General features: G+C 37.2%; 1 protein-coding gene across 3 annotated transcripts; it reads right to left on the bottom strand.

The window, feature by feature from the left end:
* Positions 1-128,240: 128,240 nt before the first annotated feature.
* Positions 128,241-222,773, bottom strand: CEMIP2 (cell migration inducing hyaluronidase 2). 3 transcript variants are annotated; one of them, XM_007498563.3, is made up of 24 exons: positions 222,665-222,773; positions 203,302-203,650; positions 192,970-193,110; positions 191,646-192,207; positions 186,949-187,118; positions 183,321-183,509; positions 181,006-181,175; positions 178,383-178,592; positions 177,752-177,957; positions 177,526-177,595; positions 173,203-173,331; positions 169,211-169,299; positions 163,109-163,240; positions 161,885-161,920; positions 160,465-160,620; positions 156,326-156,503; positions 152,025-152,240; positions 146,076-146,284; positions 144,245-144,427; positions 140,797-141,016; positions 136,562-136,660; positions 133,842-133,996; positions 131,381-131,484; positions 128,241-130,097 (listed from the first exon to the last, which is right to left on the bottom strand). In XM_007498563.3, the coding sequence occupies exons 2-24, from the start codon at positions 203,636-203,638 to the stop codon at positions 129,901-129,903; spliced, it is 4,158 nt and encodes a 1,385-aa protein (XP_007498625.2). In that variant the 5' UTR covers positions 203,639-203,650; positions 222,665-222,773; the 3' UTR covers positions 128,241-129,900. The 3 variants fall into 3 exon arrangements, with proteins under 3 accessions (XP_007498625.2, XP_007498624.2, XP_001365216.2); XM_007498562.2 differs by lacking the exon at positions 222,665-222,773 and adding an exon at positions 221,160-222,034; XM_001365179.4 differs by lacking the exon at positions 222,665-222,773 and adding an exon at positions 208,925-208,945.
* Between the last annotated feature and the right edge of the window lie 65,585 nt (positions 222,774-288,358).

The raw sequence follows: 288,358 nt of genomic DNA on the forward strand, positions 1-288,358 counted from the left end.
CTGTTCCTTCTTCTCTGTTTATATAGTCTTTTCATGTAGTCCAGTTATAAGAAATACGCAGTTTCACCCTTTATTCTTTCTTTGTACACTAGAGTATTCTTCCTTTTACTCTCCATTCTATTCTCCCTCTTCAAATCCTCAAAGAAGTTAAGAACCTCAGCGCTTCTGGCATGAAGTCCTTTATTTTAGTTTCCTAATGAATTCCTTGATCATTATTTAGTCAAGTGTGAACTTCAGCATTTTGCTATAGTATATATGTGAACATTGAGCAATCTTCCTGCCTTTCAGGCAGCCATCTTGTACCAAAATTTTATAATAAATCTCCTCTGTTGCCGTTCTGGCTATAGTCTGTTGCATCTAGCTTATGGTTTTATGTCAATAGATTTTTACTTCTTCCTTCTTTTTCAGCTGAAAGCCATTTTGATTAGATTTAAAAGACAAAGCAAATACAGCCCAGTCAGCTCTTGTTATATGACCACCATATCTTAGTAGAGTATAGCCTTCCTATATTTTAGACATCATGCAGAAAACAAGCTTCAGTTCTTAGATATCATCTTTTTAACCACTGTTCACTTCCAAAATCCATTTTCATCAGAAACTTTCATCTTCAATTGGCATCAGTGATGAAAGTACCACCTGTTTGTCAACAGGGAGTTACTAACCTCTATTACTTATCTCTCCTTCTGTCCCTTACTGGTTGATCTTTCAACTGATAGCATTATTGGAAACACACAAACATTTTCAGAGTACCATTAACTATTTCCTATTCACAGTGTCCAGCTTCCATGTCTTCAGAAAGAGCCTCATATATTTTTCTAAGTTCTCATTGTTTAGAATTAGCTTGTTTGTCCCTGTCTCCTTTATGATATTCTTTCACTCACTAACTCCTTCCTGATAGGGGTGAAATTCCTCAATGCCTTCTCAGATTATTTTTCTGTTTTCCTATTAGAAACCCTTTTGGTTCTTGGTTATTTGCTTATTTGTTTTGTTTTGGGGACAAATATTCTATTTGACTTGCCTTCTAGGAGAGTGATGAGACTTCACTTTGAGTTCTTTATATCAACATATACACTACAAACTATATGTGAGTGACTAATTTTGCCTTGATTTCCATTCTTATTGCAACTGAGATTTTGAGTTCTTTGCTATTCTTACTGGTGGCTTGTTATCATCTCACATGCTTGAAATTTTAAGGTTATCTTTTGCTCTTTGCTCTCCCTCATTTCTCAAATGCAATCAATTATCAATCAGTTACAATTCCACATCCATAATATTGCTGATATATGTCTCCTCTTTTATATTCCCACTTCTGCTACTCTTGTATTGGTCCTCATTATAATCATTAGACTACTACATTAGCCTCCTGAAGGACTTTGTTGCTTTCACTTTATCCATACATGGTCCATTGTTAACAATATTTGGCAATATAATCAATCTAGTGTATATATCTGCATTTGTCAGTTTTCTACTTTCTATTATGTACTGAAAAAAGTTTGTTATTTCAAGGATCACCCCTGTTTGGTACCACTCTACCTTTTCTACTTTCTCTTAAATTATTATCCTCATGGTATATGATTGTGATGGAATGCTATTGTACCATAAAAATTGATGATCGGGGTCATTTTTAAAAACTTAGAAAGAAATACATGGGATATAAAATAGTGAAGTGAATAAAACCAAGAGAATATTATCATAGCTACAGAATTAATACTGGAAGAATGGTTTGGGAATGTTACCTCCAGATTGTGAACTGAGATGTGAAAACATGAAAGACCTAATTTGTATGAACCTGTCAGTCTCCTAGATGATATCTGCTGTGGTGGAGGGTGGGGAGGGAGGGGCTAGGATCCTTGTGGATGGGATTTGTTATGTAAAAAAAAAAAAACAAGTTAAACATGTAAGAGATTTGCAACTTCATTTATGCACAGTCTTCTTTTTCTTTGTATATGGAATTGCTTCTTTATTTGGTTTTGTAAATTTTGGAATAAAAAAAAGAAAATGCTTTAAAAAATTATTATCCTCCATATTCTATGATTTAACCAAAGTAGACCATCCCCTGAGTATGTCATGTGCCCTATTTGTCTATGTTCCTCTGTTCGTGTTCTCAATCCCAAAAATGCTTCTTTATCCCTCCTTACCTATGGGATTCCTATTTTTTCTCTAAAGTTCAACCAAAATACTATTCACCCCAGGAGGCCCTCACTAATTATCTTAAAAGAAAAGAGTACAAAATTGTAAAAGTTGTTTCCTCTTCAGACTTTATATACCACTTTGTTTTTCTGCCCTCTTTCATGTACTTATCAAGCAATATTTCTCCATTACTACATTGTCAACCCCTTGAGGGCAAGCACCGTGTCTTATTTAATTTTGTTCTTTCCCCCCAAATGCCTACATTTGGCTCTGAACATGTATTTGAGGCTTTTAATATGTTTGTCAAATGAATAACATTCTTAAATGCTACCGTATGTAACTTTATCTTTATAAGATTACAGGTCCTTTGAGGCACAAGTTTGCCTCAAAGTTTCTCCCTCTGGATCAGAAATAGAACCATGCAATAGCAAGTATTCAATATTTATTTAATTAAATTGAATTGAGTGCTTTTATAGGCTGGTGGTTGGACAAAGTAAGTTATTAGCACTTGTCCCACCAAATATGGATTACTTGTTGCATGAATTGGCTTTTTTGCATCCGGAAGAGGTGTGAGGTTTGTGAGCAAATAAGAAACCAGAAGAAAGTTATTGAAGCAGATAAAGTTGAGGAAATGTTTTCAGCTAACTTGTGTAAAGCATGTAGTTTGGCTTAAGTTCAATTCTATTTGCTGCTGAAAAACAAAAATGTATGTTTTGGTTTTGAGAGACAGAATAATGAGAGGGAAAGGAGGAATTGCCATGAGTCAACTTTAATATCTCTTCTAAAGAAGATCATATATGCCACATACAAATTGAACTCCAAGGAAAAGGTAAGGAGAAAGGGATTAGGGATCATGTTATGAAACTCTAAAAGAAAAAAGAAACCAGAATCATTGAAACAGAATATTATAGAAAACCTAAACCTTCCACATATTTTACAGTTAAGGAAACTGAGTCACACAATTTCTCATAGGGACACATACAGGGGATGCAAAAGAACAGAGTCTTAAACTTAAAGATGATAAATGAGGAGAGCATGACAATAAAAACTGAAAATACAATTTACCAACTGAATGCTGAACTTCAAACAACCCCATTAACTCACCACAGTCTAATATAATAGCAATATGATATTTTCAGTCCTAGCAATTCTAGAACAACCTTTCCACAGGGCTACAAATAAGTTTAATTCTAGCAGGTCCAGAAGGGGGAAGAGTTTGCTATAACTACAAATTACACTTCAACTAGTCCTGGTAAATGAGAATTTTGCTGGATTGTCATTTCCACAAAACAAAGTTGTTAGCTATCTGTATTTGTGTTCAGTTGGTATAGAAACTGGAAATATCCTATTTCATACAAAGGGTAAAGAGCACTAGTTTAGGACTCAGGAGGCCAGCTTTCTAGTTCCATTTCCACTCTTCATTAGTCAAGTGATCTTGAACAAGTCTCTTCACCTAAGTATCATCATCTTATCGTCAAGTATCATCAATACTTCTCATCAAGTATTCAATGAAATGAAGATAGCTGACTAGGCGATCCCTATTTGTTGCAAAATGCTTCACTTCTTCATCTTTAACGTCTATCACAACCCTGGCAGTTTTAGTCATTATGTTTGTTCCCTGAATGCAGAATTAAATACTGATAATTGTAGAAATTTTATTAAAAGTCCCCTTGTTTAATATTCATAGGAGGCCAAACTGAAGAACATTCTGGTGTAGCGGAAGAGGTCTGATCGTGGAGTCAAGAAGATCTGAGTTCAAGTCATGTCTCTGACACATAAAAGCTGTGTGTCTATGGGCAAATAATCTAATATCTTAGTGACTTCAAGTATCACTAAGACTATAAATCACAAATATGCATCAGTGAAAGGAATTTCCATACCAAGAATTCTCCCACACCAATTAAGTCACAGGTACAGGAGAAAAAAAAGAGAGTAAAATATGAAAAATGACAAAATTATTTCACCTGACCTTCTAAAATTTAACTTCTCTAAACCCATTTCCTCGTTGATAAAATGGAAATAATATTAGAATTCTACTTAGTATCATTACTTGTCAAGAAAATTTGTCTTGAAAGTCTGATTATCCCACTGCTCTGATAGATAAGGCTAAAATATGACCACCTGTAGAGTATATAAATTTTTTCCTTGCTGTTTCCCAAGCATGCCACCCCCATATCTCCACTTCTTTGCCTTTGCTCAATCTTTTCCCCAAGTTCAAAATGCTCTCCTTATTCAATTCCATCTTTTGGAATCCAAAGCTCCCCTGAAGACTGAGAGCAAATGCTGCCTTCTTCCTACATGAAGCTTCTCCCAATCCCCCAGTCATTGGTGCCCTCCCCAACCAAAAAAAAATGCTTTGAATTTGTTTCTCTTCATAATTACTATTTAATCTTAGCAGAATCTATGTTCCGGGAGAGTAGCACATTTTTTGTACTCTCAGCACCTAACGTAATAGCTGACACATGGTAGTGGCTTAATAAATGCTTGCTCATTTGAAAACAGCTCCACTTTTCTCCAGTGTTAGGGAATTATGTTTAGTTGTGAGGAATCAGCAGTGAGGATTTGAGGACAAATCTGCCAAGCTCATCATCACTACTTAAGCCTCCCTCTGATATGTATTCCATATCCTGGCACTCAAATAGGAAGAAAACCAACTGTGAACCACCCAAGAACCCCAGGGAAAAAGGAACACCACAAATATCCCTCTTTTTAACTACTTAACACAGTGCCTAGCACATTATTATGTGCTGGATGAATGCTTGAAAGACTGTCTTCCCAGGGGAAGCTGGGACAGTACAAAGTACCGCAGGAAATATTACTTTCTATGTAACTATATTACGTCCTCTGTCAGCCTCAATTCCCTAATCTGAAAAATAAGAGAGACTGTGAGCTTCTTCAGAACAAGTACGGTATATTTCACCTTCCTTTGTATCTCCAGCGTTTAGCACAGTTCCTGGCACATAGTAGGAATGTAATAAATTCTAGGTTAATGAATAGATGACTGGATGAACTTTGAGATTCCTTCCAACTCTAACTCTATGATCCCAGGAACCTAAAAGTAGAAAATCCCAGATCTGGGGCAGCTGGGTGGATAGAAAGCCAAGCCTGGAGTTGAGAGATGCTAGGTTCAAATCTGACCACAGACATTTCCTAGCTCTGTGAGCCTGGGCAAGTCACTTAATCCCAGCCTCCTAGTCATTACCACTCCTCTGCCTTGGAACTAACATTTAGCACTGATTCTAAGACAGAAAGTAGAGGTTTTAAGAAAAATTCTAGACCCTAAAGACCAAACTGCTGTAAGTTCCTTTTAAAAATAAATCCACTAAAGTTTATCTACTATTTACTTCCCTATCTTCTTACTCAGCCAAAGGTTTGACTCTGTCTGACTAAGAAACACTAGCAATGAAGGCAAATGCAGAGATAATTCAAATGCCTCAAATAGCTGGATAAAGTACCTCACTAATACTTTTCTCTGCTGCAGAGCTGAACTCCTCAGCCCCTGGGCTTATAAGTCATATTCACCTCAGGCATGCAAAACCAACTGAGCTCTTCTTCTGATGTTTCCACCCACTGCTGCTCAGTCATGTCCACCTCTTCATGATCCAATTTGGGGTTTCCTTGGCAGAGATACTGGAGTGGTTTGTCATTTCCTTCTCTGATTCATTTTAGAGATGAGGAAACTGAAGCAGAGTTAAGTGACTTGCCCAGGGTCACACAGCTAGTAAATGCCTGAGACCAGATTTGAACTCAGGAAGATGAGTCTTCCAAACTCCAGGATGAGCATTCTATCTGCTGAACTATGTCGTTGCCCTTCTACCTACCTAAAAAAAAAAAAACAGAAATCTGAAAGAGTTGCTATAAGCCATCCAGTCTGATTTAATTGGGCTTCTATATGTGTTTCCAGTTTATTTCATTTTATTACTCTTCATGTGTTCTATGTTCCAGCCAAACCCTGAACTCATCATGCTATCCCTTATCTCTGTGCTTGTGTCTAAGCTGTCTCCTATGCTTAGGAAAGAATTACCTCCTCATCTCTAATTATTAGAGTCCCTCACAGCCTTCAGGATTCAGTTCAGGTGTCATCTCTTACAGGAAACCTTTGAGAATCCTCTTAGCTGTTAATGTTCTTCAAATTATCTTGTATGTTTACCTATCTGTGTACATATCGAATCCCTATAATAGAATAAACTCCTTAAATTAAAAAGATATTTAATGTTTTGTCTTTGTACCCTAGAACCTCACATGTGGTAGGCAATTCGTATTTGTTGAATTGACTTGAGTCAAAATATTTCATTTTATATATGTGGTAACTGAGGCTTAATGAAATGAACTGATTTGCCTAAGGTCACAAAGCGAGGGTCAAAGTAATATACTAGGGTTGACCTGGCGGACAATGGGGACCTGGGACTCTCTTTGTATAAGGAATTCTGAGGTTTATAAAATAAAAATAAAACTCCTTTCACCAATGAAAGTTGAAACCTCTCCCATTTATAAAGAATTGTCCCTAGAGTTCTAAGATGTTAAGGGACTTTTACAGGATCATACAGTCAGTATAATACAGATTTGAAACCAGGTCTTCCTAGCTCTAGGACCATTCTCTCTAGATACCATATTGCATAGCCTCTCAAAAGAGTATAGATAAAATATTTGGTAAACTATGAAGCACTTTATAAATATAAGCTTTTTTTCATATTGCTGACCTCCAAATTGCACTGTCATCCTTAAAAATAAACTTTCTCTGCTTCATCGTATGAAAGGGTTAGTTAGGATTAGAGTCAGAATTTAGAACTTTAAAGAACTTAAAGTTGGAGATACAAAATCAAGGTTAGAGTTGGACTTGGAGGCAAATATATCATTAGGTTTTCATTTCTTTTCCAGTCAATACTGTAACATTTTTGGTATGTAGATTTCAAAACAGGCAATTCAATTATGCAAATTAAAATCAATAAGAAAAAATTATGATTTATCATTAGTTTTCTTAAAGAATCAAATTTCTAACTCAACTAAAGATTCAAGATCAATCCACAACACTTGGAGACAGAGATGTGACCAAAGTAATGAGACTTAATTCCATGAAATATGTTCACTTTCTTTATAATCACACCTCAGAATTGAGGAAATTCTGCTTTTGGCCTTATCCTGATGTAAGGAAAACTCCCTTTACCACTAATAACTTGCTTAACTGTTGCCTTTGAAAGGTGCTATGACTCTGTGTAAACATAAAGTATCCTTTTATTCCCTGGGTCTGTCTTTCCCATTATCCTTTTCTTTCTTTCTCAGAGGATCTGATCCATGATGATTATGACTGCCAGAACAGTTTGTTCAAATTTGAAATCAACATTACCTTATATAAAGCTATGCACCAAATTCAGATAATGCCCTCTTTGTTCTAATCATAAAAATAAATAGATTTCTAATGAGGAGTTCCTTCATTTCTATCCCCTCCAATACAGGGTCGACACTTTTATACATATATATATATATATATATATATATATATATATATGCACTCCACATACACATGTGAGCATATGTGTGTATATGTATGTATGTATATATATTACACATTCATAGATATGTGCAATGAGATAGTACAGTAGATAGAGCACTGGGCAAAATTCATCTTTCTGGTTTCAAATTGGTCCTCAGACACTTACTGTGTGACCCTGGTCAAATCACTCAACCCTGTTTGCTACAGTCTCCTCATCTGTAAAATGAGGTAGAGAAGGAAATGGTAAATCACTCCAGTTCCTTTGTGGGTCACAAAAAGTCAGACACAACTGAAACAACTGAACAAGAGATAGAGATTGAGACAGACGGACACACAGACAAGACAGTTGGAAGGACAGACAGATCTATAGATCTGCTTTCTTAATTAAAGCAAAGACTTCAACCTCTGATCAATCCTTCTCTCTAAATTACTTTGGACATTAGAAGGCAGGTCCCCAGATTTGGAAAATGCCTTATTCATTTGGTACAGGAGTGATGATTAGCGAATTTTGTCACCAAAAGCCTCAGGTGATTTCACTTCTAGTTCATTCTCTAATGAGGGAAAATCAAAAGACTACTGAAATGTCTTGGTAGCCTCTGGACAAATAGAGAATAATTCCTTGGGGAAGGCTTATCTTGCTTAGCCCCTACAAGGCAGAACTAAAAGCAAAGGGTAGAAACTCTAGAGAGGCCAATTTCATTTTGATGTAGGGGAAAACTTCCTAACAATTAGAGCTATCGAGAGTGGGATGATCTGTCTCCAGAGGCAGTGCGTTCCCTCTCAGTGCACTTCTTTGAGAAAAGATAAAATGGCTGTTTTTTTTAGGTATATCATAGAAAAGTTTAATATTCAGTTATGGCTTGAACTAAATGGCCTATGAAGGCCCTTCATGCTCTTATATTGAGTGTTGGACCTTCAGTTCTTCTTCACTTGTGAGCCCATCTCACTTGTAAGCCCCTAGAAAAGCTAGTCTGATAATTGCTATTGTTTATGGGTTGATATTTCTTTATGCATATTCTATATTTGTTTATGCACTGCTGAGTTCTTTACATTTTATACATTTTCTATCAGGTGAAATAAAAGCTGGCTTTTGTCAGATATCATTGTTACCTGAGTGCTTTTGCTTGGACTAGACAGAAATATAATGATGCAAATAAAAACATTGTGTTTTTAGGGTTACTTCCAAGATCAATCCTGGTATATGGGAGCTGAGAACCAAGCCATAGATCCATAGGTTATTATATCACTGATTATGGGCTCCACTTTTGTTAGCCCTTTATATCTTCTAAGACCCAATAGCAGGCAAGCATCTACTTCTCAAGAAGCAGGTAGCACTAGAGATTAAAGGCAAAGCCCTAAATCATAAACCCAGGGATAACTGACAAAAAATACTCTAGGCCAAAATGCATACCTCAATCACTATGTTCAGCATCATAAGAGAGAAATAACAAATACATATAACTAAATTTTAAAAATGTGGGAATAGAATAGAAATTGCTAACAACTAGATAGTTCCAGAAAGGTCTTCTGTCAATGGCACTAGTTGAGTCCTGAAAAGTAGCAAAGATTCCAAATGGTGAATGAGAGAAGGGCAGGCGTTCCATGCATAGGAAACAATTTGTACAGCCATTGAAAGAATAAGGAATATCATACTCTGAGGACAAACCTGAAGTAAAGCAGTATGGCTGCTTGAGAGCCTCCTTTCATCGAGTTTTAGCATGACCTTCACCTCTTGAAGAATAAAAACAATATGAGATGCCTTTTAGTGTCTTGGAAGATGGAGAAGATAGAATGTCACAACTAGAGCATCTCTGATCGAAGGCTTACAGCCTAGTTATGATCTCCTCTCATAAAAATGCTAATAGAAACAAATGATGGTGTGAAAATCATTTATTGTCAAGATGTTCATCAGAGGATATGAGTATTCCTAAGAAATCTTGGTGTACAGGAATCACACAGATGTCAGACTGATGGAAAGTCATATCCTACCATGTAACTAAAACATCAAGTACCATGCTATCATAGAAAATTGCATGAGAAAATGCCGAGGGATCCAACCATTATGAATGGCAATTTGGAACTATATCCAAGGGGATGTAAAACACTATATGCCCTTTGATCAAGTAATACCACTATTAGGTACGTATCCCAAAAAATATTTTTTAAAAGGGAAAGGACCTACTTGTACAAAAATATTTATAGCTGTTCTTTTCGTGGTGGGAAAGCATTGGAAATTGAAAGGATATCCATCAATGAGAAATGGCTAAACAAATTATGGTATTTGATGGTGATGAAATACTATTGTACTATAAGAAATGATGAATGGGGTGATTTCAGAAAGAACTGGAAAGAGCTGCATGAACAGATGTAGACTGAAAATAAGTAGAACCAGGAGATCAGTGTACAATACTGTACAATGATCAACTGTGATAGACTTAGCTACTCTCAGCAATACAATGATCCAGGACAATTCTGAAAGACTTATGACAAAGAATGCTATCCATTCCCAGGGAGAGAATTGTTGGAGTCAGAATGTTGGTAAAAGCATATGATTTTTCACTTTAATTTCTTTGGGATTTTAGTTTTATATGATTATTCTCTTATAAAAATGAACAATATGGAAATATGTTTTGCATACTAGTACATGAATAACCCAGATAAAATTGTTGACAACTCCAGGAAGAGGGAGTAAAGGGAGGGAGGAAGATAATTTGGATCATACAACTTGAGGAAACTTATGTGGGTTCACTATTATGTGCAACTTTCAATTTACACAGAGATCTCAAAACATATTGGTCACATAAAATGGAGTCCTACTGTACAACAAATGAAACAATCTACTCACAAAGAGCTTACTTTCCAATAAGGGAGTACAATGTATAAATAAAAAGAGCATAAATATAAGGTGTATACATCTACATATGAATGTTTAACAAATACACATATAAATGTGTATAGCCTCTATATGAAGTGAATAAATACAAATGCATGCAAAGAAGTTAAATACTAGTGAGTGTCAGAGGCAGGATTCAAATTCAGGTATCTCCTGACTTCAAGACATGCATTCCTGTTCAGGCACCAGTTACTGTAGGGTGGGTCCATCTCCCACAGGGAATAGGGTCTTGGAGGTGGGACAGTGTCGGCAAAATAAAGGATGGGACACAGCTTTCGTATTCAACTCACAGCACAGGTTTCACAGTATAAACTGCTCCACCTTGGCTGAGGCCTGGCTTTATTTTATACCCTCATGATCACTTGGCACAAAGTTTCATTCTCAACATACATGTTTCCATGGAACCTAACAACAGACAGGAAGCCTAGGGAGATAGTCAATGAAACATTGGTGCTAAGTACAGGATCAGAGGGTAGAATCAACATGACCCAGATATAGGTTAGGGAGTTCAGAGCACAGATTTGCCTGAAGTTTTTATGCCTAGAAAAGAGGGTCCTATATTAGCGGGTATATAAGAATCCTTAGGTTTAATTTTGTAAGTGGGATCTCCTAGTAATATCCTGGGGGGACAGAGTGGGACATCTGTATTAACCCTGCAAGCATGTTGCTCTCATCTATTTTTCCTGGGACTAAGTAAGAATAATACTCATAGCAATTCCAATAATAAGGGGATGTTAATAAGGAAAGTCACTTAGGGGGGTTTCATTGGGTGCTTCCGTCCTTCCTGGGGGCTGCGTTGCAGTCCCTGGTTTCCATGTGGAGCATGTCAAACAGCATGATCTTTGATGGCTCCCAGCACCCAGGTAGTATAAATAAAAATGAATTCCATGAAGTGATTTCATTTTTCAAACTGGCATTGTGCATTTTCACTGGGCTAGAATGAATTACTATATTTTCTAAAATTATAACTTTGAATAGTAGAAATTTGAATATATGTGACCACTTTTCAATGTTCATTATTTGTATTAATCAGGACTTAGCTGTAATACATGATACCTTTCAGATGCTATTAAAATAGTATTAATGCCATTAATCCCTTAAATTGATAAGAGTACAATACGCTTTCTTGCTTTTTTGTAATCACATAGAACATTTTTCTACATTAGTCATTTTGTGGACAAGATCTTAAATTAATAAAAAAGAAAGAAAATTAAATATAATATGTTTCAGTAGGCATTTAGACTCTATCAGTTTTTATCTTGGAGGATAGACATTTTTCATCATGAGTCTCTAGGATTGTCTTGAACCACTGCTTTGATGAAAATTACCAGGTCATATGCAGGTGTTTATCAAGAAATATTGCTGTCATGCAATGATATGGGACAATCCTGAAAGACATGACAGGGAATGCTATCCATCTCCAGAAAAAGAACTTTTGGAGTTGTATGAGTGCAAATCAAAGCAAACTCTCTTTCACATCAATGTATTTATGATTTTATTTTGGGGTTTTGGTTTTGTACGAATGTGTTCTTATGAAAGTATGTTTTGGATGGCAATAAAAGTAAAATTAAAAATTAAAAAAAAATATTGTTGTCACTCTACAATGTTCTTCTGGTTCTGATCTCTTCATTTTGCATTAGTTCATGTAAATCCTTCCAGATTTTTCTGAAATCATCCAGCTTGTCATTTTGCATCAGTTCATATAAATCCTTCCAGATTTTTCTGAAATCCTGCTTGTCATGCCTTATAGCACAATATTCCATAACTATCATATGCTACAACTTGTTCAGTTATTCCCCAACTGATAAACAAACCCTCCATTTCCAATTCTTGCTACTTTGAAAGCACTTCCTCATACATTGGCTTCTGATCCTCTAAAACGTCTCCTTCAGGGAGCCAATGGATCCATTTCAGTTCCTTGCATAGTTCACTCAAAGCTGTATATGAGAAACAAATCATGCTTCTAATGTAATACAATAGCTGGTGACAGGATGTTTCATTGAGTCAGAGATCTACAGCAATACAGACTCTTGAAGCAGTCTAAAGCTATCTTAGTGCCACCTCCCAGCATGACTATGAGACCAAGAACACACCAGTCTAGAAGTCATTATCTGATCACATGGGGAGCAGTCAAATGTAGTGGAAAGATCAGAGAAGCAGGGATCACAAAGTTTGGGCTCTAGTCTCAGATCATTAGTTAACTAACTTAATGACACATAACTATAGGTGATTCCTTTTGCCAAAAGAGTACAAGTGGGAAAGCCATGACTAGAAAGCTATTCAATTGTAAAAGTTTGGAGGATATTAGTAAACAAGAAATGTGTTATGAGTCAAATATATGATAGAGCAGCCAAAAATGCTCATGCAATTTTATCTTGTATTTCGACATAGTTTTCAGGACTACAGACATGTTTATCTATTTGTACACTGCTTTGATCAGGAGTATTTTTTATCACTTTTTAGGAAGGGCATTGATAAATTGTAAGAGTACACAATTAATGTTTTTAATGTAATGGGGTGAATGAAATATTAACTAAAATTAATTACTATTTTTTAAAAAGAGTATACAGTAGAAGGCAACCAGGAAGATCAAGGACCTCAAGATAATGAAATCCCATTAAAGAACTGATTGAAGGAACTGAAAGTGTTTAGACTTTGAGAATTAAAGATTTGAGGAGGACATGATAACTATCTTCAAATATTTAACAAAGAATTGTGTGAAAAAGAATCAGACTCATTCCACTTGGCCCTAAAGAGTAGAAACAATTAATTTGATCTGCAAAAAGGTTAGTTTAAGCTTAATGCAAATAACCATTTCTTAATAATCATAGCTATCCAAAACTGGGGAAAGATGCCTAAGAAATAGTAGATAACCACTCATTAGAAGTTTTTGAGTACAGGCTTAACAAACATTTGTCAATAATAATGTTTTAAAGGGATTCTCTCTGAATTTCAGTTGCTTCATCTGTAAGACTTGGTAAAATAATATTGGTCCTACCTGTGTCACTGTATTGTTATAAGCTTCAAATGAAGGCACTAGAAGACACATTAAAAACTAAAGTCAATATAATCATTTCCATTTTATTGTTACTGATATGTTCTTTTTCCCTCAAAGGTGCTAAAATGAGTTGATTTTTAAAAAATTTTATTTTTAATAGAATTTATAGGTATCTCATCCCCTCCTCTGTCCTCCCTGTAAACCTCAAAATTCCTTAGACTTATAAATGTTGGAAATTTCACCATTGGGATATTTCATACTTGGAAAATTTCTTACTGATAGTCTATTGGAATGGGAACCCCATCGGCATGGGAGGTTCCTTCTCTTCCCTTCTTCAGATTACTTTAGGACAGAAACCTTTTGCTGAACAATGGAAAGGACTTTGACCTATGCTTAAGCATAGAACAGGAATTTCTTTGAATCATGATTCATTTTAGAATTGATACAATGGAGATACTTGGAATAAATCTCCACCCTATTCAGTCCTAATAGGATTGAGTAAGGGCTGCAGCCTAGATCAAAGATTTAATCATTTGAAAATATGACCTTCAACAGACATGTGCAAAAGCCAGAAACCTCTGGGCGGTCCTGGGTTAAGCTAGAGCCTCCATTGGCACAGGGAAATTGATGAACAGTGATTGGTAGATGGGAGAACTGAGAGGAGGAATTTGGATGGTTTCCTTAAAGATAGGAGGGTCTGGAGACTTGAGGGGGGTTGAGGAGTTTGGTCGGGGTGATTGCGGTGGACTCGGAGAAGCTTGCGCTGAAGGAAGCTGGAGGTGGAGGCCCCTGAGACTGTTTCTCCATTTTGGTCACGTGAGTAATAGGGACTGATCTCTTTTCTTTGCCCCAGCTATCTAAGGGCTTGGGCCTTTTGGCCCAGCCTAAACAGAAGGGGTATTTAAGCCCTATTCCTTTCTCTCCCTTTTTCTCTCTCTCTATCTCTAATTCCTTTCTTGCTCCTATTGTAATTAAACTCCAAAAAAGGCTGACGGCTGACTTGAGTTTTTCATTTAGGAATTACATAGCTGAATTCCTTGGCGACCTTAAATTAATATATATCAGTCTTTTAAAGTGATTCCCTTGTCACATCCCTGAACCATAGAAGATCTCATCCAACAAAAATTTATGTATATATATATACACATATATATATATATATTGTCTTTTGTATTTCGATTTTTCAGTTCAGAGGTGGGCATTCACAAATTATTCTTCAAATATTAATTATTCTTCAAATATTAATTCTGTAGCTATATATAATGTTGTCTTGGTTCTACTCATTGCGTTCTTCACAATTTCATGTAGGTCTTTACAAGATTTTTTTTAAGCCCTTACCTTCTGACTTAGAATCAATTCTGTGTATTGGTTCTAGGGCAGAAGAATGGTAAGGGCTAGGCAATGGAGTTAAGTGACTTGCCCAGGGTCACCCAGCTAGGAAATGTCTGAGGTCAAACTTGAACCTAGGAACTCCTGTCTCTAATCCTAACTCTTAATCAACTGAGCCACGCGGCTGCCCCAACATTTTTTTAAAAATTAGCCTGCTCATTGTTTCTTATGGTGCATCATCATTCCATCAGAATAATTTACCAAAATTTATTCAACCATTCCCCAAATAATGTACATTTCCTTGATTTCAAGTTCTTTGTTAATACAAAGAGAGTTCCTACAAATATTTTGGAACAAGTGAATTTTTTTTTCTTTTTCTATTATTTCCTTGGGAAATAGACACAGCAATGATTTTATAGTAATAATTTTATAACTCTCTGGGTATAAATCCAAATTGCTCTCCAAAACGGTTGGATCATTCACCCTTCCACCAATAGTATATTAATTTCCCCATTTCCCTCCAATAGTTGTCACTTTGCCTTTTCATCATTTTATCCAATCTGATAGATGTGAGATGATTTCTCAGAATTGTTTTGATTTTTATTTCTCTAATTAATAGTGATTTAGAGCATTTTCATATACCTATAAATGACTTTGATTTCTTCATTTTTATTAACTATCTGTTAATATATTTTGCACATTTCAATTGGAGGATAGTTCTTAGTCTTAGAAATTTGACAACGTTCTCTATTTTGTTTGTAAAAAACACTTACCTTTTATCAGAAAATCAGACAGAAAAATGGTAAAGGTGAGGCAATGGTCTTTAATTGACTTATCCAGGGTCACAGCTAGAAAGTGTCTGAGGCCAGATTTTAACCTAGGACCTCTCATCTCTAGGACTGCTGTTCTCCATCCAGGACTAGACCTATATCCAAGAAACTGACTATAAAAATTTTTATTCTTAATTTTCTGCTTTTCTTCTAATCTTGACTATATTAGGTTTTTTGTGCACAAACTTTTTAATTTAATGTAATCAAAACTATCCATTTTATAACTCACAATGCTCTCCATCTCTTGTTTACTCATAAATTCATCTCCTATCCATAAATCTGATAGGTAATGTGCTCCCTGTTCTATGTCATATATCCATTTTGGCCTTATGTGAGTGAATGATATAAGATATTGGCTAACTGTGTTCTCTTTTAAAACATTCATTTTTAACATTTTTAGTTCCAAATTCTCTCCCTCCTTCCAGTTCCCCCACCCACCCATTGAGAGTCCAGCAAAACCATGCCCATTATACATATGAAGTCATGTAAAATATTTCCATGTTAGCCATATTGAAAAAAAGTGTATAAATATGCTTCAATCTGAAACCAGAATGCATTAATTCTTCCTCTGAAAGTGGAAAGCATTTTTCATCATGAGTTTTTTTTTATTGCTGTGCATGATTGTATTGAGGAGAGTAGCTAAGACTTTCACAATTGATCATCGTTACAATATTGCTATTACTACACACATTATTTTCCTGGTTCCATTCACTTTCCTTTGAATTAGCATATATGTCTTCCAGGTTTTCCTGAACCAATCCCCTTCCTCATTTCTTATAGTACAGTAGTATTCTATCACAATCATATACAACTTGTTCAGCAATTCCTCAACTGATGGGTGTTTCCTCAGTTTCCAACTCTTTACTGCTATTAATTACTCCAAATTTCTCCCTGAAACAAAGGTTCAACTTTTTAACAGCAATATTTTTTCAGTGATTTTTGTATAACTGTGAACCATAAGAATGCTAGGGTCTCCAAAGAAGAGTATTTGAGTAGTACTTCAAAGGGCAAAGTGAGAAGGCTATACCTCATTCCAAATAGGAAATTAGGAAGAAGCAGAGGAGAGGAAAGTTTCAAAGAAGTGGACTAGGGGCTGGGGGAAGGAAAGCTGGTCACATGGTAAATCCAGTGAGTACAGCTTGCACATTCCTGTCATATCTACAAGATATGAGAAGAACTGGAGGAAGGCCCCTAACATGTCTGCGCCTTTTGCACGAAATTTAAGGAAGGCTATGGTCACAAAAGATAGGACAGTATAGACGACTTGTGAAATTCATCATTGGAAAAATATCCACATCTGTGCACTCTCAGACCATTCAAAGTATTAGAGTATCAATCTACTGATTTTTATACATGATCATTGTATTTATAGTAGTTTTATAGCATAAACTCCTTAAATGGCCATGTCTTATGCCTCTTTTTATAGGGTGTCCCAAAAGTCTTGAAGTCATTTCAAACTGTTGTTTTCATTGTTGTTCTTATTTTTTGCTTTTTTAAATTTTAAATTTATTTGTTTTTTCATTAAAATTCCCAATAACTCCCTCTCTGCCTCCCCTCTCCACACTAGAGAAGACATTATATCACAAAGATGTAGATTTATATAAACCATATCTAAGTTGTTTCTATTTATCACTTCTTTTTCTAGAGATGGACATACGTGAGTCATTCTTCAAACAATGCTTCTAGTGCTGTATATAACTTTTACTTGGTTCTGCTCTTTTGACTTTTCATTACTTCATTAGGTCTTCCCATGTTTTTTTAATTAAACTACTGTGGGGAGCTAGGTTATTCAGTGGATAGAGCACAAGCCCTGGATACAGGAGCTCCTGAGTTCCAAGTTGACTTTGGACACTTCCTAGCTGTGTGACCCCCAGCTGGGCAAATCACTTTATCCCTGTTGCCTAGCCTTTGTCATTCTTCTGCCTTAGCACTGATATCTAGTATTGAATCTAAGACAAAAGACAAGGATTTTTAAAACGTATTAAATTAAATTAACTTGTTCATTATTCTTTATAGCGCAGTAGTGTTCCATCACAATCATATTCCACAGTTTGTTTAGCCATTCCCCATTTGATGGGCAAGCCCTATGTTTCTAATTCTATGCCACAACAGAGGGCCACTATAAATACTTTGGAATGTATGTATTTTTTTTTCCTTTTTTCCTTATCCCTTAGGAGATAAACTGAATAGACATCCTGTATCTAAATTATATAGAGCTTGGTTAAATTTGCAAGAATATGAGCCATTCCCCAATTGAGGAGTCATCCTTCATTTATGGAGAAGACCAGTTATATCACAGCAGTTTTCTTGGAGCCACAAGAGAGTTGGGTGAATGTTGGATGCCCAAGGTAGATGAGCAGCCCTGAAAAGAGATCAAAGAGCCCTTATACCAGAGGTGCTAGGCCTCCCTGAGCACCTCATACAACCCAGGTATTAAAGCTATTAAAACTTGAAACTACACTAAGACTTTTGGGACACCCTGAAATATATTTATCTTTATCATTCATAATAATATCTTATATTTATGTATCACATTAGGTTTGCCAAATGCTTCCAATTCATTATCTCATTTGACTTTCACAAAACCTGTGAGAGGTAAATAGTACTTACAGATGAGGAAAAGGAAATCTAAAAGATGCCAAATGCTTTGATCAAGATCACACAGGTGGTATGTATCTGAGGTTGGCATTTATTCTTTTTTTGGGGTTATAATGATAATTTAAAACAAGTATTATAGTATGTTTAGATAACAGATATTATGCAAGTTTTTAAACCCAAAGGAGAACTGCAGGTGACCAAGTATCTCTACTAAAGAAACAACAAATTCAACATATTTGCTGCCAGAACTCCAAATATATTTTAGCTAGTACTTTCTTGTAGTTTTTTTTTTTGGTAACACCACTCCCACTTTCTGAAAAATACCCTAGGACATAATTTTTTTAAATTAAAATAAATTAAAACTTTGTTTGGACAATTTCATGGTAGCCTTTGGAAGAACTGAAATTAATCTTGTGCACTAGGTTATTAGAAATGATTTGATAATCAATGCACTAATATTTAAGGGGCTTTTTTTTTTTACAAAGGGCTTCAGATTATTAGTGAGAGAACATTTAGGAGATGGCAACCAGGATGGTAAAAGGCTTTGAATATAGTCCTATGAGGAAGAGAGGTCCTGATTCCACTCAGTACCAAAGGATAGAACCAGGAGCAACGGAGGAGGAATTATCAAGAAATAAATTTCAGCTTGGTGTCAGGCAAAACATCCTAAAAATTAAAGCTATCAAAAAGTAAAATGGGCTACCTCAGGAAACAGTGGATTCTCTCTCATTAGAAGTTTACAAACAATGGCCAGATGTCCAATTCCTGAGTAAACTTTAGTGGGAATAGGTTTTTGCTTATGGGTCTCAGCAAATGGGCTAAACCAGGTTGAGGTTAATAATAGGCCTCAAACATATTTGTGAGCAAGTGGGATATCTTTACTCCAAATATATGAAGACTTCCCCTGCTGGAATGGACAGATGAGAACAATTTGTTCCAAAAGTTTTGAGGGTGGATGAAGCAAGTTCTGTGGAGTGCTTAGAGTCTAGTCAGACACTGAAGAAGCCAAAGTCATCCCCTGCATCCTGGGTCATCTCCAGGCATCTTGATTTTTGTCTTGCCTCTGGACTCCAATGACCCTGGAAGAAAGAATGGCATTGATGACTTTGTACAACTCTGCCTCACTTAAATCTAAGTCAAGTGTGAGTCAAGATATCACTCCATGATGTTCCTGGTCCTCTTCAGAAATGAACAGCAATAACAGTGTATTGGATGAGATAGTTGCTGAAATCTTTTCCAGTTCTAAAATATTCAGAGTCATTGATTATCCCCATAGTAGGAGTCATATTAACTCCATGGAAGCTAAGTTTAAAATCAATAAAACCGTCATCAAGGCTTAATTTATCTAAGGGATTGACTCTAACTATTGACATAGCTTTCTACTTAAGTAAATCTAAAAGTCCAGTTCATGAAGAATTAGGAGATCCTTTAGCTTGACACCATGCCAGCAAGACATCTCATAATGGCAAAGGCAGAGGCAGCTCCACCCAACTGAAGCGATGCTGTTTCCTTGCTGAATGTTCTTTCCACAATTATCAAGTAAATTTACTGTTAAACATTAGATGATCTACAAGTATTTCGTTTTGTTCCAGTTCTGCACCTGAAATATCAGAATTGCCTCAGTTAGGCTTAGCCCAGAAAAACTCCAAAGTTTTATTTCAGTTCAGCAAACATTTATTAGGTATCTATTATGTACTTGGTACACTTAATCTCAAACCTATGAATACTCAAAAAGAGTCATGGGTAGATTTCAAGGTGTCTATGAACTTGAATAAAAAAAACCCTACATCTTTATTTTTACTAACCCCTACCTAACTGAAATTGAGCAATTTTAAAATTATGAATTTTTAGAGAAAGAATTTTGAGAAGTCTATGGCTTCCCACCAGGCTGTCAAAGGGGTCCATGACAAAAACAGTTAAGAAACTTTACATGAGAGGAAACTTGGTAGAGTATATAAAATGCTATGCTTATACTTAGATCTGGGTTTAAATCCCTTGTCCTCTGATTAGTTGTGTGTCCTTAGGCATATCATTTAATCCTTCTTAACATCTCTGAGTTTCATATCACTTTATAGGACATTGTAGATAAGTTAGAGATGGCTCGTAGATCCATTAGGACCTTCATTGGTGGATGGATTTCCCACACTGACTAAATAATAGATCCTTGAATTACTTATGGAATGAGAAAGCTATTCAAATATAACACAAGATATATGCCATATTGTCAAGAAATTTACAATCTAAAGTCAGAGGGAAAGGGTAAATAAATATCTAAAAGGGAGAAATATTTGAAAAGGGTAAACACAGACATAGAAGAGAGATGCTTAACAAACTTTCAGATACAGTCACAATTACAGCCAAGAAGCCAAACTATATTAGTGTCTTCTCTACACAGGTACTCCAAAACCCAATCTGAAGTTTATTCCAATTTCCTTCCACATCTTGGACAGTTACTGGTGCTAGTCACTTACAAAGGGACTCTGATACATCAGCAACACTGGCATTCAAGTGTCATCTCATCCTGTACATTAGCATGCTGTGAGTATTCCCAGTAGTGGGGCTGAGCCTCCATGGTAACGCTCTTCAGGGAGCTGGGGAAGCTTTTTAATTATTAACATGAATAATTCTTACCAACACATTTAATTGGGAAATATTACATGTTAAAGGTGCACTAATGGAACAGTTCTAAGAACCAAGCGATGTGATACAGTATGCTTTTTGATGTGAATTTTAGCAGTACTTTCCTCATCCCATCATTCCATGCATTATTTAGTTGCTTTAAAAATATCTACCATTTCATTTATATGTGAAGAGTACCGAAGCTACAAAAGCAAACCTTTGAATTACCCCTAAGTCAGAACCCTCATAGATCCAAGAGAATATTCCTACTGTCTCTGATCTCTGGGAAAACAACTCCAAATGGCTATGAAAATCTACCATCTAAGTAAAATAGATTGTTGGCCTAGTTTTAGGTATAGTAGATATTTTTTTCTCCTCTCCTTCCCTCCACTCAACATTTTAATCTACTTCATCCTGAACAGCTTTGTCTTCTTTGTTTCTTTTTCTTTCATCTTGAAATCTAGGTTTTTAATATGGGGGCAGGGGGAAAGGGAAATGCCATAACAACTGAACTGTAGATATACATGTTATACTCCAAGTAAATTTACTGTATTTTGAGTCATGCTCATCTTAGGATTTATGTGACTTCAAAATAATGAGATGAGTTCTACAAGCTGTGCATAAAAATTTGTCTGATTGTGTGTTCTCTCTCTCTGTCTCTCTCCACCTCTTTCTATTTCTCTTTCTCTCATGCACACATTTATATGTATGTACAAATATGTATGACTATACACATATAAGACATACATGTGTATGTATGTGTATATATATATGTGTGTTTGTGTGCAGCTTGCTATAGTGGATATAGCATTGAACTTGGAATAAAGAAACCTGAGTTCAAATTCCACCAAAAATATTTATTAGCTATGTAGTTTTAGGTAAGCCTTTCATTTTCTTCCATTCTCAGTTTCCTTATGGGTAAAATGGAAATGATAATAACTAACTCACAGTGTGATGATGAAGATCAAATGAGATTTTATGTGTGTGTGTGTGTGTGTGTGTGTGTGTGTGTACATATAAAGAGTCCTTTGCAAACCTTAAGGTGCTTATATAAATGTTAGCTATTAAATGATGATGATTAGTTGGTTTTCTCTTCATATTTGGGATTTTCTTAGCAAAGACACTGGAATGGTTTGCCATTTCCTCCTCTGGCTCATTTTAGAGATGAAGAAACTGAGGCCAACAGGATGAAGTGACTTGCCCAGGGTCACATAGTTAGTGTCTGAGACTAGATTTGATTTTGGGAAGAAGAGTCTTCATGACACTAAACGTAGTACTCTATCCACTATACCACTGAGCTGCCCTAACTATTAAGCAGAGATAGGTAAATATGCATATGTGTTTATATGACACAATATACACACACACACATACAGAGGCAATGTCACAGAGTGTATAAAGATCTGGCCTCAGAGCCAGGAACAACTGAGTTCATATCCTACCTCGGACACATACTGGCTGTGTGTTCCTAGACAGATCCTTTAACCTCTCAGTAAACAACTAACTCTAACACTAGAAGTTAGAGAGGGTACCAGGTTGAATTGATAGAAAGAATTTCCCCATCTGGCTGTTCCCTATGCCAGTGAATCAGGTTTCATTGTATATATGTATGTGTATAAATAGACATTTATTTATAGAAAGATATTAAATATACATAAATAATCACATATATTAATATATTGACATCTTTCATATATATGTGTGTGTGTGTGTGTGTGTGTGCTCACAAGCATTGTACTAATTCTCACCTAATTATTAATCTAGGCGTTTTTTTTGTGACAGTTTTTATTTTAATGTACAACACTTGAAAGACACTAGCTGTGTGACTCTGGGAAAATCAATTAGCTTACCTCTTTGCACCAGCTTATTCATCTGAAAAAGAGAGAGGTAAATCTGGTAGCCTCTAAGGTCCCTTCCAGCTCTAAATTTATGAACCCATGACTATTAAACCCATGACTATGAACCCAAGGACTATTAAAGAATCTGAGTTTAATGGTTCCACTCTAAGTGGTTTTTAAAAAATTGTTGTACATATATTTACAGATCTTCCTGATTTTTGCCTGTTGCTTGTCCTAATTACAATTCTGTTTTTAAATTCTCTTGGGATGACCTGCCTTAATTGAATCCCTTAACACATTTCTGTAAATTTGTTTTTGTACTTCACTATTTCTTGCAATTATATAAGAGAAAACTACTCATAATCATTCCCCTTTTCCCAAATTAATTTATGCTTGAAGTTGAAATTTATCTCAACTTTATTTGATAAAGAGATCAAGGATTTGCTACATAAGTCAATTTACCTTAAATTAATTAAACTTCCTTATGGTAATAGTCTGTGTTTCTGAATATTCCTTTATCCATTTCCCACTTTTGGCATCAATAGTTTGATCAAACAGGTCATAAAGGAGCTGTTTTAATTTCATACTCTAGTTTCTCATTTTTATTTCTTCCCAATGGGTGTTGTTTTAAGATCTCCTAAATGAGGAACATAATCATTCAAATAAGTCTGGTCTAATTCTAACTCCTAAATTCACAAGGAAAAAACCAAGTGGATTAAGAATACATATTATCTAGAATGTAGCATACAACACACCTCTCTTGGAAGTCAATGTTGAGCTCAATATTGAGTTAGTGAGTGAAAGAATGGTATGATTCCACTTGGGAAAATGTTCAATGTATCTTCAAGTTTCTCCTTGAAATAAAAATCCACATTCTTCTGATGATGTTATATAACTGAGGGTCATGGAATACCCCAATCTCTGAAGATTCAAAATTATAAGTCACACAAATGACAATGTAGAAATATATTGTGGGAACACCAATATCAGATTATACACAAAAAGCAAAATAATAGCTACCATTAAATAGATGACCAGAATTGGGACCTTAATGTAATACAAGAAATCCAGATGAAGACCCCAGAATGTTGGGTGACTCTCCCAGGAAGTATCAATAAGAAGACGTGAACAAAGGAGAATAAAGATGAAATGTTGATGTGTTTTAATCTACACATTTACAGGAATATCTACTTTGAAGATAAGCTAATAGATCCATTGAAGTATAGATACACATTGTAATGGAGAAGGTTTGTGAGTAGTAAGAGAAACAGGATCTAGGAGAGACAGTTATGTTTAAGATTGGCTCAGAGAGAGAAGAGGGGATTTGGAGATTTTCCCCCTTCAACCTTCCCTCCTCAGCTATGGCTGCTCTCTCAGATTTGCTCTTGTCCCTCTTGTCCTCCTCCACTACTAGAGACTAAAATGTTTCTTCTTAGAAAGATGTCTCTCCCCTTGAACCTGTTCACTTACACTAGATTCAAATTTGGGAAATGATAACCACTTTAATGTAAATTGACTCAATTAGGGTAATACAAGGAATGGCTGGCAGGGAAAAGAATGGGAAAGGAAAATGGGGGGAAAGGGGTCTCTCTAACTAACCTTTTCCCTCCCTCCTTGAGTTTGGGGGGGGGGGCTCAGACTTTAGCAGCCTGAGCCCCCTGAGAGATAGGTTGACTGACCCTGGGTTTAGCCCCTGGGCCACCGTTCAAACCCAGGACAACAAGAGCTGAGGTAAAGTCTGACAGAGACTCAAAATTCTTTTCTCAGGTTTCTCTTCAGTAGTCTTTTCAATTGGAAAATGTTGGGGGGAAGTTACTAGCAGGAAAAAGGTAGGTAATTCTCAAGAGAAAGTCTTAACCAGCCCTCTCTCCTCAGCTTCTCAATCCTGAGAGACCAACTGCTCTTCAGAAGGAACCTTCTGCTTCTCAAGATTCTAGCCTCCTGTGGCCTCTATCCTTATCATAGTAAAGATTCAACCTGGCACTTTTCTTATGTGCCAGCCTCTGTCACAACATACATGAATAACTGTCTCCATATCCATCAATATCATCTTTAATATGATAGGCAGAATAGGTCAGTGAGAAGAAAGATGGCCCAGAAATCAAAGGATCTGAGTTCAAATCCTGAAAGTCCCTTCACTCCTTTGGAACTCAGCTTCTTTAATTTGCAAACTGAAAACTGAAAGGTGTTGGACTAAAAGATTTCTAACTTCTAAATCTAGGAACCTCTTTAAGTAGTTAGATATGCTCCTTTCACAGAAAAAGCAAAAAAACTCTTCTTCCTTCCCTTCATAACCTCATAGACTGTTTGCTCCAGAAGGGGCCATAAAGCAATCTCTAACCCTTTGATTTTATAGAACAATTTGATCTGTTCTTTCTGAGTAGAAGATATGCCTTTTTTATGGGGAGGAAAGAAGCAATGGAGGCATGAGAGCAAGAAACTGACAGAGGTGTTATACACCAAAAAAGTTTCATTATAGATACACGCAAAAAGAAAATGAAACATAGGATTACCCATTGATTTGGAACTATTGCCCATTCTTCCTCATGAGGAAAGGTATTTATTTATTTAAGAATGATGATCCTTTTATTAGAGTTGCTGTCCATGTTCCTAACTACTCTGTATCATTCCAATCCATCATCATTTTACATCTGGCTTTATTTGTCTCCCTGTTCAGATTGGAGTTCACAGTTGGTTACTTCAAAAATTCCTTCACTTTCATACTACAGTCCATTGACCCCTTGTACTTCAGTCACACATGCTTTAACCAATTTCGAATCCTTTTTTGTTTGCTTGCTTCATTGTCATATAGTTCAACCTTAAAATGCTGTTCCAGTTTTCTTTGAGATTGGGTCTCTTACTATCTAGGAAGGGTAATTATTAAGCATTTGTTAACCATTTACTATATACCTGGCATTGTGCTAAGCACTTTACAGATATTGTCTCATTTGATTCTCTCAACAGCCCTGTCTGGTGGGTGATATTAATATCCCATATTACAGTTGAGGAAATTGAAGCAAAAAGAGGTTAAGTGATTTGCCCAAGGTCACATACCTAGTAAGCATCTGAAGCCACATTTTAACTCTGGACTTCGTGACTCAAGACCCAGTAATCTATAACCAGGGCTACATAGCTTCATTTAGTTTGGAAGAACCAAGCCAGGATGAAAGCACAGTGCTAAGGTGATAAGAGATGAGGAGAGAACCCAATTCAACCACCCCCTTCCAATTTTGGAAGTATAAGTAACTTTGTAAAGAATTTTATTCAACCCCCTCATTTTGCAGTTGAGAAAACTAAATCCCTGGTAAATTCAGTGGTGTTATTTTTCTACCATGCCACATTACCTAAAGAAAGGTTGACTAAGTCTTTCCTATGTCATCCCCTATCATGACTGGTTCATTGTCCCCTCATCTGTTCATTTTCTTTACAATATGGGAGTGAGGCAAGTCCTGTTGCCTGAAGTCATTATCACCTGTGTGTGAGGTTCCTCTAGCTAGTTTACTTCCTCACACAAATACCCAGTTATGACTAGACCAATTACTCATACTTTATTATCTTGCTTCTCCTATTTGCCCTCGCTTCTGAAGAGCCATTTGCCCCATGGGTTTCTATTTAACAGATCTAAAGCATGACCAAACTCTCCCTCAGATAATACAAATATTGAACTAGACTGCTGTCTTCTAATTCCCCAGCCAGCTTGCTGGACTCTATAGTTTTCTGAATCACCCTACTTATTTCCCAATGTCTGTCAGGCTGGCTGCTCTCTGAATGCTGGAGGGAAATCAAAGAGCTGCCTGGTTGGAAAGGGGTAATTACTATCGGTGACATTTCCATTAGGAAGTTTCCTGCGGGGCTGTTCTCATCTTAATACCAAATACTCAGATTAATATCCCTTCCCAACTCAGGCTCTCCCACTAATTTTTAAAATTAAAAATCTAATGATTTATAATGAATGACTACTTACTATATGAGACATATCTAATGATATAAGGAGACCAAAATCACAGATATTGAGGGTTGGGTTTTCTGTTGCAGATCCATGTGTTGGCTCTGCTTTTTCTTCTCCTCATTCCCTCCCACTATAATCTATGGGGGAAGCCAATACAGTGAAATTAGCCACTGGCTTAAATACCTGCCTCTCTATACAGTTCTGCCACTTATTGACTGTATGACATTAGTCAAGTCATTTAACTTTTCCAAATTTCACTTCCCATATGTATAAAATGGGGAAGGTGTAGGACAAGGAAAATCTGTACTACCTACCTCCCAGCATTTGCAGTGAGTTATTATTAATTCAATAGGGCAGTAAAAGCCAATGTTGCAAAATTTTAATTTTAATTTTAGCATCCTTAGCATCATTCAAGGATCAACCCAGGTGTTACAAGATTCCATTCCTGATCATTCAAAGTATTATCATTCACTCCCTCTGGAAATTATTTTCTACTACTTTTGTGGCTACTTTGTATATATGTGTGTACATACACATTATGTATGTATGAGTGTTATTTTTGCCAAGTGGAATTAAAGCTCCTTTTTAATTATTGTGTCCCCAGTGCCTATAACAGGACCGTTCATATATCAGTATAGTATTATTTGTGTATTATTTTTCTGACAGTCCCTCCTGGGAGGTAATGAGTTCCCTTATTGAACCTTGTTTTCTACAATGAAGCTCTTGGTGGCCACTACCCCAGTGTAGGTGAGGAATTTATAAGTTAAATCCTTGCCTGGGTACCCAATTTAAGTCTAAAGAAAAGCTCAGGGGCCAGCCAGAGACATCAGAGAAAACATCCCCTCAAAGAGTTTAGAAGCTGATAACATGTAATATAATGGAAATCAATACAAAGCTTTATTGCAAGCAATGGAGAAAAAGGGGAAAGAAAAAGAGGGGGGAAAGGATCTGCCATACAACTCAGACATATATGCTAACATAACATATTCATGAAAGAATAACACGGAACTAGGGAGCAGAGACATGGGTCCATTCAACAAGGAAGCTGGTAATATTCTAGGAGGGAGGTATGTTCCTGCTGGAAGGGAGGGCATGCTCTGAAGTGCCCTTCTGAGACTGGGGTTCTTGTACTCTGATTTGGGGTAGCTTCTCTGGAGCTGGCTGATTTGCATGTCAAGGGTCAAGGCAAAAATATTATTTTAAGGGGTTGTTATCAGGGAGAAAAAGTAAGCTGGTGGTGGACAAAATATTTGGGTGGCGCAGCTGTACCAACCTTTGAAAAAAGTTATCATCAGTATTTTTCTGAGTATGTTCAATAAGTATATAGCCTCCCTGAAGGGAAGACTGTCATGATGACCTCAAAACCATCAGACCTAATCCTATAGCAATGACTGTCCTGGATAGATCTTGAATCTACAGCCTCCCTCAAGAGTAGACTGTCATGGTAGTCTCAAGACCACCAAATCCAATCTTATAACATTTATAGTACTGACTATTGGACATCTCGGATTACATGTCCCATAGATATCTCACGTTCTACATAACCTTTGTGCCATCACTTTTCATCATGCAACATAGCTCATCAGTTGTGAAATCTTGATTCTACCTTCAAAAAAAAAAAAGCAGAAGTCCATCCAGGTCACTTCCAAGCTCTATAAAGTCCAATAGGTCTCTATTACCTCTAGGGCTGAATTCTGCATACAGCATATGAAGTCTTTCAAAGCCTGAGCCCCGACTTACCCTTCTAGGCTCATTTTATATTACTCTTCACACACTCGGCTGCCCAGCCAAACTGGCCTTTGTGTTGTTTTTATACATGCCACTCCATACCCCATATCTGGTCTTTGCATGGGGTTTCCTTTATACTGGAAGGCACCTTCTTCTTACATCTACCTCTTGGAGTCCCTTATACACCGTCTTTATTCACTATCTGAGAGGGCAGAGATAAAGTAGCAGCATTCTCATCTCTTCTGCCCCCATTTTCTTCAACAAATTTGGAGTCAACAATAGAACTTCCATAGCACCAAGTTTCCACTCTGCATAAGACCTATTTATTTCCACAGACTGGAGCTAGATCCATATGAGTGTTTGTACATATGTAAACATATATATGTGAGTCTATATATGTACATATGTATATATACACATGTATATGCGAGAGAGAGGTTGAGAGAGAGAGAGGGAGACATAGAGACACAGAGAGAAACAGAGACAGAGACAGAGGGGGGGAGACACAAAGACACAGAGACTGGATTTGAACTCAGATCTTCCTGACTCCAGATCTGCCCTCTGTGCCAATAGTTGCCTGATAATAATACTACTGAGTATAATATGATGATATTATATCATAAAACTATATACATAGTGTATATATGCAGTATCAATAGTTATTAGGCAATATTACTGGATATGTAATATAATACTTACTATACCATAATATTATATAGTATATAATATCAGTAATTATTCATTGATCATACTAAATATATAAATATAATACTACTATATAATAATATAAGAATCAATTCTTTTCATTAATTTACTATATGAACATATAAAATACCATTATGTACATTTAGTAGCTAAATATTACTAAATATATTCTATATAATACAATTATACTATACATAATACAAAAATACTACTACTATAGACAAAATAGTATGTATATCAGCACTACTATATGGTACTATTCATACTAAACAAAAATACTATATCATAATATTGTATATTAGCATATAGTCAATAAGTAAAGTAGTATGATATTCTACTATATATGTATACATAAATACACACATCTATGTATACATACGTGTTGTATGTTTTGTGTGTTTCTGTGTACATGCACATATGTACACACATATATATGCAAATATATTATTAATATGTATATCACTATACAATGTTGAGAGGCAGCTTGGTGTAGTGAATAGACTACTAGCTTTAAGGGGTATAAAGACCAGGGTCCAAGTTCCATCTCTAACAACTCACTCAACTTCCCAGTACCATCGGCTCTTCCCTAAGACACTAAGATACAAGAGTGCCCTATAGACTATGAAATCACAGGTCTGGATTGGAGGGAATATTATGGTGTGGGAATCATAGAATATTAGAACTGGGAGGAGATTTAAAGGTCATTTAGTCCAATCCCAATCCATCCTCTTTATAAATAACTTGTTTTGTGTGGCTTAGAACAAATGATTGCATACTACTGTGCCTCCTTGATTTACTTCTAAATAAGATGATATACCATTTTCATCCAAAAAACATGTTAGGGAGATAAATCTGAAAAATTACTTGGTATACTAATATATGGTGCTCCTTGTCATAATGGCAGATAGAGAAACTGAGGCTCATAGCAATGACATCATTGGTTCAAGGTCACGCTGTTAAGGGAAGAAAAGAACAATAACCACAGTCTCCTACTCTCAGAGGAGGACCTCAGAGGTCTTCTCCTTTAACTCATATTTCAATAGGAATCCTTACTATAATAGTCCTAAGAAGAAGTCAGTCCCCTCTTCTGCTTGAAGACTTGCACTGAGTAGGAACCCACTACCTCTTGAATCAGTCCATTTCATTTTGGGACAGCACTGATGGTTAATAGTTTTTCCTCAGATGAAACCTAAATCTGCAGTATCTATCCATTGCTCCCAGGTTTGCCCTCTAGGCTAGGCCAAGCAGAACAAATTTAATTCTCTTCCAACTTGACATTTCTTTAAAGTACTTGAGTATAGAGTTCATGTCTTCCTTAAGACTTTTGTTTTTCAGGGCAAAGTAACTGTGGTTTCTTCTAATCTTCTCCAGTATCCCAGGCTCAGGACCTTAGTTTTATATCCTACAAATTTAAAAGTTCATTAAGTTCTGCCTTTGGAAATCAGATTTTTCCATGTAGTTTAGGATTTTCTACTTGAGGACTTATCTACAGAAAAACAAGGGGCAATTTATACCTTCTTTGTTGATGCCTGACATTCCCTGCCCGCATTTTGTAACTTCCTAATGGATTTGTTGGAAGATCTTCTAAATTTCCAGAAGCTATCAAAACTCTACAACTACCTATATTCCAAAAACTTGAATTGATAGCTAAATTCAATGTACTATTGGTAGAAATTGTCAACACTAAGAAAGCCCAGGTATCACCACAATAAATCAATGTGTCCTCTCAATAACAACAACAAAAAAGTTAAATTGATGCTGCTCATCTAAGCTTCATCTGGTAATTTACTTGTAACATTAAAATGCCCAACTAGCTCCCTCTCTCCCTTCCCCCCATGAGGAAGACACCATTTGAGAAAAAGATATATATAGATGATATAGATATAGATATAGATATAGATATAGATATAGATATAGATATAGATATAGATATAGATATAGATATAGATATAGATATAGATATAGATATAGATATATGGCTTATTTCTATTCATTAGTTCTTTCTCTGGAGGTGCCTATATACATTTTTCAAGCAATATTTATTTTACTATATATAATGTTCTCTTGGTTCTATGGCTTCCACTCTTTATAATTTCAGGTAGGTCTTTCTGTTTTTGTAAAACATAGCCTGCTTGTCATTTCTTATGGCACACTAATATTCCATCACAATCATACGCCACAACTTGTTTAGCCAATCCCTAATCAATGGACATCTCTTCAATTTTCTTTTCTTTGCCACGAGAAAGAGAACTGCTATAAATATTTTAGAAAATATAGGTTCTTTTTTCACCCTGATCACTTAAGGAAATAAACCTAAATATATAGAAGGAACTTTGTCAAACATATAAGAATATGAAACATTCCTCAACTTATAGGTAAAAAGATATGCACAGACAATTTTTGAATGAAGAAATCAAAGCTGTACATAAAATATGAAAAATGCTCTAAATCATTATTGATCAGGGAAACAAATCAAAGCATCTCTGAGATATCATCTCACACTAATCAGATTGGCCAAAATGGTGAAAAGGCAAAAAGAAAATGTTGGTGGGCTGTGGGAAAATAGGGATACAAATGCACTGTTTGATAGAACTGTAAACTGATCCAACAATTTTGAAGAGCAATCTAGGATTATGCTCAAAAAGGTTATAAAACTGTGTACACCTTTTGATCCAACATCTTGTTTTAATGCTTAACTACCCTATTGCTAATATCCTTCTCTTTATCCCCATCTTCTTTCTATCCATACTTCTAGTCATTTTTTTTAGTCCTATGCCATTAGTGACCATGTAAAAGGAGCTACTACCATTTGCTCTACCTCTACAATGTCCTCGTTTAGAGTTCTATTATTGTAGTAAGATATATATGCTGAATTTTCTAAAATAGAAATAAGATAGATGAATAGATAGATAAAATATAAAGTAAATTAATCAATAGATGTTAAGTAAATGAATAATTAAACTGACAAATAGAGTAAAGTAAATGTTGAACTGGATTTCTAAAATCTCTTCTAGTCATCAATCTTTGATTTTATGACTTCTAGTTCAGAACCTCATCCACTAAACCATGAAAGGTAGATGCTATGAGCTTTCTATTGTCTTAATTGTAAGAAGCAGGATGTGGGGGTCTATGAGAACAAAAAAACTGAACTTGAATCCTAACTCCAAGCCCATCTGTATGACCAAGTGTAAGTCACTTCACTCTTCTCTGCCTCAGTTTTTAGTTTTCTCATCTGTAAAATGAATATAACAGCAGCATTCACTTCACAAAGTTGTAATGAGAACCAGATAAGATAATAAATGCAATCATATAAACATAGAGGCAATTAGGTGGCTCCTGGATAGAGTGTTAAACATATTGTCAGAAAGTAGAGTTAAAATTTGTCTGCAGAAATGATGAGCAGGATGGTTTCAGAAAAACCTGGAAAGACCTACATGAACAGATGCAGAGTGAAGTAAGTAGAACCAGGAGAACATTGTACCAGTAACAGCAATGTGGTACCATGATCAGCTGTGAAAGACTGAGCTATTCTCACCAATGCAATGATCCAAGACAATTGTGAAGGACTTATGACAACATATGCTATCATCTCCAGAGAAAGAACTGATGGAATCTGAATATAGATCAAAGCATACTATTTTTCACTTTATTTTATTGGTGTGTGTTTTCATTTTGGAATTTTGGTATTATGTGAGTATTCTCTCACAACATGGCTAATATAGAAATATGTTTTGTATAAGCATACATGTATAATCCTGATCAAATTGCTTACCATCTTAGAGGGGAGAGAGAAGGGATGGATGGAGATCATTTGGATCTTATGATTTTGGAAAATGTAAGTTAAAACTGTTCTTACATGTAGTTAGGGAAAAAAAATTTTGATTGACTTCAGCCACTTTCTGTCACCCTGGGCAAGTCATTTCTCATTCTGACTCATTTTCCTCATCTATAAAGTGGGGATAAAAACAGTGCCTACCATCTGGGGATGTTGTAAGGATAAAATGAGTTAATATTTAAGGTACTTTTGCACATCTTAAAGCACTATGTAAATGCTAGTTATCATCATTATCATCATAAAAATGTAAAATGAGCATACTAATAAGTATAGAAACACCTTCACAGGGCTGGTGCAAGGATAAATTAGATAATGTGTGCAAAGCTCCATGTAAACCTTAAAATGCCAAATAAATGTCAAGTGCTATTATTAACCAGAACTAGGGAGAATATAACTAAAGAAATCTATTTTTTACTCCATTATTTTAACCTTTTCTCCCACAAAGTTTTTTTCCCAAAGCTGCTAATGAGAAGTCAAACTAAATTCTATTTCTCATAACTGTTTGTTGAGCTAAGTTTGCTCTTTATTCCTTGCCCTGGTTATAGAAGGTGACAATGAAACATTAACTACCACTGTCCAGTAACCAATAAGAGTAAGAGGACTTCAAGTGAATGAACATTCATTAAGTGCCTCCTGTCAGGCTCTCTGCTAGGCACTAGGGGGCTTGATAAAAATAGGAAGAAAACAGTCTTTTAGATCTCATCTCACAAACTCATGATCCAGTGCCTAGAGAGACCCTATGCTGGGCTTTAGGCTCAAATTCTGTCTTAGATACTACCATTGTGACCTTAGGCAAGCCACTTGACTTATCTCTGATGTCTTTTACTCATCCTTAAAATAAGGAGGGAAGCTAAGTGTCACAGTTGGATAAAGCTCTGGGCTTGGAATTGGGAAGACTTATCTTCATGATTTCAAATCACACCTCAAACACCTATTGACTGTGTGACTCTAGAGTATAACCCTGTTTGCCTCAGTTTCTTCATCTGTAAAATGAATGGGAAAATGACATGACAAACACTCCAGTATCTTTGCTAAGAAAATCCCAAATGGAGCCATGAAGAGTCATACTGAAAGAGTTAGGAAATGAGGAAGATGGGTTTGATGGTTTCTCTAAGGTTCCTTGTAGCTCTAAATGTTTGATCCTATAATCCTAGATTCAAGGCTAATAACTACTAGAACTTTGAAAATAGTCAATCATCTTTCACAAGGTATTTCAGCATGATCTCAACTTGAAGAAGTAGAGAGAAAGATAAGGGAGATTTATCTACCTTCCCTAACCCACAAGAGAGTGTTGAGGGGGTCCCCTAAATCTAAAGAAGAGAAGAGAATTTTTATGCAGTTACATTGGATATTTCATTTCTGTCATCATCATTGGCAAGCAACAAGCATGAAACTTGCCAGGAATTTGAGAGCAGACAGAGACTTAGAGGATCAAAAGCCAAAACTATGTGGAGATACAACTGAAGAGGGATCCTTTTTTAGCCTCAGTTGTGTCATTTTCCTCAATGTATAATTTTGACCTATTTTAACCCACTCTATGCTAGGCTGATGGATTCCATTGCTCTGGACTCATACATATCAACAAGGAGCAGTCTGGGAACAGAGATATGGCATTTGGACTGTTTCATCACAAAAAATCTAATGAGACATATGGCTTTCCTGAAGCAGAGTGATACGGTTACATCTGTCTTTCCACAGGCCATAATTTGCTACAGCTGCTGCAGAACAAGCCACCGTCATTTACATGTCTTTTTTGGAATGCTTGGTCATCTGTTCACAAACTAGTTAGGGAAAGAGGTTTTTAATGTGAAAACATTACAGTTACTAAAGGTTAAGGGGGATCTTGGAGTAAGGGATAGGGAAGAAGAAAGACTGTAATATGAAATATGTAGCTAGATACTACAGGCTGCTAGGTGGCATAGCAGATAGTGACAGACCTGGATTCAGGTCTTCCTACCTTCAAATCTGGCCTCAGATGCTTACTAGCTATGTAACCCTAGGCAATTCACTTAACCCTCTTTGCTTCTCTTTCTTCACTTGTAAATGAGCCGTAGAAGGAAATGGCAAGCCACTCCAGTATCTTTGCCAAGAAAACCCTAAATAGGGTCATGAAAGATCAGACACAACAGAACAAGACATGGTGGTGCTGTTACTGGGGAGTCTGAGGTTGATGGATCAATTGAAATGAGAAATTCTGAGCTATAGTAGGGATAAAGTCAATAAAATGTCTGCACTAAGTCTAACATCAATATACTGAGTCCTAAGACTGGGGTGAGGGATAAGGAGTAACCAAGCTTCCTAAGAAGGCAATTTTTTTAATATGCAAAATAAATACAAGATATTTGGGGGAGGCAGGGTCAGGCATTAATAACTGGGACATAAATACTCATAGGAAAGTCAAATGTTGTTTGTTTTTATAAACAATTGATAAGCACACAATTACAGCATTCATATTTGCCATTTTTTGCCTGTATTCTCACTTCCACTATGACTTAATCCAACAAGGATGGATAATCTGCTCTGTCTCATTCTCTATCTCTGTCTCTGTCTGTCTCTGTCTCTGTCCTTTCTGTCTCTCTCTTTCTGTCTGTCTCTGTCTCTCTGTCTCTCTTTCTCTCCTTCTTCTTCTTCCTTTCCCTCCCTTTCCCTAACCCTCTTTTTCTCCCTAGCCACTGAGGAAAGTAAATTCTTTTCCAGCATTATACATAAACATAATTAACACTTATTGATTTCCTACTATGTGTAAGGCACTTTGCAATCTGTTCCTCCTCACTACATGTCCTCTACCTAGAAACATACTTAAGTCTATCTATCCTCAAAAATAAACAATTTTCCAAAATTTCCTTCAACCCTACCCTACTTGTGCTGCTGTATCATCTTTCTCCATTCCAGTATCAAACTTCTCAAAAAGGTAATTTACACTTTTTGAGCACTTACTCATTGCCAGAACCATTGAGAAAGGGCTTGGTTTCTCAACACTCCCGAAACAAGTTATCTTGAAGGTCAGCAATGGTCATCGCAGGGGTCAAACAATGTTTTTTTTAGCTCTCATCCCTTTGATTACTCTTTTGTATTTGAGACTACTGAGAATCCCTTCCTTCTTGAGACTTTCATTTCCTTTGGCTTCTGTGACATAGCTATCACTTTTCTAATCCCTCATCTTTCACTGGATCTTCTTCCTCTTTCTACATCCTATATATAAATATTCTTCAAAGCTCTGGCCTCAGACTTCTTTTTTATACTCATTTATTCTTTCCTATATTGATCTCCACTACTCACTTGCTTTCAATTACCCATATGAATGATTCTCAAATCAGTCCTGACTTTTGTCCAGAAACTTAAACCCACATTTCCATCTGCCTATTGGACATTACCTGTCCACCAACACCTCAAACTCAATAAATCTAAAATTTTGTTTCTATTCTTTCCCCAAAATTTTAGTTTTTCTCTCAACTTCTCTCTATTCTCCCATAATGTCCATTCATTCATAGTTGAAAATTCAGGTTCATCTTTGTCTCCTCCTCATCTCTTATCATTCATACTTAATCAGTATCCAGGTCCCATTGATTCAAAACCCTACATTTGTCCTGTTCTTTCCATTCCTACTGTTAACATCTTGATTCATGCTCATATTAATTCTTATCTGAACTATTGCAATATTTTCCTTATTAGTCTCCTTTCTTTATCTTAATCTATACTACCCACCATTGACAAATTAATCTTCCTAAGTTACATCTCTGATAACATTATTTTTTAGTCCAAAATCCTTCCCTTGTTACTGAAGAAAATTCAAATTTCTGAGATTAATATTTAAGGTTTTCCATAATCTAGCTTCATCTTTTCTATTCCCTTTTATATAATCTATTCCAGGCAAACCAAAATACTTTCTTTTTCTAGAAATGTTTCATATTTTCTTGCCTCTATATCTTTTCTCATATAAGTTACTCTAAATCTTTCAGACCCTCAGTTTAGTCATCTATAAAATAAGAGAGTTGGCCTAAGTAATCCCTAGGATCCTTTCCAAAACTCTGACATTCAGTGATGCCTCATTGATTTAGATTGTAACTCTAAATGTTTCTATTTGTCTTTGATAATTTTTACTCCTTCCAAAACACTCAGAATGGGTCTGCTCATCCTACCAGTCATTTTTCAGCAAATACAAATTGCACTTTTGTCTCAGGTAGCATTAAAATATATTTCTTTATTTAAATGTATGTGTATATTTATATATGTATATAAAAATAAATCATTGTCCCTATTAACCCATTTTAATCTGGAAGTACAGAGAAAGAGAACTGTAATTGGAATCAAAAGATGTGGGTTCAAATCCTATCTCTGATGCTTCCTGCTTGTATAATCTTGGGCAAGTTACTTAACCTCCTTGGTCTCAGTTTCTTCATCTATAAAAGGAGAAAGCTGGGTTCAATAGCCTGCAGATTTTCATTGAGGTCTAGTTCTCTGATCCTACAGTAATTTTCCCCATAGCATAAAGTTTTGACAGAATTCACACATGCACTGTCTTCCAAGGCAATAAGAAAACATTTTATTTCTTCCACAAAGCTTCTAAAAGTAGAAACACCTCAGAGTGTCCCTGTGAAAGGCCTACGCTGACACCAGTATTTCTATCATTATTTATTTATCTTAAAAATCTGGCATCAAGTCTCATCTTAGCAAGAGTCTGGCATCACCCCTTTGAGAACATAGTGTCGTTCATTAGTTTGTTTTTGCTAGAAATGGTTTACAAATGTGAAACATGCCAAAGACTTCAAAAGTAAACAATTATGGATGGTGTCAAACAGGGCTTGGATTGAGGGAGAACTGGTAGGAAACATAGGCTGGGATTGATAAAATAAATTAATTAAGGTAATAACCATGTGGAGATGGCAGAAGTGAGAGTATTTCATCCCAGTAAATGTTTATGGTAGGAGGTCTGATAGCAATTACTTACTCCTTCTTACTCTAGTTAGTCAGGAAAAGTATTCCAGGATGGGAAAAGATATCAACAAAGTCTATTTCTCTGTCTCCATAAAAAATGTTAGTTAACTCACTATCCACTAGAATATTCAGGTAACCAAAAAACACTGCTCTTCCCTTCTATCCTAGATAAAATATAAATTTATTCTATCTTGTGATGCTTGGCATAGTAAGAAACCACACGAAAAGGAATTTCATTACACCCTCGCATTCCCAAACTTCTCTCTAGTGGTCTTCTCTGCATATATTTATTTCTCTTTGCATATACAATAATTCCTTTCAGGATTTCATATGGTTTCAGAGGGAAATACTTGAATTTAACTTGAAGTAACTGCTTTCCATTTTATTGCTTCATGTCAAATACAGTCTTGGTTTTGGGGGGAAAGAGGCTGAATAGGGAGGTTAAAAAGACACGGCCATTCCTAGGGAGGAACAGGACCTAAAGTTACAGATCATAAAATCACAGATTAAGAACTTGTAAAAAAACTTAGGAAGGTGTCTGATGGTTAGAAGTTAGCGCAACTCCATCATTTTATGAATGAAGAAATCTAGAACCATAAAGAATAATTGACTTGCTCAAGGTCACACATTATAAATAGCAGAAATAGGATTCAAAATTCAGATTCTCTGACCCCAAAACCAGTGTTCTTCCAACTTATCAAAATTTTCAACATTTTCAAATAGGTAAAATCAAGCTAAAATTAATATCTGCGGCAGTCCAGAAAGGGGAATTGTCTAATTTCCTAAAACAATTGAACTTAACAAATACTTTTCAAATGCCTACTATATGCCCATAATATGCTATGTCATAGAATTATACAGTCTGTCATCAAAGAGCTTACATTTCTGGGAAAGAGGGGTTAAAATAGGTCAAAATTATACATTGAGGAAAATGATACAACTGAGGCTAAAAAAGGATCCCTCTTCAGTTGTATCTCCCCATAGTTTTGGCTTTTGATCCTCTAAGTCTCTGTCTGCTCTCAAATTCCTGGCAAGTTTCATGCTTGTTGCTTGCCAATGATGATGACAGAAATGAAATATCCAATGTAACTGCATAAAAATTCTCTTCTCTTCTTTAGATTTAGGGGACCCCCTCAACACTCTCTTGTGGGTTAGGGAAGGTAGATAAATCTCCCTTATCTTTCTCTCTACTTCTTCAAGTTGAGATCATGCTGAAATACCTTGTGAAAGATGATTGACTATTTTCAAAGTTCTAGTAGTTATTAGCCTTGAATCTAGGATTATAGGATCAAACATTTAGAGCTGCAAGGAACCTTAGAGAAACCATCAAACCCATCTTCCTCATTTCCTAACTCTTTCAGTATGACTCTTCATGGCTCCATTTGGGATTTTCCTAGCAAAGATACTGGAGTGTTTGTCATGTCATTTTCCCATTCATTTTACAGATGAAGAAACTGAGGCAAACAGGGTTATACTCTAGAGTCACACAGTCAGTAGGTGTTTGAGGTGTGATTTGAAATCATGAAGATAAGTCTTCCCAATTCCAAGCCCAGAGCTTTATCCACTGTGACACTTAGCTTCCCTCCTTATTTTAAGGATGAGTAAAAGACATCAGAGATAAGTCAAGTGGCTTGCCTAAGGTCACAATGGTAGTATCTAAGACAGAATTTGAGCCTAAAGCCCAGCATATGGTCTCTCTAGGCACTGGATCATGAGTTTGTGAGATGAGATCTAAAAGACTGTTTTCTTCCTGTTTTTATCAAGCCCCCTAGTGCCTAGCAGAGAGCCTGACAGGAGGCACTTAATGAATGTTCATTCACTTGAAGTCCTCTTTGAAGGAAGCTAGGGGCTGTGAAGAAGAAGAAAGAAGAAGAAGAAGAAGAAGAAGGAGAAGAAGAAGAAGAAGAAGAAGAAGAAGAAGAAGAAGAAGAAGAAGAAGAAGAAGAAGAAGAAGAAGAAGAAGAAGAAGAAGAAGAAGAAGAAGAAGAAGAAGAAGAAGAAGAAGAAGAAGAAGAAGAAGAAGAAAGAAGAAGAAGAAGAAAGAAGAAGAAAGAAGAAGAAGAAGGAAGAAGAAGAAGAAGAAGGAAGAAGAAGAAGAAGAAGAAGAAGAAGAAGAAGAAGAAGAAGAAGAAGAAGAAGAAGAAGAAGAAGAAGAAGAAGAAGAAGAAGAAGAAGAAGAAGAAGAAGAAGAAGAAAGGAGGAGGAGGAGGAGGAGGAGGAGGAGGAGGAGAAGAAAGAAAGAAAGAAAGAAAGAAAGAAAGAAAGAAAGAAAGAAAGAAAGAAAGAAAGAAAGAAAGAAAGAAAGAAAGAAAGAAAGAAAGAAAGAAAGAAAGAAAGAAAGAAAGAAAGAAAGAAAGAAAGAAAGAAAGAAAGAAAGAAAGAAAGAAAGAAAGAAAGAAAGAAAGAAAGAAAGAAAGAAAGAAAGAAAGAAAGAAAGAAAACATTATCTACAAACTTCTGAAATCTATCTTTTCTTAAAGCCCCTCACCAGTTCTGAGTGCCATGTATTTTTTTCCTTAAGTAATAATGGTGGAGGCAACTACATGGCACAGTGAATAGAGTGCCAGGCCTTGAGTTGGAAGGGTTGGGGTCCAAATCTGGCCTGAGACACTTTCTAGCTGGGTGACCCTGGGAAAGTCACTTAATCCTCATTGCCTAGCCTTTGCCCTTTTGTCCTAGAATCATCACTAGGACAGAAAATGGTTTCTTTTTTAATTAAATAAAATTGCATGTGTACTCTGGCCTAAAATCCAACATGCTACCATAGGACTTGTACAGCATTCATTAACCCTAAGTAAAGTGTGTTTGTGGGATGTTCAGTCTCTCAATTCTTCAACAACCCCCAATTGGGTGCTACTTTCATTCTCCTCCAAAGTGTCCCCAGATTCTATTAGACTGTCCCTATCAAAATCTGCCCCCAAGAAAGGATCTGAAATATATTCATACTATGGTATAAATGACTGATAAACAAAAGTTTAACTAAGAAGGTTTTAGCAGAGACCTGAGCCTTGGCATAAGGAAAGAAATTCCTACAAGGTAGAATTTCAGGCCAGCTAGCAAGTGGGACAGACATTTTTGAGAGCAGAGATTCTCCTGAATGGTAGTACGTCCCCTCTGCTTGCTTTGTGAGTCTGACCCTGGATTTAGCAGCTTCAGAAGCCCTTAAGAAAGCAGAAAGAAAGAGGCTCAGGCAATGCTGTCTCTCCATGTGAGAAGATTCTTATATAACCTGATTGCTTTACAAATAGAACCACATGGGGATCCACAGAGGACCATGAACACAGAATAACTTGCCTGGGGAGAACCACATGTGAGGTAGGAGGTGTCTGCCATGTGCTCCATATATAAAATTGATTCTGATTTTATCCCATTCTATGAATAAATCTTTTGGTATTTTATTAGGATTAAATTAGGTTTGCAAATTAATATGGAGGATATTGCTTTTTTTAATGACATTAATCTGGCCCATCCATATACAGTGAATATCCCTCCAAATCCTTAGGTCTGTCTTCCTTTTCCCTCCAGCAAATATAGTCTTGCAGTGGACTTTATATTTATTAGTAGTTTAATTCTAAAATATTTGAAATGTTTTGTGGTTATTATAAAAGTAACTCATTAATGCTTTAAATAAGAATTTAAATATTTTGTGGTACAATCTTGCATCCTATAATCTTGCTGAATTCCAATAGATAGATAGATAGATAGATAGATAGATAGATAGATAGATAGATAGATAGATAAAGAAAAGATAGTTTGGGGGAGGCAAATGACTAGTAATAGATGAGGGGAAGGTGAGAAGAGGTCAAGAAAGCCTATGACATAGATGATGGCTTTTGGACTAAGTTTTTAAATAGAGAATTCTACAAAACAGATATATGCTGCCACAGGAGTAAGCCAATACAGAAGAAAAGAAGTGAACGACAGAGTGTAATCAGTGAGAAACAGAGGAAAACAAAAATTTTGAATTTAGAAGGAGGAATGTATAATTAAGTGGGAAAGAGAGGTTGGGGCAAGGTTATGAAGGGCTTTTAAATTCAAATACTACAGTTAAGAGTATACTATCATGTTATCTGCAAATAATGACAATTTTACCTATTCATTTCCAAAGCTAATCCTTGTGACTGTTGTTCCTGTATTTCTTGTAGCTAATAGGAATTTCCCATAATACACTAAATAAGGGATTGTGATAAAATCTGATTTGGACAGGGTAGAGACCTCCCATAAAGAATCTTCTTTTTTATTTTTTCATTTAGAATATTTTCCCATGGTGACATGATTCATAATCCCCCCCCCACTCTTTCCTCCCCCGTCCCAAAGCTGACAAGCAATTCCACTGGGTTATACATGCATCATTGTTCAAAACCTATTTCCATGTTATTCATATTTGCAGTAGTTATCCTGTAACATCAAAACCCTAATCATATCCCTATTGAACCATGTGATCGATTATATCTTTTTCTTCTGTGTCTACTCCCACAGTTCTTTCTTTGGATGTGGATACTGTTCTTTCTCATAAGTCCCTCAGAATTGTCTTGTATCATTGCATTGCTGCTAGTAGAGAAGTCTATTATGTTCAATTGTACCACAGTGTATCAGTCTCTGTGTACAATGTTCTCCTGGTTCTGCTCCTTTCAATCTGCATCAATTACAGATCATTCCCGTTCACATGGAATTCTTCCATTTTTTAATTCCTTACAGTACAATAGTATTCCATCACCAACATATACCACAATTTGTTCAGCCATTCCCCAATAGATGGACACCCCCTCATTTTCCAATTTTTGCCACCACAAAGAATGCAGCTATAAATATTTTTGTGCAAGTCTTTTCCGTATTATCTCCTTGGGGTACAAACCCAACAGGATAGACATTCTTTTAAAGCCCTTTAAAGCATAGTTCCAAATTGCCCAGAAAGGACCTTCTACCAATTCAGGTTGCACCTTCTCTGCAACTGAGAGTCTTAGAGAATTGTCTAGAATGCTGGAATCTTAAAATTATTAGACTTAGAATTAGGAAGACCTGAATTCAGATCTTTCTTCCTGTCCTAGCTATATAGCCCTGAGCAAATTATTTGTCTTCTTTCATTCACAGCTTCTTCATCTGTAAAATGGTAGTAACAATGGAACCTATCTCATAGTATTGTGAGGAACAAATGAGATTACATATGCTAAGTGCTTTTTGATCTCAAAATACTATTAAAAATGCTAGTTATTATTAGTCAAACTGAATAATTCAGTGAGTCAGTGAGGAAGTGAGTGAAACTGATAACCCTATATTTTGTTGTTGAGTCATTTCAGGTTTGTCTGATGCTTCATAACTCCATTTGGGATTTTCTTGGCAATGATACCAGAATGGTTTGCCATTTCCTTCTCCAGTTCATTTTACAGATGAAGAAACTGAGACAAACAGGGATAAGTGACTTGCCCAGGGTCGCAGAGGTAATATCTGATGCTGGATTTGAACTCATGAATTCTTCTTGATTTCAAGCCCAATGCTCTGTACCACCTAACTGCCCAAACCCTACATAATGTATAAATGGAGATTTTGAACCCTAGACTTCAATCCCCAGAAGTCCTTGGTATTTCCCAGAATTCCCTTTAATCTCACCTGAGTCCCCATATTAGCGAGATCACAATTGGCATTTAACTGGCAGTACCACCTCCCACCCCCTCTTCCTTCCTTGCAATGATGTAGCAAGTATAGTGGTAAGCTAAGTGCAGGGATTTTAAATGGGCTAATCAGTCATGGACATGTGTTTTTTTATTTTGTATCTTTATTCCCTGACTTTTAATGATCCTTAATAAACCTCATAAAATATAATATTTTATTATTAGAGATATAATTTTAAATTTAACAATAAATATAACTATAATATCTTAATTTGAAGTTCCAAAGGAAGGTTAGAGTCACAGAAATGGGGTAGAAAGCTAACCCTAATGAAATTGGCACACAAATTCAAGTTTGGCTCTTGACTTTTTATATATACTTATTTTGACTTTTGGAATTTGGCCCTCATTCCTCATCATAAGGAACAAGGTCTTGTTTGTTGACTAGTAAGGAAAGGAATAGGAGCAAACAAACTGAGACAGAGGGTAAAGGAGTCAGAGGTAGGAGAGAATTCAGAAGGCCAGAGAATAAAAAGGTTAAGTTCTATAAAGAGTAGGGCTCTAGGATCAAAGGTTCAAAGGAATTAAAAAGTTGATTTATGACAAAGGCAAAAACTGGAGAACTCCAAGTGAAATAAACACTATACCAGAAGCAAAAGGTTTTAGACACTGGCCTCAGGTAGAGGAGATCTTAAAACTTGTCGTGGATTTTCCTGACATTAGGATCTCTAGTGTTTTGCTAGTCATTGTGTCTATCTCCGGTTAAAACTAAACTTCAGGCAGCTAGCTGGCTCAGTGGAATGAGAGTCATGCTTAGAGCCAGGAAGTCCTGGGTTCAAATCTGGCCTCAGACACTTCCTAGCTGGGTGACTCTGGGCAAGTCACTTAACCCCCATTGACTAGCCCTTGCAGTCACTCTTCTGCCTTAGAATATTGGTTCTAAGACAGAAGGTAAGGGTTTTTTAAATGTTTTCTTCCTTCCTTTTCTTATCTTTATTTGCTTGAATGCAATTTACACTTCTTCAATAAACACATATAGGAATATATTGTCCAAATGAGGTGCCCTATTGTCATAGATTGTAAATCATAGATTTAGATTTGGAAGGAACCTTCGAAGGTAATTTAATAGTCCATTTTTTAATTTTAAAGTTGGAGAAAATGAGGCTCAAAGAAATTAGGGGTTTTGTCAAAGGTCACACAAATGATAAGAGGCAGACTCAGGATTTGGACAAAATTCCTTTGTCTCTAGATCTCTTATAGATACCACTATATCTTAATTGTTTAAAGAGTTTTTCTAAAAATCTTAAAATTTTATATTTGTTATTCTCCTTTCAGTTTCATTGTTAAATGTTCTCAAGATGACTTTGATTATTTGAGTCTCTTGGTAAGCTTTATTTAAAATAGTTTTTCACTTCTTTGCTTCATGTAGTTTTGATGGAAGATATTCTATCATCCTTCTCTGTAAAATGTTACAAAAAAATTTCTGTTCTTCACCAGTATTTCACTTCCCTACCATATTACTTTGTTTAGTAAGGTGAGCATGTATTTTCTGGCTTCAACAATTTTTAGGATATTCTGGTCACCTCATTATGGCAATTAATTTATGCAAATTAAACTTCTATAGGAAATTATTAAAATTGGTATTGATATCACTTTTTCCATCAATTTCTCATTTTAAGCATCAAACATTCATTTAAATTGATCTGATTGGATTATTACTCATGGACAGACAATTTGCCTATCAGTAATCAATCATTTCAATGTGGTTTAAGCATGATTCACTTCACTTGTGATGCTGTTTGATGGTCTTAATATCAGGCTCCAGCACAGTGAGTGAACCCAGGTGCTAAATTTAGGAGAGAACATGAACTATTGACAAGCATGGATAGGTCATAATCAGCATCATTGTGGAATTTCTAATTGGTTAGATCCCAGTTCTATTTATGAATATGCTCAATATGTCTGGTCCCTCTTGATTCTTTTTGAAAAGTATTAATGATGCATAGGCAGAAGAATTCTATTTAATATATGAGTCTATGGTATTTAATATATGAGTCTATGGTATTTAATATTTCTTAATTTTTTAAATGATACTTTTGAACATTTTCTCCATTTTTACATTTTACATTTTCAGTGTCTATAATTTAACAATATCTGAATCAAGTCTAGATTGCTTTATATCTTATAGTTATGGAAAAATAATGATAATTCTAATCTAACAGTTGTTGAATTAGTCATTATGTTCAGGCGGATTATGCACCTTTTGGATTACTTGCGGGCTTTAAAAGTTTCTCATTTTTGACTGATACACTGTGGTACAATCTAACATAATAGACTTCTCCATTAGTGGCAATGCAGTGATCCTGAACAACTTGGAAGGATCTATGAGAAAAAATACTCTCCACATGCAGAAGAAAAACTGTGGGAGTAGAAACACAGAAGAAAAACAACTGCTTGATCACATGGGTCAAGGGGGATATGATTGGAGATGTAGACTCTAAATGAACATCCTAGTGTAAACAACATGGAAATAGGTTCTGATCAAGGACACATGTAAATCCAGTGGAATTCATCAGCTACTGGGGGGGGGGGTTACAGGGGGAAGGGGAAGAATATGATTCTTGTAACTAAGGAATAATTTCTAAATTGACTAATTAAATAATTTTTTTTAAAAAGTCTCTCATTTTTTAGAAATATAATTGGTTTAGAATCTATTCTTCTCCACTCACCTGTGTGATATAAGGTACATGATAGTGCAGAAAGTTTTTCATCTAATAATACTTCCAGGGCAAAGAAATCATACTAATAATAATAACTAACATTTATATAGCACTTAGATGTCTAGAAAATAATTTATATAGGTTAGTTCATTTTATCCTTATGAAAACCTGGGAGGCAGATGCTTTTATTAACCCCATTTTACAGAAGAGAGAACTGAGGTAGAAAAGTTAAGTGACTTGCCCAGATCATATGCCTATTAAGAGATATAATAGAGGAAAGCAAATTCGTCATGCTGGAAGACCAACTCAAGTGGAGGAAGGGCAGGAAGGACAGAGAATTCCAGAGAAGGAATAGAGGAAGTGAGAAGATCTAAACAGTTAGCTCACTTCTCTTTGGGGAGCCCTCCAGAGAGGTTGGTCTGAGAGAACCTCTGAGTGTTGATCATCCTTCTGTGAATCCAGACCCCCTGAATCCAGTGGAAGACAACAAGAGTGGAGAGAACTTTGATAGAAAGCTATCCATCCCAGGAAGATTTCCTCTCTCCCTCTAAAGCAGTCCTTGAACGTCATATCATAATTAGGACCATTGGAAGTGAGGACAGCTATCACAATTGACCCCAGAGGGTCAGGCATGTGAAGCCTGACCCTGAAGGATTTGGGGACAAGGGGTTCAATTGTTAATCCTTAGGGACTTCCTATTTCCCACTTTCCCATTCCTTATCCCGCAATTTCACTTACCCTACCTTTTGTGTGTTCCTCAAGAATAAACAGCTATTTCTATACATCAAGTGCCTGCTCATAATATTTAAAGAGAAGGACCTGAAGCTTGGGAGAGGAGAACTATATTTCCTCCCCAAGGAAGAAGAAGCAGTTCAGTTCTGGATTTTACTTCAACCCAGTCTCTCAAGAAATTATAATCTGTGAATCTGAAGACAGCCTGTGTGGGTATACTAGGGAAAGAGACAGGAGAAACCATCTGTCCCCTCTTTCCACCTTTTAGCTCCATTCCATCTCTACTTCACTCTAGTCTTGAATTAAGGATAGGGGACTCCATTTCTCTCCCTCCATTATAGAGATTAAGGCAAAATTTGAACTCGGGTCCTCCTGATTCCAAATATATTGATCTATCCAATCTGCCAGAGAACCAGCTTTTTTACTTGTAGTAAGTTAAGAAAAGTGAAGAGCTAAAAATATATATGCATGTACATATACAAAGCAATAGGAAGAAGTAACAAAACTGGTATCAATTATCATTGGTAAAATTGACACCATACTTTCTAAGACATACTTTGTTTCAGTTATCAATCAATAAGCCATAGAAAAAAGAAAATAATTTATACACTTCATCAGAGCAACACTTTCTCCTTCCCCATAAGCCTTTTCTCTAACTCCTTCCTGGTCTGAGGCCATTTGCTGCTCCAGGGAATTGGGCCAAGACTCCAAACTAAAGAAGATGGATTTAATTATTTACCCTTCCCTCCCTCCCTCCTAGTGTGTTGAATATTGCCCATAACTGCAAAAGAATGCTTTCAGTGACTAATTCCCCCCAAAGCAGAACTTTCCCTTGGGCGTCTCTGAGAGCAGAGCCAAAGAGAAGCTCTAGGAAGACCAGGCTATCCTTAGCTAATGGGATAAAAAAAGCAAGCAAGAATGAATGTCTGGATGCTGTTGAATACACATAATTTGCCCAAACCAGTGAAGTTCGGCTATGGAAAGCATGACCTGTAATCATTAAAAACATTACCAAAGTCTCCTCCATCCCCAATAAATTGAAATTTAGTACTGCATGACATATCCAACTTACTCCCAGCCAAGTCACACAAGGTAGTTTGGAAGGGGTTCTTTTTTTAATTCCTCAAGCAAGATTTTCTAAGAACGGACAGCTTTGTGAATGTAATTGACCATTCCGCCTCAGGGATTCCAGTTGGGAATGTGCCTAAGGCTGTGTGTACATGGAGTTTGGGAGCTTTCTGGAAGGACTAAATACCTCACTGTCTATAACTAAAACTCCTTCAATATACTTTGACTGTGGCAAGACAAAGGAAAATGTGTTACTTCGGTTGGACCAATGATACCATAGATCCTGAAGCTCTGGAACAATGTTGACGGGATTTGAAAAGATTGGACCCATGTTGAGAATTTTCCCAGAGGCTGATTAATATTGATTATTGTTTAACATTTCTTGGACCGCACAGAAAAAGCTGTATTATAGAATGCAGAGAAGCTTCTAAGGCATTTTGTCCAATGAGCTAATGGAGAAAACTTATCAGCTATAAAACAGGAAATCAAGACTACTTTGGTTCATTCATTCATTCAGCCTCAATTTTCCTAATGAATAAGAAAAGTTAATAATTATTGTCTTCAGATAACCTTTGCAATATTTTTAAGGCTCTCAGAAATACTATCATTTGTACTTTCTGGTGAGGGATAGTTCTCAATGTTGGAAAATATCTTAAAGGGAATCTAATTCAATGGACAGGAAATCACCTCTATATTCTACACAATGATCCATCAGACTCCAAATAACAATTTCCAGTGAGGGGAAACTCACCAGTTCTTTTTCTTTTTGTACAACTTCAATCATGAGGACGTTTTTCCTCACATTGAGCCAAAACCTGCCTTTCTAATATTCCATCCATTGCTCCTAGTTCTGATCAAAAGGACTGAGCAAAACAAGTCTAATCCTGCTTCCACATGACTGCCCTTTAAATCCTTGAAGGTGGCTATCATATTGCCCTTATCTTCTCTAGATTTCACATGCCAAGAATGTGAAAATTGTGGAAGGGTGTGATGAGAACAATTTATTCCAAAAGACATGAAGGTGACAGAAGCAGGCACTGTTGAGTGCTTAGACTCTGATTAGGTATCAAAGAAGCCAAGGTCATCCACTGCATCCTGATCCAACTCCTGTTATCTTGACTTTTGTCTTGCCAATGAATTTCAATGACTCTGGAAGAGAGAATTAAGCCAATAACTGTGCAACTCTGCCTCACCTAAATTAATTTTATGCATGAGTCAAAAAATACCACCACTGGTATCATTTTGATCTTCATCAGGAAAAAGAACAAAAAACGATCAATCATTTCTATATCCCCTGATACATTCAACTGATTGTTATGTAGTGTGTTTTATAATCACTTCATCACCCTCGGTCATCTTCTAGATTAGGGCTAGCATGAAATAGGCAAATGAAACACTCCCTACTTTGAAGGAGTTTATTTCATATTGAGTAGATGTAAGATATAGATAGATAAATACAGAGTAACTTGAGAAGAGAGAGACCACTGAAAACTGGGAAGAACAGGAAGGAAAAAGGATTGACGATGGAGTTGATCCTTGGAGTACCTTGAGAGGCAAACATGAAAGAGTACATTCCAAACATTGGATATAGGCTGCATAAATGCATGTGGTTGTGTATTTTCCTTGAGAAACAGACAGTTGCCAGTGAGTTTGAAGCATAAAATACATGAAAAAATAATAATAATGATAATAATAATAGCTAACATTTATATAAGACTATGTGCCAAAAACTGTGTTGTATTTAATAAATATTATCTCATTTGATTCTCAAGACAACCCTGGAAATAGCTGCAATTATGTTCCACATGTTATTGATGAGGAAACTAAAGCAAATACAATTGTGACTTCCCCAAGATCACACATCTAGCAAGTATCTAAGGCCAGGCTTGAACTTGAGTCTTCCTGGCTAAATACCCACTGCTTTCTCTCCTGCACCATCTAACTGCATCTTTATGGGAAGTGATGTAAAATAAGGCTAGAAAAATATTACCGAATTGCAGAATTATAAAGTTAGGAAGAACCTCAATGGACATCTAGTCCAGTTCATGTATAAAAAAAATCCTCATTGTAATTTACTTGATAAAGGATCATTCACCCTCTCCTCTAAGACCTCCAAGTAGGAGAAACTCATTACTCCTAAAAGTAACCTATTCCAATTTTTTTTTAATTTAAAACTCTTACCTTCCATCTTGGAATAAATACTATGTTTTGGCTCCAAGTCAGAGTGGTAAGGGCTAAACTATGGGGATTAAGTGACTTATCCAGAGTCATACAGCTAGGAAGTGACTGAGGCCAGATTTGAACCCAGAACCTCCCATCTTTGAGCCTGACTCTCAATCCACTGAGCCACCTAGCTGTCCCCCAATTCCAATTTTTATTGGCACTATTTTTTATTTGTTCTATTAGTATTTATTTCAAATTTATTTTTATCATTTTTCATTTTAATTCTGAATTTTCTTCCTTCCTCCCATCCCTTCCCCATACCCAGACAAGAAATGTGATATCAGTTGTATATGTGAAATCATGCAAAGCATATTTCCATATTAATCTTATTGACTGTTGTGTTATAAAAAAGCAAGAAAAATAAAAAGGGGTTGAAAGCATTTTTCATCATGTCCCTCAGAATTGTCTTGAATCATTGTATTAATCATATAATTTACTACAATGTACTGTAGAACTATTCCACTAATTCATCACTCTATTTCTCAGCCAGAACCAGATTATTTTAACAATTATTGTTTTGTTAGTATAATTTGAGATCAGCAGGCTACTGCTATACTACCTTCATTTACATTTGTTTCATTGATTTCCTTGATATTCTTGATCTTTTGTTCTTTTAGATGAATTTTATTATTTTTCATAACTCCATAAAATATTTTGGTAGTTTGCTATGGCACTGAATAAGTAAATTAACTTAGGTAGAATTATCATTTTTATTATATTACCTCAGCCTACCCATGATCAACAAATATTTTTCCAGTCTTTTAGATCACACATTTATTTGTGGGAAAAGTGTTTTCCAGTGTGTTCATATCATTCGTGGGGTTGGCTTGGCAGATAGACTCCCAAGTACTTTATATTGTCTGTAGTTAACGTTAAATGGAATTCCTCATTCAATATATTCTTGCTGGACTTTGTTGGTAATATATAGAAATGATGATGATATGTGCGAGTTTATTTTTTATCCTGAAGTTGTACTAAAGTTGTTCATTGTTTCAACTAGTCGTTTTAGTTGATGCTGTGAGTATTACAGTACACTGCCTGCGGAGTGATAGATAGTTTTGTTTCCTCGTGGCCTGTTCTAAATCCACCAATTTATTTTTCTTGTCTTATTGCTACATATATATATATATATAGAATAATTTTTGGTGATAATGGGCATCCTTAATTCATCTCTGATCTTATTGGAAAGACTTCCAGCTAATCCCCTTTACAGGTGATGGTGTCTAATAGGTTTCAGGAGATACTACTTCTTACTTTAAAGAAAGCACCATTAATGCCTTCGCTTTCTGATGTTTTTAATAGGAAAGGGTGTTGTATATTGTCAAAACCTTTTTCTTCATTCTACTGAGGTAATAATGTTATTTTGATAGGTTTTTTTTTTATATGGTTAATTATATTGATAATTTCTCCAATGTTGAACCAGCCCTGAATTTCTGGTATAAATCCCATCTGCTCATAGTGTATGATCTTTGTGATATATTGCTACAATTCCCTTGCTAGTATTTTACTTAATTTTTTGCATCAATATTCATTAGGGAAAATAATGTAGAGTTTTTACTTTTCCTGATTTCGATTATCAGTACTATAGTTATTTCATAAAAAGAATTTAGTAGGAATACTTCTTTGCCTATTTTTCCAAATAGTTTGTTAGTATTAGAATTAATTATTCTTCAAATGTGGTAAAATTCACTGATGACTCCATCTCGTCCCTGGGATGTTTTCTTAGAGGATTCATTGATAGCTTATTCTTTTTCTAAGGTTGATATTTTTAAGTATACTATTCCCTCTTCTATGTATCTGGGCAATTTGTATTTTTGTAAATATTAATCAATTTCACCTAGATTTTCAGTTTTGCTGGCTTAGAATTGAGTAATATATCTCCAAACAATTGCTTTATTTTCTTCTTCATTAGTGATGAATTCATTCTTTTCATTTTTGATACCTATAATTTGGTTTTCTTCTCTTTTAATCAAATAAACCAACATTTTAAGATACATTTTATGAGTTTTTCAGAAAACCTCCTCCTAGTTTTATTTATTAATTCAGTGGTTCCTTACTTTCAATTTTATCAAATTCTCCATTGATTTTCAGGATTTTCAATTTCATGTTTAATTAGGGATTTTTAATTTGTTACTCTTTATAGAGTTTGTTTTTTTTTTAATTTGCCTGCCTATTTCATTGATCTGTTCTTCTTCTGAGTAAAGTTTTTTCATTGGGATCATTCCCAGAGTTCAGCTAAATTGCTGCCTCTTCTCAATCTCCTCCCAACATGGAGCTAATGTTTTATAAAGAATTCTCTGACATTAAACCTAAATTTGCTTTTTATGCAATTGCTATTCATCACTCATGTTTTTGTCCTTTCCAAAGAAAAAGAATGTGTAAACTCTTCTGAAATGACAGCCTTTCAGGTACTTACAGATAGTCACCATGTTCCTCCATAACTTTTCCTCTACAGGGTAAACAATCTTAGATCATTTCCACAGATTCTGATATAGTACATTTTAAGGTCCTTCACCATGTTGGTTTGCTTCTGTGGATCTTCCTGAGTGTATCCATGTCCTTCCCTGAACTAAACACAATATTGGAGATACAATCTGCCAAAAGCAGAGTACAGTACAACTATCACCTCCTTATTTCAAAAGTTATGCCCCTCACTGAAGCCCAAAATCATATTAGCATTTTTGCTGGCCATAATATTTTTGACTGCTTATATTGAACTCAATCAACTAAACACCTCGATATATTTTCCCTTAAACAAACAAAAAAAAAACCCTCAGTTATCATTCCCCCTTCATTTTGTACTTAAGTTAATTTATTGTACTCAAGTTAAAAAAACTTACATTCTTCCTGAATTTTATCTTACTATATTCAGGTCAAAGCTCTATCCTGCCAAGATCATTTTGCTTGTGGACTCAATTATCTCTGACAATTTCATATCATCTGAAAATCTGCTATATATGCCATCTATGACTCTATCCAGGTTATTAATTTTTTTAAGTCTGAAACAGCACAAGGTAAGCACAAATCCTTGGTACATACCATTGTAGCCCTCCTGCCAAGCTGGTGTTAAACCATTAATGAATGACTTCTCCTTGAGTCCAGCTTTGTATGAACCACATTTTTTTTTTACTTTTCCAAAAGAGTATGAAACATTTTATCAAGCACTTTGCTAAAATTTAGACAAAATACACCTACTTTATGTCCCTGATCTGCCAGCTTAATGACACTGTCAAAAAAGCAGGAATAAGGTTATTTTATATAGATCTTGATGAAGTCACGCTAAGTATAATCATTCCTTCCTATTTCTTCTTTTTTCTTTTGTGTCATCTCCATTACTCCTAATATCACTATATCATACCTCTGAAGGAGTCATATTGTAGAGGAGGGCTTTAAACACGAGGCAGAGTAATTTTTATTTTATGTTAGAGGCAATAAGAAGCCACAACTAGCTTTTGAAACAGGTCAGCGGAGCACTCTCTTTGGCCTTAAGATTATTTTTTAACCATATGGAGGTTTAGAGTGGGGGAACATTTAAAGTTCAAAAAAAACTAATTTAAACTAATTTAAAGATTATTATAATAGTATGGGTGATAAGGTTTTGAACTGGAGTCATAAGAATAAATAGAAGGATAAATGTAAGAGATATGATGGAGAATAATCAACAAAACTGGGCAAGGAATTGAATAGTTAAGGGAGATGATTATCAAGGATGATATTAAGATTTCCAGCATATAGTTCCTCAATAAAAACAGGGAAATCTTACTGGGGGTCATGAGGCCATGATGTTTTGACATGGTCCTCATGGAAACCAGGAGGTCACAAAGTGGTTTTCTAGGAAGGATGGAGACACCCACTCAGCCCCCCTCTGTGTGACTTTTCTCACTAACATTCTCTTATTATTGGAATTGCTCTTACTTAGCCCCAGGAAAAATAGATGAGAGAAACATGTTGCAGGGTTAATACATGTGTCTCACTCTGTCCTCCCCAGAATATCATCAGGAGATCCAACTCACAAAATTAAATCTAAGGATTCTTATATACCTACTTAGATAGGACCCTCTTTTCTAAGCATAAAACTTCTGGCAAATCTGTGCTCAGAATTCCCCAACCTAAAACTGGGCCATGTTGATTCTACCCTTTGACCCCGCACTTAGCAACAGTGTTTTGTTGATTATCTCCTTAGGCTTCACATCTGTTGTTAGGATCTATGGAAACATGCATGTTGAAAAATGAAACTGTGTGCCAAGTGTGTATGTAACCATGAGATATAAAAATAAAGCCAAGCCTGGGCGAAGGCAGAGCAGTTTTTCCTGTGAAACCTGTGCTGTGGATTGAATACAAAAGCTGTGCCCCATTCATCATTATCCGCCTTTGCCATCACACCTAGTTGAGGACTCCCAAAGCCATGGACAGGGCAGGTCCTGGGAACCCCAGCAAAATATGGTTTAGTTTTGGAGGAAAGATAATGAGTTCCACTTTGAAAAGGTTGAGTTAGAGATATTAATGAGACATCCAGATAGAAATTTCCAGTGTGTAGGTGATGATACAGATCAAGAGAGAGAATAGATCTAGACCTATAAATTTGAGGATCCTCTGCACAGAGAAGATAATTGAGTCCTTGGGAGTTATGAGTTCAAAAGTAAGAAAAGTCAGAAGAGGGTCCAGAACAGAGCTTTATGAAATACTTATGCTTAGGGAAAAGTAAATAGATGATAAATCCCCAAACACAGAGGAGAAGGGATCAGAGATAAAAAAAAAAAGGAAAACCAGGAAAGAACAATTTCATCAAAGTCAAGTGAGGAAAACTATAGTCAAAAGCATCAAAAACTGAAGTACTGTCCTGATTTACTATGGAGTAGCAATTATGGAGAATAAGGGTCAATGCAAAGCCCACAGTTAAGAAATTATTAGTAATCTTAGAGAGAGGGCAGTACTTCAAACCATAGTTCTTCCTGTCTTTCCAGCTTTACTACTCATTTTACATGCACCATGGTCTTAACTTTCTTCATATATAGCACTTTATCTTCCATTTCCATTCTTTGCATTGGCTGCATTCCATTTCAAAAAGCCAGATAGTGAAGTGGATGGAGTACTAGGTTTGAAGTCAGGAATACTTGAGTTCAAATTCTGACTCAGACATTTAGTAGCTATGTAACCCTTGACAAGTCACATTTTTAACTTTTCTGAGAGTGTTTTCTCATTTGTAAAAGAAGGTGGTTGGTCTCAAAAACTAAGCAATAGTTGGACTTTAAACTCCTTTCTAGTTCTAAATCTGTGATCTTATGAATATACCCTCCACATTGCCTCTACTTCTTAGAGTCTTGAATTTCCTTTGAGACTCAACTCAAGTACCACCTTCTACATGATATCCCCAATTGCTAATGTCTTTCCATTTTAAATAACTTTTGTATTTATTTTTATAAACTGATATATACATGTTATTTTGTGATTTGGTTCATTTCAGTTGTGTTCAAATCTTCATTACCCCACTCAGGATTTTCTTTGCAAAGATACCATTTCCTACTTAGCTCATTTTCCAGATGAGGAAATTGAAGCAAATAGGGTCAAGTGACTTGCCTAGGGTCACACAGTTAGAAAATGCCTAAATCCAAATTTGAACTCAGGAAGATGATTCTTTATAACTCCAGGCCCAAAACTCTATTCACTGTGCCACCTATAATCAAGTATCTATTTCACCTAGATGTAGCCCAGCCCTATATTTTTCCATACAGGAATATGGTAATTATGAAACATAATTCTGAGACACCTTATAATCCAAGTTAAAAAACAAGACTAAATTACATGAAGCAATTAGAGACCAATATAAGACATTTATTATAAAGTGTCTAACTATGGAGTACAGAGTCCAAGTCAAATGTTAAATTGAACAAAAGTAGTCAGAGAATATTCCATGAATCTAAATTTTCAAAGGTGAACAGGGTTTGAATACATGGAAGGGAAAGGGAAGAACATTTCAAGGGGACGATAGGGAAGATATCATGTACAAAGGCATACAGGTAGGAATTATGTCCTGGGTGATGAAGGAAAGGTATGTAATATGCCTTTTCTTGCCCATTATTTTTAAAGAAAAGAGGAATATATTAGTAAACATGCTTAATTTTGATTTTAATAAGAAAGATCAGATTGGCTCATTGAGCTTCACTTTTTGAGAGGACCATATTAGATAATGGATAAATTTTCATGTCATAGAAAAAAATTATGGCTTTGGAGACAGAAAACTTTAGTCAAGGTCTTCCTTCTGCTACTTAATGTTTGTCCTTCATTTTTAAAAAAGATCAATGATGTCATGTGCTTGAATTGGATTTAAATGAAGCACGGTTGCAGTGATCAGACTCACTTTCTTCTCCAGAGGCACTGAAGTCCAGTGACAAGACAAAAGTTAGGACAACTGGCTATAGCCCAAGATGACCATGGCATTTTCTTCGTCTGACCATGCTCTAAGTGTTTTACAAAGCCTGCTTCAGTCACCTCCATGGTTGTTGGAATAAATTGTTTTCATCCACCCATTCTGCTGGGGAAGTCTTCACATGCTTTGGGTACACTTTCTGCCTTGTGGGAAGTGAGGGAAGTCACTTATACTCTTTGAGCCTCAATTTCTTTAGATATAAAATCAGATCAGATTAGATAACCTTTAAGAGTATTTCAAGCCATACCATTCTTTGGCCAATAAACGAGATAAATTCCTGCAATAATCTTACATGACTGGATGCAGAGCCCCTAGGGTGTTCACTGGAAACAGATAGACACAATCCAAATAATACCTACATCTAATCTTAGACTTAGAGAAATCTTGAGCTGGAAGGAATTCATAAGAGAATCTAGCCTAGGAGTCAGCAAACTATAGCCCCTTGGGCTGATTCTCAAGTTCAGCCTCTTTCTTTTAGAGACAAAGAAACTGAGGCCCAGAAAGCCTAAGGTCACCCAGCTAATTAGTAAAAGAATCCTTAGAATCAAAATTCTGTCCCTCAGTTTCTCTCTACTGCAGATGTTTCTCAGTGTTATTTTTATTGTTGGGCTTGTGGCTTTACAGGTAAAAGGAACTCCCAGCAAGAAAGGATGGTATATTGGAAAGAAAGCCAACCTCAGAGTCTAGAAGTTCTGGGTTCAAAATTCATCTCTGACTGATGAGGATGAGGATGATAGCTAACAATTATATTGCACTACCTATGTATCAGGAACTGTGCTAAGGGCTTTATATTATTATCTCATTTGATCTTGAGAGGTAGATGCTATTATAATCCCCATTTTACAGTTAAGGAAATTGAAGCAAATAGCAGCAAAATAACTTGCACATAGTCACACAGCTAATAGGTATCTGAAGATAGATTTGAACTCAGGTCTTCCTGATTTCATCCTGTACATTTTATCTACTTCTTCAACTAATTGTCACCTCATATAGTGACAGTGGGACCCGACCCTGAGAAAATCACTAAACTTTTTGGTGTCCCAGAATTTTCTAAAACTACAGAACAGGTATTGATCTGCATTGGTAGAGTGAGAATGAGACACTGCTGGTAGAGTTGTGGATTGATCTAATCATTCTGGAAGTCAATTTGAAATTATGCCCAAAGGATTTTAAAAGAATGCATACCCTTTGATCCAGAAATATCACTACTAGGTTTGTACCCCAAAGTGATAATAAGGAAAAATACTTGTACAAAAATATTTATAGCCAAATTCTTTGTAGTGGCAAAAAATTGGAAAATGAAGGATTGTCCCTCATTTGGGGAATGGCTGAACAAATTGTGGTATATGATGGTAATGGAATGCTACTTGCTATTAGGAATGACAAGCTGCTTGATTTCTATCTGAACTGGGAGATTCTCCATGAACTGATGCAGAATGAAATGAGCAGAACCAAGAGAACATTATACACAGAAAATGAAGCACTGTGGAACAATTGAATGTAATGGACTTTGCTACTAGTAGCAATGCAATGCTCCATGACAATGCTGAGGGACTTATGAGAAAGAATGCTATACACTTCAAAAGAAAGAACTGTGGGAATAGAAACTCAGGAGAAAATATGTGACTTGTCACTTGTTTATATGGATACATGATTTGAAGTTTTGGTTTTAAAAGACTGCTCTGTTGCAAAAATGAATAATATGAAAATAGATATCAAGTGATAACATTTGTATAACCCAGTGGAATTGCTTATTGGCTCTGGGAGGGAAGAGAGAAAGGAAAGAAAATGTATCATGTAAACATGGAAAAATATTTTTAAGAATAAATAAATGAATAAAAATGTAATTGGAAAATATGTAACAAATTAATAAAAATAAATTTAACTATTAAAAAGAGAGAGACAATGAGTTTGGTACCAAGAAGCCTTAGTAGTCAGAGTACTGAACTTGAAGTCAAAAAGAAATGAGTATTGATTCCTGACCCAGATGCTTTGTAATAGATGCTCTTATTAGGGTATTTATGGTAGCAGAGAGGTGTTGGAGTGATAACACCAGGAAATAAGTAAGAGGAAAGGCAAAAGTTTGTACTCCCTTCCCCCACCCCACTTCCTGTCTCTCTCTCTCAGTTGATCTTAATGGTTCTCCTCTGTATGGTAAGTTATTAGAAGTTTCAAAAGACTAATCTCACACTATAACTCTCATCTGAAAGGGGTTTTATTCTTAATTTAGGGGAATTAATGGAGGAGGGAGAGGGAAGAAGGAAGTTAAGGTCTCCTTAATCTCTTATGGGGTTCAATACAGGGAAATAAAGTTTTTTGTCTATGAGGAGATATTGCTGATAAACTGAAAAGGTTCTTCAGAGCTAAGCTCCAATCTTTTCAATATTGAGTCAATGAGTAGACAGGAATCCAGAGCAAGCCTGTCTCTCAGCCTCCTTTCTTCCCAGTCACCAGGAAGAAAAGTCTCCTCTTCAGCTACTGGTTTTCCCAACTGCCTTCTCATCAGATTCTATTGGAACCTTCCTTCCTTCTGGTTGATTGACAGTTCCTTCAAAATTCCATTTCTTGCATTTGCTTGCCAATATTTCTCTGGTGTAGTAATTTCTTTTTCACAGCTTAAGCTATGTGAAACTGAGCATGACACTTAACTTTTCTCTGCCTCAACACCCACCTCATAGAGTTGCAAGTAGTCATTTTCTTACTCTATGTTTAGCAAAAACAAAGAGGGAGAGAAAACAGATAATTTGTGAAGAGGCTTTAAAAAAAAAGCATTTCTATCATAGATTAATAGAATCACAGAATCTGAAAACAGGAGAGGATTTGGGGGGGGGTGTCCCTGAGACCAGTCCTCATTCAGGAACCCCCTATACAACATCTTTAATAGGTTTTTATCAATGCAACTTTCAGGGTACTCCTAAGAGGATGGATGGATGGATGGACTGGAGGGCTACCCAGCTAATGACTCTTAGTATTACAAGTTCTATTCAAACTGCCTATATTCAGGATAATGAAAGATCAGTGAGAGCCCAAGCCAATAGACCATTTCAGCTGCCTTAAATAGACAATTCAACAACAAGTATCTACTAAGCACCCACTATGTGCCAGACAATGGGGAGACAAGGCAAGAATGAAACAGCTGAGAACTAGGGCAACCATCTGAAATTTCTCCTATGATGGATGAGTTGCTCTAAAGCAAATGTTTGACTGAATGTCTTGTCAGATATCTGTTTCACTGTTAAGAAAATAATTCATGCTTGCATCCTCCCACTAATTTCTGTTTCTAAAGGCGATTTGTTATCTTGAAAGGACAGGTTTGATAATATGCAGGCATGTGCTTAACAACTCTTAATTTTAGAACTTCCTTTGTTTATCGAATATTGTTTGAAGGGATACCAAAGTCCTCAGAAGACTGGAATGGAAAATTGGAGAACTGTAAAAACCTACAGAATGGTCTATGGAGGACAGAAATGGCCCTAAATGTAGACAGAGAAGGCAGTCACCCACTGCTGACTGTATGAGGCCCACAACACACCCAAATGTAACTCAAGCCAGATTCAAATTTAATAGTAGCACAGGAGATAGAGCCTGGAGGACTTAGGTTCAAATCTGACCTCATAAACTTCCTATCTGTACAACCCTCGGCAAATCACTCAAACCCAGTTGCCTAACCCTTGCTGCTCTTCTTAGGGTGGATACTAAGACAGAAAGTAAAGGGGAGGGAGAGTTAATATAATTGGGAAATATTTAACAAAAAAATTGAAAATACCACAACACATAGATAATATAATCTTTTAAAACTGAGACATGGAATAGATTAGCAATCCCTTTTTTGATGTGTGTTTGACATCACTGGTCTAGACTTAAGAAAGTAATAGAGAAAATGTTAATCATGTAGATTAAATTTTCCAAGTGTGTTGAATGTACTTTTTTTTAGAGAGTTCCTTGTTAAATAGCATGCCTCTGGTCGAGATAATTCTTATTTGAAAGTGGAAATATTTCTCTAATTTACCTATTTGAAGGGTTAGGGTTATCTAAGGTGATAATTATATATTATAAATATAGATATATTATATATAGCATATATATTCTCCATACCTATACATGCATTAGTTACAGATTACCAATTTTCAGAGAATGAGTATGTATTAAAAAATAATTAACACTATAATTAAATTGAACATTATCTATTAGTGTTTCAAAAGGTCTTCAGGATGTTACAGGACTTTAGGGTTGTCACTGAGCCCATCCTTAGGACAGTCCCAGAGATAGGATGCCCATTAGTTAGCTGGAGCTTGTAGGCATTTGGCCAACAACAAATTAAAAAGTTTCCATAAGCCTAGAACCTTAGAGGTGTGCCTCAATGAAAAGGGCACTGAATTTATAGTGAGAAAACTGGGATTTAAATTCTGGCTCTGCCATTTACCGTGTGACACAGTGAGCAGAGTGCTGAGGCTGTAGTTAGAAGACCTAAATTCCAATCCAAACTCAGACATTAACAAGCTGTGTGAACCCAGGGAAAGTCACTTAACCTCTGGTTGACTCCATTTCTTCCTCTGTAAAATAGAGGTAATGGCACCTGCCTCACAGGGTAGTTGTGAGGATCAAAAGCAATTTGCAAAATTTAAAGTGCTTTATAAATACCAGCTAGATTATTATTACTTATCTGTATAACCTTTGGTAAGTTATTTGACCTCTATGAGTTTTAGTTTCCTCATTTGTAAAATGAAAGGGTTGAAATTGGATGATATTTAAGGTCCCTCCTAGATTTAGTTCTTTATGTGTGAATTTTTCAATTTTATATGAACCTTTAACCCATAAGGAAATGGAAGCCAAACTCTTTGGCTCCAAGCTAAGAAGATATTTTTTGCAACCACAGTCATCCATCTCTTTTCATAACTCTCTGCTTAAGAACATAAGGAGGCCTTTCCAATTCACTCATATTTTAAGATGATTCAACAGCTTTCTCGTATAGAGTTCCTGTATGGCAGATGATTCTGTTTCTAATTTTAAAAAAACATACAATGTGCTTCAGTACTAGTAAAACTCTACACTATGCCCCCTAAAATTTATGTGCAGTATGTGGATATGGTTCCCAAAGTTGGCAGTTGAATTTTTTCCAGTCACCAATAATTAGGAAATTCCTCTATGAAAAAAAAATAATAAATATACATATATTCAAAATAAATATATTAGATAAAATTGATAGTGAAGTAGCATTGTATGTCATGAAGATAATCTTAACTCTCGTGAAAATATCCTTAAATCAGAATAAAAAAACCTTGACAGGGAGCAGATGGGTGGCTCAGTAGATTGAGATCCAGGCCTAGAGACAGGAGGTCCTGGGTTCAAATCTGACCTTAGACACTTCCTATCTGTATGACCCTGGGTAAGTCACTTCACCCCCATTGCCTAGCCCTTACCATTCTTCTGCCTTGGAAGCAATACATGTATTGATTCTAAGACGGAAGATAAGGGTTAAAAAAAAAAGCTTGACAAAAAACATTTGAGTGAGTGTTAATTTAGGAAGAAACAAAAAGGATAATTTAATGAGAGGTATACTAAAGACCATTCGCTGGAAAAAAAGAAATGCATTAAATTCTAGAAAGAGATAACAAAGCTGGCATAGATGAATGATACAGAAGTTAGAAAAGGATTTGAAGTGGCCAGGCGTCTGCTGGAGTTCTCCCTCTGCCAGAAGACCAAGAAGTGCCTAAGTGTTGGCGTTACCCTAATGAGAATTTCATTTTTTTAATAAGGAGATAGGACTGTGGAATGGCAAATCCAGGCTTGATTTTTATCATTAAGGAGGAATTTAACTGAAGCAATGAATGATTTTATGGATGATTTTTACTGCAGTCTATTTGAGAGATTTCATTTTTTAAATTTTAAATTGATAATCTTTAGTGATAATGGTTTACATTTTCATGAGGAACATATATCATATAAGGATACAAATAATGTGCTTTCCTTCTCAGTATATTAAAAGAATTTCTGTGGCATTGGTACTGTGTTCTTTAAAAGTTTGATGAAATTCTCCTGTTAGTAACTATATTGGGAGCAGAAAGGTTCCCCCATATACATATCTTTGATAATTCCTTTATTAGTTCATTTCCTTTTCAGAAATTGGATTACTTAAGTAAGATCTCTTCTTGGTCTTCTGTTAATTTGGGTGTTTTATGTTTTTAAGGTATTCTTTCATTATGTTCTCAATATTTTTAGCACAGGATGGATGGTGTATAGTAGGTTCTGATAATTCTTTTTATTTTATTTAACAGAGAGTCAGCTAAGTGATTCAGTAGATAGAAAATAGTTTCTTGAGCAGGATCTTGATTCAGTTCAAATATAACCTCAGAAAATAGGTGTGTACATTCAGAGGAAGAGCTGTAGAAATAGAAACACAGAAGAAAAACAACTACTTCTTCACATGGGTTGATGGGGATATGATTGTGGATATCAATTCTAAGTGATCATCCTAGTGCAAATATCAATAATATGGAAATAGGTCTTGATCAATGACACATGTAAAACCCAGTGGAATTGTATATCAACTATGGGAGGGGGTTCGGGGAGGGGAGGGAAAAAATATGAATCTTGTAGCCATAACAAAATATGCTAAATTAATTAATTAAGCAAAATTTTTCAAAATAAAAATCCTCCAAAAAGAAAATAGGTGTGTAAATCTAGGGAGGTCACATCATTGCTTTCTGTCTCACTCAGTTTCCTCCTCAGTAAAATGGGAATCATAATAACACCTCCCAAAGTTGATGTAAGGATCAAATGAGATAACATTTTTAAAGCACTTACCACAGTATCTGGTATGTAGTAGGCACTTAATAAATGCATTTTCCTTTTCTTTCATCTGATTTCTTTGCAATTTTCCATTGTTTGCTCTATTGTTTAGTTGATTTATAGCCATCTTTTCATTGAGATTGGCTGGAGGCTCATCAATTTCATTAGTCTTATCAAAGAATCAACTTTTAGTTTTGGTTGTAATTTCTAAAGTATTTTTCATTCCAATCTACTTCTTGAATTTTCAATATTTCTTCTTTTATGCTTATTTTGAGTTTATTTATTGACTTTCTAATTACTTAAATGCCTGAAAGAGCCTGTAATTAAAGTTAGAATTCAATTTAAATATATATATTAATACATATCTTAAATAATGTTTTATAGTAAGCAAAAAGTGTAATACTGTTTCAAACTTGTGAATTTTAAAACATGCAAAGGTCATGATGGGAAGGAAGAAAGTGACCAAGAAATCTGTTATTTGGGAAGATGGGTAACTTATTTAGAGATGATTTTTTAAAACACACAGAAAATGCATTCAAGGCACAATACCTAGTTTCATAAGTCTAGACCATCATAAATCCACCAGTAAACTAAGCAAAACCAGAATTCCAGAATGCAGGAGCCCGAGGGAGAGGAGAGAGCATCTATTTGGTCCAAATTCCAACCTTCCTTTTTGCAAATGAGAAAACTGAGGCTCCAAGAGAGATTGAATCTCCTCAAGTTCCACAACTAGTAAGTGACAGAATAGAATTTAAACCCAGATCTTCTGACTTGCAGTTCTGGGATTTTTTTCTATTATTCCAAGATACCCCTGAGATAATATTATAGGAAGGGAGCAGAGAGGGGGCCAGCAGACAAGAGGCAGTTACCTAACTATTGAATTCTTCCTTGCTGTAAAGATGGCATTGACGCAACCAGACACTTTAGGATAAACTTAAAGAAATGGTGCTCCTTGCAGACATAATATTACACAATGGTGAGTAACACTTGATAAAGAAGAAAGAAGGACTATAATAAGGAGTTTCAACCAGGGCTATTTCCCTGTGGCCAATTTCCACTAAGGCAGTCATGCTTCCTGTCTGAAAGGAGAGGCCAAGCATCCTTCCAGTCAGGAAATGAGATGACTAGACCCAGACAAGATGGCTTGAAACCTGTCTCTGAAATAAGCAGCTAGTTAAAATTGAAGGATACTGGGAAAGGTTTCCCTTTATTCCAAATGTCCATGTGTCAGTGTTCTGAAAAGAAGCCACTTGCAAGAGGACACAGTTATCTAAGTGGAATGGACATATCTGAAGAGAAGTTTCCTTTGAAAAAAAAAAAGCAAAGACTGCCTGATGGAGTACCTGCCATGAGACTTTACCACCACCAATGTCATTTCAAAGTTTTTCTGTGCTGGAGTCTTCAGGGTCTCTCTAGATTCACCAAACTATTATTGGTTTATTAAAGCTTCCAGGGTTCAAATTTTACATCCAAAGCATAATTTCTGGGGTCCTCAAATCCAGGGGACTTTTGTATCCCTAGATCTCTGTTTCCTTCTCTATAAATTAAGAGGGTTTGGTTGGAAGCCATCTCATGTCTCTTCCTACTTTATACTATGATGTTATGATCATGTATTCTGTTAACATCATCAGCAAGATGATCTTATAATACTTGGTCAAGAATATCCATCTTTGGGGACCAACAGAGCTTTATCATTGCTATACTCAGTCAATCCTGCTGTCCCAGCCAAAGTCAGATGACTGTTAAGGTGGTCAGTGCAATCAAGGGAACTGGTGGGAAACAGGTCAAAGAAACAGACTCCAACCTGCCACAAGAGCTAGTCACATTTAGTTACAGATGCAAATTTCTTTCTTTTTTTTTTAGAATTAGAAGTGACTTCATTTTTTTGCTTTTCTAAAGCATTTTATTTTTTTTATTTTAATTTTTAATTTTAAAAATATTTTTCCATGTTTCCATGATTCATTTTCTTTCATTCCCTTCTTCCTTCCCCCTTCCCAAAACTGACAAGCAATTCCACTAGGTTGTACAAATGTTATCACTTGATACCTATTTCCATATTATTTGTTTCTGCTATAGAGTGATAAAGATGCAAGTTTCAAGAGAAGAGGGAAAGAAAAAGGAGAAAGAGCAGAGTGATTCAGAGATGCCTTGGTCCATCCTCAAAGAGAACTCTTAATTAGTAGAGCATGTTTTTAAAGAACATTTTCAGGAGAAAAAGAGGGAAAAAAATCAAGGACTCATTGTCGTTGTTCATCTGTCACTTTCAAAGAGGATCGATGATATCACAGGGTGTCTTAACCTGAGTTTGAATTGGATTTAAGTGTGGCAGAGTTGTGCAAAGTCATCAGCCTTTCTCTCTCTTCTAAAGTAATTGAAATCTAGTGTCAAGACAAAAGTCAGGATGATTGGCAATGGCCCAGGATGCAGTGGAAGGCCTTGGTGTCTGATGTCTGGTCAAGCTCTAAGCTGTCCACAATACATGCTTCAGTCACCTTCATGGCCACTGGAACAAATTGTTCTCATCCATCCATTCTGCTGAGCAAAGTCTTTGCATGCCTGGGGGTAGATATTGGGTGAAAGCCTGTTGGTTACCCTCAACCTGGTTTAGCCTGCCTACTAAGATGATTTTACCAGGTGTGGCCACTGTACATGCTATAGCTTTTTGGAGTTGGGTGAAAAGTAGGCACTAAAAGTAGATAAACAGCCCTGAAAAGGGCTCAGCGAGCCTTCACCCCAGAGGTTCTGTCCTGGCTGACCACTCCAAGTGCCTCATTAGCTCCATCAGGTCAAGAAGATATGGGGAATTGGGAAGTGTCCCAATCATCTTTTTCATCTCATAGACCACAGTTGTCTGAAATTGGTATTTCATTAACAAACAACAACCAAAAAAATAGGCCTCCACTTCCAAGAAGTAGCATTCTGATTTCTCTTTCAATCTTGACTATTCTTCATATATCAAATTCCCATAGACCCTCCTGGAGGGAAGAGGATGGTAATGAGAAGTCCTCTTCATCTTCAATGGAAGCATGTTAATAAAAGAACACAGTGAAATGAGGAGTTGAGCTTCTGTACTATTTTGATCTTGTAGGAATTCAGTCATAATGACTTTTTTTACTACCTGTGTGTTTTTCACACATTGATTTTAATGATCCCAAGCTACTCTCTGCTGCCAAATTCTGCCTTTTTTTTTAAACTAGCATCTTTCTATTGTTGAGATGCAACCCAGCATCTGTCTGTGCAGGTGCTGAAGCCGCCACCTCCTCAGCAGCCAGTGCTACTAACGAACCAAAATACAAAATGCTCACCAATGGAAATAACGCTAAAGATGACATTTTAACATCTGCTTTGCTGCTACCCCCTAAACTGATAAAGCCTAGGCTTATCCATCTGACTTGCAGCTGAAACCTACTTTGTGTGTAGTCTCTCCATATCAGAATTTCAGCTTTTTGAAATCAAAGATTGTCTTACTTTTTTATCTGGGTCCCCAGCATTTAGCATAATGCTTAATTTTTTTATTTTTTTCTTTCATTCATTCACTTACCTTCTACCTTTGAAAGGCAGCGCAATTTAGTGGCTAAAGAATCCGCCTCAGAGTTAGGAAGACTTAGGTTCAAACCCTATCTCTGACACATACTTAATCTCTCCAAGCGGCAATCAAGAGCATCATTCTGAACTGGAAGAGGGAAGTTTCTCAGTGGGTACTCTCTCTCTAATGAGATCACAGGTCTGATTAAGAAATTAAAAATTCTTTTGGTGGTGCTATAGGTCTATAGATCTTGGAAAACCGTGATCTCAGAAATACCAAAATTTCAGGTGGCTCAAAGAACAGTGGAAAAACTCATTATGGATGGTACTAACAATGACTTGGGAGAAAGGAGAGGAGAGCTAATGTGATGTAATGGAAAGAGTTCTGTATTTGCAGTCTTTTCAACAAAGAGCTTCTTTCATAGAGGAATCAAGGATGTCCGATGCAAAAACAATGGCAATTTTGAAATAAATGGGAATTTACTTCAGTGGATTCATTATTTTACCGCATTCTCCAGCGATATAGACTGCAAACCTTCCAAACCTTCTTGCCCTGATCAGATTTTGTCCCCAAAAGAGGTACATTGGAAATAGCACTGACTTGTACTCAGGGGACCCCAGTTTGAATAATGACTTTGCTACTTAATGCCTGTGTGATATTGGTTGTTACTTAATCTCTGAGACTCCTGTATCAAATGCCTGGGGAGGGAAAGAGGGAGGCTGGATTAAATGATCTTCAAGGTCTCTTCTAGTGTATTGTGAGAACCGAAGAGCTGAAGAGATTTTGGAATGTTGATGAGGTAGTAAGAACTGGGGAGCAGGTAAAGGCACAAGAGGAGTCCCTAAACCTAACCCCAAAGGTCCTTCTATGAAGTAGTAGAGTCTTCGGTTCAAATTCTGTCTCTGACATTTATTGTTAGGTGACAATGGAAAGTCATTTAATTCTATAAAGTCTCAGTTTCCTCACCTGTAAAATGATAATAGTAATATGTAATTACTTCAAACACTTGTTTTTATGATCATAAATATAAAGGTGAAAGGAAGACATTTATATTAAGAAATATAAGGCTAATGCAGCCAAGATTCAAAAGAAAGCAGAAAATTGGAAGTAGGAAATTTTATAGACAGTTTATAGTTTATATACTTTTATATATTTTATACATATATGTTATATAGTTAATATGTTTTATAGACAGTTTCTCAGATAGATGTGTCATATCAAAAATGTATAGAGAATTTTTACAGGAATATGTATAATTCCCCAATTGATAAATGATCAAAAGATATGAACTAACAGTTTTTGAATGACATCATCAAAACTATATATATGTGTATATATATATATATATAAGTATATGAAAAAATACTCCAGATTGATTAGAGAAATGAAATCAAAACAACTGAGACTTCATCTTATATCTATCAGATTGGCTAAAATGATAAAAGGGCAAAATGACAAAATGTTGGCAGGGACACTAATTGGCAGAGTCATGAACTGATCCAACCATTTTGGAAAGAAATCTGGAATTATGCCCAAAAAGTTATAAAACTGGGTATACCTTTTGATCTAATAAACCTCATTAGGTTTATTTCCTAGAGTAATAAAGGGAAAGGAGAAAGAACCTCTATGTTCTAAAATATTTATAGCAGTTCTCTTTTTGGTAGAAAAGAACTGAAAATTGAGAGGATGTCCATCAATTGGGGAGTGGTTGATCAAGTTATGGTATATGATTGTGATGGAATATTAGTGTACAATAAAGAATCAACAAGCAGGTTGACTTAAAAAAAAACAAGGAAAGACCTAGATTAAAGTGAAATGAGAAGAACCAAGAGAACATTATCTATGGAAACAGAAATATTGTGTGAAGAAAGACTTATGCATGTACAACTCAAAAGAACTAATAGAAACAAACAAGACTTGGCTATATATATTTTTGTTAAATTATACTTTTCTAGTATTGGGAGGGGAAAGAGAGTAAGAGTTACATGGGAATATTAATGTAAGTAACAAACAAATAAATTTTTAGACCTAAAATAGGACTTCAAAGGTCAGCTAGCCCAACCCTCTCATTTGATAGGTAATAAATTAAGGTCAAGGGAAATTAAATGATTTGCCCAAAGCTACATAAGTAATATGCCTCAAAGGCAGACAGGCTTTGAAACTATGCCCTTTGATTTCAGAACTAGTGCACTTTTGGGGAGGCTCAAATAAAATAACATGTATTTAGAGAGAGTCTGGCAATAAGTATTTAAGTATTTACTAAGTGGCTACTATATGCCAGAATTTGTATTAAGAACTATGAATATAAAGACAAATGACAGGTTCTGTCCTCAAGGAGCTCACAGTCTACTGGGAGAGATAACAGTAAAATAATTAAATACAAACAAGCTCTATTCAGGATGAATTAGAAATAATCAACAGAGAAAAGGCATTAGCATTAGAGGAGATAAAGAAAAGTTTCTTGTAGAAGGTGTTAATGTAAGTAGTAAAATAAGCCCTACATTTGGAATTAGAGGGTCTGAATTAAAATCCTGTCTTGGATATAGGCTACCTACTTGAACATTAAGCAAGTATTATTATTCCTTCAGCATTCTTATTTATAAAATGATTGCCTTGGACCAGATAGCCTCTGAGCTCCATTCCCACCCTAGAGCTATGAGCCTATGATCTCATGCAAACACTGGGCAAACTTGAAAGTTCTACGTAAATATTAGCTATTATAACTGATAAATACCATCATTGTTTATTATTGACTAATTGGCTTGATCCATAATCTGGGCTGATGGAAAAATAATGCGTCCTATTTTGCTACATTTTTTTTCATGCTAGTCACTAGAGGGCAGCAATATAGCAGCATGAAATTAAACATTTTTCATTCCAAGGACTTGGGTGAGGGCAAGGGGAGAAGTTAAAATGTCCCCACTCTCTGCCCCAGTGATTTATTTACTTATTTTATACTAAATGTTGTCTTTATTTAATAGATATCTATTTTTCTCTCTTTCTCACCTCATTGGGGAAAAAAAGAAAGAAAAATAAATTCCTTGTGAAAAATATTCAGTCAAGCAAAACAAATTCCCTCTTTTGCCATGTCCACAAAATATGAGTCATTCTGCATCTTGAAACTATCACCTCTCTGGCAGGAAATGGATAATATGCTTTATCATTAATCCTCTAGAATCAAGGATGGTGATAGTGTTGTCTGGAACATGATAAGTACTTAATACATGTTTATTGATTAATTAGGATTCTTAGAGCTTTCAAAGTTGTTTTGCTTTTACAATGTTATTATTGCCTAAATTTTTCTCCTGGTTCTGCTCATTTCTTCTTCTTCATCAATTTATTTTTATTACAAGTTTTCCAAATTGTTCATTTTTATAATATTGATGTTATGGACTGAATTATTCTTCTGTTTCCCCTCACTTTCTTCCACACTAGATCTTACTGGTCTTTCCATCTCTCTGAAATCACCCTCTTCCTCATTTCCTACAGCATAAACTTCTCTCCTAAAAGTTGCTGCTATGAAGAGGTATTTGTTGACTCTCCGTGGAAGGTTCAGGTTTACTTCAGGTCCAGTCAAAGCTTCTCCAAGTAGTGTTTGGGGATGTTCTAGCCTTCACCAATCTGTATTTCTACATTCCCAAACCAGAAATGTAGCAATACATTTGCCAGTGTTCTCGCCTCCACTTTATTCACAAGCCAAGAAACCAGAGCCAATGTGGGGCTTGGAGGAAGAGTAGATGCACAGCTCGGATGAACACAACCACAGACTGCCTTCCTATGGGAGCAGGCAATGCCTCCCTTGTAGCCAGACAGTCAGTGAGTGGCTTGCCCATCAGAAGAGGTTCTGAGTCTTAGCCAGGGGCTGACAACAGGGCCTAATTCACTCTTTGGTTATTCCTTTTCACAAAGAGAAAACTGAAGAGTCAAACCCATTTACCAAGCCAGTGAGCAACAAAGCAGGCATTAGAATGTCCAGCCCCAGGGTTTCTATTCTGTTACTTTGCCTGCTGATTTAGTTCTTCTGTGGGCATGGACAGTTACAATTATCTAAAGAGCGGGTGCCAGGCCACTCATGTGTACCCAGGGCCTGCAATTAGGAGCTGATAAAGAACAAGTAGCTATTTCCATTAGGACTGAAGTACTCCACAATCCAGAATTATCTAGCAGAAGTGGAGAAGGAAGAGGAGAGAGAGAGAGAGAGAGAGAGAGAGAGAGAGAGAGAGAGAGAGAGAGAGAGAGAGAATTTAATATGAAATATGAGACCAAATGGATATGATTAAAAAAAAACCTATAAGAGCTTGTTTTGGTTTTCTTGGACTTGTTTATTATTTCTGCTTTCCTGAAGACAGTCTGGTCCTTCCCCGGGGGGGAAAGTAATGGAGAACCCAGAAGTGGTAAAGTCACTGGGGCTGAACATCTCGATCTTTTCTCATGTGGTGTTTTCATTTCTGTAAGTGCCAGATGCCATGTTATAATGAGGTTGCACAATTATTAAGTTTATCTACAGGGGTAGTTTTATTTTCTCCCTGGGCACTACAACATTCTATGGTAGTTAATGCTAATGAGTAACTAGGTTACTCTTATATGAGCATTTCTGCTCTACAATAAGGGAGACACAGTGTTCAAGGAGCAATTTCAGCTACATATTAATGTCAAATCAGGGAACAGTGATAAGAACTTTTTAGATAGAGGAGGATAGGAAGAGAGAAAAAGAGAAAGAGATGCAGAAAGCATAAAAAGGAGACAGAGAGAGGCAGGCAGAAAGACAGACAGAGAGGAGAATGAGAATGAGAAGACAGAAACAGAGAAAGAAAGAGACAAAAGGGAGGAGAAGAAGAAAGAAGGAGAAGAAAAGAGAAGGGAGCCAAATGAAAAGAGAGAGACAAAAAGACAGAAAAGGAGACAGGGAAAGAAAGACAGAGAGACAGACCTATGAGCAGAAAGATAGTCACAGAGACAGAGAGGAGGGATCAAGAAGAGAGAGTGAGAGAGAAAGACAGAAAGAGGCAGAGAAGGGACAAGAGGGAAAGGGAGAGGAGAGAGTGTCTTTTTTCCTCTCATCATTTATGTGATTTAGTTTTGGAAGAGACTTTGAAGAACATCTAGTCTGATTCCCTCATTTTACCAAGGATATAGCAACACTATCAAATAACTTGAAATACATGTCACATCTTTTCCCTTGTGGTTCTGATTTTAACTCACTTTTTGCAGCATTTCATTGAATCAGCCATCCGAAGGGACCTAAAATTTTCAGGTATGCATTTGCATTAAAAAGAGAACAAGAAACAAGACACTTTCCCTTTGCAAAGAAAAAATGTCCAGCAAAGAACATTATTCATATCTACATAATAGCATTTTCACAGGTCATCTTGCTTCCTTATGACTTGAAAGCCCTAGTCTTCATTTCAAGTATTGCTTCATTTTCCCATTGGCTTGGGAAAAACAATATTGGTGTCCTATGTGGTCACACATTTGTGATTATTATTTATTATGATGATTATTATCAAAAGCAATGATGCCCTGCCTTTGACTAAACCATCAAAGAATTTGATGCCTTTTGGAATCCAAACTCAGGATTTCATATCTTCAAACATGGCGGGTTTAGGTGGTCCAAACCTGGGACTTCCCAGGGAGGAAACTCTGCTGATACAGATGAGCAAATGTTTTCCAACTTCCACTCTTGGATAGTTACCTGGGATACTGAATGGTCAGATGACTTAAGCAAAGTCACCCAGCCAGTATTTGGCAAGAACAAAATATGAACCTGTGTCTGCATTCTGAGGTTGGTTCTCACATTGCCTCTCATTATTTTCTACTGATTGAGCACCTATAAAAGGACATAAAATCAGGCCTAGTCTTTGACCAATGAGTTCCTATGTTACATTTCACTAGAAAGGGTGCCTAGTGAGATAGGGAGGCAGGCAGGATCCCCCATAGAGCAACTCGCTTATGTAAAGATGCAGAATGGTTCTGAGAGCTACATGGTATGTTTTGATTGAAATTTATACCTTCTGCAGCAGTTGTCTTTTCAAAAAAAAAATGTTTAAACATACTTTGTCCACTGAGTCATCTCTGCCATTGGAGCTCAGCGATTCATGTTTCTAAGGGGCCCACAGAGGGAAGACAATCAGATGGAAGAAAATAGGAAAAATTTTCAAGAAAGGTAACATAGCCAGGAAAGCAGCCAGCATCTGCTCCAGTGACTGCAATTAAAGGAAGGATGCTTTGGAGGTGAAGAAATTAGAGAGGGTTTGGGTCCTTCAATGAAGTCCCTGGGTAGACCTTTTGTGAAAGGAGTTAAAAAATTTTATTAAATATCCTTTGCTCTGCTGCTTATGTTTTCTAGATGGAAAGGTGTGGGGTAAGACCCCTAGTCCCAGGTCTAATGTCAGGTAGAAAGTCAAGGTGTCCCTGCTCTTGGGCCAAATGTTTTGACCTTCTAGGCCCTTGCTTTCTCTTGTCCCTGAGACAAGTCTTGAGAAGTAGGTGAGGTTGCCTGAGAAAGCTCCATCCAGTCCTGGACAGCCATTTATGATGTAAGGCAAGGCATCCTGACAGAATAGGCTAAGGGAGAGGGGTTGTAAGACTAGATTTGGATGCTGGTGGCAATTTTGGGAGATGAGATTATAGGGAGATGGATTTGAGCTGGAGCACTGCTTCATTTGAGGGCTTTCGAATTCCATGCTTTATCATGGTCAAACAGAACATGGATTTTCTCTGAGGGAGACAAATAATGTTTCAGGGAGTTACAGATTGAGTGTGGTTGCTTGCCTTGGAAATTTTCAGCCTACTCATGATGACTCAGTATCATGGAGGATGAGAATTGGAGCATACCATCCACTTGAGATCGTTACATCATTTACTTGGATATGATGGGACCACAAAGAGTGCATCCCACAAAACAAAATAAAATAAAATCTCCTAATGCCAAAAAAAATGTTTAATAAATCTTTTGTCCCAAAATTATAATCAAAGACAAATACAAATGCCCAAGAAAAGGTAGCCCTTAGACTAGGAAATCTCTAGGATTCCTTCCAGCATTCTGTGGCTTTATTGTTCTTCATTTGATGAAATATAGGATGCCATTGGCATAAGGAAGTCCCAGGAAGGAAGTACCTACTCTGCAGTATAGATTAGCATCTTCTTAACAAGCAATAATTTTAGAGAATTGTCTGGGGCCCTGAAATGGGTTGGGATCACATAGCCAGTAAAAGGGTGGGATTGAATTCAGAACTTCCATGTCTATGAAGCTGGGTCTTCATCCACTATGCCTTTCTATAGCTTATGTGGCATAAATCCCTGATACCAGGATCTTTCTTGATTTCAGATCATCAGTAGAGAAGAAAGGGAAGACAACATGAAGACACCTAAGCAAGACCCACAAAGAAGAAAAAGGAATCAGAAAGGACAGGATAGGGTAATCTTCGCAGTTTTGCCTAAGGCCCTCCTAATTAACTGACCTAAGGAGTCCTAGGAAGTCAGAGTTAGTTAAGATTTCCTCCATTATAGAATTCATTAATCAGGACTGTCACAATATGAAGAATGTAAATTTAGAGCTAGAAGGAATTTTGAGGCTATTAGATCTATCTTCCTCCCTTATTTTATACATTAAAAAAAAAGTGACTTGCCCAATGTTATGTAGCTATTAAGACAGTATTTGAATTCAGGTCTTCCTGAGGGCAAATCCAGCCAGCTGTAACTGATCAAAACTCCTGAATACTGCCCAAATCAGATTAAAATGTAATTGGCCAGTGTTTTACAAAATAAATAAAAATATAAGCTAACATAAAATTAATTTGTGACCTAAAGAAAATTGGCATTTTACTGCCTCCTACCACAGACCAAGAACTTGCCACGAGTACAAATAATCCATAGAATCGAGGAACATAATTAGGCTTAATTTCCTTATCTTAAAAAAAAAAAGGAAGTTAGAAGGTTTTTATTGTGGGGTCTCAGAGGACAGGCTTCAGAGGATTCATGAACTCAGAAAGAATATCTTTCCTTCCATATAATTGGTTTCCCTTGTAATCTTATGTATTTTTCTTCTGTGCATTTAAATATACTACTCTGAGGAGTGCATCATTTTCACAAGCAGTCAAGAGGTCCATGACACACACAAAAAAGACAAGAACCACTGGATGAGCTAACCTTTAAGGACATTTCTAAGCTCTGATATTCAGCGTTCTATGTTCTGTTATCCTTCTCAATGCTAATATTCTGTGTTCTTTCTTCTGAGGTGCCTTTCTAATCCTAACATTCTATGAATTCTTTTCAAACAGGAAATATTGGATTTCTTGCAAACTTCTTTTTTCTCCTTATAATATTTTGTACATAGTAGATATTTAATGTCTGCTGGAGTGAATTAGAATTCCTAGTTTCCTACCAATCTCAGCTCCAGAGCTCCCTACCTTCACCTACCCACCCACCCCTCAGATCCCCCACCAGTCAGTACCCTCTATCTTATTTCTCTCTTGAAGTCAATTCATATTTACTTCACATTTATTTATCCAAGAATATGGTGTATATTAGAATGCAATCTCCTTGAGAGCAAAGTTTGTTCAATTTTAGTCTATGAATTGCCACAGATATAATCTGAAGCTGGCATGGGCATTGTACCCCCAGAAACTCAGGCAAACTATTATCAGGGAAATTCCTTTGTTCCCTTACATCCTCATGACTTCTAACCCAAAACATCTAATAACCCCTATAAACCCTGAGAGGATTATTCTCCTTTGATCCTCCTTTAGATTTAAGATGGACAGAGAGATGCACCTCCAGGCTACACCTCAATACCATCAGGCTGTATCTCAGACATCCACCTGTCCCCTAAACTATGAGGGTCACCCCTATGTCTCCAGGTAGACCCAGTCAGATGACCAAACCCCCCCCCACTACATGCCTGAGGGTTTACCACTCTAGGTTCACATCCACACCATGACACAGCATCACATTCTCACTGTTGTAAAGAGTATAAAATCCCCAGAATTGATGCTGTCTGGGGAACAGCTTTTCCATCCATACTGTCCTCCCAAGGAGCAACCTTCCATCTTGCTGTTCCACATGTACTATCCTCCTGGCCATTCCCAACATTACTTTCTAAATTAATAAATTTCTCTTTTTATTTTTAAGCTAAGTTTTGGAGTCTTACATTCTTGCAACAGGTATCCTTCCTGAACCCCAGGGGTTCACCTCTGTACCTCCACAACAAAGCCAGCTCAACCTGGAGCAATTATTCAATTTTCAGCATGAGCATTTATACCTCAAAAATCAGTAATCACCACAAATCAAGGTTTGATTGATTTATTTATTATTGACTTTTGTTAATTGCACTAGACTTAAGAATGTGTTCCTAAATATAGATTAAGCTTAACAGTGTGGGTACATGTATTTTTTTTTTTCCTGGAGAAAATTAAACATCTACTAGCACATTCCCAAATACCATTACAAATACCTCTTAAGTTCAATAGAAGGGCAGATTGGTTGGTCGGTTGGTTGGTTGTTGTCCTTCATCCTTGAAGAGGACCAAAATGGCACCACTAGTGATGTCTTTTGATTTGTGCATTAATTGGATTTAAATAAGGCAGTCACACAAACTCCTCAGCGTCTCTCTTTCCTCCAGAGTCATCAAAGTCCAGTAGTAAGACAAAAGTCAGGATGACCAGAGATGGCTCTGGATGTTATGATTGACCTTGGCTTCTTCAATGTCTGACCAAGTTCTAAGCACTTCCCCAAGTCTACTTCTGCTGCCTTTATGGCTGTTGGAACAAATTATTTTCATTCACCCCTTCTTCCAGGGGAAATTTTCACATGCCTGGGGTAGACATTCCCTTCACTCATCAGCAGGTTTGAGGTCTGTCAGTTACTTTCAATTTGGTTTAGCCCATCTGCCAAGATGGTGTGGGGCTGCTGGGCATGCTACAGCTTCTTGAAATCACAGGTGAGAGTTGGGTGAAAGATGGACACCCAAATCAGAGGAGCATCCCTAAAAAGGATTTGGAAAGTCTTCACATCAGAGATATTAATCCTCCCTGAGCATATATCCAAGCAGGAATGAAGCAAAAGACTCATGGAATAAAGCCATCATCAGACTGAAGACATGGTGATTATGGGCTAATAGCTATAATGATGATGATTTGATAATAATATCAATAATAATGATGTATTTCTAAAGCATTTTAAGGCTTACAATGTGAACTGCACACCTTGTTTGAGTTCTAAAAAATTTGAGCTTCATTACACCTGAATTCCCATCACCTAATATGGATAGCATCATGTTGTTCGGTCATCTCAGTCATGTCCAACTCTTTATGACACCTTTTGAGTTTTCTTGGCAAAGATACTAGAGTGGTTTGTCATTTCCTTCTCCTCTATTTCATAGATAAGGAAACTGATTTAACAGGGTTGAGTGAATTACCCAGGATCACACAGCTACTAAATCTCTGAGGCCAGATTTGAACTCAGGAAGATGAGTCTTTTTGACTCCAGACTCTGCACTCTATCCACTGTGCCATCCAATTGCCCCAATAGCCTCTTACTCTTTCTTCTTCAATCCATATTTGTGATTTCATTGCTATAAGGAACTTCTGTCATACAGATCTCACTCATCAACAACTGCCCCACAACTTATATTCTTACAAAATTCCTCAAGGCCTTGAAAAGTTAAGTGACCATCCTGGACCCACATGGCCAGTAAGTGTCAGAGCTCAGATCTGAATTCAGCTCTTCCTGACTCTGAGACCAGTTCTTGGTATCAATGCCTTGCAAATAGCAAGGGCTCAATAAATGAAATCCTTGCATAGTTATAGGCAGCTCAGTCTAGGCTCGGCACATTTGTCTAACCAATCCTCATAAAGCATTTAATATAAAAGTTCCATGGCTGACTACATTGGCAGAAAGTTGCATTTCCTCAGAAGGCCAAGCTTTTCTTTCACTAACTTTGCCATTCAAATGTGCAGCTCTCGAGATTCTACACATTCAGTCCACAGAAGCTCTGGGCTTTGTGGATTTCTTCTTTTCTTCTTTCCTCTGGGCACATCATTTACCCAGAATCAGGAGGCTATGGTTTAATTGCATGAGGAATGACCCCTACATATAGAGCATTTGAATAAGAATAGAGATGTGACAATTCTCCCCACAAGCAGTCCAATTAAAATACTTGGCTTGTAAGTAAGGTCAGAGTGCCCTCTACTGAAACCCGGGGCGGTGCTGAACAACCAGGCTACTGTGTTTGGAAAGAGAACTGCATGGGAGAACAACACACATAAAGAAATGCCTTTATGTATGGAAACGAGAAAGCAAACTTCCCTAGCAAAGGACAATTTCTTCCTGAAGGATAATACATTGAGGTATCATGGGAGTGTTAGACCACGGTTAGGGAGTAAAGAAGAAGGAAGGAAAGCTGTGTTGGGAGAAGAGGTGGGTGAATAAAGTTTGGGGGCTCAGAGATGGGAGGGGGAGAAAGAATAGTAAGCTGTGGAAATTGTTCTGGCTTTGTATGTGAAAGATTAACGATTAATAAATGATTAGTTGGCAACTATAGAAGCTAATGTAGCCAGTTGCCAGTGTCTCTCCTTCCCTTCTTTCCTCTCTACCCAAAATACTTCTTTTTTTGTAACTTAGTTCAAATTCAACCTCAGACATTTAATAGCTGGGTGACCCTGGGCAAGTCATTTAACCCTCTTTACATCCGTTTCCTCATCTGTCAAATGAGCAGAAGAATGAAATGGCAAAACATTCCAATATCTTTGCCAAGAAAACCTCAAATTGATTATTGTAACCAAGGAATAATGTTCTAAATTGACTAAATAAGCTTATTCAAATAGAAAAAAAAAGAAAGAAAACCTCAAATTGGATCATGAAAAAGAGTCAGACATGTTTGAAATGACTGAACAATAACAAATATTTGACATAAATATTATATAAAATATAAAAAGCTGACCGTAGAGGCAGGAAGACTTGGTTTAAGTCCCACCTCTGAGAAATACTGGCTATATGACCCAGACTAGCTCTCTTCCCCTCTTAGTGTTCTAGGCAACTTTCTAAGATTCTGTGTATGCCCAGCCCCCAAAACCCATTGATATGGGATTGCCTCCTTATTGATAGAGATGAATGCCCCACATCTGCATCAAGGACTGGGTGAAATTGGCAATAGAGGGAGAGTTCATCTCTTTGGTCTTCTCTGAGTTTCCTCCAAGCTTTGAGTCACTTCAAGCATTTCAAGCTTCTATTTTCAAAGGGAAGATTGGCAAGACCAATCCCACTTCAAGTTGCTGATGAAAAGGACTCTGGGATGACAGAGTGGTGTTGGCAATCTCCATCATATCCTTATCCCCACCATGCTACAGTAGTAGGAACTTCATATAAGTTATAGAAAAGTTGCTGACCTGCCTTGGTCAAGGGTGTTTCCTCATCCAGGAGCTCCCTATATCAATGAAATCATGGACCCATTCTCTATCCCTATATGACTTATATAATTATCTATGTATGTCTGGTCTCCCCCATAGAATCTAAGTTCCTTGAGGATAGGGACTGTTATATTTCTGGGTCCCCCATTTCTAACACAGTGCTTGGTAAGTACTGGCTTATTGATTAATATAGTCCATTGGCGTCTCCTCAACCACTTTGGAGTATGGGTCTTGATATAGTCTCTCCAGGAATTCAGGACCCCTTTGACATTTTACAATGAAAACAAGTTAAAATACCTATTAATAGTAACCTAAAGGGGAAATGAAGTACCAAATGAGCTGTGTGCATAGTAGGAAAGAGAGAAGATAGAGAATCACTTGGAGAGTGGAAGATAAAATATAGAAGCATTGAGAAGTTTGTATTTATGAGCTACATATGCAAATAAACATCAGGTGACACCATCTCTTTTCTTTTCCCTCACCATTCCATCACTGTCTCAAAATAAGGATTCAGAATGCCCAGAACTCATAGGAATCACACCAATTTTCTATGAACTGGGCACTACTCTGCTAACAGAGACTTAGATAAAAGCTGTTAGGTAGCACAGTGGATAGAGTACCAGGCCTGGATTCTGGAGGACCTGGGTTCAAATCTGACCTCAGATTCTTCTAGCTGTGTGACCCTGGCCATAGTATGTATATTCTAAAACAGAAGGTAAGAATTTTTTAAAAGCTATTGACTTTGGAAAGGCTTTTGAAAAGCAAGATTCTTTGCAAGTATTCAGAGACAGCATTACTTGTCCAGGGCTACACACCACCAACATGTCAGAGATGGCATTGGAACTCAAGTCTTCCTGGTTTCAAAACTGACTAACTTTGTGTCAAAATGCCTCTCTATGCTTCTTACTCTTAGGGTAGATTTGTATTTAAGGAATGTGGGAAGAATAAAAAAGGGGAGTGTTCCCAAGCCCTCCACCTCAGCCTCTGAAACTAGTGGTCAAGATTATGTGTACACTGGTCCTTAGTGTAGGAAGCAGTATGGCATGTTAGATGGAATGTTGAATTTGGAACCAAGAAGACTTGGATTCAAACCAAGCCTCAGAAATTTACTAGCTATATGGCCTTGGATAGGTCATTTAATTTCTTTGACCCTGCTTTCCTCATTTGTAAAATTAGACTTGGAACTAGACGACTCTAAGACTGTAATCCTCTGATACCATCAGGAATTCCAATATCTCAAAGCAATGAAGGAAGAACCCTGACTTTCATGAAAGGATGTAAAGTTAAGTAGAACTAGCATTTATATGATGATTACAAAGAAAAATTTTTTGAAAGGCATTAAAACTCTAATCAATATACTCACTAGTCATGACTTCAGAACACCAACAATGAAAAATTCCACTTCTCAGAAAAGAAGTGATAGATTGAGAGTGTGATATAAAGATATATTTTCAACATAGCCAATGTGTTGATAAGTTTTTCTTGATTATAGTTATTTGTCTCAAGGGAGGTTCTCGGGTGGTGGGGTAGAGAAGAACTGGTGAATAATTATAATGATTCCAGAATAAAGAAAAGAAAAATGTCAATGAAACATATTTTTTTTTATTAAAATGCATCAAAGTTCAGAAGGGAACATAGACAAGAAGTACAGACCTAACTTTTCTCCCCAAGTCTTCATAGCACCAGGTGGAGCATGATGCCTAGTACAAAGCAAGAGCTTAATAAATATTTGTCAATTCTTACCACGTAACATCTTTTAGAAGTCTCTCCCACAGACTCTATAGATAACTGTTGCTATAGCTTTAAGAGTCAAATGGAATGTTTAGGTTTTAGCAATAGAAAGCTGAGAAAAACTAAGAAGAATTACTGGATACAGTTTGAGGAAACCAATGGAGAAGGCAGAAAGAATGAAGAAAAGCTTTTTTCTTGGTGAAACTGTCTTAGCTATTATTTTATGCAGAAACACTATAAAAATAATTTAACAAAGAGTTGGTCTGGAGAGATGTCTTCAGAGTGAGGACTTGAAGAAACCAGACTTGATTTCTTTCCCTGTCTGTAGGATAGCTGGAAAAGACAGAGAGGATGATCGAGAGATTTTTTTTCTTTATGTAAATGATTGTAATTTTGGGAAGAGGATGAAGACAATTCTAATGAAAATATTTCAATGGTGTGTTGAGTGAACTAAATGGTGTGTTATTGTTTTAAGAAGGGAGGAGAAATCATCTGCACTTACTGTAATGGGTTGAAGTGACTTGTGGTAATATTTTTAATTTTAAAAATTAAAATATTATTAATATTTTAGTTTTGTTATTTTATTGATAGCAATTGGTATATTCCATAACAAATATGTGTTTCATCTTAAGAGTTTGGAAATTTTAACAGTGAGAGTTATGAATAGCTCCTATGGGAAAGGAAATTTCTCCAGTTAGTTGAATAAATAATATTTGGTATACTGGAATACAATATCTGAGTTTAGATAATTGAGAGAGGTGATGAAATTTTAGTAATTAATTAGGAACTATATAAACATAACCATGGATTACCCAGATGAGATAAATGAGAATTAGTTAAAAAGCAGGAAGAAAAATGATCTATAAGTGAATGTGGTCAACTCCATTCATGTTACATGTGGAGATTCCTCTTCACAACACTGCTATAATGATAATACTTGATAGTCTTTCTTTTCAACAGATAATCCACCCTTTGCCCCATATAATCAACTAAGTAGCTCCACTTTAGAGTAAACATTTGTAGAGTTATTTCCAATTCCATTTCTTTCATTCTAATTAGAACCTTGGAGCCTACTTAAAGTCTATATACTTGATATTGCCCAAGCTCTATGGCTAGCAGACTCCTACCTCTTGCTTCTCTAATCACTGAGATTCAGAAGTGTCTTCTGCCTAGAATGAAAATCCCTTTTCTTGTGCTACCTCTTCCTAGACTTTCATCCCTATTCTTCTTAACCCTATTCCTCCCCAGTCCCTCTTCTCCTCTGCCTTCCTTTTCCATTGTTCCCTCTGGAACTCTGTCCTCTACTATTAAACTGTTCAATTCTTTTCATTCTGAAGCCCTTCATCTGATATTTTTTCCACCTTTTTTAACTCTGAAACATATTTTTCCCTCTTCTCACACTCTCTCCAAGGTCTACTGCTGCATCTCTTACATTCCCCAACATTCAGGACCAGGGAAAGAAGAATGATGTAGTCTTTTCCCTTAAGGGCTACTTTCAGATTCTCCTTATCAACACTTAGCAATTATTGGTCCTCCTTTGAAATTCAGTCTACCTGTACAGGTCTTTATTGTTATCATTCATGAATGTGTTCCATAATAAATTTAGTATCTGACTTGCAATCTTATTCTTCATGTCCACCCTAACCTGATCCCTCTAGTCTTCCAACTTCTCAAGTCCTATAACCACTACATATATAATCTATTTTCATAGTCATTCTTTAGAGAACTTGCTATATTTCCTGAAATTCTGCCTTTAGCAATTCATTCCTTGGTTTAAGTCCAGATTCTATAATAGAATATAAAAATGTCTGAAAAAGGTAATACATTAAATATTAATCAGTCATCTACACCTAACTCCAATTTAAAAGATCTCCAAGAAAATGGAGGAAAAGTAGGTGGCACAGTGGATAGAACACTTAGCCTAGAGTTAGGAAGACCTAAATTCAAATCCAGCCTCAGACACTTATTAACTGTGTGACCTTGGGCAAGTCACATACCTCTGTTTGACTTTGTTTCCTCTTCTGTAAAATGAGCAAGAGAAGAAAATGACAAACCATTCTAGTATCTTTGCCAAAAAAATAATTTCAAATGGTATCACAGTCAGATACAACTGAAAGTACTAAAGAACAAGAAATCTAAATAAAGTTCCTAAAAAGTATGTTTGAACAGCCAGGGATCATCTGAGGATGCCTTAGATGAAGGAAACAAAAGCAGGAAGAAGGCTATAGAATTAGGAAGCAATGAGAGCACTAGAAACCAATTTCTTCTACTTTCCTATTTTACCAAAGGATGATTGTAGGATATGATCTCATGTGTTTGGCCCTGCAATCAGCAGCAATCAACTACAATTCCTCAAAATATTTCTCTGATAGAGGCACCATGGCTGCTTTAAGGAAAACTCAATATGCGAAGATTGTCGATTTTTTTTTTACATCTAGTTTCTGCAATAACACCTTTTAAAATTGGTTTGATAACCCCATGCTCAAACATGAACTCTGGAACAAGCCAGAGGCCAGTGACACTTATCTATTATTCCTTAACCCTCTTTGAAGAGCAAGTGTCACTCTAGACCCTCCTGATGGCATATATCCAATGTTAAAAAAAAAACATCCACTTACCCCAAAAGCATTTATAAATCATTTATAAATCAGATCTATGCACTACTATGTGAATCACTTTTTCCAACACAAAACAAAACTATATAGTAAATGGAAGTCCACACAGACATATCACTACACCAGAACACAAATTCCATTCTCCTCTGGGAACCTGCCACAATCAGGACAATGGAGGAAAGAGGACAGCAAAAGAAAAATGTACTGAGGATGAGGGGTTTCCCATTGACACCTTTACAGCTCTTACAAGGGCTACTCAGGATAGCATTTAAATTCCAATGGCTTCACAAAAGGACGAAGTTGGAAGCTTGCACAGCAGTAAAAATGAGAGCACTGGGGGATATCTGTGAATCTGTGAAAAGGTGGTGTGTCTGACTTGGAGACAAGACTCGTGAGTTGCTGTTTCAGAGGGAATGATATCTGATACTACCTTTCTGCCCTCTGAATAACTCATATTCTCATTGCCCTCTGAGAGAATCTAATCCTGCCTTTGCTTCTCCCAGAAATTCCTGGCTCTGGATCAAGGGAATCAATGATGTATAAGCATTCGGTAACTTCTCAAGATGATTTATTTAGCCTTCAATAAAGACCCTCCCCATTCCCTGACCCAGGTAGCTTACCTCACAGTACCCTTTTACCAACCATCTCAACTTCTAGACATTCACTGTTCAACCTTCCATTTAGATAGACACAAAAGTTTCCTTGCCTTTTACAATGGAAAGTTCTGTCCCAACTCTTAGAAGATTCCACTGCGATCAAGGCAAACTATCAGAATGCTCCAGTATCACATAAGAGCTGTTCTTTTTCAGCAAAATAAAAGGGATCTATATTTGTATATACCCAAATGATTCTGAAATGCTCTTGTTTAATAAAGTCAAAAGTAAGGTACACAAACTTGTTTGTTTTGTTAAAGTAGCCATTATTATATATCCACATAGAGTTAGTTCTTAGAATAAAAGAATTCATGTAGAAAATGGACAAAATGATTTTACTTCCTTTTTGAGAAAATTAAAGTCTCTGCTGACACCTATTGGAGCTTTTATTTTCCCCTTGAGGACATTAAAAGGAAAAGTCTTCATTGTAATTTAAAATATAGAAGAGTGTACTTAGGGGCCAGTAGCATTTAAAAGATGTCTCATTGAACTATAGAAGTGAAAACCAACTGATCTTTATCACATCCATATCCGAAAAATTATCTAAGGAAACAGAAACAGAGATAGGCAGGGTTTGGTGTAGATAGGGCACTGGGCCTGGAATTATGAAGATTAGAAGCCAAATTCAACCTCAGACACTTACCAGCTATGTTTAACCTCTGTCTGCCTCAGCTCCTTCATCAGTAAAGTAGGGATAATAATAGTATTTACCTCTCAAAGTTATTGTGATCAAATGAGATAATATTAGGACTTTGTAAACCTTAAAGAGTTACATATTAATACTAGTTATTATTAGTAGTATTAGTATTATCCATAAAATACTATTAAATAGAGAATAGAGTATTAGATTTAGAGCTAGAGGACCTTGGGTTAAATACTGGATCTGTTGTTTACTGTTTAAATGACCTCAAGCAAATCACTTCTCTCTATGCCTCCATTTCCCAATCTATCAAATAAAGATTGGAGTAAGTGATCTTTAAGATCCATACTAGCTTTCTTCTATGATCAAGAAATGCAAAGGGTAACATGATACACAGGGAAAAACTATAATCTTGGTGTCTAAAGGGCCTGAGCACAAATCCTGGTTCTGCCTGTATGACCTTGGACAAGTGCCTTTTCTAGGCTTCAGGTTTTTCATCTATAAAAGGAGAAGTTTGTATTCAGAAGGGTCAAATATAGCCATAATACTTCCAAGTATAGCCTGTGAAGACGGGGTTAACTCTCCCCTTATCTACTTATAAATTAATCAACAAAAGTGAATATACCCATACTTAACCCTAAAGTAGGAGAAGTTCACAAACTACTTACCAAAAGCAACTAATTGCCCTCTGAGCAGTCCTAAGCAAATTTAAAGACTACAATTGGTCCCCTAAAGTAGAGGAAGAAACAGGAAGTGATGTAAAGAAGGGTTTTTAAAAATGGCCAAAACTTCCTGTCACGTGGTCTTTGAGCTCTTTTGAGGCTTTGGAGGCTGGTAGAAGACCTTCTTCAGTGTGGACCTGGGACTATAGCATTTGGTAAGACTGCTTTGGGATCTTCCTCCTGTGGACTACAACATAGGTGAGTGAAAAAAGCTTACTCCTTTCCTTGCTTCTGGAGAGATTAGTTTCTGGAGGAGGCCATGTGGTTATTCACCACTAGGTCCTCTGGCTAAAGTACCTTCTGGATGAGAGTCCTCCAGTGGAAGCCTAATTACCCCAGGCTGAGTTGGGCCAGATACCAGAGAAACATTTAGGGTGATAAGCTAGACCATTTACTCTACCCTCTTTCACATTTCTCTACTTTACTCTTTCCCTCTATTTTGTAAATAAAAAGCTGCTAAAAAAAGTCAATTTGGGTTTGAGTTATAATATTGGTGACCACACTCTCTTATATTTAGTCAAACCATATAAATTTTATCCCCTATAGCCAGAACCAGATTAAAATGGAATTGGAAAATAGTTAAAAATTAATAAAAATACAATGCAACATAGATAATGTTAATATGAAAATTTCTAAGTCAACATCCAACCTGCAGGGATTTTTATGTACCCCATTTCTTTTTGAGTTTGACACCTCAGGACTAGATAACCTCTGAAATCCCTTCCAGTTCTAAATCTGTGAATCCAGATGCAAGAATGAACATTAAAAGTTCTCATTCATTCATAAACCCCTTTCTTTGCATAATCGTGCCAGCAGAACTCTGGCACAAGACCTTATTGAAATCAAGGTAGTGATAATAATCATTTGAGTCACCCCTTGCCACCCCAATGCCTAGTTACCTGTGCATCACAAGTTGACACTCAATTTGCAGTTTTACATCACTCCTTTCAGGTAGGAACTGAAACCTAGAATGGGTAAGTAATTTTCTTACGGTCATATTTTAAAGTAGGGTCAGAGCTCCAGGCAGAGCTTATTGTCAGTTTCCTCATAAAATAATGTTAACAAAGCATTTCCAGTGGAAAAAGGCTATATAAAGTCCTGCCACAATAATAAAAGAGATGAAAGACAAAACAATGCTAAGTTTGTAGTTTGGAAAAAGCTGACAGTTCCTGTGAGATACCCAGCTGCAAAATGAGGTTAATTGTGTCAATAAAGTCTTATTCCTTCATGTCAACTAGGTGAGGTTAGTACTAGACAGAGCACACTCCACCTGAAGTCAGGAAGACCTGGGCCAACTTACTCATTGTAGGTCCCTGGACAAGTCACTTCACCTTTGTCTGCCTCACTTTTCTTAACTATGAAATGCAGATCATAAAAAAGAACCTATCTCCAAGGATTATTGGGTAGATTAAATCAGATAACATTTATAAAACACAATACAGTACCAGGCTCATGGTAGGTGTTTAATAAATATTTATTGTTTGATATTCATACTTTTTTCCAGATTACATGTAAATATAATTTTCAACAATTATTTTCTGATATTTTGTAATCTAGATGTTTAATAAATGTTATTGATAGGTTGATATAAATGTTTATTTATTGATTGCTTTGCTTTAATTAATTTTGATTAAATAAATTTAAATTGCATTTTAAAATTTAATTTAAATTTTTTAAATTTAATTTAATTAAAAAACAGCACAGTGCCTGACAGCATAGGTGCTTAATAAATACTTTTTCCTCTTTTATGGTTAGGAATGAGAACTAAATTCCCATCTGCCTTGCTACTTAGACTATTTAGGACTGAAATTCAACATTTATTAGGGACAGAGAAGAGCTGTGGTCTCCAAATTTTTTTATGGTATATACCCAATGTTTAAAAAAAAAGGAAAGATTTTATCGACTTATCACAAAGTGTTTGTTCACTTGTTTATTTATTCATTTATAAATCAGATATATGTACTACTCTACGAATCACTTTTTCCAACACAAAACAAAAATATAAAGTAAATGGAAGTCCATATAGACACATCACTACACCAGAACACAAATTCCATTCTCCTCTGAGAAACTACCCCGATCAGGATAATGGGGGTGGAGGGGAGGGCAGAGGAGTGTTGTACTGAGGATGGGGATTTTCCCAATGACACTTTTACAGCTCTTACAGGGGCTACTTAGGATAGCATTCCAATGGCCTCACAAAAGGGCAAAGTTGGAAGCTCACATAGCAGTAAAAATGAGAGAACTGGAGGATATCTGTGAAAGGTGGTGTGTCTGCCTTGGAGACAAGACCTATGAGTTGCTGTTTCAGAGAGAATGATATTTGAAACTACCTTTTTGCCCTCTGAATAAATGATCAGTCATTCTCAATCAGTCTCTGTCTCTGTCTGTCGCTGTGTGTGTGTATGTGTGTGTGTCTCTCTCACACACACAGTGTAAAATTGAGATTTGAACTCTGGACTCCATTCCCCAGGAGTCCTTGCTAGCTCCCAGAATGCCCTCTAATCTCACTGAATTCTCACCTGGGACGAGAACAAAATTTTATTTAAAGGGTCTTCCCCATAGGCGGGGTCTTTTTTTGGACTTCCGTTTTGGAGCAGAGGCCTCTCTTCCATGATGTGAGGTTATCTTGTCTAGGCCTCTGGCCTAGGCATGTGTTTTTTCTTATCCTGTATTTTCTTTAATCCTTAACTTTAATAAACCTCTAAAAATATAATACTCCTTGCAGAGAGAAACTAATTTCTACCTGCCTCAGTCTCCCCTAAATTTTAATCTTTACAACAGGCAAACATATTACTCAGGAAATACAACCCTTATATTAGAGAATGCTAGTAAAAAGAATTATACAATTACTATAGTCCTCTGTTAGAATGTAACCTCCCTGAAAGCAAAGCTTGTTCCATCCTCTGTATTTGTATCACCACAAATCCTTGCATAGTGCCAGGCACCCGGTTCTCAATAAATGTTTATTGATTGATTGTGGGAGATAGAAATTGCTGAAATGACATGGTCCCTTTCCCATGGAGCTTATAGTCTAATGAATCAATAAATCTGAAAAAATACTATTATATAATATAATATTACTTGACAAATGCATGGGAGCAATGAAGAAGAGTAAACCTGACATTTCATTAGCATCAGTAACATCCATTAAGGCAACCAACCATCTGAATTCAATTCTACAACTTCCAGCCTTAAGGATTTGCCTGGTATCACTGGGAAGTACATGCTATGCATCACACAGGTGTCAGAGGCAGTATTTTGCACCAAGGTCTTTCTGATTCCTGAGGCTGGCTTTGTATCCATCATGCTTTGCTATCTCTCTTGAAGGGTGTGTTCAAGAGAAACAAGTTCTATGAGAGGTGAAGATAGCTAAAGTCATTACCAATATGGAAGGCCAGGGAAGGCTTTCTAAAGGAGGTGGGATTCCAGTTGAATTTTAAAGGTAAAAAGGAATTCAAGAGTAAAGGTTTTCAAAAGCAGGTGGGGTTTGAGATGAAATTTAAAGGATAAGTAGGAATTCCAGAGGGGAGGAGTGGAGAGAAAACATTCCAAGAACAGGATGCCATTGTGACCACAGGGAGAGCTTTGCTCCAGAGTTCAGAGGACAGATTAGTCCAGCTTGACTTGAGCGTGGAGTAAAGGAGAGCAATATAAAATAAAACAGAGAAGGTAGAGTAACCCCATATTGAGGAATTCCTTGAATGTTAGTCAAAGGAGTTTGAACTTCAGCTGGAAGAAACTGAACATTTTTACAAGAGAAAGAACAACATTTAATCTATAAATAAGAAAAGCCAAAGATTTAGAGCAGGGAAAAACTTTAGAGATAATCTAGTCCAGGAGTACTTAATCGGTGATCTAAAGACTTCTAAGGATTCTGTGGATAGATTTCAGGAGGTGGATAAACTTGGAAAGGAACAAAAAGAAATACATCTTTATTCTCACTAACTCCAACTTAAAATTAGTATTTCTTTCAATCATGAATGTAGTCAACAAAGTATGGTAGTATTATCAGTATCTGGAACTTTGTCACCAATAGGAATCACAGATATTTTGATGTCATCTTACAGTTGAAAATTGATGAGATGCCCAATATCACATTTATGTAGCCTTGTCAAAGGTCAACTCATGGTTCTGTTATTACTAAGGCTAAATAATAATTGTCTTTATGCTGATATGTTTTTTTAAATAAAATTTAACTTGAACTTGCTTATATTTTAACTGTAGTATCTTATTATTAAATGCATTAATAAAGAAATATATACACAAAGATAAATGCATATATGCAAATACAGATAGACACACACATAAGTACATATATACATATATGTGTATGTGTACAGATAGAGATATATACATATTTGTAGCTATGCGGCACAGTGGATAGATCGCTGGGTCAGGAATAAAGAAGACTTAAATTTAAATTTAAATCCAACCTAAGACACTTCCTAGCTGTTACTTTGAGCAAATCGACCTCTTCTGTCTTGGTTTCCTCATCTTTATAAGTGTAGTTAATAAGTGCCTCTACCTTCCTGGGTTGTTAGGGGAAAAAAAGGAAATCTCTGTCAAGTGTTCTACACATCTTAAAGCCCTCCATAAATGCTAATTATTACAATAGTGCTATATAACAAATCTGAAAGGTGGGGGACAGAGTTCATGGCTATTTCACTGTAATTGGTTTCAATTGTCATCTTTTGATAGGCTTCACCAGATTGCTAAGACACAAGAAAAGACTAAGAGTTCCTTTTCTAGGCCAAATCTCCCATTGAAAAAATGAGGAAATTTGCAGGCAAAAGTCACAAAGTCAGTAAGTATTCTGGCAGCAGTATAAAGGCTGGATTAGAGGGGAATAGAACAAGAGGTCAAAGAGGAAAGAAACTATTCTAGATTTGTGATTTCCAGAATAGAGAATTCCTTTCCCCGCTGAGGATCAGCAACGCTTTCTGACTTATTACAGTTGTTAGAAAGGCATCCAGGAGATCACAGTGGATGGAGCAGCAGGCCTGAAGACAGGAAGACCTGAGTTCAAATCTAGCTTCACACACTTACTAGCTGTGTGACCCTGAGCAAGCCATCTAACCCTGTTTGCCTCAGTTCCTCTTCTGTAAAATGAGCTAGGGAAGGAAATGGCAAGCCATTCCAGTATCTTTGCCAAGAAAACCCCAAAATGGGGTCAAGAAGAGTCAGGTACAACTGAACAACAAAGAGGTTAAGTGACTTGCCCATTGTCACATAGCTATTAACCATTAAAGGTAGGATGTTCTTGATTCCAAACCCAGAACTCTATTCACTACTCACATTGGGCTACCTCTAAAGAAGATTGATAGTAATGAACATTTTTATGGTGCTTTGAGATTCACAAAGTGCTTCCCTCTAAACAACCACACAATGCAGGTAGTATGCCTATTATTATTCCCAATTTTTTAAGGATTTTTTTTTTCAGAGAGGGAATAACAGCCATACTCAATGGACATAGAATCCTATCTTACCCTACTAGAGAAGTAGAAGGGGAATAAGACAAGAGAAGGGGGGAGGGTTATAGGAGGGAAGTAGGGGAGTGATAAAAAGCAAAACACTGGTGAGGAAGAACAGAATGAAAGGGAAAAGAGCAGGAACAAAAGAGGAAATAAGATGGAGGGGAATACACTGATAGTAATCATAATTGTGAATGTGAATGGGATGAACTCACCCATAAAACGGAAACAGATAGCAGAGTGGATTAAAAACCAGAATCCTATTAAATGTTGTTTACAAAAAACACATTTGAGGCAGGGTGACACACACAGAGTGAAAATAAGGGCCTGAATCAAGTGATTTCCTTGTCACAAATCAGAATTTATTGTACATCAACTAAAGATTTTTTTTTAAACTGGACCTGTGATTTCATTGATACAGGGAACTCCTAGAGGAGAAATCTTCCTCTCCCAATGCAACTCCATCAGCTCCCCCTCTCCAACCTTGCACACTGAAGTTAGGGACTTGTCCAGGGTCACACATTCCATTTGTGTCAAGTAGGGCTTGATCCCCAAGGCTTCCTGTCTCCAAGGCTCATTCTCTACCCACTCTACTAAGTTGCCTCTCGTTCCTAGTTTACAGATGGGGAAAATGAGCCTCAGAAGTAAAATGACTTGCCCCAAGTCACCCTGATATAAATTACTATCCTTTATAAACACTTAGATTCCATGTTTTGAAACATGATCTGACTCCGTGTCTCTTCAGAAATGCCACTGCAGGAGCCCTGTTTTGATTTCCTACCACACATTTCCCTGGCACTTAGCAGAGTAAAAATAATTAGTAGCTTCAGAAACTTTCCCAGTCTCTTTAATTAGCAAGTGAGAACTAAGTATAGTTTGTGAAATTGCTGCTGTAAGATTACGCGGCTGGTGCTGATTAAAAGGTGGGGCCGAGGTCTATTTGGCGCAGGTGTCTAATGCTTCCCCTGGAGTAAACATCCCCAACACCACAAGTTTGGACATCTGTTCGGGATTTTGCTGGCAGCGAACATCTGGAACTTAATTCACCACATGGAGTAGACTCCTCCAGCTGAGGACAATCTCTTCTGTTTTCCAAGTCATTCACAGTGTCTCCTTTAATCCTTTCCCTCCAAACCCCAGGCAAACCCCCCACCCCCACCCCTTCCAGTGCCCAAAGAGACGCTGCTTGGCATTTTCTTTCCTGTGCAAAATGGCAACGCAGTACAGTTCAATCCAAGGTTATTCCAATCCCTTCTTCCTCATTTTAATTTATTGGTGAGCACGAGTTCTATGATTAAAGTGGCCTTTTAAAGAAGAACTCCTTCGGCTTTGCTAGTCAACATGGTGGTAGGTGTCTTTCTATGACCCTCCTGGGAGGCAGAACCCTAGCTTAGAAAATTACAATTACAGAGAATCCCTTTTGGCTGGTCTATATCCTGGGAATCAATTACACTGTGCCCCAGTGCAGTCTCCTGCCTTCCCCATCTGCTCTAGAGGAAAGAGCATTAAATTTGTGGAGAACCACAAGATTAGTAGATGTAGAGTTGGAAGGGTACCTATCAGATAAGGGAACTGAAGAAATCCTGACTTGATTATTTGCTTGCTGTGTGACCTTGAATCATTTACCTCTCTGGGCTTAAATTTTCTCTTTTTTAAAAGTAGGATAATGGAGCTCGTTGCCCTCTATGGTTCCTTCCAACTTTACACTTTTATTTACACTGAAGGATCTATGCTGGAGGATCACAGATACAGATGATAGCCCTTCCACATTTCTCATGTTGTATAGCTCTCATCCATGTTTCTGTTTCACCATAAATCGTTTATAGACAATCTGCCTGAAATGGATGTGCACCGAGTTGGAATTTAAAAGACCCGGATTCAAAACCTATCCCTGGTACATCCCAGTTGGATGGCCTGGGCAAATCACTCTGCCTCCATGTCCTCCAAGTCTTCTCATTTGTAAAACAAAGTACTTATATGGGGGGGGGGGGGGGAGGAGGAAGCATAGAGAAATAAAACAAATTCCCTTATTGACCATGTCTGAAATTATTACTTCTATTTACGTCCCCAGTTTATGTCATCAGAAGAGGCAAATAGCATGCTTCATCATTAGTCTTCTGGGATCTTGGGAGGTCATTACATTCCTGTCTTTCAAAGTTGTTTTTCTTTCTAATATTATAATTATATAAATTATCTTCTGATTCGGCTCACTTCACTCTATGTCATTTCCTAAAAAAATCTATCTCGACTACTCTAAAATTGTCCCATTTGTCATTTCTTATTCCACAATGATGTTTAATTCACACACCACAATTTTTTTAGACATTTCCTCAATTGATGGCACCCTGTTAAATTCCAATTGCTATGAATATGTTTGAATATGTAGATCCTTCCCTCTTTCTTTGATCTCCATGGGATATAAGACTGGTTGTGATATCACTGGTCTAAGAAAGAAAGGTCCCCTGATTTCCTAAGCATTAGGAACAGCCAAATTGAGAAACTCCTGCTATCAATGGAAGTCAGAACTGTCTGCAAAGCAATTAGATAGCTTAGTGGGTTGAGTGCCCTTCCTGAAGTCAGGAAGACTCATCTTCCTGGGTTCAAATCTGACCTCAGACACTTGCTAGCTGTGTGATCTTGGACAAGACACTTAAGCCTGTTTGTCTCAGTTTCCACAGCTCTCAAATGAGCTGGAGAAAGAAATGATAAAGCATTCTAGTAGTTTTGTCAAGAAACCCCTAATTGGGGCCATAAAGAGTCAGACATGACCAAAAAAAGATGATTGAACAATAACAACACTACTACCTACAACTTAGATCCTTAGAAAGTTGCCTAGAGCACTGAAAAGTTAAGTGACTTACCTCAGGTCACACAGCCAATAAAATTCAAATCCCCGATTCCCCTGACTAAATTTTCTATTAACTATACCATGCTGTTTCTGGATATGAGTGTGTATGTATATAATAATGACCTTCATGACACTTTTACATACAAATTTAATTTGTAGCATTTTGTAGTACCCTTCCATTCTTCAGGGATCTTTCTAACACCCTTTATGCCATTTTGTAATTTTGGTTCTCCCAAGATTATGATATTCCATGAGTCACAATCACAGCATTACTGGAGGAATTGGAGTGCTAAACAGATGAGCCTTTGTGGAAGCAATCAGCTTGTGCTCATCGAAAGCCCCATGCAGTTTTCCAATTTCAATCCTTCACAATCTCATCCTCTTGCTCAATTCCCAGCCCAACTCATTATCTACCTGCCACCTGTCAACCGACTTTATATCAATGCAATAAAAGAAGCTCCCAGAACTAATTAATGGAGACACGGTGATTTACTGAAAACAAGTGAACATAAAAAAATCTCTTTACTGCTGGTCCTTCAGGATTTATCTTTAGTGTAGCATAGTGGAATGAGCAATGGCTTCAGCATCATGAAGGCCTGGGTTCAAGTCCAGTCTAAGACACATACAGGTGGTATGACCCAGCACAAACCATTTAATGTCACAATACTTTGGAAAATTCTAATACTAAGTTGCTAAGAAGCTCCCAACCTGCTTTGACATCAGCATTTTCCCCTTCTGGAAATCTTCTGTATAAATATTATTAATTCACAGATTCAGTCCTTATCCCTTTCAGATTTTCATGCTGAGGGTCAGTTTACCTTGTTGTTCAGTCATTTGTTTCAAAAATATCTGACTGTGACCCCATTTGGGGTTTTCTTGGCAAATACACTGGAGTGGTTGGCCATTGCCATATCCATCTCATTTGACAGATGAGGAAATGAGGCAAATAGGGTGAAGTGACTTGCTTAGAGTCACATAACCCAGAAATGGCTGAAGCCAGATTTAAACCCAGAAAAATGAGTCTTCCTTACTCCACAGCCCAGCCTTCTATTCACTGCATCATCTAAGTGCACACAGTTTACCAATGATGATGATAATGATGATGATGACGATGATGGCGATGCTAACAACAATAAGCATTTATATGGAGTTTTAAGGTTTGCAGAATACTTCATATGTGTCTTCTCATTTGATACTCACAGCAACCTTGCTATTATTATACCCATTTTACAAATGAGGACATTTGCAGAGTTGAGAGTGTTTAAGGGACTTGTCTAAGGCCACACAGCTAGTTTTTGGAATAAGATTCAAACTCAAATCTTCTTGATGCAAAGGCCCAAGTTCTAACCACCACTGGATGGTGTGTGGGTTATTGTCCTTCATACTTTAAGAGGAACAAAATGACATCATTACGTTGGGGTCAATGGACAGCAGGTCTGGCTGTGGCTGATCAGGTAAATAAGAACATGGAAGACTCTACCACAGGTCAGACACAAATAGACTATATGGATGTTTAGGATGGAATTTAACCATTGCATTACCTGCCTGATCTGTAAAGGAGGCTCCAGAGTGCTCAGGCCAGTCTCCAAGGAGCAGAGGCCAGTTGTTGAACTCTCTCACTTACTCTCTTTCAAGAGTGTTGCAAGTAACCCCACATGCCACTAGGAAAATGCTCAATTGTCCTCTGCCTGAGAGGTGATATAATATAGCAGGAATCCCATTTTTATTTGGATGACAGCTCTAGCAACTATTAGCTATTGGACCCTGAAGTAACCTTAGCTGGGTAACTAGGTGGTACAGCCCTGGATTCAAATCTGGCCTCTAATACTTTCCAGTTGTGTGACTGGGCAAGTCATTTGACCACATTTGCCTAGATCTTGCTCTTCTTAGAGTTGTTACTGAGACAGAAAGGGAGAGAAAAGGAGAGGAGAGGAGAGTAGAGGAGAGGAGAGGAGAGGCTTAGGATCATAGATTTAGAGTTGGAATTGACCTTAGCAATAATCTAGTCCTACATGCTTATTTTATAAATAAGGAAACTGAGTCCCAGATGGCTAAGTGACTTGTTCAAAATAACAGTCAAATTGACCTGACTCTATACCAAGAGGTCTTTTCCCTGAAATACATCATCTTACACCAGTTTAACAAGTCAATAAGCATTTTAAAACACTTACTATATACAATAAATACATAATAATAATACATAAATATGTATTATGTATAATGTATTATGTGTAATTAATACATAAATAAATAAAAATACATAAATAAAACACTTACTGTATACAATAAATACATAAGTGTTCTCCCTTTCTTCTCTACAAGATGTGTTAGGAATACTTGGATTATCTATTTCACAAGGCAGTTGTGAGGACAAAATGAGATAATATACTATAAAGAATTCTGTGAATTTTAAATGTTTATACTATATATACATATATGAATGTGTGTATATATGTATAAATAAAAGAAAGATTCAGTGAGTCCCACAAGCATAGACCACACGTGGCAAAGAGCCTGTCCTTGTGTGTCTCCAAGGGAGGCAGAAGAGACATCTAATTTTTTCTCCCCCCAAATTTTCTCCAAGGGAGATCTTCATTCTTGCCAGGAGGGAAGCCTGAGGCCAGTCCTCAGAGAGAAAAGGGATACCAGGCTAGAAGGTATCGATCTATTCCCTTAAAGATTATTCATCTAGGGGATATGATCAAATTCCATCTAACTTTTAATCACTCTGTTATTTGGGGGTAAAAAAAAAGGACCTCAAGCTCAGTATCCAAGGCTTCACCCCTTTCCCACCTAATGCCAGTTTCACAATGAGAAGAATAAAGAAACCTAATTATTCAAATTCTAACAAAACTAAGATCAAAGAATATGTACCAGACCATACAGAATAAAGGAGATTTCCCTTCCTGCCAGGAATTAGCATCTTTCTTAGAGAAGGGTTAGGGGAGAAAAGGCTAGATGTGTAAGCAAATCAACTCGTCTCTCTAAGTCTTAGTTTCTCCTCCTATAAAATGAAAAAGCTAAATTAAATAAGATCTAAGATTCTTTTCAACTCCAACATTATATAATTCTGTGGTTTTATACTCTGACCAAATCATGATTCTACCAGTACTCTCTGACCAGGTATGAGTGAATTATAGGATGAAATGCAATAATTTAAATATTTCTTGCTATGAGAGCCTCAGGCACTGGCAATAGGCTGGCACTGAGTAAGATCCCAACTTCGTAGATTTTGAGCCATTTTGAAGTTCTGCCAATCTTTTGGCTACTGTTGGATTATAGGACCACCTATGAAACTGAGGCTGTAAAAGCTAAGCATCTTAATGGTAAGACATTAGTAAAATGACTTCACCTATTAACAGAGCCTAGTAGAACAATGCTTTTTAACTTCACCTGAGGTCAGGTACCATAAAAAAAAACAAATGGTTCCCATCCATCTATAGTCGGGATGCCTCTGCTAATATCGGTTATCTAGAATGTCACCAACTAATACAATCAGGGCTCAGTAGCAATAGAATTAAAGCAACGAGGCAGGAAATATTTGGCCTATAGTTAGAGCCTTATCTGCAATTTAGAGCTAGAGTTTCCCTGAAGAACTGAGAAGTTAAATAACTGCTTCCATGTCACCTAGTCAGTATATGGCAGAGGTTGGACTTGAATACAAGTCTGCCTGACTCTGGGGCCAGTTCTCTATGCACTCTATCATGTGGTCTTTTATGTGATGGTGGTGATGGTGGTGGTAGCTGGGTGTCACAGTAGATAGAAGGCTGGACTCAGAGTCAGGAAGATTTGAATTCAAATGTAGCCTTAAATACTTATCTGTGTGATCCTGGGTAAGTAACTTAATCTCTATGTGCCTCAGTTTCCTCATCTATAAAATAAGGATTATAGTAGCATCTGCCACATAGGGTTTATATGCAGATAAAAATGGGATAATATTCATAAAGCACTTTGTGAATCACAGAGGGCTATGTAAATGTTAGCTATTATCATTATAGTTATTATTCTTTTAGTGTAAATATCTGGTGATTCCACAATACATGGAACTATTATCAATAAAATAAGGCATTCATAATTGCAGAGGATCCATGATGAAATGTGCATTCCCTTGCAGAGAGGAATGGACTTAGAATCAGAATGAAACAGCTATTTTTGTATCTTTGAGGGAATTTCTTTCCCTTGAATGGGCATATTTTATAGGAAATTTGCTTTTCTATAATGGGAAGAATATTATACATGGTAACAGCAATATTGGACAATGATTATCTGTGAAAACATGGCTACTTTCTGCAATGCACTGATCTGGGACAATCCTGAAAAACTTCTGACAGGGAATGCTATCTACCTCCAGAGAAAGAACTGAGGCAGATCAAAGCAGACTATCTTTCACATCAGTGTATTTACAGTTTTATTTTGGGCTTTTGGTTATGTATGAGTTTGCTCTTATAACAATGACCAATATAGAAGTGTGTTTTGCATGACAATAAAAATAAAATTAAGATTAAATTAAATTTGCTTTTCTTTTCTTTTCTTTCAACAGGATGAGACATGAGAGGAAAAGAAAATAGATGTCTGGAGAGAGAAAGACAAAGAGAATTGGGAAATGCTATCAATGTTGAATGTACATATACATTCAGGTGAAATGACTATTATAAATTTTATTTACCTATAAAATTCATTTAACTTGTACTTTGCTTGTATTTAGAAGAGACATCTCAGAGAGTGGGAGAAATCTATAAATGCATGTAATATCAGAATAAAACCATTGATCAAACTAACAAAAGAAATCCATAGGACCCAAAACACACCTATCTATGACTGAGGAGAGACTCTAAATGAACACTCTAATGCAAATACCAACAACATGGAAATGGGCTCGAATCAAGAACACATGTGATACCCAGTGGAATCATGCGGCTATGGGAGAGATGGTGGGGGGGGGGGGAAGAAAAGAAAAATGATCTTTGTCTCCAATGAATAATGTTTGGAAATGACCAAATAAAATATTGTTAAACACACACACACACACACATACACACACACACACACACACACACACACACACACACACACACACACACACACACACCTGTCCTGAAGCTGTGAGCCACTCATCCCTCAATGTTGTGTCAGTTTTGCTCTGCTCTGCTCAGTACCTGAGCACTAGTCACTGGCCCAGGACCAAGTTATCTTGTCATCTGAGACCCTTGAAGATCCAGACACATTGGTGATGCTCCATGGTGAGAAGTTGCAGTCATAGGGTGCTTTTATGCTCACAAAGCCACCAGCTGGGTGGCAGTCTATGACCAGGCTTGGCTCCTAGACTCTGGTCTAAGACAAGCTCCCTACAATCCTCACTTTACCTGAGATAGGAATAGAGCAGAGGATCCAGCTGCACATTGGTGTGACTTTATGAAGATGTCATTCTTCGCCAAAGCAGCTCTTGAAATTCTTCCCTTCCATAGTTCTCTGCAAAGACAAATGTTTACCTAGGAGCAAAAAGTAACTACCCCATTAGAGTAGTATGAATGTCATATAATTGTGATATGTCTTCTATTTCTCCTTAAAAAAAAAAACAACCTGCTTTTAGGGTAATGTAGCTATTTTGGTACAATGAAACCCTTATTATTTTATAGAAAATGGAAACAGAAATTCATTTTCAGGTAACAAGTACATCTATGTGTGCATCTAGGTAAGGGAAAAGTGATGTCTCTATGATTTTGAAATTGGTGGGAAAACATGGAACACGGGGACAGTAGTAGTAGTCTCTCGGTAACCGAGGATGACGATTGTCTTTGTGCATTTTCATCTATGGTGTATAGATGAGTGTGCACAAAGACCCTTGTGTGTGAAAGAGATTTAAGTGGAAAAGCCAATGCACAGAGACAGTCCCACTCTCTGGGCATTGGAAGCCTGGGTCCAGTGGCACGAAAAGTCGTTACACCTGGAGACTTCCTCGGCTGCATTGGATGGCCGTGTTGTCTTTTGTGCTCCAACACGCCCTAAGCACTCCACAGTGCTTTGCTGTGTCACCCTCTCAGCCATTGAACCTTCTTGTTGGTTTCTTCCACCTGTTCCGCGGAAGCAGTCTTCACATGCTGGGTGAGCAAAGCCCTGGTTCATCAGGGGTCGACAACCCAATGACTACCCTCACAAGGTTTAGCCGGCCTGTCGAAGCCGTTGTCCGGGGTGTGGCCACTGCCGCATGCTAGCAGCTACTGGGAGCCACAAGTGAGAGCTGGGTGTCAGGTGGGGGTCAGAGGCTGGAGAGCTGCCCTAGGAGGGCACAACAAGCCCTCCATACCAAAGATATTACTCCTCCCTGAGCATAAATAGGCCATATATATCAGATTGCCTGCTAGCCTTTAACTCCAAGGTGGAATAAAAGCCCCAAATTCACCCACTAAGTCATGAAAAGTGATTTGTAATCACCAGCTTTGTATAGGGAAGACTGGGAACATATGTTGCTACAGCAGAGGAAGCATGAAGTAAAGAAAAAGTGAATCATAATTTATCACAGAACCCAGTGAAATGCTGTAACATAACAAAGGAAGGAAACTGATCTGGTCAAGTGTTCCCAATACATGTTTGCTTCAAGGACAGCGTCACCCAATGAACCATGTGTTCTACTGCCCTTGTTAACAATTGAGCTGTTTCCTGCATGATTGTCCATTCCTGGCTGACATATTGAGTCTGCGGGGAAGAAAAGAAGTTTTATTCACCCTTGCCTTAGCATGCCCCAACTCTAAGACGTCATCAGAGCCAGCTCTGTTTCCGTTGCTGGGTGTTAGTAATTCTGCAATGTTAGCATCTCTCCCTGTTACTTCCTCTCTAGAGAAAGGAAAACTGAAGAAACCTAAAGTTTTGGTTTCCAAGATGAATGAGCAGAGCTTTAGGGCAAAAAAAAAAAGTCTCAAGTTCTTTCAATACACAAGCTAGAATGACAGGATATTAGAGATGGAAGGGACCTCAGACCATCTAGTTCAATTCCCTTTGTTTTAAAAAAGAAAAAGTAGAGGCCCAAAAAGGCTTACCTAAGGTTCCACAAGCAGCAAATGAGTCAGAATTTGAACCCAAGTCTTCTGATTCAAAGTCTAATGTTTACAAAATGAGGCAATGTCTTACACAGAAGTTTTCTAAGCCAGGCTTAACTCAGACTCGAGGTTAGAATATGTAATATAGGTTGGTATCCATTTATAAGAAAGATCTGTATCTAGATAGATAGATAGATAGATAGATAGATAGATAGATAGATAGATAGATAGATAGATAGGTAGGTAGGTAGATAGATAGGTAGATAGATAGGTAGATAGATGAATGGATAGATACATACATACATACATAGATACATACATACATATATAGATACATAGATAGATGTAGCTCTTGGGTATCATGGATAGATCAGATATCATGGGCAGATAGGTGGTGCAATGGATAGAGCATCAGGCCCAGAGTCAGGAAAAATGAGGAAAATCTGTAATAGAATAGATACTGTATAGATATTTCTAGTTGTAATAACTGAGATATTCTGGCTTGATGAGAGATACTAAGGGAAACCTCAGGGTGCCTAGTTGTAATGGAGATACTACTACCAGGGATATTATTGGTGGATGCCTATTGATCAACACTGATGGCTAATAGATCAAGATATTTCCTACCCTCCACTCTTCACCTCCCAAGTTTCCACCCACTCCCTCCTGCCTCCCCTCCCCTCCCCCCTGTCAGTCAGCCACCTTTCTTTGTAACTTAAAGGTGAACTGTGAGATTTAGAGAAGATACTCTTGTTCTCTTTCTCAAGTGAGGAAATTTATTGGGGAAGATAGGACAGGATGGAAGATGAGGTGAGAGGGTTAGGGTTGTCTCTAGTCTATAAGGAGGATTAGAAGGATTTTGGGAAATGTCAGTCCTGTCACAACTGTGACACAAAAGTCCATCAGAGAGATGGAAGGACAACTGTTTAACCTTCTTTCTTTTTCCTTCAAACTCAAATCTCAAATATACAATCAGTTCTTCAGGTTCAACTACCACCATCACCCACACAAAGCCTTCTTTTCTCCCCCTCTCTAAAGCCCAAAGACTTAGTTCCATTCCACTATGGAGTTAGCTTCCAGTTGGAAGCCTCTTCCTGGGAACATTACACCTGGAATGCCACTTTTGATTGGCAGATGAGAGATGAGGTCTCTCACTTTCTGTCTTGCATGCATGAAATTCTCTCTTCCTTCATGCCTCTTCCACAGATCTGACTTCAAATCTCTCTGGAGAAGGAAATAGCAAATCACTCCAATATCTTTGCCAAGAAAAGTGACAAAGAGTGGGACACAACTGAAACAACTGTACAGCAAAATCATAGATAGATAGAGTCTAGGATCCACTTAATCTCTGTAGAGACAAGGAGAGCCAAGGGACGTATCTCACTGCTAGCATTTTTAGCTAAGGGAAAGGGCAAATAGGCTAGCATTTATAGAACACCTACTATGTGCCAGTCACTAGGCTAAGCTTTTGAAAATATTGCTTCTGTTGATCCTCACAGCAACCCTGAGAGTAAGGTGCTATTATTATCCATTTTACATAACAAAATTCAAAGAGTTATTTCAAGATACTACTTTCCAGGAGGTACTTGATTAAATTAGTAATTAGTACAGGCTCAGTAGCTAAATAAAGGCAGCAGATCTAAAACATCATTATATTTGGGTTTTTTTTTTCATTTTTAATCGTTGATTTAGAGAATAGGGCATATATTTACTGATGTCCCTTTTGTACAATTACAGAAAACATCAAATAATACACAAAAGGGAATGGGCTTTTCAAATGGGAGTAAGCTTAAAAATTCAGCTCAAGCCAAAAGAGAGGTACCTAATCTTACCTGAGAAAACTCTAGGGAGGCAAACTAGGAGGCAAACCAGGGACATGTTGAGGAGACAGTTTCTCTCACATGTCTGCAACTTCCAAATTCTTCATCTGTCTCTCCCCAAGAGTTTATCTGGAAATCGCATCTCTTTCTAAAAAGTTCTAGCCTCAATGTTATATAAGAATCTTATACAAATACACAGTATCAAGCTCAGCATTCTCTCTGCCCATGAGGAGTCAATGTCTCCTACCATATTCAGCATGCACAGGACTGTTCCTCCCCAGAGTGATTGGGGAGGAGCCAGCATACAAATGCAGTAAGTCAATTGTGAACCATAAAATGTAAAAAAATAAAATTATTAGTGACAAAAGATATGAAGATACCATTCCTAAGTTTAAGAAGATGCCAGTTCATGGCAACCAACCATGTTAAGGCTAGGACAATTCGTTAAACTAGGCCAAAAAAGACATTGTCACAGGGAGGGGGGAACTCAAATAAAACTTCTTTTGACAAGTCCCCATACAATGGCCTTTTATATATGAGTCAAAAAGGAAGTCAAATGCTCCCCTTAAAGGATCACTCCAGTTTACATATAACTGGTTCCATGATAATACAGGAGGAAAAGAACGATGAGGAACCCAAGACCCAGAAAGGTTAAATTTTACTCACAAGTAATAAACAAGTAAGCTAGGATTTGAACCCAAGTCCTCTAGTTCACAATCTAGTGTTTGATAAAAATAAAATGTAGAGAACATAGAGAGAATATATAAATGTATAGTAGAGAGATGAGGAACCTGAAAGCCAGAAAAGGATTTGTTTAAAGTCAGTTGGGATAGATTCCAACTCTCCAGTCTAGGATTTCTTCCACTACACAATATTACAGAAGATGAAGATATGCAATTCAGAATATAGTAGTATTTTTATCACTAGCCTAAGTTTGCTGGACAATTGTCAAAGAGATATTTCGACACTTCACCTTCGACCATGAGGTCCATGAAAAAAATGTTGAGGAATCATATTAATTTTGACTTCATTTTCATAGAATTATAGAATCTCAGAGTTAGAGTCACTGAGGTCATCTAATTGACACTCAATCTCCAGTCTTTTCCTCCTCTTCACCAACTGACTTACCTCCAGGATTTCTCTTCTCTTCTCTTTCCTTAACTTTCCGCCTCTCCTTTGTGTATTGTCTTTCCTCTTTTTAAAAAATTTAAAATTTTATATTGTTCCAGATTACACATATGTCAATGCAATTTTAATCATTGCTTTCTGACATTTTGTGATCCATGTTCTCTTTCTCCCTCCAAACCCTCCCCAAGAGAGCAGGTAATCTAATTTAGGTTGTAGAGGTATTATCATGTAACATGTATTTCCGTGAAAGTCATGTTGTAAAAGAAGACATGTGTCATTTATACTAGAGAAAAATTTATGAAGGAAATTAAGTGAAGAATAGTATGCTTCACATTCCAACTCCATCAGTTCCTTCCACATCAGCTGGGGAGAGAACATCTTGTTTGCTCGTGCTTAGCAGAGTCCCTGCCACACAGTAAGTGCTTAATATCCTTTTTCTGTGTTCTATTTTCAACTTTTACAGTACTCAAACAGGAATCCCCTCTACATCACTACTCTGTCTCTCACTGTAAATCTCCAGAAATGAGGAACATTCTGCTTCCTTGGGTGTCATATTTCTTTTTTGGAAAGCTATAATTATTAAGAAACATTTTCCTTTTACTGAGCAAAAATCTGCCTCTCTGTGATTTCTACCCACTGTTCCCAGTTCTCTCTTCTAGGGACAAACTGCCCAAGGCCAACCTTTCTTCTATTGGATAGCCATTCCAATGCTTGGTAAAGAGCTATCATGTGATCAAGGGAAAACAAAAAACCTGTATATTCTAAAATACTTATAGCAGCTTTTTTTGTGGTAGCAAAAGAATCAGAAATTTAGGGGATGGCCATCATTTGGGGAATGGCTGAACAAGTTATGGCATAGGGGTTGTAATGAAATACTATTGCACCATAAAAAATGATGAGCAGACAAATTTCTAAAAATCTTGGAAGCAGATTATGAGAAGCAAAATGAGAAGAACAAAAGGGAACATTATAAACAGCTGCGGAATTAATGTTTGAAGAATAACTTGTGAATGTCCACCTCCAGAGATAGAACTGATAAATAAAAATGCAACACATAGATTATATATATATATATATATGTGTGTGTGTGTATATATATATATATATATATATGTATAAATACATTCTGTGTGTGTGTGCACACATGTGCACACATGTTTGTATTAATTGATGCCTTTCCAAGTGCAGGGAAGGGAGAGAGGGAGGTAGATACCTGGGAATTTTGATGTAAATAACAACACATTTTTTAATGCCACAAAACATTTCTAATTTCAATTCAAAGCAATTTCAGTGTTCAATAAAGTATTTAAAGCAAAAAAAAAAAAGAGCTCTCATGTGCCCTTAAATTCTTTTCTTCTCCAAATTCAATTTTTTTAGTTCTTTGAACCAATCATAATCAGTCAACCAGTCAACTAGCATTTATTGAACCCTTAGTTGCTGAATGGTGTGGTCTCCAATCCCATCATGGTTTCATAGTCATTTGCTTTTGCACATGCACTCACTTCTCCTTCTTAAATTGTGTCATGGAGAATATGATAATCCAGATGAAGTTTTGGATCAAAATGGCATACAATTATGTTATCACCTTTTGGAACTCCCTTGACACAAAGTAGTTACTAATTTAGCCTTACATTAGTTGTTTTCTGCTTTCTCACATTGTTGATTTGAGGTAAGCTTAATTCTCTTTTCAGAAAATGGGCATGGGAGAACCAGGTGGCTAAGTGGATAGAGAACCAGGCCTAAGAGACAGGAAGTCCTGAGGCAAACAGGGTTAAGTGGCTTGACCAGGGACACAGCTATTAAGTATGAGGTCAGATTTGAATTTCAGGAAATGAGTCTTCCTAACTATAAGTAAATGTTTGATTATCTTGCAGTGAGAGAATTATTTTAGTCCTCCCTAGCTGATTCTCTCTCTCCCCAAAGTGTCTATTCCAAACCTCCTCTCAAGCATGTCAAATCATTTACTGTCCCCCCAACCTCTCAGCTGAAGACCTGATTCCATATTTTAATGAAAAAAAGAAATCCATTCCCTCTTCCCTCTCTCACATCATAGAGCCCCTTCACATTATCCCAGATTCTCTCCTACTTCACTCCAGCTTCCAAAGATAAGGAGGATTTACTCTCCAACAAACCAACCTCTCTTCATTTATCCTTAAGAAACAAAAAAACAAAAAACCCTTCCCTTCCTTCTTAGAATCAAAACTGTATTGGTTCCAAGGCAGAAAAGCTGAGGGTCCCACAGCTAATAAATGTTCCATCCCATTGCCTTTCTTTGGGCCATTCCCTATGCCTGAAATTCACTCCCTCCTCATCGTTGTCCCTTTGAAGCCTTGGTTTCCTTTCCGGGTCAGCTCATGCGTCACTGTCTAGATGGTGATTTTTCTGATCCTTCGAATTCTGTTGCCTTTCCCTAAAGACTATCATACATTTCATATAGACCTTTATATGTCCCAGTTGTTTGCCCTGGATAGCTACTTGAAGGCAAAGACTGTTCCCTTTTTTCCTCATATGCCCAGGACCTAGAACATAGTAAGTAATTAAAACTGCTTGTTGATTGGTTATTGAATGAGGAATGAATGATGAGACTATGTGCCAGAGGACATACATAGGCACTTAAAGTTCATCTGAATCATGGAATGGAATACCTGCCTGAACAGTAACCCTCTACAATATCCTTGACAAGTGGCCTGGTAGGCTCCATTGACACACCATGAATTCCCTACCCCTAAAGGCAGGCAATTCCACTTTGAATAGTTCTAGCTGTCAGAAACTTTCTCTTTTCATCAAGCCAAAATCCATCTCCATGCTATTCACCCAGCACTCCTTCTGGGGCCCAACAAAGTAAGTCTAATTCCTCTTCGGTTCTTGAAGACCTTGATCATGTTTCTCTCTATAATGGAGGATTTCAAAATTGGATGATATCTTAGAAGCCAATTAGTTTAAACGTATAAGTGAACAAGAAATCCCCCTCCACAACATACCTGACAAGGAATCATCCAATTTTGTTTGAAGAACCATGGTGTAGAAGAGCTCGCTGCCAACTAAAGCAGCCTATTCCACTTCAGGATAACTAAATGTTTGTAGATTTTTCACTGTAGCTCATAGGGTTCCTACTTTTGCTCCCTGGGATCCCCTAAAAGAACTAGCTTTGAAAGGAATTCTGGAATCCCTATCTACCTCCACCTGTTCCTAATTTATTCATTCAGGGTTACTTCCCTTGAATAAATAACAAATAACCCAGTTTCTTTAAGGGAGCTGTATTAGCTTTCTTTCTAAAATAAAACAAGTTTGGGGGTTTTGTTTGTTTGTTTTATGGTTGTAGAAGGGAGAAAGCTTTAGCTCCTTTAAATAAAAGGTGTTTCTTCATAGACACTTCTTTTACCAGTTTTACCTTTATTTCTTCCAGGATCTACTCTGTTCAGAGATCCTTCAACAATCTCAAGGGCACCTAGGAAGCTCAGTGGATAGAGAGTCAGTCCTAGAGACAAGAGGTATTGGGTTCAAATCTGGCCTCAGACACTTCCTAGTTGTGTGACCTTAGGCAAGTTCCTGAACTCCCATTGCCTAGCTGTTACTAGTCTTCTGCCTTAGAACCAATACCCAGGATGAATTCTAAGATAGAAGGTAAGGGTTTAAAAAAAAGTTCTAAATCTCTACAAAATGGCTTGTTAAGGAGTTCCATTTGATGCATTGAGCCTTTAAATGAGGCTACTCTGTATGAAATTGTGCTACATAAAGCATTATTATAGTTAACTTTCTGATATCTGTAGTAATCAGGGCAATGATAGCTCAAAGAAATTAAATTCATGGGAAATGCAAGGCCTCATTTAATATAGTTTCCATTTCTCTTTCTAATAAATCTCTTATCAAGGCTTCCAATAGAAAAGAAAAGTGTAGTGATCTGAATTTTATCAGCTACCCTGCTTTTCCTTTGGAAGAAATACCAATGTGATCAGTCATAAAGCAGAAAGGAGAAAGAGAAGAAGCAAGGCCTCTGGGTTGTCCCTCCACAAGATTATCCTACGTGCACCACAGCAATTCCAAATTCAGTCGTTTTTGTACTTTTCCTATTATTGAAAAGTAGTAATGCCAGTTGACTTCAGAACAAGAATGTTTGCGTGAACCTCTGAAGAATTCTATCGCTGAAATGACTGGAATTCCATTTTTGAGTCTGTGTGTCTCTCTCTGGATCAGTTCTCCTAGACTAGAAGAAGTATAACACGTCCTCCTGGGATAGTTGGGACCCTTGGCATGAGGATGGGGGGAGAATAACCTATATCTATCTGTGGATGGCCCAGAAAACTACAGAATACATACATACATACACATATGTACATAATATATACGTATACAAGTATATACTGTGTATTATATCCACATGGATACATTATTTACAAATTCTCATTTATATTCTATCTATACATATAATATAAACATGGATTATATACATATATGTGTATATATTCTATTCTCTACCTCTCTGTTTATCAGAAGAGAATTATTTACTATAATTTCTTGTCTCAGATATAAAAAATGATAGATCAATTCAATAGCCATTTAGTGAGTATCATATGGGGATAAGGAGGTCTACAAAAGGATGAAAAATATCATTCCTGCCTCATTGACCAATAAACATTTCTGGGCTAAGGAATGAGACTACAAAGAAAAGTATATAATAGTCCCTGCCCTTAAGAAGCTTGCAGTCTAATGGAGGAGAGATAGCAGCAAATAATTATGTACTAGGTATATAAAGGAAAAATTGGAAATAATTAATAGAGGGAAAGTAGTAGTATTAAGAGGAATGAAGTAAGTCTTCCTATAGAAGGAGGGATTTTAATTGGGACTTGAAGAAATCCAAAGAAGCCAAGATGTAGAGATGAGTAGGAAGAGAATCCCAAGCATGGAAGACAGTCAGAGAAAGTATCCAGAGCCCAGAGATGGAGTGTCTTGTTTGAGGAATACCACTGTGGAATAAGTGGTAGGGTGGGAGGTATAAAAAGACTGGAAAGGTGAAGAAAGAGGCAGATTATTAAAGTCTTTGAAAGCCAAACAGCAGATTTTATATTTGACTGGAGATGCAAAGGAGCCACTAGAGTTTACTGAGTAGGAGGTGACATGGATAGATCTGTGTTTTAGGAAGATCACTTTGACAGCTAAATGGAGACCAGAGTGAAGTGGGAAGAGACTTGTAAGCAAGCAGCAGGCTATGACAATGGTCCAGGTATGCATTGATGAGAGCCTCTACATACAAGGTGCCACTGAGGTGGTGGCAGTGTCAAATGAGAGAAGGAACCATAAGTGCGAGATGTTACAGTGATAAAATCAACAACCCTTGACAATAGATTGGATACAAAGATTAGAGCAATTGAGAAGTTGAGAATGTGAGCCTGGGAGATGAAGGTTGGTGTGGTGCCCTCACGGATAATAAGGAAATTTGGAAGTGGGAAGCCTTTGGGGCTAAAGATAATGAGTTTAGTTTGAGATACATTGAATTTAAGATGTCTGCCAGATATCTACTTCTAGATATCTCAAAAGTACTTGTAGATATGACTATAGGTCAGCAGGGAGGTTAGGACTGGATAAGTAGAGTGAAGGGCACAAGATCTCAGATTCTACCAATCATACACACACTGCTGAGCTTTGTTCTTGGTAGATGATAGATCAATAACATGAAAGGCAGGAAGGAGACTTGCACTCAGTCCCCAATGTCTCTTCAAGCTTCTTTGGAGAGTGTAAACATATTTCTCCCACGACCCCCACCCCTGCCATAAATCCTTGGAAGGCAGGAATTGTTTTGGCTTTGTCTGTAAATGCCTACACCAATGATGGTGAACCTTTTAGAGATGGAGTGCCATGCCCCCCCCAGACAGTGTGCTGTGCCCCTCACACTCCCCCCCCAACATGCTGAGTATGCCTGCCCCCCTTACCCCACACAGGGGAGGGAGAAAGTGCTCCCACTGGACTGCTAGGAAGAGGGATGGGTGAAGTGAGTTATGTCCTCAGCTAGTGTAGAAAAGGGAAGGGAAGTGGCACAAGTACTCTGCTGTCCTCCAGCTCTATGGCCTGTGAGCCACCCACCTTACCCCCTGTGCACTCCTATTGGCTGCTGGGCAGAGGGGCAGGGGATGTGAAAAAATGTCATCAGGCTGTGGTGGAAAGGCGGAGGTGAGCAGCTCCACCCGAATCCCTCTGCCTCTCTAGTAAGTAACTCTGGGGGTGGAGGATGGGGAGGGAGGGTGACCCAGTGCCCACCGAGAGCACTTTGCATGCCATCTTTGGCATCCATACCATAGTTTTGCCATCTTTGGCCTAGACTTTGCATATGTAACCTATGGATAAATGCCCAATAGAATTAGATTTTATCTCTTGTGCTTCTGTTTCCGTTTCCTCATTTAGAAAATGAGATGGATCCCTGCCCTCATGAGATCTGAAATCTCATCACCATGCAGATTGACTCAATTTTTTGATATTCAACAACTTCTCAGTTGCTTTTCCCCTCTGATTGGAGGGCTGGCAGGCAAAGAAGTAAATCCCTCCCACGGACTTCCTTTGTAGAGGAGTTTGAACTTTCAGAACTTCCCAGTAAGGGTCCATTTTCTATCAGAGTCCTGCTTGCTTTTTTCTCCTCAGAACATCATATCTTCTGGTAGCCCACCTTTTCAGCTTTCTGATATATTCTCTTTCCCCATTTGACTGTAATTTACTCAAGGGCCAACTGTCTTTCTTTTTCTTATTTGTGTCTCCAGCACTTAGCACAGTGCCTAGCACATCATCGCTTTCCAAAAGACGGGATATGAGAGAGAGAAGGGGAAAAGGAAGAAGCATTTATCTAGTTCCTACTATGTGCCGGGTACTATGCCAAGCACCTTTTACAAATATTATTTCATTTGATAAGAAACACAAAATTTCTCATCTCTTGCTACCATTCTGTTGTCTATTAGCCACTTTTCCCCTTCCGTCCATCTGGAAGCTACAAAACAGAAAAACTGTAAAAAGGAGTAAAAATGGAGACTAGTTCAAACCTACTTAAAGACACAGAGCCCAGCTAGCTCCTGGCTTGCCACAAACCAGCCCGTGATGGTGCTGTCAAAGTAAGAAAAGAACTCAGTAGAGCAACTCTCCTGCAGAATTCAAAACATAGTCATTGGCATGAGAAATGGAGAGACTGTCTGTGGCTTATTTAATGTCTTTTTTTAAAGCCACATCTAGGTATGGTGATTAGATCGAGCTGGCTTTTGCCCTGTGAACTTTTCCAAACAAAGTCTTTCACGCTTTGAGTTCCTTCTTCCCAGGGTCTCCCCATTCCCTGCCTCACGTTGACCCAAGGCTTTTCAGACATGAATTTCCATGCCCATTTCTATGCCATCTGTTTAAAATATGGCAGTTTGATGTCTGCTAGCCATGAGGACAGAAGGGTCCCTTCCCAGGGAAATAAAACACCCCAGAAGATCACATAGATCTCGCTTCTGACAACAATGCTTTGGGGAAAAGGAAGGGCTTTACACTACAGAGAAAGGTGGAGGCAGTGTTTACTTTAGTTGTGTCTCCAGCTGCCATGCTTTCTTAATATGACCTCTGTTGAACAAGGACTGGGAGACAGCTGGGTCTAACAAACAAACCATTGAAGCCTCAAAACCATCTCCTTCAGCCCAAACATCTACCAAGTTGCTGATGAGAAACAATGAGCCTTGTGGGCAGACAAGCGACTAGCAATTCACAAAACTGCTGTGTTCTTTGGAATTCCTTGGGTTTGGCCTGGGCTGCTGGCCACAGCTACAGTCTTTTTTTCAGTTCAAAGAACATTCCTTTGTGCTGTTTGTTCCTGGGCCTAGAATGCCTATGGAAATTTTCCTAGGAAAATTCATTAGTACAGCCAAACCGTCCAGAGATCTCCCTTTTGAACAATTGTCTCTCCCTAAGTCCAAGCAGATGAAATGGCAGAAAATGTTCAGCAGCAGATTGCACAAGAGAGACTGGGGATTTCTAAGTTCCCATCCAAGGAGAATTTAGAGATTCAGATGCTCTTACTCAATTAGTTTGGGCCTTGGGGCTAAATGAAGCCAAAGGCCCAGTGCTCTCTTTGGCACTCTCAGCTGAAACCCAGACACTGATCCAACCTCTGCTAATGGACCTCTCTTCCAACTTGAGGTGGCCCAGTTAGTATGTGTGCACATACATGCACACACACGCACACACAAACACACACACACGCATACACACAAACATACTTTCTACTCTGAAATCACCTCATACTTTCTACAAAAGTTCAGGCATTTTGTATCACTGTTGAAGAATAAAATGAAGTATCAAGAGAAATGTAGGGGCAATGGGGATAGGAAGCAGTGGAAGGGCTAGAAGGGGGCACAAAATGGTGCTTAGGAACCATGGAATCCACAATGTTATGACAGACAATCTTTAAATCAGAGAATAACAGTTGGGTTTCTTAACAGGAGCACTGACTGGTATCTGAGGGATGAGGATTCTAGTCTTAGTGTGGCCACTATTTTAGCTACGTGGCCCTTGGGAAAATCAGTCTTACTAAGGGCTCAGTGTTCTCTGTGCAAAACAATATAGGTTTAAACCTGCCTAGTTCTAAGATTTCCTACAAAGCTGTGACCTAAGAAAATGTCTAATCATTGAAACTCTAACGTCTTATCTTTTTCTTTCTGGGAAATAAAAGAAAGATTAGGAAAAAAAATGAAAGTAGACCCAAGGTCACCAAAGGGTATAGCCAATGCCTCATGCCTGCAATTCACTCCCTCATCTCTGCCTCGTAGAATTTCTAGCTTCCTACATTTATGACTTATTTGGAAGTGAGGGGAAGGGGGCAACCAGGGATTCTGAGCTCACATGGTTTCAAGCCTGAAAAACAAAAAAAAAGCACTTGAGAGATGTTTAAAAGAAATGGGCAAGACTGGTTCTCTTCCCATTTCTTATCAGAAACAATTTCATTCACTGGAGACCAATCAGAGGGGCTCAGGACATCCTCCTGTGCAAGAAGATGTCACTCAGCAAGAGATCAAGTGCTCCACTGGAGGTGTTCCAGACTAACAAAAATCTGTGCCCTGTAAGTTCATCCAGTGCAGGGACAAACTATATCAATCCGGAATCCCTCTAATCATGTCTGTTACATTTCAATTATTAATTTCTTTAAATCTACCTGGATGCTACAAAATAGGAAAACTATAAACAGGAGCAAAATGGAGAAAAGTAAAAAGTTCCCATTCCAGGAGGACGATGTATTGGTTCTAAGGCAGAAGGGCAATGAAGACTGGGCAACAGGGGTTACAGCATTTGCCCAGGATCACATAGCTAGGAAGTTTCTTAGGTCATATTTGAACTCAGGACTTCCCATTTCCAGGCCTGACTGTCTATCCACTGAGCCACCTAGCTGCCCCCTTAATGCTTTTTTTTTAAACCTTCCTACAGTAATTGACAACCTTTCCTCCTAAAGATTCTGTCCTTCCTGTCATCTAAGATACAACACAGATCCTCATGCTTCTGTCTATCTGATGACTCTTCTGTTTTCTTTTCTGAATCATCTCCCAAGTCCTTCCTCCAACCATAAATTTCTCTTAGGGTTCTGTCCTAAACCTTGTTCTGTTTTCATTATGTACACTTTTGTTTGGTGATTTCATTAGCTCCCTTCCTAGCCACAGGAAGACCTGAGTTCAGCCTCAGACACCTGTGACCCTATACAATTTCTTGTACACTTAATTTTAATTTTATTTATTATTTTAATTAATAATTTCTTATTTTTATATAATTAAAAGTAATTTGAATTAATTTAATACTTAATTTCTGTTTGCCTCAGTTTCCTCATCTATAAAATGAAGATAAGAGCACCTTCCTTCTTCCTTCTAGAATTGTTATGAGAATCACATGAGTTAATAATTGTAAAACTCTTAGTATATAATGCCTAGCACATAGTAAGTGCCATATAAAATGTTAGCTAAAACAAAACAAAACTATCTGCCTTGGTGGCTTCAACTCTAAACTGAAGATAGCAAGAGCACCTACCTCCCAGAGTTGTTCTGAGAATCAAGTGAGATGTTAAATATTAAGAGCGTGTTTCTTGCCTTCTTCTTCCTTAAAACTTTAGATGTGTGATCCTATTGTACAGTCTGTTGAGAGGCGAGGAGCCCCTAACACATGGGCAGATAACTACGATATACAGAATTGGGACTCTGGCTTATGTGCAGACTCTTCCTGACATGCTTGACTTAGGTAACCTCTCCATGTGGAGGATGCTGCGGTGTGCTTTCAGGAAAGCCATGATGTCATGTCAGGGAAGAGCCTTAGAGAGAGGGTGGAGAAGGTATGGTTGGGAGGAGCCCTTTTTGATTGGCTGCCCCACCAGAACTGTTGGCATCTTCTAAAAGATCTGAATCAATGTCTGCCACTTCTCTCTCTCTGCCTCATTAATGTGAGGGGGCGATGCTTTTTCGTTTGTTTGCTCAAGAGATCTGGTAAGAGACCATGTAATGAAGGGGAGTGACTTAGAGCCTTCTCAGTGGTCCTAAGAAATAAACTTTAGTCTTTTGTCCTTTCCACTTGTTCTTTTCCATATTAGGTGAAGATAGTAGAGTATGTTTGACTTGGGAGTTTCAAAGGCTGGGAAAGCAAACCAGAGGAATCTTGGAGTTGGAATCCACACCAAGTTTTCCAGCCAGAGTAGCATGGATGCCCAGAAGAGCAAGGAGCCATCTTTGAGAGCTACTTTTGGGGATTCCATTTTAGGGGAAAGATTCACCCAACAATCATGCCATATCTGGATAGGAACTTAGTAAGGCCAATTCTATGTAGGAACTGAACTAAATTATGAGCCTAATTCCTCTCATCCCAGGGGAAATTATGTCCCAGTGTGTTAGGGGGAAATGTTATACTTTATTTTTACCAGCTCTTGTGAAAGTGAATTGATACTAAATGGTTAAATGAAACTAGGGCCCCTAACTATTGAGGGGGTCACATAATCAATAAAGGCTTGAGCTGATGGCAGTAGAGAAAATATATCCTTACCCTTAAAAGATTTCTTTATCCCCCCAACCCTCAAAGGGATACGGAGCAGTTTGGCTCTGGGAGAGAGAATCCAGAGCACACACTCACTCCATATAAAATATTGCATGTAAGAGGTCTGATCAAGAGAGCTCCAAATCAACTTGACCAGATTATAGAGCATGAACCTTTAGCTGGAGGCATCTGAAGGGTGACTCTAATGGAGGTGGGCATGAACACTAGCACTTTGCTGTAAGGACACAAAGAATCCTCTGATTGTCATTGACCGGGGCTACCTCTATAATAACGGGCAACTTATTGGACTTACTGCTCCTCCTTTGTTAAAGCAAGTTGCTCATGCTTTTCTCTCTTCTCCCCTCCCTCCATGGCTTCCTTTTGCTCTCCTCCCTTCTTTGTCTTACTCTTACTCCTCTCCTCTCACTTTTACTTTCTCCCCTTCTCCATTCACCTCTTTCTTTGGCCAGGGCTAGATCAGAGTACAATAAAAGGGGGGGGGGATATTTCTCTATCCACTCCCAGAGGTGATTAATAGTGAGTTGCAGGTAAAACACATGACAAGTGGTATTTGCTTGCCCAGGCAGCATAAGCTTCTTATACCTCAAAGTTCTGATGACTTCTAATGTTCGAATTCCTTTTTGGGTACATATCAGAGGTTAGACCTTCCCTGCCATAGGACCCAACACATTGATAAAGTTCTTGCAAGGGTACAGGGAGAGGGGAGTGTATTTTCCCCCCATCACGTTGGGGCACAGTTTCCTTTAGGGAATTGGGCTCATGATTTAGTTCATAATTTGGTCTCACCAAGTACTTCTACTTGGCCTGAGAAGTGATCCTGAGAGTGAACTTTCCCAGTCTTGGGTTACTGGAGGACAGGCATCATGAATCATGCCATGGTGAAAAGGGGACAGTAGATCTGGAACTTATCAGTCCCTCCCACTATTGACAAGACTTGTTCAGACAGCACCCACCTGACATGAAAGAGACTACTTACTCAGCAGCACCAGACCTGTGTTTACCTTCAGGGGAGATCTAATAGGCTTTTGTAGTGTTTTGTGATTCTATTTCTGTTCACAGTTGCCTTTGTGTTTTCTGCATTTTCTGTGAAGGTAAAATAAAGGTTATCCACTGCAGAGATAGACAAATACATCTTGTGTCTACCCAGGTGCAAAGGATCCTATTACCACATTTGGGAAACTTAGCATCTCTTTACAGTGAATATATAAAGACAGTTCCCCAGAGTAAAAGAGACAATGATCCTTTGGGACCAGACTCCAGGGTTTGACTAGATGTAGGAAAGCCCAGAATCCTTTGGAGAGGTTCTTTGGCCACCATGTATCACATGCAACTATGCCAGAGAAAGAAGTTCAAAATAAAGTGTTATATTAGATCTGAGAAATTGGGGAAAGCTTCAGGGAAGAGGTGTGATTTCATAGATTGTCAGAGACAAAAGAGACCTAAGAGGTGATGTCTGGGTTTCTTTAAACTCTAAATACATGATCCTATAAGTCTTTGATCCTAGGTGATTCTAGGCTAGTGATGGTAAACCTTTTAGATACCATGTGCTGTGCCTTGCCACCCAACTGAGTGCCAAGTATGCCTTGCACCCCACTTTATCCCATAAAGGGGAGAAAGCATGCCCATTGGGTTGCTGGGTAGAAGGTGGTTGAGGTGAGGAATGTCCTCAGTGAGTGTAGAGAGAGGGAGAGGAGTGACCTGAATGCTCTGCTCCCCTCCAGCTCTGCCACCTGTCAGCCACCCACCTTCCCCCCCGTGTGCTCCCATTGGTCTGCTGTGCAGAGGGATGGGAAATGTGAAAAAATGTCATCAGGCACAGTGAAGAGGGAGAAGGGAGCAGCTCCACCTCAGTCCCTCTGCCTTTCTAGTAACAAACTCTCGGGGTTCATGTGCCCACAGAGAGTTCTCTGAGTGCCATCTTTGGCACACATGCCATAGGTTCACCATCACTGTTCTAGGCTAAGAGAAAAGAACTTGCTTAAAGTCAAATCTAGCAAATAAAGACCTGGATTTTCTGATAAATAAGTCTAGTCTCTTTCTTCTATGCCTTTGAAAGAGCTGGGCTTTAAGGGATGCAGAAGGTTTTTACCAGACAGGAAGAGGAGCGAATGCATTCCAGATATACTGAACAGAAAACTGAGAAAAGAAAGGTAGCATGGAATAGGGAATAGAGTCCAGAAAATCATAGTTCAAATCCTGCCTAAGACATTTACATGAATAACTTTACTGTTAAGATTAATTTCTCTCATACATTCTCATCATCTTGGCCCGATAGGAGGTTAATGCTTCCTTGTCCTGCCTCTCTCCATATGTTCTCATTTATTTAGTTTTAAATCTAAGGCATAGAGCTGGCATAAAGGTCAAAGAAGAGTAATTATTTGACTTATTAAGTAGATTAAATAAAAAGTGAAAGGCTTGGCAACAGACACCATTCTGTAAGTATTTTAGTAGATTAGGTTGTAACAAACCTGATGATAAAGGTTATTATTGGGATTAGTTAGCTTAAGATACAACTTGCCGACTTCCGGTTAAGATGGCGGCTTAGAGAAAGCTGAAGTTCAGATCTCCGGAAAACCCTTCCCGACCGATCTCAAACTAGAAGCTCCTAAGGCGCCGAAATTCAAAACGATCAACAGCACAGACCCTGGGAACCCTCCTCCTGGACCTGGACCCGGTTCAAAAGGTACGGCTCCCCTTAAAAGCCAGAACCCGAGATCCCTCGGACCTCAGGGGTAGGAGCACAGAGTCCAAGGCTCCCGGAAGCGGCAGCCGCGCCGGGCTCAGAGAGCAGGGTCTGAGGAACAACAACCCTCAGGGTCTTCTACCCAAGTCCCAGTCCGGGTGAAAGTTACTGCCTGGGGCTTCCACTGCAGAGAGCCTGTCGGTCCGGGTGAAAGTTACTGCCTGGGGCCTCCGCTGCAAAGAGCTGGTCGGTCCGGGTGAAAGTTACTGCCTGGGGCCTCCGCTGCAGAGAGCTGGTCAAAACAACAGCAACCCTCAGGGCGGGCAAGACAGCCTCACGGGCTGGATCCTGCTATCCAAGTCTCAGTGAAAGTCTGTGCTCTCGGAGCTTGGGGAAGCGGCAGCCCATCCCCCCGCAGGCCGACGAAACAGCCTCACGGCCAGCGATTCTGAAGGCAACTTCCGGAAATCGAGCCAGGGGGAGAGTGTGGCCTCGTGGTCCGACCCTTCCATTCCAGTTCCAGTGAGGCATATTCAGTTTAACCCAGGGAAAGCTCATAGAACTATCTGCCCAGGACTAAAGCCCCTGAACACCAGAAAGAGACAAGAAAAACTAATCCTCCACATTCAGAAATGGCAAACTCCACAGAACCACAGAAGCCCCAAAATACCAAGAAAAATAAGAAGAAAGGGGCGACTTTGGACACATTCTATGGAGCCAAAATACAAAATACAGAGCAGACAGAAGATAATATAAAAGAAAATGCTCCAAAACCTTCCAAAGGAAATGGAAACTCTCCACAAACCTATGAAGAATTTGAATCAGAAATGACCAAAAAGATGGAAGCCTTCTGGGAGGAAAAGTTGGAAATAATGCAAAAGAAATTCACGCATCTACAAAACCAGTTTGACCAAACTGTAAAAGAAAACCAGGCTTTAAAGGCCAGAATCAGGCAGCTGGAAGACAACGATCGTGTAAAAGAGCAAGAATCAATAAAGCAAAGCCAAAATATCAAGAAATTAGAAGAGAACATAAAATATCTCACCGACAAGGTGATAGATCTGGAAAATAGGGGGAGAAGGGATAATTTAAGAATAATTGGACTCCCAGAAAAGCCAGAAATAAACACCAAACTGGACATGGTGATACAAGATATAATCAAAGAAAATTGCCCAGAGATTCTAGAACAAGGGGGCAATACATCCACTGACAGAGCTCACAGAACACCTTCTACACTAAACCCCCAAAAGACAACTCCCAGGAATGTAATTGCCAAATTCCAAAGCTATCAAACAAAAGAAAAAATCCTACAGGAAGCCAGAAAAAGACAATTTAGATATAAAGGAATGCCAATCAGGGTCACCCAAGACCTTGCAAGTTCTACTCTGAATGATCGTAAGGCATGGAACATGATCTTCAGAAAGGCAAGAGAGCTGGGTCTCCAACCAAGAATCAGCTACCCAGCAAAACTGACTATATACTTCCAAGGGAAAGTATGGGCATTCAACAAAATAGAAGACTTCCAACTTTTTGCAAAGAAAAGACCAGAGCTCTGTGGAAAGTTTGATACCGAAAATCAAAGAGCAAGGAATACCTGAAAAGGTAAATATTAAGGAAAGGGGAAAAATGTTATCTTCTTTTACTCAAACTCTCTTCTATAAGGACTACATTTATATCAACCTATGTATACTAATATGTGGGGAAAATGTAATGTATAAATAGGGGGTAAAGAAAGACCAAATAGAATAATGGTTCTCACACAAAGATTCACAGGGGAAGGGGAGGGGAAGAAAACTCCTATAAGAAGGAGAGGAAGAGAGGGGGGGGGTTTACTTAAACCTCAATCTCAGGGAAATCAACTCTGAGAGGGAAAAACATCCAGATCCATTGGGATCTTGAATTCTATCTTACCCAACAAGGGTAAGGAGAAGGGAAAACCAAGGGGGGGAGGGGGAGAGGGAGAACAAAAAGGGAGGGAAAGAGAGGGGGAGGGGGAGGGAACAAAAAGGGAGGGACTAAAAAGGGAAACATCAAGGGAGGGGACAAGGGGGACTGATTCAAAGTAAATCACTGAACTAAAAGGTAGAGCCGAAGAAGAAAAGGTTAGAATTAGGGAAGGCAATCAAAATGCCAGGGAGTCCACAAATGACAATCATAACTTTGAACGTGAATGGGATGAACTCACCCATAAAACGTAGACGAATAGCAGAATGGATTAGAATCCAAAACCCTACCATATGTTGTCTTCAAGAAACACACATGAGGCGGGTTGACACCCACAAGGTCAGAATTAAAGGATGGAGTAAGACCTTCTGGGCCTCAACTGATAGAAAGAAGGCAGGAGTGGTAATCATGATATCTGATAAAGCCAATGCAAAAATAGACCTGATCAAAAGGGATAGGGAAGGTAATTATATTTTGTTAAAAGGGACTCTAGACAATGAGGAAATATCATTAATCAACATGTATGCACCAAATAATATAGCACCCAAATTTCTAATGGAGAAACTAGGAGAATTGAAGGAAGAAATAGACAATAAAACCATACTAGTGGGAGACTTAAACCAACCATTATCAAACTTAGATAAATCAAATCAAAAAATAAATAAGAAAGAGGTAAAAGAAGTGAATGGAATCTTAGAAAAATTAGAATTAATAGACATATGGAGAAAAATAAATAGGGATAAAAAGGAATACACCTTCTTCTCAGCACCACATGGCACATTCACAAAAATTGACCATACATTAGGTCACAGAAACATAGCACACAAATGCAAAAAAGCAGAAATAATGAATGCAGCCTTCTCAGATCACAAGGCAATAAAAATAATGATTAGTAATGGTACATGGAAAACCAAATCTAAAACCAATTGGAAATTAAACAATATGATACTCCAAAACCGTTTAGCTAAAGAAGAAATCATAGAAACAATTAATAATTTCATCAAGGAAAATGACAATGGCGAAACATCCTTTCAAACCTTTTGGGATGCAGCCAAAGCGGTAATCAGAGGCAAATTCATATCCCTGAAAGCTCATATTAACAAACAAGGGAGAGCAGAGATCAATCAATTGGAAATGCAATTGAAAAAACTCGAAAGCGATCAAATTAAAAACCCCCAGCAGAAAACCAAATTAGAAATCCTAAAAATTAAGGGAGAAATTAATAAAATCGAAAGTGATAGAACTATTGATTTAATAAATAAGACAAGAAGCTGGTACTTTGAAAAAACAAACAAAATAGACAAAGTACTGGTCAATCTAATTAAAAAAAGGAAGGAAGAAAAGCAAATTCACAGCATTAAAGATGAAAAGGGGGACAGCACCTCCAATGAGGAGGAAATTAAGGCAATCATTAGAAATTACTTTGCCCAATTATATGGCAATAAATACACCAATTTAGGAGAAATGGATGAATATATACAAAAATACAAACTGCCTAGACTAACAGAAGAGGAAATAGAATTCTTAAATAATCCCATATCAGAAATTGAAATCCATCAAGCCATCAAAGAACTTCCTAAGAAAAAATCCCCAGGGCCTGATGGATTCACCTGTGAATTCTATCAAACATTCAGAGAACAGTTGACCCCAATACTATACAAACTATTTGACATAATAAGCAAAGAGGGAGTTCTACCAAACTCCTTTTACGACACAAACATGGTACTGATTCCAAAACCAGGCAGGTCAAAAACAGAGAAAGAAAACTATAGACCAATCTCCCTAATGAATATAGATGCAAAAATTTTAAATAGGATACTAGCAAAAAGACTCCAGCAAGTGATCAGAAGGATCATTCACCATGATCAAGTAGGATTCATACCAGGGATGCAGGGCTGGTTCAACATTAGGAAAACCATCCACATAATTGACCACATCAACAAGCAAACTAGCAAGAACCACATGATTATCTCAATAGATGCAGAAAAAGCCTTTGATAAAATACAACACCCATTCCTATTAAAAACACTAGAAAGCATAGGAATAGAAGGGTCATTCCTAAAAATAATAAACAGTATCTATCTAAAACCAACAGCTAATATCATCTGCAATGGGGATAAACTAGATGCATTCCCAATAAGATCAGGAGTGAAACAAGGATGCCCATTATCACCTCTACTATTTGACATTGTACTAGAAACACTAGCAGTAGCAATTAGAGAAGATAAAGAAACTGAAGGCATCAGAATAGGCAAGGAGGAGACCAAGTTATCACTCTTTGCGGATGACATGATGGTCTACTTAAAGAATCCTAGAGATTCAACCAAAAAGCTAATTGAAATAATCAACAACTTTAGCAAAGTTGCAGGATACAAAATAAACCCACATAAATCATCAGCTTTTCTATATATCTCCAACACAGCTCAGCAGCAAGAACTAGAAAGAGAAATCCCATTCAAAATCACCTTAGACAAAATAAAATACCTAGGAATCTATCTCCCAAGACAAACACAGGAACTATATGAACACAACTACAAAACACTCGCCACACAACTAAAACTAGACTTGAACAATTGGAAAAACATTAACTGCTCATGGATAGGACGAGCCAATATAATAAAAATGACCATCCTACCCAAACTTATTTATCTATTTAGTGCCATACCCATTGAACTACCAAAATACTTCTTCACTGATTTAGAAAAAACCATAACAAAGTTCATTTGGAAGAACAAAAGATCAAGGATATCCAGGGAATTAATGAAAAAAAACACATATGATGGGGGCCTTGCAGTCCCTGACCTAAAACTATATTACAAAGCAGCAGTCATCAAAACAATTTGGTACTGGCTAAGAAACAGAAAGGAAGATCAGTGGAATAGACTGGGGGAAAACGACCTCAGCAAGACAGTATACGATAAACCCAAAGATCCCAGCTTTTGGGACAAAAATCCACTATTCGATAAAAACTGCTGGGAAAATTGGAAGACAGTGTGGGAGAGACTAGGAATAGATCAACACCTCACACCCTACACCAAGATAAATTCAAAATGGGTGAGTGACTTAAACATAAAGAAGGAAACCATAAGTAAATTGGGTAAACACAGAATAGTATACATGTCAGACCTTTGGGAGGGGAAAGGCTTTAAAACCAAGCAAGATATAGAAAGAATCACAAAATGTAAAATAAATAATTTTGACTACATCAAACTAAAAAGCTTTTGTACAAACAAAACCAATATAACTAAAATCAGAAGGGAAACAACAAATTGGGAAAAAATCTTCATAGAAACCTCTGACAAAGGTTTAATTACTCATATTTATAATGAGCTAAATCAATTGTACAAAAAATCAAGCCATTCTCCAATTGATAAATGGGCAAGGGAAATGGATAGGCAGTTCTCAGATAAAGAAATCAAAACTATTAACAAGCACATGAAGAAGTGCTCCACATCTCTTATAATCAGAGAGATGCAAATCAAAACAACTCTGAGGTATCACCTCACACCTAGCAGATTGGCTAACATAACAGCAAAGGAAAGTAATGAATGCTGGAGGGGATGTGGCAAAGTAGGGACATTAATTCATTGCTGGTGGAGTTGTGAACTGATCCAACCATTTTGGAGGGCAATTTGGAACTATGCCCAAAGGGCGACAAAAGAATATCTACCCTTTGACCCAGCCATAGCACTGCTGGGTCTGTACCCCAAAGAGATAATGGACACAAAGACTTGTACAAAAATATTCATAGCTGCGCTCTTTGTGGTGGCCCAAAACTGGAAAACGAGGGGATGCCCATCAATTGGGGAATGGCTGAACAAACTGTGGTATATGTTGGTGATGGAATACTATTGTGCTCAAAGGAATAATAAAGTGGAGAAGTTCCATGGAGACTGGAACAACCTCCAGGAAGTGATGCAGAGCGAGAGGAGCAGAACCAGGAGAACATTGTACACAGAGACTAATACACTGTGGTATAATCGAACGTAATGGACTTCTCCATTAGGGGCGGTGTAATGTCCCTGAACAACTTTCAGGGATCCAGGAGAAAAAAAACACCATTCATAAGCAAAGGATAAACTATGGGAGTGGAAACACCGAGAAAAAGCAACTGCCTGAATACAGAGGTTGAGGGGACATGACAGAGGATAGACTTTAAATGAACACTCTAATGCAAATACTATCAACAAAGCAATGGGTTCAAATCAAGAAAACATCTAATGCCCAGTGGACTTACGCGTCGGCTATGGGGGTTGGGGGGGGGGAAAAGAAAATGATCTATGTCTTTAACGAATAATGCTTGGAAATGATCAAATAAAATATATTTTAAAAAAAAAGAAAAAAAAAAGATACAACTTGCCTCACCTCTAGAGGATAACTCTACCTCCCTACCCACTACATTTCCCTGAGTCTCAGAATGACTCAACTCTATATCTTTAATCCTTTGCATGGTGCCTGCCACATGGCACATGGTAGACATTTAATATATGGTCTTTATCTTGATATGGCAAAGTGCTTACTATATTGATAAAATTATCAATAAAGTTCCTGCCCAATTAATTGCACACATTTATGAAGATAAATGGGAGAGAATTAGTATTTTCAAATCTGACCAAAACCATCTAGTCAGGAAGTCTTAATCTTGAATCCATGAGTCCCCAAGAGATCTATGAATAAATTTCTGGGGCTCTATTGACTTAGATGGGGGAAAACTCCTTTTTATTTGCATTAATCTAACTGAAATTTATCACTTCCTTCAACTATAGATTTAAAAAACAAAATATTATTCTGAAAAAGGGATCATTAATTTCATATGCCTGCCAAAGGAGTCCACAAGACACACAAAAAGGTCAGAAATTCCTGATTCAGTCCTACTTTTCATTTTACAGAGGAGGAAACAGAGGCACAGAGAAGGAAGTGACTTGACAAAATTCATCCATGTTGTCAACATCAGGGAGGCAGGTAGGTTGTGCAGTGGATAAAAAGGAAGGTCTAGAATTTAGGAAGATCTGAGTTCAAATCCAATATCAGATACCTACTAGCTGTGCAACCCTGGGTAAGTCACTTAATTGCTATCTACCTCAGTTTCCCCAATTATAAAATTGGGATATTAGCACCAAGCCCCCTAGATCATTGTGAAGATCGTATTAGATAATATTCTTAGCACAGTGCTAGGCACACAGCAGGTGCATAATAACTACTCATCCCATTCAACCACAGGGACAAATAATAATTTTTTCAGAATTGAAAGCTTGAGACAGAATGTATCAAGGACACCAATATAACAAAGATTTTTTTTTTTTAGTTCTGGTCACAACTTAAAATTAATTTTTTTGTTCCATCTCTTTCCAAATATCATAGAATCTGCTAATAAGTTTGGATTCTTTGTGGCTGTCGTGCAGTCACACTGATACATGTTTACACCATAAAACTGGAGAAGGGAAAGCTACAATTACCAAATGTTTTCCTTTCAACTGTTGCAATAAATTGAACATGATGTAATTGAAAGATATTGCAAAGAGGGCAGCTGGGTAGTTCAGTGGATTGAAAGCCAATCTAGAGATGGGAGGTCCTAGGCTCAAATGTGGCCTCAGATACTTCCCAGCTGTGTGACCCTGGGCAAGTCCTTTAACCCCCATTGCCTAGTCCTTACTGCTCTTCTGCTTTGGAACCAATATGCTGATTCTCAGATTGAAGGTGAGGTTTTTTTAAAAAGGAAAAGAAGAGAAAGATATTGCAAATGAGGATTTTCTAGGACAGACGGGGACAACTTTTTTGGATATGTTGCAGTAGCTGTTGCATTGGTCTGAAGGATCTTCTTGTTGCAAATGTTGTTAAACCTAGAACCCCAAAAGCATAAAACTAGGGCTGGGTCATAAAAGTATGGTATTTCGGGGGTAGTTAGAATTTGAACTCAATTCTTTTGACTCCAGTTTGTAAGTATCAATGATAATATTTTACTCTAGTCCTTCTTGTCTCTTCTTGACTTGAGTCTAGTAGTCTGTCTACTTGCCATGCTACCTCCCAGGAGAAATACATCACCCTATGGCCTGAAGGGATCACAAGTTAATTCACTACCAACCATGGCAATATTGTATAGTTTGTTTATATTTTAAAGTATTATAGTTAGAGTGAGGCAGCTAGGTGGTATAATGGATCATGTGGAGCCTGGGGTCAGGGAGACTCACCTTCCTGAGTTAAAATCTGGCCTCAGACATTTACTAGCTGGGTGACCCCGGATAAGTCATTTAACCCTGTTTGCCTCAGTTCCTCATTTCCAAAGTGAGCTGAAGAAGAGAGTAGCAAATCACTCTAGTATCTTTGCCAAGAAAACACCAGAGGGGGTCACAAAGTGAGAAACAACTGAACATCAACAACAAAATTTGTAAGCTCATTAAGAAAATGCTTTGACACTTGTTCTCAGTGGCCATGAATAAGTCACTTCACCCCTCTCAGGCTTGGCTTCTTCATCTGTAAAATAAGGTTAGTAATATGCTTGCCCATTGTCCAAGGCTGGCATGGGAAAAAGAAGGCTTTGTAAACTGAAAGGTGATGATACTAACCAGTAAGCCTATAGTTTGAGTTTAGCAAGTTCTAGCAGAGCTGTGACTTGAGGGAATGGACCATAGGAAAGGAAGGAGAGAAAGTAGGAAAGATCCAGTAGTTTGTGGTCCTGCTTAGTTTGGAAAAGGGAGAAGGGACCATTGACAAAAATAAGGAAAGATAAGGATAAGAAATGGCTAAAACCATTCTCAGCCATGTTTCAAGTTTGCCTAGAACTAGCTAGACTTGCCTCTACATAATTCTACTTCATCTTCTGTTTTCCTTTCTATGAGTATCTCTCAGAGAAAATAGTGTAAACCCATGACAAAGGCAGTTAGGGACTTAAAGGTCATCGTAAAATGCATCCATCTAAGTCTCAGTTTCCTTATTTGAAAAATAAAGTTGAAGTTGGAGAAAATGATCTAAGCTTTAATGTTCTTCTAGCCCTAACATCCATTATGTGAATTTAACTTTTTATTCATTTCTTGCCAAAGAACCAAAAGGAATAATTAGCTCTAATGAAAATCTGAGATCATCCGTGTTTACCCTGAACCAGATGTAGAAGAGATGACTGGGATGCTGCTTCCACCAATATTACCTAAGCAGCATTCCTTTGTACTTTTGCAGACAGAATATTGTATATAGGCAACTAGTATAGTGACTATGTAGAGGCAACTAGGTAGAGTGAATTGTCCAGAAGATCTGAATTCAAGTCCAGCCTCAGGCACCTAGTAGCTGTGTTATTACTCTGGGCAAGTCACTCAATGCTCTTTGCCTCGGTTTCCTTATCTGTCAAATGAGCAGGAGAAGGAAATGACAAACTACTCCAGTATCTCTGCCAAGAAAACCCTAGATGAGATCATGAAGAGTTGGACAAAACTGAAATGACTCAAGGATAATCTTGTATTTGTGAGGAAACTAAGACAGAGAGGTACTCATTGGTTTCTATGGTCCTTTCCAGCTCTCAATCTATGATCCTACAATCCTTTCAGCTGAACTGATTCAGGTAATGACAGTTTCTAATCTCTTAAGGAATGACTAATTATCAGTCGTTCTCTATTCCTCCCCACCACCTGTCTTGAACCTACTCTTTCTCTCTAAATTGAATAAATCCAGTCAGTGTTGTGAGAAAGTGTTCGTTTCTGATGAAGTCAACAGAAGAGAGGAGCCATAAATACTAGAGTCTAAACACTGGCTCTGAGACTGCTTGTGGTTCAAATACCACAGGGTTGACTCAGCCTTTTATCTCTCATTCCATCTTCAAGGAAACTGACTTTGGTATGTCATCTCTCAGGTGGTGGGAAAGAAATCTTTCAACAAAACTTTAAAACAGAGGCTGAGGACACTTGAGATCACTCTGCATTTCTCAGGAGAATACAACACTTGGGGGCCAGGAATCAACCAAATACTTCTGATTGAGAGCCTCCATCTGCTTGAAATACATGATCAATTTACATCCAACAGGTGGTAGATAAGTCGATCCAATTGTTATTACACCTTATTTTGATTTAAGTTAAATAAAAAAGCATGCCTACACTAACTTTATATTAATCACAAAGAAATATTTCTTGTTAGGGAGCCAGACTAGAGTCCAAAACTAGGGCATTCGGGGCATTTTTGAGGTTTAGGTCAAATGTGGTATCCATTATTACCTAATAAAAGTTCTCCTTTGTGGACAGTTAACCCCTTCTTCCTTCTTTCAGTTAAGTCTTTACAATGGTTTCCTGAAAGAAGCACTCGGGACACTGACTCTGTGGCTGATGATCTAACTTGTGGACTGCTGACATAAAAAAATCAGGAAAAAGAAGGCTTGTGGAATCTTACCATGAGTGGCTCCTTTTCTCTTTTTTCCCCCAAAGCAGAGGTATCAAACCAGTTGGATCACAGAATTTTATAAACGTCTGCCCTTTCCCAATTGTCAATCCATCATGACTCATAGCAGGTACTTACCTCATCCTCATCTGAGATAAACTTGATTAAAGAAAAAAATTGAGCATAGTCTTTTTACAGTTGGAAAAGTTTTATTGGTAGCACTTTGAGGTAGCATACTTTTGTAAAAATAGAAAAAGTCAGAGCTGCTTATCAATTTCCCCTTTCTTAAAGGCACTGTCATGCCCACCCCTGGATGGTCGAAGAAAGTAAAATTCTCTGTGTTAATGATCAACCCCGTCCCCTTACTCCCATCTCCCCTAGCCATCCCAATCCACCCCATCCTCATTTGTTTTATTTATAAAACGTGATTAACTCAGTGACAAAGACCCAGCTAACCACTTATTGATTCCATTTTCCTATTGGCTTAGCAATGTAATACATTGGAGAGAACACTAGATTTGGAGCCAGAGGACCTAGGTTTGATACTTATGATCTGTCCCTCAGTTTTCCTTAACCATGAAATAAAGGGTTGGGGCTAGAAGACTTCTAAAGTTCCTTCCAGTTCTAAATCTAGGATCCTAGAATCTCTTGCCTAAAGGGTCTAGCCACCTCCCCTGCCATATTCAGAACCAGAGAGTGAACTAGGATACAATTTCAACTTTATTCTATCTAATCTCAAAATGGTGATAAATCAAGATAACCTAACTCTGCCTAGACTATAAAAAGGTCCAGGTCTACACTACTTCCATGAGATCTGATGTTCCTTCTCTCACCTTGGGAATAAGTATGTCAGGAGGTAGCTAGCTGCTTCCTAGGACCCTCTGGCAGATTTGTGAGCAGAAAGGCTAAAGCATCACTGGAGCCCAAGCGAGGCCCAAGGTTTTAAAAAGTCACAGGTCAGGAAAAGAGCCTGGTTATTAAATATGAGTAACAATTGTAAATATCCAACTTAGCACTGCACTTAAAGACACACATATACAGCCAGAGCAGGCTAAGAATTAAAGCTGCAAAAACAGTCTCGATCAACTTTAAACTTTAATACTGGAATTTTAAAAAAATTGCCTGATGTTCATAGGTTAAGAAATTCTTACCTTATTAAAAAAAAAAGCCCTTTATTCCCAATTATTTCACTGTTTGAAAACTGAAAATACACACACACACACACACACACACACACACACACACACACACTCAGTGTCAAAGTGAACAAAGTGACTGTGTCCAGACTAGGACAGGAGCCACGCCTGAGCTGCCACTTAGAAACTAACAACAAAAATAAAGTCAGTTGGTAACACGTAAAATCCTCAAAGACTGCCTAAAAACAGGCACAAAAGAATCATCTCCACGTGCCACCTGATAAATCCACACGGCCACGAGACTCACAACTGAATTTCAGACTTCAAGTAATCCAAGGTGCAGCAAGACTTGCCCTCAAATAGTCTTGGGCACATTCTTGTGAACACCCCAGGTTTCCCCACAATACAAAAAGTAGAAAACTGTTTACAGTAAATACAAACTAGGATAGGGGTTGGAGGAAGGGAAGGGCATCGTGGGAAAGGGAGAAGAGACACTCTCTGAATAAACCGGCTTTAAAAATAGGAATAAATTCTTTAAAATTTTGTATAATGAGAAGGTGCACAGACTGGCGTTGAAGCTGTCGATTCAGACTTCTTTCTGTCACAAACAGAAAAATGATTTCCTCGGGTTTTAACAGTGTCATTTAAAAATGCCATAAATTAAATAAGTTAGTTCACATTTTCCCCCCAGCACTTAAATTACATTTTAGTCTCTAATGGGCTCTCGAAGCTCGTTTTAAAAGTTCCAAGTCTTTCCTTCGGATACTGTTGACTCTGTCACAGCCATATTCTTCCAGTTGTAAAGGTATGTATTTTTCAAGTAGCCCTAAGCCCTGTCCAGGAGGGCTGGTAAACAGCTTAGTCCATGCTGGTTTAAAATTTCCGCTGAATCCCAGGAATACCATACTCCCTGTAACATAAAAGCCCATTTGTTAGCCAGAGAGTTCCGGGTCAGGCCGGAGGGTGGTCAAACCAGAGAAAGCTAGAAAAACTACATTCCCTTATATCAGCAAATTAACGCTTACCACTCACTTCTCATCCCAAGTAACAAAACACATCCCCATCCATTTTGTAGATTAAAAAATCAATATCCAAAATACCCCAAGTATTATATTTAATATGCTTTATTAATAATAACTAAAATAAAAAGCTAGAGTAAAAACTCTTAACTTATCTGTGGTCCTGAGAGAAGAGAAAGGGCAGAGTTACAGAAACTTTATCTACACAAGTAACAATGCAAACAGGAGGATGGAGTGAAAAGGATGCTGGGAGAGAAAGTCTATGGGTTCAAGATTTTCTATTTATATAGTTTCTTTTTAAAGTCCTTTAAATATGGCGGCAGTGGAATTGCATGTCAGCTCTGGGAAGGGGGAGGGAGAGAAAATGAATCATATAGCCATGAAAAAATATTTAAAAGTAAAAAATAAAGATGGCAGCCTTCATCTGGGGGGACATGGGCCCATTTTTTCTCACATCCTGAACATTACTCTCTAACACTTTTTGTCTTCCTCTGTTAGAATGTAAGGTCCTTGAGGGCAGGGACAACCTTACTTGCTTATATTAATATCAGCAGTTTTATTAAAGTCCCCAGCACAGAGTAAGCACATAAAACACAAAGCAAGGGGTCAGGAGCATGATGCCTTCACAATCTGGACAATCCATATGAAAATTTTTGTCCCTCTTTCTACCAGAAAAGAAGTCTAAATTTTTTTTCTTTTTCTTTTATGGGGTGTTTATAGTAAAAGAAACTATATCCATTTATAGTATTAAAAGATAAAATATGTTGATATTATGCAATACTATACATAAATTTTATGCATTTCCCAGTTTCTAAACATTTTCCATGTTGTCTGCTGGCCTTCACGTGTTGTCTGTGGCTTCTGCAAAACTCCCCCAAAATTCCCATTGAATTTCATATGCCAGGCCAAGACATATTGAAACATGACAGGGAAAGTGGCAATGTGGATGATGTGAATTTCACAATGAGATACCTTTAATGCTTTTGGAAAGTATAATGTCTCATTAAAACCTTTTTCACAAGAACAGTTAATGATGAAAAGAGCAAAAGAAGAGAGGGTGTGCCTTTAATTTTTATTCTTTCATTCAGTGACAAGTTAAAGCCCCTGATGAACATACAAAAATACATACATCATAAACAACTGAAAGGATATCTCCAAAAATGTAAACACAAACCTTTGTTTTGAAGGTGAGCTGGTTTGGCTAATCCCAGAGGTACTAATGCTTCAGAAATATTCAGACTTTTAATTTCTCCTCTTGTGCTCATCAGAACAACTGACCTATATTTTTAAAATTTAGAGTATTTTATTATCAGTCAGTAAAATAAGGGCTTATTATACACACAAAAATGGCCTTTCATGCCCGTCATCTTCACCTGCCATATCTCCCTCACTTTCTTATAAATCACCCCCAGCACAGACAAAAATCTAAACTTGGATAAACCACAGATATTTTAGGGATATTGAACTAGGGCAGGGTTCAAGGTATAACTCTTTTAGCTGGGGGTACTGATTCTACATGTGATGGAAGCAGTCAGGACTCTCTACCAAAGGCCAAGAAACCTTAGCCACCTGCAAGCTACAACAAAAGCACTGAGTCTTGAGAAATCCTGAAGTTTTGCCTACCTCTGCATAGATGAGAGCTGCCTAGCCCAATCCTAGAGAATGCCTTCAAGTATCTGCCCAGGAATTCGGTCCCTCTAGAAAGACATTCTTAACCCTGAAATCCATGGAACCCTGACCCTAAGATATCTTTGGATTAATTTTTGGCAGTTGGTAATGAGAAAAATGTATGTAAATCTTTATTTTTATTAACCTCTAACTAAATTTAGAATTCCTCCCAATTTTGAATTTTTTTGAAAAAAATAATTATTCTGCGAATGGATGCACTAGTCTCAGCAGCCTGTAAAAGGGGCCCCTGGCACAAAAAAGGGGAAGAACCCTTCCTCAAGAAGCTACTTCTAGTGGCCCCAGCAGAGTATTCATTTGCACAGTGAATTCTTACTTTAAGTAGTTTGTCTGCCATTTGGTTTGGAGATTAAGGGACTATTTTAAATATTTGTGGCAAAATTCATATGATGGGCTGAATTCTGGGGTGTTTAAAATTAACTGTTTACAATAAAACTTTAAAAAACAAGGCCCGAGAAATGGAAGAAAAGGAAGTAAAAAAGATATTTATGATTAGATCTAGGGGAAGGGAGAGAGACAGAGGGAGAAGGCCTAGGATCAAAAGAGAGAAAAATATCAAATAAATATTCTGCTGAATGATGAAAATCAGAATATGTGAAGATCTGTTTCTGGCATCTACATAAAATAATGGTAAGATACCATGAGGACAACCCCAAAATGAAAAAGTTTTAGCCAATAAAACGCACATTTTTGTGGCTTTTTTCAACAAAAGCATATGTCCTGTAAGGTGCATCAGCAATGGTAAGTATGATAAGTGATTTATCATGGTTTTTGGTTTAGAGGGAACTTGAGACTCTCTTTCCTGAGAGTCCAAAAAAGATCTCGATCATTCCTGAAAGACAAGAGCTTTCCTGCATGAGGATGGCCAGAAGAATAAAAAAAAAGTCTCACTTGTCCATCTTACTTAAAGGTGATGGCCAAATGAGTCTCTTTATCAAAAAGACCTCATGTGGTTTTTCAAGCTCCTTGGACCCTCACTTCAGTTCTCTGCTCAGGAGTCTATACCTTCAAGAAGAAATCATCTTGTAAGGTCCTTCTGCTATGTTACTAAGCTCTGTAGACTGCCCTCACTTATGCCCAAATCTCTGCAATGGAGAGTGTTCACAATAAGTCCTGTGGGTAGGGACAGTATGAGTACCTGGATTCAAATCTGGCCTCAAGCACTTCCAAACTGTTTGACACTGGGCAAGTCACAACCCTAATTGCCTCACCCTGGTTCTTCTGTCTTAGAATTGTTACTAAGATGGAAAGTAAGGATTAAAAAAAAAAACTCCATTGTGTTCTTTCCTTCTCCTAAGAGATTCTATAATACAATAGATAGACTTCCAGAATTTAAGCCCTCGGGAGTCTCCTTGACAAAGAGGCAGCCAGACAAAGTCCATGGATAATGAATAAGAAAAATAATAATAGCTAGCCTTTAGATTGTGTTTTATGGTTGGCAAAATATCAATATAGATATACTACCTCATTCGCTCCTCAGGAGGTTTGCTGAACTGAAAACAACTCTAAGACCACTTGAAAAAACAGGAAAAGGAACTGCTCTTCAAAGGATGAAAATGGCGGTGGGGTGGGAAAGACACCAAAAAAAGGCATGGACTGTGTGAAAATGTCAGAGTGGAGAGACAAAGCTCAGCATTAACTAAATGTATGTTATCTTATCAGGATACTTCAGGATCTTAAAATAGACTACTTTTATTCTATGGAAATATAGTCAAGTAACCTTGTAGAGTAGAGAGAGCACTGAATTTGGAGACTAGAGAAAGTTAGGTTTGAATTGTAGCACAGACAACCATTAGCTATGTGACCCTGGGCAAGTCACAGTTGCTAAGCCTCAGTCTCCTCACCTGTAAAATGGGATAAAAATATTTGCTGTGGGGAAAACACTTTAAAAGCCTTAAAATCCAAAGTGAATTATTATCATCATCATTATTATAGAAAAGGTCACATACCTTGCAGGAACTGATGTTTTTAAATATTCTTTCACACGCTCTACTTCAGTAAAAGAGAAGAATTTGTTTTCAGATACTCGACAAGGAACACTACAGGCATCCACAACAAGGAGATACAGACCCACATCTGTGAGTGGATAGTTGGTGCCATTGACCTAAGAATACAAAGACATCATCTGCTATTAATGCCATTTTTGAGGTTTTTTTAACAATTCATTACTCTCATCTCCCATTTCCTTATTTTTTTAATTTATATTTTTAGAATTATATTTTTCAATGAAAAAGCATTTATTTTATTTCCTTTCTACATGGACTAATTTAAAAGGGGGGAAACCGCTTTAAACAACTATTCCTAGGCTTGCAAAACGAATTCCCACATTTGCCATGTCTCATTCTCCATCCTGAAGCCATCCTCGGTTAGGAGGTAGGTAGCAAGCTTCATCACCAGTTCTCTACAGTCAAAGTTGATCCCTGCGCTGACCAGAGCTCTTGAGTTTTTCAAAGTTTTCAATAGTAGTTGTTGCTGTAAAAATTGTTCTCCTGGTTATGTTTGCTTCTCTGTGTATCAGTTCAGGCAAATCTTCCCAGGTTTCTCTTTCATGTCTTACAGAACAGTAATATCCTACTATGTTACTATAACAAATTTGCTCAGCCATTTCCCAGTAAGTGGATACTGTCTTATTTCTTTACCACTACAAAAAGAGCTACTACAAATATTTTTGTATATGGGAGTCCTTTTCATCTTTTTTTTTCATCTCTTTGAGGTACAGGTGTAGTTGTTCCTTCTTTTGAATACTAGAAATACCAGGACTCTAACTTCCACTGAGCACCTAAAGGACTATTGCCTAAGAGCTCACAGCATAGTACCAGCATGAGGGATGTTTTCTATTGTATTCTGCATTCCTATTTGCACAGTGATTAGCAAGAAAATTTATTTTTGTGAGTTCCATTGTGACCTTGGATACTTGGCAGCTATGGCTCTGGGGAAGTCACTTAACTCTGCCTTTGTTTCCTCCTCTGTAAAAGGAGCTGGAGAAGGAAATGGCAAACCACTCCAGTATCTTTACCAAGAAAACTTCAGATGAGGTCACAAAGAGGTAGACATGACCAAACCACAAACATTTGGGCAGCTAGGTAGCACAGTAAATAGAGTACTGAGCCTGGAGTCAGGAAGACTCATATTCCTAAATTCAAATCTAGCCTCAGACACTAAATAGCTGTATGGCTTGAGGCAAGTTATTAAACCTTGTTTGCCTCAGTTTTCTCATCTGCAAAATAAGATGAAGAGGGAAATGGCAAACAACCTCAGTCTCTTTGCCAAGAAATCCCCAAATGGGGTCTCAAAGAGTCAGACATGATTGAAATAAATGAACAACAGCAAAGCATCTAACAAATGCTTATTGGGTTGAGTCTCATTGGAGTCTCTCAGGACCTTGCGCTCTCTCGCGCTCTCTCTCTCTCTCTCTCTCTCTCTCTCTCTCTCTCTCTCTCTCTCTCTCTCTCTCTCTCTCTCTCTCTCTTTTAAATTCAGTTAAATTTTAAAATATTTTTCCATGTTTCCATGTTTCATTCTCTTTCCCTTCCAGATCCAATAAGCACTTCCACTGGGTTATACAAATGTTATACTTATACCTATTTTCATATTATTCATTTAGAACCTTGTTGTATTTTACTGCTCTTACTAATCATAAAAAGGGCTGATTGTGAGTAAAAACCCAATACAACCACTACCACCACTCACTACAACCATTTCTGCTGCTGCCTCTGCAGTGCACAAGGGCTGAATTCTTATGCAAGCTTTGTCTTTTTAAAAAGGGTAAATTTAAATTTCTAGGCACAATTCAGTCACTCTGTACCCTGGTGGGCAGGCACCACCTCTCAGCTAATGCAATTTAATCATTGTTTTATAAGTTCAGAATAAAGTGTTACACTACAAATCTAGCTCTGCAGAACACCAACTTCATGTAAGGAGTTTAACCCTCTGATACTCAGCCAATACCTAAGACACCTATGCTCAATCTCAGATTGTGTGTGCACACTTCAGAAATATAAACTCTTCTTTTAAAATAAAACACTTCCCTTCTGTCTTAGAATCAATACTGTCTATTGGTTCCAAGGCAGAAGAGCAGAAAGGGCTAGTCAGTGGGGATTTAGTGACTTTCCCAGGGTCACACAGCTAAGAGGATTCTGAGGCCAGATTGGTACTCCTGACTCTAGACCTGGCTTTCAGTGCTCCGAGCCACCCAGCTACACCCAGTACAAACTCATATGAATCTTAATTCGAACTAAAGTTAATTATGAAGGTAAATCTTCTCTGGCTGCAGAGGGAAAAAATAAAAACAATACAAATGAAATTTGATGGTTCTCTCTGCAACTACTCCTTTCCAATGGTACAGATCAGCAAGAATTGATTTTACTAATAAATCACCATCTTAGTAATAATTTGTGTTGATGGACCAACGAACTAGTGTCAGATCTTGCCCCTGCCACTTAGAAACCATTTGATTTTGGGCACATCACTTAACTTCTCCAAGTCCCAGTTTCCTACTCTGTAAAATGAGGACAATATTTAGAATACCTATTTTTACAGGGTTGTGATGAAGCTCCAATGAGATAATGCAGAAAAAAAATGCTCTACAAACTTAAATATTATATGAATGTCTTTCACAATTATTATCTTCAAATAAACAAGGGAAGTTCCCCAATTAGCTTTTACTCACAGAGATGAAAGATTTATTTCCACGTTGAATGTCTACTTTACTAGGTGACTGGAACTGTATAGGGAGGTAGAACTTATGAGGATCACTGGTAAACACCATCTAGGTAAAGAAGAGAGTCAACACACATCATCTGAATTTTGCTGCAAAAATTACCTCTCCCAAATAGAGTAAACTTGATTGCCTGGAGCTCCTAGGTCAGTCATTTTTCATATTTTCAGGCAGTACAGAAAACCCTTCTCAGTCATTCTTCAGGATCCTAAATCCCTACTTTTGATGAAGTGTTGGAACAAAGCAACTAAATGACATGCTTTTATCTTTTCACTCCCCAACTCAAAACATTTCAGTGGTTCCTTATTTTCTATCACATCAAATATTGAAGAAGAAAAAAGTGTGGCTGTCAAGATAGAGGTGTCAAACTCAAATTGAAAAGGATTCCTGCAACTAAACATAAATTTTATTCATTTTGTTCAAGATTTCCTAATTACCTTGCAATCTCATCTAATCTTACTCTGGAGTGGCTGGGAGATTGATATCCCTGCTCGAGAACATGGCGTTGACTATATTTCTCACATGTAGCCTTATAACTTAGACCCTCCACTCCAGTCATATTCTTCACTGTTCCTCAAGTGTATTAATACTTTTTTCTGTCTCTGGACCCATCATGGTGTTCCCATCACCTAGAATGCTCTCTCGTCTTGTCTCTGCCTATCCACCGCCTGAATATCCTTCAAGTTCCATATTCTCCAAAAAACAGGTCTCCTCCACATAGGAACTAAAAAGATTATAGTCCACCACTCCATTTCATATTTTAATTAGCTGTTGGATTTGTTCTCTAATTGTTTCATGTACATTTAGGTTTATTTCCCAAATGAACTGTAAGAAGCCTTGGCAACTATTTTGTACATCTATGAAGTATAAAAATATAGGCTGAAATTATTAACAGACTTATATTAAATATCAAAAACAAAGATGGCAAGCCTGATAGGACATGCCTGTGGTCCTACAGAAGACCAAATCTCTTGTTCAAGAAAATCCCATTGCCAGACACATAAATAAATACTTATTGATTGATTTGTGATCAAAGAGTAGTAGAGCAAGGAGTAGATCAAATTAAGTACTTAGATTTATCTCCATTTTCCTTCTATGAAGTCCTTTGACACCAAGAACACTGGTATTCTGGGAAGTGATAGTAGGAAATGGCATGGTACAAGGGAAATGACATGGACCCTAGAGTCAGTGAAAATGGGTCTAAGTCATGAATTTGATGCTTATAAGGTGGAACCTCCAGCAAGTCTCTTAAGCACTAGGACTTCAGTTTCCTAAGCTATAAAATGAGAAGAATGAACTAATTGGATTCTGGGGTCCCTTTGAGCTCTCAGTCTATAATACCTGGCTTTATTCTAATCAATACTTCTCCAATAATTCAACTATTAAATGCTTCATGTAATATTGTGTAACACCATAAACCACTGTCAATATTAGAACTTTAGTTTTCTCAAAGAAAAAAAATCCTCTAATATACTTCAAGGGCCTTAAAAAGCTCCTAAGGGGGCAAATGGGTGACTCAGTGCATAGAGAGCCAGGCCTAGAGACAGATGGTCCTTAGTTCAAATCTAGCTTCAGACACTTCCTATCTGTGTGAACCTAGGCAAGTCACTTAATCCTCTTTGCCTAGCTATTACTACTCTTCTGGATAAGGGAAGGTAAGAATTTTTAAAAATTAGGAGAAAAATGCTCCTAAGTCTCCTTGGGTCAGATGAACTCTGTAGACAGATTCAACTGAGGAATTAAACTGGAGATGTATTGTCAATCAAACTAGAGACTAGGCTGATCAATGAAAAGAATAAAACAACAAAAAATATTACAACAAAAACGTGTTTATGAATGGATGGAAATTTTTCAAGGAAGGGTGGTGCTTTTCCCAGAAGAATGTTTATTCTGTGAGATGGGAAAGTCTAATATAATCATTTGACTGTTTTAGTTTGTTCTTACCAATGACTCTGGGAACAGAAAAAAAACAAAAGAGTGGATGTGGTAAGGAAAAGACTTTTATTTTTCCCAGACTTCCCTAGTGTTGATAAGAAAGAAAAGATTAAAATGTTTTCCCACCAAAATATAGAGTATATTTCGTTTTAATTTCAGCTTTTAAAAAAATCTCACCTACTCATATTTTTCTTTTTCAACTTTAGTTTTGCTTTCACAGATGAAAATGTTCTCAAAAAGCTCATCTCTAACCTTTCCCCTAAATGTATTTTTGTTTCTGTGGTTTACCCAAAATCTTGCCACATGAATTTTTAAAAATTTCTTATGAAAGTTTGTTTCCCTTTTTTAGAGAAATCAGCATCAAAGGGAAGGAAGTATGTGTTATTATTGCACTAAGCATTCTGGTAAGGAGTTACTATGCTATGCACTTATTTTCATCTGTGATGAGTCCATTTTCATTTTGAACCCCTTCTTGTAAATGTAATTTTTAAGTCACATTTTGGCTTTTATCTCTCTCTGTCCAGGAAGACCTCAGTTCAAGTCCTGCCTCTACTACATACTAGTTGTGTGAGCCTAAATAAGTGATTTGACTTCTTAGCTCTCAAGGCCAAAGTTTAAGAAAACAAGTTTCAGAGAAGGTGATGATCTACATGGGTAAATAGTGAAGAGTTCCATACAAGAATAAAATCTCTAGTGATCCCAAGCCCTTTTTCAAAGCAATGGGCATTCTCTAAAAAGAACTAATTAAGTAATGGAGGAAAAAATGAACCATATTTTGTACATCACTGAAATATAAAAATCTAGATAGTGGGATTACAAATCAGAATCATATTAAATATAAAAAAGAAATATGGTGGGTATGGTGAGACATTCCTGTGCTCTCTACTGATGGGAAGGCCAAGGCTTAGATTCTAGAGTTCTGAGCTGTACACCAATCAGGTATCTACACTGAATCTGGCACTAGATGGTGAGCTCCCAGGAAGGGATGGCCACCAGGCTGTCCAAGGAAAAGTGAATTAGCTCAGGTTGGAAAAACAGAGTAAAACTTCTCTGCTTATCACTACTGAGTTCAATCCATGAATGGCTAATGTACTTCCAATCTCAGCAAAGTAGGGAGACCCAGTTTTAGAAAAAAAAATTATGTATATTTATATATATGTAATACATATGAACTATATTGAAGTATATTCTCTACATTACCAAGTCAGGTAGATGCCTTGCAGACCCTGTTAATCCAATGTAAATAGGAAAAGCAAAATTTCTTACATTCTTGTCTAGTCCGCTTTCTATAAATATCAAAAACTTTAGCACTGGGATAGATAATAAAAGCTAGCATTTACATGATGTTTTAAGGTTTGCAAAACACTTTATAAATATCATCTCATTTATCTTCACAACAACTCTAGGAGGTAGGTGCTCTGATTATATTTATTTTACAGATGAAAACTGAGGCCAAGGTTAAATGGCTTACTCAGTGACACAGCTAGCACGTGTCTGAAGCCAGATTTTGAACACAGGTCTTCCTAATTCCAGGTCCAGCACTCTATCCACTATGCCCCTAACTGGTTAAAAATTATAGGATTCCACCATGAATTTTGACTTGTTAATTTATCCTTTAAAGGAGCTATGATCTCATTGGTTTGGATACTCCTATCCATATATAAATCCTCCATGAAACCTATTGCAATAGGCTGAAAGACTTTCCTCAGATTCTTTTTAGTTTTATTGTCATCCAGTATAGTATTTAGTCTGTCCTTCCTTCCTTCTTTTTTCCTCCCTTTCTTCCTTCCTTCTTTTTCTTCCTTCCTTCTCTTCTTTCCTACCTTCTTTTCCTTCCTTCCTTCCTTCCTTCCTTCCTTCCTTCCTTCCTTCCTTCCTTCCTTCCTTCCTTCCTTCCTTCCTTCCTTCCTTCCTTCCTTCCTTCCTTCCTTCCTTCCTTCCTTCCTTCCTTTCTCCCCTTCTTTCTTTCCCCCAAAGACTGACATGGGAATTTTTGACCTATCTCACTTCCAGTTTGTCCTTCTTTCAGTCAGCTCCCAGAGGCTCACCAATTTGGCACTAACCCTAGCATAGACACTCAATTGTCACAACCCACTAAAGAACTCTGCAGTGCCAGAGGCCTGCTACCCTCAGTATCCTCCGTAGCAGGGATTATAGACAACCACCATCACGTCCATCCCGCCTCCTTCTAATCACCAACTTTTTAAAACCTCTCAACCAAAGGAATCATGTGGGTTTCACTGTTCTCTTACCTGGCGTGTGCCACAACCTTGGCAAGGTCCTGTTAACATTGCTGGCATCTTCTTGGTGACAGATGGTGTCTTATAGTACTGTGGGTAAGCTTTAGCCATGCAATTACTGATCTCTTTCGAGCTCGTCGTTGCTTGCACCTTGATCCGTTCACATCCTTCAGAGGAGCAATAACTGTGCCCTTCTCTGTTGTTTTTAGCTTTAAGGTACAGAAACAGCAGTCTACATAAAATGGAAACATATTCACAGAGCTGGGATTAAAGTTGGATAAAGAGATGCTTGAACCAGTCCTTAATAGTATCCTTTTTGTCTGAATGGACACACCAAGACAAAAATTATTGCTATGTGGTGACTTTTCATTTAAAAGTGCTATGAAGGGGCAGCTGGATGCCTCAGTGGATGGAGACCCAGGCCTAGAGATGAGAGGTCCTGGGTTCAAATCTGGCCTCAGAAACTTCCCAGCTGTGGGACTCTGGGCAAGTCACTTAACCCCCATTGCCTAGACCTTACTGCTCTTCTGCCTTGGAACCAATACATAGTATTGATTCTAAGATGGAAGGTAAGAGTTTAAAACAAAACAAACTACTATGAAAAAAAAATCAGCAAAGTTATTTAGATAATATTTTGACAACCAAGGAAAGGGGCCAAATGAAATAATCATTTAGAGGAGAGCTGGCAAATTCACAGGTCTGCAGGCTGCATAATGCAGCCCCAAACTCCCAGGTGCTAGCAGTCAGCCTAGAATCAGATTAAAATGTAATTGGGAAATATTTGACAAACTAACTAAAAATATAATACAACAGAGATAATGTTAATTCTCAGTTTTCTTTCTATAATCAGCATGTGGCTGGCAAGGATCTGTTTCTTTATGAGTTTGACCCTGCTGATTTAGGAATCCAGAACATCCCTTACTCCCATTTGTTGGAAAAGGAAATGACAAACCACTTCAATAACTTTGTTAAGAGAATCTCAGGGGGCAGCTGGGTGGCTCAGTGGATGGAGAGCCAGGCCCAGAGATGGGAGATCCTGGGTTCAAATCTGGCCCCAGACACTTCCTTGCTGGGTGACCCTGGGCAAGTCACCTAACCTCCACTGCCTAGTCCTTACCACTCTTCTCCCTTGGAATATATACTATATAGTATTGATTCTAAGAGGGAAGGTAAACATTTTTTTTAAATCTCAAATGGAGTCACAAAGAGAACTGAAACAACTAAACAAAAATTTGGTATTACATTTTATTTATACTTATCATTTTCAGTTGTGTCTGACTCTTCGAAACCCCATTTGGGGCTTTCTTGGCAAAGATACTGGAGTGGTTTGACATTTCCCATTCCAATTCATTTTACAGATGAGGACAAGAAGCAATATTAAATGACTTTTCAGGGTCACACTGCTAGCTTCTGAGGCTGGATCTGAACTCATGAAAATAAATCTTCCTGACTCTAAACCCAGCACTCTATCCACTGTGCCACCTAGCTGCTCATATACTTAGATAGGGCAGCTAGAATGTCCTGGCACAGTTTTAAGCTATTAAAGCTCAAAACTATTAAAGCTGGGTCAGCTATGTAGCTACTATATAAAAGGTCATGCTACTGGACTCCAAACTATTGCAAATCCTATTGAAGTAGATCCATATTCTAAGCAAAAATTTTAAGGCAACTGTTCCAGGAATCACCACACCGGGAAAGTTTTTTTTTTTTTAATGTTGTTTTATTTTGTTTTTTTAGCTTCCCTTCTATGTCCTCTAAGAAAATGTAATTTAAACTGTAGCAGCTTTGTTAGACGAGAGTGTCATGTTAGCCTAGCATCTTGTCTGCTATAATCAAAATATAAACTACTATGAAACAAGGACTCTAGATCTATCTTATTTTGGTGGCATTCTTCAAAGCCTGACGTTGCTGTAAAGGGCTATGGGTAGGCTAAACATGTAGACTTTGCTATCTGAAGGGCTATAAGAAAATGCTTTTCCATAGGAAATCTTGGCAACCTTGGTCAAACAATAGGAATCCTTGCTGGACATAATGGAATCAATTATCCACGGGGCAGCTAGGTGGCTCAGTAGAGTCAGGTCTGAAGATGGGAGGTCCTGGGCTCAAATTTGACCTCAGACACTGACAAGCTGTGTGACCCTGGAAAAGACACTTAACCTCAATTTCCTAGCCCTTACCACTCTTCTGCCTTGGAACTAGTACTTAGTATTGATTCCAAGACAGAAGGTAAGTAAATTACACATTAATATTTTATTCCTTTTCCAAAATAATGAAAAAATAATAACATAAACTCATTCAGGCATTTTGTTTCAGTGATTCTACCAAATACAACTTCATTAATTTCCTAATTTTGTACAACTTCCTTAATCTGCCAATTTTGTACAACTCTCATTTAATATTTTTTGTCTGTTCAAAAAAATTATAAAAATGTCAATCCTTTCCCAGCTTAGTAATGATCTTGGTTATGGCACCTGTCATAATTTCACTCTTCCTTTGCAGCTATGTATAATGAAAAATGCCTTGGCCAAATAAGAGAAATGCAGAGTATTGAATCAATGTGTCAACTGAATATTAGAAGTTAAAATTTTTCTATAAGAATAAAGGATTTCAAATGAACTTGTTGGGTGTTCTAAGAGCCTAGAAAAGTAAGAGACAAAATTAAATATAAACTTAAGCACACACTAGAACCAAAAAAGCAGAAATGATGGCTGGGGCTAGGGAGTTATACCTGCATAGATGCTGCCACAGACTCTAAGTAGTTCCTTAAGGTTCCATGAACAGGATTAGATTGAAGAAGTTAGCTCCAGTACAGAAAGGGGTGGGGTGGGGTAAGAAATAGCTTTATTTGGTTTATACCCATTTAAAATAGGAACTTGCAACCATAAAGACTTGTCAAAGATTCAGAAAAATTAAACAATTAGAAGTGTTCATGTGGCTAGTAAATGACAGAGGCAGGATTTGAACCCATTTCCTGATCTCCAAGTCTAATACACTCCCCACTCTTCTATTTTGCCCTGAGAAATTTCTTTTCTACAGTGATAAGTGGTCAGTGATTGGTGATCACATATAAAGATGAGAAGCCAAACAAGGCAGATTTCACCGAAATATAAACTATGACATATTTTAAAATCATGTTATATAAAAGAGCTGTGGCCTAAGACATTTAATTCTTAAATTGGTCTTCCTGTTATGTCTCTGGCAGAGATACTTTTTCTCTTCTCCCTCCAACTCTGTGCTAATAGGTGCATGGTAAACATTTTCACTAGACTTTGGCTGCCAACAATTATAAGCTGTGTTGGTTCTCTTCTAAACCTCTAATAGCAATGTGCAGAGAACAACTCAACTACAGTTGCCTTTCTAAACAGCATCATACCCTATTCTTAGCCACTCTGCAGAGCTGGTAATTTCACCATTGAAGAAAAACAGTAATAATTCTCATGCCCGAACTCCACTGACTTACCCTGTGCCGTGGTCAAAGTAGAACTTCCTATCAGAAGGCTTCCTCTCCAGCTCTTCCATGGAAAGAACAGGCTCATATTCTTCTGCATTGGTAGAAATGCTATTCTGCCTGTGGTATCTGCTAAACGTAACTTGAAAAGTGGTGTTTGATGGATAGCAGAGGCCAACTCGAATCCAGTCATTCCTGTAAGTACACACAATAGTTTGGCTAGTGCAGTGCACAAAGTGGACAGCATATGTCTTCAATCAGTCCTATCTCTGCCAACACTTTTTAAACTTTGACTTTGCTTTGTTGACTTCTGATTTTTCTATCACAGGTTCTTATTGCTACTGAGGAAAGTATTTAAATCTTATGATCTGCTCTAGCATTCTTCCTCTTCATCCCAAATCCTTTTTAGCAAAAATAATATCATATAATATAACAATATAACATAATATAATGTAATATAGTATAATATAATATAACAATAATATAACATAAATATATATTATAGAATGAATGTAGAATATAGAATAAATTCTTTCTGTTGCAATAAGATTTGTACTTCAATTATCAATCAGGCCAGTTGTGCTAACCCTTAGCCCAGCATTACCAGTGGCTCTTCCCCTGATGGTCAAGAAAGGGATTAGGGCCAATAACAATGCCCACTCTGGGTTATGCCAGCAATCTGTTCTTTCACTGTTGTTGCTTTTTTCCTCTTTTCTATAAGCCAGAAAGATTCTTATATCATGGTGAATAAACTGGCCTCCTGATTTGGAATAGAATGAACCCAGTCCATGTTCTCAATAGACCTGAAAGCTTCTTATAAGGTTGTATAGTTGAGAATTACAAAAGAAAAATGCAAAGAGGTGATTTTTATCATGGAACTTTATAGTCTTACTATACTCAAATACTTGAAAAATCTTTAATTTCATTAATATAGGCTGAGTCCTTTACCTGGGGTCAATTAATTTTTAGAAAATATTTTAATAATTCTATTTTAATATAATTGGTTTTCTTTATAATACTATGCACTAACTTTTTTTTTTATCCATTTGAAGCATCATTCTGATAAGGGGCACATAGATTTCACCAAAGGGCCAAAGTAAACCAAGAAACAGACAAAAAAATTAAGAACCCTTGATTTAGGGGAAATCCAACATGAGAACTCTGTCCACCAATTCACACACTGCAACCAGCCTCTAATTTAGTAGGAAAACCCTAAATTCGTGCTTGACAACCACCCTAATGTAAATATTAATAATATGGAAATAGGTCTTGATCAGTGACACATGTAAAACCCAGTGGAATTGCGCGTTGGCTATGGGAGGGGGTGAGGATAGGGGAGGGAAAGAACAGGAATCATGTAACCATGGAAACATATTCTAAATTAATTAATTAAATAAAAATTTTCAAATAAAAAAGAAAAAGAAAAAATTAAAAGAACTACCTGAAACAAACAAAAAAGAACCATACAGAAGATCTAATCCAACTGTTTCACATTATAGATGAGGAGACTAAAGCCCAGAGGTTAGATGAATTATCCAAAATCAGACCACTAAATAGTGGGAAAACCAGGACTACAACTAGGAACTCCTATCCTCCAGTTAAATGCTCTTTTCCCTATCTTTCACACTCTTTTTCATACTTCCAACAGAGGTAATCTAACTACTATAAAAATTCCCAAACTGCATTCGTCAGCTCTTAGAACAGCCTAAAAAATTGAAAAATAAATCTATTGTATTTACTATATGCATTAAAATATAGGAAATAAGCATCTTCCACTAATAAAAAGCATAACAAAAAAAAAATCACCACTTTGCTTCCCAGAAGGAGACTATCATAAACATACTTGTTGAAATTTATGAGGTAAAGAAAGGTAGATTGTGGGGCAGGTCCGTTCCAATGAATGGTGTATCCCTTTTCTAGCATCACTACTGGCTGGTACTGTTGAAAGGCAGCTCTCTGGTTTATCCCTCGCAGTACCATTGGATTGGATGGGTACTCATCCCGCGTGATGGTCATGGTAAGATTCTGCATGCTCCACGTCTGCACATAAACCTTCAAAAGACAAATTTGGAGCATTACAAGTAAGAAATTGGATAGTCAAAAACCGTTGAGTAAGAAATTCCATTGAAAAGGTAGACATCCATACTTGGAGTAGCCAACTACAACATACTAAGCTTATATTTACATTGCACTTTCCTAAGCTAATACTCTAAAAATCAGACACTGTAGGTTAGCCAACATAGTCTTAGACTATTCCATACTAACAGGCCAGTTTATTCATCATAACACATAATCTTTCTTCCTGGCTTATATAACTGGAGTGGGGGAGGGGGGGGAATGAAGAAATGTACAAACCTATGTAAAATATATACCCTCTGGCCAAACTTTGAAAGAATTCCATCAAAAAAAAATCAATACATGGACATTTTAACCTCTTGGAACTTTCATTCTTCATTTTCCATGATATGAGGCAGTCCAAATAGTCATTTTTCAACCACAAAAAAAGGAAGCTAAATTAAAAGTCACTGAAAAAAATTGGCCAAAAAACTCCTATTATGAAACAGAGGCAAATTTAAAAGTTTGTTCCAATTTTATTCAAGCCCTATGCAATGCCAAAACCAAAACCTTCCAAAATATTCACAAAAAAAGGAGCATCAAAGACAACTATTTAACACAGAAACATAACCTATTCCCAAATTTCTCACTAACAATAATCACTCCTGGGATATACTATAATTGTTGTTGTTATTGTGTGTGTTTTATTATGCAAGCATATATTGCAAATGTGTATATGTTTATATTATGCAGGCACATATTACATATGTATAAATATGTATGTCTATGTATTATATGATGCAAACACATATTATATATAACCATCTAATTCACAATACTCGCCATCTTGACATTTTGCTCATTAATCACCTGGCCATTTTCTGGATGTTCAGAATACCAGTGCTAGAACACTCAATGCTAAACATTTCTTCCACTCTATCCTTTCCACTTTCCCCTTCAAATAATTTTTAAAAATATTTTTCTTTAGTTATGCATCCTTAATTGTATATTTTTCAAGATAAAAGTATTCTCACCCCTAATTATTTGTTGAAATTTAGAACAATATGGCATATCCCACCAGTGACCCCCAGGACAGTATTTTCTTGCCATTTTTACCCCTCTTTTCTTCCATTTCAAATCCTTCCTCATGTAATCATCTTTTTCCCCCCAATTCTTTCCTTCATTCATGAATCTGCACATACCACAGATAGGCCAAGAAGAAAATAAAGGAACTAATAAATTTTTCCCACATTGGGAAAAAGTTCATCAGCCTATAACCTTGAACTTTCGAAAATCTACTTGATTCTTTTTTGAATAATTATTAAAGGCAATTTTAAAATTATAAAAGAAGCAAATGGCAGGATCTAAGTGGGAAGAATAAAGGCTGATAAAGGACTTGGGGGAAAGAAAGAACATTTCATGAGAAAAGTCTCTAGGTACTGTTAAAAGAGCTATAAATGAAAAAAAAAACTGACATTCTCAGAGTGAGTCAACATTTATTTCATGCCCACTCATACTATTCAGATAAATACCAAAAATCCAATAGTAGAAATCAACCCTGAGCACACAGCTGCCCATTTCTATGCTTAGAAGACAATTCCTACCAACATGCTTTGAGTTTTACGAAGGATTACTATCCTCTTGACCTATAAGTTAGAAGGAAAATCCTATATTAACTTCCTAGAGTGACCAAGTTCACATTCTAACACATTTTGGAAACCCAATGGGTTTAAACATGATTGCCATGTAAATTATAGGAATAATAGACTTATACAAAACAAAATTATAATGACCTCAAATGTATTGACTATTTATGGGAGAAATTCTATCTATGACTCAATTATGTGCTAAGACTTAAAGAATATATAACTTTCAAACACATTTAGCTTTTTCAAAACACAAACCTATACAAGTCATATATCCAATATGGCCCTAGCAAAAACAAAACAAGGCACTTTGATACAGATTTCAAATGCCAAAATCTCTAAAAAGGGTTGGATTTTTTTTAAGCCCTTGAAACAAGATCCCCTGCTATTAAAGGATCAACTTGGTTACTCTCATTTACTCTATTTTTAAATGAAAGTAGAGAGAAGAAAATATTCTTAAGTCACTACATTCTTTTCTATTTTATTATACTGTGGCTGAGTCTACCCTCTCCCTCCACTTCTCTAGCCCCAGGCAGCAGTTAAGTTTTGATTTTGTCCAAGGGAGTAAAAAATACCACAACTAAGAAAACAAAAACCCATCAAAATCAAACCAGAATGTCTCTAGATCTTTACTTCCTTCAAGGGTTTAACTTTGCCTTTATACAGGGTTCCAAATACAGAAATGCTAAATAATAACACACAGCAATAGTTCACATTTATACAGTGCTTTCAAGTTTACAAAACACTTTACATTGGAGTTTATAAGAATAACAGAGCTTAGAAGATAAAAATAGTAATAATAATAATCAACAACATTTAGAGAATGCTTACTATGTGTCAGGCACTGTGCTAAGATTTTTTATCACTATTATCTCATTTTATCTTCACAATAACCCAGGGAGGTAGAGAAGTGCTATTATTATCACCATTTTACAGATGAATAAACTGAGGCAGGGACTGATCCAAGGTAACACAGCTAATAAGAGTTTGAGGCAAGATTTTAATTTTCATAAAATGAAATTATTTTAAAGCTCCTTAGTACAATGTCTTGCATATAGAAAGTACTACATAAATATTATTTATCATAATGATGACGATAATGATAATAGTGATGATGATGTCTTCCAGACTCCAGATCAAGTGCTCTATCTATGGTAATATGCAAATCCAACTCTCAAAAATGAAAACCAATTTGTACAGAAAGAATTTTTCTTCCAAAACAACATGTAATGTACCCACACATATACATATATATAAGAGAACTAGGGAAGTCTCTAGAAATGGGTAGTTCATATCACAGAAGTACAATCAAAATGGACAAATTAACCCTGATTTTCTAGCTTGCCAGAGATTTCATACAAGCCATGACAGTTCTATTGACTCAACTTCCTGCTCTCTGAACCCCAGTGTATGAAAATCTCATTATTACACCCCAAAGGAACTTGGTCAGCAAGTTCTCCTTCATGGCCCACATGTTCCACAAGGATATTCATCTTAAATAATGACTATGGATCAGAAGCAGATAGATGACTGAGTGGATACAGAGCAGGATCTGGAATTTGGAGGATCCAGGTTCAAATCTGGTTTCAGATACTTCCTAACTGTGAGACCCTGGGCAAGTCACATAACCCTAACTGTCTAGTCCTTATTCCTCTGCCTTAGAACTGAAATTCAGAATCAATTCTAAGACAGAAGGTAAGAGCATCATCATCATCATCATCATCATCATAATCACCAATAATGACTTTGGAGTCAAAAGATCTGGTTTCTTAATCCCAGCTCTGCCATTTACTTCCTGTAAGACCCTAGGCAACTCAGTTCTTAAGAGTCCTTTAAAGGGAGGATCCTGAGTTGGTCAACCACCATTTCTCTTCAGACTTTGCTTTTGACTTTTCCAATTAAAACATCTTACCTCAACATCTGTCTTACCCTGGTACTTTCCTCAGAGCTTATATTGGAATGTTTATCTGTCCCTGGAACAGGCTAGCCTCCTCTCATTGGTGAGTTCCTCTTGGAACCTACATTTTGGGAAGGGGTCCAGTTGGGCCAACATTTTCCCTCTTCTGGCTCTCCTTCTGACCATAACACCATGAACCAAAAGGGGGTCATCTCATTCCTGACCCCCAACCTCAGCTCTTTGGAACCCTTCATGTTTTGTCTGCCTCCGTGGCAAACTCCTTGAGGACAGGGACTATCTTTCTTGATGCTTTAATTTGTAATCCCAGTGCTTATCATGGTGCTTGAAGTGCTTAATAATTGTTTGTTTGTCGTGCCCTGGGTTTCAATGTCTTCATCCATAAAATGATGGAATTGGCCCAAAAGAGATCCTTTCCAGGTCTAAATCCTATGACTAATGAGTATCTTTCTAACTAGAGAACCATTCATTTTAACACCTTGTGGCCTTCCATCCAGCTTATTAACAATCCTACCCTTTCATTCATTAAAATATAGTCTTTAACTTTTTTCCATTTGAAAACACAAATCATCTGGTGCCAAAACTATTAAATTTGCTTCATTCACCTCCACAGTCTTTAAATAAGTCCTTGATGGCACTGTTAGAATCATCTTTCTGTTTTCTGATATCCTATCCCAAATCATTCTCCCTATTCATTATCTTATTAATTCAAATTAATAGAAATAAAGGGTTCTCAGATACTTTCTAGCTGTGTGACCCTGGACAAGTCACTTAACCCCCATTGCCTAGCTGTTACCCCTCTTCTGCCTTGGAAGCAATACACAGTATCAATTCAACAATGGAAGGTAAGGGTTTTTAAAAAAGGAAAGAAACAATGGGCTTATATGTTGTTGTGGATTTTAAACAATTTCACCTGTTTGATCTTTCCTTAAACACTGCCTCTCTTAACCAATTGGTCATCTTTGACTCATTTGTCTCACACCTCTTCTCTACTTCAGAAAGATTGCTAGACTTGGAGTCAGGAGATCCTAGTTTGAGTCCTGCCTCCCGGAGCTGTCATTAGAAAAGTGCTTTGCAAACCTTAAAATAATATATGTGATGTATTACTAATATTATTTCTAGCTCCATATTTCCTTTCCTACCACCTGCTAAGCCTGTTAATTTTCAAACACCTAAGTGACTTACTTAAAGGCTTCCTTTGCTAAAAAGGCTTCCCTAGAGCAGTGAGGTGGCTCAATGAATTGAAAGCCAGATGTGGAGATGGAAAATCCTAGTTTCAAATTTGGCCTCAGACATTTCCTAGCTTTATGACCTTCCACAAGTCATTTAACCACAACTGCCTGGCCTTTAGCACTCTTCTGTCTTAGAACCAATACTTAGTAGTGATTCTACAACATAATGTAAGGGTTGTTCTTTTTTAAGGCTTCCCTGATTAAGCAGAACTATTCATGCTGACACTAAACAATAATGGTATTCCATTATTTCTCCTCTGATACTTAGGACGTGGTATAATAGAAATCAACTCGCTAAACTGAGGATCAGGAGATTAGGGATTCTAGCCTCAGTTCCTCCCTCCTTCACTGTGTTACCCTGAGCAAATCATTGCCCCTCAAGGACTCGGTCTCCTAAATCTCAAAATGAAGGGATAGAAACCAAACCATCTTAAAGTTTCCTTTTGATTTCAAATACTAAAAGGACCAAAAATGGTCAAATGCGAAGAAAAATTATTTACAATTAACAATAATTTCTCCTATTTGTTCAAAGTACTTTAAATATAAATATTATAAGCAGATACTATAATTTTACCTGGGAATAAAAATTTGCATCCTACTATACTTTTTTCTCTACCTTATGGATTGAAATAAAAATCTCTATAACAGTTGATACAGCTTCTTCCTTCAAGTTATTCTTAAATTCTGGTCCTTCTATTAATAGTCAATAATTTCAACAAAACAGTTTAAAAAGCAGAAAGTGTCTTATTGTCTTCAATGGATTTTAGGACACAAAAGAAGGAAGAAAAGTTTCACATATATTTTTATATATATTCTCTAAAAAGTCTTTCTAACACTAAAATTTTCAAAACAGTTATTTCATGGAAACAATGTATATTAAAAGCAAGTGAATAGCTATTAGTCACCTCTTGAAACCTTCTGAGAAATGTATGAGCTGAACCCACCTGGGCATAAGTCCCACTGCAGATAATTCCATTCCACTTGTTCATATTAACACAGTCAGGATGTCTAATCAAGTAGTTGTCCATTCTACCCATGTAAGTGTCCTTGTATCTTGTTACAGAGCCATCAACATCATGGAATATGGAATTCTTATCACCATCCAAATCACAATCTTCAAACCAAGGACCAGGTTTACCAAAAAAGACATTCAAAGAAACCTGATTGAAGAAAGGAAAAGGAAAAAAAGAAAACATCAACACCAAAGTTTTTGCAACAATGGTCGGGTCCTCCAGCTGCATGCTGGGTACAATTGGTTTAATGCCTGAATTAGTAGCATGAGCCTTTGCGAAGTTCAGAACAGAGACGCCTAATAAAGAAGAATTTCAGAATTTGTAATGACCTCTTTGAATCCATATATTAGCACTAAGGCAAAGGATGTTCATCCTTTTCTCAGTTTCAATAAAAAAAATTGATATTTGACCCAGAAAGAGCAATGGATAAAATGGGCATATTTAGAAAAGAAAAAACACTTATATAGTTGGAAAATCTTGAACCCCAGGACTACATTCCCCAGAATTCCTTTTGTAGTTCCCAGTGTTCTCTATCAAGAAGAGAGAGAGGGAGGAATCCCAGAAAGTTATAAACCATAATGTAAATGTAAATGAAGGGGAAAGGATGCTGGGAAATACAAAAGGAATTCTGGGGAACATAGTCCTGGGGTTCAAGATATTCCAACTATACACACTGAACTTGAAGTCAGGAGACCTGGGTTCAAATTTTAGCTCTGATGCTAACTAAATAACATGAATAAACATTTTATTTATATATTGAGAGGGGGAAAATACAGTTAATAGTGTTCTAAATCCTGCTTCCAGTTTTTATTTTATTTCTCAAGCTGCCTTTAAGTCAACAAGAAATAATACGTGGCACTTTATAACATACTATCTACCCCAATTCATTCTTTGACATAGCTTGAGATTAAGCTCCAAGTAAGTTTATTTTTACTGTTTTCATTAAGAAGTTTTATTGATGCCTAATTTTGTATCACATTAGTATCTGAATATATCTTTAATTGTGTACTCCTACCATGAACCTTCACTTATGTCAAAGACTTTTTTAAATAGTCAAACAAATATATCAATACATTTGACCTCATATAAGGTATTCAACACCCAGAGCCCCCCACCTCTCTCAAGAAAAGAGGGACACGTTTTGTGGCCATGGTTTAGCACAGAACTCACACTTCAGAGTGGACTGCAGCCGATGTTATAAAGCTTTTGATCAGACTTAGGAGAACTATTCCATCAATATTTCCTTATTTCCTACAAATTAATACTGTCATCCAAGCCACACAGTCATACCTATAAAAGATATTTCTGTATTACTTGTAATTTATTTTTAAAATAGCTGTACCTCTAGCTCATATGTGACTTGGGGCTCAGATCTGACTAGTGTTGTTTGCAAATAGCTATCAGTTTCCAGTTCTGAGTTTGGAGCATCTAACCTTGTACTAAATTTGAGGAAAAGTGGGTATATTATAAGCCTATATCCGATCTTCTAAGGCAGGGGGCCCCACACTTTTTACACAGGGGGCCAGTTCACTGTCCCTCAGACCATTAGAGGAGGGTTGGACTGTAAAAAAAAAAAACCTATGAGCAAATCTGTATATGACTGTCTGGGATAGCGGAGGCTGCAGCGCTGGCTGGAATGGACCTCTCACACCTTGCACAAGCCCATCACTGCCACTGGACAGCAGTATACACAGTGCGGAATCTCCTCCCCCAGATCGCCGCTCACCATGCTGATGTCTTCCACTGCACAGCCACATAATCCTTTGCATGGCGCCTCATTCTCCTTCAGTTACTCTCAGAACAAGGCACCACACAAACGATTATGTCACCGGAAATAGTCCTGTACATGAGTGATGCCTCCCTTTGAGGCACAGACCACATACAGTGCTTCTCTCACTGACCACCAATGAAAGAGCTGCCCCTTCCGGAAGTGCGGTGGGGGCCAGATACATGGCCTCAGGGGCCACATGTGGCCTACAGGCCATAGTTTGGGGACCCCTGTTCTAAGGCAATCAAGAGTTCCTGACATACTCTGCTACAATCTCTTAGCCATTTTTAGTGACAGTTAAACTATAAGACTGGACAGATCAGTACAGCATTTATTATTTTTTTAATGATATTTTTTTCATCAGTTAAACATACAACATTTCTTATACTTAACTCCTATTGGAATTGTATCTCTTTTTAAAACTACATAGCACAGTGTTAAATTTATGCTGGGTCTTAACAATTCTTCCATCTGTCCCCTTTTTTCCCACCTACACAGCCACTACACTAGCTCAGGCATTGATCATCTCTTGCCTCAGCAATCGCCATAGTTTCATAATTTGTCCCTCTGCTTCATCTTTCCCTATTCTAATATAATACATCCTCTACACAACTACCAGTGATTTTCTTAAAGTACAGGTCTCATGAACCACCAAGGGTTCCCTATCATATCCTCTCAGATAAACTATTCTGCTGGGCATTTAAAAGCCTTCATAACCTGACCCCAATCTAATTTTCCAGCCTCGTTACATACCCTACAATCCAGCCAAACCAACCTTCTTTCCATTCTCACACATGGCACTTGATCTATTGTCTTTATGCCTTTATGCTAGCTGTTTTTCATGCCTGAATTTTTAAATTAATTAATTATTTTTGGGGGGGGAAATTTTATTTAATTAGTTAATTTAGAATATTTTTCCATGGTTACAAGTCATGCCTGAATTTCATTCCCTCTTCACCCCCACTTCTTAAAATCCCTAGTTTCCTTCAGGGTTCAGTTCAGGCACTACTTTCTTTTTTAATTTATTTGTTTGTTGGTTACATTTAAATTCCCAGGTATCTCTCTCCCTCCCTTATCCACATTGGAGGTCAAGTACTACTTTTTAAATGAAGCCCTTCTTCATATTCCTTAGGCATTTATACCTTCCCCGACATTATCTTGTACTGATTTTGTACATACCTGTATATGCCCCTGTCTGCCCATGCTAAATCAGAAATTCCTGGGCAGGGACTATTTCATTTCTGTCTAAGCATTAGGGATACCACTAAGTATCTCTATTACTTAGAATAGCACCTAGACAGAAGGTATTTAATCAATGATTGATTTACTGAGTGATTGCCAATACCATGTTACCTAGTTCCCATTAGAGACCAAAAACTATAGCTTCAAGCTGAGTGGACTGATGTGTGTAGACTGTAAGACTTCTCATAGCAGAGTGGATAGCATCAACATTGGGGGATCATATGGAGGTCTTTCTATTTATATTGAATGGTAAGAGATAGTCCAATCCCATAATTATAGCCTAACAACTACTTTAGCCCTTAAAGATTGACCTGGGGAAAATACAGTCAAAATGAGAGTTGATTTGACTAGTAATGATGACTTAGTCATCATTCTGTGATATGACTCAGCTGTCCCTTTCTGCAGAGGCAGTAGATCTTGACTTTCATTGACCTACCACAGACTCTATTTTAAAGCAAAAATAGCTTGGGTTTCAACCAGACACTCCAGTTGCCATTGCCACCGCCCAAGCGGTGAGTAAAAGATGCTGACTCCACTCCACTCACCTGCCATTGCTAATAGAGCAGAGGCTGGAACATGATCTTAGCTTTAGTGGAGTTCTGAGCATATGCTTGATTATATATATATATATATATATATATATATATATATATATACACACACACAGAAGTGGTAGATTTGAAATTGTCTCATGTAGAGTAGCAAGGAGGTGGAGATAGAAATGAAAATGGTGGACAACCGAATCTAATGAACTTGTGTGTTACTTAACCAAAATTCCATATAGTTTAAATTAGAAGCTAATTTTAAAGACCCACAACTTTCCTAGGAATACCTCCTTGTTCTTCTCTATCCTGTCCACCCTCTCTTTTGTAAGGCTGGTCCTGAGAGAAAATAAAATATGCAAATGCTAGGGATTCTGTTTTGGGATGAATGCCCCCACCACCTGCTTTGGTGAGTCTCCACATCCATGTCAAAATACCCAAACCACCATTTTAAAACTACTTTTTCTTTCTAGAATGTTGGGAAAATATCAAGAAATAGCTAGAGATAGTTTCTTCCACTGTCATCCTGAGATTTGGCAGAAGAATATGAAATCAAAAGTTTATTATATGTCTTTCTACTCTCACCAATCATATTCAATCTGATTTCCCACCCTTCCCTCCCCCCTTTTTTTTTTCTTCTTTCACTGTCTCTTAAAGAAGAAATAGGAGGACAGACTTACATGAGCACCAAACTTTACCAGGGAGATGTTATTCTTAGGTGTTAGCTGCCAGACATTCTTCATTAAGAACCCAATGGCACTGCTGTATCTATCTGCAGTTGGCATATAGTTCTTGAATGTGCTCTTGGTAAGATGAATAGGTCCATCATAAATCTGAAAACCTCTAATTGGAAATGTCCTGTAGAATCACAAATTAAATCACAGGTGAAAATGGGTATACTTACTAAATATTATGTAATTTCTTCCAATGTGTTTAATTTGGAAGAGATGGAGGAAAGCCTAGTTTAATAAAATAATGAAGGAAACTTACTCCCCAAGCCAAATTCAGCAAAAAATTCAACATTTTTTTCTATTTGAATAGGTACTTTTTTTTAGTGAATACACACTTTTTGAAGGAATAGATACCCTTTTTTCCATTTTGGGGGCTACATTTTTGCTAAGTTTTAGCTATCTTTTACACTATTAGATAATAAGCACCTTAAGGACAAAGCCAATCTTCTGCCTCTTTTTGTATCCTTAGCACTTAGCATAACATCTGGCACATAGAAAGCACCTGATAAATGTTTATTCATTGACTGGATGAATAATAAATATAGACATAAAGAAATACTCAGAATGGGGGGGGGGGGAATCAATCAACAAACATTTATTAAACACCTATTATGTCCACAGCACTGATAGAGACAAAAGTGCTACTGTCCTTGTCCTCAAAGGGTTTATATTCTTAAATCTATGAAAGCAGAGAGGACCCCTCTTTGAGCTGCTAAGGAAGCAGTGAAAAGGTCAGAAGTGAAGGATCTGTGTTATAGAAAAAAGAACTTAGAATGAACATCAGGGAACTGGGATGTCGGATTGGTTCTGTTCTAGTGTGATCTTAAGTCTCTTCACCTCTGTGCCCCAGTTCCCTAACATGTAAAATTAAGTAGATTAGAGGCAACAGCCTCTAAAGTCCCTTTTACCTCTGAAATTCTATAATTCTACATTTCGAGTGTTAGTACAATTATAAATATTCAAGTCTGGAAGGGTAGATAAATGTAGGGAAATACCTATACTGAGAAACATAGTCTTGTACTCTAAGCTTCTTAAGAATCGTTCAAAGGTCCCATAAAACACCAACTAGCAATGCTTCTATTTTAAGGATGAAAAAAATGTTAGGAATATAATTTGAGCTCCTTGAAAGCAGGAACCATTTAGTTTGTCTTTATATTCCTAGGTCAGAGTCATATATTGATAAGCACTTAACTGGAAACCCTCAAACTATTCTCTCTTTTCCCTTGAATTTCTAAACCAACTGACCAATCTCAAATATGAGAGTGATGACCAGAAAAAAAAATCCTTTTTTCTTGGACAGAAAATAGCCTATTGCATTTAAAGCTACAACCTATGCATCAAAAAAGTCTTTCAACATACTATCTGAATGATGCCTGTCTTACATGAGTGCCTAATAAATATTTCAGGATGATGGTTCCTGAGGGAAAGGAGCACAGAGTAACCAATAACTCAGGAGTCAGATTGTCTTGATCAAAGAAATAAGTCAAATTAAGTCAATAAACATTTATAAGTCCCAACTATATGTTAGGCTCTGTGCTATGTGCTAAGGATATAGAAATAGATATATTTTTTAAAGAAAATCAAAAGATGGTCCCTGTTCTCAAGGAGCTCACTGTCTAATGGGGGAGGTGACATGCAAATAACTATGTTCAAATGAGACAAAGAAAGAAGAAATAGAAGAAAATCTCTGAAGGGAGGTATAGTGTTAATTAATTAAGGAAAAGATTTTTTTTTAACCAGAACTTTCCATCTTGGAATTAATACTGACTATTGGTTCCAAGGCAGAAGAGTGGTAAGGGCTAGGCAATGAGGTTTAAGTGAATTGTCCAAGGTCACACAACTAGGAAGTGTCTGCAGCCAAATTTGAACCCAGGACCTCCCATCTCTGAGCCACCCGGCTGCCCTCAGAAAAAGCTTCCTAAAGAAGGTAGGGCTTTAACTTCAACTTGCAGAAAGCTAGAAAGCAGAAACGAGGAGGGTGAGAGTTTTAGATATGAGAGAAGAGTCAGAAAAAATGCCCAAAGCTGTGAGATTCAATGTCTTATGTGAGATACAGCAAGGAAACCTCCATCGTAGAATTGTAGAATACGTGGAAGAAAGTATAAAAAGACTGAAAAGGTCACAGAATGCTTTTCTTAAAACCAAATTTTTTTCTGAGCCTTTCTTTAGAGACACTATACCTTCATGATCACTGAAATGGGGAATTCTATCACTGATTCTGCTATGAAATCTTTGGAAAAGCTGGTTAATGTATTCCCTCTTATTTCTTTCTATGTAAACTCTAGCCTGCCTCTTTGACAGGTGTGGATCAACTAAAGTTCATGAAAAGCTCTGAAGAAATGTCACATGGGCCAAACTGAACCGTGACGATCAGGTAGTTATAAAAGAAGGCGAAGGAAAGCCAAAGTATTCCCTCTCAAAACCAGGGCTCAAACTCAGCTATTATACCACTGCCATCGTTTTTTTGTCTTAATGTGATTCCACATTAATTTGTTTAGTGCTTCAAGAAACTCCCTTTTCTAAAATCAAGTTCTTCCCTGGACATTTCTGAAACCCTTCGGAGTACAAAATAAGGGAAAAAATTCCCTAATGCCAGCTAAAATGTTCTGTAGCTCAAAATACACATACACATGTACATGTGCATGTGTGCATGCACAAAATAACAAAAACAATCGAATTTAGCAAGTGTCTCACATAAACATAAGGCTTGAGAAACTTCAAAGAAGTCTTTTGGCTTTCATATATTTTTCTATGAAGTCCTCAATAGTTGACAATTTTAGTACTCTGGTTATATTTTTCCTTTAGCAAAAGGAAAGTGGAGAGAAGGAAGATGAAAGGGAAACCACACCCCTCCTCCCCCCAAAATAACTACCCACAATAGGAAATTAACAATTTCATGTTTCATATAGAAATTTTCTTTCTTATTTCAAAAAACTCAGTTCTGTATGACTTTTGATCCATATGAACTGATTCGGAAAACCAAGTAAGACCAAGAAAAGTAGGATCTAGGGGGCAGCTGGGTGGCTAAGTGGATTGAGAGCCAGCCCTCCAGATGGGAGGTCCTGGGTTCAAATCTGGCCTCAGACACTTCCCAGCTGTGTGACCTTGGGCAAGTCACTTAACCCCCATTGCCTAGCCCTTACCACTCTTATGCCTTGGAACCAATATTGATTCCAAGACGGAAGGTAAGGGTTTAAAATTTTTTTTAAAAAGCAGGATCTATTAATATAGCTAACAAAATAATAACTAACATTTATGTTGCTCTTTAAAAATTTAGAAATTACTTTTTATTCAATATTCATGATAGCCCTATATAAAGGACTTTTTTTTTTTTTTGGAGAGGAGAAAAGGAGTTATGGTAGATTGAAGGATGAAGTAATGATAAAAATGAAGGAAAAAGAAAAAATTGAAACTTAAAAAAAAGACATAGAGCAGTAGAGAAGGAAGTTCAGAAGTGAATATAGATATGAACAGTGCCCAACTACTGAGTTAGATTCAACATGGTTGGGTTTTTTTAACCAAGATCTACATAATAAACTTTTGCAATGGCACATACTTTTTTTTGCCTTCTTTTGTATATGTAAAATGTTCATTTTTGTTCATAATAATAGCTAGCATTTATATAGTACTTTAAGTTTGCAAAACTACAAATTTGATTCTCATAACAAATTGGGCAGGTAGTCCTTTTGTAAACCCCTACATACAAAGAAGAAAACCAAGGCTGAGAGATTTGCCCAGGGCTACAGAGCCATTAAGTATCTGAGGACAAAGCTGAACTTGGGTCTTCTGGATTCCAAGTTCAACCCACACTCTATCCACTGAGATACTTAGCCACCTTTTTGGTTGTTGTTTGTCAAATTAATAATAATTTAAATACATATTTTTTTAAAAGAGCCCTATAAAGTAGGTACTACAGATAACATTAGTCTCATTTTATGGGTGAAGGAATTGAGGTTAAGTGACTTGCCCATGGTCACACAGCTGTGTAATATCAGAGGCAATATTACAATCCAGGATTTTCCTGATTCAATAACGTGTTCTAGCCATGACAGTACACAACTTCTCCAACTCTGAGAAGCCATCCTTACCTGTTCCTTGGCAAAGTCCGAAGTCTTTTGGTTACCCCTCCGATGCCTGCATACTTGTTCTGACCACCCTGAAAGCCATAGTTCTGGCTCTCCCCAACAAACAGAGATTCTGATACTTCCTGGCTGGAACCTTCATCATTGGGGAAGCTTCCATCACTGTAAAATGAGAATAACTGTTAATCCCAATTTACCTAAAATGACCCAAACAGAAAGGCAGGCTACAATTTGTGTTGTAAAAGAAATTGTCAAATTTCTTTTAATGCAATTCAAATCTGGAATTTTCCTATCTTAAAAAAAAATCAGAACAAAACACCTTCAAGTTACAACGTAGTCCCAATTTTACAAACAAAACATAATACAACTAAAACTTTTTTGACAATAACCTGATAGTCTTAGGCCAGCATACATCACATTCAATGAAAGAAAAGAGGGGAAAATATTAACTTTCATTGAATGTAATTATTAAGTGAAGTCAATAAGCAGTTATTAAAAACCTACTGTGCATCAAGCACCATGCTAAGAACTGGGGATCCAGTCTCCACCAAAAAAAAATTATTAATAGCTGGCATTTTTAGTTTACTTTGTTTTTCAAAAAGCTTTACAGATATCTCATTTTACTCTCACATCAACCCTGTGAGGTAGGTGCTAGTATTATCCTCATGTTACATGTAAGAAAACTGAAACTGAGAGATTAAGTGATTTAACCAGAGTCACAAAGACTGAAAGTCTGAGACAGGATTTGAAATCAGGTCCAAATTCAACTTTCAATCCCTCTACAACCTAAGCTGCCTCTTGTTTAGATAGTAAAAGTCATTGCTAAAGGAAGACAGCTTAGAAAATAAAATTATGAATCTCCTCCAAGTTTTCATACCCTTCCTTTTTTTTTAACTCTTAGATTATTCCTCACCTTTTGAATTTAGATTTTAGATCTTGAGAATTTTCTAAGTAAAAAATTAAGATACCTCTGTTTGCCTATAAAAGTCTAGTCAAATTAACACTTCTTTGGAAGTACGAATTCCTTAAATCAACCTAAATGCAAAAAATGTTTGCCATCTAATGGTGTAAGAAATCTCTCTCCTTAAACTCTCAGTAGACTCTGTACCTCTTCTAAGAACTCATAATTTTGGGCCTTTTTATTATATTTGTTCATAGACGTGTTATCTCCTACTTGACCATAAGACTATATGAGCAGGCAGAGGGTCCTGTTCATCTTTGTACTCCCTTGTATCTATAACACAATGCTTATTAAATACTGAGTTGTATAAATACTATTTCCAGAAAGGATCCTTCCTAGCTTTATTTGTTTGATATCTGTTTACAAAATCAAAATCAAGTGGAATCATAGTGCAAACTTAAATGCAGAAAGATGGGACAGGGAAGATAGAAAAGAAAGAAAATAAATCAATGAAAAATTGCTAACCTGGCAAAGGTTAATCCTATTCCATTATCTGCAAATCTGTAAAGAGAAATGAAATGATAGAAATTCAATAAATCATGTAAAAGAAAGCAATTCCCCAATTATTTGAATGCTAGGAAAATTCAATAGGACCAATCATTTTTACTCTCCCCAAAATATGAACAGAATTCAAAGAGACAAGATCAAATTATTTTACATTACCATCAGCTTATTCACACCAAACTGTTTCAACAATTTATCCTCAAATTATTGCTTTGATTAGTACATTCTCTTCTCACTCACCCATTTTCTTGGATGGCAAGGTCAGAAAGGAATACAAACTGCCAAAAACTATACAGATGACCATAATGTCATGTCCATTAATTTAATTCAAGAATTCTTGAGTATTATATCTATTCCCCAAATAAAGCACCTTTCTCCTCAAAATTATACACATAGTGGGAATGGCAATATAAGATTACTGCCATATGTCATATCAAAAACATAAGTCAACAAAACTGTTAATATAGTAGTGGATGAGTTTTGTTTTGAATGGCAATGAAATAGTTTAAGGGAGGAAAGAAGAAACCTTTGGCATCCTCTAAGGAAATCTGTTTTCCCTAATTTTTATTTGGTTTTAGTACATTACCCTTCTATTTTACACAGAGTTAAATTCCTAGATTGAATGTAACTCTAGAATTGTAATTCTACCAGGCTGATTTCTTGTCAGGGAAAGAAGTAAGATGATAGAAAAAGGAAAAGAAACCATTTGAAGAAGACTGAACTAGTAAAAGACCCTAGTGGTGAGGGAATCATCACCACATGAGGCCAAGAAAGGGAGAAGCCCCTGAAACTGCTGTGGGATATAAATTTTCCCCTGAGGACTTCTTAGCTGAATCACAGAAATGTTGGTCAAAGGCAAAATACTGCAAATAACCAAAAGAAAATGAAAAGAGCTATGGTCAAGAACACCACAAAACTTGACAGCTGTAATTATCAAAGAGAGGAGAGCTTGAAATACAATATTCCAGTAGGAAGAAGATAAAGTCTAAAACCAAAAAAAGAAGTAAAATGAGACAACTCCAACTATATTTCTAGAGTCAACCTCTACATATTTCCTGGTGATTCATTCCTTATGTTAAGAGAAGAAAGATAAATGCAGAATACCATAGAATATTCTCCCACATTTAACCTCATGAAGCCAAAAAAAAAATTGGTTTTGAATGGTCAGTTGGTTAGGTCACATACGCTGAATTCTGAATGATAATATCTCCTCCTCGGACCCATGCTCCATGATCATTATTTTTAAAAGTGATGAGTCTGTCAATGAGTGCAGCAACACGGGGTTTTTCTGGGTCTGTATCTTGATGAGGTCGAAACCTTGAGATAAGGGGAGGAAAATATAAATACTGTAAAATAAAAACATTATAGAAATGGATTAGGTAGCATGCTTATTTTTACCAATATAATAAATGAGCTTAAAAAACCCTTTAATTGGACTTAAAAATAATCTACTCATTTAAATTTTTATATTAACATTATATTGATATTTTAAAAATTCAAAGAAATACAAGATTACTTTTTTCCAACATTATATGATTGTATTGAGGAGGGAGGGCTTCCCTCCAACTATGATGTTTACAAACATCTACATTTTTTCAGTCTGGGATTCCCACTTATGCCCTCCTAAAAATCCTCCACTTATTCAATCCTCTAAAAGCCTTCCTCTGGAATGGGAACCAGTATAATCCTCATTCTGGTAGTCTATCTGTCAATCCTCTTTCTACATGACTGTTCTCCTTACTTTTCTAGTCATATATGTAATAGATATTTTCTGTGCAGATCAATAAATCCATATTCATACCTCAACTAGGCATATACTCTCAAGACAGTTAAGTTTTATTTTTGCATTCCCAAAACATATTTTTATCAGCTTTATTTGCAGAGGCAGAGATAACAATAGCTTCCAGAGAGCTTTAAAGCTGGCAAAGAATATTACAAGCTTAGCCCAAATTTCCAATTTTTCACCAAACAACTAATTTTATGTCTATTTCTCCTTTCTCTCAAATTCTGGAGCTTGACATCTTATAGGTATAAAATTCATTTGATTAGCTGATGAGTGAATTTATCTAAGATATACGAGGTATCCAAAAGTCTTAATGTAGTTTTTTAAGCTTTAGTGCCCTATACGCCTTATGGAAGTTGTCAACCTATTGTTTCAATCGTGAATTGGCTAATTATTCATTTAGTTGGCAATTTAATTATGGGTTCCTATATTTGAATTATCTGAATGCATGTGTGTACATCATGGACATTTGTTTGTATAAAATTAAATGCCTAAGACAGTTGTCCAAATATGCTGTCATTTTTCTCATACAGAATGGTAGTCTCAATAATTACTTCCAAGTGGAACTCCCATTTCCTTTCCTATGGATTGTCAACATATGTATGTAGGTATGTACAAGGGTTATGGGATCAAAGAGATTAGCCATAACATCACAAACTGACCTAAATTTAAAAAAAAAATTTAACCAGAAAAGAATTTCTTATTCTAGTGCGTGCAAACAGTTTGGTTTATCAAGCCTGATAAATTCTATGAGATCTTATCTGCCTTTTTTGTGACTGATGTGATAATTCTATGAATGGATTCCATAGTTTTTCAGTAACTTTGGCTACAACGTATATGACAAGTACTTGTTGACACCATATTCAGTATGTTCCTTAGCAAAGTGGTGAGCACAATATCTATAATAAATAATCATATTAATACAATAAAGATGCTATGTTCTCAAGGTAGATTTCTAAGCCTAGTCAGTTATCTTTCTCTCATTCTTGTTTTATATTTTGATGAACTGTATGGTCTCAGTTTCCTATTTGTTTCCTTTACTACTCTCAACTTTTCATATTCTGTCTGAATATCACTTTAAAGCATTTCAAAATAGATTTGACCTTTATGGAATCTTGCTGACTAATTCTACCAACTCATATTTTCCACATTAAGCTTTCTCTTAATCTCATGCCTCACTAATAAACCTCACTTAACACTGAAGTCAGACTTTATGATTTACAGACCAAGCCTTATATATTTGAAGGCCTATCATCCTAACCATTAATATCTCTCAACCTTGGCCATTAATCAAGTCCTCTCAGTAATAATCAATGGTGCATCAGACAAGGAATTAAATTAATCAAAACCCAGGATTTTTACTGAAAATGAGATTTCCCTTTTACACAATTTCTGTGTTGATCCATCTTGCCCTTTGCTTTTCTGGCATTATTTTCAAATGTTTCATTTCCATTTCTGGAACTATGTTTATCTTGGCTCCAATTATGTGCTTATGCCTGAAACATTGCACCATATACCAACCACAATATATACATAGTGGCTTTCCACTTTGGCTGAAAAAGAAAACAATGTTGGTTCTGCCTCTAACTTGCAGTCAAGAAAGCTAAAGAGAAAACAGGAGCTCAGATGAACACCAAAATGTGGATGGAACGCATCACTTCACATTACCTCAGACAAAATACCCCACTAAATACACTAAGAAAATGCAATCGTGCTAGAAAATGACAAGATCCATAAGCTAAAGGAAAATGCCATTTAAGGATTATAACACAACTTAGATAATAATGTGGAATAACATCACAGTGGCTAAAGACTAGGATTTGGAATGAGGAAGACCTGGTTTCAAATATTGCCTCAAACAATTACTGGCTATTTGACTTAGAGAAAGCAATCTAATCTTTCTAATGTATAAAATGGGGATAATATCTGTAGAATCTACTTCACAGGGTTATTGTAAGGATAATAGAGATAATTTTTGTAAAGTACTTTAAAATCTTAAAGCTATTTAAACCTAAGTTCTATTTACAATGATCTCTCTGTCTCTCTATCTATCTTTCTGTTTGTCTGTCTGTCCATCTCTCTCTTTTTCTCTGTCTGCCTCCCCCTGTTCAAATTTCTATAAAATGGGAGTAACAAATAACCATTATTAACATCAATATTATAATGAATTCTTATATATTTCAACAAGATAATTTCCATGATACCTTCCTCCTGCATATATAGGTAGACTAGATTACCAACATTCTGGTGAGCTCAAATCATAACTTTCCCCATTAAAGTTCTTTTCTCTGTATATACTTTGCAAATACCTAGTTGTTTCTCCATTAGACTATAATCTTTCTCAGGGCAGGGAGCATTTTTAGCTTGCTTTCCAAAATTTAAAACAGTGCTAAGCTTTCTATATGAAAGCACTTAATAAATGCCTGTTGATTTGATGACTTGACCAACCTTAGGCTCCCACCACAGTCTCATTGGAAGAAGATAATTCTTCATTTAACGACCTAAAAATAAGTTGTAATTCTAGGCAAGAATACACTGCATCAGATTGGTCAATATGGTAGCAAAGGAAAATGATAAATGTTGGAGGGGGTGTGGCAAAATTGGGACCCTAATACATTGCTGGTGGAGTTGTGAATTGATTGAACCATTCTGGAAGGCAATTTGGAACTATGCCCAAAGGGCGATAAAAGATTGTCTGCCCTTTGATCCAGACATAGCACTGCTGGGTTTGTACCCCAAAGAGATAATAAGGAAAAAGACTTGTACAAGAATATTCATAGCTGTGCTCTTTGTGGTGGCAAAAAAATTGGAAAATGAGGGGGTGTCCCTTGATTGGAGAATGACTGAACAAATTGTGGTATATGTTGGTGATGGAATACTATTGTGCTCAAAGGAATAATAAAGTGGAGGAATTTCATGGGGACTGGAACAACCTCCAGGAATTGATGCAGAGGAAAAGGAGCAGAACCAGGAGAACACTGTACATAGAAAGTGAAATATTGTGGCACAATCAAATGTAGTAGTCTTTTCTACTAGCAGCAATGCAATGAACCACAAAAATTCTGAGGGACTTATGAGAAAGAACGTTATCCACATGTTATCCACATGCAGAGAAAGAACTGTGGGAGTAAAAATACAGAGGAAAAACATAGGATTTATCACATGGTTTGATGGGGAAATGATTGGGGTTCAAATATGATTAATATGGAAACAGGTTTTGAACAATGATACATGGATAACCCAGTGGAATTACTTGTCAGCTTTAAGAGCAGGGAGGGAAGAGGGATGGGGAAAATCATGAATCATGTAGCCATGGGGAAAGTCTAAATAAATAAATTACCTTAAAAAAAAATACACTGTTTCGGGGGCAGCTAGATGGTTCAGCTGATAGATCCAAGCCTAGAGATGGGAGGTCCTGAGTTCAAATCTGAGCTCAAGACACTTCCAACTGTGCGACCCTGGGTAAATCAAACCCCAACTGCATAGCTCTTACCACTCCTCTGTCTCAGAACCACTACTTATTATCAATTCTAAGATGGAAGGTAAGGGTTCTTGGGTTTTTTGTTTTTGTTTTAATGCACTGCTTCACCTACTCAAAGTGGCTGAATTCAGGGGTAAGTCAGTGCTTTATGCAAGCTTCCTCTGGAAATAGATTATTATAATACAGTACAATAGTCACTATTGCTTAACTGTACTGTGTCTTCAAAAAGTAGGAAGCAATGGCGTTCTGCTACAGTGCAGAAATCTCAAACTGCTGACAAAGAAAGTAAATCCACTCAAGAAACTTTTCTTATAAATCTAGGCTGAGCAAAGTACTATGTTAGGTCCTAGGGAGGGGGGGAAAATAGCTAAGATACAGGATATGTCCTCATGGAGCTTACAAGCTAGTAAAGAAATGACATATATGACCAGATAATTATAATCACAAATACTTCGTACAGGTATAAACCAAAGTGCTACAAGAGGCTCATGCAGAGAGATTACAGATGGTGGGGAGGGTCAAGAATGGTTTCATATTAAATGTAGCATTGCAATCGTGTTTTAAAGATTACTTAAGGAAATAAGAGGTTATAAAATTAGAATGGAATTTCTAAATTCTAGCTCGTGGAGGTGGTGAAATGGCAAGAGTGTGGCAGCCAAGTGACAAAGGAAGTAACTGGCTCTGGAGAAGCTGAGAAACTGTATAGTCAGGTTAATAGAGTGCTCATTAACATACTGAGCATCAAAATCCTTAAGGATTATGGCAGACTTGAGGAGGAGGGGGGCGAGGAGAAGAAAATGAGTCAGCCACATACTAAATTCATTGGGAAATTAAAAAGAATGATCTGAACAGAAGAAGCTCCAGATATTTTCTCTGGCTGTCCTCCCTGTCTGCAATGTTCTCTCTCCTTCATTCTTATGATGAGTCTCCCTAGTCACCTTTAAATCCCAACTAAAATTCTACCATCTACAGGAAGCCCTCTTTGATCCCTATTAATCCTAGCACCATCTCTTTATTAATTATTTTCTATATATTCTGTATACAACTTGCTTTGTATATATTTGTTTGTATGTTGCTTCCCCAATTTGTGAACTTCTTGAGAGCAGAGATTGTCTTTTGCTTCTTTTTGTATCCCCAGCACTTGGCACGGTGACTAGCACATAGTAGGTGCTCAATAAATGTTTACTGATGGATTGAAGACAGGGAGAGTGATAAATAGGGAAGGCATCAAACACTTTTTGTGGGGTTTGAGAATGAAGCTTATATTAGTGCACAGAAGCCAAAACAATATTTCTCAACATCCACACAAAGACTTTTCCAGACTTTTTGAACACTTCATTTTAATTTTTGTTTTTAGTGTCAGGGTAGCACAGTGGAATCAAGAGAGACCAGAGCTGAAATCCAAGCTTCAGCACTTACTTGTATAACCCTGAGCAAGTCAGTTACCTTTTATAAGACTCAGTTTCTTCTAAGTATAAATTGAGGATAACCCACCCAATAAATATGGCCTCATTATTATTACTATCATCATCTCCTGAGACCCCCAGTATTAATAGCCCCCCCCCCAGAAATCACTGTGTAATTTTCATTTACTTTTCTGTGCATGGGGTATCTCTCCCCACCATTCCCACCCCATCAGTAAAATATAAGTGCTTGGAAGGCAAGAATTGTTTTCATCTTTATCTATAGTATCTGGCACACAAGAGATACTTAACAAATACCTGCCAAATTAAATTATTATCAATGATTTTATCTAGAGAGTTTCTGTTGGCTTAGTATACACTGATTAGGATTTTAGAGGTTAAAATGTGGGGGAAACTAGGTGGCTCAATGTAGAGAAACAAACCTGGAGACAGGAGATCCTGAGTTCAAATCTGTTCTCAGATATTTCCTAACTATGTGACCATGGGCAAGTCACTTAACCCCAAATGACCAGCCCTTAATGGTTTTCTGCCTTGTAACCATAACTTACTATTGATTCTAAGACAGAAGGTATGGGTTTTTAAAAAGTTAAGATGTATACCTTGCGCTGTTATCCAAACAGAGATATTCTCTTGGATCAGAAGCACTAGCATTGGAAGTTTTTACTCCTTTGTCGATAAACAAGCCCGCCTGGAAAATATAATTAAGGAACATGTGCTTAAACTGTGACCAAATGTACATGAGTCAAGAAAAACCCCTTTAGCCAAGCTTCTTTACAAATAATCCTGATACTAAAAAGAAATCCTGAATAGCTGCAAAAGGAACCTATTTCTTTTTTAAACTATTTCAGTCAATAGCTTATTCTATCTTATTTCAGTATAAAACTTTCCCAGGGACATAAAAAAGGTTTTGTTGTCCAGTCATTTCTATCATGTCCAACTCTTTGTTATTCAATTTTTTTTTTTTAGATTTTCTTGGTGAAGATACCAGAGAAGTTTCCCATTTCTTTCTCTATCTCATTTTACCAATGAGGGAAGACCTGAAACAAACATGGTTAAGTGACTTAATCAGGGTCACAAAGCTAGTGTCTGAGGCTGGATTTGACTCATAAAGATCAGTCTTCCTGATTCCAAACCCAGTACTCAATCCACTGTGCCACCTAAATGCCCCTGTAAAAAACTAAAACTTGGAAAATCTCTTAAGACATCTGACAGCTGACAAACACAAACACTGAATGAAACATTTTTTCTCACTGAGAAACAATGAGTCAAAGTTGCTTCTGTCTCTGTGGTACTTGGCTGACAAGATGGCTACTGCTCACCATTCAGATGTGGAAGGGAAATTTTACAGCAAATGACTGAAAATCCTGAAGCCATCAGCTCAAATTATCTGTCATAGATAGATAGATAGATAGATAGATAGATAGATAGATAGATAGATAGATAGATAGATAGATTTATAAAAATGTAATGATTATAATGCAGATTTTGAACAAAAATATCCACGGTAGGTAGTCTGTTATTTCTATCACTTCATGCACCCAATAATTATAGTAAAATTGTATTGGGAGATGAATTGAATTAAAACCTCTGAAATTCTTCAGGATATTGAATCTCTTCTAGCCTGTTCCAAAAAATAAAAAAAAAGTTTTCAAAGTAAAGGTTTTTGAACTGTGTCAGACTCTTAAGGTTATATTTTATTGGTACAAATGACTATCCGCAAGAGAATATTGTATACAAAATTGTCATTAAAATCAAATGAGAAAATTTGTTCCTCTTGAGCTGGCTGCTCAGACATAGTATGAAAATTTTCTAGTTTAATGTCAATTTATTCCATACTACTTGTACAGATTTTTGTAGGAATGTGCTACTTTATGTAAGTTAAAATTCAGAAATGCATTTTTAAAAGTAATCATGAATATCATATTGCTTCAAGAAATAAAAACTGAGAAATCTGAAAATTAATTTTTATAATCATACACACAATTTTCATTTAAAAATTGTAGTCCATGTAAAAAATATGTGAATATGTTCTGCATGAAAACCACATATAACCTATATCAAATTGTTTAACTTTTAGAAAGAGGAGAACAGAAGGGAGGAATGGAGGGAATTTAGAGCTGAAATTATAAGAAAATGAATGTACTGAAATGAAAATGAATGTTTCTACATTACAGAATTTAAAAATAAGTAAATAAAGATTGTCATCCAAAATTGAAAAATAAATATCTCTGTTTATGCATTTGGATTACTAAAAATGAAAATAGCACTTTGAAGTTTGCATCGCCCCTTTCAGGTAAGAGTCATACTTATACCATGTAGGTGTGTCTTATTAGCTCATTTAAGGCTCAAAGGAGTCCTGACTTAACATCCCCACCCCCAACCCAGTCATAGAGCCAGTAACCATCAGAGAAATAAACTCAAATTCCAATATCCCGACTCTTGACCATAGGACCTAAAGCCTAAAAGAAATTCAGAAACCGTCTAATCTAATCCCTCGTTGTAGAAAAGAGGGAACTGAAGCTCACTCAGTCCCCTAAAACATGCCATCTCTCAGGAAGCAAAAATAAAAAATTATATTAAGGACACTTCTCTTACCAAATATCTGTTTACTTAATATATTAATGTGTGGAATTTTTCACTTCAAAAAATGCTTTCAAAGATTATTGCTTTGAAATGTCTCCTCACCCCACAAATATCTGGTTGTTTCTGGTGCGATAATTTGCTCTCCAACATGGCAGAGTAGAAAGAATCCCATGTTTGCAGGTATGAGTTAGGGTTCTCTCACAGAGATTTCCTAGCTATGTGATCTAGGGCAAGTCTCCAAATCCCTTCTGAGCACTGATTTCTTCACTCATACAATAATACATATATTTCTTCTAGGAATTGTTGTAAGGAAAATGTTGCATAAACCCTGAATTACTGTATGTCAATGAGTTAGTATTACTTTTTGGAGGCAGCTCAATGGTGAAGTAGAGAATATACTGGGCCTAGAAAATTGAAGACTTGAATTCAAATTCCACCTCAAATAGTTGCTAGTTTTAGGACCATAGAAAGTCACTTAACCTCTGTCTCAGTTTCCTCAACTGTAATCTACCTCCCAGGATTGTTTTATTGAATGAAACAATGTCCATTAAGTTCTTAATTTTTTAAATCTTGTTTCCTTCTTTCCTTTTTCAATAAATTACAACTTAAATAAATGAAAATTTCAATATTATTACTTTTTAAGCTCTTCAAAGTATAATACAGTAGAGTTTTTAGTAGAACATCTGAATACCATCAAATTCACTTAAAACTTACATAGAACATTTTTGGACTTCATGTAATACTCCCACACACACACAAAAAAAGTATTACTAAAAAGAAGATAAATTACTATTTATGTCAGATTTATATTATGAGGATATCATTTGTCCATTTTTCCCCACCAATAGCCCAAGATTTCACTGTCATAAAAAGAGTCTTTTGACCTTTTTTTCTTAACTAAGTCAGTTCAAATCCACTCAAGGGAGGAACATTTCACTCATTCATCTAATAAATCAATCAAATGTTATTAAGCATTATAATGACATAGTACTAGTCACTGTGACATCACAGATGATAGGAAAAGATTCCTTCCCCCTTGAAATGTATGTCTAATTTGTGCAGGATTAGAAATACATGGGGGTTGGGGTGGGGGGGCGGGGGGCTAAGTGGTTCAGTGATTGAGAACCAGGCCTAGAGGCGGGAGGTCCTATGTTCAAATCTGGCCTCAGATACTTCCTAGCTGTATGACCCTGGGCAAGTCACTTAACCCCCATTGCCTAGTGCCTAGTCCTTATTCCTCTTCTGCCCTAGAACTAATACACAGTATTACATTATTACACAGTATTGATTATAAGATGGAAAGTAAGGGTTTAAAAAAAAGAAAGAAAAAAGAAATACATCTGAAAGGAAAAGCTAGTTGGTTCAGTGGGTACAGAGCCAGGTATGGATACATGAGGTCCTAGATTCAAATATGACTTCAGGCACTTCCTGTCTGGGTGACTCTGGACAAGTCACTTAACCCCAGTTGTCTAGCCCTTACCACTCTTCTGCCTTGGAACTGGTACTCAGTATCAATTTAAATACAGTTAAATATAAGCCAAATTTAAAGTTATATATATATATATATATATATATATATATATATATATATATATATATATGTGCTAAGGGATAAAGATATGTAGTATGATTAAATATGTCTCACTAAATATGGATAAAGTCCATATGTGGGGCTAGTCACATGTGAAATACATTTCTAAAAAATTACTCAGTTCAAATTCTCCTGCTGCCAATTGGGATAAAGAAATGCTCTTATTTGGGGGTTACTGCATTGAGAAACCCTAAAGTATCTCAGAACTTTCTAAAGTATGAAAATTCAAAAGCTATTTAAACATAGCATTGAGTTTCACAATATAAAAATAAAAGTCTTTTCATGTACTTCTTATTTCAAAAACAAATACTTTTCATTATAATTAGTTTTGACTTTAATTCTGTGACTATGCTCACATCTTTTCTTTCAGAAAAAAAAAATTTTTACCTATTGGTGCAAGAAATAATATGAACTGACCTTAAAATTCGAATGAACCCTGTTGTTATAAAAAATGCCCAGTGGTGTAAGTTCTGCTTTCGTTAATCCATGTGATTGACTGGATTCTCCTGTGGCTTCCTTGTGGAATAAATACCATATTCCAGCATCCTAAAATAAAACAAAGATCATCAGAAAGAATGTGTTTTCTTATTTCATTTAATTTTTTACCAATTACCTGTAATAACAAATTTCCACATGAGTTTTCTGAAGTTATATGATCCAAATTGTCTCTTTCCTTTGTAAAATTGAGATTTGAACTTTGGGCTTCAATCCCCACAAGCCCTTGCTCCACTTCCCCAGAATGCTTTGTAATCTCACGGAATTCTGAGGTGGGCGAGATGGAGAAGGTACTTAAGCTGATTGCAAAGGCTTTTGAGCTCTCTCTCTTTTTGGACTTCCGTTTTGGGGCAGACCTGGCTCTTTCCATAATGTAGGTGAGGTCTTGTCTAGGCCTCTGGCCTAGGCACGTGTTTTTTCTTACTTGTATATTCTTAAATTCTCAATCCTTAATAAATCTCTAAAAAATAAAATACTCCTTGCAGAGAGAAACTAATTTCTACCTGCCTCAGTCTCCCCATAGTATTCCTTAAATTTTAACTGTTACACCTTTCCTCCCCCTCCCAAAGCTGGCAAGCAAGTCAATCTGGGTTATACATGCATTATCACACAAAACTTATTTCCATATTGTTCATTTCTGTTAGTGACTAATCTTATAAAACCAAACCCCCCAAACATAAACCCAAATAAACAAGTGAAAAATCATGTGTTTTCATCTGCATTCTAACTCCAACAGTTCTTTCACTGGAGGTGGAGAGCATGCTTTGTCCTGAGCCCCTCAGAATTGTCCTGAATTGTTCACGGTAGCTAAGTATCATCTTTAATCATTCCACAAGATTGTTGTTACTGTACAATGTTTTCCTGAGAAACTGATTGTTTGTTTTTTTAAAGATGTATTCTTTGGGTATGGTTTCAGAAAAATTTAGAAAGACTTTTATGAACTCATGCAAAATAAAGTGAGCAGAACCAGGAGAACATTGAACATCAATACTATAAAGATGATTAATCATGACTTAGTGGTTAGTAGACTTTGGTTAAGGCAATGATTCAAGACAATTCATAATGAAAAACGCTATCTACCTCCAGGGAGAGGGAATTGAAGAATTCTGAATGCAGGTTGAAGGCATATTTTTTAATTTTCATTTTTTTATTTTCCCCCTTTTTTGGAAAATCTCTTTTTTTAAAACCACTTGCAACATGATTTCACATATATAGTCAGTATTACATTGATTTTTTCGTCTCTTTTCAAGGAGAAGGGCAGGATGGAGGCAGGGAATTTAGAACTCGGAAAAATTTTAAATAAAATGTTAAATATTCATGTAATTGGGAAATACCTCACAAAATAAATATGTATTGAACAAAGAACATTTTCATCCAATCTCTTTCTATAACAATCTGTTCTTTCCATTTTCTTTAACAATAATATTAATATTTCAGGTTAAGAATAGATTACGAAGAGTCAAGTCTACAAATAGTACACTTGCAAGCACAGAACAGACTTAAAGCCAATATCTTCTTGGTTTTTAGCCTGAACAGGGGATGGAGATGCTGAAATAATAAGCTTCTATTACCATTTGCCTTAAAAGCCTTTGGTTGTTAAAATATTAAACCATCAAAATCATTCCCAGACATGTTAAAGAGGGGGCCAAGTCAACAAACTCACCACAAAGACAACACACTGAGTCTAAGCAATAAGGTTTTTTGTTCAGTTCCAAAATGATCAATAGATGAGTCATGCCCATTAGATAACTATTCAGCCAAATACAGATCTTATTGACTTCTTACAAATAGCTCTAATGCCCTTCCTGTCCTGAAACAAAATTTTTTTTTCCAAAGGAAAAACATCACACAAATGAATCAGCATCCTGTTTGGCTTTGGAAATGTTGTCAGTTTGACTACCATGTTACTGCACTTAACAGAAACAGAGGAAAAGATTTAGGAATTTTCTGCACTCAAGATATAAAAGTGGAAATAATTTAGTCTCTTAGTCTACTAACCTTTAGCATGCAATATAAACAAAGGCTCACTATGCAAAGAATACAATAATCTTCTCCCTTACTTTGATAGGACAGACAGATGAAATCTAATAATAGTGAATAGAAAAATGTCACATGGATTAAGAACATAAGAGAATAAAGTATTAAAAAAAATTTTTTAGAAAAAGCTATAATTGTACCCTTTACTAATGACTGAGTGTGGAAAATGTGTAAATTTGCTGATATTGGCATCATGCACAAAGGTGATGAATGAAAGAAAGTACACTCAGAGGGCAGTGAGAAAACCATGATGCAGATACAACCCAAACTTGCAAGTTAAAAGCAATGAGAGGGGGTAGCTAGGTAGCACAGTGGATAGAGCAACAGGCCTGTAATAGAGAGGACCTGGGTTTAAAACTGGTCTCAGACACTTCCTAGCTATGGACCCTGGCCAAGTCACTTAACCCCAAGTTGTCTAGCTTTTACTGTTCTGCCTTGGAACCAATACTTAGTATTTATTCTAAGACAGAAGCTAAGGATTTAAAAAAACCTGGATCATTGTAAAGTACAACTCAAAGGAGGATTGTCAAAGGAGGGCCATCAAACAGAAAGCCTCTACAGGGCTGTCAAGATTGAATCAAACTACCTCTATGACCTTTGGCAAGTCACAAGCTGTCTGGGTCTCATTTCCCTCATTTGTAAAATGAGAGAATTAGACAAGGTGGCCCCTGGAGTCCCTTTAAGTTCTAGATCTATGGTTCCTCTGAGCCATGAAATTTGTAGTCATGAATAAGTTGTCTAAATAGGAACAAATAAATCAATCAGCATTTATTATTAAATGCTTACTATGGACTAGCCACTGCTAATACTGACTGCTCTATACCAGTTTTCCCAAATAAGAATACTTTTCAATTAGTCTTTTTTTTCTTTAAACCCTTCCATCTTGGAATTAATACTGACTATTGGTTCCAAGGCAGAAGAGTGGTAAGGACTAGGCAATGGGAGTTAAGTGACTTGCCAAAGGTCACATAGCTAGGAAGTGTCTAAATCCAGATCTGAACCCAGGACCTGAGCCTTCCATCAAGCTGCCCCTCACCTAGTCTTGATTCAAGCCAGAATCACATAGGCTAGGTCCTCAAGTCCTAGGAAGTACTCTCAGTGTTTCTTTCCATTCAAAGCTATTCTCTTTTTTTTATTTTTTGAATTGAAAATTTTTATTTAATTAATTAATTTAGAATATTTTTCCATGCTTTCCCTCCCCTCTTCCCTCCAACCCCCCCCCCCATAGCCAAGGCACAATTCCACTGGGTTTTACTTGTGTCCTTGATCAGAACCTATTTCCATATTATACTAGGTTGATCATTTAGAGTCTACATCCCCATTCATATTCCCATGTGATCACCCATGTGATCAAGCAATTGTTTTTCTTCTGTTTCTACTCCCACAGTTCTTCCTCTGAATGTGGATAAAAGATATACTCTTTTAATAGCAGTGATATCCAAAATATAAATCCATAATTATATTAAGATAGGAAGGCAAATTTTATAACTTTTCATCTGTATTTGGCCAACACTGATATTACTTTAGGGAGATGGCAACTTAAAGTATTGGTTGTTTGTTTGGGTTTTTTTTTTTTAATACACCCATTAAACCCCGAGTGTGGGCTTTTACATGCTCTGCATGGGACAGCATCAGCCTTCCCTCCCAGTTCCCAAAATTTGTCCCAGCCATCCACCAGCACTCTAGTGCCTGCCAAATCACATGAGTCCTGCTGCCTAAACAAAGGAGAGAAAACCCAGTCAACAGGGCCATGTTCTACCTAGTGTCATAAAGGCTCAATGCTTGTTTTTGCAACCTACAAAACAATCCACTCCCAGAAATAAAAATGGAGGCCATCAGCATATCATCCCTAATAACCGTGGCTCAAATAATCAACCACTCGGTCCCACATGACTTCAACAACAGAAGTCAAAAGAGACAGAAGACAATGGCTATACAGTATACTAATAATACATATTGGAGACAACAATACTGCTCTTGAGGACAGCATCTGTCTTAGTCCATAGACTGAAATAATGGAGGGCCTAGAGACCCAGAACAGAGGAAGAATTCTCTTCTGTCTTTGTGTCAGTAGGTCAGGTCAATACTCTGGAAAAGAACTGAGTATTTATAGCACCAAAAAGAGAACTTACATCATATGCACAAACTCTTAAGTGGATTGAGAAGAAGAAGAATTCAATAATAGGATGGGAGGTCCATGTGCCTTACCTGTGAGCCAGCAGCTGCATTACTTATCAGATGATTATTGGGATGAGCAATCCAGAATGTTGAAACAGCCCTGCAAAGTATTTTTTTAAAGGATTAAAATCTCTTTGTGAAAAATCTTGCTCATTGCTAAACTTCAAGATTTTCTCAAGTCATAACACCAATATAAACAAAGGAGCCGTTTTGTTTTGTTTTTTTTTTTTAATGTCTCTGTCTGCCAAATACTCACATGCAATCTGTAGCAGGCACGGGAACATAATTTCCAAACACATTCTCTCTAATGGCCATGCACATGGTGTTATTCCTGTCAGTGGGAAGAAGAGTGCCTGGTTTGGTGACAAGCCCAAGGTTGTGGAACAAAATATTCCTTTGCTCAATGCCATCTTCCAAGAAGAAACAATGACCTAGTGTGTCAAAGCCAATAGTGTCTCTTATCTGTAGAAATACAAGTCCGTTATGTCATTAGTAACAAGATTTATTGTGAATTAAGTGCAAGTGATACTCAGTTGAACATTCTCAGTACAATTGGAAAAGGACATTTCCGTATCAGCAGCAGCAGTGAAAAAGTCTAATGTCAAGTTTTATTTATTCCCTTGCTATTATAACTGCTTTGGCTAGAAAAGTTGACTTACTAGAGGAAGGTAAATAGCTAAAAACACATAGAAACAAGATAGATTAAAAAAAAAGAAAAGAAAAAAGAAAGAAAGAAAGAAAAATAATTAGAACCCTGGCACAGAGTGAAAGAAATGATTGAGATTTTGAAGGCCATGGAAATTTGGCATAACTAAGACAATTTTGCAATAAACTCTCTTTGCTTTGTTTTCAAACAATAACTTGTTTAGTCTTAAAAGGCTACCTACCAGGAGACCATCTGTTCCATGAATAGTAACACATCTAGAGAAGCAATGATGAATAGACACACCATCCAAGTAAGTCTGAGGTCTGTAACCTCCTTTATCATCCACACTGCCACATCGGTGAAAATGCACCGGGTATTTCCCCAAATGCTGCTGCCCCATGTGCTTTAGTTCCACATAGGAAAGATGGACTGAGGTGAAATTTTTCGAAATCTACAATACAAAGAATTTGAATCAACAAATTCCATCCTTGCAGAAACAGAAACAGAATTGGCAAACAATATATTTTAAAGAAGATCTTGCAGTAGGGGCAGGTAAGAAGCTCAGGGGTTAGAGATCCAGGCCTAGAGACAGGAGATACTGGGTTCAGATCAGGCCTCAGACATTTCCTAGCTGTGTGACCCTAATCAAGTCATCTAACTTCAATTGCCTATCCCTTAGAACTCTCCTAGTTGGAAATTTGGACCCAATACTTAGTATAAATTCTAAGACAGAAAGTAAAGATTTAAGAAAAGGAAAAGAAGATCCATCAGTAAAAGAAATGAATAAGATAAAGGGAAGGAAGGAAGGAAGGAAGGAAGGAAGGAAGGAAGGAAGGAAGGAAGGAAGGAAGGAAGGAAGGAAGGAAGGAAGGAAGGAAGGAAGGAAGGAAGGAAGGAAGGAAGGAAGGAAGGAAGGAAGGAAGGAAGGAAGGAAAGAAAGAAAGAAAGAAAGGAAAGGAAAGGAAAGGAAAGGAAAGGAAAGGAAAGGAAAGGAAAGGAAAGGAAAGGAAAGGAAAGGAAAGGAAAGGAAAGGAAAGGAAAGGAAAGGAAAGGAAAGGAAAGGAAAGGAAAGGAAAGGAAAGGAAAGGAAAGGAAAGGAAAGGAAAGGAAAGGAAAGGAAAGGAAAGGAAAGGAAAGGAAAGGAAAGGAAAGGAAAGGAAAGGAAAGGAAGGCCCTGAAAAACCTATGTATATTTACTTGTTCCATTTGTTTGTTTCTCTAGATCCTGGTCTTTTCACTAGACTATTAACAGAATATTTCTTCCCTGAATATATGAAATTTTTTAAATAAACAAAAACCCAGGGAGTTTCAGCCAATTTCAAGAATAAAAAATGAATGTTACTTGGATAGCTTCAAGAACTAGATCAGTAAGTTCTAAGGTCCATTTAGTTTTTCTTTCCATTCCTGTACTTAAAAACTTACCACCAAAGTGGTAAACAGGATTTAACATTATTGGTATATTTGTAACCAATCAAGAAATCTTTTTTTTTAAGTTTCAATATGACCACAAGTTCAAATACCATTAACAACCACTTTTGTTCCTGAAACATTCTATTATATCTCTGCAAAAGGACAGTTTTGACCACATTTTCAGAACTTAGTACAATACAAAAGTTTATAAAGTATAAACTTCTCAACTGTCTTTACAAAATGTCTTTACAAAATGTCATTAAAAACAAACATAGGATACCATTTATCCAGCAAATTATGGTATTAAATATACAACCATATGACACAAATAAAAGGTTTACTGAGAGGAAGCTGCTTCTCAAACTTTGTGGTTTCATGATCCTTTAATATTCTTAAAAATTATCAAGGACCTCCCTCAAGGGATTGTTTATTTAAGTTATATCTATCAATATTTTGTTATTATTGAATTCTTTTTCAGTCATATCCAACTCTTTATGATCTTGCTGGGTTTGTTTTGTTTTGGGTTTTTTTGCAAAGATACTTAAGTATCTGAAGTTTGCCATTTCCTTCTCCAGCTTATTTTATGAGGCAAAGTTAAATGACTTGCCTACAGTCATACAGCGAAGTGTCTGAGGCCAGATTTGAAAACTAAAGAAGTTAAGTCTTCTGGACTCCAAGTATACACTGTGCCACTTAACTGTCCCATACCAATATTTACTATCTCCACATTATTAAGAAAATAATTTTGACCACACAGACCCCCTGACAAGGTTTCAAGGATATCTCAGGTTTCCCCAAACCACACCTTGAGAACCAGTGGAGTACACAGAGAATAGAGAAGCGACTTTGAAATCAGGAAGACCTATGTGCAAATACCTTCCCTTATATACATAGACTGTGTGACCACAGTCAAGTCTCTTAACCACCAGTGCCCAACAAACTCTCCAAGATTGTAAGTCATGAAGCAAGTGCCAATCCACATTGGCAGAGAGTTTCCTCACTAGGAGTTCCATATACAAATGAAATCAGAGAACCAATCCCACCCTCAACTCACACCTCCCCAAAAAGGATTTCTATCAGGGATATTTTTTCTGTGCAAAACTTGTGTATACATTCATTTGTAACCTTATAAAATATAAACTGAATCTTATAAGAGAAAATCAAATCAGAAACAGTCATTTCCTTGTATAAACCACTTCTTCCTACATAACATCTTGTGTTAATTCTTTATGGCATAAATCTTTTTAAAATTTGACTCCAAGTATAGATCAGCTAAAAAAAAAAAACCTCTCTCTTTTTGCTGCCCAAAAATACCTTGTTATAGTAGGGCAACGAATATTAAAACTAGGTGTTTTCTGCTATGAATTTAAATCTTCACTTTGGGAACTGTTACCAAAATGTCTTTAGCTCCCCAGAATTTGTTCATATCATTAAAGTATATCATCAGAGTGTACCTGGACATGTCCCCCAAAGGTATCATAGTTGAAGAATTGACATTTGTTGTCAGCATAGCAGGAGGCTTCCATCTCTCCTCTGATCACCACGTTTCTGCTAAGAACTCCAACCTCAGCCCGCATGTCTACGCCATCAACCATCTCTCCCATGTGCAGAAACTGAGGAGTTTCTATTTGGTGGATGAATGTATAAATGAATGAATGAAAGGACGATAATTTATTAAGCATGCATTATGTGCCAAGCACTGTTCTAGTTGCTGGCAATATAACAAAAAAATGTGAGACGGTCCCTGTTCTCAAGGAACTCATGCTCTATCTAATTGAGAGACAACATTAAAAAAAAAAATCAGCTGTAGCACAGATGGAAAAGCCTAAAATTCTTATGAGGGCAGTGGTAGAAAAGCTGGCAAGACCCAGCAATATTTGAGCTACAAAAATAGGTCAGATGATAAGTGGTGAAAGGGAACAAGCATTTATTAAGTACTTGGCTATGTGCCAGCAGCCATACTAAGTACTTTACAAATATCTCACTCATTCTTCACCCTTAAGGTAAGCGCTATTTTGATAGCCATTTTACAGATGAGGAAACTGAGGCATGTGGTGGTTAAATGACTTTCCCAGGGTGACAGAGCTACTTTGTGTCCAAGGGTGAAGTTGAATGCAGATCTTCCTGAATCTAGGTTCAGTGCTCTATCCACTGCACCCCCTGAGTGAGAAGCAGGGCAGGTCCTCTATCTCACTAGAAGGAACTGAGTTGTCTCCCATCTCATCCAAGCTCTGTGGGCAGTTGAGCATCTTGGGCAAGGGGAAAAAGCAAAAAAGAGCAGGAATCCCCAGAGGGTATGGATCTTTCCTCCAAGCTGCCCTGGATCAATAGACTACAAGGACCTCATATATGAGTAGTCTAAATACTTATTGAATTTTCACCTCCAGAACCCAAACAGTTAAAGCTGCCTGCATTCTTTTCTCCCTTCCTGTAGTATAACACCATCTATGCTGTGCCGCATGAAACTCAAAATATGCACAGCAGGTCATTCTCTAGATTGGAGGGCGTGAGGTTGTTTTGCTTGCATATCATTGTGAAAACATGTAAACAGAGAGAGCTCACACAGCATGGTGTATGTTTAACAATCTGGCCTTCTTGACCATTTATAACAAACACGGGCAAGCCAAGGAGAAAAATTAAAATGGGGCAGTTTTTCATTTCTCTACTGCCCCTAAGAATTTTAATATTATTACTCCTTTGTTTTTATACCGTGTTGAAAAGTGCTTATCTCTGCTATTCACTTCACAAAATCAGGAAGGAAAAACAAATAAATCATAGAAATTGGGAAGACTGAATAGGTCACAAGAGTGGGAATTTCCAAAAAATCTACACCAGATGGTACTGTGAATTCTCCCTTTGTGAACTCTGTTTGCCCTAAGAGAAGCACTGTTTGCCCTTCCTTGAAGAAGGAAAAATACCCTAAAACATGGAAAATGAGAAAGCTAAAAATTCATAGTCTTTTTAGCTTAAAAGGAACTCATATTTTCTTTAAATTAAAAACTGCAACTAATAAGAGTAGCAGGCCTAGAGCCAGCAAGAATCATATTCCTGAGTTCAAATCTGGCCTCAGACACTTACTAGCTGTGTGACCCGCTTAACCCTACTTGCTTCAGTTTCCTCATCTGTAAAATGAGCTGGAAAAGGAAATGGCAAATCACTCTGGTATTTTTTTCAAGAAAACCCCAAATGGGGTCAGAAAAAAATTAAATACAAATGAAATAATTGAAGAACAATTCATTTCTTAAAAAAACAAAACAAAACTTGAATGTTGTGATTTGCCCAAAGTTACAGCATAAATGGCAAAGCTAGTTCTAGAACCCAGATATCCTAATCAACAATCCAATGTTCTTGCCCCTATACCTCTCTATAGTTTAAAAAAAAATGTAAACCAAAATCTTTAAGGACTTCAGGTCACAGAATCATAGGATCAAAGATCTAAAGAGGGAAGGGCTATCAGAGATCATTTAATCCAAACTCCTAATCTTACAGACAGTGAAACTAAGGCCCAGGGAGTTTAAAATTGGGAGGCTAAAATGGGGTGCTTAAAATGACTTCTCTAAGGTTATACATATAGTATTAGAGCTGGGAGTTCAGGTCCTTCTCTGCCTCAAAACCAATGCTATAATTCCAGAACTTAATGAATTCTATGGCAAAGATCTTGTCATTAGGTGGAGCAATTCATGAATAAGGAGAAAAATTACCAAAAAAAGGAATTAGACTAGAAAAATTCTACATTTCAAATTAAGAAAAATGGGAATCCATTTTGTACCTCTGACTTTGACCTGGTAGTTGTTGCATTCAGGACAAGGAAGAAGAGTAAATTCCTCTGTTTGGTACATTGAATAATCTGTGCTTGCAACCACAATCTGGTCTCCAGGTTTCCAGCTACTGACGTCATCCACCAAATGGAGCTTTACCCCGTCTATGATCTCTACCTGGAAACCTGAAAGGGATACCCCTACAACAAAAAAACAGCAATTTTTAAAAGAATATTAACATGGAATTCTACTTCCTAAAAGTCACATCTCTATCACTTGCTCAGCATCCAAATTCAAGATGAAACAACTTTAGAAGTTATTCTTTAACATACTTTTATATATTTTTGTATATTATAGTGATCCATGTATGTTCCATATCCCTCTACTAGTCTGCAAGCTCCCGGGGGGCAAGAACCATGGTTGACTTAAACTTTATATCCGTCAACACAATATTCTGAAGACAAAGAATCTCATAAATGTTTGCTGAATTAAAAATGTGTTGGGGAGGGTTACCTAAATTCCTTGCTCATCTTTAAAGATGACACAATTCCCTTCTGAAAATTTAAGAGTATTATCTATCATGTTCAGATGTAATGAGGATATACTAAAAATAAGAATGTAATGGTTTTCTTTTAAAAAACATAGCAAATGAAGATGACAATCCAAATTGGTAAAGGAAGAGGTAAAACAATTCCTTGTGTTAATGAAATCACAGACTTGGCATAATAATAGCATTAATAATATTTTTAAATACTCAGATTTAAAACATACAAAATATTTCAAAGATACTTCATTTAAGCCTCATAACAAAACTGTAAGCTAAGTATGACAGGACAGTTAGTTGATACAGTGGATAGAACACTGAGTCTGGAGTCAGGAAGACCTGAATTCAAACCTGGCCTTAGATATTTGCTTAGCTTTGTGATTCTGAGTAAGTCACTTAACCTTGTTTTCCTCAGTTTCCCCATCTGTTAATGATCTGGAGGAAGAAATGGAAAACTACTCCAGTATCTTTGCCAAGAAAACTCCATATGGAGTAGCAAAGAATTGGATACAACTGGAACAACCACAATGTATCACAAGTATCATCTCTTTTATACTAAAGCTCAGGACTAAATGATTGGCCTGTGATCACTCAGCCAATAAGTATCTGAGATGTTGCTAACTCCAAATCCATCATTCTTATTATTATCCACTATACCGCATGAGAATATTCAAAATGTATACAAAAACAAGGGATAATACAACTTTTATTATCCAAGAACTTTTTTTTTCTTCTGAAGATGTGAATTGAATATTTGATAACCTATAACCTTCTCTGGTAATAATATCACCTGCTTTCTGCAAGACACCTTAAGGTTTCCTAAGTACTTTTAAATACATTATCTCATTTGATATTTGCAATATGGCCCCATGAAGTCAGTATTGTAGGTACCTGATGCCTTGTCCTCTTTAAACTAATCACTGATCAAAATTCCTGTAGGAATTTAAGAGTCAAGGCATAAACTGGAGCAGATGGCATAAAAATGTGACTAAATTCCTCCAGCTGAAACTGTCAAAAACTTTGAGACCTTGTAATTATTGTCTAAATTAGAATCCAGCTGGAGTGAAAAATACCATGTCATCTCAAGGAAGTGTGATTCATGAATACTGTCACTGTACGCTCATCTCACTTCTGGTAAGTGAGAATATGCTGATATTATGGGAAATGGGTGCCTGTCAGAAAGAGCATGAAGATACATGAGATTCCAAGTGCCTGGAACTAGGAAGATCACTTCACATTGCACGAAGGAAATTCTCCTGGTCAAACATAGTATGTGTGAGCTTTGAAATGCAATCCCTTTAGCCCTGTGCTTACTTATCTATATACATTATTGAATGGTTTATAGAAAGAGCAAGATGAATTTAAAGTATTTCCTACCAGCCATACAGCATGAATCTGAGACCAAGGGACTAAGCTCTAAGACAGACTTTTTTTTTTAACCCCAAATCAAACCCAAGGTTAAAAAAAACAACCCATACCAGTAATAATCATCAATATTTAATATTTAATATTCAGATCATGAGGAGGAGAAATGCTCACCAACTACTCAGAACTGAGAAACATGAAAGGTATTCAAACCCAGAATTCTTTCAATTCCACTGTGCCTAAGCTGGAATGATTATTTACATTTTTAAATATCTAGTTTTGGTAGGGAGACGTGAAAAGTTGTGCAACGTGGATGGAGGAGTAGAAAGTGATAGGAAGGGGTAGGGAGCAAGAACAGGGAGAACTGAGTGAGGAGGTTTAATATCTTTCAGCAGTTTCTCAATCTTTGACCTTTAGGAGAAAACCTTGCCTGAAACTACCTCCTATTGGCACCCCAGCAAAGGAAGGAAGGCAGGAAATAGAGTTCATTCTCCCTGTTTCCTGAATAGAATTTCCACCTCTTCCAGAAAAAAGAGTCATGGAGAATATGGAAAACAAAACAAAACTCTGTAATTGATGATATTTTGACAGACGCCTTCCAGTATAATCAGGGTTTAAATTCTCTTTGGACTTGATATGGCAAGGTTGTTCTCCACCAAAAGGATCGTGTGAGTTTTGCTTTGAAGCAATTTTTTTTAAATTTATATTCAATAAAACAAGATGGAGAGGAGTAATATTCTAGGCATGTGCATGTTTAAACACTATATATTTAAGCACAATATTTATAGATGTTTATATTTTTTAAAAGGCCCAATTAAAGAATGAATTCCTTATTATTTGTGGATTACAAAAAACTATCTATCCTGAGTACACAAGTGGTTTTCATGGAGGCAGGCCTGGAGATATTTTGAACTCCACAATCAAATCTTGCTACCAGTGCATCTAGATTTCCATATAGTTAGCTATCTTTTGCAATGTGGGTGAAATACATAATCTTTTTTTAAATTTAAATTTAATAACAAATTTCCACAAGAGTTTCCTGAAGCTATAGGATCCAAATTTCAATTTCCCTTCTTTCCACCTCTACCCCTCCCAGAGCTGGCAAGCAATCCAGTGTGGGTTATACATGTATTATCATGCAAAACACATTTCTATATTATTCATTTTAAGTGAATAATTGTATAAAACCAAAACCCTAAAACATATACCCAAAATAAGCAAATGATAAATCATATGCTTCTCACTCCAATAGTTATTTCTCTGAAGGTGAAAAGTATTCTTTTTCATGAGTCTCTCAGAATTATCCTGGATCATTGTATTGCTGTTAGTAGCAAAGTCTATCACATCTGATCATTTGATAATATTGCTGTTTTACTGTGTACAATCTTTTCCTGGTTCTGCTTATTTCACTCTGCATTGGTTCATGTCGGTGAAAGACATAATCTTATGCTAAAAAGTTAGATAGATTTCATTCCTCCTACAATGTGGATCTGTCTTCAGATTCTACTATTCTCAATTAATTTGGTTTTTCTGGGGGGAGAAAGATGCCAAGTGATGATGACTTGCCTGGCACTATTCAACTAAAGGCTTCTCTGGCATAAATTTACTGCCCTATAAACTTTTTCATTCTGTGACTGGTAAAAGTTAACCACATAAGTGAAAAAAAGAAACACACCATCTGTCACAAAACTGACCAATATCTCATAAAAGTGTGAGTTGTACTTTCTTACCTTCATTCCATTCACTATAAGCTGTTACAGCAAACTTCTGACCATCAACTGTGAAAAATTCTCTTTGGGCAAGAGCCTTCCCTCCACTGCTGTGATTTTCATAGTTTCTTACTGATTCGTTGCAAGAGGCACTTCCACCACCAATGACAGCAACTAAAGCCCAGGCTTGTCTGGGAGGAAAAAAATATATTTAAAAAGAATTCTGTAGTAAATCAGGAAACCAAGTGATTGTCATACTTTTCACTACCATTAATAGGAAAAGAAACTGGTCCTCCCCTTTTATTACCATATAATCAATACATCCAAGGCAGAGTAAAATCAAAGATTGAGCTTGGATCCAAGTCTCACTTCTGACAAATATTGGCTATGAGGCCATTAGGAAATCATTTTACCTCTCAGTGTCCTAAGACAATAAATGCAGAGTAAGTTGTTGATCTACATTGCCAGTGAAATCATAGGACCATTTTTTAACCCACATAGCAAAGAACTGAAAAATAAAGATGGCCACTTTTACAGGACGTCTTCCCTAATCCCACTTAATTCCAGTGCTTTCCTTCTTTTAATTATTTCTATTTATCCTGTATATGGCTTACATATATATGCATATAGATATATGTGTGTGTGTGTATATGTATATATATGCATGTTGTTTCCCCCAGATTATAAGCTACTTGAGGGCAGGGACTATCTTATCTCTTTTGGAATCTCTAGTATATAGCAGTGCCTAGCAGATGACAGGCATTTAATAAATGTTCCTTGAACTGAATTAAATTAGAAAATGGCTAAGCAAATTGTAGGGCATAAATGTAACTGAATATTATTGTGCTTTAAGAAATGACAAGTATGAAGAATATAGAGGTATGGGAAAGACATAAAAATGTTGCAAAGTAAAATGACTTTAGTAAGGAAAATTATGTATATACATGTATATATATAATGTATATATATAATGACCACCATAAAGTAAGTTGTAAGAACCACCATCACAACACAATTGAAACTGAATGTTGTAAAATTTTAAAGAATAAAGTTGGCCCAAAAGAAGAGAATATGAGAAGAAACCTCCTACACTCCTTTGCTCTTAGAGAGCAAAGCATACAAATGTGGAAGAGTACAATGTAGTTTGGCTAAAGAAAATTTTCTTTTTTTCTTTCTTTTGAAAAGGAATTCTTTGTTTTAAGGGATGGCTTTCTACGAAGGGGAGGGGCACAGAGAGGAACACAGGTTATATCAAAACAAGATCTATATTTTTGTTTGTTTTTTTTAAATCACAAACATCCTCCACCCCAGTCTCTGTCCAAATGCCATTGGAGGTTGTAATTCCAAACCATAACTAATGAAACAAAGATGAAAAAAAAAAGTATGCTCCTTTGCAGTTGTTTACCTAGTTTGGCAACAGGTGAAATAATCATAACCTGTTCTTTAATCATTTTCTTCCCTTCTCAAAACATACCCCCATTGTTGATCTTTCACTAAGATTCATTTTTATAATAATCTTTAAATTTCTTTTAGACAACTCAAGAGATGTTAAGTTTCTTTAATCATGACCACGTTTTTATACCTGGTATTTATTCTGTACACAAGTATGCATATGTTGTTTCCCCTGTGAGAATGCAAGATCCTTGAGAACCAGGACTTTTCATTTTTTTCTTTTTATCTCCAGCCCCTTGAACAGTGCCTAACATGTCTAAAGATAGGGATTAGACCAATATTTCATTACTATCGAGGATTCAGAAAGAGAGAGAGTAAAATAAGAGGAAATGTTCTACCAACATAGGTCTTCAATTTATAACCTTAAACAACTGTGCCTAAAGAAATGAAAGGTTAAGTGACTTGTGCAGGCTCACACAATCAGGATGTGTCAGGAAAGACTTGAACCCATTTCATTCTGATTTAGAGGCTGACACTCCAGCCTTTATCAGGAAGCTTCTCATTTGGAACCTGGTAGGAATTTAACAAATTCTTGTTTATTGACTGATCCATTTCTAGATTTGTTGGCAAAAGGATTAAATGGCCAATAATAGAGGTTTATTTAATGAGGGATTTGTTTTAACTTGTTGTCTCAGGGCTGTGCTATATTTCAGTGATTCTCTTTGCTGTTGTTCTTTGTTGTTCGGTCATTTCAGTCAGTCCTTCTCTTGACCCAATTGGGGGTTTTCTTGACAAAAAAGCTGAAATCATTTGCCATTTCCTTCTCCAGGCCATTTTATGGATTAGAAAATGGAGGCAAACAGGGTTAAGTGACTTGCCCAAAATCACATAAACTATGGCTTTTATTGTGGAACAAAAAAATTCTCAATTCTCAATGAACCAGGGGGACAGTTTAGGTACAGAAAGTGTGTCAGTCTATCAGACAACTGATTTCAACCATAAAAAGAAAAACTTCCAACTTCCTTCAAAAAGTTAAGACTTGACCCATTGCAGACAGATATGCTCTCTCCACTGATCAAATTAAAGCAACTAAGCATAAACTTTCAAAAATTCCACACTGGCCCCACCATGGATTAGCTCTGTCGCCCACTGATGTCTCAAATTTCTATTTATACATTTGATACAATAGAAAGACTCTATTTAAGATTGCACACAATTAATGCCTCTTGTTTGTGAAGGAAGCACCAAAAGATCTTTCATTTATTTACCAAAACTGCTTCCAGCAATTATAGGACAATGTTGTATTCCACTGATGTTATCTCCCACTCCCCTCCTACATTTGAGGAAAATGTCACTGGACTAGAACAGTGTTTATGCATGTAAGAGATAATGTCAAAGGAGTGGAATACTGGCATGGGATCCTGCTCTATCAACCCCAAAGTTATTAATAGGGAGAGGGGAAAAAAGCAACATAAATCTGGTGAGAAACAAAAGGGAATTTGGGAGCATAGCACTAGAGTTGGAAGGAACTTCAGAGACCAATTCCCTCAATTTGGAGATGAAGAAACTGAGGCTCAGAGAGATTAAATGATTTGTCCAAGCTCACACCAAGGCAGAAAGCATCAGAGGTAGGGTTTGAGCCTAAGGCAATGCAAGAATTTCGATTAAGTTGTCTCATCACAAGATTAACAGATGATGTTATTTTGGAAACCAAAAATAGGTTCTAGATTGTTAGAATCCATCAATCAACAAGCATATTAAGTACTGACTAGGTGCCAAGCACTATGTTAATAGGGACACCAAGAAAAACACAAAAACAACCCTGACATCAAGGAGATTAAAATACAAGTAGTGGTCAGATATGGTTTAGCAACTTTTACATCATGCTATATGAAAATATAGGAATCATTTCCCTAGCATTTAAAATATACATAAACATTTATGTTATATATTCTCATATAGAGCATCTTTTTTCTGATTCTGCACTACTTATTGTCCACTTTGCCTTTTCTACAGTTTTTGTAACTAATTCAAGAATTTCATAGAAAAGAAAATTGGCCTATTTCAGCTCTTTGGTTTCCTATAACTATTCAGTCTTGTTAGTTTCCAAAGCAGAATTTTTCCTCTCATAAGCATGTTCCTGGGAGATTGATTCCAAAATGTCTTTTTTTATTATACTTATAGGTATTACTGAGAGTGGCTCTGACTTAAAAAATCATGTTCAGCTAGAATGTTGGACAAGAACCCATCTAAATGGGGCCTCTTCTCCAATTTCTGTTTTCCTATCACTTTCTACCTCAAATACCTTGAGGTTTCGAGGAACTGAGCCAATTTGCCTGGTTCTGGTTTGTTTGATACAAAGTAGGATTCAAATTTAGACTACAAAAACAAAAGGCAATGTTATATATATATATATATATATATATATATATACTCCTGAGATCCTTTTAAAATAACTATTTTCCAAATAACTTCCAGTTTATCATGGAAACTTAACTTAATCTTTCAACTAGCAATCTACTCCAAATTACTTAAAACAGTTCAATAAGGAGGTATGAAAAGAGGAAGTATCCATATGTTTAAAACATATGCATGATAGCTCAAAATAAATTCTTTAAATAAAGTCTTTCCAATGCTATTACTCTTATAAATAGCTAGTGTTTATATAGAGTTTTAAGGTTTTTGCAAAGCAAAAATAATAATATTTGCAAAACACTTTACAAATGTTATCTCATTATATCCTCACAACAACCCTGGGAGGTAAGTGCTATTATTATCCCTGTTTTACTGATGAGGACACAGACACACTGAGGCTAAGTGACTAGTCCAGAGTCATAAAAATAGTATCTGAGGCTGAATTTGAACTCAGGGCTCCCTTACTCCAGGCCCATGTCTATACCCTGTACTATACTACATGCCTCGATTTTAATTTATTTTGTACACTAAGACTTTGAAACACTAGTGAAGTTGGTGAGTTCTCTAGAAACCAAAAAATAAAGGAGGCCCATTATACACCAAATCTGCTGTGATAAAGACAATAAAAGACCCAACAGAGTTCTAAATCGGAAGGTTACCTAATGCAACATTCTAATTGTACAGACAAGAAAATTATGAGGTGGAGAGGTCCAGTGATTGCCAAGGTCACAGAGCTAGTAAAAAGTAGAAATGGAACTGCAAGTTCTCTGACTACCAAATGCAGTGCTTTTATGAAGCCCCAAATTTTCCTTTCCTTTCTCTTCTCCTCCAGGTTTTCATGAAAACAGCTTCTACATAACATTGCACTGAAATTAGGGGAAAAACAAAAGAGAGAACCAGGTCACTTTTACCTATAAATCAATCCTTTGATCAGCTTACTGCCCAATAGATTTTGGATGGTCAGTATAGTTTCATCTAGGAGACTTTTGACAGCTGAATCACCGACAGCAATGGCAACAATCCGACCAGGATCCTGGGCTTTTAAAAACTCCTGAAGGCGCCTGCTCTCATTTTGGTATTCATGGGTATCAAACCGATCAATCACCAAAACTTCAGCAGTGTCTTGGTCAATGACCCTCACGTTGAGACCTCGGTTAAAAGGCTTTTCAAAACTGTAAGAACCTGAGGTCAGCCCTGAGGAATGCAGAGTCTTTGCTAAGAGTGTCCACGATGTTTTCCAAGCCCCATGCAACTCCAGTGTCCCACCAGCTTCCACGCCAATAAACTTTTTGCCAAATGTTGGCATACTGTCACCTTCATTCGATTTACCAAATAAGGCAATGGTCGCTTTGGATTTATAGCGGCATTTTTCTGCTCCAATATGAAGCGCTCCACCATCCTTGATCAGGATATAACGAGTCCTCAAAGTAATATTTCTGGATCCATCTTTATCATCTCCAAAGACAAGTAACCCTGGAAAGGGGAAAGGAGTGGGGAGAGAAGGAAAAAAAGACAAAACACTTTTTATGACCTAGCAAACAAGTGTTACTGAAAACTCCACAGAAAGGGATTTCATGTTTAAGAAAAGACAAAGCCTCTTCCTCCTTTCCAACAAAAGGGAGACAAAATAAGAAAATTATTTTCATTTCCAAATGATCATAAAGAGGAAATGAGCATTCACACCTCTAACATAGTACACTAAGGTGATAGATGTATATGTATCCCAATTCTATTTACTTTGGAGATTATCTGTTTCTTGGATTTCAAAAAGTCTATAAATCTAAAGTTCATTTAAATATAGTTTAATGACCCATTGTATCATCATTCCCCTTAGAATTGAGTTTTGTCTCAACCCACCAGTTGTATTCACCATATCTCTCCCCTTGAAAGCTTCCCTGGTTCCCATATTCCAGGACAATCAGTATATTCCTAGATATCTCCAAAAGTATACTAAGCGAACCTCTATTCTTTTTTGGAGAAATAAGGGATGAGAATTATAAAATGTTTTATAAGCAAATAATAAATGATATTGGTCTGTTACTTCGTTTTCCTTAATTTTTTTTTCCTTGTAAGTAAAGGCTTACTGAGGAAGATAGAGTCTATCTCTGACTAATGTAAAAGGCATCAATAAAATTTAAATTTTAAACAATTACTTCAGTTTAAGAAATACCCTCAAGGTATTAATCAACACTGACAAATCCACTAGGGACAAATCTTTGTGGTACAATTATATACCTCCATCCTGGATGACTATAGAGTTTACTGTAACATCTGAGTTCAAACGGAGCCAATCTCCTTTCTTGATAATAACTTGCTTTTCAGCATCATGTTCTGGATCCCAATTCCTGAGACGAGGGTTTTGATCTGGGCAATTTTCTGCAATATTATTCCACATTAGAATATAGTTAGATGCAACAAGATATCAACACATATTAAGCAAAAATTCTTGCAACACACTTAATGCCATTTGATGAATATCTATGATAATAGCAATGAAATATCAGAATAAATCAAAGACCCACAATAGAGATAAAAGGTCCACTGCCCATTACTTTACCAGAAGAGGAGATAATAGGTTGCACTTTAAAAGACAGTAGATTTAGGGAATCTAAAGGAATGAAGAAAGTAGGCAAATGGAGAGACAAAGACATAGAAAAAGAGAAAGAAAGGAGAAAGGAAAGATGGAAGGGAAGGAGGAAAGGGAAAGGAATATTTAGAGTATCCCAAAAAAAGAACTATGCTAAGTAATGAGGATACAAACAGAAAATTGGGATAGTTCTGTTTTTAGTGAGCTCATATTCTATATAAAAGGAAATAGCACACATAGGAAGCTGCAAATGACAAGACCTGATGGTCTTTTAATTTACAATTGCAGGGTACCCTGAAGGTCATCTAATCCAGTTCTTTTTTTTAATAGATGAGAAGACTGTGACCTGGAAAGGTTAAGTGATTTGCCTAGCAACACCCGGATAGTAAATGGCAGAACTAGTACATGATCCCAACCTGTGTACCCTAAAACCAGTGCTTTCTACTACATGACACCCGTTATTTACTCAAGATGTAAAGTGTCAAGATCCAGTTCAAAGTCAAAGTAGAAACAGTAACTTGTTATCCCCTTAACATACAGAATGAAAATATTCAAAAGGAGCATTAAAGACAAACCTCTGCAGGGCTTTCATCTACTTGATAAAATGGTACCAGTATAAAGACAGATGGGCATCACAGATATAAGGATTCAATTTGCAGTGATAACAGACCAAAATCTAATTAGAACTTCATCTCTGACCATGACTAAACAAAAAAGACATATGACTAATAATATTTCATGCTTAAATGGAACTTTATAATTTTCCATTCATACAGTTTCTCATTTGATCCTAACAACAATTCTATGAACTAGTTAGGGTAGGAACTATTATCCCTATTTTCTAGATCAGGAGGCTGAAGCTCTGAAGATAATCCTTTTCTTCTGACTCATACTCTTCTCTTCTTTACACCACATATACTATTCTAATTTTTAAAAATTCTACATCTTGGTCATGAAAGCAGTACAAATGCATTTTGAATTTGATTTGTTTTGTTTTGGGGCAGACCTACAATTTTCTCAGAAGTGGGAAGAATCCACATGGTACAATAATGTAGCTATGTTGTTCAGTGGATGGAGTACTGGGCCTGGAGTAAGGAAGTCCCATCTTTCTGAATTCAAATACAGCCTTAGTCATTTACTAGCTGTGTGACCCTGGGCAAGTCACTTCCCCCTGTTTGCCTTGGTGCCACATCTGTAAAATGAGCTGGAGGAGACAATGGCAAACCACTCCAGTGTTTTTGCCAAGAAAACCCCACGTGGAGTCATGAAGAAATGAACACAACAGAACAACAAAAACAAAAAGGAACTCCAAGATATGGAAATTTCACCCACTGATACAGATGGCAAATTCTGTATAAAAAAAAGAGAGGCTTGGAGAGCTGGAATAATATGGAGCTTGGTGATGTGCCCAAGATCATGAAGCCAGTATGTGTGAAGGGAAGCAGAACATGAACAAGGATGGACCTTCAGACTCTCAGTATTCTTTCCATCACCCAGATTAAATATCACGAATAACATGTATGAGCTTTCCTGGAAAACATTTTAATTAGGGGAACTTTCAAAGGCAACATCTTTCAGAATATAGAAACTTTTAAAGCCTAAACAACATTTGAACGGCATGATCTCAAATATCAGACAAGATATATTAAAGGAGAGATATGGGGGGGGGGGGTATCTTGTCATACCTCTGCTTACCAGCCCAGACTTAATAATGAATTCTATTTTCTCAGAAGCGACACTTGACCCTGCCGTAAGTATTAATCTCTAGGTATAATTTCGATGTAATTTTAGACCTCTTAGAAAGATTAAGAGGAGCTGCAAAGATTTTGCTCTTCAAATCTGGACAACAACTCCAGGGCCCTAGAAGCAGATGACTTTCCTTCCCAAAAGGTCCCTTGAGTACGGTATCATGGTAATCACTTCATATTCATAGACACACTTGACAGGCTCCATCAGCTTCCTCAGGGTACAAGCTGTCCTGCCTGGGTCACACCCTGAGCTCAAATCAAGCAAGATCTTCCAAGATAGCTGCTCTGGCACCTCGTAGGAGGTTTTATATTTAGTTTGGCAAAGGAAGGAACAGGTTTGAAAATAATATTTCAGGAAACACAGAGAGATATAAGGACTCCATTTCTTTGGGGTATTTTTAAGGTGTTAATTTTTAGAATATTCTGGCCTCAGAAACTTACTAGCTGTGTGAACCTAGGCAAGTCACTTAACCCCTTTGCCTCAGGTTCTTCATCTGTAAAATGGGGATAACAATAGTATCTATCTTCTAGGATTATTGTCAGAATCCAGTGAGATAATAATTATAAAGTGCTTAGCACAGTACCTGACACAAAGTAAAAATTACACAAATTTTAGCTATTACTATTATTATTTTTGTTAGCTTTATTATTCTTAGGATCCTCAAGTGTTCAAGAATATTGTGTGTAAGAATTGCAGGCATATTACATTATAAACTATTTTGAAATCTTTCTATAGGTGTTTTAAACAAGCAATAGTTATCAGCAAAAAAAGCTAGCATGAGCTGAAAATTGAGTTCTCTTAACATCATCCAAAAGCTGCTGTTTCCAACGAGGAGAGACACCAGAAGTGCAACATCTTCCGAAAAGTATTATAGGCACAAAGCAGGATATAGCTAAACAATTTGGCTTCTAGGAATAAAATGGAATAGTACTCCACTGGAAGAAATAAAGAATATAATGATTACAAAGAAGCAGGGAAGGCTTACATAAATTGATGCTAGATAGAGTAAATGGAGCTCAGAATGTGACTACAACAAGGGAAATAGAAAGAATAAAAATCATAAAACAATTGAAAATGAATATTGCACAAATATAAAAAATAAGCTTGGCTCCAAGGAAGAAATACAAGAAGAAACCCTCTCATCCTTGTCAGAGATGAGGGTTGTACAAGTATGTAATATTGTCTATGATGGAATATTTGTCAATGTATTTACTGGTTTGTTGGATTTTTCTCTCTTGCTCTATTTCTTTTCTAATTCTTTACTATACAGGATGGCTCTTTGGAAGCAGGTTGGAGGAGGGCAGTTACATTCCCTAAAACTTTATTTTCCAACCTGCTTGGAGGGGAAGTGTTACAGGAGGAAATCTAGGCAATGTAAAAACAATAATGTTGATAAAAATCTACTTAAGAGAACTATATGCAAAGAAAGCTTCAGTAAACAAATACTGAGATTATAATCTCTGCACCAGTTTTAAAAATTATATCCAGATTATTATTAATAATCATAATAATCAGTGCAAAAGTCATAAAGTCAGGTAAAGGACTGGATTTGGAAACAGAAAGATGGGTTCAAATTCTATCTCCGACTCTTACTAGTGTATAGCTTTAGCTTCCTCATTTTTAACACAGGCAATACCACACAGCAAAGATATCAAGTACAGATTGTGACACTCCTGAGTGAGCCAAACAAGATTAAAACATAATAAAAATAGAATAGAACATGGATAATGTTCATACATGGTTTTTCTAGCTCAATATGCTGCTGACAGGTGTCCTAATATACAGGTCAGTGGCCTCATTTCTATTTGAGCTTGACAATGCTGCCTTATGGATTTGTTAAAAAAAGATCAAATGAGATGATATGTGCAAAATTGTTTGCAAACCTCAAAAAAGTCAAATATTATTATTGGGTCACAATAATGTCTTATTGTTATACTTATTTTACTGGTAAGAAAGCAGAGTCTAGTCATATATATAATCTCACAAATAAGAATAATTCTCTCCAGACAAAGTGTTCTCCAATTACAAAAATACATTTACTGCTAAAAAGAACTTAAGACATTATCTAGTCCAATCTCCTCATTTTATAGATGAGTAAATTGAAGCTGGAAGAGTTTGAGAGACTTTTCTGAGGTCACAGATTTAATAAATGGCAGAGCTGAGAGGTGAATCCAGATGTCCTAACTCCAAATACAGTGATTTTCACCCTATACTCTGCTTGCTACCTTCGAAGTTTAAAAGTACAAAATTAAGCCAGCCAGCCAACACCTTTCAGGATCTTCTTTCAGGCAACATAAATGTCTTTTAACATCTGTCTTCTGTCAGTATAATCATAAAATAATTTCTGTTGGAAATGTGGCTCCTTAGGGAGAAGAGAGGAAGTAATCATCAATGACTGCGTTCAATTCAGTTCCTTCCCTTCCTGAAAGCTGAAGAATCATCATTGTCTTCCTGGAAATACTATATATAATGAGTCTCCCGGGAGTAAAACAGACTGCCTTAGGAAGGATGATTAAGTATTGTCAGAATCTACCAACTGACCAAGCAATGTGGTTAGAATTACCAACTACAAAATAATTGGATTATGTATAAACTAAGGAAAAAATAGAATGACTTAGAATGCTCGACCATGATATAAAATATAAACCGAAGAGACAAGCCTGAGAATAGGAAAATTTCTCAGCTGGATTTCAGGAAACATTTCATAACAATGAAATCTATTAGACTGTGGAATCGCTTCCCTTAGGAAATGGTAAAAAGCCCCATTACTTGAGTCATTTAAAACGAGGCTAAACCAAACAGCAGGAACTATACTGACTGCATGAAAAGTCTCCAGGGAAGAGATGGGATGACTTCAGCAGTCTCTTTCCATATACATTCTGTGAATCAGAAGGTAGAAGACCAAAGACTAGTCTGTGACTTCAGTCAAACACAATTGGCCCCCTAAAAAGAAAGATGATTGTACTCTCAAAGAAAGAAGCCATTGGGCATAAGTAGTTTCAGTGGGAACACTATAAGAGAAAAGTGGGGAAAAAATGTGAAGTTTCTCTTTTTAGAAATAAGTAAACTCAAGGAATGCAATATTTCCATTATAGAGCACCACTATTCCCTTCTAACAGACAACCAAGTTCACAACTTCAAAGCTAATGGTGATTCTGAGTGTCCCTGAAGGGAAGGAACTGAATTGAACTCAGTCAATGATGATTATTTTCCCTCCTCTCTGAAGGAGCCACATTTCAAAAAGAAATAACTTTGACAACCTTGACATTTTCCTCTCCTTATCCCTTAGTCCAATATTCAATCAGCTACCAAATCTTGTCATTCTGCCTCTAAATCCCCTACTCTCCAAGTCAAGTCAAGTGAAGAGACATTTATTTATTAAGTTCCTTCTCTGGGTCAGGCACCATGTTAAATGCTCAAGATAAAGCAAAAAGAAAGGCAGTTCCTGCCTTCAAGGAGTTCTATAGTGAGAAGAAGGGTATCCTATAAATCTCAGTGAGGCAAAGCCTAAAATAGCACTAGGACAGAGAAGCTAGGTGGCTCAGTGGACAGAGAGCCAAATCTAGAGATAGACAGTCTCTGGATTCAAATCTGGCCTCAGATATTCTCTAGCTGTGTGACCCTAGGCAAGTCATTTAAATCTAATTATCTAGCTCATATCATGCTCTTATGCCTTGGAACTGAGAAATCAGTTCTAAGACTTTTGGGGTCAATCTATTTGTGCACTCCAAGTGCAGACATCTTTCAATTAACTAACATTATTGTGAAGGTTATGGAAAAGTATGAATTATGTTCTCTGGCATTGCCAAGTCTGCAAACTCTCTAGGATGACAAAAACAGCCTTTTAAATATGAAATAATTAGAAAACAATTAAGACCTAAGCTGTGTGCTATTGACTGTGTCCCTGGAATCCAGGGAAGGGAGAAAATCTGTGTAGAGTTGAATAACTGAAGAAAGCTTCATGGAAAAGAATGGACTGAATTGAACTGAGGAGAAAAGAGAATGTTGCAGGGCCAGGAAATAGCACAATCTCCAAAACAAAAGGAAAAATGAACTTGGCATGTAGAAGTAACCAGTCTGATTAGAGAGAAGGGTGCTTGTTTGTAAAACAAGGAGATTGAATTACGTGATTTATATAGTCCCTTTCCATGCTAACATTCTATGATTCTGTATTTATATGGTCCCTTCCAATGTTTACATTCTGTGTAGGGTGAAAGCAGGTCAGATCACTAAAGATAGGAAAGAATAATCGAGTGCCATGAAAAACAGGAAGGAGAGACTTGAACCAGTTGACAAGCAGGAATCATTATGGGCTGCTGAGCAAGGAAATGATATTGTGACAACAATATTATAGGAAAATTAGACTTGCAGCAATATACAGGTCAAAACAGACAGGAAAAAGCCAAGAGGGTGGAAATCCTGCTAAAAGCTGTTCAGTTGACTAGGGTAATGGCAGTGGGAATAGAGAAGAAAAACTGACACACATCAGGAATCATGAGAAATTAAAAGATTAGTCAAGAGATTCCACACAGAAGAGGAAAGATAGAGGCTCCAAGGTTTCCAGAAAAGGAACATGGAGCAGAGGTGGGATAGTTGAGAGGGAGTAAAGAGAAATTCGAATAGGAAACAAGGCAAAAAGGGTATTTCTTTTAAAATATCAGGAATCTTTATACATAACTCTACTTGTTAAAGGGGAGGGAGGAAGCAACATAGCTCCAAATACAAGTAGAAAAATAGGAGTATCTGACCCTTGACCTTTTGTTACTCACATCTTATTCCACTGATAATAGTGATACCATTTTTAGTAATTGGATGCAGTACAAAGCTATTCTCTTATATGGACAAAAATCTGACTCCTCACCCTGAACTTGCATTTCATGAATTCAACATTCTTTTCTTTTTCTAAGCTCCAAGACTGCCTGAAGCTTATTCTTTTTTCTTTCAAAGGATAATATCCTGTTATAATTATATTTCACAAAAAGTGCCTTTGGCAGCAACTTTCATGGCATTCTCTTCACATAAATTTCCTGATCACTGAAACATTTCCTGCTTTACCATTATCATTATAATTGTTTTAATTCCTTAGACTCGCCTCCCATCTAAGAAAGGTAAGCAATCTCTGGAGCTTTATAGCTAAGTATTTAGATATCACTGTCCTTTCTTCTCTTTATCCTATAAAACACCTGCCTTCAAACAGCAGCAATGAGCACGGTACATTGCACATGAATGAAAAAACATTTATTAAGTGCTTACTTTGTGCCAAGGCATCATGCTCTGTGCTAAGTACCATATGGTGGGTACTTAAAAATTGTTGAAAGAATGACTGGGCCTCTCATTGTGTTACAATGGAAGAAAATGTAAATGGTAATATATTCTATTATCAGTTAGGAAAAAGAAAGAAACAAATTATGATTATATGTGATCCTTGTGATTTGAATCAGAATTTAAATTCAAGTAGTATATCTCATCATTTTAGAAACATTCCTAGGAAGATATAGTTCTCTCTCTCTCTCTCTCTCTCTCTCACACACACACACACACACACACACACACACACACACACACACACACACAAATAGTTGGTCTCAAGCAATCTTCTCTTCATATGTTAATAGGCACGACTAAGGAAAACCAATGAGGGAAAAAAAATCAACCAGATAATACAACTGTACACCTACCCATTATATAGGAGGCAATAGGTACCCCCCCAAAACATTTTTTTGCCCCAGATTTTTTATTTCATTGGCACTTATAGTGAAGAAACTCCCTCTACCAATGAAGACTGGCAACTTTTCTGCTAACTTATTGCCTTAGAGATGTCTCAGAGATTGAGTGACTTACCCAGAGTCACATAGATAGCATGTATCAGTGGCAGGACCCCCAGGTCATTCTCTCTCTCTACACCAGCGGTTCTCAGCCTCTCAATTTGTAACAATGAGAATACATAATGCATATCAGGTATTTACATTCCAAATCATAACTGTAGCAAAATTACAGTTTTGAAGTAGCCACCAAAATAATTTTTTGGTTTGGTGTCACTGCAACATGAGGAACTGTATTGTGGGGTCACAGCATTAGAAAGGTTGAGAACCACTGCTCTACACCCATCCCTCTATCCACTATTCACACTGCCATTTAGATGAGTAATACATGTAACATAATTGGCATAACTATAGCAATGCTAATCCAAAAAATGTTGCTATATACTAGATATGGCTTCTCATGTGCTACTATACTTCTGCCAAAATAGGAAATTAACTAGCCTGTAGGCTGCAAATATTGTGTCATCTGCCAAGAAGAGAATCTGGAGAATTTTGACATCTACAGGGAATCCCTGATCTATTTGGACTTTCTGCAACAATTCTCATTGCCCTTTTCACCTTTGTCCAAAATGAGCCATGAGAGAGATGAAAGACAAGATGGTCCTCAGTCCTTGAAGCCCCATCTCGGATTTGAGGTAACCGGGGCAAGAAGGTGGGAAGGGAGAGAAGGGACCATTTTAAAAACTATCTGCAAACATTAACTCAACTGTAGGCTTTCATTATGAGAATTTCATCCAGCCAGTGAAGAATTGAAACACCAACTAAACTCTATCCATATTCATCTTCTCACTACAAATTAAATGAGAGGACAAAGAAACTGCAGAGTGGTTGACAAGTTCTGAGAAAAGAAAAGAAAAGAATTGACACAGCTGGTTTTACTATGTGCCCAAAAGCAACAAGAAACTATTTCGTGGGATACTTGGTTGCCTCTCCTTGCAATGATCATCAAATGAATAAATAAGCAAACCACTGTATAGCACAAACTCTAATATTTGTTGCAGAGGATGAAGGAGAGATTTTTTTAACTCAATAAGGCCGTCCAAACAAGTCAAAATCTACCTTAAAATTTGGCAACTTTGGTGTTGGACATAGAAGACGGCCAAAAATTAAAATAAAAAATTACTGAAAAATGCAGCTCATAATTAATAAACAAGACACAGAACTTTTAAATTAGTAAGAAGCCACATGCCTATATAAAATGAATAATTTTCTCAAAAAGAGAGCTAGAAAGCATTGAAGATGTCAGGCATCAAACATCGCCCCTCAAAAATGAAATCATCTCTAGGTTTACCAGATAAGAAAAGTTTAATAACCAATATAGTAGCCAATACAGAATCAACTGAGTATGTGTATTCTAGTTATATTTTTGACTAGATAGACACAGGTCAGACAATCCCACAAATTAAGAAGGATTAAAATGAGAAGGCAAACCAGTATGCAATTACAACAGCTTCAGTCTAACTTATTTAAATAAGTTTTATCTTTGAAAAATGGAAAACACATAAAAACAAAGCTATTAACTCTGATGACCACCTTGTCTTAGAGAAGCTTAACCAATATGATCCAGTCACCATACCAAGGAAATTTAAAGAACCTTAAAAACTATCAGCTGACACTCAATCTGTTTATTTTTTATTTTTATTTTTTAAACCTTTATCTTAAAAAAAAAAAACACACAAACAAACAAAAAAAAAAACACCCTTATCTTAGAGTTAATACTATGCACTAGCTGTAAGTCAAAAGAGTAGTAAGGGCTAGGGCATTACATGACTTCCCCAGAGTTACACAGCTAGGAAGTAGCTAGAGGTCATATTTAAACACAGCCCCTCCCATCTCCAAATCTGGCTTTCTATCCACTAAGCCACCTAGTTTCCTCCTCACTCAATCTGTTTCTCCAACAGTCATTCATGGCAGCCAAGTACAACAATAGCTTGGAATATAAATTCATTAGTTTTACAAAGGTAAAGGATGGAAAATTATGAGTAGCATCATCTCACAGACCAGTGAAAAGCAGCAAAAGGCACAACATACCTACAAAAAGCATGGCTTAATACTAAACTATATCACCCTAAGAATATTTCTAGATGAAGCTGGAAGGGCAACAAATAGACATGAAATGAAACAGATTTTCAGTAATTTCTATTGTAGTCTACATGGAAATGGTATTTTCATATAAAATCTGAGAAATAATTAGATGCAGCAGAAGCAAATATTGAATGAGAAACCTAGGACAAAGCGAACTTTTCATCTATAAGTCATATATTAAATTTTTATTTCTCAAATCTAAATTTAATTGAATCAAAAGACTGTAAAGCAACACATGTCATTATCTTAACTTTCCTCCCTCCCTCCCTCCTTCTCTCTCTCTCTCTCTCTCTCTCTCTCTCTCTCTCTCTTTCTGTCTCTTACCATCTGGAGCGTATTTTGAGGATATTCCTAAAATGACTGCAAGTGCAACAAAAAATGTAAAGCTGGAAATGGCAAAACAAATGAATGTATTTTTGTGTCTCTTCTGCTTTCTATCTTCTCTCTGTGAACGTTGTTCCTCAGGAGAGAATGCAAAAGTTGCCTGGGCTTCTTGTCTGACAGAGGTAAATTTGGCTGAAGTTTGGCTCTTTGGTGGGGGTGGTGGACGCAATGGAACAACTCTTCCTGGAACATAACCTGAAGATCGATGGCTGTTCCCATTCTGATTCTGAGGTTGTAGGAAAGCAGGGGAGTTTCCCCTGGGATCAGTGGCATGCATGATACAATGTCACTGCAGAAGAAAAAAGAAAAATAAATTATAATCCAGCAAGTATTTGAAATCATTAACAGCATGAAAAAATCAAAGGTTAGTTTAGATTATTGATATACTGTGACTACTTATTAGAAACTATAAAATACTTGTTTTTAAATTTAAGGCTCATATGTCTTAGAATTTTTTAAAAAATATATTCAATATGCACTCATAAGAGATCTGAAAGTAAGGTAATCATGTATATTTGCATCTTATATTTCAGTATTTTTAAAGTTAAGTGTTTTTAAGGAGGTAGTTGTTCTCTCACTCTTGGGAATCTTCCTTTACAGACAGTATTTTCCATAAATCATTATAATCCCCAATGCCTCAGTCATGGGCATCCTGTAGGGGTGAAGGAAGGATGTCAAAATATTACGATGACAATTATGGAAGTAACTTAAAATAATTACATGTAAATGTATGTAACAAGAATGTAGTAAATGACTAGATCAAGTATATATTTATCTTCCCTTATTTTTCAGGACCAAAAGCTAATGAGCTCTACATTATTTGTTCCTCTGAAGAAGTTGGGATAAAAGAGTTCCTTTTCTTTCTTTTCCACTTTAGTGAACAGTTTAGAATAGTTTTAGATGAAATTTTATCCTTTATTAGCAACAACAACAACAAAGTGAGGTCCACTAGAACTGTATTACAATGATCAGTTAGATGAAATGTCCTCAAGGCTTTTGAAAAGGATTATTTAGAACCTGTTCATCGACTTCCAGGACTATCCATTTCTCTCTCCTAAATCTCCAGCATTGTGGAACAGCTTGGAAGTCACCTGATTTCACTTCTTATCCTGACACCCTATCACCCCTCTCCACCACTGCCTGCCAAAACAATGAATGAGCTTTTAGTCCCAGGGGTGCCACTACCAACTTGCTCTGAAGAAACCAATTAAAAAGGTTTAAAAAGAATTCCCAGAATTCAGCAAATCTCATAACTTAAAAGTTATTAGAGGGGAATCAAATTTCGGATTTGTTACCTATCTACCAGCATAGTGTGAGCCAGCACATTATCCCAAGAACATTTAGCTGGTCATATATGTTAGGGATTTAAACTGGAACATAAAATCTAAGCAAAATTATTTAGATAAAGGTTCAACTTAATGACAAGAAGGGAAACTCTAAAATTTAAGGTGGTTTTGCATACATAGCTGCACATGCCAAGAAACAGAAGAGTGAACAACATAATTCATTTGCCCTGTTGGAACAAACAAGAGATTAGACCAACAAAAGACCCTCTATGGTCCTCTACAAACAAAGGAGGAACCAAACTAAAGATTCTTGAGTGCCAGGCTCATCAGGGTAGGAGTGAAATAGTGACAGTAATCTTCTCTGAAAAGGAGTAGGGAACTTTTGTTTCGAAGGCTGCAATAATCTGATACTTCATTATTTCAGGGTGAGAAAGGTTGTTATTACTGAACAGACTGGAGTGCTCTTTTGTTGGAGATAATATATGTCTCCAGATGTACAAACAATAAAGTAAAAGGCATGATCGGAGAAATGGAGTCACTAAGCTACCAATGAATGATTTTTGCCTTGCAACATCACAGAATAGCATCCTAATTGGAAAAATTCACTTGGCAATTGCCCAAATGAAAACTACGTGCCATTTTGTCTTTTCTGACATAATAGCATGTTGGTTTCTGCCCACAGGTCCTCTTCAACTCTTCCAAATGTTTTCCAACAATTCTATGGATGTAGACTTGGGCATGTGGCTGTATTCAAACTCTTAGAACTTAAAAAACAATCAAAAGGGTTTTGTTGTTTTTAAGCCATTCCACAGTGGAAAATGGTACACAAAAGTATAATATGGTAAAAATCATACTACTTCTCCTAAATAACAAAACCATCACTGAAACCACATCTTCCATGTATTAAAATGCCAATGGCAGAAAAACAGATTTTTCTAAAACTACTAAGACTGTAAAGCTAAGATAAACCCAATGAGATCTGAGCTTAAATTTCCTGGAATGAAGATCTACTTGAAGTCATTTACTCTCCAGATATTTAAGTGTGCCATTTTTTCTTCTAAATTATGTACAAGGATTTTGGCATTTCATTTTTCCAATAAGCACTCAGAAGTCAGAGATATCTGGGAAGACTTTTATGAGCTGATACAGAGTGAAATGAATAAGGAGAACCAGAAGAATAACTTATAGAATGACTGCAATAATGTAAAAGGAAAATAACTTAAGACTACAAAACTCTGACAAATACAGAGACCAATCATGTCTTGAGGATGCTAATAATGAAGTACTCCTCTAGTTAGAAAGGTGAGGGACTAGAGGTACCAAATGAGACATACATTTTCTGACAAGATCAACATGTTGATTTGTTTTGCTTGGCTGTATTTAGGGAGACATAGGACTCTAAAAATTAAAGGAAACTTTATCAATAAAAAAGAAATAAAGGGAACCAAAAGATCAGTGAGGCACAAACAAGCTCCATTGTGTTACTACCTTGTTTATCTAATATGTGTTCTAAAATAAAACTGACTAGAAAAGAAAGTCATGAGTTCATGTACAATCCTTTTTTGTGTCTGTTATCATAATTGTTATTTGCATATTGAAGTATTTGTTTGGAAAGTCATGACTGCCATAGGGAAAAAGAGCATACCCTAACATTTCACTGGTATAGAGAACTCTGAGGTCAGGAAGCATCCTTTTACCAACATAGGTCTAAACCTTCACTACAACATGCAGAATTACAGACTTGTCCTCAAGCACTGTGCTATTGACATTTGGATTTGAAGCTAGGTCTTCCTTCTTAGTTCACAGTCCAGTTCTCTATTCATGAATTCATCACAAGAAGTCTTTTTAAAAATCACTTAGTGTAAGCTTTTCATGGCTTTGGGTTGCTTGTATTCATATTCTATTAATGTTGCTACATGTCTGAAAATCACACAAAGCACACACACAAAGGAAGAATCAAAAGTACAAGCAACCCAAAGCCATGAAGAGCTGCATGGTGGGCACAAGCAGGCTATCCCATGTGACAGTGACTTTCTTGAAAGAGATGGCATGATAATAGTCGATGTTTATAGAATACTTTAAGATGTGAAAAGAGCTTTACATCTCCCTTAATCCTCACACTAACTCTGTGAGATAGGCTCTTTTTTTCAACCCTTATTTTACAGATGAGGAAACAAGGGGTGAAAGCAATTAAGTGACTTGTCCAGGACCACATAGCTAGGGTGTAAGGTGGGATTCAAAGGCAGGTATTCTTGCCTCCCAAGTCCAGCCTTCTATCTAGTAGAGAAAATTTAAGAAAAAGTAAGACCAGAAAAAGAGAATTGCTGATTTTTACTGAAAAAGGAAAGAAAACAGATTGAGTCCCAGTGGCATATTGATAATCCCTAAATAAAAAAGAATTAAAGAGGTCTCAAAGTCATGGAGCATATTCTCTACAGGTGATTCATGGAAGGAGTTGGGGACACATCAGTTAAGAATATGTGAATGGGTTATAATCTAAATCGATGGAGGCGAGTATCCACACAAACATCAAAGGAATTATTTAGTACAATAAAAATTCTGTTAAGCTGATTTGAACCCTCCCAATACTTGGTTCCTTGGTTTGATTGGTTCTTTCCCTTTGTTGTGTTAAAAGAAAGTGGCAGAAGATGACAGGACAACTTGGTATTCAATTTTTTTAAACCACAAAAAAGGATTAGTTCTAAGGCCATCATTCAAACTAATCTGCACATTTTAAATGTATATCACTATAATCTTTAGTCAAGCTTAAAATGGTGACCCTGAACAATACAAGATTTGAGTAACTATAAGATTTCCAAATCAACATAGACAATCCACTTTTGGTATGTGTATTTCACTAATGTAGGTAGGGAAGTCATAGTCAGACATTTTAGAAAACTTTTAAAACCTCATTGAAACAGAATTCTTTTAGTTAATCCTGCTAACTTTGTTTGACTTTTTGAAATTCAATTGAAACACTCTTCTCCCAAACCATTACAACTAATCAGTTTTGCTAGGGGTCATCTGAAAAATAACTTGAAATAAAGATCACGCCCATACATATGGATTATATGGAAATCCCTGAATGAAAAACACACACACACACACACACACACACACACACATACACACATACACATACTTACATACATATACACACACATTCTCCATGAAGATATTTACTTCTTTATTCATAGTCAGGGTCCCAACCATCTTTACTTTTAATATTTACTTTTCACCTTTTGTTTCTTCTCAAAATATTTTAAGCCAAATAATGTTTATTCTAATAATGTCATATCTATGAGTTATATGCAAATGTAATTACAAAATGTATATTCCATAATCCAAAAGTACATAACTGCAAGAAGGGCCACCTAAACACCTTGTTTAAATAACCTAACTTGAAAGTAGAAAACAATTTCCCTTGAGCAAGCATTTTAACTAGAGCAAACATCATGCATAGTGACTGATCTGGTTTGCCCTGCTAGAGAATTTACTTTTTGGTCAGGCTATAAGAGAAAGCATTAAACAAAAACAATTGGAAAACACATTGCTTTCTAAATATTTAACTCCACAAAAGAAGCTCAAATAACCCAGAAAGATCATGTTTTCTTAGCTTAAATGTTTCTTTCAAATGTACATGGTTCTAAATTCAAGTCACATACATGAAAACAAGGTTAATCAGAGGCAAATTTATGAGATTTCATCTATTCATACACAAAGCTTATTCGTACTACTAGTTCAACTATGGTCTGCTAAATAGTCTTCAGTAATATCAGCAAGTCTTCTTTTCTCATTTTAAGCTTTGAGGTAAATGCATTGCCAGATTTTTCTTTTATTCTTATATGCTTTTGTGTGATATGAAAGAGAGTAAAAGGTTTCTATACTCCTAGTGACTACATATTGCCTAATTTTGTCTTCTTTGGATATTGTCACATTACATGGCTACCTACATTAGTGGGGAAACTTAACAATAAAGCCAAGATGTCTGACACAGTGAAAAGATACAGAGCACTCTCATTCTCACTGAAAGTGAGAATTGAAAAGAAAAAAATAAATAAGAGAATTGGACATTGTGATAGGAGTGGGATAGATAAAGGTTGACAATGAGCAACATCTAAAACATCATTAAAGTCCATTTGAAGAAAAATTAAAGGTAAATAAAACAAAATACATCCCCCCCATAGTAAAATAGAACAAAAGATGACCAAACAATAGAGGGTTTTTTTTTAAACTAGAGAATTCATTGGGATGAGGAAGAGAGGAATTCCACCTACCAGTCTTCCTCTCATTCTTTGTCCTTTTCAACCACTCCTCTCTTCTGTTTCCCTTTATTTCAATTACCATCCCAAGGATTCCTTTTTTTTCTCCTTTCTCAGTTCTATTACATAGCTGCTCCACCCTCTTTTCCTTTTCTTTCCTTTCTCCCCGCCTCCATCCCAACTCCCCCCCCCCATTCTTCCCCTCTACCCCCGACCCTCAATCAATCACTGGGTTAAGATGATACAAGGGACTCAGCCAATGGTGAATGAAGGGTGTGCTAAAGCACACAAAGCCAGACTCTGGCATCTAATCAGCAGTGTGACTGGCCCCTCTAAGAAAGAACCAAAAGGCGGGCATTCCACTGACTTGGAGGAGGCTATTTTAATTAAGGTCACAGCAAAGGGCAGAGCCAATGGGTTCAATGCTATTCTTTTCAGAGTACAGGGGAACACAGAGCTCTATACTAGGAGAAGGAGTACTGAACTAGTTAAAGGCTGGACTCCTGCTACTTACTACGCATGTGACCTTAAGCAAGTCACTTAGCTTCAGTTTCTTCATTTGAAAATGAAGGTTTGGCCTAGATGATTTTCTAGCTCTAATGTCTGTATGATTTTACCTGCATTCAATTCAATTCAACATTGACTAAGCAGGGCAAGTAATTCAGGGAGGGATATGAAGACAAAGAAAAGCAAAGAATAGGTGACTAGCATGGTACTGGGTATAGAAGTAGACACTTACATGAAGAATTTTTCCACTGAGATGATATATTTTTAAATGGCTCTGAAAATCTAAAAACAAATCTAGAGAAGTTAATAGTAGGTGATAGAAAGGAAAAAACAAAAGCCAAAAATTAGAATAATAAACCTATATATTCAATGGTCAGATGCTAGGAAAGGTTTGGGTCTATTCAGAACATAGGATCAGAAATCTGGAAGTGAAAGGAACATCAAAGACCAGATCAAGTCCAGTACTACAATTTTACAAATAAGGAAACTGAGGCCCAAAAAAGTTAAAACAAAGACAACCTTGGATAAGATATATATTCACTCACACTCTCAGCTATATCTTGAGGTAAGATAAGTCTGCCTTCATCAAAGATTACTCTAAAACTCATTTAAATGTAACTTCTCTATTAAAGACGAAGTCTTACACACCACAAATCTGCAAACCTTCACTCCAGATTCTGAAGGGGCCACCCCCTCCTATCAGAAAAGGATGTCATCTTGTAGTGATCGTCAGAGGTTCTTATGAGGCACTTGGGAAATTAATATCTCAAGATGTCAATGATGCCATTAACAACATCCTAAAAAAAGAAAAGTCAAGGAAATTGACTATGCCAACTACGTGCAACATTTCTCTACTACCTATCACAAGAAGAGTTGGCAAGTTCCTGTCCAACATTTTCCTAGCAGGAGTGTCAAGCAACATCATGAATTTAAAATTCTCAGAATTGAAGAATACCGTTAGACCTCCATGCCTCTAGAGCTATTGCCATGGCCTTCTGTGCATGATAGTTATAAGAAAACCATCAATATTTCTTGAACTTTATATTTCTAGAGATCACTAGAAACCACCAGAAGAATTGGATCCTAACTACTAATGATCTTAAGAAATCTATGAACCCTCTATCATATGATTTCTTCTATTCAATTTATTTCATGTGCTATCTAGTTGAGGTGGTAAAATACTGAAGATTCCTGTGGTTCCATATCAGCCTGTTCCAGAGAAAGCCTATAGAAAAGATTGAATGGTAATTTTGTAGAGTAGAAAGAGCCATCCAACTGGGAGCAAGGTGGCCTGACTTCTAGTCTCAATTCAACACAATATGATCTCATATCCAATTCATTCTAAATTAATTTCTTTTTTTTTGCTAGTCACCAATATACTGAAACAGAGCTAGACCATATTGTTATAATTAGTTTTTTTAAAAAGCCATGTTTGAAAATGCAAGAGAGAAGCACCTAGAGACTGATTTCCAAAAACATACAAAGAAACTCTTCTTTCTTAATATCAATCAAGTCATTACTTCTCGATAGGCTTACAAAAGATATGGAGATAGTTAATCTTATTCAACAAGCATTTATCCATTTCCTACTTTGTGCAAGGTGCTATGCTAGGTTTTCTTGGCAATGATAATGGGGTGGCTTGCCATTTCCTTCTCTAGTTCATTTTACAAATGAGGAAACTGAAGCAAACAGAGTTAAGTGATTTGCTCAGGGACACACAGCTAATAAGTGTCGGAGGCCAGATTTGAACTCAGGAAGTTGAGTCTATCTGCTGCCAGGCCCAGCATTCTATCCACCCTGAGACCTTGCTGCCCCTACAATTACCCTAGAGACTGCTAACTATATAGATCAGAGAATAACAAGAGCAAAAAAGCAAGACAACAGTTTCATTGCTTTTGGAAAGGGAATATCAATTGACTGCCCAACTCACAATTTCTGTGACTCCCTAGATGGAAACTTTCTTCCTGGTCAATGCTCCCCAATATATACTGCCTCTCCCAAAAAGACTACAAGTTTCTTGAGAGTAGAAACTATCTGAATGTTATATTTGTCTACCTAGTGCTTAGCATATTGCCCAGCCCATAGTAAGGGCTTAATAACTTTTTGTTAAAATTCACTCATAGCAGGGAAAGTTAGATTCCAAGCCAGGCCTGGAATCAGGAAGTCCTGGGTTCAAATATGACCTCCCAAACTTCCTAGCTATGTGAACTTGGGCAAGTCATTTAACCCCAATTATCCTTCCCTTGCTGTTCATCTACCTTGGAATGGAGACTTAGTATCGATTCCAAGACAGAAGGTAAGAGTTTAAAAACAAATTCATTCATAGCAATAATGCATTGGTAGGATTAGTCACATTATTGAAATAAGAAGAAAACCAACTTTTTGAAGTATATGTTGTTTATAACAAGTGTAAGCAGAGCACAGCTGTTTTTCATATTTGGTCACTTATTTGTGTCAGAAATTCTTAACAAAGAATTTCATCTATAGGACTGAGTGTATAGTGGGAATGGATAAGAAGGGGAGAGGGCTACAAAGAGATGGCAAGTTCTGCCCTGCCAAGCCATAAAGATGCTTACAGTAAGCTCAAATATAGCTTTAAAGATGCTCACAATAAGCTAAAATGCCAATTGAATTGGGCTAGGAGCAGATACCCCAAACACATAACTAAGTTGCTGATAAAAACCAAGCATTTTTATGAAACTTTTTAACAACTCCTGCTTAAATGTATTCATTAGAAGGCCCTGGTCTCCTACAAGCTTAAATGTGTAACAAAAACAGTTTGTAAAAGGAAAAGTGAGCTTGCTTTAGAGGAGTAAGCAAGCATTCTAAATTGACTCAATTTACAGTAAACTGTAATTAACTGCTAGAAATCACCTATTGGGAAGTAGGAGCATTTTCCTCTTAAAAGTAAAACTGAGGGTCAGCTAGGTGGCTCACTGGATTGAGAGCCAGGTCAAGAGACTAGAGGTCCTGGGTTCAGATGTGACCTCAGACATTCCCTAGCTGTGTGATGCTGGGCAAGTCACTTAATCCCCATTGCCCAAGCTCTTCTGCTTAGGACCTGACGAGACAGAAGGTGAGGGCTTGAAAAAAAGTAAAGTTGAAAATTACTTCTTCCTTTTTGAAGAAAACTAGTCATAAAGAGTCATACATGAGAGATACAGTTACATGATTTGATTTATTGCTTTTGTGGTATATGTCCTGTAGAAGAAAATGCAGAGGAGAAGGGGTGGGAGAAAAGAAGGCAGGAACCTCCTAGTATTTGAATTGTCATTGCCTGAATCCAACTGAAGAGATTACTTGTTAAAATGGAAATAAGTGATTAAAAACTACCTCCAGGAATTTTTGATATTGAATTGGCCTAGAGTCTTAGTAATTTTAACTCACCCTGAATCAGGGTGAGTTAGAAACACATAGATTATATCCTACACTCACCAATTGCCTACAAGATATTTCAAACTGAAAGTCCCTTCTCAAACTCATCACACTCAAACTGAAACTTCTATTTCACCCCTCTTCTGAACTTCCATGTTTCTGTCAAGAGCACCACCATTCTTCTATCATCTAGATTCACAACCGCAAAATATAAGCAGTCATTCTTGTCTCCTTACCTCCCCTTGCTCCAGTCAATCAGTTGCCAAATCCTGTCAATTCTTTCTCTACAATATCTCTCACTTTTGCCTTCTTTTCCTACCTCATTCACATGTTTCTCTTAATTAAATTAATTTAGTCACTGTGTTCTAACTTTACCACCCAAAACACTAAGGAAATGCTACATGATGATTGCACATGTAAGATCTATGTCAAATTGCTTACTGTCAGCAAGGAGAGAGGAGAGAAGAAAAGGAGAGAATTTGGGGCTCTAGATTATTTTTAATGTTAGAAATTGTTTATACATGTAATTGGGGGGAAATATTATCAAATAAAAAGGAAGAAAATGCTACATGAGAGGCAGTATAGTATAGGTGCAGAGTTGATTCTTGGAATCAAGAAGACTTGGATTCAGACCCTGACTTTCAAACATACTGTCTCTGTGACCCTGAGCAACTTGACTTTTGAAGGCCCTCAACAACTCTTTCAGACCATATAAGCTGCAGAGAAGGTACCAACCTACACTGGTAAAAGGAATTTCCTTACCAGGAGTCCCCTAAACCAAAGAAATCACAGGCAAAGTCCAAAAAAAAAAATACTTTGGATTTCAAATTGTGAATTTCAAAACTACTCCACCCTGTTCAGACCATTCTTTGGAGGATGGGATTTAGCTATTTCCTGATCAATGACAATGGAGATACTTGGAGTAACAGAGTCAGGTCTTGGAAACTGCAATCTCCACCCTACTCAGGTAGAGATTAGGAAGAGCTGCAGCAAAAAGCTCAAGATTTAATTATTTGAGAATATGGCCCTCAACAGACATGTACAAAAAAGGACAGACCTCTGGGCAGTCCTAGGTCAAGCTAGAGCCACCATTGGCACTTGTGAGGCACAGGAAATGAGGTAGGGAACAGCCTCTGGAATTCTCTCACACCTCCTGTGGACAGGGTGAGAGGCCAGTGCCTTCGAGGAGCTTGAGCAGAGAGGAGGCCCACAGACAGCTTCTTTCAGATCGGTCACCATGAGTCAAGGACTGATTCCCTTCTTTACCTTGGCCTTCCAGGCCTAAAACTCCCTCTGACTCTATCAGAAGGTTGAATTAGCCTCGTTCCCTTTCCTCCTCTCTCCTTCTCTCCCTCTCCCTTTTCTTACTCCCGTTGTGATTAAACCACCATAAACTCCATTCTGACTTGAGTGTTTCATTTAGGGAATTATATAGCTGATTTCCCTGGCGACCATAAATTAATATTTTAACAACCTTTAAAGGTGATTTTCACCACAACAGTTTGGCGACCACGAAGGGACACATAAAGATGAGAGTAAGAACACTGAATGTTTACCAAGCAGAGAAATAAAACACTCATTATTTTTCCTGCAAAATAGAAAATGTATAACTGAAAAGCTTTTTAGAATTTCCTAGTAAAGAATTTGTTTTGATTTGTTCCTTATTTTCAATTAGATACATAAATTTTTGATATTGTGTTAACTCCCCTCCTAACTTTCTCCTTCTTTATATACCATACAGGGGCTATCTCACACATGCTCCCACCCCATTCTTCCCAGCCCCACATTCCCTACAATCTCTACCCATTGTTTTCACTGGGCTCTTTATAATCTTTATTCCATTGTTAAACTTCACATCATCTCTCCATGTTGCCTTTTTTCCACCTCCTCATAGGCTCCTTGGGTAGAGTTGGTATAATTCATTCTTCCCTGTCACTTCTTGATATTTGTTCTGCAAATACTCCTTGGAAGTGGCTGTTGTCCTTCATACTCAAAGCAGACCAAATCGGTATCACTGGGTAATGTCTTTTGATTCAAGAATAAATTAGATTTAAGTGAGGCAGAGTCCTCAGCCTCACTCTTTCTTCCAGAGTCATCCAAATCCAGTGGCAAGACAAAAGCCAAGAAAACTAGTGATGGTTCAGAATGCAGTGGCTGATCTGGACTTCTTCAATATCTAACCAAGTTCACAGTGCTCTTCAGCTCCTCCATTAGCTGCCTTCACGGTCTGTTGGAGCAAACTGTTCTCATCCACCCCTTCCACCAGAGGAAGACTCCACATGCTTGAGGTGGATACTCTCCTTACCCAATGACAGATTTGTGGCCCACTGGTTACCCTGACTCTGATTTAGCCAATCTTTGAGATGGTTTACTGGGTGTGCTTCTTTGAGCCATAGGTGACAGCTGGGTGTAGATGAACCCCAAAGAAGGATGAGTAGTCTTGAAAAAGGCTGAGCAAGCTCTCACACCAGAGGTACTCATTTTCTCTGAACACCTGTACATATGCCATCTGACTATAAACAATGATGTCCAGACGGACCCTTATCCTCTGACATCTACCACCACCCTAGACACTGCCATTTTTCTCCAAATTTACAGCATCTAGATCAGTCTCCCTCTCTACCCTTTCCTTGGCCATCATTGCTAAAGGTTTCAATATCCATTTTGATGATATTTCTAAAACCATAACTTCTTTGACTCAACTCCCAAGTACTCCAATATAACTGCACTACTTCAGCTACTATCTAGCATGGTCACAGTTTAGAACAGACTGACATTCAAAATCATTTCACTTTCAAAATCCCAACATTTTTAACCATCATCCCTCTGCTCTGGTCCCTTAATTTTTCCATACCACTTCATGGGAACATAGATTTAGATCTGGAAGGGCTATCAAGTCTAAAACCATAATGTCAAAAATAAGGCAAGTGAGATATATATAGGTTAAATGATTTATCAAGAGTCACACAGCTCCGAAAGAGGCATAATTTGAACTCAGGCCTTTCTGACCTCAAATCCAGTATTTTTTCCCCATTACAGCTAAATTAGCTATTGCTTTACCTTAAAGTAGTCTTTAGTTTCACCATTCAATTAAACCAACTTAATTAAACACTACTGGGTTCAAAGTACTCCCTATTCTACCAATCTATTAGTCATAATCTGATCTCAAAGTATTTTGAGCTTTATACAAATATAAGCTATTGTTTTGGGGCTGCTAGGTGGAACAGTGGTTATTGCTGTGGTCAGGAAGATTCATCTTCCTGAGTTCAAATCTGACCTTAGACACTTACTAGCTGTGTGACCCTGAGTAAGTCACTTCATCCTCTTTGCCTTTTCCTCACCTATAAAATAACCTGAAGAAGGAATGGCAAACCACTCCAGTATCTTCACCAAGAAACCCAGAAATGGGATCATAAAGGGTCAGATACGACTAAAAATACACACAAGTATTATTCTTATGCTTCAAGTCCCTGAATCACCTGAACTTTTGCCATAGAGTAATTCCTAATATATCCTTAATATTCTCTTACTTGAGGTAGTACAGTGAATAAAGCACTGGGCCTGAAGTCAGGATAATCTGAATTCAAATCTGATCTACAAAATGAGGAAAATAATAGCAGGACTGATGTGAGGATCAAATGATATTTGTAGAATACTTCTGTGTCACCAAAGGAAAAGGTTTTGTCTTAACCCTGGTAGGAGAAGAATTCCCTGTTACTGGGTCTCAGGTATTAGATCCTCAACCTTTTCTTTTTTCAGTGTGGATAGGGGGTAACCAGCTTAAGAAAGAATTCTTGAGATTGAGTATAATACATTTCACTTTATTTTTTCACTTTTGCTTGTTTTAGTTCTTTTTCACAAAAGGACTAATATGGAAAGATGTTTTACAGTATTACATATGTAAGATCTATATCAGATTGCTTACCATCTGGTGGAAGGAGAATGAGAATTTGGCTCAAACTTTTAAAAAAATGAAAGTTAAAAAATGTTTTTTATGTAATTGATGAAAAAAATATTAATTTTTTTAAAAGGAGACTAAATAAGACAAGATTAAGATCTGGTCATTGTCAACTAGGAAAAATATAATAGAAAAGTTTTTTTAAAAGAAGAAGAAAAAATGAAGACACTGTTAGACAATTGGTTCCTACTCTTTTTGGTGAAGACAAGAAGTAACCTACAGAGTTGCTGACCTTGCCCCATCCTTGATGTGACTGCCAAGAGTTCTGTCCCTAGCCCTGGTAAATGACTTAAGATTTAAAGGGGGGAGGGGGGAGGGGTACTGGTAACCCAGACTCAACTTTATACCTTCTATCTGGAAGGGCTAGATTTTAATAGGAAAGGTCAACTCAAACTCCAAGACTCATTTCAGAGAACATTATTAATAATGGGTTGATTCCACTACTAGAGGGCAAGTGGTGGGTGGGAAAAGGATCCAGAGGCCAGCAACACATACAACAAAACCTATATGAAGTAAAAAGGGGGAAAGAGGGAATTGAGTAATACCTCTAGGCTGGAAGAGCTGAATATGGGAGACAACCATGAAGTCATGAAATTTGGTGGCGATTTTTCTACTAACTAGGAATTTGAATGGAGCATTCCCTCCTACCATCTGGGTGGTAGATGTAGGACAGGTGAATCAGTGTTCAAATGATCCTGAACTATCTTGACAATGATAGCCTTATACAAAGAAGCAGAATAAGAAATGGCCATTTGTCATGATACACAGGGAAGGGCCAGGTCAGAGGGGTTTAGCAAGGTAGCTAATAAATTTACACTGCAAGTCAATATATGTCATACAGAAAACAAAGTTTAAAAATCAAAGTTAAAGATGGATTCTAGGTTACAAAATAGTATCTAAGAAGTATTGAAGAATCACACAAGCTAACAATACTCACTACAATTTAGCTGAGTATCTGAAACACAGTAAACATTTAAAAGCTTGTTTCCTTTTTCCTTCAATTTTCTCTAGGAGTTTGACTATAAAAGGAACAGATATAGGACAATAGCTTGAGGAGATAGTAGAGAGTTTTGTTTTGACTATTGGTTTTTGTTTGTTTGTTTGTTTTTAAACACTTACCTTCAGTCTAGGAGTCAATATTGGCTCCAAGGCAGAAGAGTGGTATCAGCTAGGCAATGGGGGTTAAGTGACTTGCCCAGGGTCACACAGCTGGGAAGTGTCTGAGGCCAAATTTGAACCCAGAACCTCCCATCTCTAGGCCTGACTCTCAATCCACTGAGCCACCCATCTGGCCCCTTGACTATTGTTTTTAAGGATTGGAGAGATCTGGGTATGTTTCCATAGAGAAAGAATGAACCAAAGAGAGAAATTAAAAGTTAGAAGGAAGAATGTGAATAATTGTGGGAGCATTTTGTTCTGCCATTCCCAAGTAAGGCAGATCAAGGGTATCAATATAGGTGCACATTCAGTGGCTCTCCATTGCCTACCTATGAAATAAAACAGAAACTCCTGATCTAGGCCTTTTACTCTCTGGTTATAATCTACTTTTCCAGATTGAACATATACCATTTCACATTTCATATTCTATGTTCCAACCAAAATAAACTGGTTTCTATTTCCCATTCTTACATTTCCTTCTTGTTCTTCTGCCTTTGTTGTCACTATCCTTGTCCATAAATCTAGAATAAGCTTTACCCCTATCTCCATCTCTACATTTTGAAGTCCTTCCCTGCAAAATAAGGGTTCCACTTATTTAGTACAGTGGATAAAGCACCAAGCCTGGAGTCAGGATCTGAGTTAAAATCCAGTCTCAGAAACTTACTGTGTGACCCTAAAGAAGTCACCTAACCTCTCAGCCTCAGTTTCTTCATTTGTAAAAATAGGGATAATTATAGCACCTACCTGCCAGGGTTGTTTTAAGGATCAAATTAGATAATAATTGCAAAGTATTTAGCACAAAGTCTGGCACACAATAAAAGCTACATAAATGTTAGTTATTATTATTATTATCATTATTATTATTATTTTCTATGCTCTTTCAAAGACCAACCCCATGCCACTTTCTTCTTCCACATCAACCATCCGCCTCATCTTCCTCCCATCAAATGTTGGATTTTGCCAACTTTAATAAGGATATTATCAGGACCCTGGGTCCTTATTGGTGAGTCTTTGCCTCTTCTTGCCTGGAACCCAAGTCATTACATAATTCCCAGTAATTTCTAAACCATCCTTTCTCTATACTTTCTCCAAATCTATATGCTGTCTTACCTGATTAGAATGAAAATTCCTTGAGAGCAGGTACTATCTGTTTGATTATATTTGTATCCCCAATGCTTAACATGGTGCTGGATATACAGTAAGTGCTCAATAAATTATTTTTCATTCATTTATTATACTTTCCTAATGCTTTTTGCCCTGAAAAATGATCTCTCCTTCAAATTTTTTATAGTTCTTTGTATCTTACTTTTAAACTTAACACATTCTTCTCTTTCTTTACATTTTCTTTTCCCTTACTCCTAATCCTAATTAAACTGTAAGCTGATTAAAAGTAGTGTCTTTCAAATCCATCTTTGGATGCCCAGAACCTAACACAGTACCCTTCCTTGCAGAGCAATTAATGGACAGTCATTTTTAAGGACCTACTATGTGCCAAGCACTGTACTAGGGGTTGAAGATACAAAAACAAAAGTGAAAACAATCTCATAAGGAGAGACAATAGATATGTGTTTGTTTTTACAACAAACTTATGATTTCTACTTAATCACTCCTGAGCCTAAGGTAATTCATCTAAAAGCTAGTATCCACACAATGCTTTAAAGTTTGCAAAAATGTTTTACATGTTATATAATCAACAATCCAGTAAGATAGGTACTATTTCCACCATTTTACAGATGAGGTAACTAAAATGAAAGTTTATAAAAGATTTGGTCAGGTTTATATAATTAAATATTTGGGGCAGAATTTGAACTCAGGTCTTCCTGACTCCAAGGCCAGAACTCTATCCACTATGCCACCTAGCTGTCATACATGGGTATGCCGAGTGCTGGCCCTGGTGTCAGAAGGGCCTAAATTGAAATCTCATCTCAGACATTAGCTGAGTGACTCTGGTGGGAAGGTATCAGAGTAGAGAGAAATAGAGCTACAATTTCTTTTACTATTACACTGGACAAGTCACTTATTCCTGTTTACGTCCATTTCCTCATCTGTAAATGAGCTGGAAAATGAACATGTGTACAATCTATAAAAGGAGTATCTAAAGTTGAGGACCTCAGAAAGTCATGTCTGGAATAAGCCAAAAACAAACAAACAAACAAAAAAGAGCCCAGATTCGTTTTAATCCATTAGTGTTTTAGCAGAGTAATCAAGGAACTTGGAGTGAGCCTCAGTACTAGCCCTGCCACTTGGCTTGACCTTGAGCACATAGAGAAATTTCTTTTATCTTATACATGAGGAAACGAAGAAACAGTTGTACTCACTCATCTCTATGAGTTGTTGGATCTCTGAAGTCCTATGATCTATGCTGTTTAACTGGAAACACATTACAAAATGAAACCTGCCAGCCTGTTCCCTTAACTTATGCAGAAAAGGTACATGTGATGATCTAGGTTCCACTCTGGTCTTGAGAGCAGCCCCCTTCAGTACTGAATACACAATAAAGTCAAGACACTTACTTAAAAAAAGTAAAAGTAAGCACCACTACAATTTTTGTCCTGGTTCTTTCACCCTTATCCGTACCTTCTATCTCCAACTTGGAAAGCTAAGTCTGTGGCAAGAGGGTCCATAATATATGAGGATGGTAAGTTTAGTTCTTGAGTGTGTTCCAAATTTTAGATCCATTCTATTGAAAATTTTCCTCTTTACAAACAGAACAAAAATACTTCCATTGGATTGGCGACAGGACAAAGCCAATAAACACGTGTGTGTGTGTGTGTGTGTGTGTGTGTACACACACACACACACACACACACATACAATGCATTCCTACAATCTTGCCCTGAACTCAGCTTCCTGAAGGGTTTATTTCCCCCACCCCCTAGAGTTTAAGACTATTCACAAGCACTTTAAAAGGTCCATTGTTTCCTCCCCAGAAAACTAAAAGAAAACTATGATCAAGACGGCGTTCCCAACAAGCTCTCTCAAGGAATGGATTCACTTCAAGGGGAGTCCAATTATTCCTAATCCCAAAAGGAAGGGAGCCAAGGAAGGGAGGCGGGCCGAGCCGTGCTCGGGTAGGAAGGAGGAAGGTTATTCATTCACCCGGAATCTCCAACGCGCTCCATCACTAGACGCAGCCCAGTAGGCTGCAGTTGGATCGCGGTGAACTATCCGAACCCGCCGCCCGGTGTGTCTACACTGCACCCCAGAGGGGTAAGACACTCACAGAAAAGAGCAGAGGCTACAGCTGCTTACCTTCCTCTCCCCAGTTTGGCGTCGGGTAATTCGGGTTTCTAAACGCCGACAGGCAAGACAGACTGGGTAGTCGTCCTCCTCCCCCTCGGGCCAGTTCTGTTTTCCATGGCAATGGAAACACGTTGAGCCCCAGCTGCAGGGGGGGATGCTGCTGCCGCTGCTGCTTTTACGCAACTGGCAGCAGCAGCAGCCTTTGCCCTGTAGGTGAAATACTTTCCTCCAGAGAGTGACGCGCGCCGCTTCCTCTCTCTTCCACCAGCCCTGAGCCTCAGGGTGGAGGCGGGGGGAAGGAAAGAGAAGGGGGGCGGGGGAGAGAACCAGCGGTGCCCGCCGTTCTTTATCCCGTTCTACAGCTCTGGTCTTTCTTCCCCTCCTACCCCACCGAAGGAGGAAGCGGAGGAGAAGAGGGACTTCTCCGCAGCGCGGCCCAGAGCCCTCTCGGGGAAAGGACAAAGCCGCAGCGGCAGCCACAAACAGAGAGCTGGCCGGCGCTCACCCCAGAAGTGCTGAGCTTGGAGCTCTAGGGGTTCCGCAGCCAAGGAGCTTGCTGCTTTCTTCCACCCCAGCCAGCCTGTTTCTGCCTGCAGGGCGCCACGGCCCCGGCAGTGCTGGGCCGGGCCGGGAATCGAGGGCAGGGGCGGGAGACCGACTGTGAGGAAAGGGGAGAAGGCGGCGCTTGGAGATCGAAGGGGCGGTGGCAGCTCCGGGCTCCACCCGCGAGGTCGAAGCGCTAGCTAGGTGAGAGCCCAGCGCCGCTCACTGCTCTCAGCTAGGAACAGCTCCGCTCCCCAGCCGCAGCTCCTGTGCCCCGCCTAACCTCCCCTCTAGGGTCCAGGAAAGGAGGCACAATGCCATTCCATTTCCCTCTCGGAAACACTCTCTCCTTTCCCAATACTTTCACCGTGGGTGTAGTAGGAAATGCGGCTGCTCTCCCAGACAATCCTAGCGTTTCCTCCCCCTTTATGCGATCTCAGTGTTGGAGGAGGCCAAAGAGACTAGTTCAACCTGTACTTAAACTGGAATCTTTGCTACTATACTCCAACGGAAGGCCATCTAGCTTTTGGAGAGACGGAAAAGCCAGAGGCTCCCGAAGCAGCCCAGTTCCACAGCTCAAAAGGAAGTTTTTCCTCGATACATACCGAGCCTAAAAATACTTTTGTAGCCTTCACCTAATGATCCTGGACCTCTCCCCCTGGAGCCAAGCGGTACGGGTCCAGGCCTCTTTATATACTTGAAGGGAGCTAGCATTAGCCCTAATTCTTCAGGTCACAGATTTAATGCAGTAGAAATCACTAGTCAAACCTTACTAGCTTTACAGATGGGGAAACGAAAAACGAAAGAGGGAAAAGTTACTTGCCCAAGGTCACACAGGTAAAAGTAGCAGAACTGGGATTTTAACTCGGACCCTAGAACTCCAAATATAATGCTCATTTTCCCCACCCCCACCAGAAGGATATTGGATTCAACCCGACCAGGACCCAACCCCACCTTGCGACCACCCCCACCTTGCGTGCCTTTCGCTTCTCGTGGCTCTGAAATGGTCCTCTAGGCTTAGCTGTGCCTTCTACAGTCCCACGCGCTTGATGCTCTTGCAGCTGTTAAACTAAGCAGTTCCTATTCCCGAGGTTAATATATGCAGCGCCTCCCAGGCCCCCAGTCTTCACTACTCAGAGGGGCTGGCATCTGAGCCCCAAGCCCCACCCCTATGCACCCAAGCTCTCCACCCCCACACCTCAAACAATGTGCAAAGCCAGCCCCAGCCAGAAGAGCCCCTGACCCCACCTGAATCCTGATTCATTTTTATTTCCTCCTTCCCTAGAGTCCCTTTGAGACCTCATTCTGGGATTATTACTATGTCACAAGTCCATGAGTTTTGTTCTCTACCCCCATTCGGAGAGTGACTGTAGCCAAGCACCGGCCTCCCCCTTCCTCTGTTTAGCACCGAATTGGACGCCCTCCCATTGAGGACATTAGTTCATTTAGCGCTGTATATAAAAAATTTAAAGCCTAGTCGTGAAACCATGGAATTTACACAGACATACACACCCAGAAAGAAATCCCCTTATGTAAAGTGTTGTTCCAGAAGCAGCCGTCACTACGGAGATGAGCTTTTAAAAGGATTGACTTGACTAAAAAAATAAAGAATACCCTCCTCAACAGGACCAGTGGTCACCAAAATATTAAGAAAGGGCCTGAGTTTGGTTCCTTTCTCTACAGTATTTCAGGAAGGTCGTCCAAAGAAGAGAAAGCATCAATAAAAGGGGAATTAACCTGAATGCTAAATTGAAAGAAGAGACTGAAAAAGAGGGCTTTTGCAGTAGTCCCAATATACATTGCTTTGGGTCAGTCTATGTACAATTTGAGATTATAAAACCATTATAATCATTGTATGTCTTATACAGTACCTAGCAAAAATAAAGTGTAATTCCACATAGGTACAATATTTTCATATAACTTTACATTTATTTATATATTTCCAATATTTTGAAATAGAATTAAATTCATACAAAGTATAGGGTCAAGTTTGAAAATTACACATTTTTTTTGTTTCATCTATTATTGGAAAAGAGCTAATTTGGAGAGGAGTGTCATTTCAAAAAAGAAGGCCCATCAAATTGGAACTATTCCCAAAGGGCTTTAAAAGAATGCCTACCCTTTGACCCAGCCATACCACTGCTGGGTTTGTACCCCAAAGAGATAAAAAGGAAAAAGACTTGTACAAGAATATTCATAGCTACTCTTTGTGGTAGCAAAAAAAAAATTGGAAAATGAGAGGATGTCCTTCAATTATCTCATGGTGACAGAATATTATTATGCTGAAAGAAATAATGAACTGCAGGAATTCCATGTGAACTGGATAGACCTCCAGGAAGTGATGCAGAAAGAAAGAAAGAAGCAGAACCAGGAGAACATTATACACAGAGACTGATACATCGTGGCACAATTAAGTGTAATCAACTTTTCTATTAGAAGCAATGCAATGACCCAGGACAATCCAGAGGAATTTAAGAGAAAGAATGCTATCCATATCCAGAGAAAGAACTGTGGGAGTAGAAACGCATAAGAAAAACATATGATCAATCATATGGTTCAACAGGGATATGATTAAGGTTTTGATGTTAAAAGATTACTCCATTGCAAATCTGAATAGCATGGAAATAGATTTTGAACAATGATACATGTATAATCCAGTGGAACTGCTTGTCAGCTCTAGGAGGGGGAGGAAAGAATGGGGTGAGGGGTAATCATGAATGTAACATGGAAATTTTTCTAAATAAAAAAAAGGAAAAAAAGGAGGCCTACCAAAAATGATGTATCATAGACTTTTTTTGTATAGCACTATTAAAGTAGGATGAATAAGAAGTTTCATCTTTAAATATTTTTAGCAGAATGCTAGCTAGCCTTGCTCAGGTAAATTATTCCACTGATCATTATGCTGTCCAGACTTCCATGAGATATTGTCCATGATGTCCATGGCTTTCTGCTGATCAATACACTACTACTCTTCCTCTTCGACCTCTATCGACCCATGGTGAACCAGGGCTTTGCTCACCCAGCATGTGAAGACTGCTTCGGCTGAACAGACGGAAGAAACCAATAAGAAGGTTCAGCGGCTGAGAGGGCAACGCAGCAAAGCACTGTGGAGTGCTTAGGGCGTATTGGAGCACAAAGGACAACACGGCCATCCAATGCAGCTGAGGAAGTCTCCAGACGTAACAATTTTTCGTGCCACTGGACCCAGGCTTCCAACGCCAAGAGAGTGGGACTGTCTCTGTGCATCAGCTTTTCCACTTAAATCTCTTTCACACACAAGTATCTTTGTGCACACTCATCTATCCTAACCCCGTCCACCCTCTTCAAGACCTGCGGCGATGGGGGAGTGGCGACACAACAGGTGGAGGTGACCACTGGCAGTTGTAGTCATGATCCTGCACATAGGTGGCCCACGTACCAGTGGTCGCTCGGCCCTGTGGGCAGCAGGGACGTTCGGCAGCATCCTGGGTGACTGAGCAGCCCTCTCTAGGACAGCACTGCTCACCCTAATCAAGGGAGGGGACTAGAAAAGGTGTCCCAAACATTGCCTGCCCTACAAACACCCGGTCAGCACACAGCGGCTGGCGGGTCATCCCCTTAAGCTGTCGAAACCAAAGAAAACATAATACAAAGAAACTCCTACCAGGAGCATGGAACATCAGGACATTACTTGATAGAGAGAATACCCCAAGACCTGAGAGAAGAACAGCTCTAATTGGTAAAGAACTGGCGTGATATAACATCGACATCGCAGGCTTAAGCGAAACACGCTTACCAGAAGAGGGATCACTCAGCGAACCCACCACTGGATACACCTTCTTCTGGAAAGGTAGAGCCTCAAATGAAGACAGAATCCATGGTGTTGGCCTGGCTATCAATACCAGTTTGCTCAAACACCTGCCAGACTTGCCTGTGGGCATCAGCAAGAGTCTCATGAAGATCCATTTGCCTCTCAGCAAAGACAGGTATGCCAAAATCATCAGCACATATGCCCCAACACTGACCAACACAGAGGAGACCATTGAGCAGTTCTACTCTGACCTGAGAGCCGTCCTGCACTCAGTGCCCACCAATGACAAGCTGATACTACTGGGAGACTTCAATGCCCACGTTGGCTAGGACCATGAAAGATGGAAAGGAGTGCTCGGCAAACACGGCGTGGGCAAAATGAACAACAATGGCTTACTGCTACTCAGCAAATGCTCAGAGTTCGAACTCACCATCACGAATACTGTGTTCAGAATGGCGAACAAATATAAAACATCGTGGATGCACCCACGATCAAAACAGTGGCATCTCATTGACTACATCATTGTATACTGGTGAGACATCCAGGATGTAAAGATCACCAGAGTCATGAGAGGAGCTGAATGCTGGACAGATCACCAATTGTTTAGAGCGACTCTTCAAATGCGCATTGTGCCTCACCATCCAAAATGCTCCCAGACAGTTTGCACATTTTACAACGTGAGTCGTCTTAGAGATCCATCTTATTTGCAAACATTCCAGTCCTGCCTGGACAACAAGCTGTTTGCCAAGGGACCACTCACTGGAAGCTCAACTGAGAAATGGAACCAGTTCAGAGATGCAGTGAAGGAAACATCAAAGGCAGTCCTAGGCCCAAAACAATGCAACCACCAGGACTGGTTGGACGAGAACAACACTGCTATTAAAGACCTATTGAGCAAGAAGAACAAAGCCTTTATGGAGTGGCAAAATAACCCAAACTCTGCTCCTAAAAAGGACAGATTCAAGTCTCTCCAAGCCACGGCACAGCGTGAGATCAGGAAGATGCAAGACCGATGGTGGGAAAAAAAGGCAGAAGAAATCCAGCGCTTTGCTGATATGAAAAACTACAAACAATTTTTCAGTGCCCTCAAGACTGTCTATGGGCCATTAAAACCCACCACCACTCCCTTGCTATCCTCTGACGGTGACACTCGCATAAAAGATAAAAAAGGCATCAGCAACAGGTGTAAAGAACACTTCAGTCAGCTTCTCAACCGACCCTCTTCAGTCAACCAAAGCGCCCTTGACCAGATCCCCCAAAACCGCACCATTGAACAACTTGGCGTCCCTCCTTCAATAGAGGAAGTCCAAAAAGCCATTAAACAAATGAGTGCAGGCAAGGCACCCGGTAAAGATGAGATCCCAACCAAGGTGTACAAGGCCTTAAATGGAAAGGCGCTCCAGGCATTCCACATAGTGCTGACCAGCATATGAGAAGAGGAAGACATGCCCCCAGAACTCAGAGATGCCTCCATCGTAGCCTTATACAAGAACAAAGGCTCACGAGCAGCCTGTGACAACTACAGAGGCATCTCACTGCTCTCCACTGCTGGAAAGATCCTCACCTGTGTTATACTCAACAGACTCCTGTCATCTGTTTCAGAGCAGAACCTGCCTGAATCACAATGTGGCTTCCGACCAGATCGCAGCACCATCGACATGGTCTTCACGGTGAGGCAACTGCAGGAAAAATGCCTCGAGCAGAACCTGAGTCTCTACATTGTCTTCATAGACCTGACAAAGGTGTTCGACACAGTGAACAGGGATGCATTGTGGGTGATCCTCAGCAAGCTCGATTGCCCAGCAAAATTCGTCAAACTGATCCAGCTCTTTCATGTCTACATGACAGGGGAAGTCCTATCTGGTGGAGAGACTTCTGATCATTTCAACATCTCCAATGGCGTGAAACAAGGCTGTGTCTTCGCTCCGGTACTATTCAACCTATTTTTCACCTGCGTATTACGACATGCTGTGATGGATCTAGACCTGGGCATCTACATCAAATACCGGCTGGATGGCTCACTATTCGGCCTTCGCTGCCTGACTGCAAAAATAAAGACAACAGAGAGACTCATCCTGGAAGCTCTCTTCGCAGATGACTGTGCTCTCATGGCCCACCAAGAAAATCATCTCCAAACCATTGTGGACAGGTTCTCCACCGCAACAAAACTGTTTGGCCTGACTATCAGCCTCAGCAAAACAGAGGTGCTGTTCCAACCTGCACCAGGGAGGCCAACTAACCAGCCGTGCATTACAATCGATGGCACACAGCTTTCTAATGTCAACACTTTCAAGTACCTGGGCAGCACCATCGCCAACGACGGGTCCTAGACCACGAGATTAATGCCAGGATCCAAAAGGCCAGCCAGGCACTCAGGTAGCTGTGCTGCAAAGTCCTCCAACACAGAGGTGTAAGCACTGCAACTAAGCTCAAAGTGTATAACGCAGTGGTCCTCAGCTCGCTCCTGTACGGTTACGAGACATGGACACTATACCAGAAGCACATGAAACAGCTGGAGCAATTCCACCAACTCTCTCTCCGGTCAATCATGAGGATCCAATGGCAGGACCGAATCACCAACCAGGAAGTCCTCAACAGAGCCAACTCCACCAGCATCGAAGTCATGGTCCTCAGAACCCAGCTACGATGGTCTGGACACGTCATCCGAATGGACCCACAGCGAATACCAAGACAAGTATTCTATGGTGAACTGTCAGCTGGACTCAGGAAACAAGGCCGACCAAAGAAAAGATTCAAGGATCAGCTAAAGTCCAACTTGAAGTGGGCTGGCATTACACCAAAGCAACTAGAACTCGTTGCCTCTGACAGAAGCAGCTGGCGAGCCCACATTCACCATGCCACCACCACCTTTGAAGATGAGCGACGTCGACGTCTTGCCGCTGCACATGAACGCCGACACCAGGCCACAGCCGCACCTCCCGTCACAACTGGCGTCCCATGCCCCATGTGCCACAAACTCTGCGCCTCAGTCTTTGGACTCCAAAGCCACATGAGGGTACATCAATAGATGAAACTGCACAAAGACAATAGTCATTCTCGATCACTGAGAGACTACCACTATATGTACATATATGAAATGTGTATATATTAAAAGGTATGTTGACTCTGGCCCATTGTTCTCAGTTCTGCTAGTAAATCAAAGTTAGGAAGGCCCTGCTGGAGAAGGTGTCACCAAATCTGCATTTTTTTAATTACTTGCGATTTAGCCCCCCCGCTTCTACCTGTGATGTTAAGCATAATGTATAGGCAATTGGGGTGATGCTGAAATGTAATGGCCTGGGTTCCATGAGTAGAAAGTACAATTTCACATGTGCCATGGGAGTATCTTATAGCAAAGTAGACATAGCTAGCCTGTTCTATGCCTCCTCCCTTCTCCCTTAATTTCTATCAGAAGGGGAAATGGGAAGTTAGGACTGAAGGCCATTCTATTGCCCTCAGGGAGATGGGATTCCAGGCTACAATTATAGCTATCTGTTTTCTTAGTCTAGAGGATAAAGTTTTCAGATTCAAGCTAATTTCTGATCAGTTCAGTATGGGGGAAAGCAGAATTTATATCCTGCTTTATAACCAGAATTTAACTCCTGTTCTACCAAATACCAATTCCACAATGAATACACAGAACACTTACTTAGCCAAGAAACCCATTTATCCAAGTTGGTAACAAAAAAAGTATACAAATAAAGATATAACAGACAAAACTGAGTGAAAAGCTTTCCCACCTCGATGGAAGTAACATATATTAATCAAGAGAAAGACCTAGCTCTCATGCTAGGGGAAACTCACCAGTCTGTAGTTTAGCAAACTGGAAGTAGGGGTATGACAGAGATTGCCAGTTCCTTTCATGTCTTCCCAGAGTTTTTTCCTTCAGCAACCTGAAATGGGGTTTTCCTCCCCATCTTCCTTCCTGAAACTGGAAGTCAGAAGCTCCCAAAGCCACGACAGACCCCAAAGTTTGGAGAAGACTAAAGAAGAACCTGTCTCTCTCAACAACTCCATCCAACCTCTCATATAGGGCAAGGCATCCACCTCCACCAATGAGGAGAGAGTCTCTTGACAATGTGCTTTGGTACTGAGGATACATGTATAACCTGGTTCCAATCTATTTTCATTATTATAGGTGGTTTTTAAAATCTGTACAATTTTAAGGTTTAATAGCTAATTATGGTCAGGTAGGTTGCACAGTGGGTAGTGTACTGGGCTTGGAATTGAGAGGATTCATCTTCCTGAGTTCAAATATAGCCTCAGACACTTACTAGCTGTGTGAACCTAGGGAGGTCACTTCATCCAGTTTATCTCTGTTTCCTCATCTATAAGATGAGCTACAGAAGGAAAAGGCAAACTGCTCCAGTTTCTTAGCCAAGAAAACTCCAAATGGGGTTACAAAGTATTGGACACAACTAAAATAATTAAACAACAGCTTAAAACTGCACTAAGACTTTTGGGAACATTGTACTTTTTTCCCTCTAATGCACTCTTTAATATAGCCAAACTGGCCTTCTTTCTATTCCTCACATAATAGTCTATCTCCTATCCTTTACACAGGTATGCATGCTTGGTTTGCATTCCTGCCTTGCTTCTGGCTCAAAGGATCCTTAGTTTCTTTTACTTTTCAACTTAAATATAATAAATTTTCATTATTACCTTTCACTATGTGCCTCCTCCTCAATTACTCTTTATTTATTTTATATACATATATTTATTTTCTATATACTCATTTAGATGACTCCCCCTGTAGAATAAAAACTCTATGAGTGAAAGGACTATTGCATTTTTGTCTCTTTTTGTCTTTCCCCATTTTCCCTCCTGAAGCTGGAAGTCAGAAACTCCCAAAGCCCATGCAACCCAAAGCAACCCAAAAGTTTGAGGAAGACTAAAGAAGGAGGAGGGAGCTCTGTCTTTCTCTCTCAACAACTCCATCCAACCTCTCACTCAAAACAAGGCATTTATCTCTACCAATGAGGGAGGGAATCACATGACAGTGGGCTTTGGGACAGAGGATACATGTATAACCTGGCACCTAGTACAGTGCCTAGAATATTGTAGTTGTTTGGTTTTTTTATTATTGATTAATTCATGTTAATAAAGGCTTTGGAGATTGAAATAAATCAAATATCCCCTTAGAATGAAAGGATTGAAAAATTGATTTGCTGATTAATTGTGTAGAAAACAAATTTTTCCTCTCTTCAAAGAAAAAGTAACTTTTCACAGTGAACTTAAAAAGTGATGGTGGTCTTCTCCCTTGCTCCCAAGAGTTCCTCTAACAGATGACTCAGACCACACTAATGTTCTTTCCAGCACATCCTGTCAGAAGTACTCATTTATTTTACTGTTGTCTGCATCCTTATGTGGTTTTTGTCTGCCTCATTCTTTTCATAAAATCATAGATTCTAGATCTGGAAAGGGATTTAGGAATAATCTGGTCTGATATCCTTACTGCCCTCATGTAGACATACAAAGAGAAAAGCACAGAGTATCCTCTGTTAAGAATTGTTCTTAATTTTCTATCAAGACTGACTCCTTTCTCTGCAGTCAGGGGTCACACTCTATAGCTGTCTCCTGGCTCTATCATGATGCCCCAGAGAATACATATCCTACTTTTTAAAGGCGAAAAAGTTTGATCTTCAATCAGCCAATGGCATTCTGCTCTTTTCATCAAGAACTTCTTTATAACTCTATAAAGCAGTAACAAAGTAAAAAACAACAAACAACTTTTAGAGGCAGAACATCAGGCCTGAAGTTGGGAGGATCTAGGTTCAAATCTGCCTTCAGACACTTTCTAGTTGTGTAACCCTGGGCAAGTCACTTAACCCCCATTGCCTAACCCTTACAGCTCTTCTGCTTTGTCCATTCTAAAACAGAAGGTAAGTGTTTGTTTTTTTAAACCCTATATTCCACTTAATGTCTTGCTGTCTGCCCTTGTTGTCTGCCTCCTTTATATTTATGTCAACTGGGTTGGTGGGAGAAAGGAGAATAATTTGATCAAGGGTCTGGTTGTCACTCACACTGTGTGTGTGTGTGTGTGTGTGTGTGTGTGTGTGTGTGTGTGCCCGCGCGCGTGCAGGCACACTTGAAACTGCACTGAGATTTTTTGGAACATTCCTGTATAAATAGAAAGAAGTTCAATGCTACAAAATGGAAAACACAAAGACTAGAAAAGAGATAACAAAATATTTCCTCCCTTGTAGCAGGGATTGGGGGAGGGGCAACTAGGAAAGGATATTGTACATATGGTCAGACAAGATTTCTATGTCAGATGTTCTAATAATTTCTCTTTGTCACAAAGGAGAGTTTAATCCAGAGGGAAAGACTAGTGATTGTGATAAAAGAGGGGGGGAAAGTAATTCAATAAAATATTCTCAAAAGAAAAATAAATAATATTCATAAGCCATGGGGGGAGATGCTTGGAAATTATAAACTTATTTCATATCAAAAGATTCAAAATTCTCTGTATTTTTCATACAGAGATTTGATACAACTTTAGGAGGAAAAAAGGAAGGAAGGAAGGAAGGAAGGAAGGAAGGAAGGAAGGAAGGAAGGAAGGAAGGAAGGAAGGAAGGAAGGAAGGAAGGAAGGAAGGAAGGAAGGAAGGAAATAAAATTTTAGGAACACTTTACCTGTGTGAATACATTGGGGATAAAGAAATTGAATCCCCCCAAGGTTATTATATCCAATTCTCTCCAATTTCCATGGTTATTAATGCAAAATAAACAAAATGCTGGAAGCAAATATATCTGCTAAAGTCTCAAGTCTCCCTAGATCACAAAAGAGCTTTCCAAGAAACCTGAGCTCCTCATGAACTTAAGATTCCACAAATTAATTTTGTGCCAAAAATTACATTCAATCAATTTCAACACTGTAAAGCTATTTCCTGACACCATGATTCCCTTCTCTTTCCCTACCTCCACCCCAGATGCTAACAACATATAAACACTAGACAATTCAGACAGATGTATGATGAACAAGATGATATATAGTGCTACAAACATAGGATTGGTATGCTGCTGCTCTAGAATTTCTAAAAGCACAATGGGGAAAAATAAGCAAAAGTAACGTGCCCTTTGGGGTCACAATTTAGTTTTTTAAATTACCATGTCAGAATGACTTTCCCTTGGTACATTATTATAGGTAGTTTTCAGCATCAAATGTCAGCAAGACACATCAAAAGGCTTCACCAATACCCTCCAAATTCTATTGTTGCCAGTAGGTTAGATAACAGAGAATTGCTATCTCCAGTTGGCCATTTTAAAGATGTTTATATCTTATCTTGGAGTAGGGGGAGACTTCCTATCCCCTTCCACTCAACTTTTGTTTATCAGAATGCTATTTGATATCATGGAATAGATAGAGTAAGCTTCAGAGGGAAAAACTCAGTTGGATAAATATTTACTGATAATTTCAAGACACTATAAGATATAAGATGCTAGACTGACTAAGGTTGGGCAAGGCAATGGCTTCAAAAAGCTTAGCAGTGCATTAGGCTTGAGTGTTAGAGGAATAATTTTATATTCAATTTATTCTAATCCTGGCCTTGGACATATGCCACAGCTCAATACAAAGTGCAAAAGCAGAAGAGGAAGTCCTTTCTTTAAAGACACTCAACCCTTTCTGAGTAGAAAAAAAAAGAGGAAAATTGACAGTATCTAAAGTGGTTGTTAAACACAATACTGGTAAGCCCACTATTGTACTTATATTTGTCAGCCCACTACTACGTAGTACCAACCAAAGTTCCCTGCACACAAAAATGTTCAATGAATGTCCAACAGATTATTCTCTGACATTTTGTTGTCAATAACAATGGTTTGGGGTTGATTCTGGTGGATTTTTCATCTGGTATTTCCTTGCCAATAATAATCAGGAGCTTCATTTTGGAATCTTTTGAAATTATGTGTTTCTCTACTATATGGCTGAGCAAAGCCACAATTGCACTCATTTCATTCTTCAATGTAAAGTTGTTAAATGATGACAGCATATATAAAGTAAAAGATTTTGTATAAAGATTTAAGATTTCTACTTATCAGTAGAGAAAAGTTGGCTTTATGGATAAGTGATACTCTGAGACTTTGTGTATTGTTAAATATCTCTAGATGGCAAATATACTGATCTTGGTGTGAATTAATTTGTGCGCATTCCATTACTTCTTTGTGAGGTCTCTTTCATGATGGAGATGCACTTTTCTCCTAGGGCAATCTACATGATTATATTCCTGAAATTATTGAGCAATACCTTTGCAATAGGATTTTTAGACCTAGCACTCCTGGTTTCCAGTGATCTATATTCCACCCTATAAAATGGAAATGTCATTCAGAATAAGATGTTCATGTTCAATCCTGTGATTGTTGTTCAGTTATTCAGGCACAGTTATAACTGTGATACCATTTGTAGTTTTCTTGGCAAAGATACTGAAGTGGTTTGCCATTTCCTTCTTCAGCTCATTTTATGAATGAGGAAACTGACAGAAACAGGTTAAGTGGCAAACTCAAAATCACATAGCTAGTATCTGAAAACAGATTTGAACTAAGGAAGATGAGCCTTTCTGACTTCAAACTCAGCACTCTATCCACTGCACCAGCTAGCTGCCTCTGTAACCCTAGCCACCTTTTTTTTAATGAATGGTTTCACTTTTAAAGAATCTACTTATCTCTTTATTTCATTACCTCCTGCCATTCCCACATGTACTCCTTCCTAGCTGTTTACTTTTCATTGTGAGTCATTTACAGTAGATAGAATAAAACAAATACATTTAACCAATTTTCTATTTTATGGAAAATCTGTAAGAGAATCTGTCTCAGGCAAATCTGTGAGGTAAATAAAGTTGTCTTTGATATGAATTCACTTCTCTCTTTCTATACCAAATCCACTCCTACCCACTACCTTCCTCCAAGCATCTTATATAGCTCTCAACTAGCTCCAATTAATCTCTGCTACTATAGAAGTTAGTAAATTAGCTAATGATGGCTTGTAATATTACATACCCTGAAGTATTATATGTATGTATGTATATATTTTCCTTTTTGTAGTCTGTTCCAACCTGCTGACACTCATCATGTACTTCTCCATGTTTTTTGGGGTGATTCTGAAACTCACTTTTTTATGACACTATAGAATTCCAAAATAAATACTTGAACAAGATGAGAGAGAGAGAGAGAGAGAGAGAGAGAGAGAGAGAGAGAGAGAGAGAGAGAGAGAGAGAGAACTGATAGATCAGTGGGTAGATAGATACATATATAGATACACAGATTTCTTTTTGTTTTTATTTTCAGTGGTGGTAGGTAGAAGAGAAAAAAAGAATTTTATAACAAAAAAAGATGAGATTTTGTTTCAGAGAGAAGCTTAGGGGCCATTAAAAGTATTTCAAATGAAAGATTATGGAAGAGAACAGGGTAAAGGATGGCATCAAAAAACATCATAAATGCTTGCTGATTGATCTGTTTATTAATTGATGGGGAGAAAGATAGTTGGTCATATAACAAGAGCTCAGATGGGTGGATTTATATGATTGGAGGAAGAAGACACATTCATGAGGTAACAGATCCATAGAAGTACTGAATTATGTATATGTATGTATATATTATGAAAACAGAGGCAGCATGATATCATGTTTAAAGAACTAACCCCGAGCCACAAGGATCTGAGTTCAATTTCCCAATCTGGCACATGGTAGCCATGTAAATAAAGTTGAAGGAATCACTTGAATCCCTCTCAGTATACAAGAATGTTGGGCTTTGTCTGAGTCCTGCTGCAAATCCCACTGAGATAGGTACTCTGAGGGCAGTGGGCATGGTAAGAATTTAATTAGGTGAGAGCAGGAAAAAACAAGGCTGTAAAATAGAGGTCAGATGGGAGAGAGCCAGAAAAACAAAGTTATAAAATGTAAACTAGACATACCTCAAGTCACAAAGAAGCTGTCCTGACTATTAGGTACAATGACTCTGCATTCTATAGGTGGGAATAAAAGCAATGCTGGGGACAGGGACCATTGCTCCTCTTGGGTCTCCCTGTGAGTATATATATATACACATATGTATATACACAGACACATAAGTATATACTCAAGGTCTAAAAAGTCTTAGTCAATTGTTAAACAAATATATGTGTATATGTTTGTATTTGGAATGACAAGGGAATGACAAGAAGCAATGAAAAATTGAATTTTGAATAAATGCCTCTGAAGAAGAACAGATGGAACCCCAGAGGACCTGGGGGATGGGATGGAATTCCAACCAGACTCAAATGGCAGTTGGGAGAAAAACCAAGAGTTCTTATTGTCTTGGGCTCCTTGGAGCAAAGAGGGAGAACTACCTTTGGCTATGAAGACACACAAAATCTCTCAATCTTGTTACCTGAGCAACAAAAGATCTTATCTCTCAACTGGTGGCAAATCTTTGAGCTCATTTTTAAAGAAGATTCCCAGGTTCAAACCCTCAAGATCTGTATAGGGAAAATACCTAGGGATTTCCTTTTCCCCCTGTCCTGTTTACCCTTCAACACTTGATATCTAAATAAAATAGACATCTTGATTTCAATAGAAACTTGAATCAGATTCAAATGTATTAGGAAGGAAACTTCAAACATCATTTCAAAAAAAGGAGACTGAAGGAAAATCTTACCCTTTTAGTCTAGTCAGACCGACTCCATTGATCAATAGCTCAACTTAGGGAAAGGGGAGGAAGTAAGGAAGTATCACCGTATATTGATTCCCCAAAGGAATTTTGGTTCCTTCTTTCAAAGTCCCCAGCTAATACATATATATGTATTATATATATATATAATACATATATATAACTGTGTGTTACAAAAAGTTTTCATTACTTTCAATAGAGAAACACTAGTTCCTTTCCCAATAAACACAGAAGTAAATCTATCCCACCATTATTTAACATAGTTCTAGACATGTTTATAATAGTAATAAAAAATTAAAAGCGTAAACATTAGCAAAAAGGAAACTAACATTCCTATTTGCAAATAACATGAGATTTACTTAGAAAGTGTTAGAGAATGTTTAAGGAGAATAATTAAGATAATATATAGCTTTAGTAAAGTAGCAATTACAAAATAAAAGCATGTTATTTAGTTGAAATAAAAATATTAATATTAACTTGATAGAAAAAGAAATAATATTTGAAATAAATACAAAGTGAATAAAATTTATATAAATTCATTTAAAAAGATGCATTCAAGATTACATAAACAAAATAATAAGACATACATTAAAGAAATAAAGTAGATCATTTAATTTAAATAATTACAAGAATATTAATTGCTAATGATTTAGTAACACAAATATAACAATACTACCCAAACAAATTATGGTGACAAAGTTAATTTACAGTTTGTAATAAGCTGATCAAACTACCAAGAGGTTATTTAGTACTAGATAATAATAATGAAATTCATTTGCAGAAACCAAAGATCTAGAATCTCAAAGGAGATGCAGGAATAGGGACTATATTAAAGAGGAAATTATACTTCCAGACCTCAAATTACATATAAAGGAATAATAATCATATTTAATGATGATTAAAAGGTGGAAAATTAGTAGAAAAAACTAAGAAATCAAAAATCAGAAACAATCAAATTCAGTAGTCCAATGTTCAACAAATAAAACATTTGGAGAACTACCTCTTGGACATGAACTACTAGAAAAACTGGAAAACAGTATAGGAAAAAAATGGTTTTAGACCTGCATTCTATACCACATACTAAAATAAGTTCCAAATGGATCATTGGATCATAGGATTATAGATCTGGAGCTGTAAGTAAACTTTAAGCCTGTCTAATCCACTCCTCTCATCAGATCAGGAAACTGAGGCCTAGAGGTTAAGTGAAATATTTGAGGTAATATAGATCAGTGATAAAGAACCATTTAGAGATGGAGCACCAGGCTCTGCTCCACACCCCACATCCCCAGACCAAGTGACATGCACACCTTTCCACAGAGTGCCAAGTGCACCCAGAGTCCCCCTTACCCCACACAGAGGAAAGAGGAAGTGATCCCATTGGACTGCTGGGCAGAGGGACCAGTGATGAGGAAAAAAGTCCTCAGGCATGGTGAAGAGGGGGAGGGCAGCAAGTCCTTCTGCCTTTCTAATAATGAACTCTGGGGGTGGGAGAGGTACAGAGGAGGGCTGTCAAGTGCCCACAGATAGCCCTCTGAGGAGCCATAGATTAGCCGTCACTGATATAAGTGGTAAATCATAGCATTATGATTTGAACTAAAGTCTTCTGATTAAATATGATATTCTTTCCACTAGCTATTCAGTCTAAATATAAATGGTCACATCACTTTTCCCCAAACTGGCAGGAAAAAAAAATAGGAGCTACCTTCCAAAATTATGGTTTGGAGAAGAAGAGATTTTATGTTGGTGTTGTTTCAGTCATGTCCAACTCTTCATGAACCCAAATGGAGATTTCTTGGCAAAGATACTGGAGTTGGTTTGCCATTTCCTTCTCCAGCTCATTTAACAGATGAGGAAACTGAGGCCAACAGGGTTAAGTGACTTACCCCAGGTCACAAAGCTAATAAGTGTCTTGAGGCCAGATTTGCACTCAGGAAGCATAATCTTCCTGACTTTGGTCTTGGTACTCTACCCCTTGAGCCTTCTAGCTGCCTAATTAAGAGATAATAATGTATAATTTTGAGAGATATATCCAAAAATCACTGTGATAAAAATAAAACAAGTTATTAGTTCCTATTTAATGAACATCAAAGGCAATCTGGGAAAAAAAGTTGTGTATTTTTTTTAATGAGATCTTCAAAAAAGTCAGTCAATAAGGAAAGACAGCTCTTCTCTATCTTTGTCTCTTCACTCTTTCACATCAAAAATATTTAGAACTGATCTAAATTATTTCTGGCAGACTTTTGTCTAAGCCTCAGAATGCAGAATTTCCTGCCACAATATGTATAAAAGCAGAAGAATAAGGTCATAGATTTAGCACTAAAAGTGATCTTAAAGGTCATTAATTCCATTTTATAGAGTCCTCATTACAGATAAGGAAAATGAGAACTCAAAAGGATTACTGACTTGTTCATACAGGTAACAAAGGTAGGACACAAACCTATCTTATCTGACTTTAAACCCATTCCATTGAATTCCAGGAAAAGGGATGGTAGAAGGGTGAATTGGTGAAATGTTGCTAAGCTTCAAAAATAGTTCAAGCTACACAAATTGAATAATGGAATATTACTCTACTATAAGATATAATGAATACAAAAAATCCTGAGAAGATAAGTGAACTGATGAAAAGTGAAATAATTAGACAGAGTTAAGTCATTCCCACAATGACTATGATGAAAATGTAAGTGGAAAAGACAATAAAAAGAAAATAATTGAAGTGGAATTTTGTGCAATTAGAATGACCATACTTAGCACCAAAAAAAATGAGTATGAGAAGGTACTTCCCCCAATTTCTTTGAAAATATGGTAGACTGACTATAGAACACTGCCTAGGATCATACAACTAGCATCTGAGATCAAATTAGAACCCAGGACCTTCTATCTCTAGACCTGACTCTCAATCCACTGAGCCCCCATTTTCTAAAATAATGGTAGCAACTCTCTTTGTGGTCGTAAAGAACTGGAAATTAAGAGTATAACCATCAGCTGGGGAATGACTAAACACATTATGGCATATGGTTGTGATGGAATACTATTGCACGATAAGAAATGATGAGCAGGTTAATTTTTTTAAAGCCTGGAAAGACCTATGTGAAATTATGAAAAGTGACATGAGCAGAACCAAGAATAAAAGAGCCAGTGCATATAAGCACTGTTATACATAGTGTGTAATTGGAAATCTTGTGCCTTTGAACTACATTTCCCAGGAGCCCACTGACTTCCTGTCATTATGTGCTAATGTAGATAGGGGAAAAATAGGGTGGTCTTCCATGGCTAGCTCGTTTCTTCCTGGATCGGTACATTGATGGAGCAAGCTGTTTGAGCAGGTAAATTAGCAATGGGCACATGGTTTTATTTTGCTATCTTTTTATTCCTTTATTTCTATGATTATTAATAAATCTTATAAAACATATTTGAAGTTATATATAATTTTAATTTTTACAATAGCACTAGAATTATTGCTTGAAGAATAACTTGTGTATGTCTACCTACAGAAAAAACTGATGAATAGAAACAAGTAAGACATAGTTTGACATACTCATGTATCTTGTCGTCAAATGATGATTTCTCTAGTATGGGAAGGGGAAAGAAGGAGAGAGACAACCTGGGAACTTTAATGTAACAAACAAATTTCAAAAAATTTTAAGTGAAAGGGTTATAATAGTTGGCAGAAGATGCCTTCAAGTCTGAAATATATAAGCTCATGACCTTCTTCCTTCCTTCTTGGAACTCCAAGAACTTGGTCTTCTCTCCTTAGTAACAAGTTCCTCTAAACCAATTATGACAAAACTTTTAGAGATGAAGTACCCAGCCCCACCCCATCTTACCCCTCCCCCCAGACTGAGTGGCATGGCCCTCCCCCACAACTAGTGTTAGGTATACCCTGCCCCCACCCTTAACCCACACAGGGGAGGGAAGAAAACCTCCCATTGGGCTGTTGGGCGGAAGAGTAGGGGATGTGAAAAAATATCATCAGGCATAGTAGAGAAGGGGAAGAGAGCCATTCTGCCCAAGTTCCTCTACCTTTCTAGTAATAAAGTCTGGGGTTGGGGGTGGGGGCATGCAAAGAGTGCTCTGCATACCATCTTTGGCACCCATGCCATAGATTCACCATCACTGCTCTAAACAATGGATCTAGGTCTAGTATTACATTATGTGATGCTCTAGAACAGTGGTTCTCAACCTCTCAATTTGTTGCAATGAGAATACATAATGCATATCAGGTATTTACATTCCGAATCATAACTGTAGCAAAATTACAGTTTTGAAGTAGCCACCAAAATAATTTTTTGGTTTGGGGTCACTGCAACATGAGGAACTGTATTGCAGGGTCACAGCATTAGAAAGGTTGAGAACCACTGCTCTAGAATTTGGGATATGGTGTCAGCAAGGCACTGAATTTTTTTCCAGGACAACATACAAGTCTAAAATTCAGAACAAAGGTAAAACCTTACATACAAATAATGACAGCTGTCATTATCACCCTCCCTCGACTTCTGAATAAGCATTATCTATATTCTATGAAGGCATCCCTTTAAAACTGAATTTCCAATAACAGGGTTTTATAATAGCTCCTCCACCTGACTGTAGTCCCACTCAGCACAGGTCTGTTGTTCTAAGATGATAAGATGAGGACCCACTGTATCAGGTTAAGGATGCTTCTCAAACAAGGCAAAAGAAAAATTGTGATTTGTAAACAGGAGTCCTAGCATTTAAAACCTTTCATGGACACACTTAGACCTCCCTTTCTGGGCTAATTTCACATGACTGCCCTTCAAGACACTTCCTGTGGCATTACAAAGCAGGGCAGCAAACAGAAACTGTGAGACATTTTCTACTGCCAAACCATAGGTGTCACCAGTGTGACAGGGACTGTCAGTCATTCATCCATCCTTCCCTCACAGTCATCAGGACAGGAAATGCTAACGTCAGCAGCATGGTCTTTGACAGTATGTACCGAGCTCACTGACGCACAAAGGGTGGAAAGGGCGTAGATGGGAAGAAGCTTGTTAGTTGTTTGTGCCAGCATGTATATGCCTATATATCTGCTGAATCTCTCCTTCTGGCCTCTTCTGGCAACAGTATTTACAAGCTTTAGGTAGTTTAGAGGATGAAAAACAATTCATGAGTTTTCTGCTTTGATTCTAAATGTTTCAGTTGAGTTGTTTTTGGATTGTATTTATAGTGGAGCCTTTAGAGTATAAATTTGGGGATAGATGGGGTTTGGGAGCCATCTGGTCCAATGCTTCATTTTATGGATGAAGAAACCAAAATACTGCAAAAAATTACTTATGTGAATGAGACACAGAGGAAGATTGGAGATCTCACTCCAACTATAACCTTTGGCCACTTCTGAGCTACAACCCTCAAGAGAGACTGTAGCAAAATGGATGGGCCCCAATATTGGAATAGAGAGTAAGAATATGTTAATCATCCTATTATATGTTCATGTAGTTATTATTGTTATTATAACCTTTGTTAGTCTTCTTCCAATGTATAGTAGCATGGAAGTGATCCTGGGTTTCTCAAAGGCTGTCATTCAAGTGAGTCATGTTGTGGCATGTTTTACCATCCTAGAAAGGTTTCAAGGACTTTATAACTTTGATCTATGTAGTGACTAATCATGTGTTAAGAGGATGAAGCAAGTCTTGCCCCTCCAGGTAGAAAAGTGGTAAGCTATAGGTACAAAATGAGGCATACATTGACAACAGATTGATTTATTTTGCTTAATTATACTTATTACAAGAACAGGTTTTATTATGAGTGGGGAGGACAATGCAGGGAGAGTTATTGAGAAGTGACAGCAATGTTTTTTAAAAGAGTAAAAAAAAATTTTTAATCACTTATTATTTGTTTGTTACATTAAACTACCCAGTTAACACCCTCCCTCCCCTTTCCCCATTAGAGAAGGTATCAATCAGCAAAAAGATATATATATGTATATATAACGATGTCTTACTTATTTCTATTCATTAGTTCTTTCTCTGGAGGTGGACATATACAAGTTGTTTTTCAAATAATATTTCTGTTGCTGAATATTATATATTGTATATATTCTCTTGGCTCTGCTCATTTCATTCTTCAAATTTCATGTAGGACTTTCCATGTTTTTCCAAAAATAACCTATTTGTCATTTCTTATAGAATTGTAGTATTCCATCACAATCATATGCCACAAGTTTTTTTGTCATTCCCCTGTTGATGGGTATCCCTTAAATTTCCATTCCTTTGTCACCATAAAGAGAGCTTCTATCAACATTTAGAACATTTTCCTTTTTCCCTGATCACTGTATAATTGAAAATCTATTACCCTAAAAAAAGAACTACATTTCCCAGGAGCCCACTGACTTCCTGTTGTTATATACTTCCTATAGACAGGGGATATTAGGCAAGGATGTGGAGGGTCCTGCCTTCTTTGGCTGCTTGGCTTCAGTGAGTGGGGTTATGAAATAGCTAATCAGCCATGGGCATGGGGTCTTTATTTTGTATCATCCTTATTCCTTGATTTCTAATGATTATTAATAAGTCCCTTAAAATATAATATTTTTATTATTGAGATATAATTTAATTTTTACATCACTTTAAGAAATAAATCTAATAGTGGTATTGACCCAAGAAAGTTTTTTTTTTTTTTAAAGAAGGCTTCAAGTACAAATGTGATGATACCTGTCCAAGAACCAGTCTAGCTAGGTTAGGTCAGGGGCTTGTTACAAGAAATTTGACTGGTAGAGGATGATCTTTCTTTCTATCTTTCTATTATGATAGCTCATGAAACTATCTCATGAGGCACAGAGCTCTATAAAGTACATTACTGAAAGGAATATGTATGTCTATAAACTATAAATTTTTCAAAGTATTGAAAAAGTAATTAATATAATATACATTTTAGTCTTCAGAATTGTAGTCCCTAAGAGAAAGGCAGCATAATGTAATGGGGAAAGTCTTTGTCTCTGAGCCAAAAGATCCAGGTTCAGATCTCACTTATGTTCTTCATACTCTTTGTATAATCTTAACAAGTAACTTCACGTTAGAGGTTTTCAGCATTCATTGGTAAAAAGTGTCAACATGGAGTCTAGAAACCCCAAACTTGTGGCCTAGTGGGATGTGGAAACCCCAGGTTTTGACCTGCCACATTAAAGTTCCTCCCTGAGGGAAAGTCCTACTTCACTGCCTCTTAGACTAACAATAGACTTTAAGATTTGGAGCAGTCTGGCAAGCTGAAGGTCCAGAGTCCAGGAGGGTGTGATATACTGGGAGAGGCTTCTGGAGACAAGGAGAGTCATTTGACATCTTAAAGTTTATTGCTAGTCTAAAAGGCAATGAAGTAGGACTTTCCCTCAGGGAGGAACTCTCATGTGACAGGTCAGAACCTGGGGTTTCCAGAATCCATGTTGACAAAAGGAAGAGTTCAGAGTACATCCCTGGAGCTCATAATCTTTTTTGTGTATCTTGGCCTCTTTAGCAATCAGTTGAAGTCTTTAGACCACTTCTCAGAATGTTTACTGTCAACATTCATAATTGAAAGAAAAGTTAAATTTCAGTTAAGGCTTAGTGAGAGTAAAGATGTCATTTTTCTCATCCAAGTTTACCTACAGATCACCTAAAATCTGTATCTGAGTCCCCAAGGAGTCTGGCATCCCAGGTTGAGAACCTCTGCATTAGATGGCTTCTATGGTTTTATGACCATAGCTCAGATATTCTGTGGCATTAGGGACGGTAACTCATGACCTTGTGGTGGTAACGGTATTATATGCCAACTGAAAATGAAGAAAAGGGGGGCACTCTTTGTGACCTCTGTGTGTATGTGTTAGCTTAATTTAGAAAATAGTAAGTAACTATGACTTGCTCTATTTGGAGTGCAGGTTCTGAACTAAAGATCAACATCAATTCACAGAAGTCTTCCCAAATTTCTCTGAGTCTATCCCTTACACCATTTTTCATGGGACACTAATATCTTGTTAAATTCACACAATATAATTTGTCTAGCTCTTCATCAAATTGATTACCATGAATTTTGTTTCTAATTCTTTGCTACAAAAACAATTTTAAAGTGTTGTTATTTAGACATTCAGTCATATCTGTCCCATGTACTATATCACACTAATACTGTCCAAGGGGTTTTCTTGGCAAAGATACTGATTTGCCAATTTCTTCTCCCATGGATCAAAGCAAACAGAGGGTAAGTGACTTTCCCAGGGTGACACAGCTAGTAAATGTCTGAGGCCAAATTTGAACTCTTATCTTTCTGACTCCAGGTTCAGTGCTCTATCCACTGAGCCATCTAGCTACCTCCAAATACTTTGGTACATAATTCTCTTTTCTCCTTCCTTGACCTCTTTGGGATATTTGCCTGGTTGTGGAATCATTGTGATGAAGGGTATGTAGAACTGAATTATTTTTTGCAATTTCATTTTCTAAATGAGCAAACTGAAACTCAACAAAATTAATTAGCTTTCCTAGGCTCAAATTAGTGACAAGCAAGGTTTTAAAGCCATGTATCTGACTCCAGGATCAATATCCAATCCATCATGCTGGATTATCTAGTCTATTAATGGTCACCATACGCCCTCTTCAGTGTCTTTTCAGTGACCTAAAATTTTGATTTTTGATTATTCAGACAGTATTACTCCATAATTCAGAGTCATATGATATTTTCCCTACCCCAGAAATATTGCTTTTAAGACTGAATATGTATTTTGAGCACTCAATATAACCAATATGTAAGGACTCATTGCCCTTCCCTGGTGGGTTCATGAGTTATTTCAGCCAGGTAATTATGTTTTTAAAAAGCAAATGTTTTTAAAAGAGCTGTTTACAACATTTGTCAAATACATAAAATATTTTGAAGAGACACTGAAATCAGAAACTGGAAAATGCAATTAAAGATGCAGCTAAATGGTCAAATGGATAGATGTTTTTTTTTTCCTGGAGTCAGCAAGACAAGTTCAAAATCTGCTCTGGGACACTTACTAGATATCTGGCTTTGGGCAAATCACCTTGCTTCTATTCTCCTCAGTTGTCTCAGCCATAAAATGGGAATAATAATAGCACCTGACTCCCAGGGTGGCTTTGAGAATCAAATGAGATAATATTTGTAAAGTGCTTAGCACAGTGCTGAACACATAGTAGGCCCCTTATAAAGGTTAACAATGATGATGATAAAATTCATGTCTCTTTTGCTGCTTATAAGTATTAGGATCCTACTTAAAGACTTTTGGAAAATATGGAAAGTTTATACAATGTGACAATTTTACAATTAATTATTGTTAAGCTAGTGAGTTTCAGATTTTTTAGATATTAAATAAATTGTGTGAGTAAAGCATAGTCTACAAGGTTTTGTTGTTTATAATAATTTTTGGAAATTGTTTCCCATGGACAGGTAGATGGGTGTGGTAGATAGAGTGTTAGGCCTGGAATCTGGAATTAATCTGGCCTCAGACACTTACTAGCTGTGTAACCCTAGACAAGCATCTTAACTCTGTTTGCCTCAGTCTCCTTATCTGTAAAATGAATTAGAGTAGGAAATGGCAAAGCATTTCAGTGTCTTTGCCTTGAAAACCTCACCTGGGGTCAGAAAGAGTCAGATATCACTAAAAAGTACTGAAAAACAAATTACCATGGAAATAAAAAAAGTCATGCAATTTAAATATCAAACAAGTTTTTCAGGTCTTAAATAATTGTTTGATTACTACTTTTTAAAAAACTTAATGCTGAGGGGATGCCCTTCAATTGGGGAATGGCTGAACAAATTGTGGTATCTGTTGGTGATGGAGTACTATTGTTCTCAAAGGAATAATAAAGTGGAGGAATTCCATGGGGACTGGAAGGACCTCCAGGAAGTGATGCAGAGCGAGAGGAGCAGAACCAGGAGAACATTGTACACAGAGACAGATACACTGTGGTACAATCAAACATAATGGACTTCTCTACTAGCAGCAACACAATGATCCAGGACAATTCTGAGGGATTTATGAGAAAGAACACTATCCACATCCAGAGAAAGAACTGTGGGAGTAGAAATGCAGAAGAAAAACAACTGCTTGATCACATGGGACGATGGGGATATGATTGGGGATGCAGACTCTAAAATGATCATCCTAGTGCAAATATCAATAATATGGAAATAGGTTTTGGTCAAGGACACATGTGAAACACGGTGGAATTGCACATTGGCTACAGGAGGGGGTGGGGGGGAAGGAAGGAACATGACTCTTGTAACCAAGGAAAAATATTCTAAATTGACTAATTAAATAAAATTTTCAAAAAAATAAAAAACAATGCTATTTGTCTGATACTGATGAGTTTTAGAGGATAGGAGATGACTTCAGAAGTTCTATCTAGAGTTGATCTTGTGGACAATACAGAAATGTACATGAAGAGATAAGAGAATGATAGAGAAGTTTGAGTAAGTAGCAGTAAGATAAGAGGGGAAATAAAATGAGATAATGAAATAATAAACATTATTAGGAAGCCAGATAGTCCAGTGGATAGAATGCTGGACTTGGAGTCAGGAAGACCTAAATTCAAATCCAACCTCAGACACATCCTGGCTTTGTGACAATGAGCAAGTCACTAAACTTCTTTTTGCTTTAGTTTATTCCTCTTTAAAATGGGTTAGGAATAGCATTTAGCTCCTAGAATTATTGTGAAGTTCAATGAGAATATTTATAAAGCATTTTGTAAACATTAAAACACTCTACAATAGCTAATTATTATGAATAAGTAGTACAGACATTAATTCCATTATGTTTATTATGGCAGTGGAGAATTTCAGTTTCTTTGGTAGCCTTTGATATAGTTGAAATGACTGAAAAGAAGAAAAATAAGATTAGATATTTCAAAGTCAAGAAGTAGAATTTAAAAATAAATAGAGTATTACACGTATACATTTTTTTTTATTTTATATCTTAGCATAAGAATCTCAGAATTGGAAGAACTGTTCTAAATTACTTAGTTCAATCTCAATCTGAATTGGAATGTCCTCTACAATATCATGAGTAAATGATCTACTGACTTCAACTTGAATGGATCACATAATCACATATTTTTTTTTCTTAAAGAAACCGTAGAGATCATAACCCAATTGAACTATTTCCTTTTGCAGATGAGGTCCAAAGGAATTCATTATTTACCTAAAATCAAACAGAGACAACATGAATTCATTCACTTCAAATAATGGAGAGCTTACTATTTTTTAAGACATCTACTTGCACAGACACTTAATTGTCCAGAAGTTTTCATTTAAATTAAGTCAACATGTCTATGTGGAAAATTTTACCTATTTAATCCTAGTACTATCTCTCTCTAGGGCCAACAAAATATGTCTTCTAATTTTCCTTCCTTGTTCAAGCTTTCAAATATGTGAAAATATATCATGTATCCTTAAGTCTTGTTTAACTCAGACTATATATCTACAGTTCTTTCTAATGATCCATTTAATTTCATGTTCCTTTGCCTTCCTATTTATCCATCTTTCGCCATGCTTTAGCAACAATACTTTCTTGGATATTTTTTAAAATTCATGATTTCATCAACAAGGGCATTCCATCTACTTGTACAGATCAGAACTAAGTCATTGCACCAAAAGTAATTCTGTTCCCTATTTAGGAAACTCCATATGCCCCTTTCAGACAGACAAATCTAACAAAAAAGATTAAAAAAAGAATTGTGAACCTCAACTTAGGAAAAATAGATATGATAGGTTTCTGTTATTGAATGGGAATAAAAGCAATGTGCTTTTTTCTCAGCTAAGTATAACACCTTTACAAAAACTGGCCATGTTCTTAAGTATAAAAACCTTACAAACAAAATGAGAAAAGCCAAATTACTGAACATATCATTTATTTAATACAGGACAACAAAAATTATACTAGAAGACCTCTGAAGAAGGGATCCAAACTTAAATTCTTCTGACGAATTGGTAGGTCAAAACACAAAACACAAAAGAGAAATAAGAGCTTTTTTTCACTAATATAAGTAATAAAGGTCATATCAAAATTATGGAATGTAGCTAAAGTAGTTCTTAGGGGAAATTTTATATTTCTACATATTTTTACCAACAGATGAAAGAACATATCAATGAATGAGAATTTCTTAAAAGAAAAAAAGTAATAATATGTTAAAATGTAATTTTGGTATATCATTCCCAAACAATGGTCACTACCTATTTCCTTACTCAACTATATCTCATACCTTCAAGGACTGAATGGAAAGGCCTCTTTCTTGTGATCAATATTAAATTCTTTTGAATGTCAAAGATATTTTTCTCAGTTGGGCATAGATGGGCCAATTTTTTCTGAGATAGGAATATAAAGATTTGAGGGAAACAAGATGTTTGGCTATCTTCATAAGATATAGTTTTTGTTCTATGTCCTTTTTAAAGAGAAAAGTCTAGAAAGTGCCTTCATATGGAGAAAATATTTTTTTAAACCCTTACCTGCCTTCTTGGAATCAATACTGTGTATTGGTTCCAAGGCAGAAGAGTGGTAAGGACTAGGCAATGAGGTCAAGTGACTTGCCCAGGATCACACAGCTGGGAAGTGTCTGAGGCCAGATTTGAACCTAGGACCTCCCATCTCTAGGCCTGGCTCTCAATCCACTGAGCTACCCAGTTGCCCCAAAAAATATTATTTCTTAATATTTTCAGATTAACTAATTTTTATTATACTACCACACTACCACTGCATTATTTTATAGAAGTAGGCAAAATAATAGCAAAATTCATCTGGAGTAAGAAACAAATCTCAAAGAAAACAATGAAACAAGTAGAGAGGAAGAGATATGAGCAGTACCAGTTTTCAAATTACACCACAAATCAGTAATACCTGAAACTAATACTAGTAAAAAACTAGAAAAATTGGTTAATTGAATGGATATGGTACACAAAATCTAGAAGCAAGTGAACACAGTAACACAGTATTCAGTAATCTGAAGGGCACAGACTAGAGGTTGTGAGGACTTACTATGTGACAAAAGCTACTGTGAAAATTGGAAAACAATCTAAGAGAAATTAGATTTAAATAAGCATCTCCCACCATATGCCATAATAAGCTCCTAGATATGAGATCATATCATAAGCAAATTAAAAGAGAAGAGAGGAGATATATTTCATAACTGAATAAGAGAGGAAGGCTTATTGACTGAATAAGGAATCAAAAGGATAATTCTGATCACATAAAAATGAAAAGGTATTATATAAGCAAATTCAATGAATTTGAAGGGAAACTATAACCTAGGGGTGGGGAATATTTATAGTAAATGTCTCTATGTTTGATATACATGATATGTAGGGAACTGATATAAGAATATAAGAAAAAGAGCCATTCTCCAATATGTAAATGGTGAAAGGATATGAAAAGGCAGTTCTCAAGAAATCCAAAAACAACTTGGAACAATACCTCCTGAAGATATTTAACTGTGCTAAAAAAGCACTAAATTGTATTAATTCAGAGATATCACTACTAAGCATATATGTCCAAAGAGATCAAAGGAAACTTGAAAACTACTATTCACAAAAAATATTATTGCTATAATAAAGAATTAGAAGCAACAGTGGTGCCCATTTGTTGGGGAATGGCAGGTTAAATAATGGCATATCAATGTAGTTTACACTGTAAGAAATTCAGAAAAGAACGACTTCAAGAAAACCTCAGAAAATGCATGAGAATTGATGTAGAATAAAGTAAACAGAACTATTAAAACTCTCTCTATTATTATCATCACAGCATTAGAGGTATCATGGTGCTTTGGAAAAAGTATTGAGTTTGGAATCAGAAGACCTGGATTTAAATGCATAAATAACTGAACCTGCCTAAATTTCCTCAGTTTTTTTTTTAATCTGTAAAAATGGGGTTGGAGTAAATGGCCTCTAAAGTCTAGTTCTAGATCTAAATCTAGCCTATGGTCAATACAATACTAATTATATGCAATGATTAATCATACCTCCAGAAAATGTAGTATGAAGTGGGCCTCCTCCCTCTGGAAGGATGAGAGAGAGAAAGAGAGAGAGAGACAGACAGACAGACAGAGACAGAGATAGAGAGACAGAGAGAGAGAAGAGAGAAGAGAGAGAGGGAAACAGAGAGACACAGAGAGATACGAGGTCAATTTCCAGACACAACCATTAAAACACATGCATTTTTTGACTATACTTTTGTTATAAGTCTAATGGGTATATCTGGCAAAAATGCTGGATAGTGTCACTTCACATGGAGAATCTAGGGAGTCTTCCTCTAGGATAATTGTGATAATGTGTCAATAAAGTTCTCTGAAAGCCAGAGTTTAAGCTGAGTTTCTCAGCCACTGTGGCATCACCATCCTAGGGGGCAAGGACAGAACTCTGAGAACTACAAATGAAACTCTAGTCCAGCAGAAGGATTCATGCAGCAGTTATACCTTATCTGGACATGAACTTGGTAAGACCAAATCAGTGTAGGAACTATTAAGTTTTAGGACTATTCTTCCAAAGATGGAAGTAGAATGAGAGAGAGCATTGAGGAAAATATTTGTTCATTTCTTCTTGCCATATCACTGAAGTAAATATTCTTGTGTAAAATCTACCTGATGTCAGATGCTTACATGAAGCTGAAGATAACAGCTCAATAGTGAAATAGGGAGCTGGGGGGAAATGGGGAGAACTCGGCCAGTGGGAACTTAAATTGATAACAGTAAAGAAGAGATACCTGTTCCAATACCTCCAGGTAGCTCAGAACCCTGAGTGAGAAACATAGTTTCTCTGGCCCCAAAGAGCAGAACCAGAGTATTACTGCACAAGGAAACATTTATCAGTTGGGAAATGAATGGTGGCATATATGAACTTAATAGAATACTGAGTGAAGATGTATACATATATACATACATCTATGTATAGATATAGGTACTATAAAAATAATAATTGGTAAGTCATAAAAATAAAATATAGATGGGAAACTCACCAATACAGTTTCAAAACTATTATGATACTTTTGATAGATGTAATCAAAAGTATCTTCAGTGATGAAGTGAAGCTTAAATGTGAACTTCCCTTTAGGGCCAGGCGCAAGGACACTAAAGAGACTCATTATAAAAATAAAATATTTATTGAAATATATAAGGATAAAGAAAATTTTCTAATTCTAAGGGACTCTAAATCCACCCAAATAACTCCCTGGTTCCACAAGGAACCACTTCTCCTGTGTTTCACAGGCTACACTATTCCTCCCTGATCTAACTCAAATTTATACTATTTAAATAAAACTAACACTATTATCCTTATAATTCTTAACTTTGCCTTCAAATTATAAAACAGCAAAGGTTAGCTGGTTGAGTCTCAACAAAATTCAAGTTAGGACTCTGAGCCATAACAGACTCAGAGTTCAAACCAAAGACCAGGTTTTTCTTTGGTCTTCTCAGAGTTAAATCAATTTATAAAAACCTCAATGGATAGTCAATAATGTAAAGGAAAACACTGAGCTCCCTCAGGTCTTTCCCTCAGACAGAGAGAGAAGCAAAGATGTTGCGTCCTCCAGCCCTGAGAGTCTCTGAGTGCGGCCAGAGACCAACTTCCAACTGCCAGAGAGAGTAATTGACACAGAAAAACGGTTATAACTGTCAGCAATTGAAATTAACATGCTCTCTCTGCTCAGCTTCAAAATCCAATTATTTCTCAAGTCAGCACTCTACTTTTTATCCCTAAACTAATAAAACAATACTTATTTTCTAATATCATCCTTACAGTACAGATATAATAGTGCTGATGCAGAAATTTGTTTTGATTAACTATACACATTTGTAATAGGAAATTTTATTTTTTTTAATAGTAAGAAGAGACAAGTAGACAAAAAATAAGTTGGATCATAATTTGAAAAAATATCATGTATAACTTAATTTTAAAAAATAAAGAAGGGCTTTTATTGGGGGCAGTAGTTGAGAAGGGGAATAATGAGGTGGTAGTGATAGTGATAAGAAATAAAGAAAAGAATGTCAATGAGACATTTAAAAATTCACGTAGGAGAACAAAAAAGGATTCAGAAGTGGCAAATGTAAACAGATATTTGTGCTTTTACTTCAAAATTATGCACATTAAAATGAATGAGGTGTATAAAAGTCACCCAATTTATGTATAATCCCCATTTTCTGCTGTTCTTTGGATATGGATGTATCCATCTTTCTTTAACATTTTCTGGTACATAGTTTAAAAATTAAAAATGTTTTCTTCTGTTTTTCTTTTCTGGATTTTTCAGTGTTTATACAAATAACTATATTTGTGGCAAATTGTCCTTAAGTACTAAGTATCTAAGAAATACAAAGGCATAGCTATTAAGCTTTTTCTTGCAAGAAGTTGGGGGGAGATTAAAATTATTTAAATAATTTGCACCTATAAACCCAGAGTAGGAGGATTTTTTTTTAATCTAAAAAGGGACTTGGGCTACTTCTTCATATGTCACACAAATACTTGGCTTTATAGTTGATCAGCCAAGTATAAAACCTCTGACTTTCTCAAGAGCTGTGCATCTGAGACAGTTTCCTGTAGATCACAAAATTTACTCTTTTTAAGGGGGTCAGATATTAGTAAATTGTATTTTTTTTCAACACAGGAAGAGACCAATGTAAAAGCCTTCTTTTTCAGATTCTGAATGACATATCAACCTGGTTGAACTTTCAAGGTTGGGGAAGGCCCAGGCAGGCATTAGAATAAGTTTTCCCCAGGCTTGCCCTTCCATTCTACTCCAAAGGGATTTGATGTAGAAGGGTTGGCAGGGGCTCAGCAAATGTTTCCTTGCCAATTTGATGATGGATTCTAGTGATCTAGAAGAAATCAGTAATTTGAAGGACTCTTATTCCCAGGGCATGATTTATTAATATTATTTAATAACTAGCTTTTTTCCCTATGAAATTATTCCTTATTAGCTACTATTTGCATATCAATTTAAGGCTTATAATAGTCCTAATTATGGCTACTATTATATAGCATTTTACATATGTCTTCTCACTTGATTCTCAGAGCAACACAGGAAGGTAGGTTCTATGAGTATGACTATAGCCATTACACAGATGAAGGAACTGAGGCTCAGAGAGGTTACTCACAATCTACCAAATAGTAAGCATCAGAGGCAAGAACAAAAATCAGCTTACTGCTGAATCCAAGTCCAGGGCTCATTCACCCCATTTATAAGGATTCAATATTTGCAAATGGTTTTACAAATAACATTTCACTAGATCTCCACAACAATCCTAGGAAGCTTTATACAGATCTGGTACTTCCTTTACCTGTTAGGAGTCTTAGGGAGCTTCCTGGAACATTGAAAGACTATGACTTGTCCAAGATCAGTGTGAGAGGTGGGATTTGATACCCAACTTTTCTCCCTAAGGTCACCTTACTAACCATAATACTATACTATAAAGATTAAAATTAATGGTTGGAAAATGATTATATGAAATTATGTGGTGGTCTGTGTTTACTATATCTTGAGTCAGAATTATGTTTACAAAGAGAGGAAACAACAAAGAAGAGAAATGCAAGGGGGATAGAGTAGTATCTATCCTATCAACCTAAATGTTTTGCTCTGGGTTTGCTTAATCCAGGCAGAGATTAATTAGCTATTAACCAGGAAAGCTGGTAGTGAGTAACCCCGTGGCCTCCTCCAAGATGGAAGCTAGTCTCTCCAGAAGCTAGTAAAGGGGTCAGCCTTTTATTCACCCAACAAAAAAAATCCAAGAGTCAGAGTCCAAGTAGTAGCTGAGCTCCAAGTCCATGATCCAAGTGTATTCTCCAGCAAAGCTCCCTCAAAAATTATCTAAGACTATCTCCAGAAGATAATCTCTTCAGACTCTCTTCTCAAAGACAATCTGCCCTGAAGGAGTTTAGAGCTTGCTTTTTATGTTGACTTCTTATCCCTTTCCCTATTCATAGGGGTCAATCATAATTTTCAAATTGTTTAGCACTGCCCAGGGCACAGATTCCTGGCTGCTTGAATTTCTAAGGGTGTGAATTCTCTAAGTACCTTGCTAGCTTCTCACCTAGTACTAAGTAGGGTGTTTAATCTTTTGTTGATTGAATTCGAAAGTAGACAAGGTGGAGTTAATGCTATCTTCAGTCTAGTGAGATACTAAGTAGTGGTACTTAAGTCAGTGTTAACTCAGGATAGACAATAGAGTAAAGAATTCTCTTTCACAATACTATCTACAGCTATTGAGCTTTTTCTTGCAAGAAGCTGAGAAGATATTAAAATTATTTGAGTAATTCACATGTATAATCGCAGAGTAACTGAATTTCATTTTTTTAAAAGGACTTGAGCTACTACTTTATAAGTCATACAAATAATTGACTTTATATTTGAGCAGTCAAGTATAAACCTCTGCCTTCCTCAAGAGCCACACATCTGACTCCAGACCCAGCCTACTACCCATAATAAATAATACCTATTACTTATAAGGTAATGTTACCTCCAATATATTATCCCCTATTTATACATGAAGCTCAGAAAATTGAAAATATTTGCCCAATGTCAAACAGGAAGTATCAGAGATAGGATTTGTATACAAGTCTTAAAGACTTTAAATTCAATAATAGTGAGACACATGACAAATTGCCAGTGGTTTTTATATTATATTTTACTGATGCCTCATGTTTAAACTTCATATTCATTATTGACTAAATCTCTCTCTTTCATCTACCTACCCATTTGTTGTCTTATTATTCAGTAAGCAAATGGTCAAAGGATATGAATAAGCAGTTTTCAGAGGAAGAAATCAAAGCTATCAATAATCACGTGAAAAAAATGTTCTAAATTACTCTTGATTGGAGAATGCAAATTAAAACAACTCTGAACTACCATCTCCCATATCAGCTTGACCAATATGACAGTAAATGAAAGTGATAAATGTTGGAGGAGATGTGAAAAAATAGAAACACTAATGCATTGTTGGTAGAGTTGTGAACTGATTCAGCCATTCTGGAGGACAATTTGGAACCATGTCCAAAGGTCTAGAAAGCTGTGCATTCTTTTGATCCAGTAATACCACTACTAGGTCTATATCCCAAAGAGAAAAAAAAAGGGGGGGTAGCAAAAGGCCTACTTGTACAAAAATATTTAAAGCAGCCTTCTTTGTGGTGACAAAGCATTAGAAATTGAGGGGTTATCCATCAAATGGGAAATAGTTGAGCAAATTGTGGTGTATGGTAGTGATAGAATACTACTGTGCTATAAGAAATGATGTATAGGATGATTTCGGAAAGAGCTGGAAAAACCTATGTGAAATGATGCAGAGTGAAATAAGCAGAACCACGAGAACATTATACACAGTAACTGAAATATTATGGAACAATCAAATGTGATAGACTTTGCTACTCTCAGTAATACAATAATCCAGGACAATTCTGAGAGACTTATGACAAAGGACTCTATTCACCTCCAGAGAAAGAACTGTTGGAGTTGAAATGCTGATCAAAGCATACAATTTTTCACTTTAGTTTATTTGGGTTTTCATTTTGAGGTTTTGGTTTTATATGTATATTCTCTTACAACAATGAAAAATATAGAAATAGATTTTGCATGGTAATACATGTATAATCCAGATTGAATTGCTTACTATCTTTGGGAAAGGGGAAGAAAAGGAGGGAGAGAGGCAATTTAGATATTATAACTTCAGAAAATTTATGTGGAGAATTATTACATAGAATTGGCAAAATAAAATATCTTTTAAAAAAGAATTGAGTAAAATAAAGTATATCTAAGAAAAGATAGGATGACACACAGGTAGGTATGCTGAAGTCAGTTCAAACTGACTCAAAAATAGCCAGTTGTTAAATTTTCAGTGTAAGCATTTATGCTACAAAAATATACAAACACTATGAAATCAGAGTTTGATTTATTGTTTCATTGATTGCTTAGATCTAATAAAGTGTTATTAATGTTGCATACTAAATTTAGAAATGTGTCAGGTGAACATTTTTTCCCAGAGAGATGATTGTTAAACATTTACCAAGTTCCCTCTGGATAACTACTCATAATACCTACCATAGTCTCATGGTCTCAGAATAGAACTGAAACCTGTGATGAACATGAACTCTCAACTTAACACAGTCATCAATTTCCCTCTGCGCATCTGGAAATTAATGAGGTTCTGCCAAATTTATCCTCTGGATGAAATAAGACTAATAGTAACTACTTTAAATCTCAGGATGGAGGAAAGTTAAGGGAGATAGGACACCAAATGGTTAATATCTATTAAGGCCTTGAAAACAACAACAACAAAAAGACTTATAAGAGCAACATATAGATCACCTTATTTTTTTTCCTCCTTGTTTATATTTCCAGGGGCCCTATTCTTCATATCTTACCATGAATGAAACCTAATGAAAACACACATCCTATTTCTGAGTATTTGATTCAAAGCAATGAATGCATAAGAGGTGGTTTTGTGGTTTTCCAAAGTAAAGAAAATCTTTCTTTCCCTTTGATTTTTAATCTCCTTTTATTAAAGCAACAGATTATAAGGGGGAAAAGATTTATTTTGGTTTTCTTTTTTCTTCCCCTTCCTCCTTCAACCCCACCCCTATTTTAGGGCCTTTGCTTGTGAAGACTTGGTGGAGTCAACTTGCTGGGATTTAATTCAGTTTGTGTTGTATTTTTATGACTTTTCATTATGGTCCAGGAACCTCACAGAAAGCCAAGAAAACTAGAGATGATGAAAAGCTTTGTTTGTTTTTTCAGTTATATTGAGTTAGAGAAAATAATGGAAGCATCAAAGGTAGGATAGAGCCTTTGATTAGAGTGAATAGGACAAAGATAACTGATAATAAAAAGAAAGCAAAGGTACTTATTTAATTTCTGTTTCTCTACAAAGAAGAATCATCTTTATAGTAGAAATGATAGACCAAAAATGACAAAGTGGATACCCTAAGTATATAATGAAAAAGGAAGAGAACATCTAGCTATAATGAATTAAAGTCATCTACCCCAGATAAAACATCCTCAGGTTCAAAATAAATGGCAGCTGTGACTGCCAATCAATGTGAATCAATGTGAACAATAGTTAAAAGATCACTAAAGATGGAAAAGGCAGCATTAATCTGGAGAAGAACAAATGTTGCCGAAATTTTAAAAAAGATAACGGGGAAGAAAATGGAGTTTGCAAAATGTGGACAAAGAACTTTTATTCCTGGGGAAAATATTGAATGAATCATCAAAGAAATAGTTGAAGAGCAATTAGGAAGAAAAGTAGCAATTACAAAAAATCATCATAGTTTCATCAAAAATAGATGGTGTCAGACATCTCATTTCCTTTTTTATTCACAGGAATACTAAACTTGTAAAACATTTCCACATTAGCCATGTTGCAAATTAAAAAACAAGAAAATTTTAAAAAGTAGAAAAACACATATCTACTTTACATATCTTTAATGTGCCTATTTATTTACATATTGATTCCTCCATTAGAATGTAAATTTTGTCTCTTTTTGTATCCCAGGAGCCCAGAACAGTATTTGGCATATAGTAGGCACTTAATAAATTTTTCTCTACTTGTCGATTGGTTGGTTAAGCACCTGATAGGGGTCAGGCACTGTGTTAAGCATTAGAAATAAAATTATAAAAGTGAGATATTGTCTGTCCTCAATGAGTTTATATTTTATTAGAATTCCATAAATATGAAATAATGACTTTATATGAAGAAAAAGTGTTGATAATCAAGTGAAACTGGACCTACATTTTTCTCCTTTACCTAATAATTATATCAAAAAGAGTGTATGGGCAAAAGATAAGAAAAATAAAGTAATTAATCAGGAATTTTTTTTTATTTCTTATGAGCTTTGTGATGGAGTATAAAGACTCTTTGTTGAAATATGCCCCAGTGATTAATCATTTTTTTCTTTTCTTCTGAACCTGTTAGAAAATGAATCATTGCAGGCCCAAATAAAAAGTTCCCAAATCCCATGCCATTTCATTTTTATATACATGTTCTAGTCATATCTATAAAGATCATAAGATCATCTGAATCATGAAACGTTAGCAATCAATTGTCGAATTGTTTCTACATGTAATTAAAAATACAATTTAATTTAAAAAATGACTAGATCTCGGACCAGGAACTTGGGACATAAATAAAAAGAGGTCAACAGCGTAAAGTTGATAACTGAAGTCATTAGATTGGATGTGATTTGCATAGAAGAGAATATGGAAAGTAAAACTGTGGATAAAGAGGATTAAGAAGTAAAATAGGGCCTGGAAAGGAAATGGCTAGAGAGAAATGTGGTGAAAAGAAGGTCCCTCCACTGCTTCTTGGTAACTTACATATAATACATGCAGAACATGAAAAAGTGATAGTTCTCCTTCAAATATTATGCCTCTATGATTCACAGCTTTTCTCTCCTTCATTTTTGTCCAGTAAGACCTTTTGCTTAATATGTGCTCTGAAACACATTCAAAGTATATCCCAATACATTACTCTCTTTTACTTATAGTGTCAGGGTGTCCTGGTAAAGAAAGAAACACTAAGGAGGAAAGATCTGACTTTTTAGCTGTGTTCTAGTCCTCTTAACTTGTGAGGTAAGATCTGATGTATAAATAATATGCATGGAGCTATGGATGAGTGTGAGTATACAAACAAGCTACCTACTTATATGCCCTTGCTACTATATCAGACAAGTGAGTTAATATTTTGCTTTTAATTACTTTTACTAATCCTGGTCTATGTAAAAAAAGAGGAGAGGAAATGGATAGTCTTGGCATCCACAAAATATGGTAGGCTACAACAGATTGTTCCCTGGACTTGCCATCAAAAAAATTTGAGTTAGAATCTTGCCTCAGACACTTCTTAGCTGTGAGAGACTGAGCAAACCCCTTAACCTCTCCATCTCATTTTCTTCGTCTTTAAAATGAGGTCTTGGTATCTTAGGTCTCTTTCAGGTTTTAATCTATAATCCTATGATCATTAAAGCACACACAAAAAAAGCTTCTAGTGAAGTGAATAGAACCTCAGGGGAGGATTTTTATTTTTTTAGACTGGGTCTTCTATTTCATTCAGACTTGAAAGTGGGCAGCCACTCATGGAGCCCAGTCCTGCTACTGATCTTCATGGAAACTTTCACTAGCTCTACTTCTGACCTGGTTCAGTTAGCCCTACCTTAGGCAACCTAATGGCTTTCCACTTCAAGTGGCTCACCATATTGATGCTAGATTTATTTTAGCTTAGAACTCTGGAACTACAGTGGTTCACAAGTCTCACTCTGTCCTGTAGCAAGTTTCAAGAAGACTCTATCTACCAAGGCAGGCTCTAAGGAGGAATATAGAAATGTTGCAGGGGAGGCACCTATGATTTAAATATTACAGTAGAACTCCTAGCATAAGAACTCCTACAAATACAGACAGGCAATGTTGGCAACAGACTTCAAGAGCTGTCTAAGGTGCTGACAGGTAAATGACTTGACTATGGTCATACAGGTAGAATAACTCAGAGGCCAAACTTTAACCTAAGTTTTCTTAACTCCATTTCTCAATCCATTGTGCCACAATGGAGAAATCTTATAGATATGAATTGTAAAGTATTTTATGGAGTGAATGGATAAACACCAGAGGTGTTAGTCCTTCTTGAACACTTCAGTATCTAGTTGAGTTCCTAGAACAGCAATGATTGGTAGCAGTAAATGTATCAGGAATGGAGAATAAATTAGAGACATTGAAGCAACTTCAGGACTCTATAAGAACTCAGAAGAAAGCTACATAATGAGTAAGGGCAGTTTCATTATACCCTGAAAAAGGGACAAATGGTCTTTGAACAACAGTATTCTCAAAAGCTATGAATTACATATGTGCTCTAATCTTGGTCCAACCTTTTCCCAGCCTTGTGTATTTATGAGAGCGTGTACCCCTAGTTTTGAAGGAGTGTTTGTAGCAATTGTTCTTAGCATAACCCCTAATAAATTCCCATTTCGAAAGGCAAATTAAGTCTGACTAGCAAATTTGTATCAACTAATTGCCATTGGGAGGAAGCAAACCAATGGATGCTTGTGATCTACTAAAAAGCCACCAATACTTCTAGTTATCTAGATTTCTCAAGAAGATAGGAAGGAGGACTTCCCGGTAATCATGGCTGCAATCTAGACGCGGCACGCTTCCTCTCCCCAGCACCGAACGAAATAGACTACATCAAAGGAGCATAAAATCACCTTTGGAGGAACAGAAGGACTCCCCAGTACCCCACAGAGGCAAAGGTACGTGGGGCTTGAACATTTCCACACTAAAATAAGAAGGAAAAGCTTGCACAGAAAAGTGAACTGAGCCGCCCTTCCCCCACCCCACCTCCCCCACTAAACCAGAGTGAGCTACCTGAGCGCTCACCGGGACAGCGAGTGAGTGGGGAGCGTCTCTGTCTGGGGGGGCACTCCAGGGTCCTTGGGATCTGGGGACTGCCAGGAAAAAAACGTCTCAGGGCGCTTTCACTGGAGAATCCAGCGGACCTGGACTCGGTGCGGGCTGCGATGAACAACGCGCGCTGATTATCTGGGCGGAGCTGAATACCTGGGCTCGGAGGCTGGGAAGAACTAGTCTGAAGCAACCTAAATTCACAGAAAAACCGCTCTTATAACCCAGACCCCAGACCAAAAAGGAAAGGGAAATAAAACCACCAAAGGGATGGCTCACATGGCCCAAAATCAAGCCTCCAGGAAGAAAGGGAAAAAAGTGACTATTGAAAACTTTTATGGTGGAAGTACCCAAGGAAAAGAGGAGAATGAGGAGGAAATCCAAAAAAATTCAGAACACGCCTCCCAAAATGGAAACTATCAACAAGCTCTGGAAGATCTCAAACTGGAACTTATCCAAAAGATGGAAACCTTCTGGAAAGAAAAATGGGAGAAAGAGATCAGCTGTCTGACAGATAAGACTGCTCATTTGGAAAAAGAACTCGAAGCATCCAATAGAAGGGCAGACAAGGCTGAAAAGCAAATCCAGTCCCTAATGACCAGAATTAAGCACCTCGAAGAAAGTGAGATGATAAAACAGCAAGAATCAATAAAGCAAACCCAAATAATTAATGAATTGGAAGAAAACATAAAATATCTCACTGAGAAGGTCACGGACCTGGAGAACAGAGGAAGACGAGAAAATCTCCGTATCATCGGTCTCCCAGAAAAACCAGAGGTAAACAACAAATTGGATTTTATTCTAGAGGAGATTATAAAAGAAAATTGCCCCCACGTTCTGGAGCAAGGGGGCAAAATAGAAATAGAAAGGATTCATAGAACACCTTCTATACTAAATCCCCAAAAGACAACGCCTAGGAATGTAATTGCCAAATTCAAGAGCTTCCAAGTAAAGGAGAAAATCCTACAAGAAGCCAAGAAGAAGAGCTTCAGATATAAGGGGGCTCCCATAAGGATCACACACGACTTAGCGGCTAATACACTAAGAGACCGCAAAGCATGGAACACGATATTTAGAAAGGCAAGAGAGCTGGGTCTCCAACCAAGAATCAACTACCCAGCAAAACTGACTATATACTTCCAGGGGAAAGTATGGGCATTCAACAAAATAGAAGATTTCCAAGCATTTGCTAAGAAAAGACCAGAGCTCTGTGGAAAGTTCGATATCCAAGCACAGAAAGCAAGAGAAACATGAAAAGGTAAATATGAAAGAAAGGGAAAAGGAGATAAATCTTATCTTTCTCTTTAAGTCAAACTCCCTTCTATAAGGACTACATTTACATCTAATTATATATATTAATATGTGGGGAAAATGTTTTGTGTAACTCTTATAAATTGTATCATCATAAGAGTAGTTAGAAGAAACATGCATAGGGAAAGATTGGGGAATTAAGAAGATTTGGGGAAAGTTGGGGCAAAAAAAGGAAAAGGGAGGGGGGAACCGTGATAATACTAAGATTAACTTCAAGAAATAGGGGGGGAATCAATAGAATAAACTTTCCCATATAAAGATACACATGGGAAGGGGAGGGGAAGAACTCTCATATGAGAAGGAGAGGAAGAGAGCGTGAAGTGGAATTACTTAAACCTTACTCTCAGTGAAATCAAATCTGAGAGGGAAGAACATCTAGATCCAGTGGGATCCTAAATTCTATCTTATCCATTAGGGCAAGAAAGAAAGGAAAATTAAGGAGGGGGAGGGGGGAGGGAGTACAAAAAGGGAGGGAAGGAGAGGGGGGAGGGGAAGGGAGCATAAAAAGGGAGGGGCTAGAAAGGGAAGCATCTCAAGGGAGGGGACTAGGGGGACTGACCTAAAGTAAATCACTGGTTCAAAAGGAGAAAGCTAAAGAAGAAAGGTCAGAACTAGGGGAAGACATCAAAATGCCAGCGAATCCACAAATAACAATCATAACTTTGAACGTGAATGGGATGAACTCACCCATAAAACGCAGACAAATAGCAGATTGGATTAGAACACAAAACCCTACCATATGTTGTCTTCAAGAAACACATATGAGACGGGTTGACACTCACAAGGTTAGAATTAAAGGTTGGAGTAAGACCTTTTGGGCCTCAACCGATAGAAAGAAGGCAGGAGTTGCAATCATGATATCGGACAAAGCCAAAGTACAAATAGACCTGATCAAAAGGGACAGGGAAGGTAAATATATTCTGCTAAAAGGAAATATAGACAATGAGGAAATATCACTAATCAACATGTATGCACCAAATGGTATAGCATCCAAATTTTTAATAGAGAAACTAGGAGAATTGAAGGAGGAATTAGACAGTAAAACCATATTAGTGGGAGACTTGAACCAACCACTATCAAATTTAGATAAATCAAATCAAAAAATAAATAAGAAAGAGGTAAAAGAGGTGAATGAAATCTTAGAAAAATTAGAATTAATAGACATATGGAGAAAAATAAATAAGATAGGAAGGAAAGTTTCAGCTGCCAGCACAAGTTGGGATTGAGAGAGTAGCTCCAGAGGGTACATCCAATTATTTGGTCAAATTACAAGCAAGCAAGTGAAGAAGTACAAAAGGTACCCTCAAATTAAAATTTAATGATAATTAATGGCTCAAGACCCAGTTGGGAGAAAGAACTCAGAAAACCAATTCTTAATTAGAAAAACTGAGATACCATGAGGCTGTTGCTAGTGAGGCTGGTGTCAAAGGCAACCACTTTGGGTTGAGAAGGTTCTTTGCCTCAGCAGCCAGACAGTGTTGGGGTAGAGGTAGACAAGCTTCATGGGACTGTACATGTTGATCTATGGATACCATATACCCACCCTCCAACATCATTTCAATGGAATTTATTCAAGGCTCTATCTAGACAAGTTATAGTTCTGTTAGGATAAGAATATGTTTAGCTTAAAACTATAAGGTCTAATCAAATAATTATAATGACAAATGATAAATGAAATGTCTATAATAAAGACTGCAGTTGTTCAGGCTACCATGTATGAAGTCAAGAAATATATCTTGCTAAACGTACAGGGAGAAGAAAGGGAAAATTTATATTTTTCAGGATGATAGATTTTTTAAAGTTTATTTATAGAACTAGTTATTGTTAAGCATTATCACTAACCAAAGTTTTTAGTTTCCTGACACTGAGGATGTGATTTTTAGTGATATACCTGGAATTGTATCATATTTTAAGATGACAGATTAAGGGCAAATTTCCTCCTATGCCTTAGCACACAGTAATCTTAGAAAAGAAAAAAACTACCACTTCTGTTAGCTCTATGTATCCATTAGGGATTTACCTTGCCTTTAAAGTTTTCATGCTCTTTATGAAAAGCACAAATGAAAAATATTATATGAATCTTTTTCTTCCTCCCTAGTGTATTTTTTTTCCTTCTCATGAATTGTAATGTACATTTTTAAGTGAAAAGGAAAATTTCTTAGAGTTCTTCAAAAACTCCAAGAGAAACATTGTAATATAAGTTGTTGGTGTTGGACTTGTAATTAGAAAGAACTGGGTTCAAATCCTGCCTGACTCCTAATTAGCTGTGTGGTCATGGGCAAGTCACTTATTATTTTTTATTTTTGCTTTATTTTAATATTTTATTTTTTACCAATTACAGTTACATGATCAACCTTATCTAACTCTCCCCATTCCATTCCTTTCCCCCTCTTGGTGCTGGCAGGCAATTTGATTTGGGTTATACATGTATTATTATATAAAACATCTTTGCATATTATTCATTTTTGTAAGTGAATAATCTTAAAAAGCCCAAACCCCAAAACATAAACCCAAATAAACAAGTGAAAATGGTATTCTTTGTTCTGTATTCTGACCCCAATAGTTCTTTCAGTAGAGATAGATAGCATAAATCATGAATCAATTACTGTTACTGTATATAATATTCTCCTGGTTCTGCTTATTTCTCTCTATATCATCCCATGTAAGTCTTTCCTGCTCTTTCTGAAATCAACCTGTTTGTCATTCCTTCAGCACAACAGTATTCCATCACCATTGCATACTACAATAGGGCAAGTCACTTATGATTTTTCAGAGATTCAGACAAACCTCTATGACACTAAGAGATGGATGGATTATCATTAGACTACCTCAGTGGAAAGAGTATTCTCACTAACAATATTATTTTTTAGGCTTCACTTTGTTATCACTTTTTTCATTGTAAGTTATTTATTTAGTCAATTTAGAACATTATTCCTTGGTTAAAAGAATCATATTCTTTCCCTCCCTTCTCTCCCGCTACCCTTCCCATAGCTGACATTCAATCCCACTGGGTATTGCATGTGTCCTTGATCAAAATCTATTTCCATGTTATTGGTGTTTGCATTAGGGTGTTCATTTAGAGTCTATATCCCAATCATATCCCCTCGACCCATGTAATCAAGCAGTTGTTTTTCTTCTGAGTTTCCACAGGTTTTCCTCTGAATGTGGATAGTGTTCTAGGTAGATCCTTCCAAGTAGTTCAGGATCACTGCATTGCCACTAATGGAGAAGTCCATTACATTCGATTGTACCACAGTGTATCAGTCTCTGTGTACAATGTTCTCCTGGTTCTGCTCCTTTTGCTCTGCATCACTTCCTGGAGGATGTTCCAGTCCCCATGGAATTCCTCCACTTTATTATTTCTTTGACCCCAATAGTGTTCCATCACCAACATATACCACAATTTGCTCAGCCATTCCCAAATTGAAGGACATCCACTCATTTTCCAATTTTTTGACACCACAAAGAGTGCAGCTATGAATATTCTTGTACAAGTCTTTTTCCTTATTATTTCTTTGGGGTGCAAACCCAGTGCTATGGCTGGATCAAAGGGCAGACAGTCTTTTATCACCCTTTGGGCATAGTTCCAAATTGCCCTCCAGAATGGTTGGATCAATTCACAACTCCACCAGCAATGCATTAATGTCCCAACTTTGCCATATCCCCTCCAGCAGTCATTATTTTCCTTTGTTGTCATGTTAGCCAATCTACTAGGTGTGAGGTGATACCTCAGAGTTGTTTTGATTTGCATCTTTCTGGTTATAAGAGATTTAGGACATTTTTTCATGTGCTTATTAATACTTTTGATTTCTTTAACTGAAAAGTGACTATTCATGTCCTTTGTCCATTTATCAATTGGAGAATGGCTTGATTTTTTTGTACAATTGATTTAGCTCTTTATAAATTTGAGTAATTAGATCTTTGCCAGAGGTTTTTGTTATGAAGATTGTTTCCCAATTTGGTGATTCCCTTCTCATTTTGATCGCACTGGTTTTGTTTGTACAAAAACTTTTTTAATTTGATGTAATCAAAATTATTTATTTTATATTTTGTGATTTTTTTCTAGCTCTTGCTTGGTTTTAAAATCTTTCCTTTCCTAAAGATCTGACATGTATACTATTCTATGTTCACCTAGTTTACTTATAGTTTCCTTCTTTATATTCAAGTGATTCACCCATTCTGAGTTTATCTTGGTGAAAGATGTTGATCCAAACCTAATCTCTCCCATACAGTCTTCCAATTTTCCCAGCAGTTTATATCAAATAGTGGACTATGGTCCCAAAAGCTGGGATCTTTGGACTTATCATAGATTGTCTTGCTGAGGTCACTTACCTATAGTCTATTCCACTGATCCTCCTTTCTGTCTCTTAGCCAATACCAAATTGTTTTGATGAGCACTGCTTTATAGTATAGTTTGAGATCTGGGACTGCAAGGCCTCCTTCCTTTGCATTTTTTTTTCATGACTTCCCTGGATATCCTTAATATTTTGTTCTTCCAAATGAAATTTGTTATGGTTTTTTCTAATTCAGTAAAAAAGTTTTTTGGTACTTCGATGGGTATGGCACTAAATAAGTGTAGCATTCCAAGCATATTCACATCTATGAAATATGAATGATTGTATGATTACTGTGTCTTCAGGCACAAGGTTATACCAATGATATCTGTGGGTGGTCTTTTGACCTGGCCATGTGGCCTGTTGCCTAAGACAAACTTATTAACATGATCGGAGCATTTCTTTGAAAAAGCTTGGGTTGACATCTACATGCCCAAAGATGTTACCTCTACCTTGCCACCCAATCTTAATTATCTATGCTTTGTGATGTGATTGCTACGTGATTGGAAACACCTCCCTGGTCCTTCAGGAATAAAAATAGAGGGTGGATCCATGAACTTCCTCTTGGATCTTTGCTCTGCTCCTGAGCCCCTCCCCCTCTTTCTCTCTCTCTCTGAATCTTTTCCTTTCCTGAGGCACTAGCCCTCTCAGCGTTCATTCTCTGCCCTAATCTCCTCCTCTACCTCGTATTCCATTGATCTTCATATTTTCCTTCCAAGGAGAATATCATAGGGGTTTTGCCTGCCCTATTTAAACACTGATTTGTCTGTGTCTGCCATTCTTCTCCCTGGTTACCAGACTCCCTGCCTCTCCTTGGGTCCCTATCACAAAGGTAGAACCCCCTCTTTGTAGACCTGCTTATCAGGACTCTACAATAAGTAAATTAATTTGGGTAGGATTGTAATTTTTATTATTTTAGCTCATCCTATACATGAACAATCAATGTTTTTCCAATTGTTTAGATCTAGTTTTAATTGTGTGGAGAGTGTTTTGTAGTTGTGTTCATATAGTTCCTGTGTTTGGCTCAACAGATAGATTCCTAAGTATTTTATATTGTCTAGGATGATTTTAAAGGGAATTTCTCTTTCTAATTCTTGCTGCTGAGATATGTTGGAAATATATGGAAATGCTGATGACTTATGTCAGTTTATTTTTTTATCCTGCAACTTTATACAAGTTGTTGATTATTTCGACTAGCTTTTTAGTTGATTCTCTAGGATTCTTTAAGTAGACCATCATATCATCCACAAAGAGTGATAGCTTGGTCTCCTCATTGCCTATTTTAATACCTTCAATTTCTTTTTCTTCTCTAATGGCTACTGCTAGTGTTTCTAGTACAATGTTAAATAATAGAGGTGATAATGGGCATCCTTGTTTTTCTCCTGATCTGATTGGGAATGCATCTAGTTTATCCCCATTGCAGATGATGTTTGCTGATGGTTTTGGATATATACTGGTTATTATTTTTAGGAAAGGCCCTTCTCTTCTTATGCTTTCTAGTATTTTCAATAAGAATGAGTGTTGTATTTTGTCAAAGGCTTTTTCTACATCAATTGTGATAATCATGTGTTTTTTGTTTGTTTGCTTGTTGATATGGTCAATTATGTGGATGGTTTTCCTAATATTGAACCATCCTTGCATTCCTGATATGAATCTTACCTGGTCATAGTGAATAACCCTTTTGATGACTTGCTGGAGTCTTTTTACTACTATCCTATTTTAAGATTTTTGCATCTATATTCATTAAGGAGATTGGTCTATAGTTTTCTTTCTCTGTTTTTGACCTGCCTAGCTTTGGAATCAGTACCATATTTGTGTCATATAAGGAATTTGGTAGAACTCCTTCTTTGCTTATTCTGTCAAGTAGTTTGTATAATATTGGGATTAGTTGTTCTTTTGATGTTTGATAGAATTCATTTGTGAATCCATCAGGCCCTGGGGATTTTTTCTTAAGGAGTTCTTTGATGGCTTCTTCAATTTCTTTTTCTGATATGGTGTTGTATAGGTAGTCCATTTCTCCCACTGTTGTATTTATTTTTTTATATTTTTGTAAATATTCATCTATATCACCTAGATTGCCATTTTATTTATTGCCATATAATTGGGCATAATAATTTTTTATTGCCTTAATTTCCTCTTCATTAGAGGTGAGGTCTCCCTTTTCATCTTGGATACTGTTGATTTGGTTTTCTTCTTTCCTTTTTTTAATTAGATTGACCAAAACTTTGTCTATTTTATTTGTTTTTTCAAAGTACCAGCTTCTAGTCTTATTTGTTAAATCAATAGTTCTTTGACTTTCAATTTTATTAATTTCTCCTTTGATTTTTAGGATCTCTAATTCAGTCTTCATGTGAAGATTTTTAATCTGTTCACTTTCTAGTTTTTTTAATTTGCATGCCCAATTCATTGACATCTGCCCTTCCTAATTTGTTAATATATGAACTCAAAGATATAAATTTCCCCCTGAGTATTGCTTTGGTTGCATCCCATAGATTTTGAAAGGATGTCTCATCATTGTCATTTTCTTCAATGAAGTTATTGTTTCTATGATTTGTTCTTTAACTAATCGATTTTGGAGAATCATAGTGTTTAATTTCCAATTAATTTTTTTATTTGCCTCTCCATGTACCCTTACTATTTATTATTTCATTGCAATGTGATTTGAGAAGGTCGCATTTATTATTTCAGCTCTTTTGCACATGTTTGCAAAGTTTTTATGCCCTAGTACATGGTCAATCTTTGTGAACGTACCATGTGCTGCTGAAAATAAGGAGTATTCTTTTTTATCTCTACTTATTTGTTCTCCACATATCTACTAACTCTAATTTTTCTAAGATTTCATGCATTTCCATAACCTCTTTCTCATTTATTTTTTGGTTTGATTTATCTAGTTCTGATAGAAGAAAGTTCAGGTCTCCCACTAGTATAGCTTTTCTATCTATTTCATTCTTGAGTTCCACTAGTTTCTCCTTTAGCAATTTGAATGCTATGCCATTTGGTGCATACATGTTGAGTACTGATATTTCCTCATTGTCTATACTGCCTTTTTATCAGGGTGTAATTACCTTCCCTATCTCTTTTGACTAGATCTATTTTTACTTTGACTTTGTCAGATATCATGATTGTGACTCTTGCCTTCTTTTTATCAGTTGATGCCCAATAGATTTGGCTCCATCCTCTTACTTTTACTCCATGAGTGTCTACCTTCTTCTTGAGTGTTTCTTGTAAACAGCATATGGTAGGGTTTTGTTTTCTAATCCACTCTTCTATTTGCTTGTGTTTTATGGATGCATTCATTCCATTCACATTCAGAGTTATGATTACCAGCTTTGTATTTCCCAGATTTTGATTTCCACTCCTAGTCCTGCCTTTTCTTCTTTCACTATTTCCTTCTACACAAATGTTTTGTTTTTAGTCATTTCCCCTAATTCCCACCCTTATTTTACTTCACTTCCTACCCCCTCCCTTCTTATTTCCCTCTTATTTTCTTTACAGTCTTTTTAAACTACTCCCCCACCCTCTCCCTCCCTTGTACTGCTTCCCTCCCCACCAGTCAGTTTGTTACCCTTTGACTTCCCTATAGGGCACAAATCAATTCTCTGCCCCAATGTATTTGATTGTTGTTCCCTCTTTGAGTCTATTTCAATGCACATAAGAACCAAGTATTTCCTATCTCCAACCTCTTTACCCTTCCAGTGTATTAATGTTCTCCCCACCTCCTGCCATGTGCTTCTTTGTGACATAAATTTACTCCCTTTTGTTTCTTTTCCCATTTCTTTTAGTATTAACATCTTTTTTAGCTCTAGTTGTATATGTATACATATATATAGACATGTATATGTATTTATGCAAAAATATATCTATATACATATTTATGTCTTGGCATTTCATCCTATTCAGTTTGTCACTGTTCCCTCTAAGTATAATTCTTCTAGCTACCCAGGTGATAATAACAATTTTTAAAAGTTACCAATGACCTTTTTTCTTATAGGTATACATATCATTTTAACTTATTGGGTCTCTTAAAAATAAGTTTTTGGTTTTGGTTTTGTTTTGTTTTGCTTTGCTTTTTTCCCTTTTTATTAATTACCTTTTGATGATTCTCTTGAGTTCTGTGTTTGGGCATCAAATTTTCTGTTCAGGTCTGGTCTTTCCTTTACAAGTGCTTGGGATTCTGCTATTTTGTTAAATGACCATACTTTCCCCTGTAAGAATATAGTCAGTTTTGCTGGATAATTGATTCTTGGTTGTAGACCTAGTTCCCTTGCTTTCCGGAATGTCATATTCCATGCCTTTCAGTCCTTCAGTGTAGATGCAGCCAAATCCTGTGTTATCCTCATTGCGTTTCCATGGTATCTGAATGACTTCTTCTTAGCAGTTTGTAATATTTTTTTCCTTGGTCTGATTATTCTTGAATTTGGCTATAACATTACTGGGTGTTGTCAGTTGGAGATTAAGTACAGGAGGTCATTTGTGGATTCTTTCAATCTCTACTTTTCTCTCTTGTTCTAGACTATCAGGGCAGTTTTCTTGGATAATTTCCTGTAGGATGATGTCCAGGCTTTTTCTTTCGTCGTGGTCTCCTGGTAGATGAATGATTCTTAAGTTGTCTCTCCAGGAACAATTTTCTAAATCTTCTGTTTTGTGAATGAGGTGCTTCATATTTTTCTCAATTTTTCATTCTTTTGATTTTGTTTTATAGTGTCCTGCTGCCTTGTGAAGTCACTTGCTTCTAATTGTTGTATACTGGTTTCTAAAGACTGGATTTCATCCCTGACTTTTTGGTCATCCTTCTGATCTTTCATCTCCTTTGCCTCATTTTCAAGCTGATTAATTTTGGTTTTCAAGATACTGTTTTCTGTTTCCAGATGACTTATCTTACTTTTTACATTCTTTTTCCAGTTGTCTTCAGCCTCTCTTAATTGTGTTTTGAATTGTCTTTTGAGTTCTTCCAAAGCCTGTATCCAATTCACTGGAGTTTCTATTTTTTGCTTGGTGTTCCTTCATCCTTCTCTGTTCCATTTGCTCTTTGCTCGATGCCTGGATAGGAGCTGTCGATTGCAATTTCTTTTTTCTTTTTCTGTTGTTTGCTCATATTTACCCCTTCGTTACTCCCTATAATTACCTGAACTTTTGCTCATCTCATTTTGTGTTGCATCTGTGGTTTTGGGCTTTTCTGTCAGCCTTCACCCAAATCTCTCAGTGCAGTCTGTGGGGTAGGGGTGTTGGAGCTTGAGCTTCCCTGCCCTCTGAAAGCTTTGATGGGATTAAGTCCACCTGGGTTGAGCTGGATGTGCCCTGAGACCAAAACCTCGGGGAGGGGGGCAATATGGAGTGTCTCTGCTGCTGCAATTGACTGCCTGCTCTGCACTTCTCCTCCAACTGCTTCCCCACTGCCTGTTTTCAATGCTCTGAACCAGACACAGCTTTGCCCACAAGGTATTCCCTCCAGACCAGCACCCTTGCCCACCCAGAGGTTCCAGCTACCTCTGGAGGCTCAGCACTGTAGGTGCGAGAGGGGTCCTAGGACCTTCCTTCTTCCTTCCCCTTAAACCCAAGTGTTCTCGAGTCCAGGCTTTTGGGGGCATACCTTTTAAGTTGAGTCCAGCAGGAGGGTTCTTTGGCTCTGTCCTTTTGTTAGGTTTGATTTTCAGTTCCCTAGGAGCATTTAGTTTGTAATTGGTAAGGAAGGGTTTTCAGAGGTTTGAACTTTTGCTGCCTCTATGCCACCATCTTGACTCCGCCCTCCTTACTAACAATAATTTGCCTAAGGAGATCATAGAAAATGTGTGTCTTTAGGAGACTAAAATGGTGTTATTACTAATGAATAAAACCTTTTTGCATTGCCTTATAATTTTCAGGGTTATAATATTATCCCTAAACTAATTTCCCCATTGGCATGTAACTTTTTTCTTTTTCTAAATTATGAAATAAATAGAATGAAGAGGCACCATTGTGTGTTAAGAACTGAGTTCATAGGCTAGTTCTAATAATAATTAGAAGTCTTATGACCTTGGTCAAGTCATTTAACCATTTTGAGCTTCCTCCTCTACAAAATAGGGACGCTACTTGTATTATGTAGTTTGCAGGGTTTTTAAAAGTATTTATAAGCCTTAAAGCTCTCTATAAATGTTAGGTATTATTTTTATGCAAATAACTCATTGGCTTTAAAATAGGTGGTAAGACAAAAACCTTTTGTTTTCCTTTGCTGCAAAGAAATTCAATAAGGTGCCTCAGCAAGACTGGCAGGGGTACTAATGCAAAGAAGGAAAATGAGGCCCCCTTCTCAGTTTCATGTTACCCACTTCCATTCAGATCCACTCAGTGTGGTAACCATAGCCATGATTCATTCTAGCTTACTTAGATCAGCAGTGATTTTCCCCTTTATGAAGTTTTCCATCAGATATGTGTGGGAGAGAATATAAAGGAAGTATAGAGTAGCATAATCAAATCATACCATCCAGTGAAGTCAGACTTTGAAAAAGGTGACAAGAGACAAATCCTATATGTCACGAAATATAACTATCCTCAGCCATTACATGGAGAATAATTACAGGCTAAGTTGGCGGGGGGGGGGGGGGGGGTGGAAATACACAATGAGATTTGTTCTTTTCCTGATTTCCCTATTAATGAAATGTAAGTGGGGAGTGCTTCTAGAAAGCTGATAAAGTTGGCTGTTATGTGCTAAGTCATGCCTTCTTTTGGAACAAAATAGCCATCAAGCTGTGGTGATTAAGGAAAAATAGCACAGACTTTTGAAAATATAAATGAAAATTTGTCTCTATTTCTAGATAAAGAATGAGTAATTCTATCCTTACAGAATGTTCAAAATGGTATTTTCCTAACAGGCTCATACATTTCAAAGGTGCTGATTTTCTTTAATCATGAACAACTTAGAAACAAAAGAAAAAATATACATTTGTAAAGTAACCAAGGAGTTTCACAGCAGGTTATTATTTACCAAGGCTTATTTATGCTCTGTGTTTGAGAGTAAACCAAAGGAAAAGGATAGACTAGCAGTATTTGATTACCTGATGAATACAGCACTTTTCTTTTAATACTAGCTATAGAAAATATTATGTAAGCATTCCAGTACTAGACTAAATTCCTTGAGAGCAAAGGTTACTTCTCTTTTTAATCCTAGTAGCTCCATTGTCTAGTGAAGTTCCTTCTCATACATTGCAGGTGCTTAGTGAATACTATCTTGAATTGAGTTGAATATGTCATTATCTGGTAGAATCTCAAAGATCATTTGATATGGAATGGACTTTGGTGAACCCACTTCAGATAGATAGGCGGATAAAGACTTAGAGAATGATACAGAAAGAGAGAAAATAATTTCATAATTCTCTAAGATTTTTTAGTTAGATTCATCATCAACCAGAACTTGTAAAATTTTGAGATTTTCTGGCTAATCTCTACATTAGATCAATCTTTTTTTTTAAAGCTCTTTCTGTCTTAGTATAGATCGGTTCTAGGGCAGAAAAGCAGTATGGGCTAGGCAATTGGAGTTACATGACTTACCCATGATCCCATAGTTAGGAAGTGTCTAAGGTTACATTTAAGCCCAGGACCTCCTTCTCCAAGTCTGACTCTGAGCCACTGAGTCACCTAGCTTCTCCACCCAATCTTTTGCAATAAAACACAAAAATCAAATGCCAGGTCAAGTAAGATTTTGTCAAAATTCTTTTAAAAAGGGAAAAATCAAAAAAGAAGCTTTTTCTGTGATTATATTCTTATGAATGGCACCCTTTAGCAATATATAGAGAATATAGATAAGCTTGAAACCATTATTACTTTCTGATGTTTACTAACTAAACAATATATTTTAAATATAAGTATAGTTCATAAAGTTTTGTAGTTAAGTTGCAAAAAATGGATGATAACTATTACTTTGATGCAAGTATATAAGAATAGAAAGATGATGTTGTCAAGGATGCAGCTATTATTGACCTGAGTCAGTGATGGGGAATCTTTTAGAGATGGAGTGCTGTTCCCACCCCCACCCCACCCCCTAGACCACATGCTGTGCCCCCCACACTGAGTGTTGGGCATACCCTGCCCTGTCCCTATATCCCACACTGGGGAGGGAGAAAACACTTCCATTGGATTGCTGGGCAGAGGGGTGGGTAAAGTGAGGAATGTTCTCATCAAGTATAGAGGGAGAGTGGAGTAGACTGAGTGCTCTGCTCTCCTCCAGCTCTGTCACCTGTGAGTTGCCAACCTTACCCTCTGTGTGCTCCCATTTGGGTGCTTGGCATAGGGACAGGGAGATACAGTGAAGAGCAAAAGGGGAGAAGCTCCCCCGGAGTCCCTGGCTTTCTAGTAATGAACTCTTGGTGGGGGTGGGGGGGGGAAGCTAAGTGCCCACAGAGAGTACTCTTCATGCCATCTTTTGTGCCTGTGCCATAGATTTGCCATCACTGACCTAGGTTATAAATTCATGACCACAAAATCCCTGATTTTCCTATACTCATTACAGTGAGAAACTTGCAGCAAATCTCAGCACCTATGATTTCACCAGGGTTTTTCATTTCACAAAGGAAATACCTATACAGAAAGTCAATCAAGGACAACAGATGCTATAGCCTACTCCATCATCAAAAACACCTCTTTAATCCATTCTCTTTTTTTAATCATAATCAGTTCTGAAACCATAATCCACACACCCTTTTGGGTGCTACTACTATTGTTAATTCCTTCTCTAACAAGAACCATTTGTGAATACAATATGACCAGCTCTACAAAGGTAGTCAGATGAGTTTTTCCTACCTATCAACTGACTTCTGCTGAGCAGACCTAACTCCTCAATCCCAGAACAGGAAAGGAAAGGGAGCTGAGATACCTTTCCAAATGTAAATAGAGAGAGATGAACATTAACCAGAAACTTACTTTGGAAATTTTTTATCCTCTTTTCCCCTTTCCCTTCAGTAATGATGACAACACTTTTTTTGGTCTTCCAGTTTGGAATAGAGTTCATTTTCAATTTATTTATTTAGTTTTCATTGTTTCCTATGTGTTCAAACACTTATACATTAGATCATTGCATTTCTATTACATAAGGCAATTAAAATCAACTTCAGAATTAAAACATTTCTCTAGTCCTAAAAAAAAGAAGCCAGTCTACAAAACACCAGCCTTTGTCTTTTTGTTTGTTTTTTGGAGAAGAAAGACTGATATTCCCTTAATCTATTAGTGCCAGCTGTTGCCTTCTTGCCCACAGAGTTCAACTAACCTGACTTCCTTACTGTAACAATACAATTAGATAAACAAAAAGATATCATGTTCCTCTATTTTTAAAAATAGTTACAGTTTTAAAAACATTGTTCATCATTTACTTCCTTTAATATAGCATGTAAGAAAAAAAATTTTTTTCCTTTCTGACATCTTTTGTTTTCACATAAAACCCAAGTTCAAGAGAAATGCTAACTCTTTAATGAGGACACAGCCTCTGTAGTGGAAAGAGGAGCAGATCTGAAGACAGAACACTTAGTTCTTTTTTTGGTCAATTCAGTATGGTGGCATATAGACTTGATTGTTTCCATAGAGAAAAATTTTGGGAGCAGTAACAGGAGTTTCCCACCTTGATGGAACTTCAAAAGAAACTAGAGGGAAAGACCAGTCATAAAATGTCAAGCATAAAAGTATGGATGTGCCCACAGACAAAATAAGCACATCAAATTGTGTGAGTTTACTCTATTAATTGCTGAGGTACTGAAATCTTAAAGCCTGTATACTAAACTTTTCCCCTTTGCTAGCCCTCTCTTAGAACAGAATTAGATTGGATATAAAGAAAAACTTTCTAATAATTATAACTATGCAAAATGGAATAGAGTATCAAGGAGGTCATGACTCTCACTTAAGGAGAGACTAGAATTACTACTTGCTAGCAATGTTGAAAAGGACATTCTGGTCAGGTCCAGATAATGATGGATGGGTTCTAAAGACCCTTTTAACTCTTGAATTCCTGTGATTCTGTGATTATATTGTTTTCTTGAATTCCTTTAAGTCTCTGCTATAATCCCATCTTCGGGAAGAAGTCTTGACTGATCCCTCCCCCCTTAATTCTAGTATCTTCCCTCTGTTGATTAGCTCCTATTTATCCTTTATATACCTAGTTTGTATGTAGTTGCTTGTATATGTTCTCCTCCATTCAATTGGGAGCACCCTAAAGGTAAGAACTTTATTTTGATTTTATTTTTATTCCCAGTGCTTAGCACAGTGCCTAACACAAAGTTGTTATTGTTTTCAAAGAGAAGTGATATTGTGGGGTTATTTGATTTGTGCATGAATTGAATTTAAGTGAGGCAGAGTTTCACAAAGTCATCAGGCTCACTCTCTCTTCCTGAGCCAACAAAATCCAGTAGCAAGGCAAAAGTTGAAATGACTGGTAATGACCAAGGACCTTGGCATCTTCTATGTCTGACCAAGCTCTAAGCCCTCCATAGCACCTACTTCAGCTACCTTTATGGCTATTTAACCAAATTGTTCTTATCTATCCATTCCACTAGAGAGAAGACTTCCCATGCTTGGGGTAAACATTCCCCTAAGTCACCAACAGATTTGTGGTCCATGAGTTTCCTTCAACCTGATCTAACTGTGAAGATTAAATTTAACTCTCCCCTGATTGTAAAAATTAAATTAACTCCCTGCCCATTTTTAGATTTAATCACCAAAAGTGTAAACACCCTATTTAGAGTTGAGTGGGGAGATCTGCCCATTTTTAGATTTAATCACCAAAGGTGTAAAAACCCCATTCACACTTGAGTAGGGGAGGTCTGTGATCCACATATGCAATAGTGGGTAACAAATCAGAATTTAACTGACTGCCCCTGGGCAGTTCTAAAGCAAATCTTCAACTGTGATTGGTAGACATAAAATTAGGGGAAGGCACATGAAGTGAGGCAAAAGAAAGTGTCTTTAAAAGGGAGTTGCAACTTCCTGAGTGAGTTTTTACTTGGAGTTCTACTTGGAGTTGAACTTCCTGTGAGAGGGAGTTCTTCATTCTTTGGAGCTGACACTGGAGAAGAATCTGCTGACTAGACCTGAGACCCTGTGCCTGGTAAGGCTGTTCTTAAATCTCTTCCTTTGGACTGACACATGGTGAGTGAAAGGGCTGACTCCTTTCCTGGATTTTCTGAAAAAAAAAAAAAAACTAGCCTCAAGAGAGACCTACCTCTTGAGAGAGAATTCCCCAGGTCCTTGACAAGAGGCCGCTAAGGACTAACTTTCCCTGCCCTGGTTTTGAGCCAGGGGCCAGAAGTAAATTACTTAGTGCTTAGGCTAGATATCTAACCCTACCCTCTCTGATTTTCTAACTTCACTCTTCTATATTTTGCAAATAAATCTCTTTGGAATTATTATAAATTAATATTAACAATATTAATATAAATAAATTAATATAAATAATAAATATTCTTAAATAATCCAGTCTTAAATAATTATATAATTAACCCTTTCCTCCCCTTTACATAACCCATCTTCCCAGGTGGTTTTACAAGAGGGTAGTCACTGCACATGCTACAGTTTCTTAGAGCCACAAGTAAGAGTTGGGTGAGAGGTAGACACCAAGCCTGAAAAGAACTCATAAGCCTTCATAACAGAGGTGCTAGTCCTCCTTGAATATCCATATGCCCCCAGCACAAAGTAGGCTCTTTATAAATACTTTTTGTCTAGACCTTAAGACTGATTTTTTATTTTCTTTGCCTCCTACAACAATGTCTCCCCAACTCATCCACTCATTCTTGGCTCAGAAACAGCTATACTTCCTTGACTCTTCCTTGCATACCCTCTATTAGATTTAGATGGACAAGTTAGTCCCTGCCTCTATGCTTTGATCCAGATGATCCTCTGTCTGAAATGCTTCTTACTCCCATTCCTTCAAAGTACACTTGTTGCTTATACTCTTTTCTGATATCTGATGCAACTGAAAAGGTTCTAAGTATATTCAATTTATTGGTAAGGTGGTTGTTGTTCAGTTGTTTCAGTCATGTCCAAATTTCATTATGTGGCCAAAGTATTCAAGCTTCAGCTTCATTATTTGACTTCCCAGTGAAAAATCTTAGTTAATTTCTTTAAGTATTGACTGATTTGATCTCCTTACTGTCCAAGGGACTTTCAAAATTTTTATTTAGCACCACCGTTTGAAAGCATTCATTCTGCAGCTCAGATTTCCTTATAGCCCAACTCTCAGTCATATGTGGCTACTGGAGCAACCATAGCTTTGACTTTATACACTCTTGTCAGCAAGATGATGTCTATTTTTCAGTTTGCTGTCCAGAATTGCTATAACTTTTCTTTCAAGGAACAAGTGTCTTTTATGTTAATGTTTACAGTCTTCATCTGCAGTGATCTTCGAGCCCAAGAATATAAAAAGTGGCACTACCTCCATTCCTTCTCTCTCTGTTTTCTAGGAAGTGATGGGACCAGGTGCCAAGATCTTAGGTTTTTTTTATGTTAAACATCAAACTAACTTTTATGCTTTCTCTCCTCTTTCAACCTCATCAAGAGGTTTCTTAATTCTTGCATACAGCAGATGCTTAACATTTGTTGAACTGAATTGAAAGAGGCCCATTAATATCAGCTATCATTTTAATTGTTAGAATATACTCTCCAAATTGAAGTTGTATGACATATCTATTTTATCAGAACCATACAACTCAGATAAAATATTACTCTCTATCATTGTTTAGAAGGCCCAACAAAGCTAATTGACTCTTTTCTTGTCCAGAATGGTGAAAAAAAACAAGCCATACCAATATTTCTACATTTGTAAGCACTCTATTTGATGATGCATTACTTTTTCTCATCAAAAGGTTGCAATGTGTAAGGGTTTTCCCATGTACGTGCAGTTACAAGGGATAAGTTGGCCTCCACTATTGTGGAAAACATTTTCTCTTATCATTTTGAAGTTCTCTGTCACATGTCAAATGGAAAGTTTTTCCTTTTCTGCCAAGGACAGAATAGAAAGACATTATCTACCACAGGATGAGTTTTATTTGCTTTGGTCTTAGTTCAGGGCACCATCTTGGTAAACAGGAATTAAAAGCTAGATTTACAAAATACATGCATACGTGCATGTGTAGACATACAGGGCTTAAACCATAACCTGCATCTGTAATGGTGGTGTTCACTTGTGAACCCAGAGCTGTGTAAACAGAGCCTGAACTGTGAAATCATTTAAGCACTAGATTAAAGCCGGGCTCTCTCCTTTGACTGCCCAAACCGATTCTACCAAATGTGTATTAAAACCAGGAGCATGTATTCAGACATGGGGAGGGGGCTATGTGCAACAGTACAGTAATTGTGCTCAAATCCCATTTACTAGTGCAGTTGCATTCATAATAACATTTGTCAGGCACCAAGAAAGCCCTTGGCCCCATGAATTATACAGCACAAAGCCCCTTCCCTTAAGAGCATGCAATCTGAGTCCTGATAGGCACAGCTGGCTTTAAGCCATGGAGCTTTCCAGAACCCAGTCGGGGTAGCAAAAAGGCCACTTCTGCCATTGAACACGCCGGTGGTGAATCATTCCCTTGGCTCTTGCAAAACCCATTCTTATCGGTGCAGATGTAGATGGGAAAGGGAGGCAAGACGTTTCACTGGGGCCTTGCAACATTATGCCTTTCCCAGGAGAGTTTTAGGTTTCCCTCCAGCTGGCATTCCAGAGACTGCCCCCAGCCAATTTCATAGGCAACTGGCAAAAAGAGGAACAAGAATCACAAGGCAGGCAACAGGCTTCAGACCCCAGGAATGATTGCAAGGTTAATAAAGGAAGGAAGGAAGGAATAAAGGAATTCATTAAGTGGGCACTTACTATATGCCAGGCACTATAAAGCCCAGGGAAGAAAGTCTACCTTCAGGCAGCTTACCTACTCATAGGTCAAAGGTTCTTCACCTTTCTGTGTGTCGTTCGTAGCCCCCTTTGGCAATAAGGTGAAGCATATGTACTCCTCACAACAATGAAGAAAATAAAGAACACGGACAGGACGAACCTGAAACCAATTATATTGAAATCGTTCTGATTTCGTATTTTGGTAGCAAGTTCACAGACCTCAGTTTAGGAATTCCTGGAAGAGAAAGCAACCTTAATGGTGGTCAGGGTGGGTGCTTCCATAGTGCAGTGGAACGGGTCACTGTTTCTAGAAATTGTAGTGTTGATTTGATTCCCTTTCCAGAGCTAGAGATGAAAGGAACTGGGAATGCAGAGAGGTGTGCTTGCTGGGGAAATGCATCAAAGGTCTCATCTGGGCTAGATCTGAAAAACTCTCACCAATCAAAAAAAGGTAGGGTTGGAAGAAGACTAGAATGCCAGATGGGAGGCAAAGTATGGGGCAAACGGTGAAGGCGGAGTGGAATTTCTCGTTAGCTACAAGAGGAGGGAAGGAGGAAGGGAGGAAAAGAATATGAATCATGTAACCATGGGGAAATGTTCTCAATTAATTAAATTAATTAATTAAAATTTAGAAAAAGGGGAAGGAGGTATGAAGTTATACACAAGCAAATAAATGATATAACTTCAAGAAAATCTTAATGAAAAATATGATCTAAGTTCACAGAATCCGAGAGTTTGAAGGGCCTCGGAGATCAGACAGTCCAACTGATACATGAAACAGAATTTCCTATTTTAATGGAATTTCCTTTTGAAATATCTCTTACATAAGATCATTCAGCCTTTGCTTGGAGATCTCTAATGATAGGGAGACCACTACATAGAGATACTTCTAATCACTAGGAAGTCTTCTAATCACTAGGAAGTCAAACTACCTCTCCATTAAATATTAAATATTTAGAGAAAAATTGTTCTCACCATATCTCACTATTAATTTGACCTACAAACTTGAGGGTAGTTGTCATTGCTCTTTGAAATTAAAATTAGGTGGATATATGTTGGTGGGCTATTTTCAGAAATGATAGTGATATAAAAAAAGACATCAATAAAATATTTTGAAATAAATTCAAATGCGATGGATAGTCACTATTCACAGTTCTTCAATTCATTTTAACCTTTAGCAAATAAATTCTGACTAGAATAATCATAGGAGTTGTAGTTAGCATTCATTAACTCCTTGCTAAACATAAGATCACTGATTAGATACTATGAGAGAGTTTGAATATAATAAAGTCCTTACTCTCAAGAAAGATTTTGTATAATTTATTAATATCCCAATATATAGAGAGATAATACACAGTTACATAAGACTTGCATCACAAAGTTACCAAGCAAGTGTGCTACATGAGCACTAATGAGGAAGATATTCATTGATGGTGAGGATCAGGGTAGGTATAATGGAGAAGATGACATTTTAGTTTTTGTATTTAGAAATAATTTTTAAACCCAGAGTAGATTTCCCCACTACAATCATTCACCATTCTTGGATATCTGCTTCTTGCCTTGTCTCCACCACCATCAGTTATCATGTGTTTAATAAAATTTTAATTATCAGTCTAAAAAAACATTTAGGAAATTTCACCAGTCATTCTTCCCCAACCCCAACCCAATCATACAGTGCATTCTACAATTAAACACAATTATTCTGGGTTTTCTTGAATCATTGCTTGCTTCCTTTAACAGATGGTCAAGAACTGATTTTGATTAGTCTTTACACCAAAGTAGGAAAAATAGTTTCATGTGCTTTGTTCTCTACTTCCCTTGATTTCAGTAGTAAAGTGGTAGTCACCATGGAACTTGTGACTGGTCAATGTGCATTCTAGTCAAATACCCTGGCTGTGAATCCTTTTATTTTCCAGACCATTCATATTTCCCAGTGTCTGAGGACTTCTCAGTCAGTGTCCCTATACTGATGGGCTTGACAAATGATTCACTGTGGCTTTTTCTAGATTTTCCCATCAGTATTTAGTTTGGTGTTTTCTAGGTCTGTTTGGAGACGTGTTAGTAGGGAGCTCTCTCTACTGTTTTCTGCTATGCCTCTATCATGTTCTACTTTACCTGTCTAGGTTTTCACATCCTTAATCTCTCCCGGTTCTCTTCCTACCTATTTGACTGCTCTTTCTCACCCTCCTTTAATGGATATTTTTCCAGTTCTTGCTTGCTAATCCTGGATGTCTGACAGGACACTGTCTAGATCCTTTTCTCTTCTCACTATATACTATGTCACTTTTTCATCTCATCTCCCATAGATTTAGTTATCATTTCAATGTGGATGATTTGCAGACACACTTATATAGCCCTAATCTCTCTGACGATCTCCAGTTACATCTCTATCTATGAGATGTCCAATAGACATCCTAAACTCAACATGTCCAAAACTGAATACATCTTTTACCCAAAAAACCTTCTGAACTCTCCTGTTATTGTTGAGAGCACCACCCCCCTCCTAGTCATCCAGGTTCAAAACCTGGGTATCATTCTCAGTTCCCCATTTTCTCTCACCAACTATATCTAATCTGTTGCCAAAGTCTGTCAATATTATCTTTGCATTTTTCTCTCTCACACACGTGCTCCTTTCTTTCACATGTGTTCCTTTCCCTCCTCAGACACTGCCATTAGTTTGGTATAGTTGTTTATCGTCTTGTGCCTGGAGTATTGCAATAGTCTGTCCACTCCTTTCCATCCTTCCCTCAGCTTTCAAATTGATCTTCCTAAAAAATAGGTCTGGGGGAGTAGCATAGTGGTTCAGTGGATTGAGAGCCAGAACTAGAGATGGGAGATCCTGGGTTGAAATCTGACCTCAGACACTTTCTAGCTGTGTAAACCTGGGCAAGTCACTTAATCCCCATTGCCTAGCCCTTACCACTCTTCTGTCATGGAACCAAGACAGTTAAAGATGAGGGTTTAAAAAAAAAAGCAAGTCTGATCATTTCATTCTACTACTCTATGAACTGCAGTCACTCTCTATCACTTCTAGGATCAAATATAAAATCCTGTTTTTTGACATTCAAAGCCCTTCATAATTTTCTCTACATACTCTGCAGTCCAGCAACCCAGATCTCCTTGCTGTTCTTCAAACTAGAAACCTCAACTCCAAGTTCCATGTATCTTCACTGTCTATCTCTTATACTCGAAATAAGCTTTCTCTTCACCTCTGCCTCCTGGCTTTCTTCACATCCCAGGTGAAATCTCACCTTCTTTGAGAAGACTTTCCAAGTCTCTCTGAAATTCTAATCTTTTCCCTTTGCTGATAATCTCCAAAATATCCTACCTATATCTTGTTTATATGTTGTTGCACATTGTCACCCCATTAGACAATGAGCTCTTCACGAGCAGATTGTCTTTTTTGCCTTTGTATCCTCAGAGCTTAGCACAGTACCTAATATATAGTAGGAAATTAATAAATATTTATTAATTTGCTAACTGGCATAGGTAGTATGAGGACTCAAACTCATGCCCTCTTGACCAAGTGCAACACTATATTCACTATCCCATCTAGTTGTAACTCACTACAGCAAATAGGAGGAGAAAGGAAATGGTAAAACTTTGTTCCAAATCCAGCTGACAGTTCTGATTGTTCCCCGCTGAGCTCATTTAATTCTTTCCCCATCTTTTGATCAAGACTTTAGTCAAATACAAGTATTCTTAACTTGGGGTCCACAGACTCCTAATAGGTCCTTGAAATCCATAGATTTCAGAGAAACTAAATTGGGAGGGGAAAATATATCATTATTTTCATTATCTGAAATTTAAAATTTCTTTGCACTATAATTTTTTAAATCATTATCCTGAAAAAAAGGCCTATAGGCACCCCATATATATCCTACAGCTTCAGACCACCCATTTGCCTAGAAACAGTTCAGAGTGGACAATGCTTCATGTGAAAGGATGAACAACAACATTATTTGTAGGTTTTACAGTACTATTGATTGAATGGATTAGTTTGGGGAGAGGGGGAAGAGAGCTGATAGAAGCAGTAAAGCACTTTCTGAAAGTTAGTTTAACCAAATATTGACTCAGGCAGATGCATATTAATCATTAAGGCTCTTTACTGAGAACCATATGCAATGGTTTATATTCCATCTGAATATTTTTCTTGCATCATTCTTAGCAGTTGAGTGATGAAATGGAATAATATTAATGTTACAAGACAAAGGTTTTTTCTCTAAACTCTACTTTCCACAAATGATTTTTTTAAATAAAATTTCCAAGGTAAGATTTGTCCCCTCTTGTTTTCCCCTCACTTTATTGTTTTATAGTTCACTTACAGATGAGAACAGATGTAGATGCTGGCCTGTTACCAGCATCTTGCTGTTAAATTATAATGTAGGGATCCTCTGGGAAATGAGTAGTGTCTTTAAGTAGAAAATGTCATCAGTCCACAGCAGACTAAACTTTGCTGCTAAGATAGCCTAAGCTCAGAGGAATCAGGCTTATTTGCTGTTTTGTCCTCTTCCTGCACAACTTGATAATTTGCATAAGATGAATGCGTGGTGATACAATGCAAAGAGAATTGGTTCTAGAGCCAAAGGGACATGGATTTGAATCACACTTCTGAAATTTTGTATTTGTATGAAATTGAGAAAGTCACTTAACCTCCCTGGGTGTCAGTTTCTTCATCAGTACAAAGAGAGAATTGGACTAGATCAAGATTTCTTAACTTTCTTTGTGCTTCCTGGACCCTTTGAGCAGTGTGGTAAAACCCATATGTGGACATCTTCTTAGACTTTTTAAATGAAGAAAATAAGACATATAGGATCACAAAGGAAATCAATTATATAGAAATACATTTCCTAAAATGTTATTTAAAAGCAAGTTCAAAGACCCCAGGTACACAACCACTAGACTAGTGGAATTGCACATCAGCTACGGGAGGGGGGTGAAAGGAGAGGAGGGAAAGAACATGAATCTTGTAACCATGGAAAAATATTCTAAATCAATTAATTAAATAAAATTTTCCCAAAAAAGAACACTGGACTAGAACTCCTGGCTTCTGAGGTTCCTTCTGGTTCTAAATCTATGACTCTATAATCATATTCCTTTCTAGTCCTACTCCTATGTCTCATAATGATCTAATAACTCTGGGTCATCTATGCATGTTGCATCTTGATATACAAGCAGAGGGCAAGCTCTATCAGGTCCTCTCCAGAAGGAAAGCCTTTGATTACTCATCTAACAAAAGGCTCTGTGTCTGCTTTCCAAGGACCAACCTAGTCGCATGCAAGGAGCTGGCCCTTAGATGATGGGTTTTTCCCACCTAGTAGCTGCCAAAGATGGTCTAATAAAGCATATAAGGTATTTATCACTCATTTAAAATCATCAATATGATTTCATAGCAATAAGTATTCCTTTTGTGGCCATACATATGAACCCCACTGCACCTTAGTAGGTCATTTTGATAATGCCCCCAAAATATTAATCTCCTTGGGGTCTTATTTCTTGAGGACCAACCTTCTGCTTTTATCTAGAGTGGTCCTTGCAAAGAGCCATACTTCAAGCCTTCGCTACCTAGTCCAACCTGCTATTGCTTGCATTACACTGACAGTCTTAGAGAACCATGACTCATCTCTGTACCATAATAAAGCACCAGAATAGGTTTCTGTTGGAAGTATACAATATAGAACAGAATAAACCAGTGATTTAGTTGGGAATTAATTTAATTGGGAATTATGAGAAACTCTTAGGTAAGGAAACTTCTTATAGATATAAGCAGATAAGTACCTTCTGTGAAATTTATAGTTCTTAGAAAGCTGTTCTGAAAGATTAAATGATTTGTCAGGCATCCCACAGCCAGTATGCATCAGAGGTAGAACTTGAACCCAGGTCTCCTTGGCTATGAATCCAGCTCTCTTGCTATATCATGTTACCTCTATATTACGAAAAAGTCTATTTTGGTCAACTACTGGACAATTTTCTTCACTTGAAATAGACCAAATTTAGAGTTTTAATTAGTAAATCTATTGTATTTGAATTCTAATCTTGTTTTCCCCCCAAAAAATTTCTTAAATAAATGGTCTGTTTTAGTGTATTGTGGAGCCCCCTAGTGGTTTAGTTGGTTCTAAAATTATACTTAAAACAATAATCTAAATGTACTTTCAATTCCAGAAGGGAAAAAAAAAATGAAAACCAAATTACCTACTCCTCAAGAGCATATCTTTTAAATTTTGGATCTCTTACTGACTTTCCCGTGCCCAATGTAACACTCCACAAATCTTAAAGGAAAATAAAAAAGATCTCACAGTTCAGTGTCCCCAACATCTCTCACAGCTGTCTTCTCACCTCTATTCCTCCTGGCATTGCCCCAGAACAGGACCTAATTATCAGCTTCCTACACACTGCAATAGCCTCCCTTCAGACTTTCTTACCTTCATTTTCTTTCCCTTCTAGTCCATCCTTATTTTGTTTACAGACTAATTTCCATAGGATTTAATATTGGAAATTACCATAGACTCCCACTTTCCTTGAGCACAGATCTAATGTCTCTCCTTTGCTCAAAACTTCAATTTGTCATCTACCAACCAAAGTGTAAATCATTTGGTCTGGCATGGAATGCCCTCAACGATTTGGCACTATCCTATTTTTCCAATCTTCTTTTATTCTGCTCCTCTTTGTGTATTCTAGAGTAAACCCAAGTTGAACCATTTCTGATTATTCCCTACTTCAATGCCTTTGCTCTTGCTATTCCTTTAAGAAAAACATTTCCCATCTGCTTTGGAAGGAGGCAGGAGAGAACTCTTTTCTGTCTTTCAGTATCCAACTGAAATATCTCCTTGATCAAGCCTTCCCTAATCTTTCTTGGCCACTAATGACTTAGATCTTACAAGAATTTTGCTTTTTTGCTCTCTTATCTACTTAGCATGTAATGTAGGATATTATATTAATGTATTGTAATACCCATTTTATCAATGCGAATAACAAAATACAGGTCAGATCCAGTCAAGAATAGTTAGTGGCTCCCTATTGTGAAACTTAAAAATTCCCAGATCTTACTTCATAAGATTGGATTAAGACCATTCCCCATTTGGGCAGTGAACTCTACTTAGATCAGGAATGTGAGAACTCACCTACTTAAGTCTTCCCTAGGGGAAGATAAAGTTGTAAACTCTTTTCTGAACAATGAAAAGTACTTAAACCCATACTTAAGCCATGCCTATTTTAGGACTAATACAAAAAGGGTGCTAAGTACCTATAAAGGTCAAGCAACTTGTGAATTTACAAGGAACAAAGAGCTGAGAAACTTACTCAGAGATTCTAGCCTACTCAGGTGTGGATTACTAAAAGGATTAGTCTACTCAGGTGTGAATTCAGAATGGGCTGTCCTTTGGAAAACATCTACTGTGATTGGTAGATGGAAGAATTTAGGGGAGGTGACATAGGAGAAAACCCCCTATATAAGAAAAGGACAGGCTGTTGAAAATATATAGAGGCTCTTAAAATACAGGCTCTGAGGAGGCTGTTAGAAGGAGAGATCTCTGAAGGAGCAGTCTCTTGAGAAACAATCTCTAAGGAGGTTGTTGAGAGAAGGACAATCTCTAAGGAGGTCTCTCAAGGGAGGCTGACTCTGGCTGGAACTCCCTCTGGGGAGACTCTGTCCCCCTGAATCCTTGCTTGAACAGATCTTATGGTGAGTGATTAAGGACTGACTGATCTTTTCTTTTAGGGCTTAGGCCTGGGTTGGCCAGGGCTGCCTGAGCTGGCCTATTCTTTTCTCATTTATTTCCTTTCTCTCTCTCTCTCTCTTTCTTTGATTCCTCATTGTATTATTAATTAAATTCGCTATAAAACCCAGTTGACTTGGATATATTCATAATTGGGAATATTTCCCTGGCAACCACCTTATATTTAATTTAAAACAAGATACTGTAGTGAAAACATATTTTCTGCGGTCACAATTTACTCACCCACTCTTATATCTACTACAATTTATATCTTCCACTATTTTACTCACTACAGTTTACAACCTCAACCATTTTAACTCTTATAGTTTATGGCATCATACTCTTTTAATTGTTACAGTTTATGGCATCCACTCTTTTAAATGCCACACTATCACCTCAAGGATAAAACAAAACCCAAACTCCTTATCTTGGTATTTAAAGCTATCCATAGGTTGGCTACAGCTTATTTTTCTAGAAAGCCTTCAGATTATTTCCCTTGATGGAGAAGCTAGGTAGTAGAGTGGATTTATCTTCATGATTTCAAATCCAGCCTTAGACACTTACTAGCTGTGTGACCCTGGGCAAGTCAATTAACCCTGTTTGCCTGACTTTCTGATCCATAAAATGAGATGGAGAAGGAAATGGCAAATCACTCCAATAACTGCCAAAAAAAACACAAAGAGGATCATAAAGAGTTGAAAATT

This window comes from Monodelphis domestica, chromosome 7 (assembly GCF_027887165.1).
Source record: "Monodelphis domestica isolate mMonDom1 chromosome 7, mMonDom1.pri, whole genome shotgun sequence".
In the NCBI taxonomy this organism is placed as follows: domain Eukaryota; kingdom Metazoa; phylum Chordata; class Mammalia; order Didelphimorphia; family Didelphidae; genus Monodelphis; species Monodelphis domestica.

What these genes read in the sequence shown, in the direction of transcription:
- CEMIP2 (XM_007498563.3), bottom strand. Translation starts at nt 203,638, where the DNA reads ATGCATGCCACTGATCCCAGGGGAAACTCCCCTGCTTTCCTACAACCT. An exon ending in TATAGTCATCCAGGATGGAG is followed by an intron (nt 192,208 to 192,969) that starts GTATATAATTGT and finishes TCCCCTTTCCAG; the next exon opens with GGTTACTTGTCTTTGGAGAT. An exon ending in ATTATCATTCAGAATTCAGC is followed by an intron (nt 161,921 to 163,108) that starts GTATGTGACCTA and finishes TTCTCTTTACAG; the next exon opens with ATTTGCAGATAATGGAATAG.